At 43.6% G+C, this 263,358-nt stretch overlaps 6 protein-coding genes across 29 annotated transcripts; 2 read left to right on the plus strand and 4 right to left on the minus strand.

Annotated features, from left to right (window-relative positions):
• Positions 1-1,068: 1,068 nt before the first annotated feature.
• Positions 1,069-2,702, plus strand: LOC148814553 (uncharacterized). The gene has a single exon (XM_088906490.1). The coding sequence runs from the start codon at positions 1,776-1,778 to the stop codon at positions 2,700-2,702; it is 927 nt and encodes a 308-aa protein (XP_088762616.1). The 5' UTR covers positions 1,069-1,775.
• Positions 2,703-5,170: 2,468 nt separating this feature from the next.
• LOC148814554 (uncharacterized) lies at positions 5,171-19,379 on the minus strand. 4 transcript variants are annotated; one of them, XM_088906213.1, is made up of 9 exons: positions 18,955-19,379; positions 15,972-16,543; positions 14,068-14,273; positions 12,911-13,086; positions 12,194-12,293; positions 10,826-11,170; positions 10,332-10,488; positions 8,167-8,294; positions 5,171-7,159 (listed from the first exon to the last, which is right to left on the minus strand). In XM_088906213.1, the coding sequence occupies exons 2-9, from the start codon at positions 16,483-16,485 to the stop codon at positions 6,803-6,805; spliced, it is 1,983 nt and encodes a 660-aa protein (XP_088762339.1). In that variant the 5' UTR covers positions 16,486-16,543; positions 18,955-19,379; the 3' UTR covers positions 5,171-6,802. The 4 variants fall into 4 exon arrangements, with proteins under 4 accessions (XP_088762339.1, XP_088762338.1, XP_088762340.1 ...); XM_088906212.1 differs by lacking the exon at positions 18,955-19,379 and adding an exon at positions 17,455-17,713; XM_088906214.1 differs by lacking the exon at positions 18,955-19,379 and adding an exon at positions 17,528-17,695.
• A 189-nt stretch (positions 19,380-19,568) lies between these two features.
• tmem98 (transmembrane protein 98) lies at positions 19,569-30,765 on the plus strand. Of its 3 annotated transcripts, none has more exons than XM_088905989.1 (7): positions 19,569-19,673; positions 24,481-24,690; positions 26,801-26,932; positions 27,609-27,642; positions 27,946-28,061; positions 28,150-28,209; positions 28,644-30,765. In XM_088905989.1, the coding sequence occupies exons 2-7, from the start codon at positions 24,542-24,544 to the stop codon at positions 28,849-28,851; spliced, it is 699 nt and encodes a 232-aa protein (XP_088762115.1). In that variant the 5' UTR covers positions 19,569-19,673; positions 24,481-24,541; the 3' UTR covers positions 28,852-30,765. The 3 variants fall into 3 exon arrangements, with proteins under 3 accessions (XP_088762115.1, XP_088762116.1, XP_088762114.1); XM_088905990.1 differs by lacking the exon at positions 19,569-19,673 and adding an exon at positions 19,740-19,794; XM_088905988.1 differs by lacking the exon at positions 19,569-19,673 and adding an exon at positions 23,252-23,358 and having other exon boundaries at positions 28,644-30,763.
• On the minus strand, positions 30,555-107,844 carry svild (supervillin d). 18 transcript variants are annotated; one of them, XM_088905970.1, is made up of 35 exons: positions 107,619-107,844; positions 97,889-98,126; positions 86,915-87,558; positions 82,669-82,848; positions 78,898-79,080; positions 76,085-76,119; positions 73,396-73,457; positions 69,146-69,291; positions 65,682-65,925; positions 62,727-63,325; positions 61,861-61,993; positions 54,268-54,315; positions 53,537-53,605; positions 50,041-50,112; positions 48,375-48,522; positions 47,899-47,976; positions 46,948-47,034; positions 46,110-46,293; positions 45,540-45,712; positions 44,551-44,706; positions 44,124-44,260; positions 43,419-43,566; positions 42,787-42,929; positions 41,854-42,029; positions 40,886-41,024; positions 39,996-40,284; positions 39,726-39,898; positions 39,354-39,456; positions 38,356-38,563; positions 37,619-37,752; positions 36,684-36,839; positions 35,610-35,753; positions 34,603-34,715; positions 32,486-32,641; positions 30,555-32,075 (listed from the first exon to the last, which is right to left on the minus strand). In XM_088905970.1, the coding sequence occupies exons 3-35, from the start codon at positions 87,361-87,363 to the stop codon at positions 31,989-31,991; spliced, it is 5,352 nt and encodes a 1,783-aa protein (XP_088762096.1). In that variant the 5' UTR covers positions 87,364-87,558; positions 97,889-98,126; positions 107,619-107,844; the 3' UTR covers positions 30,555-31,988. The 18 variants fall into 18 exon arrangements, with proteins under 18 accessions (XP_088762096.1, XP_088762095.1, XP_088762102.1 ...); XM_088905969.1 differs by lacking the exon at positions 107,619-107,844 and adding an exon at positions 105,094-105,398 and having other exon boundaries at positions 97,954-98,126; XM_088905976.1 differs by lacking the exon at positions 107,619-107,844 and adding an exon at positions 105,094-105,398 and having other exon boundaries at positions 65,682-65,922.
• Positions 107,845-108,823: 979 nt separating this feature from the next.
• Positions 108,824-117,077, minus strand: cdk21 (cyclin-dependent kinase 21). Its single transcript, XM_088905991.1, has 7 exons — positions 116,788-117,077; positions 115,136-115,268; positions 113,179-113,346; positions 112,469-112,578; positions 111,294-111,344; positions 110,760-110,892; positions 108,824-110,053 (listed from the first exon to the last, which is right to left on the minus strand). Exons 1-7 carry the CDS (start codon positions 117,075-117,077, stop codon positions 109,940-109,942), a joined length of 999 nt encoding a protein of 332 aa, XP_088762117.1. The 3' UTR covers positions 108,824-109,939.
• Positions 117,078-118,561: 1,484 nt separating this feature from the next.
• Positions 118,562-136,840, minus strand: retsat.2 (retinol saturase, tandem duplicate 2). 2 transcript variants are annotated; one of them, XM_088906122.1, is made up of 11 exons: positions 136,625-136,840; positions 135,549-135,731; positions 134,734-134,975; positions 133,497-133,698; positions 126,198-126,395; positions 125,355-125,474; positions 124,003-124,141; positions 123,136-123,245; positions 122,190-122,356; positions 121,493-121,652; positions 118,562-120,511 (listed from the first exon to the last, which is right to left on the minus strand). In XM_088906122.1, the coding sequence occupies exons 1-11, from the start codon at positions 136,782-136,784 to the stop codon at positions 120,366-120,368; spliced, it is 1,827 nt and encodes a 608-aa protein (XP_088762248.1). In that variant the 5' UTR covers positions 136,785-136,840; the 3' UTR covers positions 118,562-120,365. The 2 variants fall into 2 exon arrangements, with proteins under 2 accessions (XP_088762248.1, XP_088762249.1); XM_088906123.1 differs by lacking the exon at positions 136,625-136,840 and adding an exon at positions 136,187-136,233.
• Positions 136,841-263,358: the final 126,518 nt, after the last annotated feature.

A 263,358-nucleotide genomic window follows, 5' to 3' on the forward strand; every position in this document is an offset into this window, starting at 1 on the left:
GTAACAGCAGGTGTAAGCGTCCTCCCGGCCCAGAACTGGAAAACCCTGCCATCCCCTAAACACCACAAACGAACACAACACACAGTACTAGTGCAGGGGACCCCAAAGGCTCTTAGGATGGGAGGCACACTGAACCCGTACCAAACAACTCTAAACCTTTAAAACACACATGAGAAATAACAGTTCACTTTTATCTGGGTGTCTTTTTGTCCTAAGGAGCAACGTAAGTGAAAACGCACAAACTTCAAATTACAGGGGGTTAGAAGTGTGATAAGACATGAAGGAGAACATGATATAACCGACTGACACTCAACACTGGAGTGTACCCGGAGATGGATGGTATATGAGACATCATCTCAGACACTGAGCCCCGATTTTAAAGTAATGAATAAAAATCACTTTCGGTCACGGACTGTAAACGTGTGACACGACACCGACTGACGAAACGCGGTTTTGGGGTGTATTTATATTTGTTGGCATTGCCTCCACGTGAATGGCCGTATCTGTTACCGCTGTTACCCAGGCAACTGATACTTCCGGGTCATGAACAATCGGCCGTGTCTATCCGGGTCGAGGTTTGCTTTTTTCCGCTAAAGGCATTTTATATTATTTAATCAGAAAATGTAATTTTCCCTGAAAAAAACGTAATAACCAAAACGTCGCGGAAGAGCACTAAGTAAGTTTTCAATTAGCTATGCTGTTATTGCAAAACTGAAATTATATTAACAGAATAAAATTAAATGTAGTTATACGAATTAAAAAAAGACATCCAAATTATGATTTTATTTGGTGTATTAAAACCATTGTGCTTTTATCGGCAGAACTAAGCTTGATCATAATAGACTACCAATCTAAATTTCTTTTCGCAAGCAACGTAGTCAAAACACAGACATCGCGATCCTGACTTGGGTTTGGGTCCGAAAATAAAGGGATTATTACCGTCAGCGCGGTTCGGTGAAACTCGAGTGCCGCTATCCACTTCCATTATTTGTGTACAATATTGAAAATTCTAGTTTTAAGACGCCGTGTAGCCATTAGCTGTATTGTCCTGACAAGTTGAGGCAGTTTACCCGTCCAGAATCGCATACATCTGTGAGCATGTTGTGCACATTCACTTTGCAGGAGAAGTAAATCGGCGCTAATGAAATAATCGATTAGAATCAAGTCCCCCTTGATTCTGGGCGTGACGATAAATACGTTTGATTTCTTAACTTTTTCAGTTTGAAATGGCCCATTTCCAGCCTGAGCATATCGCCGACTGAACAGACTGAAGGCAGGTGCGTGTCTTCCAGTTACTGCTCCTTAACCAGATCTGCTTGGTTCCCAGTTGTGGACACAATAAGGTGCTGAGCCCCACAGTTCTGAACTGATTTCTCATTCTCAGATTGGTGTACAAAACTGAGCCAGGAGTCACACTTTTTCAATCACTATCCCTCTTATTGAACCTGCCTTTTGGTCTAAGAGCAGCAAACAAATGTCTTGAAAACATCTCTTGGAATATGGTGTCTTCTCAGCAATCTCATGCGTCTTCAGATCTTTAACATTGAGTTACTACAGAAACTGTGCACAAAAACATTCTTCACAAAATAACAGCCTTTCAACTAAACAGATACTGTGCAGCATGCGGTAACGAAGGATCTCTCTGGTCAGGTGGAAAAAAAGAGCACCTGAAGAAGTACTGCACTCTTGAGGACAAATGGAATGAAATCCCCTTTCTGTCTTTGCAGAACAGAAGTAGTAACAAACTGAAGTAGGCTGAAATACCATCTTTTAAAATGAAGCAGGAGCCCATTGACTTTAAAGAGGAAATTACGGATGTGACCTTTGCTCACCTGGAAAAGAAATCCGAGACGGGCCTTTTCCAAACCAGTGAGGGTTTCTGCCAGAGCGCAGTTAAAAGCGAGAAGGAGTTTGCCGACAGACCGGCTGGGCCGGTGAAAGTGGAGAGAGATGAATTGGAAGGTGCTCAACTGGGGGCAGTGCTTTCTGAGCAGCGCCCCCATGTGGCTAAAGAGGAGAAAGACGAGTGGAAGCTGGCTGCTGTGGCAGACGGGCTCAAGGTGCTCCGGCCTGTAGCAGAGGAGAAGAAACTGGCAGCTTCCCCGACCAGCGGGGACCCCTTTGCGAAGACTCGGGGCGCAGACGCCCCGCCAGCCCCGGCCGGGGAGCAGCAGTGCTGCTGCAGCGAGTGCGGGCGGAGCTACAAGACCAAGAGGTACCTGAGGAGGCACCAGCTGATCCACAAGGGGCTGAAGCCGTTCACGTGCCCCGACTGCGGGGAGAGCTTCCGGCTGTACGTGCGGCTCAGCCAGCACCGCAAGCTGCACCTGGGGGAGAGGCCGCACCGCTGCGCGGCCTGCGGCAAGGGCTTCCGGCTGGCCAAGTACCTCCAGCAGCACGAGTCCATCCACACCGGCGAGCGGCCGCACCGCTGCCCCGACTGCGGCAAAGACTTCCGGCTGCCCTCGCACCTGCGCTCCCACCAGCTGATCCACACCCAGGACAGGCCCTTCCGCTGCTGGGACTGCGGCGCCAGCTTCCGCCTGCAGGGCGAGTTCCAGAGGCACCAGCAGGAGCACACGGGCGAGACGCCCTACCAGTGTGCCGAGTGCGGGGACAAGTTCCGGCAGCAGAGCTCACTGACACAACACCAGAAAATCCACAAGGCGGAGACGCAGAGTTACACCGTGATCAAGCTGTGACATCAGCGGGTTTCGGGCAGCTTACCAGAGCAAACAGTTCGCCGTGCTGGGCTTCCTGAGACGAGGGCTGTGGGTGTGCCTCTCCTTCAGCCTTGAGATGCCAACAAAGCACATTAAGAAATGAAGAACATGACAGTGCTGATTTAGGCTGAAGTCTGATACTGTGGTTCGTCACCTGTGTCCCGCTTGCCTGTCTTGATAAGGATGTGCAAGTCCGATGCTAAGTGGGCAGAACTGAGGTAAAAAGAATGATAACAGGAGACAGTACTGCGTGTGAATTTTGAGTGCTTTCTTTTCACCAACGAACTAGACATTTGTGTCCTGTTTTAACACATGTGTACTGTCTTTGCCGTTGTGTGATGTGATATGTTAACAGATGTCTGGCAGCAGGCAAAGGTGCTGTTAAAATTAACAAGGATGATGCTGGATCACGTATGACAAGTGCCTTTTCACATCCCCCCCAGTCTCGTGCCCGGAGGGTTTGGTTGGGAAAGATCACTCTATTTGTCTAGGCCCAAAGGGAATGTGGCTTGTGCCCATTGATGTAATTGTCAGGGATGAATGGGATACACTACACGGTATTACTCCTTCATCCTAGACCGAGAGACTGGCCTGCACAGCTGTAAGGAAATGAAACTCCTCAATGTGGCTTCACACCTGTTTACCAGTAAGCAATTTAATGAAGTGGTGGGGGAATGAAAAGGACTCCAGTGCTCTAGGAATAGCACTGTATTATTCTGTACATGGGACAGTATGGACAGCTCTTGCTGTGCTGCTGTCTTGAGATAAATATGATCATACTATAATTTCAGGTTCTGTAATTATTACATAATTCAGATAAGAATCTGAGACAGCAGTCACTGTTTTTATTTTGCACATGTTCTTGGTGTGGTCTCAGCTCCAATATGAATAGAGCTGACCATACCTTGAAGCAGAGAGGTTGTCGACTATCAATTGGTTCACACACTCCCGTCTTTACCAGCGGGCAGATTGAGTAACTTTAAAATTAAAAGGGAACTGCTACACTATTTTTGCAGTTTGGGGTTATAAAAATCAATTGGCGGTGATGAGTGCATTTCAAATTAAACATATACTCCTAAGTACATGGTACTTGGGGATGACTCCTGGGACACTAGGCTCTCACACAGCAGGTTACAGATCTTTGCTTAGTGACATTTTACTCACCTTTTATTCCTTCACACCTTCTATCACATGACAGTCCACCGGCTGTAGGGCCCACTGTGGCTCTGGGCTCCTGATGAGAGCAGGGGAGCAGTACTGTGCATCTACACAGCATGCAAGATGAAAATGGCAGAGGCAAATACGCCCAGGTCCGGTCCGCTTTGTGCACGGCCTGAGCATTATGATAATGTATAATAAGACTTGTTTGCAACGTCAGTTACATTTTTGTAATAATTAATAATAATAATTGCTTATACTTACATAGCACTTTTCTGGACACTCCACTCAGAGCGCTTTACAGGTAATGGGGATCCCCGCCACCACCACCAATGTGCAGCCCCACCTGGATGATGCAACGGCAGCCATAGTGCGCCAGTCCGCTCACCACACACCAGCTCTCAGTGGGGAGGAGAGCAGAGTGATGAAGCCAGTTCATTAGATGGGGATTATCAGGAGCCCATGATTGGTAAGGGCCAATGGGAAATTTGGCCAGAATGCTGGGGTTACATGATGTAATGTGATGACACGGTTATTTCTCAAACTCAACCTAGGATTACATCACTGTAGTCACAAGGCCTCGAGTCCTTGGGTCACATTTTTGTCTCTAGTACCTAACTCAGTGGTTCCCAACACTGGTCCTGAAACAAGTCTTCTGCTTTTTGCTCTGAGTGCCTAATCACAGGCTACTTGATTTCAGTTTTCTGTCGGGGGTCACATTTAATTTGCATTCAGCTCGTAAGAGGTCCAGTGGGTTTTGAAATGGGTAGCAGGAACAACTGCCCTCATTCTGATGTGCAGCCTGAAAAATTCCCAGGTGGGGCTTTGTACATGGAAAAAATGCTCAATGTGGGAGTTGTCTGATACTATCATTCCCACCTGTGTCTAGTCAGTTCTTGAGAGCTGTTAAATATATCCACAGGCAAGATGAGGGGAGGGTGTGTATAGTTCTGTGTGCTGATGTTGCTATAAATGGTACCCTTGACTATGGGTATTTGTAACACTCAGGACCGACAACATAAACAAGTTAAAAGTTTAAATGAGCAAGCAGATCAATTAAGTAATCAATTAACACTGTTTATGTAGAGCTCAGCTACAATAATAAGCAGTAGACCATGATCCTCCAGGAGCAGGGATGCTAACCACTATTAAAATCATGGTCAAGAAGACTCTCAAACTGGCCCTGTTGAAAACATATCCTCTAGTTCTAGTTAGATTTAAAGAGTAAACTAGAAAGATTTCATCCCTTGAGAACCAGGAAATTATTTAACACAAAAATGTCAAAAACATTTGGGAAAAAAACCAAGAATGACAAGTTTAATGTTGTCCATTTAAGCACAAAAGGAGACCTATGGAAAAGAAATGGGTTACATCCCAAAATTCATTCTATGCTGATCCTATGTTAGCATCTTCCACTGTAAAACATAGTATTCCTTACAAACACATTCCAGTTCAGGATGCTAAGTCTTTAGATTTACCATGGTTTCACCATAGTCTTACTGTACATCCATTTCGGTTTGGCTTTCCATTTTCAATCATGGTATATCGCACTTTTCTATGCTTTCCAGCATTATACTACATACCACACTGTTCATTTGGGTTTGACTAGGGTATGCCTGTGTATACATGCATTTCATCATCATCATCAACACCCACTGTTTCATGATAGCCTCCGCTAACACTCTTGAATAATGGCTCGTTGTCCATCTTCATGCAGCTTGCTTCTACAAAACCTACTGATTTCATCACATACATATATATTTGTAATACAAAGCATATACAATACTCAGTTTTACCCAACAATCTCTGAACAACCTTCGCAAAAATATTAAAACTAAAATGATTGTTTAAAACATTTAATAACTGAAGAAAGTGAAAGTCTGCCAATGTCTACATAGAACTTCAAGAAGCTTGTCGTTCCTATTATTAATGAATGACCACCAATTAATGAGCTGCATTGGTCCGTTCAAAACAGGCCCTATAGACAGGGCTGTAAAGACGCCTTTAGAAATGAAGAAAGTTTAACCTCAGTAAAACTAGTAATGTTGCTTAATTACCATGTGCAGCCAACTAACTGCACACAGCTCCTGCCTTCAATGATAAGAACATAAATTACAAACATAATGGTTACAAATGAGAGAAGGGCAATTCAGCCCAGCTATGCCATTTAGTAGCAAATGACCCAAGAAACTCATCCAGCTCTTGAAGGAAGCCAGGGTATAGGCTTCAACACCGTCTGGACAAAGAAGTCTCCTGTTCTCAGTTTTATGCCATTAGTTTCCACTTGTGTCCTATGTTGAGGTCCACTGTTTATCCTGGATACATCCATTGTGTAGCCTTTGAGCTTTATCGATACTTGTATCAGGTTTCCTTGCAGTCCTCTTTGTTTTAAACTAAAAAGGTTCAGGTCTCTCAGTCCTGCAGTGGAGGATATTCCTTACAGGTCCCAGAATGCCTCGTTTGCTTTTCTCTGGACCAATTTCAGAACAAATACCAAAACCGTGTGTGGTTCTCTAAACAAGGCTTTCCTACTGCCTTGTGCAGCCAGTGGGTGAACAGCTCATCAGTGTGGCCTCGCCTGGACACACCCACGTCAGCCAGAATGTGAAATTACTCGTTGGCAGCCAACAGATTTGAGATGTGATTCAACTGAAAATACTAAATGAATAATGAACACTAAGATGCATTTCGTGAAAAGAATTCTAACGCTGTGCAAAGTATTTAAAAAACATTTCTCAATTCACAGGCCAGCCTCTTTCTGCGACAGGGTGACTTTAAACTCCTGTCCTGTCCCGGAGCTTCCCGAGGGCGGAGGAACTAGCCGGGCCGCGCTCCAGCGGAGGGCCGAGTGCGCGCGCCGCGCCGCCCCACTCCTACAGTTTTGAAAGGGACCCCGGGAGCAGCTGGCTGGCCGCCGCGCGTCACGGCAGCATGTGCAGCTTGGACACCAGCTCCATCACCTTGGACCTCTTCCCGCCGGAGGAGTGGCCGGGCTTCTCGATGCCGTACACGTACTCCAGGAAGCTGCAGAGCGGCGCCAGTGGCGCGGGGTAGCCCAGGTTGAAGACGCGCAGCACCTTGAAGAGCTTGTCGATGGCGCTGCCCAGGCTGCGCTCCGGGAGGGGCAGCGCCACCCTCTCCGCCGGCGCCAGGACGAAGAAGCGCCTGCTGGGGCTGTCCAGCGGGCCCACGGTCAGGATGCGGGGCTTGGCCTGGCTGTGGGACCCGGCCCTCGGAGCGTCAGGCTGACAGAACAGCGTGGAAATATTGGTTCCAATCTAAGAAATAAAGAACGGCAATGTCACCCCGAGAGAATGTGACTGCTCACCTGAATTCTTACCTCTTCGGAGAGTGAGAGCAGCAGGTGTTCTTACCCAGAAGGGCACAGTGGTTAGCATGGCTGCCTCACTGCGCTGGGGCCCTGGGTACAATTCCTGACCTGGGGTGTTATCTATGGGGAGTTTGCATGTGATCCCTGTGTTCGCAGATTCCTCCAGATACTCCAATTTCCTCCCCAAAGTCCATGGATTTACTGGTAATTTATTAATTGGCTCCTGGGAAAATGGGCCCTGGTGGGGGGGGCGAGGGGGGGCGCGCAAGGGTGTCCAGGATGTACCCCGCCTTGTGCCCACTGCTTGTGGGACAAGCAACCCCGCGCTGAAAAAAGCGGTAAGAAAGTGGCCGGACGGAATGTTACTGCTCTCTTGGATCTAACCCCTTCGGGCAAGACTGTCCCCCACAGGCGTTTTGTCAATTCATGTTCTTACTGGCTTGGAGCTTGGAGTTTTCCCTGGATGGATTGCAAGTTCATCACAACCCCAGTAATTCTGGAACATGAATAAATCTGGACTGATTGCAACAGTTGGTGCTCTCCACAAAGATACAGAAGCAGTGTCTGCTTCCGAGACTTGAAGCCACAAACCTCTGTATCTATCAATACAATGTTTTAGCTCCCATGTGACTATAAAACATCACAGGCTTTCAAGGTTTGTCATGTTATATTCAAACAGTACAAGTTTTTTTCTTAGTAGTCACATTGTCACATGGATGACAGACATAACTCCTATTATGTACTTAGAACAATGCAACAAGTAAGACCAAAACATACATTTTAAGCCAGGCCACAGACTTTAGCACTGCTGGATGGACAGGAGTACTAAGCCATTATCAGGGCAGGTTCTTTCCCATTTTCCTTAACAGTGAAACATCACTTATCAAAGCATTCAACCTTCTGTTTCAAACTGGTGCCTTTCAATCTGCATCTTCCCATGAACTCGATACTTACTGGTGCCAAATCCACAAGGTAGTTGATGGGGGGCTTCGTATTGCTCTTGGTTGGTTGTGAAGCTCTGCTGTTGTTAGCTGGTGGCAACATGTGCATGAGCACCTTCAGCATAGTCAGCATATAGCAATCTGCAAGAACAATAGTTTACGATTTAGTCAGTGTCTTTATGCTATAAAAGTACTAGTACATTTGCAACAAAAAAACCCACAGGCTCCCGCAATAATACTTGGTAATGTGTTGTAGTACACTGAGGCAGTCTCAACTTTAAATGGAGCCTCACTCTGTCGTCTTGTGTGCACCTATTGCACTGACAATTTCTTGGCTGTATTCCTGAAACAGCAATCAGGAGGCACCCTCTACTAGAACTATAGGTGTTCCTAATGTAAACCAGAGCAGAAAAGGGTGTAACACAAGCTGGTCAACACAGGTGTTAGAACATTCATTGCGACTTCTAATAATGTGGGTTTATCTGCAGCAATTGACAGTCAGAACTCACTTAGTGGAGCTGAATACAATCTTCTGCGATCGGTCGAAGTCCAGAATGGACTCATCAGTCTCTGGTGACAGACTGCCGGTTTCCAATAGTTTGCAAAGAGCTGGATTCCAAAAACGATGTGCCCAATACCTCATAATGTCACATTCCCTTAACCACTGTGTCCATGATGCAATGCACTGACCAGATGTTTTCCTAGCATGTCACTGCAAGGATGACCTCAAGATATCTGCAGTATCTAGGCACTGCAGATGGAGTCATCGTGAAGTAAGTGCAGTCTGTCCTTGCAACACCAAGGTCCAACATTTTCAAAATGAGGTCAATTGCAAAATAATTCTTGTCCTGTTGTCTTACAATTCATTTATTAACCACACACCAATGTCTTACACACAGGATGGGTGAATCAGATGTGTATTTCTAAGGTGAATTCTGGGGTCTGCCTCACTGTTGTTAAGATAAACCTTCATAGCTATTGTATACTGTCAATGTGCCTTCTGACACAGAAAGCAACTGTGGTTCTCTACGGCTCATCTGTGGCTGGTTAGATTCAGGTATTGGGTATGAATAATTGGGTAAACTGCTTAAAATGCTTTTGTAGGTATTATTGTTGGTCTATTAGATCCTGTTACCCTTTCAGTTTGTTTGCTGAATAAAAAACTACCAGTTGGCTTGTCAGCATGTTAATCAACTCAATAGATCTTTAACTTTATAGGTTTCATGCCTGTTTTCCAGTTGTACTTCTGAAGGTAAGACATATTGTTCAGCTTCAGAAAACTATACTCCATACATCATTTTGAAGTTTTCTGCCCTTAACTGTGTCAACGATTTACTGCTTTATCTCTGCCCTTCACATCACTACCATCTACCAAGACAGCATGAGACACTCAAGCACATTCATCCCTGTTTGTCTCTTCAGCTGGCTTTAGTTCAAGGGCGCTAATGTTCTATTTAATTGAAACAACATTCATGAGCTCAATAATGCAAATGTACGAGCGAGATGGATGCTTCCCTGTACATTGGTCACACACCACACAGTGTCTGGAAACACAGTGTGATGATAAATGTAAAATACGCAGGACTATGGGTAGGCCTCGATGCAGTCTGCATATATACAATTACTCCAATGAATTCTACGACCTATTTTCCACACAAAAACACTTTGAAGAGACTGCATACACCTGTAATTATAATGTTGATTTCAAAGGAATTGACAACCGTACATCTACAATGAGCAGGAGGTTCCATGACCTCATTTAATGCCTTGGAGTATCGGGATAATTAGCTTAACTTGTACCTCATAAACACGGAGGCATAGCCCTACAGAAATACTTTCTAGATTGGGTGTTTTGTGTTACGGCATAGACCACCTCAGCAGACGTAAGACTTCTATAATTATTATTACTGCATTCTGGGGCTTAATTTCAGATGAGCCTATAAATATGAAAGTCTCTCTGCTGTAGCTCCTGGAAGCTGCTATACAGCATGAGCCCGGTTCAGTTCAGAGGCTACAAGCCTTTTTGCAAAAAGTCTATTAGAAAAGACATCTAATTATAAGCCTACAGAAGAGGAGGAGCTGGTACTCTTGCAACACCAACATGTCTTGCAAATATGCTTGCAAGAACCTCCGACAAGATATAAAGAGCTAGCACTGGCCTCTTCAGGACGACCTCACCTTCCTTCTCCGAGCGGGACTGCTCCAGCAGGGTGACAATCTCAGGCAGCATCTCCTTCTCCGCAATCTGGCGCACTTTGGGCAGCACGCATGTCTCCCACTTGGACAGAAAATTCTCTCCTTTGCCTGGGAACATCCTTTCGAACTCTGAATCGATCTGCACACCAACAGGCAGAAATCAGTCCTTACAACCCCCTCTACTCTTCTACGCACCACTTTGAATGAGAAATTCAGAAGTGAACACATTGTCCTGAGTTCCTTCAAACCCTTTCCCTGCAAAATTCTTAAATTTCTCAGGTACCATGTCCTACAAACATACTTTTTCATACTTTTCAGGATTTGTAGCAATACAAATGACCTAATGATCTTAATTTATCCATAAAGGAAAATTACTGTCCCTTTGATGACACGTTAGCATTAATTGTATTAATCTCTTAGGAGTAAAGCACAACAGCAGTTAGAAATTCGCTCTAACAGGCGAAGGCCTGGCTTACCGCTGAAGGCACATCCAGGAATCGTGGGTATTCTGCGATGACCACGTCCAAACTGGGCCTTTTGCTTGCCATCCATTTCCTCCTCGCACTGAACGTCCTCTCCATGCAGTTCTTGATGACGGTCAGGTTTTTAGCAAGAGGCCGTGTCTTCTTCATCAGGGTGATCCACTTCTTGGCGTCCTCACTGGTTTTCTCGTTAGATCCAGGTTTGGAGTCCACGATGCCCAGCTCAGCTCGCCTCCTCTTCAGCACATACTTCTTTTTGTCGGCCTCCAGCGTTCTCCTGAAGTTGCGCAGCCTGGTTTCAATGTACCCTGTCCGTGACACCGGGTCGTACAGGTGCTCCTGTGAAGATCAAACTTGTCAAGAGGCAGGCTGAGCTCCTGGGAGAAACATCCCCCAAGTTAAATACCCAGAATTCAAGCACTTCTTGCACAGGGGTGTGCATCCCCAGGCCTGGGGGGCCACAGCATTTCTGGGCTTCCTTCTACCTCTGTTCTTAATTGCCTGACTGAGCTACATGTTGAACTGCAAAGATTTATCCCATTCCAAAGCTCTTGAGTTACTGATTCAAACAGACCAGGAAAACAGGAGGAGTCTGAACCTTGCGGACTGGAGAAACTCACCTGGGTCTTATTCTGATGCATCAATTTTGGAACATGTTTATATGTCTCTCTCAGACTTTCCAGAAAAAAATAGATCTATTAGTCCTACAAGTGACATACATTTTTCAGCTTAATGTTATCACAAGACAAAAAGATTGCTGGAGTAGTTCATAGTGTACACAATACCAAACCCAGGACTAAAGGGATAGGAGACATGAAGATAGGGAAATAGACATGAGTAAATACTCCATTCCAAGGAACTGCATTGTGGATCTTGGTTTCAACAATATGTGCTCAAATGTTACAAATCAAATGAGTCACCAGCTGAGTAACCAGATACATTAAAACACAAGGCACAGAAATTGTACTCTGATTCATTTAAAATGGTGTCCTGAAATAGGACACTTGGTGCAAACTTTTCAAAAGAGCAATCAACTTAACTCCAACAATTTTAAGACAACGTACTTTTCATTCAAAGCAGCAACATTCTGCTACATCAAATGCACATGGTAAAGAAATGTAAATAGCAGGAATCAGTGTGCCCTGCAAATAAGAAACACGTAATATTTAGGACATAATGCTCCTTAAGTTACAAAATATTTTTTTAATGAAGATATGCAGCACCTTTTACTACAAAGTAACTGCCAAAACACGATAAAGCCAGGAAATTAGTCAAGCATGCTGAGTTTCAAGTAAGTGTCCTGCTTACCCTTACACACACGACTGCGCCATGTGGACTACCACCTCTGCAAATGCTACTTACAATTCCGTTAATTCCTGCAGAGGGAACGCACAGCCGCAGCGCTGGGAACAGCTCCACGATGTGCTCAGCCAGCATGGTCTTCTGTGCGGAGGTGGGATAGCTACGAACATTAAACACAACCGACATCAAAACATCGCAGGAGACAAGTGCATCCAGGGCTCAGAGACTGGCGGACAGACACACGCGTATCCAGGCGCTGTGGCTGGAACAGGGCTGGTAGAGAGCACGCGACTCAGACTTACAGCCTGTATTCCTTCCAGCAGGTGCCACACATACTATTAGCCTGTACCCTCCTGCTGATGACAAATGTTAATTGGAATAATGAACTGACCTAGTCAAGTGTTAAACAAAATGCCTTCTGCAAAACACTGGCAACTTCTTTATGATAAGGTTATGCCATTGTATTAACAAATTGGTGTTCATGACCTCAGGAGAAAGAGTACAATTGCTGCCCACCCCCCGATGCACTAGGGTGTACAGAGAGGGTCCCAAGCACTGCATCCTCGCGCCTGTGTTGCCAGCAGCCCCCCGCCCTGCCCCCCCTGGCACTGCCAACGCTGCAATCCAGGGGCCCTGACCATTTCACCCCCGCGACCAGCGCAGACCGTCTCCCCTCGAGCCAGGAGGGCTCAAGCCAAACAGAGGAAGGAGCACTTCCTCACGGCCGCGCCGCTGCCCTCCACCCGCAATCATGTCAAGTCCCAGAGCGACACGCACAAGCCAAACTCCTCCACGAGGTAGGCCACGGCGATCTTGATGAGCTTGCGGCGGGTCAGCTCGCAGAAGGAGGAGTCCTTCTCGTACTCGCGGATGACTTCCGGAGCCAGGCCCTCAAGCCGGCCCCGCAGCTGCTCCGAGAAGCTCTGCTCCACGTACTCGCTGTACTCCCCGGACTGCAAGAGACAAGGAGGAGGATCCCAGTCAGACCGCGGGACAGGGGTGCAGAGCGGAGCCACACTTCGGGTGTATGAATTGAAAGTTGTTCATTAATCATAGCTTTTGGCATCGCAAAATACTGAATGCAGTATTAAAGGCAACACACTATAAACTATTGTTTATATGTACATAAGCGAACAATACACACTTGTAATGCGCATATACACAACACATTACTGAATACAGTGTGGTAAAACAGTGCATTACAGCATTAAAACAGTTATACTCTTGCTCACACAGTACAACTAGCTGCATCTGGAAAGCAAAGCCGTTCTGTAAATTCGCAATGTCCGTGGCAACATATAGCTGGGTTACTGCACTTCAGCCTGAATCTACCAGCCAACCCAGCTGTATTAATGGGAACCAGCATTCCTGGCTGACTCCTTATACAACATCTCTTCCAGGGCCAGTGCTGTACTGGTGATCACTGGCCTACAGAACAGGGGTCTGTCTCTGGCTCTAGAAGCCCCATATGGCAATGAAGGACTTCAATACTAACATAAGTATTGAAGTACTAACATTCTCCAAACACTGTAAACCGGATACAGGACAGGAGCCAGTGCAGCTGTTGACATACTGGGAGATGACTAGCTAATGAAACATGGCTTTGATTTGCTTCGTCAAGGAGAACACGCTATAGAGAAACTAGGAACTCTTCAAAGAATGTTAAATGAAGATCAGAAAATAAAGGATATTTTACAAGTGCTCACACGCTGACTTGTTATAAGGACAGTGGAGCCTCTGAATGAAGGAGGCCACTGCTACTGCAGTACAAAATAAAATCTCACCTGTAATCAACACCTTTTGTCCTCAGCAATATGACTATTTTGTTGCCATCATGGCTCTAAGCCCCTGAGCAGCCCTGCAGTTAACCAGACCTGAACAATCCAACAACCGCTTTGGAGAGGCTGCCGAGCGGCCCCATGAGCTCTCCCTACCCCTTCCTTCTCCTGCTCGGACTCCAGCTCTGCTGCACTCTCTCCTGGAAGGGCCTCCATCCCAGGCATCTCGGTCTTGATCTGTGGGGGGCTGAAGGACAGGAACTCCTCATTGAAGTCGGAGGACTCGAACTCAGAAATCCCATCGTCCTTGGGAACGGATATTATCCGAAGGTCATGGCTCTGAAGTTCATCCTCAGTGTAATCTGCATCTCGGAAAAGATAAAAAACGGGTGATAATCTTATTATGATTTAAAAAACGTGAGGTCTTGCTTAATTTGCTACAGTTCTGTGAATAAGCAACAGCAGCAGCTCATACAAATAGTGCATATAAAAAAGTAGATTTTGATCTTTTTTGAGAAATTCTCAAACTGCAGATAAGTCAATATGCATTCAATGCCATGTGTACATGGGCTGAATGTTTGCAAGGTCTCTCGGGTTCTTAGGAGACCTTACTTCATGTTTCTGCTAGTACAAACCCAAAGTCTCTCTCTGCTTCAAACCACTATTACTTTAAATGGTAAAAGAGAAAATGCAGAAAAGGAAAAATGATGTACAGCATTCCTGAAATAGTCCGACTTTGCAAAGAGTCTGCATAATTGATTAGGATCATTGAACCACAAACTCATCGTCTGGGAACCCTCAGCCCTTGGACCCACAGAGAATTATTTTGGGTGCAGGCTTGTGTGCAGCCTGGGTCCCTGCGAGTGGTTTTGCGGGAGACCAATCCCGGTCCTCGCTTGCTCAGAAGTATCCAAGACCCCGGGCTGGTAAAGATCTGAAGCCCTGGAGAGGCGGGTTCCAGCAGCAATCGCAGAGGAGACTGTCCACGGGCACACAGCACAGACAGCCTGATGTGAAAGAGAGCAGGGCTGTTTGAATGAGAAGGATGTGTTTGAGGGAGTCTGTGCGACTCTGAAATGATCTGTGTGACTTTTGCACAAATGTGAGAAAGTAGCAGCCTCTGTGATTTCAGTGTCGGCTCACCGGTAAATATGTAGGCGGTAAAGAGTGGAATTGAGCAGGTTGTGACACTTGCCTCCACTACTTAAGAGCTGTGTGCAACTGTGTGGAAGTTGTGCCGGTTTGAAAATCTAAGCCCACTACCAAAAGTAAGCGTGTGTATTTCTGAAGTGGCTGAAATCCCCCAAACAAACAGCCGCCACGTCAAACTGGGGTGTCAAACGCAACACAGATCTGTGAAGTGCTGTGTCGTCAGCTGTTGCCAAGGGCACTAAAGCTATAATGGAATCACAGTGTGATGACATGGTTTCATCTGTATCCGTGCCATATTACAGACAAAGAAAAATGATGAAGTAGTTTAGCAATTTGCATTATTACGCAATAGCCAGTGGGACAGATCAGACTTCAGAGATGCAACAAGTGCAAATCACCAGCTGTGTAAACAAAAACGAGTCAGAAGCAGTGTAGATCTGGCTTTAAGATGGGAGCTAAGCCCCAGCCATAAGGCAATCACAATGCGACAGAAGATGGAACCAACTTCAGTCACCCTTAGTGTCTACAGCTACTTCACCCTTATCAGAGTGAAACAGCATAACACTGCACAGATATACTCATACTTTACCATCTGTCCACGACTAACTCAATAATTCGGTTATCAAAGACATTTACTTTTAAGCAACTGTTTAATGTTTAAATTTGAAGTAAAGTATTTTATAGAGTATGAATACAAAATGTGACCCAAATCCAGGCACTTTGCCGTTAACGCTTGTGAAATTACTCCTACTAGGGCCGAGACAGAGCTCTAGAGGAGCCACACGGTGCATTTTTATCTAACGATCGCTCCTGTAAAGTAGGGATCGCGTCAGAAACAAACTGCCGGAGCCGGCACGCCATGCTGGGCTCCGCGAGAGCAGGCCTCAGAATCGCGGGGCGAAACTCACAGGGCGTCGCGCCGTCCTCCTCTGCGAGGGACAGGGAGTCGTTGTGCTCGGGCGCGTACAGGTCCCACTCCACCTGGACGCCCACGTCCTGGCCCTCGTCGCAGACCACGCCCACGGGGTCCCCGGCGAACGCCGCGTGCTCGCCATCGCGCTCGGGGGGGAAGTGCACGGGGAAGGCCCCGAAGGCCAGGTCCTCCCCCCCCCCCTCCTGCTCCTCCTTGGGCGGCGCCGAGACGAGGCGGCGGCTGTGGAAGCGCCTCTTCCTGCGGCTGCCCCCCAGGAGGCTGGGCCTGACGGGCCGGACCGCCCCGTCCTCCGGCTCGTCCGGCAGCCGGCGCTTCAGGCTCTGGTTCTCCCGCTCCTTCTCGGCCACGGCGCACTGCAGGTCCGCCCACTTCCCGCCCAGCAGCCGGGCCGTCTCCAGCAGCACCGTCTCCACCGCCGTGCTCACCGCCTCCTCGATGGTGGAGCTCAGGTGCTCCTTCAGGAAGGACACAGACAGAGTGACGTCCATCTCATCCCCCTCCGGCTCCCGCCGCCCAGGTCGCTGCTGGCCGCCTCGCGCGCCGGTCCTGGACACAAGCAGAGGCAGGAAAAGGCCCGGGGCGTGAGGTCAGGAGCGGGACTGGACCCCCCAGCTCCGGCAGCGCCTGGCCTCCTGGGACACGTCTGGAGTGTGACGCAGTGCTCTCTGGGAATCGCTCCTAGAGCGGTTAGTGTGTGTGGAGGCACGCATCACCTCTTCACAGCTGTCTCTGCCCCAGGCCGACCCCACAGAGAGTGCTCTCGGCGGCTCTAGGTCGGGGTTCAGCGCCGCCGCTCGCCTGTTGGCAGAGCTTGCAGTGCGCACAGGGGGCCAGGCCCATGAGGGGACCCCACACGCTTCCGCGAGGAGCTGCCACCCCAGGGCGCTTGCCCTCTGCCCCTCAACACGAGCCTCCATGTAATGGAATGAGGGGCATGAAATAATCTTAACGCCAAAAAGAAAAATCACACACACTCGCGAAGAAGAGGCGACATTTTAACATACGCTTAACGCATCCGTTTTATTGACGCAAGTTCACCATCGGCAGGCTGCTTTCTGCCGCCCGCCTCTCCGTGACACGACTAATCTGAGCGATGGAGGGTCGGACTGTGGTGAAGGAGGAGAAGACCTTGAGAGCACAAGGCTTCCCAACTCCAGCACTGACTCACTCTGCCACCCCCAACTCGCGCAGCGTGTCGGACAGCTCACCCGCTGGGTAGCGTTTATTTTCGTGCGTGTTCGCCGCCGTTATTATTTACGTAAATAAAGGCGGACGCCCAGGAATGATAATTGCGGGGTTAAAAAAAAGCGTGTACGAATTCACACGGACACGAGACTGAGGACGGCACGAATACAAATAAACAGAAATAAAGATGGCACTTCTCAGCAACAAAAGGCAGTCCCAGTTCAAGCCTGGGAGCCCAGCGACAGCCCCGCTCGCTGCTCAGACACACATACCCCACGGCTGCAAGCCTCCACAACAAACAGCTCTCGCCTGTGCGCACAGCCCTCCGCTGGAGACTCTCGGTACCTGCTGCCGGGATCGAGGCCAAAACCTCCTTCTGCGGAGCACCGGGGATTACCGAGAGCACCAGCACGCCGAACCTGCCCAGCCCCGACGACGAAACCGGAGAACTTTCAACTGATGCGCCCCGTTTCTGATGTGTTTTGTCCAAGAAAAGAAACGTCACACCGAAGCGAAACGCGACCCGGAAGTCGATGCGAGGAGCATTGTGGGAAATGTGGCCGTGTCTTTTGTAGTCCGCCTTTCTGGTTACCCGGCGGCCCCTAAGTGCAAATTTAAAAAAATCTCCCGAATTAAATACGCCTGGGGAGACAGAAGGGGTTAAAACAGTTAAGCGCAGAGCTGCATGATCCAGAGACAGTTTGCGACAGATTTTTAAAATGGCCTCGCATTAACATCTAAACTAAATGCTCGAAACATTACATAATTGATTTTGCTGTTTAGTTCTCACAAGTGGTGTGACAACGCAACAGCTATCTGATTTTTATTTTCCATTTTGCTTTATCATTTGCAGTTTTGCATTTTTGTGAAGGTTTCAAAGTACAACATAATTCTTATTGCATCGGTAATAAATATCGTGTGTTCATAAATGGGAGAAATAGTGTGTAGGTCAATTGCGTTCACACAATGCTGAAAGACTATTATGTCGTGTCCCGTACTGTAAGAATCAACTCATCTGACTTAGCTAAATACGGGTCAGTTGGTTTGTCCTGTAATGGTATGTCATAATGTGACCATAAGCGAAAGTAAGCGAACCGCATGTGAGATATATATTTCACCCATCCATCAATTTTCAAACTGCAGAAAGCAACAGGTGCAATGTGGGGCACACCAGTCAGGATATACAGCTTATTTTAAAAAAGGATACATTTCTAATTCGAAAAATGAGCCCAGCATCTAAGGTCTCCTCCAACAGTTCAAAGACAAACTGGTAGGTTAATTGGCTTCTGGTGTGAGTGTGCGTCCTGTGATAAACTGGCGTCCGCGCCGTGGTGTAGCCGGCCTTGCGCCTGTTGCTTGCTGACCTGAGTTGGAAGAAGCACTTAGCAAATGAACCGATGGAAAAAGAAGGGAATTAAAACAATATGAAGCCTATGATTAAGACATGCTTTCCCATATCTTATCACTGAAGGTAACGGGTGGCGCTGAATTGCGTTTCAATGTTGGGGCCGATAAGGGCACGTGGCAGCGGAGGGGTAAGAACAAGCAGCTGGACCTCCACCTGTGACCATTCCACACCTCCCCCCACAGCCCGCCGCAACTAACGTGCATTACAGTATCTTAGACATCGGTTGGAATGCCGTCGAGACACAAAAGGCAAAGACAATATTGCAACAGGAACCACAGGCGCTCGGACCCCTGCGCTCTTCGGAGACTGGGAAGAGGAGTTTTACAGAGTAAGTAACCCAGTTCTTCTTGCTCACCGTACAAACCTTTATTACGCCCTTGGGCTCCAATCAGCTCAAGTCGCCAGGAAGTCCCGGGTGGATAGTGGCGAAGTGAAAGCTGGATGCAGACTATGAATATAAACAAGACGTGTTATAAGGATCATAAAAGGCTCCACGGCCGAAACGTTGTGTTTTTTCTCTCTTCTTTTTTTCAGCATGGAATAAACCTATTACTTGTTCCTACTTAGAAAAATGCGCATTTCCAAAATAAATGTTAAAAGTAACCTTATTATACAGGTCTGTAGTAGGACACAATCTGCTTATTTCTATTTCAGGAAAATAATGGGAAACTTTATCTTCCCAGTATTCTGCGTTATACCCTAAATAGCATTTCTACACAATAAGAAACCAGGTCGCAGTTGTCCTGTCAGCAAGCACCGATACTGTAGGTATGAGCTTCCGATCACGTCATCGGCCGGCTCGCGCAGAAAACAGAATTCTTCGGCGCTCGTCCCCGTCGCCGTGGAGCGAAGTCCTCGCTCAAGCTCGTGCACCAGGTAGCGCCGCGGCGCGCCCCCGGCCGTGAGCAGGCGCGTGGCCGTGCCTCACCTTGCGCTCCGCCACAGCTGGAGTTCACGCCGCAGGCAGTGCGCGCCCCCGTGGCTGCTCCGAGCTCTCGCCAGTGGGTTTTCCCGAAATCGGTGCTTGCGCCTCTGGGGACGGCACTTTGTGGTCAGGACAAAAGATACGACAAAAATGAGTCGGTAAGTGAAATATATCCCCATCCGTAAGAGCTGTAGACTTTGTACTGAGCATTCCTGCAACCTTATTAAGATTGTGCGATGTTTTGGGAACACCGCAATTAAAACGAGGAGAGGGCGCGAGGTAAGACTACTTAAAAACAAAAGGTTAGTAAAATTAGTTTTTCCTCGTGTAAAAAACTTTATTTTTCTTCGGCGAGCGATTCCCCAACCTCTACTGTACCCACATCTCTACAATACCGTTAGCATTAATCAGCTTTAGCGCTGGAAACTCCCGTGCTGTTACAAAATAAAACTCCTTCGCTACTACTGAAATTGTGGAAGGTGAAAATTAGCGGACAGGAGACGCGTTTTAAACAAAATTAAACAATAAAGTATGTTTTTGTTACTGTCGATTCTGTTGTTTGTTGCTGTTGGTTATTTGGATAGGACAGAAATTCAAACCCCCCTGAAACCTGAACAATGAAACTATTTACTAACGGCAGGAAAATTCCAGCAGATGTTTCATTATCCACCCGTGTCTCACGCCGCTCTTCGCTTCTGCAGTCTTCAGCGGGGGAGGGCGAGGGCTCCACAGGGTCCGCGCCTGTTCCTCTGCTAAAAACGGCGCCTTACTTTCTGCAAGAGTGCACAGAAAAGAAAATAGGTGCCTCAAGTCTTCCTCTGGTGTCGTCGTGAGGGCAGCCTGATCTGAAAGATTCCGTGCTTTAGATATGTCTGATATGTCTTTTTCCCCTTAATTGAGCCTGATATACCACTTATTTATTTTTCATTTCAGGGACGTAATTTGTTGTTTCAGGTCCAGAGTGACTTATAATTAGCCTGGAGTTTGTCAGAAGCATTAGAACAGTTTTTAGGTATTGCTGATTGATTGCTTCAGTGTTGATAAGGACACTAATTATCTTTCAAGTAAATCATTTTGGAATATTGTTTGCCAGGCAGTATGACTCTGCGACCTGCATGTTAAGCAGAGCCATTGGTGTCTTTAGGGAAGTTTTGACATTTTACAATCTGCAGTCTTCCAAAGCGCCCTGCGCGCAGTGTGTGCGTGGGTCTTCTGTCCTGAGAAAGGTGCAAGGCTGGCTGTGCCTGGGCAGCGATTGGGCATTTCTCCAAGCGCAGTCACGTGACCCAGGGTCCTGCGATCCTGCTGGAAGGTCATTCGCTTGTGAAATGGGATTTAGTGCTCATGGACTGGAATTGTTGTGTCGTTGTTTCGGAATACTGTCTGTGCCAGATTGAAAGCAGTGGATGGTCAATGTAAACATTGACTGGACTGATATTTATTAAAAGCCTTGCAGACGTCTCTCATCTTTATTGGTCCAATTCAGGGTTGCAGTGAGCCGGAGTTTGTCCTGCAAGCAACAGGCGCAAGGCAGGGCACACCCTGGACAGGACACCAGCCCATCGCAGGGCACACACAGACACACACTCACTCACACCAGGGCCAGTGTGCCCAGAAGCCAATTAACCTACCAGTATGTCTTTGGACTGTGGGAGGAAACTGGAGCCCTGAAAGGGACCAGTGTGAACATGGGGAAACATGCAGACACCACACAGACAGCACCCCTGGTCCGGAATTGAACCCAGGTCCCCAGCGCTGTGAGGCAGCAGTGCTGAGCAGTGTGCCAATGAACATATCGTTCTGTTTGTTTGCACCACACTGACTAATAACCCAATGGTCTCCACAAAACCCTGATGCATCACTAACAAGAACTTGGTTCCACTGGATTTGTTGCATCTGTGCTTTTATTTCTTGATTTTCACCAGGCTTCATGTATGAAAGACATCATCTCACTCTCTCGTGAGGTGTTTATGCAACAGTCATAGTGACTCGTGACTATCATGATCAGTCATGAGTGAATATTTAATCAATGAGAGATTAAATGTGCATAAATAGAGGACAGATTGCTGCTGGATTCCATGTTTCAGCAGGGGCTGTATGCAAGACTCTGAGGCAGGTGTGCAGACTGTTCCAGCTTGGGCACGTTCCCAGGCTGTGCAGAGGAACTGTCACGTTCATCCTGCTGTGTTCTATGTGATCGAGGGCAATTAGGTGGCGACCTTGCTTATGGATTAACTGCAAGTCCTGGCATTGATCTTTCACCTGAAATATTAAGAGGGAGGGGGGAGTAGGCTTGTTTATTCCTGTTGTAGGCTACTGTTTAGATTTGATACTGAACTAAGTTAGTCTTCAACAGGTGGTTCTGTAGCCCAGGGGCCTTGTAATGAACAGAACTGTGGCTCTTACATGAAGCCTTGATAACAGTGTTACAGCCCAGGCACTGTGTGCTAATCCTATTAAAGACTTACAGCATTCCTCTCTGTTTGTGCTGGGTTTCTACTCTCTGTGACTGTTTCCCTGGCTGTTTGGAGTTTAGCCATCTTCAGGTACATGAACTTACTGGCACCATAATATCTTCTCTCCAATAATAAATAATCTGGGTAGTATAGAAATCCAGTTGCTACTTAACAAGATGTTATATTTGGTCATGGAAATGTGGCCATGTGTGAAAATCTCACTGTTCATCACTACAAACGATTCAATGTTGTATTGTCAATAAACTCCAAAACAATATTTATATAACTTTTTAAAGGTTAATATGGTTTTACTGATTAAATGAGGCTTTAAAGAATAAGAAGCTTTCCATTAATTGATGGCTATTGGTTAGAAATAATGTGATAGTTCTTTTAAATTATATAATGCACTATTAAGACCTCTTTTAGACTATTATGTTCAGTTTGGGCCACTGCATTACAAAAATATAATGCTTTTCTTGAATCAATTCAGAGTAGAGTGAACTAGTACATTCATAGTCTTAAAAGGATGTCTTACTCTTACAGACTATAGGAACGTAACATTCTTAGTGCTGAACAAAGAAAACTATGAGAAGACCTGGTTCAAGCGATGAAAACTCTTAAAAACATTAGGAAAGATGTGGAAACTACAGGAACCAGAAGAGTGGTTGCAGCCTGGTACAAGCTGCCCAGATGTGTTTTATTTGTGTTGCCGACACCCTGGCTTCTACCATGAAACAGCTGGATGGGAATCTTGGATCAGTTAGCTCCAAGCAGCCAAACAAAGCTGGATTTGCTTCCTCAGAGCCGGATCACAAGATATTCATGTTAAATAAGCTTTTCAAGAAATCTTCGCAGCATGAAAAATAGTTACTAATTTATGAAGACCATTTTTCTATGTATAAATACATTTATCAGTCCTGTCAGTCTTACTTCCTCTGAGATACAGAAGCCTGACTATTATGTCTGTAGCCCCCCAGAAGTATCAGAACCCTGTATCTCATTTAATTTCGAGTGATGTTCATTTTTAAGATGCTGCTGGATATTATTATCCCAGTGACCAGTGGGCATGAAACCCAGAGGTGTGTCATACTTCAATGCTTTCCTTTCTGAAGTATGAGATTTAGTGGATGGATGTGGTTATCTTCTGTGCAACAGTAGGATTAAATCAGGATTAAAATCTAAGGAAAGGTGCACTGTGTGTCTGATACTTGTACACACCTTATTGAGTCTCACCTGTTGGTTAATGTGTGACTCATTTGGTCAGAGGTCAGGTGGGTGTTGCCCTTTTCGCTTCCCTTAGAGTTTGTGAAGATCAGCACCAAGGGGGAAGTCTGTGAGGTTTCCAGCAGATGTCTGGGAAGACGGTTGGAAATCATACTGGCGAAAGGTAGGAAGCTAGATGCAAATTTGGTCTTTGTCCTCAACTTTTGTTTTGTGTGTTCACATACAGAAGGCACCTGTCTGAGCTACAAAAGCGGACCGTCTTCTGGCCAGTGGCCGAGTACAGCATGCGTCACGATCTGCTGGACTGGAGGTCTCGCAGACGCTGTTGTTTACGAGGACATCACATTTCCTGTCTTCTTTAAGAAGCAACACTATAATCATTTCTGGTCAAAATCAAAACCATTATGATTTTATAGCACCTTGTTTTAGAACGACGAGTCTGAAAGGCAAAAGACATCTGTGATTTTATTTTTCTGTGAGGTAAAAGCGGTGTTTTGCGCTAATGGAGTGGATGTTTTCACACCCTAGAGAGAAGCCCAGGAAATCTTAGTGGTGAAATATATACGTCACGTATTGTGTCTCACATTTTAAAATTAGTGCAAAGACAGAAGTACTATGAGAGACTCTGAATGTGAAATGACTTGTGTACAGTTTGGAGACAGGAAGTGCTGTGAGGAACAGAAGAGTATCATATACCAAATATGTTTTTCAAAAGTACTGTGTAAAAGTGCGGAGTTTCTCATTAGACTGGTTAGTGTACTTTTAATGAAAAACTATATTTAAAGTAATGTATATTTATAATATAAAAATATAGCCTAAAGTGCTGGGTTGATTATTTTGGAATTATATGAATTGGAACGTGAGGTTTGTGAAAAATGTCTTAATTTGTTTGGTACAGGCTTTCTAACCATCGTTGTTTAAAATTAAATCTTTTCTCTGAGTGCCCTGCTGTATGTATTACTTGATCAACATCAGGGCTGTGTGTTTTGGAGGGGTGAGTCAACATTTGCCACAATGAACTGGTTTTAATTTTTCAGACTTTGGACTTGACTTACCAAAGCCATGTGCTTTAATACATTAAGCCTGGCATGTGGCTTATCAATGATGAAAACTAAAGCAGGTGTTAAAATTGCTCCAGAAGGAAACACGGGGGAGAAATACATGCTTAAAAAGTTTTTTCTTCCCATGGAATAAAAAACCCAAGCGTTGCATCTGAAAGTGTGCTGTGGTGAGGACCTGATGCAGATCAGCACTTTATAACTCGTGTGATGATTTCTGTTTTCAGATGAAAAGCCGCTCTTAGCAAGCTGGTCCAGTCGAACTGCCTTGTTGCTGTGAATCCCTGGATGAGAGAGCAGACAGCCATGGACACTGTCGTGATTGTGGCGATCGGCGTCCTGGGCACCATTTTCCTGGCCTCCTTTGTAGCACTGGTGGCTATTTGCAGACATCGGTACTGCCGCCCCACCAGCCTCCTGCACCAGTTTGAATCCAAGTGAGTAGTGACCCTCCCTCCTGACTCCTGTCAGTCATGGGCCTCACTGTCTCAGGACACTGACACTGGACAGAATCTTCTTCTCAACACCTCACACTGAGATACATTCAGGTGCCATTTAAGCATGAACCTTTGCTATATTCAGATTAATAAAACTTTAATTGTCATGCTAGAATAATACCCGTTTTTTTCCTTTTAAGAAAAGAATGCAAAAAGGTCAGAAAGTGACGTTTAACTCTCCAGATGCTAAAGTAATAGTTACTAAAAGACGTGCGATGTGTTTGACATTTTCTTGCACCAGTAGAAGCTGGCATTCCCTATTTTAGAAAGTAGGTTAGTACAATGAAAGCAGCGTCAAAGGTTTTAATGAAACTATCCCATTGTGGCTTATTTACCTTGCACAGAAAAGAAAGTAACCCCAGTCATCTGTTCAGTAACTGCCGATCAGTGTCGTGGGTTTATGTGTAGAGAGTCATTGAAAATCACGTTGGTCATTTTTAAAAATAAGTTAAACAGAAACTTTCAAATGCAGGTAACAGCTAAATTTTCTGCAGTGCATTTTTTCACCCCCCAATAATCTGTTTTGAAATGCACAGTGCCAGTATTCCGTTTAGGTGTTCAGATTAATTGATGTTTCTGTCCAGTGTGAGGGCAAATGGAAACTTTCTCAAAGGAGTTTATCAGACTAGATGGTGACCTCTGTGTTTTGTTTTCATTAGAGCCATAACCGTCTTCTAACAGGCAGTAAAATCAAAGATGCCAGCAGTTATACTATATTAAAATGAGCAGTGTTGGCATTCCAGGTCAGTGTATGTCACACAACACCAAACACGAGAGATACCAGGCACAAGCCCAGCAGTGTGTTTGTTCGAGCAGGACCTTGTTCACATGCTGAGGAGGAAAGCCAGAGGGAATCAGCTTGGGAGGACAACTGCTTTAATATTGTATTGTATTTGGTTTTCTGCAATTAATTTCTCCTGCTGCCTAAGGTTTGCCTATTTGCCTAATACAGATATTGTAAAAGACCATATGTTTTTTGCAACTAATATATAAAATTAAAACATCCTTGTATCAATGTATGATACCAATCATAACAGCTTAGATTTACTTGCAGCAGGTTCCTGGTTTTGTACGTGATTGGCTTTGATCTCTGAATGTTAAACCAAGACAATGCTGTGTCAGTTGCGTATTTGCAAATGTGAAAATCTGATTTGCCCATTGAAAGCTTAAGTTAACTGCTCAATTATCAGTTGTCACAGAAGTGTAGTCTAGGTTATAGGCCAGACTTCTCCACAACAGCAGTACAAGAGTTTTGTAGCAGGGCTAACATGACGAGAGTCTCCTCTGTGCTGCTTACATGAGAAACTCAACACAGCCATGATCATCTGCACTAGATACTATATTTCTTAGAAACCTCAGAAAACCTTGTTTTGTGGTAGTTTGAGACCTGGTGATTGTTAATAGAAGTTCTTGCATTTAGACCAGGAGTGTTGGTCACTATGCTGACCAAGCTGATCGGTATGCTATCCACATGCAACTCCTTATCATATTCATTACAAAGTATAAATGTTTTTTACATGGCCAGAGCAAACAGAGTAAGAAAAACTGTATTGTTGTGACCAGTCCTACAAAACTGGTTTTCTCCAAATGGACTTCTGGAGACTGGGGAGTGAAACACTGATACCGTGTTATAAGAGGACTGTGGTACTTAGCTCTGGGTGACCGGGACTCCACCTCGGAATCCTCTGGGGAGATCTCATCAGTCTCGTGCTTGAGTGCAATCTAAAAAAAAAGAGTGAGAATCAAGTAATGGGCATGTACATCGTTCTTGTCATTTAGCGTGACTTCGGAGTTTGTTAGCTTATTGATCCGAGGATCTCATCTTTGACAGAAAGTGGCCAAGCAGCTTATTCCATACTCCCACAACCCTTTGTGTAACTACGTGCCTCCCATTCTCCACTTTCAGTGCATTTCCCCTTACTTTCCCTTTTTGAATTTGTTTAATATTCAGATAACCCCTTCAGAGATCTGCTCAAGACCGTTAGTTCATGCTTTAGATCAGGTTACATGCAGTGTGACATCACCCTGTGTTTTTCCCGTCTTTCCTCAGACCTACAGTAGACCTCATCGGGGCCATGGAGACGCAGAGCGAGCCCTCCGAGCTGGAGCTGGACGATGTCATCATCACTAATCCCCACATCGAGGCCATCCTGGAGAACGAGGACTGGATCGAAGACGCGTCGTACGTCTGATTTGTGGATTTTGTTTCAGCTCCTCCCAAAAGATCACGCTAAGCTGCCCTATTTCTGTAGGCCGCACTCACTAGGACCCCTACCCTGCTTCCACACAACTGGGCCTTTCAGAGCCGCGGGGAAGCCAGGATGCCACCCAGTAATTGAATTAATAATTATGTTAAGGGTCTACAGCACTGGGCTGGACATCTGGAACCGTTTGGCTGAGGGACAAACAAACAGTGTCCACCACTTACATTGTGGGCGTTGTGACTAAACCAGTGCATCGATGAACAAGTCCATCCTGTATTTCACCAACAGGAGGTTCCTAGTCAAACGTGGACAGACTCGGTCCTCTTTTTCCCACCTGGCGATATGTGTAACAGTGGTTCGTGTTGATGTTGCCTTTATTTCAGCACATGATTTGTGTGTTCACAGCAGTGTTGTGTTGGTGCTAACCACAGGTTCAGGGGTGTTGTTTTCTCCTCTGGTAAATGGGATGGGTGGTATGTTTTTGTGCTTTAAATGTTTTAGGAAAACCCTTTATATACTTGCACAATATTGATCCTGGATCTAGCCCTCAAAACAAACATTTTTGAGAAGGATGTACCATGTGAGGAAAAAAAGAGATTTGCATTTGATGTTGACGAGGCTGACTTACTGCAAAATAATATTCTTTTATTTCAGAGGCCTGGTCTCTCACTGTATTGCTATCTTAAAGGTAAGCATTTGTTGAAATATAAAACAGTTTCTTTGAAGCAAAAGTATGTTTTGTCAGCTTGTTGTGCTGTATTAATAGCTGTTAAATTAAAGTTATATTTTAGATCACAAAAGTTCATAAATGACCCTTCATTAGATTCTTTCTTGTAATTATTTATAATCAATTACTACCATGATTAAATGAAAAAAAAAGAATTTGTTACAAACAAGATAAGTACTAGAAAAATTAATTAAAGGACATTTGTCAGACATTGATTTTCTGTTGGCCGTTTCATTGTGTTAGTTCTCGGACTCTCCCTTGCAGATCTGCCACACTCTGACCGAGAAGCTTGTTGCTATGACCATGGGTTCAGGGGCAAAGGTCAAGGCTCCGGCTAGCCTCAGTGACATCATCACTGTGGCCAAGAGGATCAGCCCGCGGTACGTGAGCATGTCTGTCAGCAGCTGTCGTGCCGCAGCGCAGCGCCCTGTGTGATGCTGAGCGTGTCTGTCTCCTCTCATTCTGCAGGGTGGACGATGTTGTACGGTCAATGTACCCTCCGCTGGATCCCAAACTTCTTGACGCCAGGTAAGTGATAGCAATAAATCATTATTTTAACAAAGCTATGAAAGTGAAAGCTTGGTCATCTCAGTTGTGAGGCAAATCTTGTTTACATGTCGTACACACATTCCAAAATACAGATTTTCTGATCTGTGCTTGTGCAAAACCAATATACCACGAATCTGGAGGCATTCTGATTTGCAGTGTTTAAAGGCATGGAATGCGAGTTCTTACAAAAACTGGTCAAAATATTAGGAACCCCACTTAAATGAAGAGATTTCCAGCCCCTTTCCCAAATCCTGGGATGACGGCAGGGCTGAAGGACAATAACTTCAGAGCCCTGTGCAGAACATGCTGCCCCCTTGCCAGACCGCAGCCAGCTAGTAGAGTTTCCTGCCAGCAGGACCGGGGAGGAACTGCCTCTGTGAAAACGCTCTGACTTGTGGCGTCCATTCCCGCAGAGCCGCCGCCCTGCTGCTGTCCGTCAGCCACCTGGTCTTGGTGACCAGGAGCGCCTGCCACATGTCCGGCAGCTTGGACTGGATCGAGCAATCGCTCAACACCGCCGAGGACCACATGACCGTGCTGCGGGAGGCCGCGCTGGCGTCCGAGCCCGACAGGAGCCTGCCCGGCGCCGAGGCCTTCCGGCAGGAGCAGTCCGCCATATAGACCCAGAGCCGGGAGCGCTCTGGCCCTTGTCCCCCCAGCTCGAGATATCCCGCTCCTTCACTCGGCAAGGACACACGCACCTTTTAGGGAATCGGCAGTTTCTGACACATCGGCGGGCCTCACACTGGTAACACGGAGGTAGCTCAGGTAGACTGTTACTCACAACGTCATCTGAAGAAATAAGGACGAGCCGGGCCTTCACATGACTGATCATTCACACATTTCTCACAGGGTTCCTGAAAGGATTGCAGGTCAGTGATGTAGCGAAACTCCTGTTTTGCTCATGGAGTGTTAAGGAATACAAGTTGCTCACACCGCTCCACAACTGTTTAATTACCACCTGCTACACTGATTTGCATTATTCGTCTACTTTCAGCAGTTTTAAAGAAATAAAATACAGGATTCAACTCCTTTGAGGTCAGAGGTTCAGGACTGCTGGGCTGTGAAAGGGCCCTTTTATGCATCAGCTGCTCAAGTCGAGTTACTAGATAGTTTTCCTGTTCCCTACTTCATGACCGGGCCTGGTAAGACACAAGCCTGACCACCCATGTGCTTTCTCACCTTCCAAGTCAGGGTCAGGGGGAGCCGGAGCCTGTCCCAGCAAGCAGAATTCGGTCAGAAGTCTGACCACGCTAAATGGTCTGATGCGTTATATTTAAACATATTTAATCAATGTGAAAACATATATTCATAGCGTCGGCTACCCTTTGAAAATTAAGGTCCTTAAAATATCACAGTTCCTTTCCTAAAGCCATTTAATAAGAGCAGCCAGACGTTGTAGGCTGAATTTCTTTAGTTTTTTTGCTGTATTTTATTCTGTTAATTGGTAAAGAATATATTTTGTCTGTGCTTGTGCTCATATGCTACAAAAAGTATTTAAAGTATTAGCGCTTTTCTTACTGAAGAATCCCTTTAGGGTCTACACCCTGATCAATGCACGGTGGAGACCCCTGCTGGCCACGGTGTGGCATAGCATGTGAGCTTGCATTAGACTCGAACCGTACATGCAGAACTCTGGCGGGTGGGTTAGGGAGGCCCTGCGAGGAGATGTTTTTGGCAAGCAAGGCTCATTCATTCACTCACCCTAGATGTTTGACTCTTCACATCAGTCGGGCAGGGGCTGCCTACAATCAATAGGAACAGAAAGCACAGTGTTAACATTTGCTGTCACAAGATGGATTAGACTTTAATCCATTCAGGACAGTTGAATAAACTGTTCAGTCCAGTAGGAAGGTCTGAAATCCGGGTCAGTGAGAGGTGCTGGGATTGTCAGCTGGCTATCGAATGAAAACATTTTTAATGACACTTATTCCACACTAATTATTACACATTAAATTCTGTGTTGAAGTGCATCTGTAGCACAGTATATATATATACCTGCTTGTATAGGAATGCTGAACCAATAAAAACCAAGACACTTGATCACAACTAATAGCATAAACTTCTAAAGAAAACTAACATTATGTAATCTCGCTGGTTCTGCAAAAAAAAAAAAATGCACTTAAAATAAGAGATTTTGTACAATGCACATTGCTGTTAAGAAATTACTTTTGTAGTTAGTATTTTTGTAGTAAAGGCCTGCCTGTGATCCAGTTCTGGAAGAGAAATATTGTGGACGTACTGAGTGAAGTACGTGCTTTTCTAAAGGAAGATGAGATGGCAATAATGAGAATGAGACATTGATGGAAACGGGAGGCTTCATGTGTAAAAAATAGTGTAATCATATTTATTGTTAAAATACCACACCTTTTCCCCACTTGCTAATCATACTCGAGAAATACTGTGTAAGCGTTCATTCTGTGCTGTTTTATGCTGTCAGCTCTTACCTGTTACTGAAACTATGAAACACTGACATGCGCTTTGTTTCCCTCTGTATAGATTTATACAGGCAAATAAAACATTTTCTAAAAAAGATGCTCCTCTTCCAGCCTGCTGTTTCCGTACAGAGAGAAATTCATTCAGAACACAGACCACACTGCTGACTGTATGCACAGAATACCATGAGCAATATTAACAATTCCTGGCATGAATATGGTATTTAAAAAAAAAAATTAACAATGTAATGGAAAAGAAAATCTAAATATGTAGGATTAACCCCAATTCGCACTGATCCTTGTCACTACAGTGTGCTACTGGCAGTTACAGGCAAGTCTCCAGGGCTCCAGGCTGTGCTTCACAGGCACAGGTTCATAACATCGGGAATGCAGCCTGGTCAGACTGCTGCTGCCACTGCTGAAGCTCTGAGCCCTGACTGCTCAGCTCAACATCCTCTGGAGCTTGCTGGTTGTTCCTCTGCAGCTTCAGTGGTACCGCTTCCTGGACAACATTCCTCCAGGCAGCTTCAGCAAAAGTTCTGGGTGGTTCTATACTCAGGCCACTTCTGCTCTTTGAACACTGCAGCTGGTGTGAGGATCAACTGCAACCTTCTAATATTCAGTCTCGAGGTTTCCAGGGAAGACCATAGAAGACGGTGTTTCCAAAGAACTCTAAAGTAAAAGCAGACAACCCAAACTTTTTCTCCTGGCAGGAATGAGCCGTGTTACACAAACATTCATATTGCAGTAACATGGATCTGGGCAAACACGAATTGTGGTCTTAAAAATGTGGTTCCCCCCCAGAGTGGACACAATGCACGTGACCAAATGAAGAACGATCACAGGGGAGACACGAGATGTGTGTGTGGTTTCTGACAGTGGTGTCCCTAATAAAACGTCATTAAAAACATTCACACTTTAAAGCTAAAAGCACCATTTTCTTTTCAACTGCTACATGGTCATTTATTTCTGGTGTTTTTCTCCTCGCGGCAGTGTCACGTAGCATGAAAATTACAAAAAAAAAATATATTTATACATATTTATATGTTGGGAGTCTGTTAAAAACGCTGCACCTCGTTTTGATCGAATATATTTTGAGACGGTTCGCCCTTCGTTCCGAGTTGTGTCGTCTCTTCCACCCTCGCTGGGCAGACTGCTGACTTCCTCAAGACACACTCCAGGTACAAACAGACATGGCAGGTTGTACACTACCAACTTACATTTCGGCACTTTACAGAAGAGTTATAAAGATACAAAAAGTGCAGCACATTTCATGAGACAGTTATTTTATGTACAGAATCCAGTCGCCCACTTTCCCCCAGTTTAGAACAGTCCTTTGCTCTTTTTCAGGTTTTTTTGTTTCCAGCTAGGAAGGGAGTTGAACTCATCCCTCTTCATCTCCAAAACCCTCTGAAACAGAGAAACACAAAAATAAACACACTTTTAAAGAGGTGTTACTGAATGCCAGCTCCCTTAGTGAAACACTCAAGCAATCGTTCAAGAACGAAATGTGTCCCGAAGGATGAAGCTCATCCCTGTAGGACAATTCAAGAGCTAATACCAGAGATGGAGACAGGAGTGAATTCAGAGTGGAACTAGCTGGACTTCGTTGTGCCAACAGTGCGACAATGCAAGGGAATGTTCTGGTGTAATGGGTCAGGAGGCCAGGCGGTGCTGTGGTTGGATGGGTCAGGAGGCCGGTCGGTGTTCTGGTGTAATGGGTCAGGAGGCCGGACAGTGTTCTGGTGTAATGGGTCATGAGGCCGGGCGGTGCTGTGGTTGGATGGGTCAGGAGGCCGGAGCAGAGCCATGTGCGGTACCTGGAAGTCCTCGTCTGACAGGTAGAGCTCCAGGCGGAGAGGGTCCACGCCCTCGGGCAGTGGCTTGCCCTGCAGCTCCTCCAGGGAGTACTGCGTCTTGCAGAGCCGGGCCAGCGCGTCCTGCACCAGGATCACCTTGTCCCACGAGGCCTCGGCCTGAGAACACCAGACAGGGTGAAAGAGCCAGTGCCACTCAGGGCTGTCCCAGCAGCTCCTCAGCTCCCCCTCTGTGCTGCTAGCAGCACCCTAGGGCCCTGACTGGACTTTCAAACATGCGGCCTGATCTACCGGTGACCAGCAGTGGAACAGATGCCGCACCGCGTCTCGTCTTCTTGTGTTCCGGCTTGAACACTCAGGGAAACTAATATATCGAATATCAGTACCTACAAAGTATATCTACTTTTTGATATATACCTAAAAAGTTCAATGATACTTGATATACTTGCAAGCTTGAGGTCATTGTAATTTATTTCCCCATCTCATCTGATCATGTTTTTGTAAAAAGCAACGAAATCACAAAAAATGACGTCAGACACCAACAACACACCAGGATAGACTGTCTACCAGTGATTCGACTACTTTGAAAGTCCAGTACTGGCAGTTCTTTTTTTAAGCTAGAAATATGTTCCTGAAAAATTCCACTTAGTAAAATGCATGTAAATATGGGTTCTAGGTTTGAACACTTAAAATAAAATCAAATCCACACATTTATTCTAGTAATATTCTGTTGAACAGCTGTATTGAATAGAGACTGATGTTCTGCTCGGTGGTGCTGTTACCAAACTCTTTCTATCCTTGTACCTGAGCACAGAAAATATCGATGGATCAGGCCAGTGTTACATAGATATAAAAAGCTTCAATGCGGCAATAAAGATAAAAAAACAGAGATTACAAGCTATTACAAACTGCAAAAGCAATTCTTGGTGCAGTCATTCTGAGTCCTACACTAGTAGGTAAACATGATATGTCTGAGGAATGTTTTTCCTAAGAATCTGCAACAAGAGTTACTGCTGATGACTGTCAGTAAAGCGTCTGACAGCCCCACTGAGCTGGGCGGTACTCGCGAGACGCTGCTCCTCTCTCCCTGTTATTCCAAGCCCCCTTTCCTTTTATGTGTGTGGGATGAAAGGAGCTCTAGGACTAGCCTGGCTCTTGCTCGTCTGGATTTCACTCCAGCGGGACTCTTACGACCTTAACCAAATAAAACCAGTTTGCTCTCATAGAACTTGGGAACTACTGTTCAATTCTTTAAAAGCTGGACAGAGTTATAAGTTAGTAGGTCACAACTTGTCTAACAGTGGTTCTATGTAGGCACCTTCATAATTTGTTTATACTGTTAGTCAAAAATCCATAAGTTAATATAGAAGATTTGTCACAATAGAATGTACGGCATGTGTGAGGTGCATTATGAATACTTAGTTACCCGTTGTGCCTTTGTCTTGGTTGTGGATAAATGGTTATGAGAAATTGTGATATTCTAGTGCTGTAGGAAGTGTGTATGAAGATGTTATTTTGGTTGAATAAGATCTGATTTTTTTTTTCAAATCAAACAAACCAATTATCTTTAAGATGCTCTGCTGGTGGTTGTCTGAATAACAACTATTAAAGTGTCATCACTACGTGAGATCCAGAAACATTGATCTGTCACCTGTTGGGAGATATTTAAACAGCTACAAGGGAACAACAGTTTATTACTCAGTCTGAGGAGAGACAGACTGAACAGACCCTGACTGCCTAAACAAACCTTCAAGCTGCTGCTTGTAAGAATGTTTATGTAGACGTCATTTTCAATTTCTACACACTCTGAGGCAGTAATAAAAAGAATGTTATGTTAAAAATATACAATGTGCTGGCTAGACCTCAGAGTACTGCGTGCAGTTCTGGCCACTGAGATCTGCTCTGGAATCAGTCGCTCAGAATTACTCCCTACACTGAGACAGACCCTTTTAGTCTCAACAGAGAAGATCAGGACCCGATAAACAAATCACAAGGGCACTGAGGACTTCTCCCAGCGCACTTCTCCACCATGAGCTGGACACAAGCCAGCGGACTCGAGTGGAAAGTAAGGAAAGCTCGTTTGAAACCGAGCACATCAGGAGGCCGGGGTGGAAGGATACCTGGGCCTTGATCGCAGGCAGGGCCTCCCACTTGGGGAAGATGTTGGTGAAGGTGAGGGGCTCAGCGCCGGCGTGGATCAGGTAGGCCCGAGGAGGGCGTCTGGCATTCTTTTCTGAGGAGAGACACAAACACCCCTCAGAGGAAAGACAGTCAAGGGCTTGTGGTGGCCTAATGCAACACTGAGCAGCTCCGCCTGCATTCCCAGCCCTCCTCCATACTGGAGCGTGTGAACATCTGTACAGCTGCCATCAGAGCAGCATCACCGCCTCACTGGACACCTGTCCGGTTTCCTCCCCGCTCCCGAGACAAGGGCACGTGTGCAGGACGCGTGTAAAACTGCACTCAGGTTACAAAAAAAATTACAAAAAGGAAATGAGGCAAAAACATCTAAGATCACAGTCAATGCTGTTCAGTGTTAGAACATTTGATGCTGTAGGTTGCATAAAAGCTAGGTTTGTGTGAAGCGCTGAACATCAATCAAAAGTTAGATATTTGCTGCTGTCCGTGTGATGCTGTAGACAAACATACTAGACAAACCTGGCTACAGGATCCCAGCTGCAGCTCAGTGGGTACTGTGTTAGTTCAAGCACCCCCTACTATTTGTAATAATCTTATTGTCAAAGCAGGAGTGAATGCATTTTTAATGACAATATCATTATCATTCACAATGCCAAATAACTATTGTGTCTTGTCCCGTACTCCGGAATCAACTCATCTGACCATTAAGTATGAATCAGTTTGATCTGAAAATGTAGCTGTGCTAGTATACAGAAAATCAAATGAGTTCCACAAGACATGGGGCAGACATCAAAAGCTGCTCTCCTGGAAAATGGTAGTTCTGCAGCTTCATTAAAGTGTGTTAAAACATTTACAAAAAGGCACTCAAAATCTGACTCATTTTCCCCCGAAATATGCGGCACAGCTAAAACGCCGACTCAGAGTACCCTGAAACCCACAGTTCAGCTAAAACACTGACTCAGCTTCTCCAGCTGCTGGGACACTGTACCTTTGCAGTACTGCAGGACAGTCTCCATAGCGCACTTCCTCTCGCTGTCCCAGCGGATCTGCGCGGAGCCGGTGCACTCCACGTCTGGGGGCTGCTGGCCCTGCCACAGGTACACCTCCATGCGGTTATCCAGCAGGAAGAGGGCTGGGATGGGACAGGAGACAGAGGAACAACACTTCAAATAAAAACATGACTCTATCCCAGTTAAGGAATGGAGTGCTAAAGAGACAACAGTATTTGTCATTTCATCACAGCACAGTCCTGGGCTCCCGCTCTTGTGAGAAATGTCAGGGAATCTTGAATGATCAGGGAATCTGATCCATCAGAGATCAAAGGCCCAAGTCCACATTCTGCAGTAGAGTGTTTAGAAGTGGGATGCAAATGTGCAAGGTATATGATAAGAAATATCCAAGGTTAAATTCCATGGTATTTGTTTAGCATAAATGTTCTTATGCATATCTGCTCTGTGGACCCTAATATTTCTGGTTTGCAATGATGCAATGAAAGTAGTAAAAATGTTCTATTCTCTTGTGATGCGCCTCTGTCAGTGGGCAAAAACTGCCAAGGATGGCTTTCTGTTTATGATGACACAGTCAAAATATTGTTAAAGTCACATCAGTATCTCCACTACAAAGATATAACAGCAGGGTGATATCCATGTACAGTATACATCCATACGTGTGTAACCACTTCTTCCAGTTCAGGGTTGCGGGGCAGCCAGAGCCTATCCTGGCAAGCAACAGGCACAGGGCAGGGTACCCCCCGGACAGGAAGCCAGTCCACTGCAGGGCACACACACTCACACCAGGGACAGTGTTCCCGGAAGCCAATCAACCTGCCAGCGTGTCTTTGGACTGCGGGAGGAAACCGCAGCACCTAGAGGCAGCCCGTGTGAACAAGGGCAAACATGCAGCAATGCAACCTGTGGCACAGTGCCCCCTCTGCAGTACACAGTGACACCTGTATCACAATCGCACCACTGCGCACACACTGCAGACCTGCCACACGCTTTACACTAATTCCCCTAACGATCACCCAGCGCTGCCGCCGAGAGAGGGGCAGGCAGGCGCTCACCGGGCTGTGGCACGGAGTAGAGGTTCTCCTGCAGGAAGGGCATCGCCATCACTGTGCCCGAGGTCCGGGCCGGGCCCAGCTGCTCCTCGGCCGTGAACATGCCGCTGCTCGCGCTCAGCCTGAACAGACGGGGCGTGAAGTTGTATTTGCCAGGGTCTGTAAGACACAAGAGCTTTCAGGACACAGACACGAGGGCCTCCTGCTTGGTCCTGCTCTTAACATCACTCCCGAGAGACCTGTCGGATATCTGAGATCCCACTGTCCCAAATAAGACTGCTGTAAAATCTCAAGTTTTGCCAGTTAATTACATGTTCTTTATGCTCAAGTATAAAATGATATAGTTCTAAAATATTCATATAAAAATAAAATCTTCTATGCTAGATTTCACTACAAACATATTCACATAACAGGTGTTCAGCAGAGCATCAGCTGAGATGGACTGGGACTCAGCACATAATCATTCACTTGACACGTGTGGAATAATGACTGGAGTATGTTAACTTGATTGTACAGCTCTGTATCGCTCACCAGTCAGCCTCAAGGTTTGTTACAGTACAATAAGAACTGAGTTTGTGAAAACAGCAGTTACCGATCTGCTCCTCACAAAAGCTGCCAGACCGAGTGCTCAGAGGATGGGACTGAACCCAGCTGAGCGTGATCTGAGCCAGACTGTCAGGGACCACACGAGCCGGGTCTGTCTGAACAGGTTATCGCAGCGGAGAGTCAGTCCTGCAGGGCAGACCCAGCGCTGGGCTGCTGTGTGTATTCAGCTCAATAATGGCTCGATCTGCACAAGACCATCTGCAGCTCTTCTGATGAAGGATTTCCCACAGCTGAGCTCCTGCACGCTGCCCAGGAGAGTGTTGGATTCCTCCTGCTTACACAGCCCTGCTCCCCTCGCAGGCTGAGCCAGGCGAGGTGTGGCCACGCGGTACCTTGCAACATGCAGTCGTAGGCCTTCCTGTCCTGCCGGCTCAGCGCATTCCAGAACTCCATGGGCTCGGAGCCCTCCTCCAGCTCCTGCACCTGCAGAGCGCTGTTGCTGTGGAGACCCATCTCAGCTGGGCACCTGACAGGCCAAAGCAAATGAAGGAAATGTCACGGGACTGTGCTGGTCTTCACCCACCCACTGCTATCACCTTCCCTGGCCAGAACATTTCCCTATCCCCTAGGCTTTTAGGGGGGGTCCTAATTGAGAGACGTATACAGGCACATGTGTAGGGTCCACATGTGGTGTCTGAACCTGTGGTTCCTCTCGCAATGAGCAGGGTGACTGTTGCAACAACACACCATCACTGGGGTAACACTAACCTGTCTCACATCAGTCTAACCCAGCTCACGTTCCCCATTAGCGGGTGAACAATCCAGCACCTGGGGAATTCTGCTCCACGATGAGAGGAAGAGACGTCATTGAATGATCAAAGCCCGAAATATTGTGAAGGGCGTTATAGCAAATAAAATGGCTGATTGTATGTAAAAGAGGGCTTGACTAGATCACATTGCACTGACGTTTATGGCAATCCAGTAAGCAAAGAAGCAAAGTAAGAAAATAAGCAAAGAGCTCTGACACATCTAAACAAGGCTTCTTAGCTGAGATGATGCTTCTTTGTTCTTTATGGCTCTGCTGAGAGCTTTCAGAGAGTTGCTGTGCTGAAGAAAGGCCGATACTCACAGCTGCGTGATGCGCTCCACAGCCTTCCTGCCCACCTCCCGGACAGTGGCGTGGGCCTTGCAGCCGTGCCACAGGTACAGCGCCCCCTGCTGGGCGTGCAGCAGGACCGTGGAGACTCGGGAACGCAGGCTGCTGCAGCAGCACTCCACTTCCAGAAGGCTGCCCTCTACTGGCACCTCTCCGCGCACACAGAAGAGCCGCCACCCACCTGCAGGGGACCAGGCGACAGTCTTCACTGCACACGAGCCCCCGGGCTGAGCAGGGGGCTGGAGCAGAGGGCTGCGGCTCTAGCCCCCTCTCCTCATGTCACTCTGAGCACAATCTACTGCCTCCTCGAGCACCTTCAAGTGGCACATTCATCCAGCGTCTTTGCGCTTTTAAACAACATAGCTCACCTCCCTGAGCTCTGTAAGGCATTTTTGATGAAGCATCTACCACAAAAGTAATTATCAAGAATTAAACTCTCAGCACTGGGGCCAGTTTCTGATGTGCTACAGCCAGATGTTTTTGTTATTATTTGCAATTGCCATTAGCTACTGTACATTTCAATATACACTTTCATTAAATTGCCCTGGGATATCAACTGGGACAATATCCATCCATCCATTCTCTAACTTTCACCCAATTCAGAGTCACAGGGGAGCCAGAGCCTATCCCAGCAAGCAAGGCAGAGTACACCCTGGACAGGACACCAGTCCATCACAGGACACAGACACATCAGGCCAATTTTTCCTGAAGCCAATTAAGCTACCAGTATGTCTTTGGACTGTGGGAGGTAACTGGAGCACCTGTAGGAAATCCACTTGAATGCGGGGAAAACATGCAAACTCCACACAGACAACAGCTCAGTAATCAAACCCAGGGCCCCCGTACTGCAAGGCAGCAATGCTCACCACTGCGCCACTATGCCGATGGAACAACACGATGGGAATAAAACAGGGCATGAAGGCAAAGCCAGCTGGTTCAGTGTCTGTGAAGAGACGGAAGCAGGACCAGACCTGTGTTTTTGGAGACATCGTCCCGGGAGCCCTTGTGCACGACCATGCCTCCCTGGAAGAGCTGCAGGAAGCAGGGAGGCTCCTTCCCCTGGGTCACCTGGACCTGGGGGCAGTCAAACACCGGACACGTTGCACACGGCCTGCAGAGCTGCACCACAGTGACCGAACGGGATGCTCCAGCTGCACGGAGCTCGCAGGCTTGAGAGTCTAGCGTGTCTATCCCGCCAGCTCGGCACGCTTTAAAACAACAGCTTGAGTGGCACCGAGGGAGTGGTAAATTGCAATGGGAGTTTGAGCTCAAGATGAGGAGGAAGTGGGTCAGGGGAGGGCGCGTGGGGGGGGCAGAGGAAGGAGCGAGACGACGACCCTCACCTGCGCCCCCCGCTGGCTGCCTCGCTCCACGGTCATCAGCGCCGACGCGCCCTTCCCGCTGGCGCTGGAGCAGCTGCCCTGCCAGAAGAAGCAGGCGCACCTCTCCCTGCCCGGCCCGCCGCTACCGCCGCCGCCGCCACTGCCCACCTGGTCCGGCTTCTGCCTCTTGCCCACTGTCGGGACACGGGCACAGGCGTCAGGACACCTCGCCACCTCACGGCAGCCCCGCGGCCAGCACTGCCCACAGCTCCCACGGGAAGCCTCACTCACCCACGTTCGTGATGCAGTACGTCCACTTGATGACGTAAGTGTCCTCCTCGTGAAACTGCCCCACGCTCTCCCGGGGCAGCTCGCACTCGCCGAACTCGCGGACGGACCAGGCCTCCACCGCCAGCGTGGCCAGCTCGGCCGGCCGGCGGTCCTCCACCTCGATCAGCCCGTAGCCCCGCTGCACGTCCACGCCCTCCAGCACGGTGCGGGCGGCCGGGCTGCTGCAGGCCAGCAGGGCCTTGGCGTCGCAGGGCTTCAGCTCCATCTCCACCGGGGACTGCGTGGGGCTCTGCGGGACAGGTGTGGCACAGGGGGTCTAGAGCACTGCAGCACCTCGGTCACACGGCTGGATCTGCCGTCTGCTCTGAGGCTGCTGAAGACCTTTTATTACTAAAAGGTTCACGAGTAGCTCACAGCTAGAGGTTCACAAGTCAGTTTCAGCTCACTCTCGACCAGGAACGTTGTCTTAAAAAGTCCTCATTTGTTTATTATGTAGGAGTTCAACCAACTGTCCATTCATTTTTGCTTCCTCAAATTCAGGGTATGGGTGCACACATACACTCACTCCAGGGTCAACGTTCCAAGCAGCCAGTTTACCTACCAGTATGTCTCTGGGAGGAAACTGGTGTGCAGACACAGGGAGAACGTACAGACTCCACACCCACATTATTGCTTGGTGTTCCAGGTCCAGAATTGAACCCAGGGCCCAGGCACGGTGAGGCAGCAATGCTAAGCCCTGTGCCACTGTCCCACCCATGTAGGAGCCCAGTTAAATCATTTTGAGCCAAATAGGTGTTGAGGGCCAGGAGAAAGCAGCACTGCTTCCCAGTGAAAGTCATGTCCTCTCAGAGGCAGCTGTCTGGGGCCGGTGTCCATCCAGCAGCTCTTACCTTGAGCTCAGGCACTGTGGGCTCCTCCCTGGTGCTGCGAGACTCTCCCCAGTCCAGGAACTTCTCTTTGAACAGTGCTGTCTCATTGTGCTCTGACAGCCGGCCGAAAAGAGCCCAGTCTGGGCGCCCTTCACCCTTCCTGAATGCACAGAAACAGAGTGATGCCAGCCTTCACCACCACAACACAGCCTCACGGGTCATACACATCTCAGCACCCGCACCAGACAGGCGGCACGCTGACTCCTACACTGTCCAGCACAGCCCAGCTGCAATCCCCCACCACCAGCCACCAGATGGAGCTCTGACACAAAACATGCAATTCATTTCACCATGATAAAAAAAACTAAAGAGAGCCGAGACGTAAACACACATTTGGCAATTCCAACCTGGGTGGGCAGATGATAAAAAAGAGAACATCAGATGGTTACAGATGAGAGGACAAGGCCATCAGACCCACCTAGCCCATTTGATAGCTAGTCTGCTCCCACAGCCCTCTGGGTAAAGAAGTTCCTCCTGTTCTCGGTTTTAAATGCCCTTCTACTTGCTTCCCACGAACTGTCCTCCAGTTTGTGTTTCACTGTCTGTCCATGGCGTTGACTTTACCAGTGATTTTGAGAATACCGAATACTTACATAAGTATATAAGTCCCCTGGTTATCTTCTGTGTTCAAGACAATGTTCTAAAGGTCTAATGTCATATTTTCTCTACACCAGTCAGAGAGCACACCCCTACAATGTCCTTCATATAAAAGACTACTATACTGCAGGTTTCAGTACAGTTATTAACACCGAGGTGCCAGGACAAGGGCAGAGTATAACACAGGGAAACTGCACGCAGAGGTTATGGCAAAGAATGGGGAATCTACAGCATTCCCGTGGGACTGATCTGCTCCTGCGTGAGGATGAGCGGCACAGAGGCGCCGGGCAGGCGAGTGTGTGCTCCCCCCCGCTGGGCCGCTGCCCACTCACTGCGGTGTGCGCGCGCCGGCCCCCGTGGCGTCCAGCGGGTTCACCCTGCAGCTGCTGTAGTCGTAGGGGCCGCTCCACAGCTGCTTGCCCAGCTGCACGGCGACCTTCCGGTCTCCCAGAGGCACCTCCTTCCCGTGCCACACGTACAGCTCACTGCCGAAGTCCAACACCAGCACCTGCAACACACAGCGCACTGGTCCTGCTGGGAACGCCAGCCAGCCTGCCCACTACAGCCCCCTCCTCCCTCCTCTCTAGACCCCCGCAGCGCCGTGCGCGGACTGTCCCGGTCAGGCACGCCGCCCTGCTGCAGCCTCAGTTTACAACAACACTGGGCCGAGAGACATCCCTTTCCTCACACTGAGACAGGCGAAAAGAGGCTTTTGTATGATGGGCCTCCACAAATGTTTATTTAGATTTCACATCTAAATAAATGTACTGAGTCCACAGTCCAGGACTTTGATTGAACCAGCAACTTACCATTAACTTAAAAAAATGCTTTTAAATTAAAAGCATTTTTTAAGTGAGAAAATACAGCAATTGAGACGATTGATAAAGCCGCTGAGGGCCTGGGTTTTACCTTTCCCAATCTGCGGACACTGACTCACACAAGGTCCCTGGGACCAGAAACCAGCCCCTCATGGGCATCTGTGACCTCCTGCAGTGACGGGACACTGGGCGTCACCTGGCTTGTTCCCCGAGGGGTCAGACAGGGCCCTTGATCTCAACTCCAGCTCTGCCAGCAGCTGCACCACCCAGCAGACTGCGAGCCTGGCCTGCACCTGGGTGGGAGACCTCCTGGGAAAGCTGAGGCTGCTGCTGGAAGAGGTGTTGGTGGGGCCAGTGGGGGGCGCTCAACCCTGCGGTCTGTGTGGGTCCCAATGCCCTAGCCCTAGTGACGGGGTGAATTGATTACTTTCCTATATATTCTCTGACCTCTTTGGAGCCCAGCATGGACACGCTGGGGATGGCTGCCCAGCTGTCGTGGGGGACCAGCCGGTCCTCCACCAGCCGGTACACGCAGTTGGACTCCACCACCGCACTCTCGTACACCTCGTCCTCTTCCGGTTCGCCCGCCCCTGCCAAGTGAATTTTATTTTTGAACAAGAATCTCTGAATGTCCTGTTAATCCTCTCTGGGTTAGGAACAAGAGAGTGACTGATAATGATGCCTTAAATGCAACAAAAATGTCAGCTTTTAAGAATTTTCTTTTTGCCAAAAATGTACATTTTCGGACAGAATGTGAACTCACTATGAAAGAGTCTCAGTTCTTTTTTCTCAGCTTTTTCCTATAAATGCTGGGTTCCCTTCTTAGGAAACACAGCCTGTGCAGAATCAAAGAATCAAAGAAGGAACTAAGTATTTGCTTATCACATTAGAGAGGCTCTAACTATGTAAGGGACACAATTACATAAGAAACTTGGAAGAGTAATGAACTACTGGAACTCTGCCTGGACACACGCTGGGCAGTTAAGTTGTGAAATCAGTCACAAGCGCTTATCAGCACAGCAGAGTCTCCACACAGGGGCCGGCGGGATGTGAACGAGCCGTCTCTCACGGGCCCTTACCTCGGTACTCCGCCTTCCCGCCCAGAAGGCTCCAGAACTCCTTGGCCCGGCCGCTCTCCGTGCCGACGCCCTCCTCCAGCAGAGTGACCTGGGCCGCCTTGCAGCCAAGGTCCCGCTTGGTCTGGATGAACGCCGCCAGCTCCGAGGCCTGCGAGACACAGCCACGGCTGTCAGCACCGTCTCCTCAGTGTGATCCGCACACTGTACAGCCACCACCACGTCTGCGGCTACTACAAGTCACATCAAAAACTCAAAATCTAGCTTCAATGGCACAGAACAGGAGTCCCCAGGGGGAACGCTTACTTAAGGAGCTGCTAGTCTTGAACACAGGGATACAAAATATTTGTTTTTAATTAGCTTTCATAGCGGATGCTTAAATACACACTGAATATACAGCAACGAATGTTGTTCGAGTAGGAAGCTGCGTCAGAATGCGTGGGCTGCAAAGGAACAAGTAAAGGTTTATTCCTGCTGAGAAGAGAAGAAAACACCCGAAGAAGGCTCCACAGCCGAAACGATGTGTTTCTCTTCTTCTCATTTCTGCATGGAATAAACCTTTACTTGATCCTTTGCAGTAATGAATGCCTGTTTTGTATGTTTCATGAACCTGTGTAAATAGGAGAATAATCAGACATGAATGAGGGTGCTCACAGCACCTCACGAGCGGATTTCTGACCACCTGTGTTTGGGCGCGGCGCCGGGTACCTTGGCTTTCTCGATGACGTTGGCGAACTCGCCGACCCACAGGAAGCAGCGGCTGGGCGTGATCAAGAGGAAGCAGTCCCCGCTGTTCAGAGAGCTTGTCACCGGCTCCACCAGCCTGACCTGCACGTGCCGACGACCTGGAGTGTTCAGAGCGTCAGTGGACAGTATCTGTACCCCCCAGTCAGGACAGCGTCTGTACCCCCCCAGGTCACGACAGCATCTGTACCCCCCCAGTCAGAATAGTTAGGAAGCTACTTGCTCATATTGAGCCCAAAAGTCCCAGAACAGGATCAAGAATGTGGTGTTTCTCCTGCAGCAAAAAACTGGGAGCACAGACGATGGATGGATTTATAAAGCCAGTCTGCAGCATGAAAGAGCAGAGAGCAAGGTAGAAGACCTGTATCCCTGTAGTGTCCAAGGCACTGACCTTTAACCTGGATCAGCATCAGCTTCTTGAACGGCTGGGCACTGTTGTTGGTCACTTGCTCGGTGGACTTGGCATCACGTAGCTGCACCCTCCTGAAGTTCTCCTTGCTGGCCAGCCCCGCCAGCGCCACATCGGCGTAGCTGGAATGCTTTGCCACTAGGGGAGGGAACAGCAGGGCAGAGGAAAACTGAGATCAGGGACCTTCCTTTGAAGCCTGCAGTAATGTCTGACATGATGCTAGAAAGACAATTTTTGTGCTATATGTCTTAGGGAAAAAGTTAGAAGGATTTTCCTGCCACACTACATTTACTGTGGTTTTATTATAAGGGAAAATTAAACTGCTTAAACCAAAAATGAGTGCTTACAATGCTTGTACAACCTTAGAATATCGTCATCCACAAAGGGACTCCTGTTGTATAGCTGATCACAGCAGCAGCATAAAGTGCACAAAAGACACTAGTACTTAGATATTATGGAGTGTTTCGTGTTCATCAATGGCAAAAAATATCAACTCAATACAATACGATTCCACACTGCAACACAATAAAATAAGAAAAAGTCCAAGGGGTTGAGTGACTTTTAATAGCATCTGTAACAATAAAAATAAAAATAATTCACCGAGCACATGTGCACCCAAAATGACCTACAGAGACCTACAGGGGAAAAACTGGGCCTCAAGAACAAAACCTCCTTTCCCTCAATCCCTGCACTGCCAAGCTCCCCTTAATTTAAACCCAGCAGCAAAGATCTTCTGTTTACATTCGAGATTTCCACATCAACTGCGCCTGACTAGCAAAAATCCCAGGAGCACTGCCACGGTATGGCTCAGTCGATTTATGTGACTTCACGCTGGATCCTGCCAGCGGCGGTATTTTGAATTCTAGTGGAGAAGGTAATAACTGCGGCCAGCTGGCTGTGGGGCTTAAAATTCCCACCGCAATCTGTTCCGCAATTCCTGACACCAGAGGTCTCCCATCAGCCTTACTCACTCTTCTCCACCTGTATCCTCTTGGACTCCAGCGCCGCCACGTTCAGGCGCTGCTCCGTGTACTCCTGCCTGATGTCGTCCCGGTCGGCCAGGGCCCGCAGTGGATTCCGGGAGGCCTGGGTTTTCCTCACGGGCCTGACTGCGCGCTTGTGCTCGGCTACGGCGGACGTCAGCCTGCGGAGACCAGGGACAAGGAACATGAGTGGGACATGGGGGCACATGGGCACTGTGGTTAGGGCTGCTGCCTCGCACTGCTGGGTGGGATCAGTTCTGAGCTTGGAGAGCTTTCTCTGTGGAGTTTGCAGGTTCTGCCTGTGTTCACATGGGTTTCCTCCAGGTGTTCTGGTCTGCTATCAGGTTAATGTAATGATAGTGTAATATGGGCAGAGCAAGATGTATGTACTTATATACTGTGTGTGTGTACTGTATATATACTATTGTTTGTTTTTAATGTGTACTTATTTTATGTTGAGTGTAATTTGTATTTTTTTTGCATTTTTTATGGTGATGCCAAACCCAAATTTCCACCGTTTTAGATGGACAAAAATATTATGTAAAGTAAAAAGCTTACTTGGGAGTATAAGACTCAAAGATGGCGCTGAAGTCCTCCTCTATCTCCACAGAGCTGCTGGGGCTCAGGGCCGAGGGAGACATGGTGCGGTAGAACTTGGAGAAGGTCTCCTCGTCATCTGGCCTCACCACCTCCTTCACCGTCTCCTGGGTTACCGTGATGGAGGTCTCCTGCTGCCTCATGCCTGGAAGAAGGACACCAGTGTGTCAGGGAGTGTGACAGGTGAGGGGAGTGTGACAGGGGAGGGAGTGTGACAGCCATAGTCTACCGAAATGGCCAACAGGTGGTCGTTGGGTGTCCAGTGGCCCAGCAGCCACTCCACGATGGCCCGAAATAGCTTCAGTCTTGAACCGACCTGTACTGGAGCTTGCACGTTGGCATGTTGATGTTACATTACAAATCCGTGAAACAAAGCACTCTGCTGCTCTCGCCTGAAGGGATGTAGTAACCTCGGGGTGGACTGCTAGGCTGTGTTGTCTTAATGTTGAACAGCAGAGGAAACGGAGACTTGTTTTAGAATGCTGGGGTGTCAGTTTCAGGGTGGGGAACACACTCCCATAATTTCTTCTCTAACCGGCTTGTTGGAAACGTCTGGGCAGGGGGCAGCTCTTGAGCCTGTCTGCAGGCCACCACAGACGCCCACAGTCCTTTATGAACACTGCTCTGATCTGAGACTCCCTGCGGCCTGCAGGACTCTCTGGTCTGCACTGCACCTCTCAATCTAGGCTTTTAACTCTCACTACACCTGGGTTCTGGTTTTTAGGCTTTAGTGGGTTTTCTGTAAACTCCCGCAGGTGAGTAACCCCTCCCTGTGCAGCAGCCCTGAGAACAGAATCACCTTTACTGTGCAGTTTGCCCAGGAATGACTCCAGCTTGTCCAGCCTCTTGTCCCCCTCGACCTCCACATCAGAGCGACTGGCGATCTCTGCAAAACAGACAGCGACAGCCCTGTCACTCAGATGCACGCGGAAAAAAAAACAACAAAACACATTGCGCATAAAGGAGCAAAGACCAAAATCCGTAGCATTAAATGGAAAACTCCCCACCTTTGTATTAACCGCTTGGTGCCACAGCTTAGCGGAAGTGTCAGAAAAGGTCTCGGGGCAAATTTGGTGTAAATGTCTATTGCCTTTGTGCAAATGTACAACGATAAGGTCTGATAGCTAATGTAAAGTAACAAGAAAAATAAATGGATAAACTGACGTATCAAGTTGTTTTAGGCAACAATACTGCAATGTTAATTAGCAAAAACAATTTAGGCAGTCTGGGGCACTGTGAACGTGACTGCTTCTGTCCCTCACATACGTATGATCGAGACCCGATTTTAAAATGGCATTCTGCTCAGCTAAACACTACGGTGCTGATGCTGCCAGTTCAAGTCGGGGTCACAAAGAGAAGCACACAACAGGCAGAGCCTGCTGTGACATCGCCGAGAGTCACCCCACAGCTGACACACAGCCCTGCCGGTGGGCGTGTCGGAGAAGCCCGTCCAGCGGTCTCCCTCTCTCCCGAGTCAGCTGTCGCGCCCATAGAGCCGAGTCACGTGCAACCGGCAACTCCACATGGGAGTGAACAAAAACAGAAACAACCAGTTCCAAATGATTAAAAAGTAGCGTTGAATAGAGCCATACAATTTGCAAAAACAACATGGGGTATGAGGGGGTGCGGTCGGAGACCCCTATCCTAGCGGCCCCCCCCTCCCAAGCAGCTCAGCCAGTAAAGGCTGTGCCGGAGTCAGAAACACGTCAAAAACACTTAAAGAAAAGGCAACATGCAGGAAAATTCCTACCCTCCAGAGGCTTTACTGGAGTTCCCCCTGCAGATCTCTTCTGTATGATGGGAGAGTCCTCTTTTCCAGTCACCACGCCTGTCGTACAATCAGGACAAGAGTCACCTTAGCCTCTACTAATTTTGACACTTGAAAAAAGGTTATTGGTGGCTAGTTACTGGCTAGGGTAACTGGCGCCTTCGAATTGTCTCCTCGTGAAGGATAGTGTGGACTGTGATGGACTGGCGTCCCGACCAGGGTGGAATCCCACCTAACAACCTGTGCTTCCGGGATCGGCTCCGAATTGCCCCAACACTTATTGGGAAGAAGCAGGGATTATCAAGGTGAAGGTGTGCAGAACACTAAGAGCTCTTCTGAAGGTCTCTTTAATTCACTGCCTACTTTACAGCTGGAAACCAGCTTTTCGGTCGGGCCCAAGTTGAAGTAAATAAGTAGGTCGCAAGAGTACAGCAGTTAATTTCTAAAGAAACACACACCTTTCTTGGCCATGCGCCCCGCCACCGTGAACTGCGTGGAGTCATTGGAGGCCCCCTTCCCCCTCGTCTTCCACTGCTGCTCCTTCTCCTGCAGGATCCGCATCCTCTCCGCCAGGCTCAGCTTGGTCTCCACCTCCGCGGAGGGTTTCTGTGGGAAAGCCGAGGGGAGCAGTCAGGGGTGGCTGGCGATCCTGAGTTTGCTGGATTGTTTTTAAGCTTTCAGCCTGTGTCAGCAAGTCAGTTTCATAACATCACAACACATCACTTTATTAGCCCTATACAATTTCTTGCATTAGGAATTCGTCTTTTCGCAGACCCCAGCCTGCTCTCCATGAGACACAGACACACAGACAGGGAGAGAAGCTTGGGGTCAGAGCGCAGGGTCAGCCATTGTACAGCACCCCTTGAGCAGTTTGGGTTAAGGGCCTTGCTCAGGGGCCCAACAGAGTAGGATTCCTCTGCTTGCTGCAGGATTTGAACCAGCAACCTTACAGTCACAGGAGCAGATCCACAGAGCCACCACTCTGCCCCAAGTTTCAAGTCATTTATGAAACTTGAGCAGTATTCTGAAATCCCCCCAAAATATTAGAAGTTAAATTAAAGGTTCAACTGACTTGGGGCTCTCGACTGCTCCAACCCAGTTCTTAATCAGAGGCTAATTAATTTCACCTTTCTATTACAGGTGTGTATTAACCCTGCACCAATTAGCAAGCTTCAGGACTGCCCTCATTCAGGCGTGCAAGCTAAAACCTGACCAAACAGAGAGAAAACTATCAGTTCATTAACTAAACACCCTTTCGAAACTTCTTCATCTGAAACTCAGAAACTCAAAAGCAGTTTCAGAATTAGCAAGCAGCAATGCTCTGTGTGCTCACGTTGTTGTAAACAAGGACAGATTTTAGTACCCAGCATTGTAACAGCACTGGGCTATTGGGCTTTCTCGAGATACTGTAGGAGAAAGGTGGAGTGTCACAACAGGGAGAGATTTCACGACAAGCCACAAAGATGAGACCCGGGAGTCTTTCAAAGAAACAACTGGATGAAATAAAATAAAAATGAAATACCAGGAAAAAAACTTGCCAATAGAATTATGAGAAAGACCTGGTTTAACCTAGTAACAAAAACAATTTATGATGCAAACACTTTTCAAAAATACACCAAAACCTAATTCAGAACAACACAACGTTCACAAGCAAAATAACACTAATGCAACACAAAATTATAAACAGCACAACATGGAGCGGGCTAGCAGATGCATGCAGAGACTTGAACAGTTTTTGGGATGGATTTTCAAAAATTTAGACGCTCATTAGGGTGAACAGGTAAGCAGGGCGTTAACTTTATAGGAATTAAGTGGAAAATGCTTTTGACCTGTTGCTGTGGATCATGGAACTGCCTGCTTTGCTATTTGTGGATTGTACAGCGCAAACATCTGCTCCACAGGAAAACAAATTCTTTTAAAAATAAGCTCTTTTTGTATCAACAGTTTCTCTGAAAAGAGAGTGAAGCTTAATTTTTTTCTATTACTTCCTCAAAAAGAAGAGCAATTTGCGTGCAAAATGTTTTTGGAAAACCCATCCTCTGTCCTGTCCTGCGTAGTCACAGAGGTCCGCTGAAGCCAGACTGCCCAGTGGCCAGAGCCCAGGCCTGAAGGCACAGTGGTCACCTTTTGTCTCCAGGGAGGCTGAGAGTAGCCCTGTGTCTGGGAGACCTCCTGGGCCTCATAGGAAAGAGTGGTCTTGCAGAACCCAGGCGAGACAGAGAGAAGGAGAAGGAACATCACAGTCAGGACAGCCGCCACTCGTTACTCTCCCCTGCAGGGCCAAAGGCCCACCAGAACATTTTCAAAGCTTTATATAGAAAAGAACAAAATCCTTTTCATTTCTCATTTCCCTGCCTACACAGCTCCCTAACGCAATGCAGACCTTTTAAAAAGGTGGAAAAAAAATAACAGGGAATGCAAATTCGTGCCCTTGATTTACTGCATTGCGGTTACAACTTTGTCACTTAATGCAGCAACAGCTTTTGTTTGCAGGATCAATCCATCCAATAAAAAATAAAGGAATAATGATGGAGTCTGAACTCCTTCCCTCCAGTCTGTCACACAGATCACAGGCTTTTCCTGCTTCTCCCTGAACCGGAACAGGTGACCCTGCAGACTCAGAGCAGGATCACCCTGGCCAAGGTGACTGGGCTGGAGAAAAGGCCAGAACGAGGCCCTGCGCTGGGGTAGGACCTGCAGGTCTTCATGCTCCTTCAGTGTCTTGGGGATCAGCTGGACACCAAGAGCCAGTCTGCAGGAACACATCAGAGGCATCTATTTCTCCACCTGCAGTGCCAGAGTGTTCGTGGATTTTTCTTGCAACTCAGCTCTTGATGAGCAAACCCAGCTGGTTACGGTCGTAGCTGTACCAGTTTAACGACTTCTCCCAGCTCTTCGGGTCCCCCTGCTGACACGCTGGGGCCCCAGGCCTGGGACTGGGAGCCCTGCTATTCGTGCAATGTGGCTGTTTCTACATGTGGAGCCCACTTGGGTCTGGTGCTTCTAGGTGTCAAAGAACCTCATAATTCAACAAGATGAAAGTGCCCACCGGGAGTCTAATTACTGTAACATTCCAAACTTTTACTGAGCAGCGGGATGAAAAAAGACCTGGAGGCTCCACAGGCAAAGCAACTGCTCACAGTCAGAGGATCCAGCAATGTTCGGGCAGCAATGGGAGTCTTCCTGAAACTACTCAACACTATTCTGAAACTATTATGAAAATTTCAACACATACAGCACGCTTAGTTTTTAACACCCAGCAGGATCAGACTGTGAAGGGACTCCAGTGTTTAAGGGATATCTGTTGCGAGGATAAGCCATTAAACATGAAACAAGCTATGGGACTGACCGCTGCAGGTTAAACAAGGGAGAGGACAGACAGTTTCAGGATTTAGAAAGTCTTAACCTAGAAAGACTATATTGCCATTCTGGATTACTACAACTACTAATAATAAGAGTCCCTCTTAAAGGATGCTTTGTACCAGATGCATCTTAAATTTCTACTGTACTGCACTGTTTTTGGTGTATTTCCAGGCTTTCTGAAACATTTTATTCCTTTTCCTGCTAATAATGATGCATTCCAATACCAACATTCTTATGTTGTTAAGCCTGTTTTTCCACAGTAAAAGTTTGCTTCACTTATTTCGGTATTTAGCAAGACACAATAAACATGCACATTTTGGTAAGTGATTTCACAGTAGCCCACAGCACTGTGAAGAAATCACACAGGCCTTTCACTGCCTCAGGTGATCTGCACAATCCTGTTCTTCACAGAGGGAGAAATAAAAACCCTTTCTTATCGCAAGCAAAAAATTTAATTTTCTGGCCTCGTGCTGGACCTCAGACAGCAGTGACTTATCCTGCATGGTGCCAGTTGGCATCCTAAGGCTGCTCAAAATAAACGGATTAGAGTTTCCAGTACAGTTCTGGAACTGATTCCGCAGTTTTACCACACCAAAGGAATGACAGCAAGTGCTAACCGATTAAGAAATCAATTATGTATTGCATCATGGTGGCGCAGTGGTTAGCACTGCTGCCTTGCAGTACCGGGGACCAGTCCTGGGGATGCTGTCTGTGTGGAGTTTGCATGTTCTCCTCCTGTTTGCATGGGTCCACAGTCCAAAGACACGCTGGTAGGTTAATTGGCTTCTGGGAAAACTGGCTCTGGTGTGAGAGTGTGTGTCTGTGTGTGCGCTGTGATGGACTGGTGTCCTGTCCAGGGTGTGTGTGTGTGTCTGCCCTGCGATGGATACCTGCAGACCCTCTCTTGTCAGCGGACAAGCGGACACTGGTCTCGGTGAAAGGGGAGGTCTGGGGCTGGTGGGCACATTGGGAGGCTCTGTCTCCGAGCTCTGAGCTCCGAGCTCCAGTTTCAGGCAGGCGCTGCTGCTCAGGGGCCTGAGAGCTGGGGGTGGAGGGCTAAGCTGCCTGTCCAGTGAACAGGCTGTAAACTCCACATACGCACAAGTGTTTTCGAGTAGTCGCAGGCCGCAGGCTCTGAGATACGAGCCCTCACAGGTCTGGGGAGAGCCGCCGCTGTGCAGCGGAGCCCCTGTGGTTTCTCTGCGAGCACGTGGGCGCAGGAATAGCTCACAGTCCCCGTCAAGCTGGCCCTCTCACCTCTCCTCACGCAGGAAACCGACTTCGTGACTAAACAACGTCAGAAGCACACGGCTCTCTCACATTACAATGAAAAAAATACTGCAATTGGCCCCTGGTACAAACAGTGTAAATATCAGGCTGCCTGACCTTTTGTTTCAGGATGAGTGAGACTAACGAGGTCAAACTCTATCAGACATGGGTGGTTGTGTCTCCTCCTCTTAGTGAAGGAGTGTTTTTCTGTTGTGGCATTATCTGAATCACTGAGTACTGTCACACATTCTTATTTTAAATATGGGATTTCTCTGTATTAACCCCAAAATGCCAACACTGCTAATGAAGGCACTTTGTAGCAGCTGGAAGTAAAAAAAAAATTAAGAGAACACAGGATTGGTCTTTCCATAAATATTTTTCAGAGCTTATAGGTCTAATTCTACTACACAGATTTAAAAAAACTGCACTGGAAACTCATGCTAAAATGAACACTAAAGCAATAACTGTGCAATGTCTGTTTTTCATGGTTGCTGTTTCTGCTAAGCTAGATCATGGCTATACTACCAGCCACTAAGAAGCATTTAAATGTTGAAATAATTAAATTATTAACATAATCATATTATAATTAGTCAATATTTTAGAAATTTGACACCATTGTGTTCTTTATTTGAGATGACTTTTCTTAAATATCCCACACTAAAGTGGCTAAAAATCACAGGGTGTCTCAGATGTTTTTTTCCCAAACACCTGGTGCTTTTAATACTGTAAATGAAACTCATTTACAGAAACGTCAAACTCCTGGGAACAGTTCCTAATCAGAGATGCTAACGAATATTGGCCCCTCTGTAACTAAAAAACAGCTATTTCCTCATTTACTCAATGGATCTTGTTCGAACTGTAATTAGTCTTCTTAGCAGGTGCGGTAACAAGTGAGCTGGGTTAGGAGTCTGTAGTCTAGGGCTGGAGTAGCTTGACAGCACAGCACACACAGAACTCCAGAGGAAATGCAGGCAGTATGCAGGCTCACCTGGTTGTAACAGACTACATACTGGGCTGGAGTGCTGACAGGGACAAAGATAGAGGAGTAGACAGGCTCCTGGGAACACACAGAACGGGTGAGCAGGAGAAACAGAGGAAGGTTCTGTCATTATTCCATTCACAACAGCTGCGTCAAGCTTTTATGATTCTAGGTTACTTCTTCTGCTACAAAACAAGCAGTCAAGATCATGTTTCTTCAGTCAGATCGTGAAGTACTTAGGCTGGGGCTGATTCTCTCAGCCTCTTCTGCGCTGTGCTGAGAGTGCCCCTGGACTGTACTTGTCAATAAAACAGCACTGAGGCCACCTGCTTCATTTATCGCAATGAAACTGTTCCATATCTACAAAAATTGTTAATTGGTGACCAGAAAAGCAGACCTACTGGACTGGTGCAGTGCAAGGCATCTCGGGCCAGATAAAGAAAAATAATTTTTAGAAGGCCGCAATGTTAACAAAGCTGCTTTTGTTAACGCCAGCCCTTCGGAAAAATACTTTTTTACAGCCTTGCTATGGAGTGATAGAGTTGACAGAGAACAAGAGCTGTAAAGCAAATAAAGGTAATGATCCCCAAATGAATAGAGCAGAATAATTACAGCCAATAAAACGTCTACAAGCTGTATTTCTTTGGTAGGTAGTTAAAGACAGGAAGCAGGAAATGAAGCTGAGTGTCTGAAGACAACAGGCCTGACGTTCTGTGCGGGACCAGGCCCGGCTCGCTTACCCAGCAGTGGGTGCAGGCAGCACCACCAGCAGGACACTCAAGCTCTACCTACAGGGAGAGGCGAGGGGAGAGAAGGGAAGAAGAGGAGTGAGCAGAGAGAGAGCGGAAAACAGCAGGAGACAGAATGAGCAGCTGTACAGGGACTCGGAGGTCGGTGAAAACCGGAAACCTGGGTTTTCCCCACTTTCTGGGTCTCGTGATGCCACGATCCCATGATCCAAAACAAACCACTAATTTAGGAAAAAGTCAAGACATCCATAAGAATCTGGGAGAGTGTGATGTATGACCACCCTATTGTCATCACTCGTATGTCACTTTATTGATACCTTTACCTTTCTTCACACATTATTTTGAGCACATGTACAAGCATATTTGATTGTAAGATTTAAATCATGCAGTGGGGGTTCCTTTTGTCTATGAAATGATGACATTTATAACATTTGCCAAAACCGGTTGACCTATTTAATTCTGTAAAATAATATAACATTTGCATATTCTTATTATTTTCTTTTCTATGCTTCTATTCTGTCTATGCAATATGTGCAAGAGCCTTTCACTTGCAAAACCTGAAACGGAATGGACAGCTATGCATGGGGGTGGGGGGTGTCCTGTGCCCAGACTATTTAGGTGATATTCCTTGTGACGTGTATAAATACACCATTTATCACAATCCTGGCAGGTCGCGATTAATAACTGTCTGATAGTGAGTTATATGTAAGTGCAGGGTTTCTCAGACTCAGCCAGCCAAAGATGAGGTCACTATTATTAAAACCCCACTGATGTACTGTAAACGGTGCATTTACACCTGCAGGCTGGGCCAGAGGTAATGAATACAGATGTCAAAGCTCCGGCCAGCTCTCTCCCACCAATCTGCATTCAGGCAAGGGGTGAATGTGGCTTAGGATTTGTTTTATTATTTCTATGAGAGTGCTTTCAAAAATGGTAAGAGGATTCAGATGTTTCATGTTGATATAAAAGTGCTGTCCTCTTCTATGAAGGAGGAGTCTCCTCTGTGCCTGACCTCCGTCCTCACTGGATCCCAGTGGAAGACCTCCCCGCGCTGAGCTGAACTGGATGGAATTAACCTGTATTGCCCCTGAGGGAATTTGTCTTGCACATCAACAGCTCATAACGTATAACATACCGTATGACACAGGCAAATCTGTATACAAAGTGTTGCAGGAGAGTGGAAAAGGCTACACCGCCATGTTGTAGAAGCTGATACCTGGTCCAGTTTCTCTCAAGAAAGTGCTGGATGAAATCCTCGGATGAATTAACTAACGAAACCCACATTGCATTCTCTTGTGTGTAATCTTTGATATACATGAATTACTTTCTGCAATTTGGCAATTACAGTGGCTTAACACCACTATTGCCCTGAAAAGGTCAGCATTCCTACCCGGCAAAGAGCTTTAACCTCAGACTACTTTAACCAAACACCCTGGCAGTTATTCTCTTAAAGCAGGGATTCCCAGCGGACCCCCACACCTGCTGGTGGGTTTCATTGCAGCTGAGCTCTTGACATGAACGAATCCTTAACAGAGGCCACAAGATGCTTGGTTAGAAGCTCAAAGAATCAAGATTTTAAGTCACCTAAGAAACACAAAAGTTAAAACGCTGCTTCCTACAGTACATGAAGGAGGTCAGATTTATTAATAGGCCTATTAAGAGTTCAATTATTTGTTTAATCATTTAGGTGATTCAACACCAGCAGGTGTGTGGGTCCCCTGGACCAGCACTGTTAAAGCATCATCGTTCACATAGCATAATGCAAGTGAAGGACGAGAAACCACTGCTACAAATCGCTCACTCGTGATTAATTCACATTCTCAACACTGAATATAACCTGTCTGTTGTTTCCTTAAATTCTAATTTCTAGACAGCTGTGTCTGTCTGTGCATTATGTCTTGATACGGTGAAACGTAAGAAATGCATACAAACGGACACTGACTTCCCATGAGCTAAATCATGAAGCAGTTAAAACAATAATAACTCAGCCAGAGTTACCATCTGGCTAAAGTCATATTCCCAGCTGGTCCCGGCTGTGCTTTCTGTAGTCAGTCACAGTTTGGGTATTTTTTATGAATATGAAACTTAAATCATGCATTTAATGCTATGGGAATGCATGTTTTCCATTAATTATATAATAATATTTTGGATGCAAGTGTCTATAAAATGGGTTTAAAAGCCTCTTGAATGGTTGGCACTATGCAGTGTTCTAGCTTATTCACTGGTGTCTTGGCTAATAGCAGATAGTTTACTTGAGTCACAGTCTTTAAACACTGTGAAATGATACTGGGCAGAGCTAAACTGTGTAAAATTCGAGAGTTAATGTCTCTCCTTATCCCTGAACTGGTCAATGCATTCACAGCAGTGTTTATCATTATAAATTCAAATATTCATTGAAATTGTTTCCAGTTAAATAAAAGGCAGATAAAAGTCAGCTTTTATCAGAAGCATTAAAGTATAACCTTATAGTGTTCTTCTGGTCCTCAAGCAGAAGTAACTACTATGCTGAAAAACAAAAACTTGCCATTATCTGAAATAATATTATGAACATTATTGCTAAGGGGGCTTTGAGTACAGGTTGCACTTGTGATTCTGGCTTGAACCCGTGATGGCTAGATCATCATCTCCAGCAAACTGTGACCGAGATTCCTCGGGGGAGGATGTTTTAGACAGCTGGGAGAATTGATGGTTACTAGTACCCACAGACCAGAGAATTACAAACGTAACACAAGTCATAAACAGGGGGACCAAACTGAACTAGGAAATAACAGAGAAATATCAGTTATGTATCAGTTAAAAAGCTAAAGTTAGGGAAAACATTTAGTCGGCACTTAAGTGCCAAAGTATTTACAAAATAATATAAGCCAACAAGGATTTAAAACAGGATCGTCTTGTTTAACAGGAATTCTGTGAACAAGTAGCAAAGACAGTGGAGAAGCCAAAAGCAAATGACACGATAGTGTATATTCAGATGTTCAGAAAGCTTTTCATTCAACCCCCAATTAAAGCTTAATCCTCAAACTGATGCTCAAAACAAAAATTGATATTTCCTGTTTTACACTTTCTCTTGGAATTTAGGGACAGATCGGCTCCTGCAGCAAATCAGGATATTTTGCCCAAGAATTATCCAAGAACAATGCCTCAACTGCTACTGGCTCCCTGCAGATTTCTGAATAAGATTCAAAATACTGTTGCTCACCATTAAAAAACTTCATGGCTCCTGACTTCATCAGTGAACTGTTAATCTCCTAAACACCTACAGATCGTTTTAAATCCTGAGGCTCAGATCTGCTTTCAGTTCCCATTAAAAGGCTCCAACACTGAGAGGCACTGGGAGTCAGTGTTCTGCTGCTCCAAGACCAATCAATCTCCCAGCTCATAAAATCGACTCATTTATATAAACAATACATCCTGAATTATACACTTGTTTTAAGTTGTTTAAGTTTATTTTATTGTTTTAATTTGTGCATGCCAGTCTCTTTTGTTTATTTTTAATACAATGCTTTAAGATGATGCATCATTAAAGGTGCTACAGTATATACTGTAAAATAAAGGTTATTATTATATGACACAAAAGTTATGACATTAAAGTTTTTGTGCCCACTATACTAGACATTTTAAAAAAATACTAATATACTAAAAGTATTGATTGCACCAACCCAGGGGACTTCAGAGCCAATGGTAAAGTAGAGTCATGGGGTTACAACTGGGAAATAAAAGGGAATTAATTTAGGATGAACAGCAGATGACACATCTTTACCAAAAGAGGTACAAGTGTCTGTAACAGACATTCCTGCATACTGGGTGAAGCCCCTTTCGAGAAGCTGCTAAAACTTTAGAAATGAGTAAGATGGGGCAAACAGCCTCATCTCATGTGCAGCCTTCCTCGAGGCCCTCGCTGCAAGCCAAGATTGGCAGTTCTGAGACGGGTGGGTAGGTGCCAAGAGCAAAGCTCATCACTGCCAATAATTTGAAATGCATAATAGTCATCGTCTTAAAAAAATAAAAAAAGACATAAAATCAACAACCACTTTCTTTGCAAACCCTGCAAGAAAAATGACTTTGGCGAGTTTAAAAGGAATAGAGAAAACGTCTCAATTTTCCTCTCTAGCGACTTAAGATCGCATCTGCGTTAACAGACATCATCGTTTATGTTCACCCGTCTTCAGGGGGAAAGCAGGGCAGGAAAACAGCTGCTGGGGCTCAGTTCCAGCTGACTGAGAGAGTGTTTCTCTCCTCTCGCCCCAGGCTCTGAAACCGAAGCCGCAGCTCTCCGACGTCTCCTTGTTTTCCCAAAGCAGGGCGAGTGCAGAGCCGCGAGGCCGGTCAGCAGCACCAGGCCGAGGGGGAGTTCGCAGGCGGGGCCAAGAAGGACAGTTTCACAAAGCGGGTAAAGGCTGACTAATAAATTACACCTATTAAAATAATGGCAATGAGTGAGCTTTTCCACAGGGGACACGTGAGGGTGGAAGGGCACTCTGCCTCTCTGCTGAATCTCCCGGAGCAAAACCCACCGCCACCCCCGTGCCCTGAGACCACGTGCTCTTGCTCTCCAGTCGCTTCGCCACACGGGACGAGGATAATGAAACGAGGCCAAGGGCAGAGCAACTGTACCCTACCCAACACTTCCTGGATCAGGGCTGTAAGGCACAGTGAAAGTCTTGTAAAGGAGAGCCAAATGCAGAGAAATTCTTCAGCTCAAAGTGCAATACTAAACTCTATTTTATCATACACCATTACAGTCACAGAGCAGTGGTTGTGCTGGGCTCCTGGGTTAAATTCCGGATTAGGGTGCTATCCATGCGGAGTCTGTATGTTCTCCCAGTGTTAGTGTGGGTTTCCTCCAGGGCCGGTGTCTTAATTGGCTTCTGTGAAATTGGCCCTGGTGGGACTGTGACTGTGTGTAGGTTTGTGTCTGTGTGTGCCTGTGAGAATAATCTGTAATCTTTCTATAATCTTACTACTAAACTGTAAATTGGCAACTGTGATAGCAGCATAGTGAAAGGCAATTAAATCTCTGTAAACTGCAGATGATATGTATGGTAAGGGTACGTTCGACCTATATAACCCTGTCTAGGGCAGCTCATAGCTGCTCACTACTCAGCTGCCTTCAAACTCCACATCAGTCCATCACTCCAAACCCAGGCCCCTTTGTTCCACACGCTGCCCCCTGACCGGCCCCAGCTTTTACACCCAGCAAGTAAAGCAGACAGAGATCCGCACTGACTGCGCAGGACCTGGAGGCTGCACGCTTGCTTGTTTGAGGGCACGTTGCCTTGCTCTACAAGAGTGCAAGGGGTCCTGCAAAAGGCGGAGCCTACAGTGAACTAGGTGTTAAAAACCACTGTTTTCATGTTAAGGCACAGCAGCTAATTAACGAATGAAAATGAACATCTGTGCAGCTGACTCTAGTCCACGTGCAAAGGAATAGTACCGGTTTCTGTGATAAGAAACAGGCTGCTTTAAGACCCGGAGAGCTCAGAGCTTGGTGACAGCTGGAACGGCATTTCTCAATCTTGCTCCTGGTCCCCTGTTAGAGTAACTTCCCCTCCAGCTGGTCCCTTTTTCACTCTGGCTTGTTGATCCCTTAAGGAAACTATTAGCTTTATTAGAATGTCTGTGGGAAAAAGTCTACCTTCAGTCCCCAGTTTCAGAAAGCTCTTTAAGGACTGTCCTGCCTAGATAGTTTGCAAACTGTTCAGCTCTTGGCTGCATTTAATAAGCTGCCGATTCCCTGCGGCTGTCTAGATGCCTCTGAGTCCAGTCGATGATGAGCAAGTGGAATCGCTGTACAGTGTATAAGACACTTCCAGAATCTACACACTGCATGAACCTTTACTCCACTGAACCCCCAGAGCACAAAAAGGGCTGTTCTGTAGGCCAGCTCAAAATCACCATCAAAAACATCTAGGACATAGTTAAAATGACAAACGACAAATGACAAGAAGAACCATTGAGTTCTTCTTGCTCTTTTAGTAGCAGCATACTGATGCGATTGATCCAGTGGTCCAATGATTCAGGTGTTGCTGAGTGATGCCAGAGTAAGTTGAGCAACATGACTGGGTAGCCTGTTTCAGACACCTGCCACCTTTTGTGTAAAGAACTGCCTGCTGTTTTTGGTCCTAAATGCTATGTTTTCCCTTGGACTGTATAGTCCCAGTTTCAAGGTTCAGGGTTAGTGTTACTGAAACAGACCTCAGGGTTGGCTTTGTCAATACTATTCAGGATCCAAAATTCTTGTCTCAAGTTCTTACTAAGCTGCCTCTCTTGAACAGTGAAAATATTTAATTCCTTTAACCTGTCCACGTAGGTTTTGGAGTTTCTCTCCTGTAAGACTGCTAAGATCCCGTAAACCAGGATTAGAGGAAAAAGCGAAGATCATGTGTGTGAGCACAGGAAGAGTGGAATAAATGTTGAAGTAATCTGAATTTATATAGTTAAAAAAGCTCTCTGGCTGCTGTCCGTGCATGAACATTGCTGAGCTCTGGTGACAGAGAATCATAAATGCCCAGAAATGTGGAGCTGTGAGGTTCGAATCTCCCCTTTTGGCAGAGCTGATCTGTGAACGCTGAAGCAGCATTTGCTCAAAAATACTTTCCAATCTCACTGCAGAAAAAAACTACCAAACAGCCCCTGAAAGCAGCAAGGTGGCTATCGGGCTTGAGTTCTGATCTGTTTTCTTCCAGCCAGCAAAGTCAAATGCATGTTTCTAATCACAATAAAACTGTACACGCTTTGTTCAAATGGGACATAATCTGTTGTCCAATACTAATTATAATAATGGTTAGAGCTGTTATTACTTGTGCTTGCAATAATAAAGATATATGCAGTTGGAATTGCATTTTTTATGTTTTATTTTTTAAGAAAATAAGTATTTGGAAGCTGAATAAAATTTCTTTTAAAAATAAACAATATTACATCTGGTTATGATTTAAGGCAAAAGTCTTTATCAGAACATCTGCAATCAGAAGCACAAAACTTTCTGCTAAAAAAATATTCATCAACATGAATAAGGTTACTGATAAAAATATGCATATGATGTATTGAATTTAAGAGCTTCAGAGTCTTCAGAAATCTTCAATCTTCTAGGATCTTTGAGTTTCAGCAACTCAAAAGCTTTAATAAAAAACAGTGAATGTTTTTAAATCAGTACACTATTCATACCTTATGTCACATGAAGGAAGAAACAGCAGGACAGGACTAACCTGATCTACATTCTAATAACGGAACCAAAGTAAAATGGCCAGAGGAAATACGGCAGTTTTTCCAGAGGCAAAAATGAAAAAGACAGACAAAAAAGGGCAGATTCCAGGACGATCTCTCTCTCGCACTCCACCCCTTCCTGTACAAATTCTCCCAATGAACAAAATTTGATGCCTATAAATCCTGTTTTAGCCAGTCGGTTTAGACACCTCTGTGTAGACAAAACTAATCAGCGAATACAAATCACCACTGATCTGCTGAAAATAACAAACAGCTCTGGACGCCCGTCCCTCGTGCCAGATCTCAGTTAATGCCACGGTGAGAATTGAAAGGTTTCAGTGCACAGAGGACAAGCTGAACAAACACGGTTGCACCTCCTACCTTCTTCCTCCAGGCGTTCTCGGCGTCCTGCAGCTGGCTGAAGCGGTCATTGAGGGACACGTGGACGACATCGCCAGGTTTCTTCCTGGTGTCCCTCTTGTGCTCCTGCTCCCCGCTCGTGAGCTGCGCCAGTCTGTGGAGACGGGGCCCGAGTCAGAGAGGCACCCTTTCCAGCACAATACAGATGAACCCTCACGCCCTTCTCCAGTCACACACCTGACCATAGCCTCAAGACACAGCGAACACCCACCCGCAGAAATGGGCTTGGTATGATTTGTAAACAGCACTGCCTCAGACAGGCTCACTCTGGAGGTTTCAATTCAAAGCAGAGGGAGGGAATTACAGCCTGTGATACAGGTCAGGTGAAGAAACAGCAAAACTCCAGCAGGCGATTTACTGAGATTTCAAATCCTGTTACACCTTGCTGAACCCTGAAGACAGGAGCAGATGTAACAGAAAATGGGGTCTCCTCAGCAATGAAGATGTGTAGTTTAACACCAGTCATTCCAAATTTGCAAAAAAACAATTTGGGTGTACAGCCTAGTGTCTCTTACTTTCTCCTGTGTGAGAGCCCAGTTCGCTGCCAGAATTCTCTTTGCCACTATGGATGTGATCATGTTTTTAGCGAACACATCTCACTGCGACGTGCAGCACAATTTTATTTTCTTCACCCTAAATATTATTAGATGTATCTAAATATTTATTTATACACACCTTGTGTTATACAAACATTTTTTGTTCAGTGTCAACAAAAAGTAGTGTAACGGTTTAGTCAAACAATGCTCATGTTAGCTTTGAAGGCAGGGACGGGGAACAGAGGTATTCCACCCTTAAAGAGCAGAAAGGCAAAGAGCCCAGTGCTTTACCTTTCCTTAAAAGAAGAGCTCAGGCTGGAATCCAAAGAGCTGTCCAGCTCCTCGCTTTCTTCTGACAGGACTGAGCCATCAGGCTTCCCGACGGAGCGCTGGTCCTCGGGGGACAGGTCCTTCTGGGCAGACTCCTTCGAGCCGGAGGAGCTCGACCTGTCCCTGTGTCTCCAGGGGGCGGACCCCGTGGGGCTGGTCTCCGAGGAAAGCGCCTCGCCGCTCTCCTGCGGGATGCTGGATGGCTCTTCTGCTTCCCTGTCTGGACCCCCAGCTGTGTGATCCGCAGACAGACTTGCACTGGCGTCCCCGCCCTCTCCGGGGGGGTCCGGGGGACCCTCACGCGCCCGGGTCTTCACCTCTGAGCTGGTCGCCTTGCCCGCGCAGCTGTCGCACTCCGAGCTCCCCGTGCGCCTCTTCAGGATGCCCCGGATTTCACGAGACTCGGGACCGCTGTGCTGAGGACTCACCCCGGAACCGGCACTCCTGGTCTCCTCTCCTTCTGGCCTCTCCGCCGGGACGATCTGCCCGACCTCGCCGGGCTCCAGACGGGCCGAGCGGCTGAGATGCAGAGGGGGCAGCTGAGCGGGACCCTTCTGCAGCTGCAAAGACAAAGGGAATCTGATCTCAGCAACCAGAAGCCTGTGATTCTAACACACCACGGTCAACACTACATACACTACACAGCACCACATTCATGTAGAGAGGCTGGTGGCCTATTAATAAGGCAGTAACGTGAATACTGGGCCTGTGGAATAATGACATTTGATAGAGTGCAACGTGAGCTCAGCATGTAGAGAAAAGGGCACAAATCTTCACTTCCCACAGTCTCTGAATACAGGAGTGTATCCTTCACATGCATCACACGTTTCATTACAGCATGGTGGATAGTTTTCATGACATACTTGTTTGAATCAACATCAACTCCTTTTACAAGCACCACCTATACAGTATATATAAAAATAAATGACACTCTCGCAGTACTAAAACAGCAGCCTTTCAATCTAAACATTTCTCTTCAAGTTGTTTATTTATCCCAGTATCTAGCTGAGGAATACGAGAGCCTTACAGTACTTCATTTGTCTTATACCTGTTAAAAGTGTATAACAGCACCAGATCATTTTAAAACACCCATAAATTAAGAACACTGAGAGAAAGGCAGTTTTAAAATCGTGTCCCTTTTATTCTAATGTTCACGAATACACAAGGAAAACTATCAAGTCGAGTCTCTATCCCAATGTGGTGCAGTTTCCAGATTAAAACCATTTAAAAATTAAACAATACAGCTATCTGATTGAACATGTCTCCACTCGGCAGGCAGAAAAACAACATAATTAACGAACAGCAGAGACAACTTGAACAAATCATGAGATTTTGTAAAGGAAGTAAATGTGTGGTTTGAGACAATACATAAGCTTTGGAAGGAAGCAGACTCACTGATTGGAAATGTCTGGGGCAGCTGTGTTAGAAGACAGTCATATTCTTTCTTAGCTTTTATGCTTTCATGCCCCCATAACACACTGGGCATGTTTCACTGCATTCCACACTGTGGCTCCTGAGACACACAGCAGCACAACACAACAAAAAATCAAAGGCACCTTGTTTACATTCCTTGTTGCAGGACGGTTCTGAGCACCATGATAAGCACGCTCCTCAGAACCTGACTGCAGTAATTACACGATTTATTAGGAAGCTGGGTGGTCTCTGGGAATCCCGACACAGGGAATGATCGGCTCCAAACGTCCTGGGGCTCGTGGGAGTGCCTTGGAATTCTACACCGGCTCCCAGGATTCTGTTCGGATCTGAGGATGCGTGGGGCTGGAGTTTCTCCTCTCCGGCGAGGACACACAAGGTCATGGCGTTTCACATTGAGAGGCATTCGGACGTAAAGAGGAGGAGCAGGAACACAAGACGCAACCCCGTGTGCTAATTCACTCCAGATGTTCCTCCAAGCACATCTGTAACAGACTTGCTCTCGGGCCAATTTGTCCCAAGGAGTGCCGAGACACAGGGTTTTGTTTATTCCCTTGAGAACCTCATTATAATTGTTATTTCTGCTATTATTTATTTATTCATTTAGCAGAAGTCTTTTCTCACCATTTCAGACCTTCACAGAGGCACAGCCCAGGGAGAGACTCAGAGAACACACTCCCCTGCGGTCTGCAACAGAACACCAGCGCAGGGACAAATCACCCTTGTCTGTGGTCTCTCAGCTGAAATCACTCACCAGGAAGATGAGGCTGATCCTGCCATTAAATGTGACATTTCGTAGCATGCAGATACCATAACACTGTGCAAATTTTATATTTATTTTCTAAAGCAATAAAAAATAAAGAGGTACAGGGAAATATGTTTTAAATACAGTGGCTCTAGTATATTTCTGCTGCTAAGTCATATCTTAGCAGAGAACTCAAGGGAAACACGATTGACACTACTCTTTTAGTAAATTCAAAGACATCATGGTACTGCCAGGCAGATCAGAGGACAGAAGACACTTCTTTACACAAAGTGTTGTGGGAGTATGGAACAACTTAGTCAACCATGTGAACTTCTGGATTCTTTCTGGACAGATGTTATGGCTGGAAAGCCGCGTTTGTAACAGAATGCAACCAACAAAAAAGCACCGACTCCGGCGTGTTTGTTTTTCTGCTGCTGAAGGAGCCTGGAGATCTATTTTAAAAAGAAACAGAGTGTCACAGGATCTCCTCATCTCTGCTGTTGATGAAAAACAAATTCCCCAAACCCACTGTAAACCTTCTGACAGAAACAGGAATAACATCTCTGCCTGAGGATGCTCTGCGGATTCTACTGCTATTTTTACGGCGTGCATTTGGAAGCAAAGCATGTGCACCAGTACAATCACTGAAGGCACCAGTCCTTAAGACACAGCGACAGCAGCAATGACCGTGGCCCAAGGAGAGACTCCTGAGAGATGAATGGGCAGTGAAACGAACTCACCATCTCCACTTCGTTGACGGTGATGGGCTGCGTGCGGTACCGGGCCTCTTTCTGCCTCCTCTTCCGGTCCCCAGCCTCGAGTGCAGGCTCCATCTGGGCCTCCGTCTGGGCCAGCTTGTTGAACAGGGCCAGCTTCTCGCCAAGGGTCAGCTGGGAGCTGGCATCCTCCCCCACCAGCCTCGCGTCTCCCAGTGCGGCCTGTGCAGCCTGGGCCTCGCCTGACGCCCCTGCCTTCGGCAAGCTGCTGGTTGCACAGATTAAAAAATGACTCAGGGTGGGTGCTGGAAGAGAGCAAGCTACTCTGCAACGGCACTCTTTCCATCTTTCCATATTCTACATATTTATTAATATTAATCCAGTGTTTAATCACCTATTACGAACATATTAAAACCAAACAAATCCTCTGCCCATGCAATGTCAGTCAGGGTGCTGCCAGGAATACCCTGCAGGACAGAGCAGAACTTCTTCTGACAGGATAACCAGATAGTGCTCGTTCTACAGAGGGGTTCTGTAGAACACAATTCTGGTCACAGTGCTGTCCAGTTCTTCACAGTGTTATAATCACTGTTCATTTGCAGAATATTCTTTTCGAAAGACTTGCTTGACATAGCAGTGAAGAACAAACTGATTCTAAGGACTCTGCTCTTCCAGTGTGTATTTATTGTACCACTGCTTGCCTTTAACACTGCAGTCTGCATTCTATTTTTAAAGCAGAGTTGTTTATTATTAGCAAAGGGAGCTGAAGTAGTTTTCCATCTAAGCTCCAATAAGATGATTTTCCTCTTAACATTTAAATGCTCAAGTCAAAAGGTCTGGAAAGTCAGCTGCAAGGTGGCCTACATTTGAAACTGGCACGGTGCCCTCACTAGCACCTGAAATGACGTACCCTGTCTTGGCATCATCATTATAAAAGCTCAGCCGATTTACAGCGTGAATTCCAGTGAACTAAAACAGCTGTTTCTTAGGACTCCAACAGATTTTTATTAGCTCAAATTAAGAAAAAGGTTCAAATAAGTTAAAAGCTAGGTAAAACAAGCAGAAAAAAACAGACTTAAATCCAATACCTGCCTCTACGTCCTACATATTCTGAACTTGGGGTTCTTGAGCATTTTTTGCTTTGCTTATTGTTTATTTACTTGTGCTGCTGATGGTTTACAGCTGAAAATGTGTTTATGACTCCAGAGACCAGAGTTTTGTTTTACTGTTTCTCAGGATTCCAGAAGCAGGGCAGTAAACACAGACCAGGAGGCCAGATCAGATCCAATTATTCTGTCTCTTCTATCTGAGACCTTGCATAAATCTCGCATTTCTTTTCCAGATCTCCCTGAATTGTGAACTATTTTTTTTGCTTTGTATCTTGGACTATCTATGTAGCAAAAATAGTCTTCCTTCTTGAATACTTCTAACTTCATAACAAAGTTATAGTAACCATAATGTTTAACATCATTTAGTTGCAAAGCCCAGCAAGCTAACAGGAATGTGATCAGATTCTGCACTGGTGCTTTGTCTTGCAGTGCAATATGGACTACCTACAGTAGTTCTTCAGAACATATTTTTTTTTGCATCCAGTACTCACTGCCAGACCTACGCGTTTGTTACTAGCTTCTAAACAGGCAAAGAGGAAAATCGTTTATGTTATGGCTCTTTTACTCACCAGTATTGCCTATCACTGATCAAAGCCTCTCAATACCACACTTTTTTGCCTTATCTTCAGAAACAGTTGAGATTGCTTTGATTTCAAACAAAGAGGTCTGGACATTTGCTATGAAATGTCCTGATAAGCTCTGATTAGGCCCCAGACATACTGACAGCCTGTATCACACAACAGGACAAGAGCAAGCAGATTCCTGCACCTCATACGCCAGCTACTCACAGCTGGACAATATTATCAGAAAAGAGTGCTCTGGGCTTTCTTCGGTATCTGGAAAAGAAAGATCTACACTTTACAAACCACAGTCTTTCCTAGAATTCCTCTTATAGTAGTAGCATACTAAAATCCTACCAAAGACTGAAGGACACAAGATTCACTTCAACCTTAGATTTTGTGAAGCATTACAGATAGTGTCAAGGAAGACATCAGGTCACATCTATAAGATTACTGCCCTTAACTAAATGATAGACAGTAACTTCACATTTTCATTAACCCAGTTTTATTTATGAATTACAATGTCTCCTACCTTATAAATTGGTATAGAAAAATAAAGGCACTCCCAAATGCACTGCAGATTTCCCAAAGAACACCAGAATCTGTGGCAGAGAGCTTGATGCACCCCAAGTCTGTGCAACACTAAGAGGTGACTTGGCACAGGGGCGTCTGTTACACTCATTATTAGAGGCCTTAAATCACCCCCAGATTTCTCAACGTACACTCAGCCAAGCCGAGGAATGATTAAGGCGCCACTTCTTTAAATCACACTGTGATCAAAAATGTTTATTACAACTTTTTTTCCGCTGCCAGTTCACACGCTGCAGAAGTGGTGCTCTGAGAAAACACTGCCTCTCAGGCTTTGCCCAGGATCACGGAACCTCAGTGTCGCTCTCCTTGTCAGCACAGAACAATCTCATTTCCATCTGTACTGTTGAAACCATGGGCAGCACGGCGGCGCAGTGGTTTGCATTGCTGTCTCACAGAACTGGGGCCCTGGGTTCGATTACTGGGGTGCTGTTAGTGCAGAGTTGCCTTGCTAACCTGAGCACACATTCACCTGACTAAACCCTACTGCAGACAGCAAATATAGGGCTGATCGCAACCAGAGTTATCAAACCCCTGGGCTGAGTCCAATGGTTAGCCAAACAGGCTTAGATGGGTCAAATGGCCTCCACTTCGGCCATTCTGTATCTGTCTTATGTACAAAAACGTTAATACCAATACCACCATACTGCACAATAGAAGAGAGAAACATTGTTTAAGCTGCAGTGCCTTCTTCGGGTGCATGTGTGTGAGAGAGAAAGGAGGTAAGGATAGAAATGACTCTTCTCTTTTGCTGTGAGGAATTAACCTTCACTTGCTCCTTTGCAGCCAACACCTGAAGCCCTGATGCTCTGATTGTTTGGGAAGCCCGCGCACGTCAGGATCAGGGCCCTGGCTGTAATGAGCTGACAGCAGGACTCAGAGAGGGGTTTCGGAACTGCTATTGCAGAAGGACATCTGAAACCAAAACTATCCTGAAACTAGAAATCTTCCCTATTCCTTTACAGGTACTGACTTCACACCACCTGAGTGTGGATTCTGCCTCTTTCCTGCTCCCGCCTCCTCTCCACTCCCAGCTTCTGCTCTCCCATGCTTATTCAGCTGCCCGTTTTCCTCTCCCCCACACCCGAGACGTCGTGTTTCTTTTCGTCTCGTTTCAGCGGGGAATAAACCTTTGCAGCCTGCGCATGCTGACGCAGCTCCCTGCTCGACCTACAGGAGAAGCTCCAACCCCCCAATCCCCTCTCAAGCGCTCGCCATCCCCACGGTCTACCTGTTGGCCACCACCATCTCCTCGGTGGTGACGGGCTGCGTCCGCGCGCGGTCGTTGAGGCGCCGGACCCGCCGCTCCTGGGTGGCGCTGCTGCCCCGCGGCTTCAGGAAGGATGAGGCCTCGGGGGAGGCAGTTTTCTCCAGCTCCTGACGGCAGAGAAAGGGCAAAGCGCACTTATTCTCACCATGAAACACAAACGATGATAGCTGCACTTGCCATGTGGATTAAAATAATAGGTTTCCAATTTGCCTTTACACATAACAGAGTCTCAGTTTCCAGCTTTCAAAAAACAGGGATCACAGCAGCAAAGAGTCCTGTGCTGAACCAACCTTAAATGGTGCCTTTATACTGTACCATCAGATTTAAAAAAACATCGGGTATACAGTATATTCTTCCACTGAGTAACTGGGGAAGAGTGATAGGCATTGACCCATGACAGGCTTTAAAGCTGTTGTGTTGAAGTATACTCAGAAATCCACAGCCAATCGATGCAAAGAACTCAGCACTGGAGCAATGGGATCTGACAAACCACCACGTTATACTGCAGGCTGACATTTGATCCAAACCGCTGTTAACCTGGGCAGAGTCCAACAGCAGTTTGAGAAATATACCACAAAATATAAAACCAACGTGCCCGAATAATAAGAATAGCATCTTCCTACGTTTTCTCTTGATAAGAGCACGTCGTAATTATTAAAAATGAAGTAAGCTATGCACATAAACATCCAAAGTCACTTTTGAATTCCTCTATTGGTTATATCACATCTAACATTCAATGCCAAAGTCGACAACATTTAACTGACTCCTTGGATACTTTCATAAAACTCTAGAAAAAGTACTTCTCTATACTGCTACCAGCAGCCTGTGGTTTGTTTACCAGGCTGAACGAGTTGCGTGATGCATGTCAGTGAGCTGCCTGGAGTTTGCTGGTACTTGCTGCTTGAGAAAGGACTGCAGTCTCCTGTTGACAGATTGTATTGCAGGAGCCAGGGGTGTTACATGAGGTAACCTTTGTGGGATACAAGTTGCCAGCAGATTGCCAGTGCAACAAAGACCTTTGAATTTAATAGTGCTGATTTAGACCTATTAATTTCAACCAATTAGGAGCCAGGGGCACACTCAGAGAAGACAAACACTCCCATGTTAGTTTGAACTGAAAATGATTCATAGATTTGTGAGTTATCAGCACAGCAGTGAAAACCTCATTAGTACTTCATGAGCTCACCCAGTTGTCACTATACATACTAAGCAGCACAGGTCCTAAGCCAAAGATCTGGGGAACAGCTCTGGCTCTCTGTGTGGGGCTCCTAACACTAAGGGCAGCAACCATGCCATTCGCTCATTGAGGAGGGGCTAAGCACGGGCTGATAAAACAGTTTTGGTCATTCAGACTGCCACCTCAGAGTTGCTGGGAGGAGTACAGAACACTTATCTGGGCCCTAAGGAAAAGAACAATCGCGCTGATCATTCTGCAGGATCGTTTTTAAAGTAATATATGTAAAGACTCATGTACATGTTTGTCAGAAGTGCCAGTATTGAAGTGATATTCATGAGATGGAACGAGCAGGGCAATTGCAGAGAAAGAGTTAAAACGCTGTGCATGGAGGGCATGATCTATTGAATGTCTATGACATAAAACAGCCTGTTTCAGGAGGATCGTCCAGCGAATGAGCCCCTCCCACGATGGAACAGCTCAACGTGACCGCAGTTCTCAACCGCTCACTGCCATCTTACCTGGGGGAGTATGATGCAGTGAGCTGGGTGGCCAAACTACATGAATCAAGCAGCTGCCTGGGAAAATGTTAGTTTTCTCTGGAATAGGCCCTGAGAAAACTGGGCAGCAGCAATCCCAGCTCCCAGGTACTCTGATCTGGAAATGCAATCAAATAGAAGGATGCTGAAACAAAAATGCTCCTTTACTATAACTAAACCCTCCAAATGAATTTGCCTTCTAAGGCTGGAAATAAAGGGCAGTAATCTCAAGGCAATTAACAGACCTATAACAACAACAAACTGAAAGGTCCAAAAAAGACATCATTCCGGAGGAAATACCCTGGAAAAGACTCCTAGCTAGATAACCGATTTTCATTAACATGAGGACCAAGGGAAATCTGAAACACTTTCTCCGATTATGTGCCGGACCTATACCATACCACATGCAAGCTAAAAGTGACTCACTGAACAACACTGCACCAAGGGAGAAATGATGAATCCATTTGAACCCTCTTTTTAAAGTTTAAATATTTATTAAACTAATCTTAAATATTAGCATTATCATGAGAAACCACAAAAATAACCTTTCTGAGAGCTCTGTCTCTGCTAGTCTAGATGTTTAGGTTAATTAATTCTGGGCTTGCAGGGGTGAAAGTGTCACACTCTGATATATGTGCTGCATATATATGAGATTAATGTGCAAATGAAAAATGGACATCTTAATCACTTCTCAGTGTTTGGGTTTGGCCTCTGCCCAGCTCATTTCCTCAGCCTTTTCATATAAAGCCCTCACTGTTTCCCAGCTGTGATCCATTTCCACAGAAGTGCTAGTTCTAAGGCTTAAAGTGCACCATCAAAATTACACACATCCACTGGATTACTTATATATACAAGGCTTTGGAAAAGTATACAGACCTTTCTCATTTTGTGAAATGACAAGATAATGCATGCACATTTGCTTGGTGATTGCTTATGACAGTAGTTTTTATGTCTTTCCACAGTTTCTTAACAGAATTGAAGTCAGGACGTTTGACTCGGTCACTCAAGGACATTCACCTTCTTATTCTTTAGCCACTCCAGTGCAGCTTTCACCCTGTACTTTGGACCACTGTCCTGAAGATTTTTGTTTCAGTTTTACATCTGAAGCAGTTTTCCTCTAAGACTTGCCCTTTGCTTCATCAATATACCTATCAGCCGCTGTCGGCGAGAAGCAGGCAGAGCTGACAAAATGCTTCCATCTCCAGGCTTGACAGTAGGGGTGATGTTGACTTTGTTTCAGATGTAATGCTTTGCATTTAGTTGTAACCAAAAAGTTTCAGTTTTATCTTGCCTGACATGAAAACATTTCCCACAGAGCTGCAGTATGATTTAGGTGCTTTCTTGCAAACTGAGGGATATGAGAAGCTTTTTTCTTTTCTATACAAGCACTCTCAGCCATTGGACTCTATAGCTTTTTCAAAGTTGCTGCTGGTCCCCCAGTGGCCTCCCAGTGGCCTCCCTCACCAGCTCCCTCCTTGCCCGGCTGCTTTGGTGGGACGGCCTCAGTGTCTGATCAACTTTAGCACCCTTGAAGAGATATTAAGGGCTTTCAAAAGGCTTTCATAGCCTTCAGCTGATCTGTGTGAAAACTGTGCAAAAGTCTTAATACTTCTGTTAAGCACATAATGCTTAATAATGATTTATTTAACTGACACTTATTGACACTGTCTCTGGCACAGTGGTGTGATTTTGGAAGGAGATCCACAGCAGTGTGCGAAAGAGGAGGGCAAGGCCAACCGTTTACTCCACCGTTTACTCCAGTGCAAGAAGACAGGGATTTCGCCCAGGTAACTGATGGCGCTTATGGACTTTACCATCTTCTGTTTTGTGCAAAAGCTCCTTAGCGTCACATCAATAAAGAAATTACACTCAATAAACAGACAGAGGCTCAGCAGTGGTGAATCTGGTAAAAAAAAGCTCAAAAAAGGCTCTGTCTGGTCTCTACAGTACAGCAATGGCAGGAGGGGGCAGAGATCACATTGTGAAAAATGAGACTGACGCCCCCCTGCAGGCCTGCTAACAGGATGCAGCAGTCTTACACACACCTGTCTAAGGCTGGGAAAAAGAAATCACCTGTCCTGAGGCCTGTGGCACTCATGCCTTCTAAATCACTATTAAAATATCATGCGCTGCATTCAAAACACATGCTGTGAGTTCTGAAACGAGTGATGTCATCTCACAATGAAGAGCACTGCAGGCGTTGACATGCGACTGGGAACAGTTACAATTCCGGTAGGAGCCGAAGCAGAAGATATCTGGAAACATGGTTTGTACAGTTTATCACATTAGAAAGAAAGCTGCAGCCCTAAAAAATTTGACATGTTTCTGTGCTTCTAGAGCGATGACCTTTGAAAAGGCTCTTAGGGGAATATCTAAAAACAAAGTGGAGCTTGGAGTGGCTCTGTAGCTGATCCAAGATCAAAGGCTCTCATTTCATTCCCATGTCCTGGCAGCACTTCAGCTCAGCGCTCGGTTCCTGCCCAGGCCAGAGCACTTACTTTAAACAGAGACATCTTGGCTGCAACACTCAACTTGGCTCTGTCATCTGTTTTCACATCCACTGTAAAAACACACAGAAAAAACACAATGCTAAGTGACAACACTTGTCCCAGCATGACAGATATACAACACAAGGTGCATTACAATGTTTGTGGAGTTAACTTGAGCAATATTCTTTCCCAAACTTTCACACACCCTGGTCATCCTTATGGGACTTATGCTTATGTTTTAAAAAATATTTTTCTCCAGAAAGAAAAGAGATTCTACAATTGACAAGTGCAATAATATAAGATGACAGCTGTAATCAACTAAATCCCACCCTTATCAACTCATTTCATGCTAAGTTTTGAAGGTCCCAGCCCTTATATCTTCTTTCCTGGGTGTGAACAAGCTGGAACTGGTCATTGTGAAATTAGAAATAATGAAGTGCTAAGACAGGTTAAAAATTTCTAGTCCTCAAAGTCAATAATGACAACATTTGTATCCCTGTTTAACACCTACCTAAAGAACCCTATTACGAGTCCAGAAGCAAGCAAAAGTACCCACTGTGTATATCAACGTTCTTGTTACTATACCAGGAACCGGAGTGTTTGAGTTTCACACGTTTTGTGCTTGGTGCTGTGATTTACATCTGTGTCCAGCTCTCACAGAGCACTCAAGTGGCTAATCATTGTGACAAGCTCATAAAGAAAGCTCTTCAAAATTAGCCTTGTTGAAGATGTTTATCTTCATTATCCCCGAACACACAGTTCTGGCAAAGCCAAGACATTTACCAAACTGAAGCTGCCAGAAATCAAGTGCTTAAATCTTGAGGACAGCAGGTCACACATTGTCTTTTTCATTTCAGCGTGGTAGAGGCTTGCTAAGGCTCGGGGTCTCACACTTGGACTCTCTGCCATCTCAGCATCACTGGGCTGCTTTCCTCTAGACTCAAAACCTTTTTCTTCAGCAGGGCCTTTCCTTAACTGGTTCTGTTCTTTACCCCTAACGTATTCAGTACTCCCATCTTCTGTCTCCTCTCATTGTGCATTCTCATTCCACATATTGTATTATGTGTATTTTATGTATTTTTTTATTTTATTGTTGTTTTCATTCTGTAAAATGCTTTGACAAGCCACCTTTAAAGGAGCTAAATTAAATAAAGATGTTTTATTAATATTATGAGCTGATGAGGACTCCCCCCATGCCAGCCAGACGGGAAGCGCAGCACATGACGATGAGCGCCTGGCGCCTCCCGGGGTCACTCTGCTGTATGGACAGATTTCCCAGGAATGGCGAAGAGGTCGGGTTCAGCAATGCGTCGGAGAGGCGTACTTGCAGTGCACAGGAGCATGAGCTCATCTGCTGCTCAGGGCAAGGCAGCCATCCTCTCCCCTGAGCTGCATGGCAGCCGCAGCACGTGACGGACCAGGCCTCATCTGTGCGGCGTGTTGTGGTAAGAGGGCTCTAAGGCATGTCTACCACAGGACACCATGAGTGTTCCCGTGGTCCAGTGCTGTGAAGCTCACCAGAGGGCTTTTTAAAACCGTGGGCGACCGGAGCAAAGCAAGAGTAAACCCACAGTAAAGCAATTGCAAAAGCCCAGCATAGGTAAGAAACTGTTGTGATAAATGTTCCAAGGTGAACTCGGGACTCCCACCCCACCACATCTGCCTGAGCTACAGAGAAAATAACCAGTGAAGCTCCACGCCCCAGACGGTCCACACAAGTCTTGACTAACTATATTTACTCAAGAACTGTGTGGAAATGTAACAGATTAGAGGAGAACCAAAACATTTGTTTTAATGTTGTTATTGCTGGGTTACTGTTAATACACCAGAGGTCTGGGGTGTGTAGTATCTGACAATTTTATGGTCTTTCCTGATTTCTGAAAAAGGCCAGTCACAAGAGACAAGACTAGGGGAATTCAGGTGCTGCACCTTCATATGTATTAATATGACAATATTAACCCCCTTCCAAAACACCTCGTGTCTCAGAGAGAGACAAGCTGCTTTTCCTTGAGGCCAGGTGGAACGACTCAGTAGATTAATGTCTCTAATTAGTTGGCTCTGCAAATTAAAAATGAGCTGCAAAGCGGCCAGCAGCACCTTTACTGCACAGTCCATTTATCTGTCCCATGAACAGGAATCCCCTACACACAAGCCACTGTTGGACCAGGTGCAGGAGCCCTGCTCGGCTGGACTAATGCCTGGCTTCTCTCTCCACACTTGTGAACAGCTCTGCACTGCGACAGGCGCTCGACCGAGGCCCCAGTCCCGAGTCAGGCTGTGCCATACCCCACTCCTCAGACAGGGCTGGCTCCAGGGGGCCCGTCAGCATACGGAATATAGGGGTCCCAATGGCACCCACATCCTTAGGAAACATTTAGAGGCACTGCATACCACCTGTTCACACTGCATACATCTAGCCTTACTTATGAACATTGTGAAAAGGATCCTTAAGGCCTGCTATGTAATGTCTCGATAGCTTCTCACATCCTGCTGTAGGTGTGCTTTCCAGTGAGACATCTGCACTCACCCACCAATACAGATCAAACACAGGCCTTGCTTTCAACAGCGGAGCCCGGCAGTGCATTCAGCAACTGGTCACCTCTTCCACCATCCACAATGCCACAGCTCGTCTTTCAGGAATAGATACTCAGGCCGAGGAAGTCAAGTTAGTTCCCTTTCACTTCGAAAATAAGCTCACCTTTGGTCTTTTCTTCTTCCTCGGCTTCTGCGGAGCTACAAGAAAACAAAGCAGAGATGAGTCACGTGAAAAAGGCAGCAGTGTCTTGGCCTTTCTTTACTGTGTGCAGCAGACTGTGGGATCTAGTGGCAATGGAAAGGGCCCAGATCGAACCCTAGGCTCTCTCCCAGACTCGCCACACTTCGCCCTGAGCAGGTAACGGAACCTCCAGGCTGTTTTATGGGATTCTGTAGAAACTGCTGATGTGCACCCGCAGTGTCCTGTATGCCATTCTGCATAAGAGCGCCTGTTAGCTGACTGATTATTAAAAGCAGCGACTGATCACCCAGTAAGGCAAAAACCTAAAGGTGCACTCGGAGTGCATTATATAGGTCGAAGAAAAGCAGCTGCTCAAAAGCAGCTTTATAAACAATCTTCTCTGCTAAGTTCAATCCTCCGTCTCTCTGGCACTGAAAGCTATTTTAACAGTTCATAAAAATCGACTCATCACACCAGCTGAAGACGTGGTGAATTAAGATAGTCCTGGATAATGGCAATAGTCCAGAACTGTCTCTCTTTAGAGCAGGATGTGACATTATAATTCAGAATTGTCCTACAGTATTTTTTACTTCAGGTAAACCACGAGCGAATATTAACTTGGGTCAATTATTTAGCAGATGAGCAGAAACTACAGCAGTGCTGCTTGAGAAGGCATGATATACTGTAATAGAGTTACTGGAAAAGTGATGTCAGTATTCATCCTGGAACAGTGACAGATACACTGATGGTCTTTCAAAGCATTCTTCACATTGGACTTACCACCAGTTTATTTTTGGAAAAGAATAAAACACCATATTACATAGACAATGCAAAAAACATCTCATCAGAAGTAATCAACATCCTGAAAGATGTTGTTATGAAATGCAGCAGAACTTTGTTTGATGTGATCTAAGCACGGAGGTGATTCAACATCACACAGTATTTCAACATACTATTCTAAGTACAAACTATTCTCTGAAACAGAATTTTACAGGGTTTGTTTAGCTCTATGGGTGTCTCTAACTCTCTCTCCCTAGGGATTCTGTCTGTGCTATCAAAGTTTGCATCACCAGGCCCTGCTGTAGTACAGCAGGAAACAATTATTTAATTACCCAGTCCTGGTTTGATGGGAGGAACGAAGTAATGACACAAACATTAGAAAGGTTATAAATGAGAGGCCATTTAGCCTGTAACTGTAACCTTATGTAACTGATCTGAGAATCTCACCCAGTCAATTTGAAAAGAAACCAACCTCATGGCTGAACAGCTTGTTCCATACTCCCACAAGTAGTTCCTCTTGTTCTTAGTCTTAAACACACTTCCACATAGTTTACACCTGCAGCCTCTGTACTTCATTCATTCAATTATTCTTTTTCTTACATTGGCTGGTGAACCAGCTCTCCTTTATTTCCAGGGGTTGCCGATAAGTTAATTCACTTTCTTGGGGCTGTTCTTCAGTTTTTTAGTTCATCCTCACAATCAGGACAATTCTAGCCCAGAGACAGTCAACCACGTTCCATGGCATTATAGCACTGGAGAGTTCCTACAGTATAAAATACTCAGTTGATCACTAATTGCTTAATTAACCCACGAAGACTTTTACAATGGTCCAAAAGTGCCTGGAGCGACTATCCCTGGTGTTCTAAAGGTGTTCTAAACCATTTCAGAAAACAATTCCCATGCTAGACAGCATGATTGTGCAGCTCACACACCATGCTCCACGAGTGCACAGTACAAAACCTGTCAAAAATTCATCACAGACGGCCATAAATAAGGTAAAGCTGAGACACACTCACACAAGGGCAGTGAAGCAAAATACTGTAGTTACAAAAGACATTCCGACAAGCTGCTAAAATACAAGTTTCCTGGTTTTAAGTGTGAATAGAAATTGCACTGAGTGAATTTGAAATGAAGAGTTATACGCAAAGAACTAAGACTGTACTGAATGAGCTACTCCAGATTTTTGCAGCCTTCATATTCCAGTGGCAGGTCCTGGTTTTCCCAAGCTCATAGACTTAATTAAATCCCATCTATGGACACAAGCCTGCAGCTGGTGAACCCTGAAACAGATCAAGGTGCCCTTATTACTGGGGCTCTTGTTGTTTGCCCTGTCATTGTGCTGTGGCTTCAGTGAACTCAGGGCACATACTGTACAGCATCTATCAGGATCTTGGAATATGAACAGATAGGAACAGGGATAATAGCTTCCAGATGTGTATACTAGCTCGGTTTGCACATACCCATTAGTCATACTGGGCCTCTGCAGTCCAGACTTGGGATGCATGGTAATGCAGACATGTGGGCAGAAAGAATAAAACAGTGCTCTATCCAGCCCATTCCTGTACACAGAGTGCACCCAAGGGAAAGATGCCTCAGTATGATTAAGTTCATACTGTACCAGGGACAACCAATCAGGCTTGCGCTACAGAGTGGTTTGATTTACTTCAGGTGAAAGAAGCTGCCAGACACAGAGGACATCAGTCCCCTTGTTTTGAGAACTTCTGCTTGGCCTCACGAGCACACTGAACCACTGCTTGCAGCTGGTGAAACCTGAAACGGTTTCATTCCACCCAGGGTTTCCAGCTGGGCCTGAGGTGTTGTATTGATCCATTAATCCGTCTCTGATTACGGGGCTGAAAACAGTGAAAGGTTAGCCAGAGGGTTTGCAATAGAAGTGAGAGGCAGCACTCAAGCTGCCCGAGCCATGCAAGAGAAAGCTTTAGTTTCAGCTCTCCAGTACTGCCCTGCAAGGCGGTCCAGCGGAGCACAAGCCAGGCTCTGCACGGGCAGCTCACCAGCGTGCGGCTGCACGCGAGGCCGGGCCGCCGCTCTCCAGCACCTCGGCGGCCGTGACGGGCTGCGTCCTGAAGCGCTCGCTGGCTCTCCTGCTCGTGCCGGCGGCCACGGAGCGCCGGGGCCCGCGCGGGCCGGCCACCGCCAAGTCCAGGGACGAGGTCACGGGGCCCGCGGCCATAGGTCTTGAAGCAGGGGAGAAGAGAGAGAGAAATGGAGAGACGAGCAGAGCAGACAAGAGAGGAAGCAGTCTGTGGCAGCTTGGAAAGGCCTAAGACACACCCCTTGGATTTGAGAAAGTCAGCAGGGAGATTCACAGGCTATTTCTCAGCCATTTGCAGATTGTAGTGTTCCTGCAGCTGCCCCCCCCAAGACCAGTGCAATGTCCCATCATACTCTCACGTGTGCTTGATAAGGACCCGCCTCCAGCATGTGCTTCAGCATCAATCCTGCCTGGAGCAGAAAGCGAAGCTGTCAGGTAGGATGAGTTTGTGTCTGCTTCTCTGTTTCCTGGGTCTCCTGGTTTTGAATGACTGTGCAGGCTTTTTAAGTTTATGAAAGTGCAGTAACGAACAGTAGGAACTGCGCTTCATTATTTCCTCTGTTACAGAAAGTTTCAAAACCCTTTTTATTACGTGTGTCCCCACAGTCCGCCAGCACTGGTGCCACGGCAGCGCCAGATTCATCACTTCTCGGCTTCCAGCTTGTAGCCCTTAATTGCATGGAAAAGTCAGATCCGCTTTTATTTCTCATTACATGGAGTTACGAATTCCTTAGAATCAAAAGTTTCCAAGATGCCAAAACCATTAGTGTAAAAAAAATCAAAGCTGACTCTATAAACCTATCCATCCATCCATTTTCTGAAAATGAACGAAGATGAATTTGGCTTCATCCAATTCAAGGGTGCAGGGGTGCTGGGGTCTATCCTGTAAAGCAATAGGAATAAGGTGGGATACAGCCTTTCCCCGAAGCCAATCAGCCTACTGTGAAAGGGAACTTGAGCACCTAGAGGAAACCCATGTGAAGATGGGGTTAACATGCAAACTCCATGCAGACAGCAACCCAGGAATTGAACCCAGGGCCCCAGTGCTGTGAGGCAGCAACGCTGAACACTGCACCACCGTGCTGCCCTATACACAAACCCCAGCTCGCTCAATTGTCTTTACAGCGTAGCTTTCAGAACTGAAGTGCTTAGGAATATTTTTATGCCTGTTACCATAGAATCCAGAGGACAGGTAAATGACCTCATTCCAATTTAAGACAAGGCAGCATATCTCGATTTACAGAAATTCTTGAAATGTCCTTCTAGCTAAAGTGAAAACGTGGCAATCGCCTCCGATTTCCCATGGCCCTCCGACTGCGCTCAAAAAAGCGCTAGGACAGTTGTTAAATATTTCCAGGGGGATTCTCGCAACCTCTTTTCCTTGCTCTTTCTGCAAACAACTGCAAACGTTTTGAGGCACTGGCTGGAGTTTAAACGCTTCCAGAGGTCTGACTATTCAAAGCTGTATTTCAAACACAAACAGGCGTAACGGACCAACAATCCTGATAGAGTGCAGAACCTGCAGTATCTTGATCTGGAATAAATGTCCTGTAGAAAAGTGGCAGGCTATAGTACAGATATACTTCTGTTATAAAAATTATGTATATGATTGCATCACATATACACATCATGCATAGAAATTGTGTGTAGAATTAGACATTGAATTCTATCATGTCTATTTAACATAAAACATAAGAAAGGTTACAAATGAGAGGGGATCATGCAGTCTGTCTAGCCCACTTTGTAGTTAGGAGCTGATTGATCAGAGGATCTCATCTAGATATTTCTCAAACGAATGGTTTCAGCTTCAACATGGCAGTGTCGTTTGTTCCAGACTCCCACAACCCTCTGTGAGAGAAAGTGCATCTGCTTCTTCCCCTGATGGCTGATGGGATAGCTTCGCAGGAGCAGCTTATGAGAGAGGAGCTTGTTTGCTAGGCAAATAACGACAAGCACAAAAAACCAACAAAAGGCTCATGCAAAACACACATGAACATGACGAATGAGGAAATGAGTAGACATTACAACGCATGCTTTTCAGGTCTGATGTCTAAAACCCAGACAGCACGAGCTGCATAATGAGAACAAGCTCCTCTCTCACTCAAACTGGGCTGACGAGGGGAAACCTGCTGGCAGCAATGTGCTTAAATTAGTAAGACATTAGGGCCCAGAATCAGGTCGACAGCGCACACAATCCGAAATCTGGGGCTGCATGTACCCAATCTGATCGCGAGAACCCCACTGCAGCTTGTGGTGAAGCCACCAACCCAACAGCTGGGGTTCAGACTAGTTAGTGACAGCTTGTTTTCAGAACAGGGCGTGAATCAGGACATTAACCTGCAAACTCTGTTCTGCAGGTCTGGAAGAAAGGCACTCGAGCTTTGGGTTTAGCCCTCTGAAAAAAGGAAATAATTTATTGAAGCTACTTGGTTATTAGATGATAAAGTTCCAGGTTGCTTAACTACTCAAATACGTTCCGAGTTCTAGTATTTTTCCATTATGACATTCAAAACATATCTGTTTCCTATTCAAAACTAAATTAGACAGATTTGAATAAACTTACATACAAGTGTTACACAGCAGGAGGCACTGGGGGCTGACTTATCAGTTCAGGTGGTACCTTCCAAAATTCAGCTCAGGTATTCTGAATACAGGTACAGTTCCAACTGTGGCATGGATCTCTAATCAGAGGACAGCTGCTCACAGGCAAAGGTCATTCGGGATGACATCAGGTGCACATTTTTTTGTGCTGCTTTGTGAATCATATGATTTAAAATAAGAGGTTGAAAAACTTTGGTAGCAAAGCAAGGGGAATGAAGAACATTACCAGTTACAATTCTGTGTTGTGCAGAAATGTACAGTATGTCTTATTTTATTTTTTTGGTGCATCTTGTGCAGCACACCAGTAATACAGATGAGATACACACAGATGCAAGAGGAAACAGCCTGATAGGGTGTGATTAAACTCTACAGAAACCACACAGTCTTCACAGGTCAAAACACAGAGCAGCACAGAGAATCAGTATATAACACAGCTCTGTAAAAAACTGCAGCTTATTAAGGTTTGTTTAACATGCTTAGAGGTTTATAGAAGAGGAAATAAAAGCTTTCAGCTGTTATTCATTTAAAAAAAAGAAAAAATCTAGCAGGATGGCTAATGCTACCAATTTCTTGGTGATTCTTTCTGATCACAAATAGAAAAATTAAAAAATACAGAAAATAATGCTGTATCAGTTTCAGTATTAAGAAAACTAACAATCCAAATTTTGTACCCCAAAAGAATTTCAGTCATTTAAAACTGTTGGAATGTTTTCTCTAACAACCATGTACTGTAGCAAACTGTTTACAACAACACATTATTTTGGGAAACTGGAAATAGACACGAATTCAGGCTGTTATCAAGGTCAAAATAACAGGGACTATGAGACTGTGATCTAGAAAGGGAGAGATGATCTTAGTGATCTAGAACAGAGGAACGGATCACAGTGATCTAGAGCAGGGGAACTGATCTTCTTTTTTAAAATTCCTCCTGAGCCCCCAGGTTACCAAGATCGTCATGCTTTCAGTGGCACTTTTACAGCTCAGAACAAAACTCTCACTTCATCCTGCTAAAGGAGCAGCTCTCCAGGGGGTCGCTGGAGCCCAGGGGAGGCGCAGACCTGGGACATGCAGTTAGTAAACAGCATGAGGCAGAGCTGAGCAACACTGAGCAAACCACCGCAGGACCTACGGCCTCTCCTCTGGCTTCCCGTTGGCAGTCTGCAGCAAGGTCTTCCTCAGCTGGCCCACCGACACGCGGGTGTGGATGTGGGCCGAGTCTGGCCCCTGTGGCCCCCACGGACTGCCCCCTTGGCTGCAGAGCCCAGCAGAGCCCCCGGACCAGGGCCTGGGGGGCACCAGATCTGTCGCCCTGGCATCAGGAAACAACCAGGACGGTTACCACCCAGACACAGCCGAGAAGAGCAGGGAACACAGGTGTTACACTCTCACAACATGCTGTTTGTTCCAAAATACACAAATGCCTTGTCTGTATGTAAAGAATCAGTGAAAACCACACAGCTTGCTGTGATTCAAATGGTTCTCCCTGTCTTGTCTGTGTTGTATTACTGGTGTAAACACCAAAGAACATGGCTGGTTTGTTTCGGTTTTGAAGAATAGGAAGGTTAGTCAACCAGACTTTGGTTGCTTTGGTTCAACACAGAGAACACTGCTGGCAGACTCTATTCATCGGATGGAAATTAACGAATGGGAAAAGGTCACTCAGTCTGCTGTGGCTTGCTTCTTCTCATTAAGGATGAGGGCATTACTCTCCATTTCTCAGAGTCAGCTAGCAGAGCTCTTCCCTTGGTTGCTTTAAAGAAGTAACTGGATCCTATCATGCAATCCCACCCTTACAATCTGATGTACTAAAGTCTTAAAATGCTGGAAAAAGAACGATAAAGTGTAGAGACGTATGGCACAGCAAGCTTGGTCAAGCTCAGGAACTGAGAATCAATCATGAAAAACCTGCAGAAATACCACAGAAAACTTCCCAAGCTTGTGCTCTATCCACACAGAACAAAAGGAAGATTTAGTCTTTCTGGATGGTTTAAATAATCTGCTGTTATTAGCTAACTGATTCAAAGATATCATCCACCCTTTCAGAGAAAGGATATTTCCTTCCACAACAAGGCGAAGTAGCTTGTTCTACACTCCAACAACCCTTTGAATAAATAAGTGCTTCCTGTTCTCAGTTTTACGTCTGTGTTGTTTCTACTGGTGTCCTCCAGCCTGTGATTTGCAGAAATCCACTCAGCTGACTAGGTCAGTGTCTTTCAGGAATCTGAATACTTATACTGTGTTCCCTCGCATTCCCTTTGTGTTCACAATTAAAATGGTTCAGTTCCTTTAACCTGTAAGTGTAGCTCATTCCTTTGAGACCCACAACTTTTAGTTCTCTACTGTCCTTGCTGTGTCTGCGCCAGGCTAGACCAAGTCAACAAGTGCTGTCTGACCAAAACCAAGAAGTGAAAGGTGGCTTTTCCACTCCCGACAATAACTACCACACAACAGTAAATGGAGCACTGAGTATTGTGTCAACGTTTAGGTCAGCTCCTGAAAACAAATGAATAAAACACTTTGTTGGCTGCGATTCCCATTTCTCACATCTTCTTAAACTTTGGTCACATATCTCACAAGGCAACATCGAGGATGGACTAGTGATTTATGGCACACAGTGAGCACACCGCATTGGAATATTCGACAAAGAAGTATCAATCTATTCTAAAACATCTTTTCTGTTTTTGTGCATATATTATTGTGAGCATTATTTTTCCACTGTGCTCTGAGATCTTCTAGTCTTAAAAAAGTCTGTTTGTATAAAAGTTATACAGCATATTATAGCACATATTCTTCCGTTTCTTCTGTTTTTTTCTTATAGTGGTGATGTACAGTGATTATTTTCTAATAATTATTTTCTGTACTAAGGGCAGAATTTTTAATAACTGTTTTTATATGTTGGGTATAATTACAGGTGATTCTGTTGCATTTAGTATTATTTAAACGTTTATTGCTTCTGGAGCTTTCATGTTACTTAAACAAGTAAAGTCCTAAAACCCAGCCACAAATTCAAGTTAATAAAAACACTTGACAATGACTGATTAGATTCACATGTTGCCTACTTTTGCAATTAAGACAAATCCGTACAGACAAGTGTTCTGTCCGACGCTGCTGAAACTACAGAGTTAAAAGTGGAAAATAACGCATGAAGTACATACATACCCCAGTGGGCACTCAAAAGCAGCATTCATGACTAGAAGGAATTGTTTTTCCCAAAAAAATATGCAGCCATTTGTATTGTGGAAAGCTTGCAGTGCAAGAAAGGCTGTTTAAGACAGACACTCCCTCTGTTTCCCTTCACCTTCTTACCAAACCACACAGGCAAGCCCTCAGGCACTCTACACAGGAGACCCCACCTTCCAGACGAGCTCATTCAAGGCATGCTTCCTACCTGGGGCTCCACCCCTGTCTCTGCACTGAGGGCCGGCCCACAGCCTGGGCAGAACAAGGGACTGACGGGCTCGAGAGACACACCTTCTCTCAGGCCCTGTGCAGCCACAGGGACTCTTTACTCTTCTGTGTCCCAGAAATAAAGGAAGCACCGGGAGCTCTTCTTTATTTCAGGGACACAATGCCCCTTAGATATGTACCGATGGACCCGAGAAATTACGTTTGGAAGACGAGGAGAGAAACTCCGTTATCCCAGCCGTCAGTAATGCATGAAGACTCCCTGTGTGTGAATGAGCTCCTCGCAAAAGCTTACTATCAATGTGGAGACAAAACATAAGAAATCTGCCCACAAGAAATCCCCCAAATAAACCAATGGCTGCCAGTTACAGGAGTGTGGGGCATAAATGATCATAAAGAAATAAATGGTTTAGATCAAACCAAAAAGTGCGCAGATGCTCTTGTTCCGAGTTTGTGTTTCGCCATGTTGACTGAGGAGCACAGCACAGTAAATAGACAGAGGCCACAGTACGACAGGAATTCAGCATGTGTAAGCAATCGTTTGTGCAATCAAATCCTTTGCAATCCTTCTGCCTTGGAACCTAATCCAGAAGCAGACTTTTTCAGTTCCTTGAGGGAGATCGAACAAGACGTTACAGGCTTTGTGCATTTCTGCTCAGTCCTGCTGAACATGAACGGGCTAATTTCCTAAAAGATTAGATTTAGGAGCAGGAAATTTCAGGATCCGTAAATGGAGTGTTGCTGTACTGTAAATACATATTGCTCTTTAGGTTTCTTTATCAAAATTAGGAAAGTCCAAAGCTTAGAGATATATCTGTTTTATAATCTGGTATCCTAAATGCTTAATCAACCCCTCTCACTGCTACTACCTCTGAGAGAGCGTAAGGGGAAGGATGGCCTGCACGTGCATGCTCCTGGCATGCCCACGCCGCCCACATGGCCACTCCGCCCACACGGCATCACTGTGTTGAGTGACGGACTGTGAGCTCAAGGGCATGGTCAGGGGCCACTGGTGATTGTGCCGTCGCAAACAGACTATGCTAGCCAACTGCTAATGTAATTACAAATGTTTCGAAATCAAAAGAAAGATGACCTTTGCATCTTCATGGATGAAGCTAGATCAAGGCTCGTCAGGGGTTGGATCTTTGAGACTCTGGTCCCTTCAGGTCTTCGCTGTAGCTGAGCTCAGTTAATTCATTGCTTTCTTAATTATAATCTTCATTAGCCTGAACTTTTTAATAGTTTTCATCTCCTACAAACATGAAAGAGTTTGAGGTCTTTTAGGTTCTTAGGACCTAAAGCTGTGAAATTTGATAGAAGCACTGCAATCATGTCTTCCAAACTGAATTTAATCAACGTCACAATTGGTTGTTTTTTTTTTTCTATTAAAGCAAAAACTATCTAATTGTATTTTTCCAGGCACAAAGTGTCATCCATCAGCGTAGTACAGCTAAATTAAGTGCTTCCTCATTCTGTTATCCATGACACTACAAGCAGTGACAGGTAACAAAGCTCTTTTCATAGAATGTGGATTGATTTACACACACCACAATGCACCTTCTCAGGATAAGTGACCGGGAGCTTCCTGCCTGCTCTTAATATCCAGCCATTTTCTAAGCACTCCACTTCAGCAGGATACAGGACGCCAGTCCAGCGCAGGGCACAGGCAGACAAACACTCACACACTCACACCAGGGCCAGTCTTCCCAGAAGCTAATTCATCTACCAGCATGATTTTGAACTGTGGGAGAAAACAGGGCACCCTCATGAACACGGGGAGAACATGCAGACTCCACACAGACAGCACCCCAGGTCTGGAATTCAGCCCAGGACCCTGGCGCCGTGAGGCAGCAGCGCTGACCACTGAGCCACGTGCTCTTAATAATCCCACACAGATCCCATGGCCTGCCGGTCTATTCCTGCTGCGCTGCACCGCTGTCAGCGCCGCGACGAGACGGAGACGCCCTCACCTGCTCCGGGACAACAAGCCGCCAGCGCCCACGGCGGTGCCATTCGCCACGGTCTGCGCGGTGGGCTCCTGCCGCGGGGCCGGCGTATCCAGGCTCAAGCTGGTGAGAGCCGCGCGCCCTTCACCCCGGCCGCGTCTAACACCAGCCGCGCTCTCCTGAGCGCCCGCGGCCCCGTTGGCGTCGCCGGCGAGGGGCTGCTCTTCTCGGTGAGGACTGCCTCTGGGCTCCGCGGAGTCCTGCTTCGGCACATCTCTGTCCTGCAGATCTCTGGCTGCTCCCATGGCTCTCTGGCCGGAGTCTGCGGATTCTCCCTGGCAGATCTCTCGGTCCCTCCTGATGCATTTGGAAGGCACCTCCTCCGCAGTGCCGTACTTCTGAGCCAGCTCTCTGCGTCTCTCGGCCTTGTACCTAGCGATGCGCTCGGATTTTGACTCCAGTGGCTCCATCATTCCTGAGTGGCTCTAGCAGTGCTCACAGGAGCGCTAGCAGAATCGCATTGAAGAAACTAAAACGTTTTGCAGAAGTTTCAAAACACAAGAGACCAGACCGTGGAAGAGTCTTCAGTTTCTCTTGCTCCAGGCGTTGCCAGACCCTACTCTCTCTCCCTTCGAGGGGCAGGTCATTCCATTTATCTTCTCCCTGCGCTGAAACGAGCAAAAAAATTTTGTGCACTTAATCTTCAGACAGACCGGCTCAAGACAAGCGACAAGCAACAGCAGAATAATTCAGAAAATGATTCAAGCCATTGAAAAAAAAACGTGGTTAAAGCATTGAACAAATTGGTTTTCCTCAAGGAACATTCTGAACGAGTTCAGTGCAGAGTATCTTATGAGGATTTATACATTAGCGAAGGTAAAGTGAGCTAATATCCACCCTGGGATTTGGGAGATCTTCAGTGTAGTCGGAGCAAGAGAGAAGCCGCAGTTGGCCCAAGCTCAGGTTGATGTAAAGGACACGATGTTATTCTAACCCCTCTTTCCCAGTGTGGAAAGACATCTCCAATGTACCTGTTACATCAAATATATTCAGTGAAATCAGTATGTAGGTGTCGTAGGTGTTGAGCACGAAAAATGATTACACTAAAACACTCTGATTACTGTAAACCTCTTCCTGTAACCTAAAAGACCCAGTATGAGGAAAAAAGACAGGACTCCTGAGCAGCTCAATAGGTAAAGGCGCCTGCCTTTAAGCAGGTTGAACTCTGATCACGGGTTCGAGCCACGGTCACATCGCTGATGCCCGACTCGCTGAGGGTACAGGGGCATCCTCACGATCCTGAGCTGGAAGAAGCAATTAAAAAACAGATGGATGGATAAGATTTGTCTAAATACCCTGATGATCATTTGATCTTCTCTAGATGTATTTGCAGAACTTTTCTGACTATGTGGGATTTCACACTTCCCAGTGGGTTTCACTGACACCACAGAGTGCGCTCCGTGTCCTCAGGGTGGGTCAGGTTCCTGTGCTCAGTTGTGGCCGTGTGCTTGATAGTGCGTCTCTGCTCTTCCACTACGAACCCGTGGAGAAATACGTCTCTTTCATCAGTGCAGCAGAGAAGAATCTGACTGGCTGGCGTTAGTACCGCTAAGTCACTTCATCCTGCTCCCGACTCCCTCCCTGGTCTTTACACCCATCCCTCCCCCCGACACATGCAGTGTTTCAGCCCCCAGGTGATATCTGTTCAGTCCCTGCTCTCTCAATCCCTCATTACGAGAAACCCTGAAGCCTTCAAGAACGACTATAATTGGGCTTAGAGGCAGCGGATACCACATCTGGCTCACGCTACCACCTGCTGAGACACAAATGAGCTACAGATTTTTCTTTCCAAAATATATGACAAGTCCTGCGCACTAAACACTGATGGAAATCTGCGAGTGTATTCACCTTGATCCACTCAACACAAAACCTACAACATCAGCAAAATGGCACAAGCAGGAATGTAGCACTGCGGCACTTAAACAAGGGAAACAACTTTGACAAGACCAAGCACGCAAACACGGGCTACTCTTGGGCAATATGGGTCAGATGCAGAAGGCTCTAAGAGAGATTGGTCTATAAAAACGATTACCATGCCAACTGAACCTAAGCCATTTTAAAAGACCACCTCATTTCTCAATCAGCTCCTTCCTAAAACATGAAAAAACACAGATCGCAGACATGAGTCATATCTCAAGAACATTTGGATATTACCAAATCGCAATCACATGCTGAACAGGTAGCATTTTGGTTTTCTGTCTACAGGTGGTACCCACGCACACTACTGTAGGTACCAACACCTGCTAATCTCTCAAATTTGGACATGAAGTGATCAAGCAGATAAGGACTGCTGTAACTCTGCATTGCATTGTGACAGTTTTACCATGATTTCAATATGCATTTGCTTTGCCATTATCTACCACTGTGTTGTGCCATGTTGTTACCATATATTTTACTGCACTTTGGACAAAGAGTAAGCTTTGATGAAAAAATCTTCATACATAAAGACAGTAATTAAACAGTTTCAGATGCAGTATTGATTCTTGATTTTAAAGTTGATTTTTTTTTAGCTGCAGAGGAGATTGAAGTTAACGTGCCAGAAGGGCCTTGAATTTCTGCCAAGTGAAAGCCACCATAACACCCTGACATTTAAATCAACACCCAATATTCCCTCATAAAACACAGGCATCCAAAGTGAAATTTCATAAACAAGCTTCTACTCTTTCTGTTCACATCTAGGGTGCTGCTTCTTTCTTCTCCTTTGTCAAGCCATTACCAGGCAGCTACTGGAGGCCTTTGTGAGTTTAATCCCACAATATGTGACATCAGCTATAGGACTGGTGACATTTGGCAGTCTCTGCTCTGAAACCTGAAACCTAAATCAAAGGTTAACTTGTGACCTGAACTGGACTGTAACCCAGGACCACCAACAGCCACATTGCTCACTTACTCCAGAGGACACTGCAGGATCTCTCTTTCACACCCGTATAAACATCATTCAGCTCTTGAGCTCGGTAATTAAGACAGCATGCTTGGCCTAGTTTCGGGCAGGAGAGGAGACTGGCAAGATTTTCAGCCGCAGAGCTGCCACACAGGGGAGAGACAGGAGCCCTGCTGCAAAGGAGTCCAGGAGGTGAAGAGAGAAATGCCTCCTCTAATGGAGTCGAATAAGAAATTTTGGGAGGTCAGCTTGAACAAGCAAGGGGAACACAGTCAGGATACTGTGATTAACAACGATGGCCAAGCAGGTAAGGCCTCATTCTAATGTCTCATCTGAAGAACAGCACCTCCTGCAGCAGTGTCTTCAGTCACCATCCTGGGGACTGGCTTGAGAATTCTGGTATGTATGGCACAGTGCCACCTACTGGTTCAACAACACCACTTGCAGCAGCAACCTGATTCCTTCAGAGGTCTTTCAACCCAGTACAGACCAGGCCCAGCCTTGCCTACCTGCCCAGATCGCTACCAAGTGATGATGCATCTCTGCACAAATACAAAAAACTCTTGTTCTAGAGTATTTCAGTACACAAATAACCAGATCTCACACCACAGCCCTAACTAGAAACATCTAAATCATCATGTTAACATGAAAAAAGTATTAAAACAATTTTAATTAATATTTCCTAATTTGTTGTGTTGTTTAAGAGTAAAGATCCAGCTGCTTGGAATGAGCTTTAACATCCTAATACAGCAGATTTGCCATCTGGGTCATAGTTGTCACCCACATCAACATCCAGTCTGCTGACATACGTTTCTGGAGGAGGCTTCGTGGTATTGCCACCTGTCAGAGCTGCTGCTCTGTTCTCTTCTGAGTGGCATCTAAAGGTTAGAGCAATGAAGGAGCAGTGGTGAGGCTTGTTATCAACAGTCAATGAAATTCACTGTATGGGCAGTGGAAATCCTTTACTTCCCCAAGATACGCAATTAACATGTTTGCAGGCAACACATGCTCCCATAATAGCTGTGTGAGCTGCTGATCACTGAAGTGGTGCAATGAAACTACTAGTCATTAATCTTGTAAGAGATTTCAACACATTAGTATTCTAATTGCAAGAAACTAGGGCTGGATATCGAACACAGCACCTGCTGCAATCCAGGACTGTCTACACAACAGTGCATTTCGGAAACAACTGCACTGCTGTTTCTTAAGGAAGAAGAACATTTAGAAGTTTCAGTATGAGAAAATACACTTGAAGGTTTCCAGAGAATTGACTTTCTCAGCTTCATTTGCGCTCAACAATGGATCTAAAGAGGTGTTTGTGGCTTCTGAATCTTCTGAACTGAGCTGCTAGAAAGAGCAGTAAGATCCAACAGTGAGGGTGCAAACGGACAACATATGAAACAGAGGCCCCACCTGCACTAGTTGAATTTTAACTTTAATTTAAAAAAATGAAAGCTCTTGATTTGCAGTTATTGGAGGCTGGCCTGAGTTTCTGTGGAACTAGACAGGAGTTTGCTTCTTCGATGGGCTCAGCTGAAAGCCATGCTCCATCAGGCTCAACTCTGGCGCAAACACAGGCTGCATTCATAGACGTTTCTGCTCAAAACGGTCAGCTCAGCAGTCCTGCTGTGCAGACAGCTCAAACACAAAGGGCCTCCGCCTCAAGTCAAATACCTCTTGTCAGACGCAGCTCAGCAAATCATCCTGAGCCCAGCAGTTTGGCAACACGGCTTTCCCAGGGCTACTCTCCTGTCTCAACACTTGTTGCCTTGAAAAGAGGTTACTGTTAACACAGCGCGATCCCAAAACATAAGAAAATCACAAATAAGATCTCTTCAATGACCAGGGGCAGGTTTATGAAATTACAATCTGATCTACCAGTCCACCTGTTCTCACGTATGGACAAAGCTCACCTGTTCCACAAGCCCCCTTTTCTCAAAACAAATGAAACACTACTTCAGTTACACAAGGTTCCCCTTTTCCCCTCAGGGTCACTGTGTGTGGCTGCCAGTTCTTTTCATTGGTGCTTATTTCTGTCCCCAGGCAGGACTAAAAATAATCAACTTTATTTATATAGCAGTTTTTGTACATTTCAAGGCCTGCAGGAACAATGCCGTGACCAATTCAAGCTTCTACACTAGCAGGCACAGCTCAGTCCAGGAGGGCCAGAATGTTCCTAGTTCTAATTACCTAACTGATATAATTAAATGCTTAATTGGAGGAACTGAAGCCTTTCCTTGTTCTTAAGAAGCTGGAAATTGAATACAGCCTGTAGGATTTACAGGTAACTTTCGGTCCTCAATGAGAAAAGACTGGTCACAGTGAAAAAGCAACCAATCAGATGGGTAAATGATTACAGTGAAGTCATTAAGGAATGAGAGTCCAGGGAGAACGAAAACGAGACGACAAGGCAGCCCTCCAGCAGCAGGGGTGAATATCGGTCACGCAAGAGATAAGGATGAGAATTACGAGGGGATTGGAGTTTACCAAGACTGCGATTCCTGACAACAGATTGCTAAAGAACATATTTTGAATGTGATCTCTACATTGGTAAGATGCCCAGCAGGAAATAAAAATACTTAAAACTTGTCCTGCGAGTGACTTTTCACACCCCAGCAATGAGAAGACTACAGATGTGGGGGGAACTATTACTAAGGCTCCAGTAATACTAATGTTTTCTAAAAAAGCTGATTTACTCCTGTCAAATAAAGTTAAGGTTAATAGAAATGTTTTTGACACATACACAGCTGTGGAGTATTACATAAAGCTGTTGGTAAAAGTCCAAAACACTGAAATGAAACAGGATAATGCTATAACAATGTTACAGCATTAGATTTGAGGTGTTTAAACTGGTGAATGGCTTAACAATCACTTACTAAAACCAAGGGAGGAGAGAGAGGCTAATTTCTGAGGGTCAAACTCAGGCAGATCTTGGTCAGAATTGCCCTGGCTCAAAATCTTTACTCACAAGTAAAAAACAAAATCTCTTCAGCAACAGGCAGATTGTCATCCGTGGTTTCCATTTTATTTTTTCACTAAGCTGATCAGGTCTTGTATAATATCCCACTTCACACTCTACTTCTGCAGACAAAACTGGCAAGCTTTAACATGTTCGTTTGGAAGGCTGTGCTTTGCAAATATACTGTATAAATTTATCCATGTGGCTCTCTGCAGCTCTTGAGTCAGCTCAGTCCAGTCTTGCTCCAGGAGGTGATCTGCTCTCCAGCAAGTCGCCCCAGTTGCTGAGGGTTTGTCACAGCCCAGTGTTCTTTCTGAAGAACGCTCCAGCTTTAGGGCTGGTTTTGTTTCCACGAATCCCTGTATTTTGAAGCACAGCCAGCAGGACTACACTGCCTTCCTGCGCTGCTGCGGAACTGTTAGAAAGTCTTAAGAAGGACTCAAAAGCTCCTGCCCACTTTTCAAGTGTTTTGTAAAGATTTGCTACTCTTTGAATCCAAAGTCTGTCTACAGGTATGTAAACACAAGGCATCTGGCCTGTGTACCCTTCAGACAGCCTCATCGTCAGTAGTGTTCAGGCACACACCTCTCACCCAGAGAAGTGATTAATAACAGGGGCCTAGTCTCTTCCAGCCAGGCCTGACCCAGTCTTGTCACCCTGTGTTTGCGATAAGGCCAACTTCACAGGGCAGCTTAGCGTGGGAGGGATGGCAACACTTAAGAGCATAAAGGCTACCAATGAGATGAAGCTTTTTAGTGCATCTGACCCACTTTGTTCCTAGCAGTTTATTGAAACAAGGATCTAAACTTACCAGGGAATCTGCTTCAACAGTCAGCACTTTGTGTGTCTACTGTAAATGTCTCCTGATTCCCCTAATTCTTAGTTTCCTTTTGCACCTCCTGTGCTGGAGCAGTGAGCCACACTGGCCATGAACAAAAACCCCTATAAACAAGGAACAACCAGTGATTCTATTTCTTTAGAAAATAAAGAAAATAAGATGCACCTAAAAGATTCCTCTCAAAACAAAAAAACAACAACAGGAAGAATACACAGAATACAGACAGGTGTTGCCTGTGTATTCACCAAGATTCAAATCAGCTCATCAGGGACTTCCATTCAGTCAGGGCTGGCCATGTGTTTTTAAGTACTGCATCAGAAAATACTCATGTTTGAAATCCAATAAAGCGCAAACAGTCAAACTGCAAAGTCAAAATGTGATATCCGTAGATAAATTTACCTAACCTAATCACAGACTCATGATTCAAACACAAGAGAAGATTCAACAAGACAGAGCCAGAATGAAATAAAACAGATATTCTAAGGCAATGGAGATAACTGAATACTGATCATAATACTTACAAAGGAAGAGTGGAAGAGGCCTTGTGCCTGTGAGAGGGGTCATGCGGGAACACAGAGAGAAGCCTTTAATAGTGTGAGATAAACCCATCAAAGCTCTGAGTGCTACCTGCTCAAGGCAGTGTGCAACACATCTATAAGAAGACAATGTCGCATCTGACCGCTAACCGTGCTGAACTGTGTTCTGTTAAACATAACTGCAATTTCTGATAAGGTATGTTAAATTGCAAATAATACACTATACATGCACACATGTATAACTACTGACAAGGAGATATATTAAATAAATACTACAGTATACTCTTGAAGAGATTTGCAAATGCTTTGTGAAGTAGAGCTAAGACAGAACTCTGAAACTGACACACATCAGTTCTGACTCCAACACTTAATCCTGGGAACCAGGATTTCTACACAAGGATCCATATAGCCTGCAGTCATGTCTCACACAACAAATGGAAGCAAACTTTCCTGCAAAGTGCATCACTGCTGCTGGCAAGAGATCGGGACAAGAGCCGATGTGAATTCCCATCCATGTCTTTCTCCAGCAGCTATCCAGGTGAAGAAGCCGAGAGAGACACAGGGAGACAGAATGGCGAAAGCGCTACAGATCACCGCTCATTTGGCGCAGATGCATTCCTCTACCTTCTCCGAAAAGAGAGCACCAGGCTGCCGTCCTGAAGGAGCACAGGGGTCAGAGCGTGCTTCGTACTTCCCCACGGCCATCAGCGTGGGCTCTGTGGTTTCTGGCAGTCATGTGACCGGACAGGGGAACAGAGCTCCGTGTGGCGCGTCCCCTCATAATCCGATAATCACATCTGACAGCTACATATGTTAAGCAGCAGATTAAGCAGAAACAATTCACTATAAATATGAACTAATGCACAGGCAACCAGTCCTGCTCGTTAAAGACAGAAACGTGTTTTTTGTTAGAGGGACATCTCCCCAGCTGATTCCTGCGAGGATCTGGATAATTACAAGCCCCACAAAAGTGTGCACATGTTGCATTGAAGCTGTGGCTGTTTGTGAAACATAGCAACTCCAGCACTAAAGCGCCTGCATCACTTAACAGTCTGATAATACAGAACAACTTACAGAGGCAAAATCAACAAAATAATTAAACAAAGGTAAAACAATCATTTTTCAAGTACATTTGACAATAGAAAATGTAACATTTTGGAGACAAAGATAATAGGGCTGCAGCACAATGCCAATCACACAGGACAGCAGACACCAGCACTGCAGTACTTGATACAGGTGTGATACTATGTGCCCAACAAGGCCTTACTGGAACTGAGGCAGAGGAAGAACTTCATTATGGGGCTAGGAGGGGACATGGGAAAACTGAACGACCCCACATTGGTTTGCCATAAGACTCTTTTATAAGAGCAAGCTGACTTAAAACGAGAGACTACTTGTCTCGATATACTCTGTTGTTCTCTTGATTTCCTGCTTTGAGCGATCTGTACAATGCTAACAAACTATTCCAGCCAAAGGCCGTGCCTGAAAACGCTTCTCGTGTCTGACCATGTGCATCTGATGCGTGTCTGTGCTGCTGGTGTTCACTCACCACGGTCCACGCCGGCAGTGCTCCGGTTTTTATGTTTCCAGTCTATTGTTATGTGTCTTTGCACGTTTCATAGAGCAAAAAACACATAAATTAGCTACATATTATAATGAAAAATCTACACTTCCTGATATTGCATCCCAATGGTCCATTACCCCCAAAACATTAGAGGATGCTTGCAAGGCTACTTAGTACCCAACTGGTATTCATGTCCCTGAGCGATCGAAGCCCGAAGCAGCCAGTGCAGGGACATACTGTACTGGTTGTGGAAAAAAGCGCTATGCTGTTGGAAGAGGTTCAGATTCGCTGTAAAATATTTAGTGATGAAATGAAATGTCAAGAAACCACATGATCAATGCCTGACTGGGATACCCCTGCAGAGCACCACCTCGTGCTCAGCCCTGGAGAGCAGCTATTACAAGAATTCTTGAGAGGAAAAAATCCAGAGAAAATGAGAAAAATCCAGAGCTATTGAAGCAAAAAGGACAGGAAAAAAAATGTATGAATTCACTACTGAAGCAACAACAAAGAAAAGGAGAGAAATAAAAAATAAAATGATTTCCTGTAAGACTGTTTTGATTCTCATTTGCTTATCAGCTGCTCTAGCTAATAAACTTGCAATGAATCGTAAAGCAAGTAAGCAAGAACACACAAAAGTGCTCTTACAGATCGCAGCGCTTCAGCCCTGCTTTGGGAATGGGTGTGGTCTGCTCAACAGCACATTATCAGTGGCTCTGGAACCACATGTAAATGATTTACAGTGGGAGTCTTAGAAAGTTGTGCCAAAACATTTCCCAAGAGCCCTGCTTCAAGGAAAAAAGGTTTTAGCTGTTTGTTCAATTGCTTTACTGCTTTACAGTGGAAAAGAAGCATGGATACAGGCTAAGTTAGAAGAACAATGCATACCTCCAAACTACACATTTCAAATTAAAATAAAACGGTTTAAAAAAAACTGAACAGTTACGACAGCCCAGAGTTTGACAGACCACATCTGGATGTGCTACCTGATGAAAACAGATATCAACTGCATATCAAATCAACTTGTAAGAACGGTTTATGGCTTTCAATAGAATAACTGAGCAAAGCTGAACAAAAACTTCTCTACCATATGATACATAACATGGATCAAGATAAACTACTCAGATTAAAAATACTGAACTGATGAAATGGCACTGCAGTAACACTGAATGCACAAACAGAAAAATAAAAAATTAAACAGGTCTGTAGCTGTGGCCATAAGGCATGCCACATCTTTTTCAAATGTCTTTTAAAAAAACAAAAGGCTACTTTTTCAAGCATGTGACACAGACCTAACTTGTGGTTCTCTGGCACGCACCTCATTTAAATAGATTTGGTGATGGAATTACCACAGGCGAGATTTGATTAGATTTTGAAGCTTAACATCATGTGTGACAGATGTCCTATACTGAAAACCCAGCACTGATCTGTATAGATTGATCTGGCTCTCTGACATCAATTTTGGATGAACTGTGTGAAGGACAAAAATGGGAGCAAACAGCATACCGGCTACTGGGAAAATCTGGAATGGGATCACAAAGAATGTGAAAGAGAATCATACAGAACAGGTGAGTTAAAAAAATGCATCATCAATAGTCTTTGGTTATTGATCCTTAATTGCATAACTGTGTTGTTAAAAAGGGCCATGTTCAACAGTAATTGAACCAGTAGAGGGAAAAAACGAACACAGTAAAAAGGCTGTCATGTTGTCCCTGCTACACTCATTCTCATTCCCACTGCGGCTGTGTACTGTATGTTGAAACAGAAACTGCTGACTCACTGAAATAACCCAACAAACCATGACACAATCAATAAGTTCACTCAGCTTCAGATACCGGGACCACATTTCAGCCAAAGGAAGCCATTGAGTAACATCTTTTACAAAGGTCAATTCAAGAGTTACAATAGTCGCAACAAAAGAAACATGCAACACCCTTGACATTTTTAATGTGGGCTGCTTAATGTTAGCCTTGAAAGCACAAAAAAATAATCTCCCACATACAAAGGACAATATAACCATTCTCCTTTGAGCTGCTCCCAGCTCTTTGCAAAATAAAATAATCACAATCATTTTTCTTCCCAAAACTATGAAGCAAACAAACAGAGAAATGTGCTTATTTACAAAGAAAGTGCAACTAACTGGAAATGACTACTACAAACCTTTTCCTTGTTTTCTGGTAAATTATCTGGGTGTAGAATTCCCAAAAGTTTGTTTGTAAACGAACCTTTCTCCCCTTCAAACCGGCTGTAAAGTGAGATGGGAGTGGGAGTGGGAGTGGGAGTGGGGCTGTACAGCACCAGGAAGAGGGAGGATCTCCAGTCTCTGCTGTCCTCCTCCTGCGTCAGTTACTCTCACGGGCTGGGAAAGTAACAGCTTCCCATGGCTGCAATGTTTATTCTGAAAAACACATCATTTTTCAATTTAATAAAGATGCTGCTTTGGGCAGAAAATTCACTTGAGAAATGGAGTGGAGATAATAAAACACAGAGCCCAGTGATGGCCTGTGCTCTAGTGCTGTGATTCAGGAAGTAAGGTTTCTGTGTGGCAGGACATCATGTCAGATTGACCCGAGGTGCAGTCTTGACTGCCTTCAGTTTCACTTTATCTCTTCAGCCGATCAAATCACATTTGTATCCAACTTCACTACTACGCTCCGAGCTTATGTTTCAAAGTGTAAAATTCAAATCCAGAGTGGTTAACATTTTACACAACACCAATACTATGTACAGTTCTGGTCACAACAGTACAAAAAAGAAAGGCTGCTCTCGAACCAGTCCAGAGAGCCAGACACATTGACGGGCTACAGAAACAGGACTTCTTGAGTCCTGAACAGAGAAGGACCTGATACAGGATTGTGTAATTCTTCACTACATCAACAATCTACCCTCCTTCATAATCAGCAGTGAAACAAGTGGAAATTTGAAACAAAAGAATTTAAAACACTTTTTTACACACTATGGTTGAGGGAGTGTGAGACTCTTTTTCTCAGTAATCCACACAATTCTGGTGAATCAAGCTGATTTCTTTATTGCAATAAAGAAAGGTTGACAGATGAAGTTAACAGGTTAACCTCGTCTCTCACTCACGTTCCTAAGAACAGGAACAGCCTTTTATTCTTGAAGATGCACAAATTTTTCATACAAAAAAAAAACACATTTATGACTGGTCAGTAGCAATTTCTTACCATATAAGGTGTAAACAAGGTCAGAACATTGGCAGTAAGGTCACCCCCGGGCAATCAACCAAGACCCTAATCAGCTGAGCCCCTGTTCCCTTTCATCACACATTGCTAAATCACACGTCAGACACATGAGCTACAGCTCCACTCAAGGGAGCCTGAAGAAACCTCGGCCAGCCAGGAGAGCACAAAACAGGGAAGCACTTCTTGAGGACCTAACTGCTAACTGCTAACAGTCACAGGTTCCTTCAGAAGAATGGCACAAGCAGCCCATTCATGTTGTCTCGACTTGTTTCTAACTGGCCATATGTTCAATAGAACTCAATAGAAACAAAAAAATGAAATATTTATGTTATTACTGGTTTCTTTAAGTACTTCTTTTGTAATTTTGTTTTGCAAGAAAAAAATACGAAACACTGCAGTGAGGCTTCTGAACTTTCTGAAGACTGCATGTCTGCAGCAGAGGGCTCAGTAAATCACATCCAAGATGTCTAGACTTCTCTGAGAAGGGGATTACTTAAACTGTGAATGATTCCTTTAGTGCTGAAACTCCAGGGGGCTTCGCAGGGCTGTCACTGCTGAAGCTGAAGCTACATGAGCAGGCAGAATGAGCCCTGCACAAACACTCGTTTCCTGTTTTTGGCTGAAGGTCTGGCTCATTGATCTGCCTGCACACTATCATCATGCACATCTCCAGCTGAGCCGGCTCTCTAGACTGCGACAGGACTGGACTGTCAGATCGCTGTGGAAAGCACACTTTGCAAATGTGGGACAATGCAGCTGGCAGCCTGTTATTTTAAACAAGCCAAAGTGCGGTCTGGTGTGTCAAACATGCACAGAACAGCTTAGCAAAACTCTGATTATACCACTTTTTGGGATTAATTTCTGAAAGCTGAACAGGAGCTAACATTTAGGGTTTCTGGGTTTTGATCGCCCAAGAACTTAAATCAACATAAGAATTATTTCTAAGATTTCTGTTTCTAAGTTATCAGCCAAATACGTTGCAGCCAATATTTACAAACCTGCATAGTATCTTCTGCACAACATCTTCTGCTGCCCACCACAGAGTTCCCTTCTCACCTGATCTTGGGTTTAATGGTTCGACTCACAGCTTTTCCCTGACTCTCACGTCATGACTTGCATCATACACGCTTCTCATTCGCTCCAGCGAAAGCCACTGTGTACACTTCCCGGCCAACAGTGCTCATACCCCTTGCACATCTGAACCAGCTTGCTCAAACAAACCTACAGCACCACCATCACTGAAGAAAGAGCCGACAGCAAACTACAGGGGCTGCTACCAGGAGTAACTTCATCCAATTACATTGCACACCCACCATACCCAGTCACACTCAACAGGAAGACAGCACTCTCAGAACCCAGGGCATTTCAAGTGTCTCTTAAATAAAGGTATCACTATAATTATGTTTTAATTCCTTATGGCATCCCTGTTGCTGCCTTTCCCCTTCTTCGTTGTGCACCTCAGACACTTTTGGAATTTGTTTTTAATTCTACCACAAATTGTACATCTGCCAGTTTTTTTCCCCTCACGGCCGCAATTCCTCATGAACACATCTAGCATGTTGAAAGCTCTGTTGCCTGTTGAGCAACCGTCCGGGACAGGTATTTCAGCTGAGCACGTCAGAACAGTCCTGCAGAGAGCACCCCTGCACCAGGACACGAGAACCCCAGGCAGGATCCTATAGGACTGCACCCCGGCTAGCCGAACTGGGCACCAGTCTATTGTCGGGCACCACTAAACGTAGCCAGTGTGTCTTCAGAAGCTGGGAGCAGCCTGGAGCACTCGTGAGAAAACGTGTAAATTCCACGAAGGAGGTGCTCCAAGCTGGAATTGAACCCAGCTCTGTGCATATAGACAGTGTTTGGAAGACATGGGGTATTAAAATACTACCCTCTATAACTACATTGTGTTAATTGAATAGCGTTAAGGGCTCTCTCAGGAAAATCACAGGCTTTACACGAAAATGCAAAAAATGACCTAGTCTACATTTCTGACAAGACAATTTTCAAGCAATGCAAATTACTTGTGTAATCCAAACCAAAAGAAGATAAAACAGAGGGTTAAAGCAGTTCTTAATAATCTACCGCTCCACAATGTCGACTACAACAAAATATTTTAATGAAAGCTGACACCTAAGCTAAAGCTGAACTTCTTTCATACTGTGCATGTTGAAACAAACACCTGAAACAATCTTGAGTTTGCACAAGATAAAGTAAATAGGGATTTCTCAATATTCACTGTGCAGATAAAAGAGAATGCATGTTAAGCTTAAAAACGTGCCATTATCATTTCTGAGGGGTAGACAGCTTTTCAGATTTAATCCAATGAACCCAAAACAGAAGTACAAAATCAATATGCACACATCTCCAAATTTGTTTCTTCTTCAGTAGACGCTTAGCTGCAGCCAGCCTCTGTGGAGAGACATTCATTTGCTAACTTTTCTAACCATTTTCCATTCTTCCATTTTCTAACTGCTTTATCCAATACAGGGCTGCAGAAGAGCCAGAGTCTATCCCAGCAAGCAACGGGCACAAGGCAGGGTACACCCTGGACGGGACGCCATCGCAAGGCAGACAGACAAACACACACACTCGCACCAGGGCCAATTTCCCCAGAAGCTGAATGAACTTCCAGTGTGTCTTTGGACTGTGGGAGGAAACAAGAGCTTCTGGAGGAAACCCATGTGAACGCGGAGAGAACCTACAAGCTCCACACACGGGTCCAGAATTGAACCCAGGTCCCCAGCACTGCGAGGCAGCAACGATAACCACTGCACCTCCGTGCCAGCTCCGTTTTCTCTCTTTTCAAAATCATGGGAAAGAAGATTAGGACGGTGGCATTTTAAATCTGTTACCCACATTCATGTTCCAGATCGGAGGTACAGACAGTGCAGTTTTGCCACAGACCATCTCTGAAACTCAGTCCGCTGGCATCCTGGTCCCTCACAACACATGGCCTCAGCATTACTGCTGCCTAGCAACTGCCAGCAAACACACGATAATTCAAACTCCATATGCACAAAGCTAATAGCAATCTACTATCTGCTTTGAGCAGGCATTCGTCATGAAAGGCTGTCACTACATTCTAATGATCTATTCAAGTTCATTTAAAAGATTCATGCAAAATCAACATTTGTACAGCTAATCACATATTTAGAGACTTTATAGAGGAAGCAGTTTATTTTAGTCCAAAACCATCCATCCATCTTCAAACCACTTGACTCAGTACAGGGTTGCGGGGGAGCCAGAGCCGAAACCAGCAAGCAACAGACTCAAGGCAGGATACGCCCCGGACAGGACAGCAGTCCATCACAGGGCACACAGACATAGACACACTCACAACAGGTCCGATCTGATCAGAAGCCAATTAATCTACCAGCATATTTTTGTGCTGTGAAACCAGAGCACCCAGAGTAAACCCACGCAAACATGGGGAGAACATACAAACTCCACACAGACAGCACTGCAGGAAAGGAACCCAGGGCCTCAGTCTTAGTGTCAGATTTTTTCATCCTGTTGCAGTGGCTTCTTTTCATTTCTTCGGGTTTCAATGGCTCAGGCACACAATCAGGGTACATGCAGCTGAGATGCAGCTACAGTACTTGTTTTTTAAGAGCATGGCGTTACACATCTTCCCCCAGGGGCAGATCCTGGAGCACGGCTGTGGTTCTGCGGCACAGATCAGTCTTGCTACATGATTGAAATTCCTCAGCTTGTACAAGTTTATCTTCTTGATCTAACCTGCACTCTTCTCTGCCCTACAACAAACAAGCCATGCTCTTCCTTTGCAGGTACGTTCCTGAGAAATCAGTCACCAGATACTTCAGATTTCATCCCCTGCTGCTAGATAACCTTCCCCACTTATTATTAGGTATGAGTATGGGGTTCATAATTCAGATGTGCACTTGTTTTGATCCTCTTAACTTGAAACTAATTAAAACAAACTTTTTCCTACTTAAAATATATAGAATATTATCACACTTGGAATGGTGGCCTCCAATAGGCCGAGCCCCGCCGCCTTCAACGTGGAACATGGGAGTTTCTATTGTGACGTGCAGATGGTTTCAAATGACTAATGATACCTTCAGTTGTCAGGAGGCAGTAAATCACCGACAAATTCTGAACTAACCTGACAATTATGTGGCTTCTGAAGTGGAAAACTAGTGAAAAGGTCACGTTCATCAAATCTGTAATGTTTATTAAGGTTTCAGGTGATGCAGCTGAAAGTTACAATGCCAGGGTCTCCGGGCAGGAGGGGGGAGTCCTGCCCACACTGCGGTCTGCACCTAAAGGAGTCTCGCAGACTCTGAGCTCACTGCAGAGGGCACAGCAGCCCAGGACCTTCCAGACAACTCACACCTCCTCGTGCCTGGCGGGGGTCTCCCATGTGTGTGACCAAATCCCAGCGGGGCGGGCGTGGGGCACACCCTGACAGGACCAGCGCTGGCTTCCCATCGGGGCAATCCCCTGCACCCCTTGAAACCCTGAGACCCCCCCCTCTGACCGCTCCACTGAACCCACTGTCGGCTCAGCTAGATCGGGCGTCCAGGCTCTGGAACTGGAGCTTGAGACCACCGAAGTAGGAAATGTCAAGCTCAGGCGTCAGCTTGTGTGATTAAACATGAAAAGAGAGAAGAACGCCTTCGGACAACTCAGTGAGCAGACGGAAAAAACACCTAGGTTCATTCCGGAAACCCAGGCAATTCTCCGGAGAAAGCGATTGTGAAGTATTCAGTGGTTGGGTTAAACACGATTCCTCTCTCCTGGACGCTGTGATTTGATCCATCTGCAAGGCTAAGTGCTGGCTGGCTTTTATTACTGCACCCTGAGACTTGGGGAATCCCTCCCATCTCTACACAGCACTTTTTTTCTTTCCCAGAGGCTCCACTGACTGATGATCGCCATCCCTGGGGCGCCTGTGGGAGCCGAGAGATAAACCGACTGCATGTTCCACTTTATCTGTGCTGATTATGTGGTACAGCGCATGGCTCTAACAGACCCCTACGGAAAACATTTTGGAAGTCAGCGATTTCATTTCCACCACTTAACTTCAGGACCAGGGCCAAATATGAAATCACAGCCTTTGCAAAGCCAGGCACTTCAGATTTGTGAAGTACCGCCGTCATTTTTTCCCTTAACTCGCGATGTCAGTCACGCCGAAGAGTCAGGTTACCCATCCTGGAATGGTCTAAATGAAATCTGTGAAATAAAAGCACATCTTGCTCGGAGGCCGTACTCGAATAAGACAGAAGTCCCGGTTTCTGCAGAGTTTTGTTTTCAGAGCTGAAACTCAAACCACCTGCGTTAGCCGCCCAGGAGACAGATACACCCCACCCTGGACTGCAGGATTCAGACCTGCTTCTGTGCACCGTGAGTCAAATGTCCTAGTACCTTAGTGGCATCACCTCATCACATGCGACACGATTCCTAGCTGCACATCGGAACTAACGATTACACTTTAAATCGCTTTTCAAAGGAGTGTTGCTATTGGCACAGTCACTGATCATATACGCCAGTATAGGTCGTTATGTGGTATTGTACACAACGTATAACGTCACCCCTGGATTTTCAAAGCGGAATCAACGCTTTAATAAACACACAAAAAAGTTCATCTTGCACCAAGACAAACAATACGTGGTTCCTCTTTATACAGTACAATAGGATTACTGAAATAAGCTGTGAAGGGGAACAGGTATTGTCTGCACCTAGATCACCTAACAACCTCAGAAGTGAACGCACTCTGTATTTTAGTACAGAGGAAGTCAAATCATTTTACTGTACGCCTTGGTTGGAGCTCGTCCTTCTGTCCAAGAGTACAGTTTGAAACTCTCGGTCGCACTTCAGTCTGTTCAAAAGGACCGTTTCTTAAAAGCGTTTCGCTTTCGCTGTTAACCAGAAACGTAGACCGAATATCGGTCAACTTCGTTCTGTGAAGACATCATTTTGTACAACAAAGCTTAAGTTTTCCTCCTAATTTGTCAAAATCTAATGTTTTCAAAACAAGATATATTAAACGTAGTTTACCTCTCAGGCTCGTGTGTGCGGGGAAGTCCTGGCGAACCAAACCAAAACAGTGCAGCTCGACTTATAAAGGCGCTTAGATTTAATGTGATAGGGATCTCCTCGTAATAAAATGAGACCAAAGTTAAAACTCAGATCACCTACCTACACCTCGGGGCGTTGAAGCACGACTGGACACTGGGCTAACGTGGGAGAAACTATTACTGCCGCTGTCGATACTTCTGACGACTCGCCGCGGCTCGCCTCGCCGAAACACAGCCGGTCAGCTGCAGACTGCCTTTCCAGTCTCGCCCAGGAGGTCGGATGCGCGCAGCTGCTGGTCAGGCTCACCGCGTGCTTCAGAAGTGCACTTATCCTCTTAGGAAGGGTTATAGGACTTAATTATCGCGACTTTTACACAGGCACAGAGCAACCCACCCAGCTGGCTCGGGAGAGGTCTGTTGCCGTGCGCCCGCCCCTCCTGAGCCCGCAGTCCAGTGCATGCCCAGACTCACTCCTGCTCAGACAGAGGAATTCGCGCACAGCACAGGCGCCTGCCAGCCACCAGCTCGTCCCGGACCTCGGGCCACGAAGCCCATTTCTGACAGACCTTCGTCGCCTGCACTTCGTACGGTCCTGGAGCCCTGGACGTTGTCAGGCGTCACACTCCGACAGATGTTGGGGAGGGGAAGGGAGGGGAGTGGGGGGGACTTAACCGTGGTTAAAAATGAACTACTTTCAGCTATGCACTATAAGGAAAACAGAAGAATACTGAAAATAGACGTGATGACATTGTTGATCACGTCTTAGGCTTGACTGTGCTGCCACGGATCATTTCAGCTCCCCTCGCTCGCAGCAGGGCGATCCAGACTTCAAATCAAACTAAACAGACGTGCTTGGTATGGTCCCCCAATACACAATCATCAAATGCCATCCACTGTCATTTTAAAAACTGACAATACTGTTATCGCAATGGTGTACGTACGACAGGCTAGGTATTGCTGTATTGCTACTGTCTTGCACAGGGACTCCACAGGGAGGCGTTGCCAGTGCTGGAGAAACTGGGGTCACCTGTGCTACTCCCTGAGCTGGCTACACCCCTAGTCTGCTCTTGCCCACCGTCAGTGTCATGTCTCTGCCTACACCCCCTCCCCATTCCTCCACTGCCCGGATTGCCAGGGCCTCTGCCCTCTCAACACTGCAAACAAGCAACGCACTAAAGCTCACCATTCTCAAACTAGCCGTGTCCTTTACAGATTGTGCTCATTTACTATAAACATGAATTGCTCACCAAGAGGGTGTCTACATGACTTCATTTGTATCCAGTCCATTTATGCTCGATACTGTTTCTGGTCATTTTGCTTGTAGCAAAATGCAGAACTTACTGTTTTATCGTATTAGTGTCATTGTTAATTTCATTCCGTTGTACTTGTAAGATACCAGATCTATAGCACTCATTCTAACTTTTGAGTGCATGGTAAGTCATGCTAGATAAGGGTATCTGCTAAGAAAAGTGTATAATAAGGAAAGCAGTGAGAGTTTGCACAGACTACGTAAAGTAGGCTACCGCTTTCTGTCAGAACAGATCACTGGTGGGGCACAGCTGTTTCCCCTTGAGTAACTTGTGTGCAATAATTCCAGTAGATGCCCTGCAGTGCAAATGAGTCTCCATTTCATAGTTAGAAATTAAAGATGTTTTCAATTCATTTTCCGGGGTTACATACATAATTAAATTGAAAAAAAGACATGCATGGTAGAAATAATATTAATTTTTATGTCTCTTTTTAGACAACCCTGACACCTCTCAAATATGGCAAAACCAACAGTTCTGCAGAAAAGCTGCACTATACTGTCACTTTTGATTCCAGCTGTCTGTAAATAACATTGGGATCTTTGAAGAAGCCTGATCAGCATGCAAACTTTATGCAACGGCCACAAGGCTGTTCAAAGGAGTTGTTTTGCCTACATCTGCATTGGTTTCTGTACAGAACCTTCCAGTATGTTTGTTAAGATGATTTCTCCTAGATGGAGAAAAAGATCATGCAGAAGTCAGACTTGCTTCCTGTCCTGATGGAGTAAAAGCAATTCGAATCTTTCTGAAAGCAGCACATGGCTGCCAGCTCATTGCTCTGGAAGGTAAGAAATGTTAAAGAACAAAAATACAGGAAGAACAATGGCCAGTCTGGCCAAACCAATTCTTTAAGTTTTTATATCCAGTTACTTATGAACAACTTCAAATTAGCCCTCAAAACAGCTGTTGTAATACAATTTATAAACGTATGTTAATTTGCAAATACTGTAAAAATGTATTGTTATTGTAGCACTATCAGAAACATAGGAAACCCAAATCTTTTTTGTTAACTAATTTAATATACTTGTAAATCAATTCAAAACAAACATCAGACAAAACAAAACATCCGTCCGATTCATTTGCAATGCATTGGATATTGATTAAACACAAGATACAGGCAACAGGAGACTGCATTGTCGTTTTTGAAGAGAAAGTTTCATGATGTAGGTTCAAGAGTTTCACGAGGTTTTAATGAGACAAAAAGGCTTCCAAGCTCTACATCATTGTAAAAAAACATAAAAAAAACAAAACACTGGCACCACCTTATAGTGCTGTTTTACATGCAGTGTTTGTCTGCTGTATCAAAGCCCAGGATCAAAGAGTTTGTGAAGGTACTTACTTGAGCTGCATCAGGATCTCATTTGGATCTATGCAAATTGGTCCTGCTTTCAGTGCCGGGCTCTGCCATCTGTGCGCTCATCAATACCGAGGCCAGGCCATGTAGGGAGACCCAGCCAGGCTAGTGACACCAGAGAGTCCCTGATAAAAATATCTCCTGCGCCTCAGCATTCCTCATCCCAGCCCCGTTCCAAATGCACGACACAGCGCACGAAGGCCACGCAGCTAAAAGCAGCCTCTCCGCCGCAGAACAGATGTCAATTAGCGCTGCAGAAAAAGAATAAGTATGGCTTTGCCTCCAAGCAGGGAAAAAAAAGCCCTGGTTGAAAATGGGTTTAATGATTTTTATATGGAATAGCAATCCTCGGTCTGTCTATAACAATTATGGGATATAAAATATCTCACACACACCCATGTGTTATATGTCCTTTCCCTTTGCAAACCTAATGCATTCACAGAATGCATTTGCAGAAGTAAAATGTTCCCAATTATGCATGCATTTATCAGTTTTTTTGTGTGTGTGCCTTCATGTTTTATTATAATTTAGATCTTAAACGTGCTTTCTGAAATCTAATTTCTCTAAATTGTGGTGCGGAAGTTGCTGCCAAGAGCCTCTCACAGTGTCAGCACACAACACAACAATGCAGCGTATCGTGGTACTGAAGTTTCTCTTAGGTGGGTATTTTCTAAATATTTTGACTTTGAAATTTTGACTTTTCCAATAGGGAGAGCCCCTTCTCAAGCAACCTCTCTCGGCAAAGACTGAAACGTCAACATAAAAGCATGGTTAAAAAAGAAACAATCACTCTGTATGTCGTTTCTGTAAGTTATGTTGTTGGACCAATAGGAGACACTCCTCCCTCACTGCCCCAGAGTGATGGCCAGGGACACTGCACTGCAGAAAACAATGGTCATAGTGGGTTTAAATTGCAGACCCTCTGAGAGCAGGTCAGAAACCAAAACCAAATTATCACCTAACAATAAGTTGTTCAAAGCATTTTTGTCAGGTAAAACATAAAGCAAACCTTCCACGACAAAGTGATGGCAACACAATTTTAAAAGCTTTGGTACTGCAGTACCACCTACTGTTCATATGTGGTCAATGCTCACTGGCATTAGTTGCATAATAAATCTGAATTCCTTCTGCAATTTTACAATTAGATATTAATTAGAGATATGAATTAAGCTGCTATTTATTTTATTAACTAACACCACTTACAATGTACAGCACAACAGGAACAGAAGAAAGAAAGGTTTCTACTTCGAATAAAATGACAATAGTTGAAAAGATAAACATCAGGTGTCCTGCAGTGCACAGTGAGTCCCCATAAACACAGAACCCTGTGTTTCCAGAGAACGTTTCTATTATTAAAATCTCATTAACAAATAAAACTTCACAAAGCATTTACAAAACAACAAAACAATTTAACAACCAAAAGATACAAACGTCAGCACTGGCAGAAATGGAACAGGCAGTGTGCTACAGTCTTACAATATCCTGCAACATACGTATGCAGTCTAGAAAAACAGTGGGTAATTACTCTCTCCAGCATTTCTCGAATTACACAGCATCTCATCTATTCTATAAACACTCCATTATCAAAACTCTCGGGAAAACATAAAACGAATAACACACTTTTCACTTGAATCTTCAAAGCTGAATAATCTCGAGCCACCCAAATTCAAACTACAAATTCAGCCCAGATCAATCAACGCACAAACTCACCTGCCAAGTGTTCATCCCAAATACATTTTTCCATTACGAGGTGGAATCTCCCATCATGGGGCACTTTGGAAATCTGGGATTGATATTAAGAATGTTTTTACAGGTCTTCACTAAAACTCTACCAAAATCTGGTTGAGAGGAGGTTCAAACAGTGAAGAGTGACACTAGCATCAGGTAAAACCGAGATGAACTGCTCTAATCCCATGGTATCACCATCCGATTTCTCACCTCTTTCTCAGGTCTATAAAAATAAAATACAAACAAAAACAAAAAATATAGGAACCCCTATTTCAGAGCTGGAATTAGGCTCACAGATTGTCATGCTGTCTGACAGCGTGTGCCAGGGTTCCACTTCTGCTGCTGAAGTTGTTTTTGAGACAGATGCATTGTTATGTCCAGAAAGTATTGCATATTTCAAACCTGATAGCTGCAAAAGATTTAATTAAAATGAACACATCTAATTACAGATGAACACATAAGGCCTGTTATTAAACCAAATCAATTCGACATGGAAAAAAAAAACTTCAAACTGCTTGCTTCCCAACCCCTTGGCGTCCTGTCAGCTCCTGCTGGTCTGGCTGTGCTCTCTGCGCTGCTTACTTTGCAGACACTCTCTCTTTCCAGCGAGGGGGAGCACGCGAGGAAAGAAAAGGGTGACGCAGGGCTTCTGCAGCCGAAATCCGTTTCGCCGGACTGAAGAGAAGGCATTTCTGCAGGTGACAGGACAAGCCATGAGCGGTATTCCACTCCTGCTTCCACTTTCCACCTGAAAATCTGCACTGGGATTTTGAGGAGAAGCAAAACACTCAGGCACATGATAAGCTTTTTTAGAAGTCATACGGTACTCCTAAAGACTCCTAAAGTCTTTTTTCTCAGGAGTCACTGTGCTTGCAGATCAGATGTCATGGTGTACAGATGGGGCTGTTACAGTGAAGGACTCCCTTCTGGCCCCCAGAAATGCGCAACAGACAGTCTTACAAGTCTACGGTTCATCTCAAACATACATTGGTAGATATTTGCTTTTCTAAAGGGCAGCATGGTGGCGCAGTGGTTAGCACTGCAGCCTGACAGTGCGGGGGCCCTCGGTTCAATTCTGGGTCTGGGGTACTATCAGTGTGGAGTTTGCATGTTCTCCACATGGGTTTCCTCCAGGTGTCCCAGATTCCTCCCACAGTCTAAAAACATACTCAAGGTTAATTGGCTTCTGGGCAAATTGGAGTGTGTGTTTGTGTGTGCCCTGTGATGGAGTGGCGTCCCATCCAGGGTGTATCCTGCGGTGCAGCTGCTGCTGGCTGGGACAGACTCTGGCTCCCCCGAGACCCTGAATTGGATGAGTCAGTTAGAAAATGGACGGGGGTGTTGAAAGTCTTCCTAAATTCTGACCCCACGCAGGCCCCCATTCTTACTCAAACTTACCAACAGCAGGTCGCTGCCTTGCTCGTCCATGTTCTGGATCACTGGGTCTACGATATCGGACATCTCCCAGAACGACGAGTACTGCAGAGGGGCCTGTGCGGGCCACTCCTCCTCCCGGGGCAGACCGATGACCCTGCGGAGACAACATTCTGGTTGAGCACTGAAGCCCGACAGGAACCAGCACCTCGCACTTTCATTTCTCAGCCTGGGGGCTCAAGCCGGCAGCTCTTAAGCAATGCAAGATGAGCTCCGGATGTAATCGGCTTCTTATGGTCTGGGCTAAACTAGTACACTGTGACTGGATTTCCACAGCTGGCCCAGTACTGTCAGGGCAGGGTGAGCTCAGCTCGCTGGGTAACAGAGACCTCAGCTACCTGCCAGCACCTCTCCTGTAGCAAAGCCTGAGAAATACAAGATGCTTCTCTTGTGGCTGTAGCTTAAAGTCAGGTTGATTTACAACTACCAATTGCTGACTGAAGACGTTATTGCAAGAAAAATAATTCTAGGTGGTTTAAAGGGAAACACAAACTTAACTCGAAGATCTTGTGGAGCTGCTGTATGTCGGAATATCCAAGAAATAATGGCCTGGAAAACAAAAGTGAAACAAAATAGAATTTAATCCTGCATACTCTTTACTTCAGCAGTTTATATTTTACGTTGTCTCATACCTACATTATGAGACCTCTACACACATACTGTGACACACAGCAGTGCTGTGCCAAACTCACAGATTACATTCTTCCTTGAAGTCCTTGTCTTCATGGTCCCATTAAAATTCAAACCAGGAAAAGCATTTAGAAACCATGGCTGGCAAAATGTTTGTGTGCCTATCACCCTTTGGCTGCTTTCCATCCAAAACGTTTTGAAATGTCAAACCTTGACATTAACAATTTCATCTCTGTCTAGTATCACTCTGAAATCCATAAAACAGACTGATCCATCCGAATGACTGAGACTAAAAGCTTTTTTCTAAAGATGGAAATTTTGGAAAATGTCCTCTGTCTATTCAAAAGGCCAGGTTGTTAAATACGTGCTCAAAGGGCCATCTCTGCATACGTGCCAAGACAGCAGAATTCTTGAGCTCAGCTTATGTGTAATTCTGAGTCAGTGAGTTCTTTTAAAAATCCATATATATGTTATGCATTCTGATGAAAAGGAGAGTATAACTCCTTATGACTCTATGGTTTAACATATTTAGACATATTCGATCTTCACCTAGTCTTTAACAAGTCCTCATTGATAAAACTAACCTCACTTTACAAATAACACACAAGAATTCTACTTTGCCCGTTATTTAAAAAAAAATCAGCCAGCATTCAATATCTTTGTGTGATCAAGTTAAATGCACCCTCAAGTTTTGTCATCTAAGTTAAGGGGTGTGTAGAATCAGGTTCACCAAAATATGTGCCAGTGATCAGCTGATCCACCTGTATATAAAAACAGACACTTTGTCCGTTTAGTCTTAAGCACAATGTTTGACTTGCAATGAGCTGACTGGCCCCAGTCATACTCATAACTCTACCAGGAGCTGCTTTAAGGGTGATAAGTGGGTGAAGAAAGGGATGCAAAACTATGAATACTGGGTATTCTGAAGACATGCAGGGACCCACTCCTGTCCACTGGAGGATTAGAATCAAACCCCACGGACCAAGGAAATCAGGAATTCCCAGCTGTTTCCGCTCCGGGTACACACAGGTGCTCAGGCATACCGGAGGAGATAGAGCTCCGCGAGAATGCAGCCAGTGCTCCACATGTCCACAGAGGGGAGGTAGCTGGAGTACAGCAGAACTTCTGGAGCTCTGTACCACAGGGTAGCAACCTGGATGACAAAAAGCGAAACACAACAACCTTAGAAAGTCTGGTAGCTTTTTTCTTTCAATTACCACCCTTTGAGAGTGGTATCCCAAAGTTTATTATCATGGCAAAGCACACCAGAACAAACTTATTTGAAGGCCTAAGGCCATAAGAAAGTCCCCATTTCAACATCAGCTCATCTGTAATTCCTCAAACCGTATCTCACTGGAACACTTGATAACCGCAGTCCGGCATGCACTCGGCCACACCACCAGATAAGCATTTTCCTCCAAACCAAAACGCCCTTTGTCTTTCAACACCAGAAAAAAAGCTTGAAAGTTAAAAAGTAGCCAGAGGCAACATGTTCAAAAAACATTCATGGAAGATTAAAGCAGAAAGACAGATCGGAAAGCAAGACGATTTCAGAGATGTTCTTCAAGTGTCAAACTGTATCCAGCATGAACCTTACCCCTCGACAGATCTGCACAGTACTGTTAGTTTCACCCCGGACTTCCCATATGTACAAAACTTTTCCAAAGCCTCCCACAGATTGTACGGAACTTCTGCCAGGACTCCACTGGGATTTACAACAGCGCCCTGTGGCGCGTCCTGATTGGAGACCCACCCCTGGTGTCAGGGCCATGTGGAAGCTGTAGAGCCGGGCCAGGCCAAAGTCGGCGATTTTCAGCTGCCCCCTGCTGGTGATCAGGATGTTCTCTGGCTTCAGGTCGCGATGGACCACAAAGTTGGTGTGCAGGAAGTCCAGGCCGCTCAGCAGCTGTCCCATCAGGTCCTGAAATCAGAGAGAAGTTTGCTGTGGCCCTTCCTCCAGAGATCAGTAACACAGGGCACCCATGAAAAACACAGCAGTGTTTATACTGACATTTCCCTCCACCAGGCACTGTGGGGAATCAATAAAAAAAGGAAAATATAGAGTTACAACACAGAATCTAAACCAAGTGCTGTTAAGATATGTAACACTGGTGGCACCTCATTTAAAATATTGTTTTCATCATCATGTTACAAAAAAGATATTTTGCTCTCTGTAATCTGCCCAGCACAAAATGTTTAAGGATACTTTTCTACACTAACAAGCTAAGATGTGAATCTTTTTTAGTCTTGAACAGAAAAGACTATAAAATAACTTGATTCAAGTGTCCAAAACCCTCAAAGGAATTAAAACTGTAACCAAGTGGACTTCTTCAGAATCAACACTGAGTGTTGTACCACAAGACAAACTGGATGAGAACACAAGACTCTTCTTCGTACACACGGCTTTGGGAGTGCAGAACTATCCAGCTCTGAGCATGGAAGTAGTCAGTAATGATTGCAGAACTAGCCAACTGTGAGTTTGGAAATAAAATAAAAAAACGTAGTTAAACTGGAATCTGGGCAGCATGGTCAGTTCCTGGGGTGCAATCCGTGTGGAGTTTGCATGTTCTCTTTAAGTATGTGGATTTCGTTCAGGTGCTCCGGTTTACTACCATAGTCCAAAGACATGCTGGCAGGTTGATTGGCTTCTGGGAACACTGGCCCTGGTGTGAGTGTGTGTGTGCCCTGCAGTGGACTGGCATGCTGTCCAGGGTGTACCCTGCCTTGTGCTCATTGCTTGCCAGGATAGGATCTGCCGCCCCTGAGACCCAGTATCAGATAAAGTGGCTGGAAAATGAATGCAAGTTAAAAGTGTAAACTTTTCTTCATTTTTTTCTGCTCATGTATTCCACCTTGTTTTTTTATTCTTGTATTATACAGTTCTTCGATTTACTCTGCAGGAAAGATGCCAACAAACCTTTATTCTGATTTAATGTCTGGCTTTAAAAAAACAGGACCCAGTCTGTTTTTAACCAGAAAATGGATATAAACATTTACATGTGCAGATGTCGATTCTATTTCTTTAAAAAACTGTTTACAAAGTAGACGGCGATAAAACACAACACTAGAAGAGACAGCCCCTTCCTAAGGAAATGCGCATGTGATGAATATACAAGAGCTCTATGTAACAGTACAGGGGTTCCAGAACTGACGATCACACATCATCATGTGCTGCTAATCACCAGTTGTGCTCATGGCAGCTGACTGGCGCCAGTCCATCCTGCCGGAGAAACTACTCTCTCCAAACCTCGATGCAGGATATGAAGAGCACAGAGTTGGCGTTAGTGTAGGAGCTGTGAGCCAGAAGCAGCCTCAGACACGCCCTGGTCGGACTGAAATTAGACGCACAAGAACCGCGTGTGACGGACTTTAAAGTTTAATGCCCGTTCGCATTCCGACAATATCTGTCATGGTACCGTAGCAGTTGTAGCAAAACATGTTGATGTCCGACGCCGTATTTAACCCTGCTTCTGCTTCGTTACTTTTATCATCAAAGATTTATCCAGTTAGGTCTGGTGATCCGATCACGCCGAATTTCTCACGGGCTAATCACTGAATAATAAAGAGGAATCTGCAGGTCAGGTCTGCATCTACCAGCTTCAGGTGCGCTCTGGCTGAAACGCACATTCTGGCTCGATGATCTGCGTTGCCCTGCCTGAGCTGGTTAAAGCAGCTGGAACAGGGATGGATGGTGTTCTGGGTATTCTCACCTTGATGGTGTCGACGAGCAGGCCAGAGGGCGGGGCCGCCTTCAGGTACACGGCCAGGTCTTGGTCAATGTACTCGAACACCAGCGTCAGGTCCAGCTCCTTCTCCAGCAGCTTCGCCGACACGCCGAACAGCCTGAGCGACAAGCGGCGTCTCACGGGTGAGCCAAGCCTCCGCAACGCATTCTTCCAGAACACGGGAGTCAAAGCCAATGAGCACGCAACACAATAAAGGAAACTCTTTGAGTAATAAAAACAAAATCCATGAAATACATTTTTATGTACAACAAATGGAGCCCACGATTTTGCTCTGGTTTCCCTTCAAATGGCTCTTCCGAGGTAAATTCCTCAACTTATCAGTTTTGATTTGGGAAAACAGCTGCCTGGATCTGTTGGGTCAAACCCACCCATCTTCCTCCCACTGCCTCCAGTGCAGAGTGGTAGGGGAGCCGGAGCCTGTCCTGGCAAGCAGGGGGCACAAGGCGGGTGGGGTACAACCTGGACGGGATGCCAGCCCATCACTGGGCAGACAGACACACACACAGCAGGGTCAATTTTCCTAGAAACCAGATCACCCGCACAAAAATGAGGAGAACATCCGAACTCCATGCAGACAGCACCCCAGGAACTGAACCCAGGGCCCCAGCATGGCCCTGGACCTGCCCATATCCAGGTACAAGGTGTCAAGAAAGCCCACACCTGAGCTACTGTACTGTACCTCTTCCGTCACCTGAAGAGGGTTCAACAGCTGAAATGTTGCGTCTCTTTTCCTTTTCTTTCAGCAGGGAATAAACTTTTACCTGTTCCTTTGCAGCCTGTGCATGCTGACGCCGCTCCCTACTGGAGCAAGTTTAATAAAGTACTCTTTGAAGACGTCTAACAGTGTTTATGATCATACAGTACATTAGCACAGCCTTTGACATTTCTTTTCCCCGAGAAATGCATTTTGCACACAGCGTTTCAATAATGCCCCCTAAGGCAATTACCGCTTACAGTCGTCATTCAGCAAAGTATTGAGTAAAGCGAACGAAAATGGGTGCTTCGTATTCAACATAGTTATCTATTCAGGGCAAACACATTTTACAATAAAAGTAAATAGTGTGATTGCGATATTCAGCTACAATCACTTGCATGTTGCAATATAATGTATTATTTACCAAAAACAAATAAAAGTCTGAATGTTGTATTAATAACTGCCACAATGATCTTAAAATAATAAAAACAAAGGGACATGCTTGCATTTGAGGCAAACCTTTTAGCTGTCATTGTATCCTCAGAAATAATGCAATGTGAGAGCTATAGTGATTGTTTTGATTTGTGTGGCGATGGACACTACTGTAAAGCTGCTGTAGTGCACTGCTGTCACACTGTCAAAGTGAACTGGCCCTGTGGTGACCGTGTGTCTGTGCCGATGAACTGATGCCCATCCAGGCTCTGGCTCCCCTGTGGCTGTGGACTGGATGACGTGGTTAGAAAACGGATGGATGGATGAACGTCTTTTCCCACTTTGTTACTTGCTTGTATGCATGGCAATTTCTAAATTACTACATCATTCACATGGATTTTCAAATGTAATAAAGTATAATTACACGGGCAAGGGGAGTCCAGACTGCATGTGCAACAGCTACAAGAAGCAGGGCTTCTGACAGCCATACCTGACTACGTTTGGGTGGCTGAAACACTCGATCTTCTTGAGCACCGCCACCTCCCTGATCATGAATGCGGGGATGCCGTCCCGTCCGTGGCCGGCCACGCTGAGCTTCTTGAGGGCGACCAGGCGCCGCTGGCCCTGGGTCTCCCGGGCCTTGTACACCTTCCCGTAGGCGCCCTCGCCCACCTCCGCCAGCCTCTCGTACTCCTGAGCCGCGCAGTCGCCCGCGTCCATCGCTCCTCCGTGCACACCGCAGCTGCCGGCCGCAACGCCAGACGGGGAAACGTTTCGCATGCACCCCGACGGGCGACGGGAGCCGGTAGCAAACGTTAGAGAAGAGAATGTGCAGAAAAACAGTGACCTAAAGATGGCCGTTATACCTGAATACTTCCAAAGAATAAATTTCTCCTGTCTGACGTAGGTCATGTGTCATGATTATAAAACGTTTGGGTTTTGTCAAGATCAATGCACAGTGTGAAATCTATAGTCAAATTTTGTTCAGCATTACTTGGAAACAAAGTAAAATAACCGTTGCTAAAACGTGATAATATTCCAAACGTGAAGTGAGAAAATTCTACATGTGACCCCCAAGTCACAATAGTTAACGAGAAATAACTTATAGTTTCATCAGCTCTACTTTTAAAAACTAAACCTTAACAATATTGGGGGGGGGGAAATACGGCAATGCCTTGATAATAAATTAGCCACCAAAACGTAAACCCTTCTCTTAATTTAAAGCCACTAAAATACCGCTACCCCTCACATTGTACACGACAAGCCGAAACTCAGAAATCGCCCAACTCACAAGCTCCTCCAGCACAGAGCCCGGCCAGCGGCTAGCAGCGAGACAGGTACCGTGGGAGCTCCGCTTTCGGGCACTTTATGGCGCTATTGTATCAATCCAGCTCCGGGACAGCTAATCAGATGTCTGGAAGTGTTGCACGAACATGGGTGCTGGCATCGTGGTGCAGGCATGACACGGGCGTGCTTTACCGAGGTCGCATAATACAGGAGTTAACCGCAAAGCAATCTTTAAGAAAGGCTTTGGAGCGATGCGGTGACACTTGCTAAACTTTCCCCCCCTGCCTGCACATTTCCAGCATTCCCACCAACTGCCCGTTTAGACAATTCACCGTTACTAGCAGGTTATTAACGCTGCTGTCGTCTTCATGGACTGCTTGCTCTCAGATTCAGGTTACTGCTGCAAATAGTATATTAACTTCCAAACCTGAATTTCAAGAGCACAGTGCATCAGTATGGGAAGTGGGGACAGTATGCGTTACCCTTCAGCCGAGAAGTTGTAACTGGAGGCCTGTAACGTTCCTGAGTTAGATTACTAGGTCATTAAAGGTCTATGGCCCGCTTATAAAGTTCGTTTATTAATCTCACTTTCCTAGCACAGTCCCAGCAAAGTCGGGTGGGTATTGAGGGTTTTGAAATGCACGTAATCGAATTACAGTGCTCAGATGGATGGAACTCAAAGTTCACACCTAAGGCTACAGAAAACGAGCACAGCCTCTCTGTCATGACCTGTCGCAAGTCCCTGGCAGAGGAACTGGACTGTCTGGGGAAAGCAGCATTTTCAGCGCTCTCAGCACCTGGAGCGACGTACTGTACCTCTGTGAACAGGCTTTGTCCCTCCTGCAGCTGGTTCACAAGTGAACACCTGGAGGCTTGCGTGCTGCTTCAACTGACAAGCTACGAGCCTGAGATGGAAGAGACAGGCAAGGGAAAGCAAGGGCAAGGATCAAGATGTTCATATTAACTCATTAATGTTATATATTAATATTCTTTTTTATTAATCAAAATGTAAGTAGAGCTACTATTGACATTAAAAAAAGGTATAGACGGCATGCAAACCCGTACAAATAAGTGCCTGGGCTGACTCTTGGCGCACGCCTTCCGAAAGGGCTCTAGCTCCTGGGTTAGACCATACTGGCATGGAGCAGCAGTGAGAAGCACAGTCTCACAGGGAGACCCCCGAGCGTGCGGACGATGGGCCCCAGCAGCAACCCCAGAGGGGCCAGGGCATTCTGGGCCTCGGAGTGACACTCATGGGGCTTTTCCTCGTGGCCAATAACTTTCTCACCTGAAGTTTCCCTACGAGACTTACAGCACAAACTATGACTCTCAATCCAAGATTATACTAACACATCGTCTTGCAGTGGGGCTGTAATAACCAGAAGCCTCAGAATGTCCAATCCCCTGCTGGACTGCTGCTGGAACCTGTGACAAAAGGGCTTACATTTCCTCTTGCACATTTTTTAAGTCTCTGAAGATTTTTCCAGTGAAGGTTCAAAGTCCTGCAGGATAACATACTGCAAAAAACATCCTTTAATTATACAGGAGAGGCTTTAGAAGCAGTTAATGTGTACAAACTGTAAAAAATCAAATTAATATTTGACTTAAATATAAAATTAAGGTATCTACTGTTCATACAATAGTGTTTGTTTTCATTATCATTTTTTCCCTGTTTGAGAACATCTCGATTATTTGATAGACTTTAACATGAACCGTCTCAAAATCAAAATGACTATAATTCAGAGCAAAATCTCTTGATAATCTATTTTAAGTAACTGCTTAGTCTGGTCCAGTGTACGGTCGCAGTGAGTCAGAGTTTAGTCAATCAGGCAGTGGATATGCTGCAGGATACACCCTCGATGGGGTGCATGTCTGCCTCTGGGTTTTCACACAGGAAGGGACAATTCAGAGGCACCAATGAACCCAGACAGCATGTTTTTGGACTACGGGAGCACATGGAGAACATGCAAACCCCCCACAGAAGGGTTCCTGGTCTAGAATCGCAATCAAGAACCCAAGAGCTGTGAGGCAGTGGCATTAAATGCCTTGCCACCATTCTGCTTGAAATCACTCATGTTCAATTAAGTAAAAAAATCACCTTTCTTTTTAAGATCAGAGAAGAAAAGTATTATAAAACACAGGGAGTAGCTGTTAAAAATTCTACAGCATAACAGAAAATCTTACTGGGTACACGTTTTAGTAGTACAACCAATTTAATCTAGTTAAAAAAATGCCTGCTATCGAGAAAAATATAACTCACTTATAAAAAGATAAAAGAGCTCTTCCCAGAATTCTCTGGTGTGAAGGTGCTAGGTGGCATGTCACATGACCTGATGACATAATATTATTGTATGAAAGATATCGGTTAGTGTCATTAGCTCCAGTGATCACCCCACCTTCAGGCAGAGTGTTACTTAATCTTTCTTGAGCGACCTCTTGAAATGGAGTAATCCTGATATAAAAGCCCAAGAGCACCTCCTACTGAAGAGATGTCTCCATCTGGTTCTGCCCTGCAGAACCCCACCATATTAAATATGAGCAGCCTAGATGCAGCAGCAATACTGATGCAGCACAACCACACACAGTATGTAATGTCCTGGGTCCCGTGTGTTCCGCAGGGCATGACTTGCACACCCCCGCAGACAGCTGATGTCTCGCTTTGGATGTGGAGTTTGGGACATGTGATTTGGGGACGCTCATTCTAATGTGGCAGGGCCCCACGCTCCGAGGTCGTGTCGGGGAGATCCAGGCGCAGGTCGGCGAGCTGGGCGAGCTCCTCTCCTAACTGTCCTTCTTGTGGTGGAGGGCTCTCAGGCTCCTGGCCATGCTCAGGACGTCCAGGTGCAGGTTGCGTCGGAGGATGGCAGAGCCGCAGGTGAGTGCTCCTGCCAGGGCGCCAGCAAACCCGCACACAAACACGTCCTGACCTGCAGAACAGCCCGCCAGAACATCAGTGGAATCCCCTGCACGAGACGCTTGCTCTCAGAGGCTCAACAGAGATCTGCCGAGGCCCTGCGCTTTAATCTGGCCCTAGTGCCGGGCCGCGGTAGGCTGAGTGGCTGACTGGACATCCTGGAAGCCCAACGCAGAGCTCCAGGACTCTGGCTCTGCAGTCACCTCACTCTGCGCTCTGAACTCGCCACCGCTGCGTCTAGGCCAGCAACACTGGTGTGTCGGTACCTGCTGCCACGTGAGAACATGAGATTGGCTGCTCTCATTTGTGATCTTTCGACCCATTTAGCCCATTTGGTAGTTTCTAACTCACTGATCTGAGGCAGAAAGCAGGCTGTTAACAACATGGCTGGGCAGCTCGTTCCAGACTCCCCAGAAATACTGTTACTGCGACTTAAGAAGCCTATAAACATTCTTAATTGCTCCATTAACAAAAGCAATAATAATAATAATAATATAATAAAAGTGCATCACTACATCATCAATTTGAATGTCCTCAAATGCATTTTTCTGTATTATAAAATGTTTATGGTGGGGTTATTATATACCCCATGGTGAAAAATACTGTTAAGCCATTATGAAACACTGTAAAATCCTGTAATAAATATTAACAAGCATCCTTACAATATTGTATTGCAGATTTTATATGTAAGGCTGTAATCACTCCACAATTTCCATTACCCTGAAGCATGTGTGGTAAGAGTGCCACAGACATTTATCTAACCTTTACATCCTTGTGAAAACTTACAGCTTAACAGGATGGCAGATGTAGGTAGTTACACAGGAGCTTATTCATGTACTTTTTGTCTTGTTGAGTGAATCCCCTCTCCTTAACCTCACTGTTTATTTGTGAACAAGATTCCCCCAGGTGTCTGCAAGAGGCTTTGCATTCTCACAGCTGTGACGCTGAGACGTGACAGTATGAACACAAGACATGCAACTATACACAGACTTACCGGTCAAGTAGAGGTTTTTAATGGGAGTCTGGGGGTGGATGGCGATGCTGGCCTCTGGGGTGAAGCGAGCCAGGCTGTGATCGCAGCCATAAATCTCTCCTCGTGGAGCAGCAATGTAGTGCTGGTTTGTTACAGGCGTTCCAGCATCTACATACTCAATCTACAAAGAGCACGCAGAGTTGGTTCACTTCACAATGCATGTACCAGAGTTACAAAAAAAGAATCAAGAACATTGCTATACTTTTGGAAACTAATGCATGGAACGGTGATGAAACTCGGGGATTACACTTGAGATCAAAATTCCTTTATCGGCCATATCACAGATTTTTATGTGAATGTCTGCTGTGCATGAAATGTGGACAACGTATAACCCGCTTTGAATGTGTTATGAATGAGGAGACCAGAAATCTACACAATCTATTAATTAACTCAGTGTTTTAATCAGTGTTGTGCAATATGCCCTACCAGCAGTGGAAGAACAGTATAACTTTTAAATTTCTGTACATACAGGGCTGTACTGTATGAGGCCTCCACAGATGTACAGTGTAGCAGGAGTGTGACACCACACAATGAAGCAGTAAGAATAATTGGAGAACTCTACATGTCCCTTCTTTAATGTTCAGAGATGAATGCAGCTGACAACAATGTGTCCTACTCTGGTATTTTTGTACAGCGGTCTGGCTATGAAGCTGATTACCTTGTCTTTGGTTTTTGGGAAGATCTCCACTACTGTGTCCAAGACGGAACTGATGAAGGCCTCTTTCAGCCTCTTATACTCTTGTGCCCTGTTTTTGACTCTCTCATCCTTCCATTCGGCGAACCATTCATAGCAGGCACTGGTGATCACAGTCAGAGTGGATTTCCCTGGGCAGAGAACACAGAGAGCTTGAGCAATGTTCACATGTACAGGTTAACAGCACACTCTTCTGTAAGAGAGGAACAGGAATCTCCTACTGAAAAAATAAACTTCAGGAGCGTCACAGTGCTGAATGTAAAGACCTTGTTTCCAGTTCTAGGTGTGGCCCTGAAACAGACAGAGTGATTTTACCTCCAGAAGCTCTGTCCGATGGATGAGATGTAAATATATAAGGAGCAGTAACCGTTTGTCTACAGTTGGTCAATACTGCTCTCTGTGAACCATGGGGATAAAGCGGTCTGCTACCTATTCCTAATGTTCATTTAGAACGTTCAGTCCCAGAGCATCCTTAAGTGTTTTTCATATAGAAGGGGACCAACATTATCATCACTCAACTCCCGTGTGAGAAGCCAGACTTCTGGAGTGGACTTTTGACTGCACATGGCTATTAACACGCCACCTCTTTCACAAATCTTTAATGGCACCTGCTACAGCACAGTATCCCCAATCCCCATACTGGGGCATTCATTAGTACTACTGATCCAGAGGGAAGACTGCCCCCTAGTGGTCCACCAACACCAGTTACAGCAGGATCCTGGATCTCATTAGTGTCATTATTGTTGGAGAGAACGCCATTCAAAATATGAAATATGTTTCCTTACAAATTTCGTCTAAATACTGGAGTTGAACTTATTCCATTTCCTAAATCCACACCACTGCTTCCAAACATCCCCTGCCTGGAGAGTAAGAACAGGAGCAATGGAACAGGTCCGAATCCCATCTCTACCTGGGTTTCTTTCTGCCCATGTGGGGTCTTTGGTCGAAGGGGAAGAGATAAAAAGAAGAGGCACACTTTTAGCAGCTTCTTCCTTCTCAGCTTTCATGTATTCCTCCATCCTAGAAAAGATAAGAGCAGACTCAGCTTACCAGGTGCTTGGGGTGAGTCCCCAGACAGCAGCTAACCACATGGTGTTTCCATATTCATACTCTTAATGCTGGCCTGGTCCATAAGCAACATGGAGGAGCAGGAAAACTGTAAACAGTGACTTGTGTAAACAGAACCAAGTAAAGAGCAAAGGAAAGGAAAAAGACTGAGCAGTCTTCCCTAAGATCCCAGAAGACAAAGGAAAAAACACAGTCTCAGCTGTTTGATACAGTTGTCACATTAAAAGACATTTGTATTGTTCTCTACCCTTGGCCTTGGATTAAAAATTAAGGACAAAGGTAATGATAGTACTAATGTTAGTGTTTAAAAGCATACTATAAAATGATGATGTGCAGATATGTTGCAGCAGCAACTCAGTCATGCAGCAGCTTTTTGGTAGGTATGGCAAAGAAAAGAGTTGCTGAGTGAATGTCAGTATGCTGGTCAGACAAAGAAGCCTTTAAGAGACATTTTTCCAGGACATCAGTGCTAAATATCTAAGAAATAGTACAGTATCTCCCACTGTAGCATTTCCATGTTGCTATAGTGAGGACAGAGTTTGGGATTTCTGGATCTAGGTAAAGGGCATCACCTCCAGGTCAACCAGTGCCACTGCTGGCAGCAACCCAATCTTCCTGCTGGCATCCGAGATCTGACCAGATCATACCTTGTAAGTACTACATGCAGCAGACTAAGCAATGAAACAAATGGATAGAGGGGTAAGCTCACAGTTCATCCAAGTTTGTTTCTGCAAAGATCCAATAGTTGTCGGCTTTCAGTCCAAGTTCTTCCTTTGTCCCATTCAGGCCCACGAAAATGCTCAAGTAACCTTCTCCGTGCTGAACCATGCCAAGCTGAGACTGAATAGCTGCAACAGAGTGCAAAGATCAACCTTCTTATTACAAAGGATATGCTGACTATAATAATGTGGGCATATTATATTGGAATACTTTCTGCCCACTGGACAGTCTTTCAGGTTACTATATAAGGAAGCATAAGTTTTATCATCAGAAAGTCCATTGACAATCACGTATCCTTTAAAAAATAAAAGTATGTGTGATACAGCATCTTGCATAAAAAGAATCCCAGACCTATCAGCAAATAATAGGCATCAAGAGTGTATCAGGGCACATTAACAGGCAAAGAACACAAAACAGCTGTTCACAAGCAGGTATGGTCATCCATACCAACACGGAATATTGGATGAGATATGAAACACAGAACTGCAGCAGCAGTTACCAGGGAGTTATTTACTGAAGGAGGACAAGCAGACTCTGGTGGTGTTCTGGGTTCTACGTTGCCCAGAATGGCCTGGTACTCATCCCTGAAGACAGCTACAGCATGCAAGCAGAAATGTCAGGCAAAGCTAAATGCCTGCTAAACCGCTGAGGTCACAACAAGGAAAAAGTTTCCAGGAATGTAAACCGCAGGACTAGAGCTGGAGCCTATCCTGGCAAGCGACAGGTGCAAGGTAGGGTACAGAGCACACACTCACACCAGGGCCAATTAACCTACGAGTGTGTCTTTGGACTTTGGCTAAATACAAGCATGTACAGGGATAGGATTTGAGCCCATCTGACAAGATGCAGAGAACATCCATCCGTCCCTTTCCAGTAACTAATTTATACAGAGTTGCAGTGTTCCAGAACTTTACCCAACAGGCAATTTAGAGACGCCAATTAACCGTAGCGTCACACCTTCAGACTGGGTGGAAAGTAGAGCACCTGGAAAAAACCCAGACTGACAGATGTGAACCCTGGATCTTGTAGCACTACCCACCATGCCACCCTGATTCCGAGAACAGCCAAGTCTACATTTCGGTTCACTTCTTAAATGTCTACTGAGCTCTATATGAGATCTTAAAATATCAACAGTAATCACTTCCTTTCCTTATTAGTATTAATATATTTGCCATTTGTTCACTCTTTCATTCTGTGAAGTAATTTCTTAATTTTAAAAAACGTCAAACACCTCCTTTAAAGTTGCTGTGTAATAAACAGAGTAGACTGAGCACATTTGCCCTGTGCTCAGATGAAGCTGTGGTGACGCATCACAGCCACATACATGCTGTGTCTCTGTACCTGGGAGGGCCTGGATCTCCTTGGGCAGCAGCTTCTCATAAGTGTTGAAGATCCCTGCATTGGAGATGACTATCGGCGCGTAGATGTTCACCTCCTCTTGGCCTTTCAGCACACTTACTCCTGAAAGCAAGAAGACGACGTCTACAGAAATCCACACCCCATGCTCAAAAAAATCCTCAGACCCACTGAAAAATATCTATTCTTCTGCCAAGTCACCATCGGATGACTAAACTAGGAAAAGGCAAACACTGGCACTTTTCTTATATCAAATTGCTGGACTGTTACAGTCAATCCCAGATTCACTTATAAAATTCTGCTGAAATTGTGATTGTGGTCCACAAACAAACCACGTGGGGTCTGATTGAAAGAGACCAAAAGAAGAAAGATGGAGCAATGAAAGCAAAAGTGAACAAGATACAGAATAAAGCCCATATTCATAAAATATGAAATGTGTGGTAACCATCGTACCATAAAACGATTGCAAATCTTCAGTTGGCATCTACCAAGATGTATGCGTCGTATACTTGTCATCCATACCTTCCTGCCATAGAGGCTCATAGGAAGCCGGAGCCTATCCCATAAGCACCGGACATCAGGCAGACTTCCACCAATCACAGGCCACACACAAGAGTGTGTACTCACACATGGACAATTTAGGGGCCAGTTAACACAGCAGCTGGGTAAAAACCCTAACAAACCTAAGGAGAGCATGCAGTCTCCACACAGAAGATGTCTCAGCCCACAACTGAAGCCAGGATCCAGCTATGAAGCAGCATCTCCGATCGAGACTTACCCAGAAAAACAAAAAGGCTGAGGTTCCCTTTAATGGAGGGTTTTCTTTACCGTAAGCTTCCTTGGCGTCATTCACCAAGATGCGTTGAACTGGCGCACGGACCAAGACGGCGCCCCCAGCTTTTTCAATGATGGGGATCATGTGGTATGCTATCTCACTGGCACCCCCTTTAGGATACCATGCCCCACCCAAATAGTGACTGAAAACCAGGCTGTGAATGGAAAAACTGGCTTCTTTCGGAATCTTTCCTGGGAAAAAAATAACAGAAGAAAAAGAAGATTCAGGACAGCAGAACTGGGGTTTTAACATTTTGCCTGTAGTTTTGTAACTCTTGAGTGTGAAATGAGAAAGAAACAGTGCAAACAGAAGAATGAATGAAGCCCTCATAGAAATTCTCAGAACTGTAAAAAGGAAACAAAACATGGGCACAAAGATATTCTGAGCTCCTGCAGGGAACTGGAGAAATTGGAATTGTTGATAAATGTTGGGACTAAATCCTGAAGGGAGGGGAAATGAAGAACAAGGTGTTGTTGGCAAGACAAGTGAATCCTCCCTCGTTTGCTTTCTCTTCCCTCAACCCTCCAGCGTCGGAAACAGCCATCTGCAGAAATCCAGTCTGCACCATCACTCGCAGCCCTGTCACCTCTCACCAATTGCACACAGCCATAGGCAGGAAGGCAGGTCCCATTTCAGGCCATAAAGGCCCATGGGGAATGGGGGGAAAGGGCCACCATTCGACACCGGAGGTGGAGGCGATGTGGTCAGCCTCACGCTCCGGCTGGCCTATTACCCCCGGAAGGATTAACCTCTGGTACTCATTCGGAAAGCAGGCTGAGTAGACCTGGGAGCCATCTGGAAGGAATTAGAGCTACATCGCTTGACCCTACCTGGGAATGAACCCAGGACATTCCAGTCAGGAGCTAGATGCCCTTGCTGTCTGAGCTACCACGGCTCCATCACACAGCCATACCCGGATGCTATCACTGCCTCTAGTCCCCATGCCCTGTTAGCCAGAATACTGAGGAGGGGAGCTGTTGCATTAGAAACTATAGCTACCCACAAGCATGAGGAAGCTCGAGACAGAGGGAGAGACGTCACCTGGCCTGCACTGCAACCCCTCACTTACGTCACTCAGCTACAGTAAAAGTAGACTGGGCAAACGTTCAGAGATCGAATTCTTCCGCGACGGGGGTACCTTTAAAGCGGAGACGACGGCACCGAAAATTTTTGGCGCGCCCTCTCTTTAAAGCCCTGGCCAAATACGAAGACAGTACGTACAGTTATAATTCAAACTGAATTAAAAACTACACATCCCAGTTACCATGGTGGTTCTTGTGATCATTGTGTTTAACCAATGAAACAGGGCGAAAAATCATTCACATGACTTTGGGGTTGAGTTTCGAAAGCTTAACCTATCAGCAACAAAGCGAAATTTACAGGATAGGCTACCTCAAACTGTCAGTTACACGACTGTGTATGTCGCTTAAGCCACTCCTATTTGGCATTTTAGTTATGTAGGCGGGAAGACGCCCCCCCCCCCTCCCTCTGGGTGCCTGACTTGACGCCATCTTTAACCGTTCTGGTGCTGAGCCGCAGCGAATCAGAGAGACCCTACGAAAGAAAAAAAAAATGAATCCAGAGAAAACTCGTGTGTGCCCTGGTGGTAAGGGGAAGCAATACATCAGTAGCTACTTCGAGGAATTAGGGATAGATGTAGAATTAAAATCTGAACGAATAAAAAAACTAGATGTTAAAATCTTGACGAACAGAGCGATGATGGAGATCTACAAATTTTCCGGAGCCAAAAAATCAAATAGGAAACAGACACTTTTTGATATCTTAAATCACAATTTCGACCTAGGTCTAAGAAATGAACAGGAAAAAGAATATTTTCAGCGAGTGATTAGTTTGTATGTACAGAGGATCATCAATAAGAAATCTCGCTTAAGAAAAAGTGAAAGGGAAGATTTTGACCGCCAGATCTTTGCTCTGCCCCTAGTAAGAAAGGAGAGCAGTGAAATTTCAGCTGCAGAAGATGCACAGCAAACAGCTAGCACTAGCTCTGCTTGTGATATAAGATCAGGAACGAGCGAATTAAGTGATGTAAAGTGCACTAATGAGGTAGTTAGTGAATTAGGAACACAGTTTAAAAATGTGCATAGAATAATGGAAGAATGCAGGAAACTAGATGATGAAAGAGCTAGGTTAGACAAGAAAAAAAAAGAGAGAGGACTTATGCTTTATAAGGCTGAAAGTGAAATTAAAGCTCTCTCAAATAAATTAAGCAAGGCAAATGAAAAGTTAGGACAGGGAAGTGTTAGGAATGTGAATAAAAGGCTTAGACGCAGGGATAGTAAAATTCGGACACTTGAGCAAAAAGTTGTGGAGTGTGAGCAGACAGTCATTTTGAATGAACTGGAGAAAAGTGAGTTAGAGAAGGAAAAGGCACAGCTAGAGAAGAGTATTGATGAATTGCAAGAACAGTTGGAAAAGCTTAGATATACAAAAAAAAAGGAATCGCAGAAGGTTGCGTATTATAAAAGGAAATGTGACTCTGAAGCAGATTTGGCACATAGGGTGAGGGACCTGAATGAGGAGGTACAGTTCTGGCAGGGAGAATACGAAGGCTTGAAAACAGAGATAGACAGGATAGTGAGTCACAATATTAGCATGTATGAAAAAGGCAAGTATAGTGATGCTGTAAGAGAGGCTTATATGGATTTAGTAGCAAACATGGGCGTTAGTGCACGAAAGGCTTCTCAGATAGTCAGACTAGTTTTGGATAAATTAGTAGGTATTCAGGTAGATAGATTACCAGGGGAAAGTTTTTGTAAATATCTTGTGTTAGAAGCGAGGCAAGTTTCTTTGCAACATCTGAAAGAAAAACTGTTGCAAGAAAGTAATTTAACCCTTGCCACAGATGGGACCACTAAATATGGTCATAAATATGGAACTGCAGGGATTTCTTTCCAGGATGGTAGCAGAATGCATTTAGGACTCAGAGAGCAGGCATCGGGTTCAGCTCAGTGTATATTTGACACAGTTAGGGAGATGGTGAAAGATGTTGTTAACAGTGGAAGCAGGGATTCGGATACAACACGTTCTGAGAAGGAAATTTTCTGCAAAATTACAAATCTAATTGGCGACAGGGCAAGTACAGAAAAAAAATTTAATGAAATTCTGGCTCAGTACAGAACTGATATCTTGCCTGAAATTGTAGATGGATTTGATGACCTCAGTGAGACAGACAAGGCTAGGATTGGAGTTATCAATGAGTTGTTCTGTGGATTACATTTAATTGATGGCTTGGCACATCAGGCAAATGTTACACTTTCTGTCTGGGAAAGAATGATTTTTGGTGGTGAAAAGGTGGGCAGTGTTAGTTTAGATTGGATGCATAGAACAGTAGGAGAGAGTGGTACAGTTAGATTGATTAGATCAGTGTGCAAAGCCATCCATGAAAGAGGGTGTGAGAAAAGTGGCAAATCTGTGCAGTTTAGATCTTTTTTGTTGAGTCAGGGCAAATCTGATCATGTCCCTCTGGTTCCCTTTAAAGGAAACCGAATTAATGCAATGTTCCACAATGCAGCTGGAGTTTATTTTTTGCATGCTGAATTGCTGGAATTCATGCATGATATACGTAATGAAAATAAACTAATAGAAGCAGTGTTTGAGGATTTGAGTGTAGGTCAGTTTATTGCAGGATGCAGAGCACTGGGAATTATTTGTAAATTAGTGACAGAGCCTTTGTGGAAAGCTCTGGGAAAAAAAGAGCATGTTTTAAAAATGAATGCAAGATACAGGGAGTTAGTGTGCAAACTGAAAGAATGGCAGGCTGATAGCAGTAAATTAGTCAGAGGTGAGGTACGCTTGTTTATCGACATAGAGGTACATTCTGGACCTGTTCTGCAGAAGCTAACAGAACAGAGGAGCCCTGAATTTGAGGACATGACTAGACAGGCTGTGGAACTGATCCTTGCTAGTTTTGTAAAGGTGTGTTGTAGGATGGTAGCAGATCATTTAGAATATGGCAGGTATGATGAGGTTTCAGAGGAGATGTTTGAAAAGCTTGATTCAGCACCCAAGACGAACGTTAGCTGTGAGAGGGATTTTGGAATCTTTGATAATTTACTTAAAGTTAAGGCCAGAGCAACAGCATTAGCTGTTGAGGGTATGATTATGTTCAAGGAGAACAGGTCTTGGCAGTGGCTTGAAAAACTAGATTCTGAAAAGAAGGCAGAAGTTTTATCTCAAGCTAGAGAATCAGTTAAAGAGCAGAGGGCTGTGTTTTGTGAGAGGATGGCTAGGATAAGAGATGCCAGGTTGCAGACACTTAGAGAGAAGAAGGAAAAAAAAATAGAAAAGGAAACAAGAGATATAAGGACAAAGGAAGTACTAGCGGTAGAGATAGGAAAGTATGGGGGACTTTGGAACAGTGAGGAAGAAATAGACGAGCAACTGAGGAATTTAGATGAGGACAAGAAGCTTCTTGCAGTTACAACACAGTTGAAGTTTAGGAGATTTGTGATAGGAATGAAAAATGAAAAAGGAGTTTTCAATTTTTCAAAGGACGGGAAAAAGCTTAGTCTAGAACAGCTGATTGCTAACTTAAAAAGTGTTGTCTGCAGGCCAGAGGAAATCCCAGGTACATCTAGAGAAGAAAAAGATTATTGTTTAGCACCATCAGAACGTATTGTTGAAGAAAAGGCAGAGTTTTTAAAGGAGGCTGTTAAGCAGCATTTTAAGGCTAGAGATCTAGGTAGAAAAAAGGTTGGTATGGAAAGATTAAGAATTCCTATGTTAATTAAACCAGAACACTTGTTAGGAAAGAGAGTTAGACATGCTTTTGATGAGAAAGGTAGGAAGGTGTGGTACAAGGGCACAGTTGCTGAAATGAGACTAGATGGCCAGGAGTATATTTTTAAAATAAAATATGATGGATTTAGAAAAATGTGGTGGTTTGATTTGTGGAAAGATTATATGGATAGTTATTTAGAATTGCTTCCTGTTAGTGCAGAGGACTTTGTAGGCAAGAAAGTAGAGCACATGTTTGTGAGTAGTGAAGATGGGAGTGAATGTTGGTGGCCAGGCAGGGTAGTAAATGTAAATAGAACAGGAGACTTGTTTGTTGTGGATTATGTAGAGGAGGGTGATGATGAAGTTAGTGGCATAATTGAGTATCCATTGTTAGATGATTACATGAATAATGAGGTGAGGATTGTTGCTTAGGTTTCTTAAGTTCCAGGCTATTGCTAATGTTACACTGTGTGTCAGATGCAGATAATTTTGAGGAATATGAATAGGAAACATCTTGTAGCCGATGCTGATGCGCCAGGGAGGCTGGTGAAAAGCTGATCCCTGGAGCCAGCATCTTAAGATATCTGTATTTGTAGATACCTAGGGAGTACATTAATTTGAAAACATGCATATTGTGGATGCTGATGCGCCAGGGAGGTCAAAAGGCTGATCCCTGGAGCCAGCAACGTGAAATTAATCCTCTATACTGTACATAACTGCTGATGTAACTTCCCCGTGCCTTCTGAGAGCTGGTTCCCAGCACTGTATATAGTTACTCGTTAGTTATAATTTTTAACATTTACATTGTTATTCATTGTTCATTGTTATTTATTGAATATGTTTGCTGTTCAGTTATAGTTTATATACTTTTAAGATTTATTTTATGATGTAGCTGTGATAATGCCTTTTTCCCCATCAGGTCCAAAGAAAGTGTATGTCCTCGGTGACTCTATGTTGCGGGGCCTGGAAAAACTGATGCCAGCAGAGCAGGTGTGGCTGCACCCTGGCACAACACTGCAGCGCAGTGCCCACCAGCACCTATACCACCTCCAGGCCCTGACAGAGGATATATTACTGATCGTTCACATAGGGACAAATAACATAGCTCAGGGTGACTCCCCCTATGACATCCTTAGAGCTATGAAAGAACTGATTGTGGCAGTAAGGAGAGCATCTCCTTGTAAGGTACATTTCGCCATTTGCTCAATTTTGCCACGGCTCTGTGATGACTCATTTACGGCTGGAGCGGTGAAAGAAGCTAACCGGGTTCTTTCACAGCTCCCTTCTCAGATGGACCATGTGCAGTTCCTCAGGAGCAACAGAGTGCTTCTGAAGAATAAGCAGCCCGTTGCTCAGGCCTTTGCTGCTGATGGGCTTCATCTCAGTGCCGATGGGAAAAGGAGCATTTTTCAGTATATTTTAAATTTTATTTCTCATTATTTTAGAACTTTAGTTTGATTTATTTTACTAGTGCCACATTTTATTTCATAATTTACTTTTTTGTTTACTTTCATTTGTTTGTATTTTTATTTTGTCAGATCAAATGCACATTTGACCAAAGTCTTGAAAATGATTACGTTTACAAGACATGGAAAAAAGTGCAACAATTCCAACACAGTTTTATTATTACTATATTTGTCAGTTATACCTTATATTATGATGATTATTATATTTATAATTTATACTAACACTGTTTTGTATAGATGAAACCTTTCCAAAATGTATAAATCATTAAAGATTATTAAAAACGTATTATTTTCCACGTGTAATATAATTAGGAAGTAAATAAGATGCTAACGGTTATAAAGTGATACGTCTAATTTGTTGATAAGCTGTTTGTTTAATGATAAGTAAAGGACTTAAAAGTAAAAAGAGATGCTTCATATTGCTTGATTGATTTTAAAAACTAAGTTATAAATGCAGACGCGATTGCTGCCATAAGCGCTCCAGGCAGTAGAACGTTCGTTCTGTACTGCTGAGCTCCGCGCCTCCTCCCTCTCTCGGTGCCGCGCCCCTCTCTGACGGAGCGCAGTGGGCGGTACGCTGTTTTCAGAGCCTCTGATTGGGAAAAAAAGACCTGCTGATCAGTTTCACACACCAGGAAGAGAAAAGAATGGGATTTTTTCTCTTCGAAACGTGTGTTGTCTTTATGAAATTCGTGTATTTTAAACGTTTAATTAAGAAGTAAAAACCTTACAGCGTACACAAAGATTCTGAGCTGATCACGAGGAAGAAAAATCACCCATTTTTCGCGCATAAAAAGTGGTTTTTAACTCTCGAAACCTGTTTTTATAGGTTTTAAAGTCGTGCAATGTCTAAGTTAAACAGGAACACATCATTATATCTCATTTTTTATTTCTTTTTAAAAAATTTTAAAAATCGTTTGCCCAGCTTAGTAAAAGCGATCTTCCGAAATCTAACGTCTACCATAATCTTACATGTGCAGAGGGAGGATTAGGATTGAATTTAAGCCAATGGAAAAATTGTCAACATAAACGTCAAGCGTTAAGCTGCCTTAACAGCAGTTTCCTGGCCTCTGCGATGCGTCTTACCGTAGGTCCCAAAGATGTAACTAAAGACAGCACGGAGGTCCTTGTTGTCCGTAAGCTCATTGACCACCTCGGTTACACTCCTGGCAGCCATCGTGAAGAACGGAGAGAGCCAATTCACTAGCCTGGAGTAGACGAGGAGCTTGGCCAGCAGGACAGGGATTATTTTCAAAAGAGCCAGAATCCAAATTCCTTTTCCACATTTCTGAAATACACAGAGAAAACTATGAAACAGCTCTCTGAATGTGGGACCAGCACAGTGGCTTCCCTCCGAGATGAATCAACTTTCAACATCAGGAACTTTCACATAGTCATTACAGGAAGTTGTGTGACAACCTTTGATAAGAATCTCATTGCGAGTACCTCCTGACTGGTAAAGGAGGATATCATCCTGGATTGCAAATATAAAACGTAAGACCAAATAAGTCTTATTTTAAAATGAAGACACTTTTACAGACCTCAGTTGTCACCATTCCTGGACTTCCTAACCTCAGTTGAGCTCGGCCAGTACAGTTGTGAAGCTGGGCATGCGAAATGACCCCACGTGAGAGAAGTGTGGCTACTGACAGGAGGAGCAGTGTCTCTCACCGACCTCACCAAAGCCTGCAGGTGCCCGAGAAAACCACAGGAATCACTGTTTCACAGAAAAGTCCAAAGGGTTCGCTAAAAAGGGAGAGCTCCTCTGAGTATACACTACTGCGACGCCTGTCATCATGTTTCCATCCTTCAGCAGGCTGAACTAGTGAGCCAAAAACACTGAATATTCATGTTTATTTTATCACACACTGATTTCCATTGTAACAGTGTTGCATATCTACTGTAACACAATGACGATGTGTCGTTTTGCCTCTCAGATGTTTTACACATTGCAGGGCCCCTGCAGTGGCAGTGGTTAGCAGAGCTGCTTCACAGTGCTGGGGTCCTGGGCTCACTTCCTGGGGTGCTATCTGCATGGAGCTTGTATGTTCTCCCTGTGAAGACATACTGGTAACTTTATTGTTTTTTTGAGAAAACTGGCCCTGCTGTGAGTGTGTGTGAGTTTGTGTGCCCTGTGATGGATTGGCGTCCCACCCAGGGCGTATCCTGCCTCGCGCCCACTGCTTGCCAGGACAGGCTCCCTTGTAATGCCTAACTGGATGAAGTAGAGAATGGATGGATTATACATTGCATTTTCTTTAGATAACTAACGCTCCTTGTTAAGTTGCTCTGGTGAATGGCTGCCTACTTGATGATTAAATACCTTTACAAGCTGGTAAAACTTATCTATGGCTTCCTTCTCCTCTGGGAAGAACTTCTTCAGCTCTTCTGGGAAGCGCTGCCACCCGCTGTAGATGGGGTAGATCCGTCTGCTCCCAGCAGGACCCAGAACCACCAGGTCGAAGGGGTTGTCCAGACTAGCCCACTGCAGCTGGCCATCGGTCAGCTGGTCCAGCATGACGCGGAGTGGCTTGTGCTCCGACAGGTCGCCAATGTAGTGGATTCCTGTTGCCAAGAGCACACGATCAGCAGCACTCCAGGCCTGGTACGGAAATGGGAATCTCCAACACAGCCCTCACTATCAAACACTCTGAGCAGCATCCTTCCACCACACACACATTTGACGATACGTTAATGAATGTAATCCTCTTCAAAAGATAAACACATCTGCTGTTATAAAGCCTCTTAGCACCACATTTTCCAATTTCAGCCTTTTTCTTTCTTCTTGAATAAATGTTGTTTAATTTTGTATGATTAATGTGCATGTATCATAAATGCAGTTTTAATACAGTGGCCTTTCCTAGAGGCTGTGACTTAGGTATGTGGGTGCCACCTGCAGCAGTGGTTACCAAACATGGTGCCCAGGATGCCCGTCTATCAGTACGCTCGATGGCAAGAGCCGAGGACAGCAAGGCTCTGCCTGATGAAAGGGGAGGAAACGAGTTGGGTTTTCTGCAGGCTCGCAGGCCCTGTCTCCTCCAGGACATGTGCCACTGTGCTCCACCGACTGCCCACTGCCAGGAAGCTGAAAGAAAACTCCCAGCGGCGCAGACAAAGCACCCCGCCCGCGGGCCTCACCGATGTCAAACTCGAAGCCCTTCTCAGTGAAGGTGTGGCAGCAGCCCCCGGCCCGGTCGTGCTGCTCCAGGACCAGGACCCGCTTGCCGGCCCTGGCCAACATCACCGCCACCCCCAGCCCGCCGGCGCCGCTGCCGACCACCAGCGCGTCGAGGCTCTCCGGTACGCGGCTGGGCAGGAACCCTGGAGAGAGCCAACAGACGCCCGCCGTTAGCCTCGGAAAGATCGCCGGCCACTGGCATCGGAAACACCCCCACAGCCACATCAACTACATCAGCCTGAACGCCTTAAGAACTCAGGGGAGTGAGTCTTGGGCTCTGCCTGCATAAAAATAGCCGACACCTGCCCACAGCCCCCAGGACACAAGCAAACAGCCCGGATACCTTTAGGGGCAACAGCCCTGAGGCATTCCTGCAAGTACAGTGATCTAGAAATGTCCCAGCCGGGGTTATAAACCTCTTCAGTTATTATTGTAAGGTGGTCCTGCTTTAGTCTATCCGTAAAATTGAGCTTTTAAGGTCCGCCTTGTGCAAATCTAGCAGGAGTTCTAAAACCACATTATTACAAGCATCCGGAAGAATCGCCACTGTGGTAGCTGCAGGACTTTTATTTTGATTGAAATTCGGTTATTTACATACACTTCCTGATCATTCGCGTCGCATAATGCCGCCACCTTCACCCTAAACTCCTGCAGGAAATGTTTTCGTACGATTGCAAAACTGAGCCTAAGGCACCAAGCGACCTTTAAACCCCCAGACTTGCGATCTAAAGAAAAGACACAGGAAGTAGGACAACTCGCGAGAAATACACATAAAATATCTTCTTTTTAAAAAAGAACAGTGTTCAAATCAAAACGATAGAAAATAAATAAAAAAACAATCAGTTTTCTGATTCAAAAGGCAAACGTGCGCGCATTAATCCCTTTTAAGTGTAAAGCCCAGTGGCTTTGAAACGCCGGACCTGCTTCTCGGTTCTGCAGAACTGTTGGGAACGTGACGGAGCCTCGGGTCGGAACCGCTGTGCGCCCGGTGCTCCGAGCCCAGCGGTGTGGGCGCACAGCCCTCGCCGCCGCTCACCTTGTTTCAGGACCTTGTTTTTCTCCTGCTTGCTCCGCACCAGAGCCCTCGGCGGCTCTCGCGTATCCCGGGCAAACGGGTTCGGTCCAGCTCTGCGGGTGACATACTTGTGCAGCAGCACAATGACAACTAAAGCCACAAATATCGCGGTGTACAACATCTTCGGCGCTGTCCCGGCGAGCACTAACCTCTCTCACACACACACCTTACTCCGATAAGCTCCTCCTGCTCCTCTCCATTGGTCGGCCCTGCTGCCTGTCCGGCGTGTTGTTGATGGAGGCCGCAGTGCTTTTCCTTATACGTTTAATCAGCTCTGATTTTGTCAAGCGTCTTTTGATCGCTTCTCAACGGTCTCTTATTGTCTTATTTTTTCAGGTACTACTAAAATATAGTAGTGTAAGGTAGGGCGTCCCCTCTGTTCAGAAATTATAATAATAATAATAATAATAATAATAATAATTCTTTACGCTTTCTGGACACTCCACTCAAAGCGCTTTACAGGTCATGGGGATCCCCTCCACCCTCACCAGTGTGCAGCCCCGCCTGGATGATGCGCCAGTGCGCTCAGCACACAGCAGCTCTCAGTGGGGAGGAGAGCAGAGCGATGAAGCCAATTTATAGTTAAGATTTAATAGGAGGCCATGATTGGTAAAGGACAAATGGGAAATTTGGCCAGGACATCGGGTTAACACAGATACTCTTTCCGATGGACAACCTGGGATTTATAATGACCACAGAGAGTCAGGAATTTGAAACTACGTCCCATCAGAAGGACGGCGCTCGTTTGCAGTGTAGTGTCCCAGTCGCTATACGGGGGCATTAAGACCCCACACAGATTGCAGGGTGAGCGCCCCCTGCTGGCCCCACTAACACCTCTTTCAGCAGCAGTTTAGTTTTTCCCAGGAGTCTCCATCCAGGTGCTGGCCAGGCTCACGCTGCTGAGCTTCTGGGGGTTGTCAGTTGTGAGTTGCAGGGTGATACATCTGCTGGCTAGGCAGTTCATTAAATGATTAAATAATTTTCGTGCTTGGTTGCACTTAGGGTTATGCTTAATGACTTTACCTACTAACTACTTCATCCTAAAAAACAGAAGAGGTGACACGGCTATTCTATATTTATAGGAGATGGTGCGTTGTTTTGGATCGTCAATGTGATTCTGCGCAGACTCTTCCCAACTATCCAAACTACTGACCTCCTGATTCGGAATATATTTGGGTTTGTATGTCTCTTTTAATTGATAACAGATTAAAACCACGGAAAAAGCACATATATGTTCAGTTAAACCTTAACTGGATCAGTTCCACACTTTCCCAATTGCAGATCGGTTTGTAACTCAAGAATAGCGATGAAGCAAGGTCTGGCTCAGCAGTTTTGCTAGAGATTTGTTTTTCCGCTCCCAGTTTGCACGTCTCGGCCTCCGTAGGGGTCTGTCTAAAGAGAGTCCAAGAAAGTTTCATCGGCCGGAAAAATCTGTCATGCTCATAAAGGCCGACATGCCTGTGAACGCACTTTTTAAAGGAGTAAAACTGCGCAATTCCCAAAACAACAGCAAAACTGTGATTAACAGGCAGTGAACACGAGGGGGAGCGCTTGAACTGCAGTTATTCAATAAACCGCCCGTCAGCGACTCTCACTCGATTGTATGTGGACACGTGGGTTTCCAAAGAATTAAGACTCATTAAACAAAGCCTTATTAAGCAAAGACAGTAGGCACTCTTATACCTGACCTGAGTGATTAGTTACAGGCTACAATTGTTAAACACAGTTATTTAACGTTATTTAAAGCTGTTTTACTAATAAATGACTAATTTAAAGTACACTGTGATGGGTAGCACAGTGGCACCGTGGTACTGTAGGTGCAGCTTCCTCACAGTCCTCCCAGATTTCTTCCCAAAGACATGTTCCCCTGTCTAACTGATCTCTGACTCCTGTGTGTGAGAGCCCTGTGATGGACAGGCCCTGCATATCAGCCGTCACTTTCTAAAGCAGGGGTGACTATTGCTGGTCCAGGAGAGCCGGTGCAGGCTTTCAGTCCTGCTCAGCTCTTAACGTGTTCAATCAGATCATTACTGGGAGCAACTGAACAGCTTCTCCCAGCTCTTCAGGTGCTGCTGCTTCAAAGAAACCTAGAAAAGATGACCAAGGAGACACAGACCCTCCCGGACCAGGATTGCCCTCCCCTGTGTGAACTTTGCCAGTTGTACAATTGATCTACGTAGTGTTTCTGTCTAGAAGACAGAAACAGCTGGAGGAGAGACAGAGTCACTGTTAGTCCGCAGCACAGAAGTGCAGTGCCTAGGGTGGCCATCTGGACCCACTGCCTTCAGGACAGGGAAATATTTTAGAGCTGTCTGTAAGCTGGGATGAATGGCTGGATACTGTTGCTTACTTGTCGTACACAGCAAACTGTGTCTTGCTGCCTCTGCCTTCAGTCACAAGAGGAAAATAGCTGATTGACTGGTGTGACTGATGTCATCTGGGAGTGTGAGTCCAGATTCTGGTGATCAGTTAACAGGAGGATCCTAATGCTTTCAGCTGTAAAGAAAGTGAAATATTAGGAATAAAAAAAAATGCCATAAATCTATTTTATTCCACGGCGTAGAACACTGTTGTAATTTTGCACAGCTTTGGCTTAATTAAAAAGCCAGTTCCTTTTACTTTAAAGGATCCTTTAGTATTCTTGTCTTGTGTGAGAGGGCCCTGAGGACGAGAGGACCAGATGGCCACCCTGGCTTTCTGTAGTCTTGAAAGGATTACCGTTTTATTGTACAGCTGGGCTGAATGCAGAGGGTCAGTCTGCCCTGCCCCTGCAGGGCCTTGATTCACGCACAGGTACAGTATTCCAGGCTTCTGTAGATCATCGTCTCTTTAAGCCGCTAGGAAAATGGTTAAATTGATCTAATTAATGTTTAATTGGAATTAATTGTGCTTTCATGGCCTCTGGTTGTAAATGGTTTATCCTCCAAACTGAGGCACCTGTTAGATTCCAGCCCCTGAGGAGCAGGACTCGCGGCCGTGCTGCGCTGCACAGTAGCTCGGTCTCGCCACAGCTGTGTGACGCTGTCGAGTCCTCAGACCCCCCAGCCTCTGCACAGCTCTTCTCGTCCTGCAGCGCCATGTCTGCTCGCGGTCCTGCTGGGATGCTCCGGCTGTTTGCCCTGCAGGTCTGTGGTCAGGGGAGGAGTTTCGCATCACTGAAAGTTCACGCAGAAGCTTCTAGAATAGTGCTCCCCTGCACAGCCCCACTACCTCCAGCAGAGCGTAAGCACAAGAAAAACTGTATTAAACCTACTGCTTCTGCTAAATTAAACTTCATTCATATAATTAATTAGATACTGTATGCTTAGTAATAAATACTAAGGTACTTGTAGTAAAGCTTGTTTTATTATGTGTTTGCTGAACTTATATTACAACAGCAAAAGCAACAACAAGGAATACAAGCACTTACAGACAGAGCTACACTGACAGCATTTTGTCTAAGGGTTTTAAAACTGCAATTATAAAGTAGCTGACACACCAGTCTTAATATTTAAAGTGGGTTTCCTTTATATGCTTTGTATTTGTGCAAATTAATGTTAAGAGTAGTTTTCTGCAGTAATAATAAGTTTTAGTGAGCTGTGCTGTGCTTCGTCGTGATTTACAGTACTCTCACTGGTTATTACTGAGCTTTGTGTTGTTCTGTTTACCTTGTAAATAACAGAGCAAAAGATTAAAGCACAGCCGAAAAATTCAAAAGCTAAAATGGATCTCTGTCAAACACCATATGGAAATTCAGAAGCATTGAGTGTTTAAAAAAAGGAACATGAGGTCGTCTCCAGAGATCCACATTCGGGTATATAAATTAAATGTAGCAAAGCAGGCAGTCTCTCTGTGCTCCACAGAAATCTGACAGGCGTAGCGGAATTTCTAATGGGAAGTTGTTGCTTTTTGTGCACAAGCGGGGAAGGGGAGGTAGGAGCAGGTGAATCAGCCTTAGACAAAAACAGGCCACGCTGCCTGAGGACACACAGACAGGACAGAGCCATGGCTCGCCGTGGGAGTGGTGGAGAGTGCGCGCTCGGTGTTTCCTGAGAGGGGAACAGGCCGAGGGAGGTGTGAGGCATGTGGGAAGGGTAGCACCTAGCCTCGCTCTCTCCAGAGGAGAAAGACCACAGGATGAGTCCCAGACTGTGAACACACACACCTTACAATTCGAAGGCTGTTAGTGTGATGCCTTTAAAGCAGTTCTCAGACTAGATACTTTATGCGTCTGTCTCTACCTGCTCTTCTTGTGTATTTATCTGTGTATGAATCCCAGGGCATCCTCTCGTTCACAGCCTTTCTAATGCTCTGCTTTACCTACAGCACTTTTGTTTGTTTACCTGCCTGCAGACACAGTTTTGTGGCCGGTTAGCAATCCTGGAGGAATCCTGAAAGGTACAAAATATACAAAAGGAAAACATAGTCTCTAAACAAGCAGGGAAAAGGGGGAGTCTCATGAGAAGAGAGTTCTCAAGGAGAGAGTTTTACTCGTGTCTTAATGCCAGTCTCCCAGATTTCCATGTCTTTGGAAGCTCGTGGTTCTCCTTACCAAGCTCATGTTCCTGGTCTCTCATTTTCCCTCTCCCCTAAAGAAGAAATGTTGCTTTTTTATTTCTAAGAAATTTAAGGGTGGATCCGAACTCTCCTCCTTCATATTAATATGCAGGAGTTCAGATCTACAGGAATCATTATCAGCATCTTCAGGATCAATTTGCACTTGAGTTTAATATAACAATGCACTCTTGTGGAGCTATCTCAAGTAGAGCGAAGATGATCACATTCTTTCCTAGAATTGTATCATTCTAAAAAATGTTAGATGAAAATGTCCATATCATTTCAAGAATATTCAAGGTTCTTTGTTTAAAATTCCTTTCTACGTTTTGAAAAAAATCTAACATCAAAGGCGACAGTTACTGTATCTTGGGACTTTTTCCTAATTAGTGAAGGCTCCTGGGGACTTCTATGTGCTGCTGTTAGGCAATAATATATTCAAATAGCCTGAAAGTCATGCTATTGAGCTATTATGATGCTAAGATGATGCAATTCACATAGATATTATAATAAAAACTTTTAAACTACCCTTCTTAGGCTCTGTCTGCATTATCTAGTATTATCTGGTATAATCTTAATTATAACAGTGAGCCAGACTGTAGCTCAGTGTTTGTGCAGTGACGCTGGTATATACATATACCATATGAGCAGATGTTTGTTTTAACTGTAAAACTTCTGCGTGTGTCAGAGAAAAGCTCTTCTGTTTTTTTTATCAGGCAGCTTATTTTTGCTTTAATGTGCAAAAAAACACTTCAAATAAAATCACGCCAAGAATTATTATTATTAATTATTTGTATTTAATATCACAGAAAGTCACCTTTTATTGTCGTGGATGTGCAGAAAGGGTGGCTCAGTAATGTGGCTGCTGGTGCTACTGTCTTGGCTCTGGGATCCTCTGTGATTCCTTTCCAGACGCGGCACATTCTGTGTGGAGTCTGCGTGTCCCTATCACGTTGGCATGGACTTCTGCTGGGAGCTCTGGTTACATCTTTCCCAGAGACATGCTTTCTATGTTATTTGGTGTCTCTAAATTGGCATTGTGTGTTTGCATGTCCTGCATTGAGCTCCACACTTTCAGGATAGGCTCTGAGATGTCATGACCTTCCCTAGGAGTCGCTGTCTGGTAAAGGACACCTGCTAATGAGTCAATCGGATCTAACAGGTACATTGAAGGATAAAATACTGCAACACATCATAGTAGCTGATGTTAAATGTGAATTTAACACTGCTAAATGACAAGCTTGGTTTCTGTTCACCCAAACTTAACTCTGTTAATAACTGTTGTTACAACAGTAGAAAATACTAGTGGAGGCTTTGAGAAAAATGTTGTGGATCATAACAGACACATATTCTAACTCCTTATTCAGTCTAATACCTTTGCATAGCAGTTTCATACACAACCTTCACTCACAGAGAATTCCATTGCAATTGTAAGACTTAGGTAAACTTTCAGATTTCAGATATCTACAGAACAGGAAGGGCTATTCCAGAGAGAGATATTCTCTACTGTAGAGTATTTTATCAGTTTTAACATGCAGCTCTTTAGGATACAGATAGCAAAATATAGCACCATGAAACTGGTAATTATCCTTATAGTTCACAGATCTGCAGATTCCATTTTGTGAATTGTGATCTCATAATAAAAACAGGAGGACTTTCAGGTGGATTGTATCCTCTTACATTAACTAAAGTTAAATTATACAGCACACATTTACATATGAACAGCAGCAACTGTTTTTCTAACAGTTTATGACTGTAAGGGAGCTGTAAAAGAAATAATTAATTTGAATATTTTCTGCTTTCAAAACTCAATTTTCATTTTTAATATCCATTTGCTGAAGAGTTCGCTAATGCCATTACCTTCATTTACTTCCCAATCTGGGGAATGTGATGATTACATTTACTCCACTCTGGATGAATTCATTCCTCTACATGCATTTAATACAATTGGTTCAAAAGTAACAATTTGATTCAAGCAATACCACATACTCTATTTAATGAGCTGATAAAAGCATCTCTCCAACTGTTTAAAAAATATTTTTAATATAACAAATTACCACCTGATTTCGATGCATTAATTTCCCCTTTAACTCATCTTTAAGGCTGCAGTGAGTTCTATGTGTGGGCCTAAGAGATTAATAAGAAAATCAGAGTGGCTCTGAAATTGAGAATCAGCATTCAGCATTGTAAGACCCTCGGGGGTAGAGTCAATTCTTTGTGAAATAATTCATGATGAATTTATTAAAAGAGGTCCACACTTGCTCTGTGCAACTAATTACAATGAGGAAATTCACATCATTTTGAGCAAAAAAGATGCTGCTGCTGGCTGTTGAAGCCCATACAAAATACAAAGTACTGTAGTTGTGTCTGCAGTATCGTCCAAGCATAGGGATCATAAGAGATTGCATTAGCATAAACAGTATTGTATATAGAGAGTCCAGAGAGGCTGAATCAGAGAACATTTCTCACACTTTGTAACCCTCAGATTCACTGTGGTCTTTGCAAAGCTGATATGGCAACCACATTTCTCTACACGCATCGGTGTCAATGTTGTCTAACAGTAGCGTGAGGACAACATAGCGAACATGTCTCGGGTTTGTTGTAGATTAATAGGACAAAAAAAGAAGTTATTTTCTTCTACGTTCGTTCATCTTCCGCATCATTTTCTTCTGGAATTCTTCTGCATTCAAAACACTGCATGCCTTTCAATACAAGTCGGTACAGAAAACACTGCCATTTCTCTGCAGCTATGTAATCAGAATCACTTTCTTTATTTGCCAAGTACGATACATGTACAGGGAATGTGGCCTGGTGCCTCGGTGCAAAACGTAGAAATGCATCAATAAAACATCTGCACTTCACACAGAGAACATGCACAGGTCCACAGTTCTACACTGTACACACTACATCCCGTATTCCTGCCTTCTGGTTAAGCAGGCTGTTGGCTATGGCCGGGCAGCTTTGGTTTGACCGGTAGCATCTCCCCAAGGCAAATGTCTTAAACAGATGGTATCCTGGATGGGAGGAGCCCTTGACAATCTTTTCTGCTCACTTCTTTAGACTGAGTTTATGCAGGTCTTCAGTAGATGGCAAATTGCAGCCAGTGACTCTTTCTGCACAGTGGACAATATGTTGCAAACGCCTCTAGAATGGACAGACATGTTGCCAAACCAAACGGTTCTAGAAGCTGAGAGAATGCTCTCAATAATGCCTCTAAAAAACTGAAAGGGAATGGGCTGGGAAACACTGAGATTTTTCTATTGATGCAGGAAATACAATCTCTGGTGGTGCGTTTCTTTGTGATGCCGATAACATTTGCATCTGTTTTGAGGGATGTGTAGATTTCCACCCAGATGCATACTAAAAGATCCCTAAAAAAAGTAACTTAGGCAAATTCTCATTGTAATTAAACATGTGGCCACTGACATGATGGACACTTCTTCATTGACCTCTAATGCTTGTGGTTTTGAATAGAGGGAAACTAAATGACAAAAACACAACAGATGCAAATAAGCAAAGGATTTTAGAGGATGTTAGAACTCCTTAGGGCTGTCAACACAGACTTATACAGTATACTGCATGTGAATAACAAAGGTAGACAATATGTGTTCAAGAAGAAAAGTAGGCATCTTTTAAAGAAACTTTGAAACCAGACCAAAATATAAGGTGGCTTTTTTTAAAGAAGGATTATGGATCAAAAACAAAACAAGGGTTCAGGGTGCTGTCTTGTTATCTGAGTATGGACAAATCAGCAATGTGAACTAAAACAGTAGGCACAGTTTGTTTTTACAGGCTGGGTGGTGACCATATGTCGAGAGAGAGCAGAACTGGTGAGTGCGTGACACACATAAACATGCCACTGTAATAAGCAGCTCAGGAGGGAGAAGCTGTAGCCATGACAACAGGACGAGGCCCACTAACAAACAGAAAGATACAGGAGACCTGCCGCTACTGAACGGGCACCTGATGGGGAGGCGGTCATGTTCTCTTTGGGTGTTGGGGCGCAGTTATCACATAAAAACACCTTCAAAATACTCTGGGGCCCAGCGCAACGACAACACAGTGGAAGGAGGATGCATTTCAGGACATTGCCAAGCCTGTCAGTGAGGCTCTGCGGGGTCCTCTTGAGGCGTGAAAGGATGAAATACCTTTGCTTGCCCCCTTTAGCACGGCTGCGTCTCTGATCCTTCTCAAAGATCATGAAGCAGGCAGAGTTTCACTCCTGTTCCGCCTTGAATAAACGTGTAGGGCTAAAAAATGATGATTACATGGTTGGTACTCTATCATTATCATGTGAAACAGGTGGTCAAAGGCCCAAAGCCTACCAGAATACTACCAGGCCTGGGCCAGGACGTCCTGCAGGATGTTACAACTGATAGGCTGCTTAACGACTTTGAAGTCATCCAGCGGGTTTATGGGAGGTGTAGTCCGCATAGGCAAAGTTGCAGCTCTGAGCTACACTAGCCAGTTTTCTGTACTGGCTCTCCACAATTTTTGTTGACCAGTGCACCCAGAAGCAGCTGCCTGCTATGGAGAAGCAATAGGAGAGGAAACATGAACATACCCCTGCAGCTGAAGCACTGAAGAACAATGGCACCTGGCGAGGTGTTCTTGGGTAATTCTTGTCAAACCAGCTATTGACATCACATACACTCAAAATGGTAATCTCTGAGCTCTGCCTACACTCCTAATGAGGGCTTTTACTGTTTGATTCAGTCGAGTTACTGTGCAGTTTGTGTCCAGGTCTTCTTTGTGAGTGTTGTGGCTTGAAATGAAAATTTGCTGCTGCTCAGCTTGTCATTGGAGAACCGCAAGTCTGCCAAAAAATATCATATAGCTTTGTGACAGTGCACTGGAGAAAAGTCCTATGAGTGTCAAGTTTACAATGTGAATAATTTACCACCTCATGTTACAACAAATTGAAAGTCTCAGGAGGCTTTTTTTTTGCCTTTATTTCTTCTGCTAGTAACTTAAAATAAGCTTTGATTTTTTTCTACTTCTAGGAAACAAAGACCATTTAATGTCTCTGTGGCATTAAAAGGAAAATGCATTCAGTGACAGGTTTCCCTGTGAGCTATTTCCATTGATTTAGGTGGATTGACCGTAAGATTTGAGAACCAAGCATATGAAGCTGTGTCCTTGTGACAGAAATAATTCATAAAGCTCTAGCAAGTAAACACTGTGTTCCAGGAAAGAAGGTGCCTGGTAATTCATTACTTAGCAACAGTGTAATATACCAAACAAGTGTGCTCTGACCTTCAGTCTGCCCTGATATCTTCCAACAGTGCCTGTCTCAGTGAGCATTTGTTAGTGAACGTCCTCAATAAACTTCTACAAAACGTGGTATATGTATACAGTACTTTGAAACTATATGTATATATGGGTCCTGTATGTGTATACATGGGTACAAATACAGTTCATGCATAATTGGAAAAGTCCTGAGGATAATATACAGTAGAGGAAATTCCATCAATACCAATGAAACAGTCCTATTTTTAAAGCACGATTTACACACTCTTACAGACTGATTATAACCTGAAGGACACATGCTGCTACTACTCTTCTGCGATACGTAGATTCAAAGGATCTCTGGGTATAAGTGATATTCTGGCATGTTAAATCCCGGACAAGGTAAAGAACTGGGATTTCAGATTTGGCTTCACCTTTACTGAAACGTTTAAAGAATGCAATGGACACTTTTAATTAGTGTAAATTAAAAGTTCACTCCCTCCAAAAAAGAAAAATAGTTTAACATATGCTGCTGTGCACAAATCATAGGCACAATCATAAAGTTATGATCTTCAATAATCGAGCCAAAGTCTACATTTTTTCCCCACGATCATATCACCTTTGTCTGGTATCAATACAGCTTAGTGTGGGTGTGAAGAAACCACGCTTGACATTGGCATCTGTATTTCACATTGATCAGAATCTTCAAAAACCCAATGACAAACTATAAACTATACTATACATGAGCAGCCAATGTAAAGTGTTGGAGTAGCTAGTCCATCACATTGACCCATCAGAGCTAACTGACACATTGTTGGGTACTACTTGTCATTCATATCCCCTGATTCTCACAGCTCATCCATAAAGCATTTTAACTGCTTTTTACGCTACAAAATGCAGATCTCTCAGGACTAACCATGAGCTTATAATAAAGGTCTGAAATGTCTTTAGAAGATCTTCATGGAATGGTGTTTCTGCATAAAGAAGGAAAAATATTGACTGAAAAGAGTAAAGACCAATGCAAAGCACATATTGTACCTACAGTACATACAGCATACATCAGGGAGGTGATATTCAATAACATCTGACCCCACACGAGTAACATGATTCCTCAGACTTCAGTAACAACAAATAGAAATGGTGCAGTCAGGCTCCTTCAAGCTGTGCTCTTGCCCTGGAAAAAAGCTGGCTCAGAAAAGGCTTCTGCTGAATTTTCTCAGCCCCCTGGTTAGCGCAGCACAAACTGCACATTAGTAGCCAGTAGTTACTGCAGCACAGTGGTAACAACAGGAAAGAGAGGAAGGAGAGAAGCAGAGAGATTGAGGGTTCGATCTAATTTCACCAGCATGCGGCAGTCAGTAACTGCAGATATACAGTACCACAGTGCAATACATCACTCAGGCTTTTGTACACTGCAGAAAGGGTAAGAGATACATGACAGCTATTTGATTCCCATTAGACACACGCACAAAGTGAGGTGGCCTTGTGTGTCACAACGATACAGGTGTTCTTTCAGCTCTGAAGCACAGCCTGCAGGGCTCATACACTGCAAGGATCGTACTTTGGGGGGCTCTTAGAGGGTTTTCTTTAAAGGAGTGGGGGTACATCACATGACAAGAAATTGCTCTCAGTATAAAACAAAAAACAACAACATTGTACTAGAACGTATAACTTCTATAAACAACGGCACTATTAATGATAAAGTATTGAAAGCAGAAAAACATGCTGACAGATCTGCATTTTTTATATGGGATTATTTCATGCTCAGTTTGCTTTTAAGGAACTAAATGTGTTCAGTCATGACTGATGGATAGGAAGAGGGGGGCACTGACAAAGTGAATCCAGCATTTACTTTATGCAGATGTAAAAGTTGTCATAAAACATGGGACTGTTACAGTGACCCAGCTCAGCAGATGGCCTTGCATAGCCCCAGGCCTTTTGGTGCAATGCAGGGATGAACAATTCTAGTCTTGGAGGCCTCATCTTTGTCTGCAAGACTTCAATCCTGCAAGACTTCAGCTCTGAACAGCCTAAAACATCTCATCACTGACTTCATGGGACTCATTTGACAAGTTCTTCCAGGTCTCGGGGTGCTGCAGACTGGAAGAGCATCTGAGAATCTGCAGGGGCAGCAGGTCCAGCATTGCCCATGGCAAGTACTTTTAAAGCCAAGAACAGGAGGAATTTCAGTACACAAAGAGTGGTGGTGGTTTAGGACAAACTGCTTAGCCATTTTGCTGAAGCAGATTCCCTGGGAATTTTCAAGAAACAGCCAGACCAGCTACCAGATGAGTTCAGTCGGGTTGAATGACCCCCTCCTTGTTAATCATTCTTATAAGCAATGTCTCACGATCTCAGCATGGTGAAGGAGTAACAGAAGGGGTATAATGTATCTAGAAATTATACATACCTAATAGGAAATATACTTTAAAACTGAAAGAATTATATTTTTAAAAATCATCTTAATTTGGAAACCAAATGAAAGAACAATGTGTTGAAAACGGGGTCATTTAAAATCAAAATGCCAACCCATCTGGAGCAAAAACCCCAAACCTGATAACAGCTGTCTGTCTACCAGCATCTTCTGGCGTTTCTCTATGATCCAATGCTGGGCTCTCATTTGCAGAAACAGTAGGTTAAAGTTTTGATTTAGTTCAGATCCTATTCTTTCTAGTCTTTCAAAAAGCAAACAGCAAAGACAATTCAGTCAGAACTGAAGCAAAAGAAGGGATTAAGTTTTTAAAAAATCTTTGACAGAGGCTTATTCTCATTTGCTCTGACATTTAGCCAGGGCACAACGCAAATGTGTGAGGATGGATGGATTGAGTGATGGATTGATTTGAAACTCATGCTGAGAGAAAAGTTTTGATTAAAAAGCTCTGTGTGCCAAATTCTGAAAAAAAGGCGCAGTGAGTGGGACTAATTAGTTAGCTCTAGCTTCTCCCTGTCGTTTCTAATTAGCCACACACCCCCAAATCGCTTTCCACTTATCAGAGAGTATAAAAGCGTACAAGTGTCTTATTTTGCTTTTTCTTTTAGCGTTTTGTAGTGGGAGAACACAACAAGCGTGATGAATTTGCTGTTCTAAAAACGTGGGATCTCAGCAACAGGATTGCGGAGCTCGAAAGCGACCTTTCGCCCTCGAATGCTTTTAGTTTTTAAAGCACTTTGGGAGCCATATGTAGCTGAGGCAGCCAATACAGTCTGGAATAGAGCTGTTGACGCCTCTGACTGGGAAACCAGTTTACCCACACAGCATCTGTAATGACACCTCCCCGTGCATCATGCGAAATAAGTAGGGGGGGGAGGTTACTTTTTGTCTCCCTTATCAGCTCGAGAGCCCGCTTCCTCACTGCAGTCACAGCTTAATAACATCCCACACAGCAGCGGCAGAGACAGGGGTTATGGAACGGCAATGGGCAAAAGTTCATTCAGCAGCCCTGAGTTTTCAGTCTAGGCCTGAACTGACACCATTTCAGTGAGAAACCTTCTGGACCTTGATTAAGCCTAATTGAAGCTCATCAGGCAGATTTCTGTTTTCCAGTTCGAGTGCTGTGAAGATCTCACTGCAATTTCTTTTTTTTCCTTGTCTCTGTCGTTACAGGGGAGCTTTGGAACGAGAGAGAAGGAAATCCAGGGTGTATATTGTTTCCAGAGCACTTTACAAATTACTTGTTGCGAATTACACGTGAGCTGAATACATTAACAAATGCTTAACATTTTAAGTGCTTTATTACTCTTTCTTATTATGCCGAGTATTCCTCATCCATCTTACACAAAGCTTTTAGTGTGAATTGCATTTGTTTCTGAAATCAGAGTATTTCTTGTAGCAAGATGATACCAGATAAAGACGACTGTAACATGCTTAATGACCTACATGAATGTTACGGTGTGAAAAATGTATTTTTTTTAACAGTTTTTGTTCTTAAATGTGCATAGCCTGGTTACTTAAAAAAACTGACTGGATGAGATCCTGGGATCACCAGTTCAGTTACTAACTACAAAATGGGCCAGATGGGCTGCAAGCCTTCCTCCTCTCCTTTGTGACCTGTCTTCTGATTGGCTGCTTGTGCAAGTGGTAGGGTCTTGGTATTTGTGAGGGTTTGGTGCAGAGAGCGAATAGCCAAATTCACATATAACCAAATCTGTACTGTCGCATGATGTACTGTAGTATAAAGACATTGTGTAAGTAACCGTCCCTTACATGATACTTAAAGCACTGATGCATTGGCTTTAAGTGAATTAAAATATATTTGATCAACAAACAACAGTAATCACTTAAAGGAATTACTTAAAGGAGTCTGCTACAATAGAAATGTGTGTCTGGCGGATATCTGCACTGTCTCTCTGCCTCCTCCATTAGCTCTCCCTGCTGTTACAAAAAGGGCAATAAAACCGGGAGCCGTTCCCAGTATATACTGTAACAGTTGAATCTTTTCTACTGAAATATTCTTTAGTGATTTGCTCTTTTTAGAAAGCCAGAGAAAGTTTGTGTGAATGAAACTTTTCAAGATTTAGTTTAAAACCAATTAAGACAAGTATGGAAATGCCGATCCCCTTGTTTGAAACAAACTAAAAAATCAGACAGATGTGATGGATTTGGGTTGTTCAGAGCTCCAGATATTACAGCTGTGCGATGACAAGTGTTATCTTGTTAGAAGACAGTGAATTTTCATATCCCATCTGCTCACTATGCGCTTGGGAATTTCCCTGCTGCTGCCATCTACTGGGAATTTCAGGAAACACTCGTACCTGAGCATGTAGAACCACAGCACTGACTTGCGTTAAGCTGGCTAGTTTCTGATATGTGATAATGCGCTAAATCAGCTCATTGCATCTTTGACATGAGTGTAGTAGAGTCTCAACATTTGCGAGAGTCTAAACACATACTGTTGTTCTAGCTGTAAATTACATTGATATACCCAGACTCTATGGATCTGCCCATATTTTAATATACCTTTTTAATTCCAGCCCAGTTGCTTCAAGATGTGTCGCAGGAGACCCTACCGAAAAAAAATCACTGTATGTTGAAATATTTATTAATTTCTTCCCCCATAAGCTGTTCTAGCCAACTAAGTACATTTTTATGGGTTCTTTCATAACTTGAGCACATAGGGAAAAATATAAATAATAAAAATACAAACTTCAAGTGCAATTAACGGACGAGGGATTTGGGGGAACTATGACTGATCTCTGCGACTCAGTCATACCTGTCTGCACAAGCCTTTCATGTTGTTGATTGGAGCCTTTTAATCATCTGCGAGGAAAATAAAGGCAGGAGCTCTTCTCTTCTCCTGTCATCTTTGATCTCTTTCAGAGGAAATGTTTCTGTCCAACACATTAAAGCACCTGCCATTCCATTTCAGACTTCTCTAATTTTTATTTTCTCCTAGGAGCTTTCTCCGAAGTAAGATCAAAGATGCCACCAAAACTCCCCCACTACAAACCAGTGTTCGGGGAAAGAGAAAGAGAAAGAGAAAGTAAACTGTGCTGGTTTGGGCCAGCAAAATGTCTCATTTTAATAACTCTGAAGCAAGAGAGATCTAACAACCGGCTGGACAGATTTTATTATTAAGAATGGGCTTATGATCCCCTACAATCCTGCAAAGTCAAAGAGCATTTGTTCAGCAGCTGACGAGTAGTGGAAAACGAGTGGAGGATAGCATCTGTGAAGAAATAACACGCCGATCAAAAAGACAAAGGCCTGGTCACACGCTCAGGTCACCAAATTCAAAGATTAAAAAGCCGCCTTTTTCTCCGGTGCACTTCTGTTTGAGTAAGTCACTGTGAAATCAGGGAATCAGTCAGCTGAATCGTGCTCTGACTATTTCTGAACCATTTTGTCTTGTAGCCAGTTTTGATGGCACACACAGAAAATGTAAAGGGTATACAGTACCATCCATCCACCCATCCATTTTCTAACCACTTCTTCCAGTTCAGGGTCATGGTGGAGCCACAGCCTGCGCCAGCAGGGCAGGGCATGCGCTGGGGTGTTCATTGCAGGGCAGAAACACACCAGGAACAATTTTCCCAGAAGCCAATCAACCCACCAGTGTGTCTTTGGACTGTGGAGGAGACCAATACTCTTGTCCAGAGGGAGGAGCGCCACCTATAGGTCCACCAAACACTTTCTAGCTCCTACCCAACTGACTCCAGTGCTTTCTGGCCTTTTGCTCCAGCTGAATCCTTAATGACTTCACTAAGCCCTTAATTGGTCCAATTACTTGCGTATTCCACCATTTTTCAATTGTTCTCATACTTAGGCAACTTAGCAATTAAAAAAAACCAGGAGTCATGAGGATCAGGCTTTGGGAAACTATGGTACCAAAGTGAAGCAACAGGGCCCCTTACTACAGACTCTTTAACACCAGGGAGGAAATCTGTGCTGTGCTGGTTCCCCCCAGTCTGTCGCCTGCCTGCTGCACCATACGATCCCTATCGGCAGGTTTGGTTCCCATTAGAAACAATTAAGATGTGCCTGTGTGCTGTGTGCTTTAACCCTCTCTCTGCTGGCGCAAGGCACGACTGCACTTCCTGTGTGGGATGTGTGACTGCTGAAGCTGCAGAAGCCTTTCTGTCTGCAGATCGCACATCTCTGTTAGCGCCTGCTGCTGGGAGGACTTCACAGAAATACATGCAGCCATCAAAAAGCACTGGACTGCATTTCAACATTCATGCCTGCAACTAAAGAAAAACATTATGTCCAACAACTGGGAAAAACAGGTTGCTGATTTTCAATCTTAGCTCATATTTTCAGTCTTCCATTAGCACCTGATTTCTGGCATTTGCTAGCAAAAAAAAGATGATTGCACAGCATTTTAATGAAGAGAGTGCTTGGAAAATTTGATTTTTCATTGCTTTTCTGAAAAACAAAGCGGGTCTTTCAGCAAATTGTCCTGTGCTCGTTACGTAGAATTATGTAAGGACAAAAATAATATTAAATTTCCAAAAGAGAACAAATCAGCAACCCACAGTCCCTGTACTTCTGCCTTGTGATCATTGGAAAATTGAGTTTTCAGTGAAACCACAAAGTTCCATCATATAATTGCAATAATACACATATGAAAACTCATTTTGTGTATCCGAAACAGGATCACAAGGTTTTACAGTTTTCGTTTTTTAATTTTGTTTGTAAAATGAAAGCCAATTTTGTCACAGAGCTTCTCACCAGTGGGGGAGATTGAGGACATGCAGTTGTGCTCCAGTGATATGCCCACCTGTCAGCGTCTCTTGGCACACTGAGATCCCCTCCGTGCCTGGCTGGAGAGTTGGCACCGACTGGCACATCTCTCACTGATGCCACTATCAGCCTGCAGGTTTCCAGAGCAGGACTCTGGCACGCAAATGCCCAGCCCCCCTCCACCAGTGCTCTCCCACTTGTACGCTGCTGCCTGGGGAACACCAGTCACAGTGGCCCAGTGACGTCCCGCTCCGATCAGAGACACCTGGACCCACGATTTCAAACTGCACTCAGACGGACACCTTTCCTGGTGAGGCCACCTGGGATCCCCCCACTAACCCCCAGTGTTAGGTTTTGCTTTAACCAGAAAATGGGAAAAGGAACCTGGGAATTGGGAACTTATGAACCTGCCCAAAATGTGGCAGGTAAGAAAGACGGGTGACTCTGGAATTAGAAAATCAAGGGCAGATACAGCTCATTTGGAGCAGGGCTCTCCAACTCAGAGCCAGGAGAGTAACTAATTCTGCACTCACATGACTAATTTACTGTGGCTTCTAAAAGCTGGAGGACTGGGCCCAGTCTGGGGGTCACCCGCCTAGACAGCAGCTTGCTGAGCAGTAACACCACTCATCGACTGAGCAGATCTAATGTATATCTGGGTAAAAACATCAGTGCTCCTGCACTCAATCAGCCCCCAGTCACGGCAGAGATGGGCGCTTGCTGTAAGTGTGGGCTGACACACTCGGCTGCAGAGCACTCTCCAGTTCCTTCCAGCACTGACTCCCTGCGCTCATTACAGTAAACCTCCCTGTCGCTCTGCTTCTCGATTGTACCAGTGTTTCTCATTTTTACCTTGAGGGGGTGGGGGAATGTGGGCGATCTCTAACAAAGCAATATCTCTGTACTTCAGTGCTATGGGCTCATTGCACTCTTTTATTGTGTTTTATTTCATTATTGTTCTTGGGCCAGCGGTACTGCAGCTGATGCTACGATATGCAGAGAAACTGTCTTTTATGTTCTGAGCTAGAATCTGCAGTGTGCAACACGGTCAGAGCTAGGCGGTCACATTTGTGGTCCTGAAACAGAGACCGCTCCCCCCATAAAGGAAGCAAGTAATAACCTATTACAACTATATATAAGAAGAAATCTTGATTTTTTATGACATTTATGACTGGATGTTGCAAGTTAAACAGAGATGCCCCCCTGTCATATCAAAATGAACACCCCTTAGAAAAATAAAAACATTTTTGCTTAAAGAGGAGCATTTTGAGTGTAAACACTACAAAAAAATAATTGTTTTTGTATTTAATGTTTAATCTACCTTCAAACTGTAGGTACTGGAGCATAGACATACCAAAGTATCTCTATAATCTACCGATGTGCCTGTGTGACAAATCTTCCCCTTCTTCGTGAAGTCTGCATCAGTCCCTGCACAGTGAACAAGGACCAAGTACAGGTACCTGTGTTTGTGTCTGCTCCATTTTGTGGTTAGTGTTTGGTCACAGAGAGATTATCTGCATGTGAAGGTCAACCACTGTTACGGCTGGTTTATGTGAACTCTGGAGGTTTCTTGTACTGTACTGCCCACGGCCCTAAAGGAAATTCACCAAGACTTGGACTTTGCAGGTGTAGCTACCACTATCAGTACCAAACTGTCAGAAATGAAATGCCTTAACATTACTTTGCATAAGAGCCCTTAAATTACATTTCTAGCACATTTCTTTAACTGGATTTGCTACTACTTTATCTAAAGCAAAAGAAATTATGCTAATGAATGACTAAAATACCCAAATTACTGGGCCTACTTAAACCTTTCTAACCTGTGCAGAAATCCAGTCACGTCTCATGGCAGGTGAACTGCTTTCCCTTCTGTACTCTCTAGCTTGTGTTAGGCTGAATCTAAATGTATCTTCATGTAGAAAATATTGAGGACTGTCTCACTCGGGGTAAGGAGACCATAGGCTTCTTTAGCTTTTATTAGACTCCAACCCTCCCCTCTCGTACATAATTACTCTAATTTAATGAATTGGGCAAAACAGCACTAGTTTTTAGTTTAGAGTGCAAGTTATGAAAGATTGTGAATATACAGCAGAGACCGTAAAAGCACGACAAATGACAGACAGCCCTTTACATTCATGTTTGTTTGCTATTATCTAGTGGCTAAAGGGTCCTAGTATCTCATCCACCTGTTTCATGACTCAGACTTCCTTGCTGGGCAACTTGTTCCTTCCTCCCACAACCCTTTCTAAGAAAATATACAGTATATGTCCAGTTGAATCAAGATTATTTCAGGTGACCGAGGGTTTAAGAGCACTGATGAAACTGAGGGCAATGCAGCCTTCCTGTAACTGATGTGCCTGTTTTGGACACATTTCCTGCTGTCCATCCTGAAGGCAAGTCCACACAGAGCACCCCCACAAGTCCACTGAAGAGGACTGCTCATGCCTGCTGATCGAAGAGGAAAGGAGCTGTGAGGATGGATCCTTCTTTCCCTGTCGTCTGCAGTGGTTTCTAGTCCATTTTAAAGTGTTGCTGACGTTCTCATTTGAACTCTCTTCTTTCTTGTTGAAGAGGATCTTATTTGATATCTATCTATTTATTTTCACTCGGCTCGTCCCGCCACTGTGAGCTGATGACGCCGTGAGCTGCCCTGGGTTTTTAAGATGCGTTATTACAGTTGTCGGCTCCTTCTTGGTCTGCAGGACCTCATACCCTGGCAGCACGTTAATCTCTCCTACTCTGGGCTCTCTTATTATGTTGCTTGAGCTAAAATGACACCGACAGCAATGCAAAAGGGCTTCATATTCTTAGTCTAATGGTTAATTAAAACAAGAGAAGTCTTTACAATTGACAGAAGAACTGGAAGAAAAAAATAGTTTCCTTTCTAATTAATGCATTCAGACGGAAAATTATTTCCATGTCTCTGGCTTCTTCTGCACTGGCAGATGATTGACATAAAAGTCTAAAAACTTTCTTACTGTTCCCATCAGAAATACAAACTATTACAGAATAATTCTCAGTAGAATGATACATTATACTTTTGATGTACTCTACAGGGTGAGTACAAGGGTCACAGATAACAGATTCTAAGATTTTAATAAGCAGGCTTTTAAAGATTTACATGTTTTTTCCGCATGTGAACAGTCTGTGTTTTGTTAATAACATCAGCAGCAGTCAGGTATTAGGGATCCATGTATCCAGCCATCTTCTAACTGCCTCATCCAACTCAGGAAAGCAGGGGAGCTGGAGAATATCCCATCAAGCAATGGGTGCAAAGCAGGATACACCCTGAAAGGGACGCCAGCGACCCACAGGACACAAACAGACTCACACACACTCACAGCAGGGACACTATGGAAGGAAACCAGAGCACCAGGAGGAAACCCACTGAACACGGGGAGAACATGCTCACCCAGAGCTCCAGCACCCCCAGGCAGCACCGTGCTGTACTAGGGATTTCATGGCAAAACACTGTACAAAAATACCTTACTTGAATTTTGTAAAGATATACCATCTCAGATGCAACACCCCTCCCCCTCAAACGCAACATTACGCATTTTGCTGTTTGCTCAGAAGGGCTTTTTTTTCCCGTAGGAAGCATCACTTCTTACATCTCATCTATGCCTGCCACTGAGCTTCCCCCTCTCTCTGAATTTAACATTCTGGCCAGAAGGTTCGTTCAGATGAATCTTTGATGTGACAGAGAGGCAGGTACTCTCCCACTTCACACACTTGCAGGCCTGGCCCGTGTGTGTACAAATTGAAATTCTCCTTCTGTGCCGAGACTGATACTGCATATTTATTTGCGGTGGCAGCGCTCTATTTGATGACTCCGGCGCACTCAGGAAAGAAGAAAAAGGTGTAAAAGCCAGGAAACGTGTTGAGCGATAATAATGTTTGTCTTGGGGTGCTACTGCTCTGGCGTGAGAAGGTGAAGAAGGGGAGATGACAGAACTGCATGGTTAACTTTTTGCAAAAAACTGTCATCACAAAGGTGGAGAATTAACGAGAGATTTAGCCCAGGATATTCCTGGTAAGGGCCACATGGCCAGCACATTTTGGGTTGTAAGAAGGAACAAGAGCACTCTGAGGAAACCCACTAGGCATAGAGAAGTAAACATGCAGACTCCACACAGAAGACTCCCCAGCCCAGAATCAAACCCAGGGCCCACGAGTTACATCCTCCTATACAGCCCTTCTGTTATTACAGAATCGATATGTTAATATTTATTGTACTCAGTCCCACTGAGCTCCTTTGGGCTTGCATTGAGCTCTTTTATTGCTGACGTGTCTTATTCAGCTCCGAATGCTGAAGTGAGACTGGCCTCCAGGCCTTTGTGTTTGATTGTTTAGTGTCTGATAAAACTAAAGGCTGTGTCTGGAACAGGCGGCGGGATACAAGCTCAGAGAAAGAACCGTTTTTTTGTGTTGAGTCAGCCCTCTCTGGTTCACAATCCGTGCCTTTGATTTATTATTCACCTGACGGCTTCAGCTCTAGCAGAAGACTTTTTTCTGAGAGCGCTCTTGTGCAGTTGTGTACGGGGGGACAGCTGCTTTGTTCGGAAGCAGTGACATGTAAAAAACAAAGTCATCCTTTAAACTATTGGCGCTTGCCTTCCGAATAAATAGACCTGACTCCTAGTCCTACCTGTAGACTTTATTGATGTCAGCACATTTATAAGACCAAAAGCCGATGCTTCATAATGAACATCAAAAATGCTTTAGAAAAATGGCCATAAGATGCTAACAGAGGAACGCTCTGACCTTTTGTTAGAGGGCTCCTGTTGTGCAGGTGAAGTGTTAGCTCCATCCCTAAACTGCAGCTGGAAATGCTAAGTTATGCTATGTTAAGCTCTAGGTGACTGTGCTTATGAGGAGACACATTTCAGACACATTATGGAAACATCATTCCATAATGTTAAACTGAGGTTAAACCCATAGACATGTGCTTTGTATTGCTTCATAGTATGAGCAGTAGACAGTGTAGAAAAACACAGTGAAATCATAGAGATACAGCACAGTCAATCGCATTACAATCATGTGAACAGTTAGCAACCTAGAAAAGTGAAAGCAATGCAAAGCCAGCTCGTCACATTACCATCAGGGATTTCACTCACTGGAAAGTAAAGCTTCCAAAATCCACCCAATGACTTCACAAACTCAGCCACAGGGGAAACGCCGCCGCCTGGGAACTGTTAGCTATGCAATGGGGACAGGAATAGCTCTGCTGAGGCCTCCCCAGGTGCCCCGGCGTCCACTGGACCAAGTGAAATATGGCTGAAGGTAAAACATGTACGCAGAAAAAGCCTCCAATGTCAAATCAAAGCCCTGCCCCATCCTAATCGCGCTTGTCACGAACATGACAACAGCAGCAAATAACTTCATTAACTGAAAAGATTTCCTGTGGAGATGCTTGGACTGCACTGGGGCCTCAGGGTATTACACAGCTCCTTGTGCTGAGACAAGTGGGTCCTCTTTAGGGAGCAACTGTGAAAGTCAAGCAGTCTAATTATAGAGGGATGACAGAGGCATGAGCTCCAATTAAGGGCTCATCAGTAGAGTCTGACAGCAGACTAGCCCTGCCCTAAGGAAACTGGAAAAGCATTTGTTACAGCGCATTAATTAATGCTTAATTATTATTAACTTTTCTGTAAACCTCTTCTTCCCTGGTGATGGCAGACTACACAGGGCTTTGAGGTATAGTTCCTGATGACTCTCACAAGCCTCTGCAGCTTCCACGAAATGGGCCTAGCTCCTTGGTGTTATCATTCAGGACTGGTAACTTGGAACCTGTTGCTTCAAGGGCTTTTTAGTGAGTAAGGTGTTGGGGAAGAAATTGTTACAGATGAGCAAAATTAATTTGGCATAAATAGGTGTAGTTTTATAGACTCTGCGAAATGGCAGCCGTGCACCTTAGATACTTAAAAACGAAAATACTGTTTCTGCTATTTTTATATAGATTATAGACAAAAGACAATATGAAACAAATTAACAGAAATCAGTGTAAAATTATCCAGCCTCTGAAATTACAGTCACTAGCCAGGATATCTGGAGCTCCCCGTTAAACAAACAGGTCCTCTATTAAGGTTCCTAGTTTTCTGGTTGGTGAGGGCAGGTAGTGGCTTTCATTCAGGTCTGACAACCAGAGCCTTGTTTTGTGAAAAGAAAACATAACAAACCGCATTTCAAATGCAGAGGCACACTAATGTAAGTGAGTATTACAGATGATCCATCATCTCTGCTGTTTTCTGTTCTTGCTAAAAAACAATCTTTAGAGGGAGAGATGCAATTCAGATACATGCATGACTCCTTACTGCCCTGAAAGAAAATTCACATAACTGTAAATACAAGGATATATTATTGGTCACTGCCTTAATAAATCAGACCCTGCTGATAGAAACCCAGCAGCTGTAACACCTTAAAAGCTGATCTTATCTCAATGTTGAGCAACATTGGGTCTGTAAATGCTGTGTTGGGAAAATGAGGTTGCTGTGGGAACAGTGTTTCAGTGTTTATGGACCAGTAGGTGGAACTGTTGCCACTGCACCAGAAATTCTAACAAGCTTCATGCCAATAGGGAGCGCTGTCCTGTAGGACGAGATACTGTAAGTTTCAGTTGCTAAAGTGTGCTTTGGGCATCTGAAGTGGGACACATATATCAGACCATACTCAAGGTTATAGTGTACTTGACACCTGAAGAAGGCTCCACGGCCGAAACGTTGTGTTTCCTTTCTTTTCTTTTCAGCATGGAATAAACCCGTTACCTGTTCCTTTGTACTTAATCAATGTTTGCTGTGAGATGTATAAAATAATTTTTGGGATGTGTTAACTTAGCTATACATCTCTGTGTTGGTCACCAAACAGCCTTAAGGTCTGTTAAAGTACAAAGAACTGATTTGGTACAAAACAGCGGTAATTGTCTTTCTCCTTAACAAGGCTGTTGAGAGAAAGAGGGATCAGCTTCAAACAAGAGGACACAAACCAGAAGCAGAAACACCTCAGACTGTCAGCAGAAAACTGTAGCAGCGTGTCTGTTCTGCAGGTCACACCCACATGGCACTCAACAAAGCCCGAACCTGCACAAGACTTCCCACAACAGTGTCCCTGCGGCACTTTGTCCCAGCGCAGGTGTGTGGACCACTACCAGAGAGGCCTGCCGGATCCTGCAGAACGGGACCCTCTGAGACAGGACAGAGAGTAGCTTTACGCTAGATAACGATGAATCGGCGAGAGCAAACAAAACAAGTAAAATGGTGTTTGTTTTCAGTTTTGCAATATATAGCATCATATATTTGCCTTATATATTTTACTGCTGTGCTAAGCACCATAGTTAATTAAGGAAAACACTGGTGTTCAGTGCACATTTTAATTATTTGAGGTTCATAGCAACTTTAAAAAAATTGTCCTGTCTCAAGGAGTCTGCTTAGTCTGGACCCGGTAGGCACCCAAACCATAACACCTGCTCAAAATGAGGATTTTGTACATTTTCCCAGCTCTCCTGAACTGAATTATTTATACCGAAATGCAAAACAGCTCATATTGCAATTCAAAGGTGCGATTTCATGTCCCTTTCCATGCAAACAGTAAGAAAGGTTGGTGAAATCCTCTCTTTCTGTTCCGCAATTCTGCGCCAGTTTTGATTAATTAATGCTTGCAATCTGTTTCTGTATTTTGTCTTTTCATTGCAGACAAGAAATGGGGAGCAAATATTTAAAAATTCTTGACTTATTCAGGGTGGGGAGAGGAATGGTATATACAGTATCTGGATAGCAGTCTGCTATACCCTGAGGTAGATGACAAGTTCCAAATTACTGGCCACAGCCGAGGACCTGGAAATCGGCTCTTGCTGTTACTGTTGTGTTCCAGACCCGTCTGCTGTCTCCACCCTGCATGTTTCTTCCGGCATGCGGGGTATCGATCCAGCACGCACTAGGAGTGATTTTGTCTTTAAACATTCATTAGCAGAAACCGAGGAGTCCACGCTGGCCTGTTGGGGACCTGCTGGGCGCATTAATCTACATTTTACAAACCGAGGAGTAGCGACTCGAAGCGAGAAAAATCCCCACGATACAGGAAAGGAGGAATGATCCATCACTCGCCGGCTCTCGCCCGTGACATAAGCAGGCTACTGCTCCAGCCCTTTTAACATAATTTACGTTTGGAATTGAGAGTGAGGTAAATTATTTAGAGCTTGAAAAGCTGATCTATCTTCAAATACAGCAACACCCTCCCTCCCCTCGCCCTCCAATGTTTCCTGAGCTCTTAGATAAATCTGAGGCAGGAACGATAAAGACACTGAAGAAAGAACCAACACAGAGCACACAAATGAAGGACTTTTTTTTTCCTTATCATTTTATGGAACCAGTTTCATTCTTACTCCCGGTCTGACACAAGCAGTGACTGAATGAGGTTCTGCAAGAGCTGCCGGACTGTGGCCTTCGAGGAGCAGGTGGAAGTCGACTGGTGAGAGGCATCATGTGATGTGCTTTGTGTGTCTACATTATACATCCATCGCCCTCTCTGCTGCTGCACAGCGCATCAGGCTGTGGGGGGTGGAGGTCTGCTGTTGAGGCTTCAATGCATTGGAATGCTGCACCCTGCTTGTTTGACACAGAAGGTCAGCGCACATTTGTCTTGTGGGAGAAAGCTCTTGCTGCAGCTGTTAGGGTCTGTGCCAATCAGAAGTGCTGCATGTTTCTGCGTAACTTTCAGGCAGGAGAAGAGCTGCAGACTTTCTGATCTGCTAGGTCTTGTCTTTGGGGCACCTCCACTTCTGCAGAGACACTGAGCCGTGCTGCAGGATGCTGTGTTGTGGGAGCTGTGTTTTTGGCAGCAGGATTTAAACCTGTCAGATATACGGAAAAAACAAAGAAGAAAATAATTAACTATGAACGTCTCTCATTTCACTGTGTTCTGTGAGTTAAAAACTGTGCCATGTTGTTTACAGCTCCTGGGAGCTTCTGACTTTTCGTGCACCAAGTATATTTTATACTTCTGCTTTTAAGTTCCAAGTAATGTGTTTCCAGAGTCTGGAACTGGCACATGCAGTTCTTATTTGATGAAGCCAAATAAAATTGTGCCCATGTGCATGCGCTGACTGAACAGGAGCTGGCAGTGGAAAGAGACTGACGAGACTAGATTGAGCGCAAAAGGTGTAGAATTTAAATCGAGGGAAAGAAGGAGACAGGCAGGAAGAGCAGAGAGAAAGGACATGCTCAGAGCTGGCAGCCTTAGCTGTAGTGGAGGAGGCTATTTAATTGAGTTTTACCAGTGGCTACATGTCCAGATGGTCTTAATGAAAGCAAGCCATCTTAATTACACATGCTTGTAACCACTCCAAGCAGAGTGTATCAGCCTGCAAAAGGGAACAAGAATATTTTAGCAGGATTTTAAATAATTTGATATAAAGCTAATAAGCTTTATATGTTTACAACTGCCCATAGAGTATCCTCTCCGTGTTTTGCATTGGTCTCTAAAACCACTTTTGGCAGCAAACTCACCAAGAATGTGTTTTTCAACCCTTGCCCCAGAGTTACATCATAAGTTCTGGTTTTCATTCCATCTGAGGTTTCGTGACTCTAGATGGACTGAACCTTTGATTTTACTGTTTTCAGTTCCACCCATCCATCCATTTCCTAAACTGCTTTATCCAGGACAGGATTGCAGGGGAGTCAGAGCCTATCCTGGCAAGCAACAGGAACAAAGCAGGACACACCCTGGAGGAGACTCCAGTCCACCACCAGGTACACAAAGACACAAACACACACAATTAAACCAGGGCTGATTTTCCCAGAGCCCTAGCAGATAAGTACAGGTTGTGCAGCAGACATTTCACCCTAGATATATTCCAACGTGGCAATCTAGATCATGGCAATTTGGCTATCTAAATAAAGTATTTTAAAACATGTCACCTTGTATGTGACAGAAATACAGTAGATTGGTTTTCAAATATTGTCAATTTGGGATATGGGATGTAGGATACTGACATTTACGTAATTATGAAGCCTGACAGTTCGTAATATGATATATACTTTCATTTCAGCCTGCATGTTTACAATGTAATTGGGCTAGTTTTGCGTCACTGGAGGTTTTGTTGCCTTGTTCTGAATTGCAGACAATGACAGCAATATGGCGCTGCGCACACATCCACATCGAAACGGCATCTCTTTTGTGTTGTAAATCAGAGGTTGTACACGTTACCATGAACATTGTACTATTATTGTGTTTTGAAAAGCACTCATCATTGCTGATTCTTTATAACCCCAAACTGTAAAAATAGTGTTGCAGTTCCCTTTTAACAGGTACCAGTGAACATGTCTGTATCACAAACTCTTCACTTATTTTATATGAGTAAAAACAGAAAAGAAATGTCTGAGCCAGGCGTTTCCAGTCTCTGCCCTTGAGAGCTACAGTCCTGGAGATGTGCTGTGTCTCACAGTCATTAACAGCATTAACAAGTTTGAAGAAAAGGGGAAAAGGCTGAAGCTGAGACTTAAGTTGGCTCTTGTCCTTAGGTCTGATGATTTAGAGATGTCTAGAAAATCTGCTTGTGTAACATAAAGAGCACCGACCCCAGTCTCATCACATTAATATTTTAATTGCAGAGTTCTGTTCAAAAGGATGAACCTGTTTTCCAGGAGATAAACAGAGGGGGAGTCAGGGACCAGAGTTTAAATTTGCCTGGTGTTTGCTATCCCAGGTACAAATCAAATCAACTTAAATATCCTTTTATAAACAAAAAGTGGTACAGAACATTATGACACACCTCCGGGTGTGTCTCACCCCATCCGTTGTGAATTTATACTACTCCCATCTGGGAGACACCTCTGGGCCCCCAGGTGTAAAAGAAATAGACTCAGGAAATCTTTTATCTTTGCTGCAATATCTCTCCCAAACAATCTTATCTCCTTAACAGTAATGGACCATCTTGTCTGTTGGTAATGTTTGTATTGGGCTGTTCTGTAAAACAACCTCCCTCCAGAGGATAATAAAGCTTGAACTGAACTGAGCTGTATGGAGGGGTTTGTGTGTGCTCTGTTTCATGCTTGTTGTTGTGACATGTTTTGAGAAAGCCACGCTCTGACTTTCGTACAGAAAATGTCCTACTGATCTCAATGAAGAGAAAAAAAGATTTTGGTGGACTTTACCACAGTAGGCTTTGTATTATTTTCTTTTATTTGCAGACTCTCACTCTAAGACCATCCCTCTGTCTCTCTCCATTTCTTACTCTGTCTCTCTTCATCTTTCTCTCTTTTCTTGGGTAATGAGGCCCAGAGCACTCATTCAAGTGTGTTGCCTGCTTATTACTTACCATTTTTCACATTCCTCTTACCCCTTGCCTCCCTAAACCGAATAACTCTTCAAAGACACATTCTGCTGTATATTGATCACAGACCCAGAGCTAACAAACAAAAGATCAGTGACAACTGCATTATCTGAGTCGACTCTGCAAATCCACAGCACAGTGAAATCCGCTGAAGGCCACTCGAGATTCAGCTTGCCTCTCCATTAATGTGCTGCCCTGGTTTTACAGTTTGAGGGATGACTGATACTCATAGAGGGGCAGTGGTTACTGTCTTCTCTGGCACACACCTGCCTCTTTTCCTGTACAACAGCATGTTGTGGTGATTCAAGTAATTGTTTCAGTTAAAACCTTACAAAGCTATTTGCTCCAGTGCAAAATTTAAAGACCAATAAGCGTCAGACTTTACAAAAAACATACAGTACAGTATACAACTGCAGACCTACACATTGGCCCACTATACCTGTATGTACCATAATAGTTTAGTTACTGTATGACATACAGTAGGTAATTTATTAAGTACAACACACAGCTTGTAGGTATTTGTTAATGGCTGAACTTAACTTTCTGAAAGTTTACTGAACTATCAGAAAAGTCTCTATTAATTTAAGATATACTGTAGAATTGACTAGGGTTCTAAAACGTAATGCCTGCAATTGTCAGTTTCTGAGCAAAAGTCTTAGACATATTGTAACTAAAAGCATGTGTCTAAAGTGCATACTCAATGCCTCCGTCGTGCTTTCTTCTATTACAACAACACAACAACATTGACTCACTGTTATGAACACCATTTAGTTTGAATGAGAGGAAACCAAGATTGTCACTTCATCTTGAATTCAAATTGATCAGAATCTTCAAAAACGTACTCCCAGCCCCTGCAGGCAAACTACTACATGAGCATCCAATATGACGTGCTGGAGCAGCTTATCCATCACCTGTATCTAATTGACTCATTTGTCATGTGGTCTTTGTCATCAGTTGTTTCTCTCTATAAATTCTTAAAGCTAAAAGGCCATATTCTGTACTACAAATTACAGATCAGCTGTCTTAAAACAAAATCGCTAAGACGTCAACAGGAGACTGCTGTAGGACCCTACATGTGTGTCTGCATGAAGGGGGAATGACACAGAAAATGAGTGGATGGTACTCTGTTCATTCAATTGGCCGTGAGGGAGCAAAGAAAGGCAAGCAACACTTGCAAGGCAGGATACACCCTGGGCAGGACGCCATTGCAGGGCACACGAAAATAGGCCCAACAGTGTAAAATACACAGCAGTGTGTGATGCCCCTCTGCCCTGTACCTGCCCTTGTATTGACTCTTGTGAGGTCTTGCTGTAAGTGGTGACAAATAAAGCTCTCTGGCGACTCTGAACACCTTCCCACCACATCCACCCTGAGGTGTTCAGACTGCTGTCATCTTCCAGCTGGGGTGTCATGGTGGAGCGGTGCTGGGGCTCTGGGTTCACTTCTGGACCTGGGCTGCTGTCTGTGTGGAATCTGTGTACTTTCTCCCTGTGTTCATGTGGGTTTCCTCCCACAGTCCAGACATACCAGTAGGTTAATTGGCTTCTGGGAAGACTGTTGTTTGCTGGAATAGGCTCTGGCTCCCCTGAAACCCGTTACTGGATGAGGCTGTTAGAAAATGGATGGATGGGTTTCCTGGTCAAAGGTTAAATTTTTTCTATTGTGATTTTTTGTGCCCTTTGGATTGTCCACTGAAATTCAAATTTAGATCAAATGTTTATTTTGATTTTAACAAAGAACATGTCTTTGTTATTTATTAAATACCCATACTTTCAGTAATCCTTACTATGTTATCTACAAAAAGTATAAGAACTTTTTTTCTTAGAAAGTCTCTTCCTTCTGCCCCCTTAGTGCTCCTGTGAAATTAGGACTAATTTCTATTTAATTTCTGACTAACTGAAGTAGACCGCAGTGCAGTTCCCTTAAGCTTGTGTAAGGAATTAACAGACTTCACATGAGATTGGATGTTTCTGGCATAATTAGCCCTGACCCATGCATTATTTATTTTTTTAAATTAGAGAATATATCTTTATGTTAACTTTTTGCTGCTTGCTGGTCTTCTGAGTGTGTTTTATTTCAGTGTAAGAGTTATAACCTCAGTGTCATCTGAAAGATCTCTCTACAACATTAAGTGCAGCTCCTGTGTTCTCATTATTTCTCAGAATTCTTGGAAAGGCTCTTATTTTAGAAGCCTGAGCTCAGTCATACTTGTGTGCCAGTGACGGCACATTACAAATTCAAAGGAGACACTTAAACCCCAGTTCATCCTTTCCAGTCCTAAAGACAGTGCCTCCCAGGGGTGGGTTTCCTAAACACGGACTCTAGTTATTAAGATCTCATTAGAAACAGGTCTGGAATCACCTGTTAACCCTCACTATTATTTTTATAGCAGCTGAAATCTGGGAACAGTACCTTGCCCAGGAAACGCAGGAGAGTTCGGAGCTCCTAACCATTACAGGACACTGCTGTTTAGATCCACCGAAAACCATTTGCTGACCATGACTAGCATCTGGCCAAAACCCCACCATGTGGTGCTGGCTAGGGGTCAGTCAATGTATTCTTGGTTGTTGCACAATATTGCCCCCTTGTGGCTTCATGTGAACTGTGCGCTTCAAGCGCCATTTTCTCTCCTGTTTCACAGCTCCAGGCTCTGAAAGTTGTGTTGGTAGCTTGCCGTGTTATACAAAAGCACATGACCTGCAGTGCCTGTTTTGCATAAAATCGTGCTACAGTTGTGCCTAACTGGGAACTGGGTTAAGAATTAGGAACGTGAGGTAGGATAAACAAAGAAAGCACCTGAAGATCCCAAGTATTGAAACACAAGGGCTGCACTAGACCTGCAAAAAGTAATTGCATTCAGACAACCCCATGCTCACATGCTCACGTTAACTCCCCATTCCCGTTTTCAGAACTCAGTCACAGTTCCTGGAATATTTTAATTACAGTTGGGCACAAGGCCTAAACTGACACAACTACAGCTCGTCAGTGACAGTAACAGAGCAGACAGGGTTTTGAGAGGCTGGAATAAAGGCTTCTTCTTCCATCAGAGCGGAAGGCAGACAGCACAGGAATGCAATCTTGTTTTGGAGCAGCACCAAAAACTCCTTAAAGAGCTCCAGCACCGCAACTCTCTTGACCATCAATGGCAAATCCAGCTGGTTTAATCTAATCTGCCCTTCCGTGGCTACTGTCTGAAAGGACAGAGATAAGAAGGGGAGGGATCCCTGTGGAATGCAGCTTGGCATCTTGTTTTTGAAAATGGTAACATGCACAGTGAGCTAATAAGCTCAGACAGTCCAAAGATATGCTGGAAGGTTAATTGGCTTTTGGAAAAATTGGCCCAGGTGTGCGTGTGTGTGTGTCCCATCCTGGGTGTGTCCTGCTTTGTGCCTGTTGCTGGCTAGGAAGGGCTAGAAAATGACTGGATAAATGGAACTGAAGCATTAAGCATTTAACCATCAAAATAAACATCATTTTACAAGAGACTCATGTAAAATGAAGAATTTGTGTTTCAGGTGATTTTGAGATGTTCACTGTCAAGAACAGCAAACATCCATAAGAGAGCTACACTTTACAAGTTCAGGAGAGAGACGGACCTGCCTCTTCCTGGTCTTAATCATTAGCTAATGGGAAAAATCTTTGAAATCTGCAGGAATGTGGGCTTTGAGTGATAGAGTTGCTCATCCCTGATTTAAAGTACTGGATATTTGGAACTACTTCTGAAAAACTGAAAACAAGGTAGCACAGTGTTAAGCATTCACAGAGTTTGTATGTTCTCCCTGTGTTTGTGGAAGATGTTGTAATAGCACACTGTTACATTTACTGTAGGAGTTTTGTACCTGTGTGCATGGAGTTCCTATAATTTTGCTGTGGTTTTCCAAGACATTACATGGTCTTTGCTACGATTTACTGTAGTGGCCACCAGTACAAGTTACTAACTTTTACCATAGTAAAACATAGTATTTCCAAAGACCACTGTACCTCATGTTGATGCCCTGGGAAATCTCCGTAAAACCAATGAAAATTGTCCAGGCAAAAGGAAAACAATCTGTGGCAAATCTCCCAAAGATAAGTTCCATACCAGGAGGTGAGATACTGTATTTCATTGCTGCAGCTTTATAACAGCACATGGGAGTGCAGGAACGTTTGTGCACTTTCTTCTTCAGCCCAGGCTGCCACAGTGATGTCAATAGACGAGAGGCAGATGTCATCTTGCATCACAGCAAACCTGTGATTCCTGAGTGTCTCCAGCCACCTACTGTATCTGCACCACCAGGTGTATAAGGTGCTCAATCTCCAGCTGCAGAACAGGCACTGTCTGCTAATGAAGTAATACTGAACTGTGTCAATGAACTCTGGGCAGTAGCCCTCATTCTTAACAGAGGACTTTACTGTTTGAGCTACCAAGAGGATGAGATGTGCCCCTTGAATTTGATCATGTATTATTAGCAAAGGCAGGAGCCGGGATTGAAGAACTCAGAATTTCCTAAGAAATCATCTTTCGTATTTTTTAGACCTGGTCTTTCACAGGCCCTCCAAGACCAAGACTGAATGCATGCTGTGGAATTCTCTGGGTGTGTTCTTCAAAAATTATATTTGCTATCCAAAGTATCGGCTCAGTGCACCTAATCGACTTAGCGTCACACCACGTCAAATGTTCAAACATCGATCAAGAGTCATCAGTTTGAGCAGCAAGAGAGATTTCCAGCAACCAACCTGGTCAGAACCATCCCCAGATCTAAAACAAGGAGCCGGGCAATGTGTACACCTAACTGGATTGGGGATCTCCAGAAGTAGTCAGGCTGAATGAGCTTAAGCTGGGCTGGCTGCCTTTTACATCACTGTGGTGCGCTGTAACAGGTCAGATGAGGCGAGGTGTTCCTTACACACTTCTGTAAATAAATCCAAAGCTGATTCCCCGGACCATGTCTGCGGTTTAGCTCTACATCATTATCTTATTCTCCTCTCTTCCCAACATGCTGCCTCGGGGATGATGAAAAAAGATTCAAACCGCGATGGAATAATTCATCTCCCTGTCTATCATCCGAGTGGCTCTTAACACAAGATCTAAGAAAAGCAGCTCACAGCTTCAGAGCAGGACTAATCTAACAGACAGAGAGATGGGGCAGCGACTGCAGTGCAGAATAAGCGCGGATCCAGGTGATCTCAGCTCGACCTCCTCCCCCCTCTGATCCTGTCATGTCCCTGTGCTTCACATCGAGAATTCAGGAGCTGAGGCAAAGTGAATGGACAGATGTTTCCTATCTCAACAATTAAAATCTGTACTCATAATTATAATGTTTTTTGGCAGCTCCAGAATCCAGTAGCTCTGATTAGGAAGCGTTCCTGTTTTGCTGCCTAAAATTGGAAAATAATTTTACCTCAGAACTACTGGAAAACCCTTTTCATCTTCTTTATATCACTATCATAGGCAATTATTAAAATAATAATTTCAATAAAAACTGCCATGTCTTCAGCTGCCTTTTGTGCCTGGATCACTTTTTCCCTGTAGACCAATGCCCTGGAGGGATACAATCCAACTGGAGTGACACGTTTTTGAAATGCACTGAAGTCACGCCACTATGATAAAGATTCAGAGACCTTCACCCTGCCTGTTTAAGCCTTGGGAAAATGACTAAACTGGTTCATTTAAGTGAAAATTTAGTTCAATGAACTAATTACAATCTTAGGATTAATTAGGGTGTCTAAAGTGCTTTCAGCTACTGAAAAAGTTGCACATTTCAATTACGTTATGGATTTGTACTGGTGATTCCAAACCTCCAACAGTGTCAGAGTTGAAAAACTGTTTAAAAAGTCCAATTAAGCCAAAGAACAATTTAAATCAAGGGGTCAATTAGGAAAGTAAGAGATCTTCTGGAACGAAAGACAAAGACAGCAACACCACAAACAGAATACCCTAATATATCCATCCATCCAGTTTCTAACCTCTTTATTCCCAAGCCTATCCCAGCAAGCAACAGGTACAAGGCAAGGTACACCCTGGACGGGACACTAAGCCATTTCAGGGCACACACACACAGAAACAAACACACACACCCAGGAACCAATTAACGGACCAGTATGTCTTTGGACTGTGGGAGGAATTCCACATGAACCTGGAGAGAACATACAACTCCACACAGACAGCACCCCGAGTATTGAACCAGGGCGCAGTGAGTTAGCAATGGAAACCACTGTGCCTTCATGCTGCCCATTTCTATATATAATATACAGTGTTCATAATAAGCCAGCAGTAGTATTACCCCTTTAAAATTATTCAATTCTGAAACGAGCCTTGAGCCTATAGGAATACTCTAATCTGTATACAATCTGCGAAGATGGCTGATATGGCCAGCCTGGAACAGATGGGCTAGGATGCACTTTGAACATGTTTCCCAGTGCTCTGTGTTGAACTGCTGTGACACAGTGTTGTCAGCTTTTCCAGCTCATGTTGCCATCACCTTTGTCTGTTCTTGCAGGTGTATTTAAAAAGAATTCTCCAGAGTAAATTGTTCCCCCTATTTTCTAATTATGAAGATTAATCATACATTTTTAAAACATGCAAATCTATTAAGAGAAAATAGAAATGTGAAAAATTCATCCATTTTCTAATTGCTTCTTCCAATTCAGGGTTGAGGGGGAGCCTGAGCCTATCCTGGCAAGAAAAAAAGGCTGTAGGCGGGATACGCCTTGGAGAGGACACCAGCTCATCACAGGACACACACAGACACAGACTTCACACCAGGGCCAGATTCCCCACAAGCCAGTTAACCTGCCCATATGTCTTTGGACTGTTGGAGGAAACCAGACACTTGCAGGACTAACTACAGCACCAACATGCCACCCAGATGGGAACAATTTTAATTAATTGTAAATGAATTAGAATTAGGGTACTTTAATCAGGTATTATTTGGAGATAAAACATCATCATATTTTATTTTACATCTAAATCACAGCAAATTGCATCAGCATCCAAGCCTGCACATGGATTAGGTATCAGCAATAACAGTTGAAGAAGAGACACTATGTCATATCTGTGTAAACAGACAACTTGTTCTCAGTTTTCTTGTTTCAGAGTTGTAATAAAATGTGACAAAGTCATTAATTTTCTGCAAAATCATAACATCAATGCGTTTTCAAGGCAGTGACTCAGTGCAGGGCTGTGATCACAATACTAATGTCTGGAATCACTGCAGCTTCACTGTGCATGTGAAATGTCAGTCTACCTTTGATGTACAACGCAAATATGTGCCAGCAACATTGGTAATGCATCTGCATTATTAACTGAAATTCACTGATGAAGAAAACACACAATCTGTTCTGCAGAAATATTCATGTTTTGCAAGCATATACAGGTCTTTTATACATTGCTGCATCACAATAGACACAAGTAGCCTCAGTAGAGGTATAATGACTATGACACCTGGCACAAAATAGAGGGGACACAAACCCATCTTCATCTGGCATTTTAACATCATGCTACTATAGGACCTCACACATGTGGTCAGGCAAAATGCTGGTATTTTGTAGCATAGACACACAATTACTACAGAAAACCAGAAAGTTTTACTATTTTCAGTGTCTGTTTCAGTGTGATTGTGTCCCAAAATGTCGGTGTGCGGAGCAACCACTGAATAATGTAGGTAAATGTTTTCAATCCATCTGTTTTCTGACTCAAAATCCCAAGTTATTATAAGGAAAAGAGCACCCACTATAATTTGTGAACATGACCACCATCCAAAAAATCAAAATGCTTGTTTCCTTGGTGCTTGGAAATACAGTATTCAACATGAGACTCAGACTCTGATGAATCGTAACCCAATTTCATATGATTTTGTCAGGTGAATGTACAGTGAAGGTGCTGTTCTAAGAAAATGCTTAAATAAACTATTAACCTAAGCTGCAGCATGTACTGCTGTGCTTCCAGTTTCTGGCTCACACTCTCTGAACAGATCATAAAAGTGCTCCTCTGTTGCTTATCTTTTGCCAGACTGACCCTGAAATCCATAAAAAAATCAATACTTTCTTTACTCACTAAATTTTTTATGCACTAAAAATCTTAACACCACCTTCCCTACTACTTTGTCGTTAGCGTGCAGCACAAATTACATTCAAAACCTTAGCCCATCTCCTGTACCTGTTTCCTGTGCTGAGATTAATACTAGACTTCCTGCACTCCATTACGCGTTTCACCTCGTCCACTGGCCCCTGTGAATGGTGTGACCCATTGTGGAGAAAACGCCCTGAATAAACATGACAACGCTGGGAGGAAGCACCTTATCCAAGCACGTCTTACAAAAACGCATGAGCGTGCTGTACTGTATCCACATCCAATAAGCTTTTGCATTTTCTGTAGTCCAAACAGCTGTGCTCGTCTATACTTCTTTTAATACCAGTGTGTGACTGCTCAACTGATTCCTGTAAAAACGCCGTTTTCTACAGACTTTTCAAGAAAATTACACAAAGTGTAAGCCGAAAAATTAAAAGTTAAGGAAAAAAAACAAAGCAACCTTTATGACGACAACCACTTTGATCAATGGGTTTTCACTGTGTCCCTCTGGTTTTCTCCAATGTGAGATCTTAATTCCTTAATTGATTACAAATGATCATCATTTTAAAGTCTTTCTCACATCTCTTATAAAACTTGGACTTTCTAAGACCATTAATTCAGATAAATAAGTAGTAGGCAAAGTCAGGATATGGGAGCACATTAAGACATGTAGATCATACTGTGCATTTTGAGCTGTGAAAGTCTTAAGTAAATATGGGACCAACACAAACAATCTGTGTCCTTTGTGTGCCCAGCAGTTAGAGCTCTGGACTCTTTGCATAAAGGTTACAAAGCAGAGAAGGTCATTCAGCCCAATTACCCCCTGTGGCAATTCCTAGCCAAGGATCACACCCAGCTGTTTGCTGAAAGACGCCAGGATACTGGCTTTCACAACATGGAGGGAAGCTCGTTCCACACTCCCACAGCCCTCTTTGGAAAGAAGAGCCTCCTGTTCTGGGTTTTCAATGCACTTCCACGTAGTTCTCCCTTTGTGCTCCCTGTTTCGCGTCTCACTGTTCATTGTGAAGAACAGAGCCTCACGCTGGAAACTTGCCCTGAAACCCACAGGCATCAACAATCTAGACAGTGACCCTGAGCAAAGGCTTTATTGTTAATTGAGATTGTCTTTCACCATTGAGAAGCTATTGTTCCCCGTAAAACCTACCGGCCTCTGTTTTTAGGACCTGGGATGAAGACCACTCATGCTGATTTATGAACACGTAAAGATTTGTTGACCACAGATTTAAATCTGCAATGTTTTCTTAAAGGACTAACAAAAACAATTTATACCCTTTAGCTGTGCGGTAGATAAGGTTTGGACTCTCCAGGATCAGAAGGTGAAGCCCCCTGATGTGGAGCCTGCTTTTGTGTGGTAAAGCAGGGCACGCTATTCGGACTTCCTCCACTTCACTGAGCGTCAGTGGGAGATTAACATAAAATGATGGACTGATATCTCACCCAGTGGGAGTCTGTGCTACACTCAGTTAGCTAAGAGCTAAAGAAGCCCTGTAAAAAACTTCATATTTCTACTTGTGATTTACTTTACAGTGGTGTGCTGACACATTAGAAAACCCCCCGTTGTTTCTGTGGCTTCGATTAGCTGTGATGGTAAAATCAATGCCATTCCAATTTGCAAGACGAAGGTGTCCAGGGCAGCTCTCCACATGTGGTCTGTTAAGCTTCCCTCCAGAGACGGGAATTAATTGGAAGTCCACAGTAAAGTCGTAAAAGACATAATTATAATTCCACACACATAATTATGTCTCTTAACAAAAATAAAACTCTTAGGATTTGTTAAGACAAGGCCTGATAAAAAATACAAGTTTGATCACATCTCCTCTATTTTGAGTATTGAAGCTTTTTTAGCTGTGTGTGCATGTTGGTGTACTGCATCTTTTACAAGTCACTTCAAGGCCCAGACCTCACAGAGAACACACACAGGACTCAAAACTGCTTATTAGCCACAGGCAGTAATGCTAGGAAACTTCCTGAAGTACTAGAAAATATTAAACAGAGGGTGAATACACTATCACAAAATGAAAAAAATGCCAGGCTTTTCTATATGCAATAAGAGGCAATATGCAATATCATCATAAAAGCACCTTTATACACACTGGTTTTTTGAAGTTTTAAAATTGGTAACCATTTTACTAAGCATTTTTTGGTCAAATCTCACTAAATGACATTGAGCTATTTTAAATATTGGTCCACTTTGAGGTTTCTGTGCAACCTAACATAACCTGTATCAACCCTGTGACTCAACAATTGAGGCAAAATGCAGGTCCGTTTTCAGACCAAGGCAGACGCAAGACGCTGAAACAGCGTCAGCAGCACGCGTTGATGTGCGTTAATAAGATTTGAGCAATTCCTCCTTTAACTGCACCACCACTTGGGCAGGTGGCTAATGACATGCCTCAGGCTTGAACCCGCGGTCATAGAGCTCAGCCCGCATGCAGGTGAGCTCCTTCACTGGTTGAATGACTCAGGAGGCCCTAGAAACAGATTTTATACATAAAAATATATACATCCTTTTAAAAATGTATACATCCTGCAAACAGCACAGATGCAACCCTCACAGACTTGAGTGACAGGATGTTTGACTTGATGCTGGTCAATTACCACACAGGTGTGTGGAGCTGGTGGAGACCCAGTCTGAAACACAGGGGCAAAGAGGCAACATAGGAGAGAGGAAGAAAAGACAAAAAAACAGCACCTGGCACCTGGCATTCTGCCTACTGACTCCGTCCACAGGTGCTGTAGCCCCCTGTGCTTTATGTCTGCTCTGTCCCTGCTCAGCCCAATTCATGCCCATAGTTCTGGCCAGAACAGGTGTATAAAAACCCTAATATTCAGCACAAAGCAAACAAGTTAATGCTAAATGTCTGGCAGAATGAGCTGCTGATCTACCTGAAAAGAATGCCCCCAAGATTTCATGCTAAGTGAAACTGACAAGACTAACATCAGGTTACACTGAGCACAAGTGTACAGTATGATGATTAGTCTGATGCTGGTCTGATGGCATTAATTCAGAATAAGGAACAGGTTCTGATCAGTCGATTGCAGAAGTGGGATCACAGTGGCACTAGTGCACAAGCCTAAGCAAGAGAAATCGCTGTAAATGGCAGGTTCAGACACAGATCTTTGGAAAATAATCAGAGTTGATAATGATGGACCACCAGGCCATTAGATGCGCTAATCACTCCAGAGCAGCAGTGGAAGCCGTCTTGATTGCTCAGAAGAAAAGGTCTGTGTGAGTGTTTTTATGTTCAATGAATTTGGCAGAGCAGTACTGATTTTTCAAAGTCTTGCAACAAAGGGCAAACTGCTTTTTCATACAAAGTGCATCTGGCATGAGCAGAAACTCGTAGAAGCAGACCTGGCACGATGAAGCAGATTGAGTTTGAAGGTGCTATCGGGCTCAATTTCTGAGTAAGCCATGCATAAGTAACTGAGTCAGGTAGATGTTTCATATTGATGCATGATTCTCTCTCTGCTGGATGTTGTGCACAGTTTGCCAGCCTCCACTATACTGAGGTCACTAGCTGGAAAACAGGACTGTGTCAACCTCCGCCCGGCATTCAGTAAAAGTGCAAAAGGAAAAATTACTTTTCCTGTATAGCACTGCCAAAATAATTAATAATATGTGAGGAAGATATCAGTAATAATTAAAAATGAAAGCTGATGACCAGGTCTCAACCTGTCAAGGCGCTTGATCGTAGACCAGGTGATCCAGATGATGGGGAAATGTCCTTACACAAGCTGTAGCATTTGGCCAGTTATCTACAGGACTGATGCTACAAAATAGGGAGGGGACACATGTTACATGAATTGATGATTCTATATTAATAATAAATAAAAATGATAATAAATTACCTATCCATCCATTTTTAACCACTTCATGTAATTTATGGTTGCAGAGGAGACAGGTGCAAGGTGGGACACACCCTGGATGGGATGCCTGGCCATCACAGGACAGACACACACACACACACACACACACACACACACACACACACACACACACACACACACACACCAGGGACAGCTTCCTAAAAGCCAATTAACCCACCAGTTCATTACTTATTTCTCCTGGCAGCTCACAGACAGGTATAAAGTTAGTCGGCTTTCATGCTGTTTTGCTCATCTTCCGCTAAAGACATCGCCAATATTTTTGTGTGCAATCCTCTCCAAGCCCCTTGGTACTGAAGACAGCAGATCTATAACAGAGCCTGTTTTGATAGGTGATTATACAGCAGAAATTAATAAGCACTTAGGAAATCCCAGTCTGAATTCTTTTTGTGTTAGGCCTAGAAGCTCTGTACCCTGATCAGTCTTGACACACAGACCTGCCTCACAGAATTCTGAAAGGCAAAATACAATTTTCTCCACTGTTCTCCTGCACGACGAGTTCTCATAGAATTACTGGCTGTTTCATGTTTCTCACCACGCTACACTGCTGACTTACACAAGGGGCCAGATTTAACTGCAATGCCTTGACTCGGCCTTTACCTGCTTTTTTTCTGTGTTTCCACATGCTCATACACACACTCTGCAGGGGACCTGCCAGACAGGCTGTGGATCCTGCACAGGTATTGTCTGTTTCCTTCAGCTGCATGGAAGATAGTCCTTCTGGACTGCGGGGGATAACCAATGAACGAAACCCAGTTTAATCATTAAAATATTGCTGCAATACTGACCACAAAGCCTGTTTGTCTGAATTATAAAACTGCATTCTGCTGTGTGTTACCACGGTCCATATTGTTACAATGACACGGGATACAATGTTACAATGACAGAAATCAGGCAGCAGACAGAAGAATGTGAATAACAGTCAGGAACAGCACAGGTACCAAAGGGGGAAGACCACCTCTATTCAAATTCAAATCAAAAACAAAACACACATTTCAGTCTCGTCCAGCTGAGGGCCTGATGTCCTGCAGGTTTAACAGATTTCAAGTACCTACTGATTAAAACACAGGTGAATTGAATTTGCACCCAAATAACGAGCTTAATTAAGAATTGAAGTGGAGTGAAAATCAAGGGACCCCAGCAGCCCTGGAGGACTGGAGAGTTGATCGTCTCTTCTGTCGATCTTGTACTTAAAATGTACAAGATCACAGCATTATCACCGTACCTGGATATCTGGGACATCACTTGTGAGATATCAGGGGGTTCCGGGTGTCTCAGGGGCATCTCTCTTCAGTTTGCACCTCACCACATCCCTGAGGTCAGGAAATATCTCTCTCTCTCTCTCACACACACACACACACACACACAGTGCCATACTGCTGGAGCAGCAACAGGAGGAGAGGCGTGTGTTAGACCACACAATGGCAACATCACAAGGTAAGCTTGAAAAGGGGAAAAGCTTGGCCTACATCTGTCTCATTTTGCCCAAAGCTATACGTTTTTAAAATCAAAAGTCCAGCTCTTCCGCAGCGCTGAAGTAGAAATACAAAGATAATAAGTTTTATGGTTACTGAAGCCCTCCTCTATTAAAATAAAAGATCTTAACGGGCAAATGTGCTTTTGGCCCTAAGCTCTGTCACATTGTTCTTTTCGGTGCCCGTGTCTGAAGTAAATATAGGATCGTAATAACAGTTTTCGATAAATGAATAAAAAAGCGCTACAAAAGCGCCCAGAGTTTGAAGCAAATCAAATGGTGCTCTCACTGTGAGATAAGGGAACTCTGGCAGCCAAGTTAATTTTCTTTATGATTCACTCTGAGGTAAAACAGTTAGGAAGACAGCAGATGACACTGAGAAAAGCAGTATGTGTGTTGGGGGAGGGCAGGGGCAAGATACATCTGCAGTTATAAATCAAATCTACCTCAGGCAGATGACATTCCTTTGGGAGAATACTTTTTTATGTAACTGCTTCTCACAGAAAAATGGTACAAGGGTCTCAAACATCTGGCATGTTCTCCTGCATTGCTGGTTGCAACCTGTGGTTCGGTCATCATGAGCTCAAGCCTGGACCTTGTCTTCACCTCGCTATCTAATGACCAGACCTGACTAGAATTCCAACAGTCCTATCCGAACGGGTCACAGATAGCCATGAAGCCACTGCATTTATGGGAAGTCACTTAGTCGAAACTTCTACCCTGTAGCAACCAGAAAAAACTAAAATGTACATCTTCAGCAGGAACCAGAGGACTAGGAGAAAGCTCATGTAAATTCAGAAAGAACCTGCAGACTCCACACAGACAGGCACCAAAGCCCAGATTAGAATTCATGGCCCTGGAGCTATGATGCTGCAGTGCTGACTGTCACGTCACCATGGTGCCCTTACCCTACGTGGTAAGCTTACAGGTGAATTGGCAATGCCATGCTGGACCTGAGTATTGCACAGCACCTGTAAGGCTGTGCTCCTGCCTCGAGCACTGTTCACCCCTCAAGCACCTCTGCTGACCCTCCTGTCCAAAGGTGCATATAACCTCCTGGAATTTTTCAGTGAATGAAGACAGCAAAAATTGACAACTTAACATTTATAGAAAATGCATGAAAAAGCCATGTTTGGCTATAGAACTGCAAGAACAATAATCTTATTATTTGAAAGAAATTCATTTAGAAATGAAATGAAAAAAGAAATCAAATAGGTTTTCATTCAGAGATATTTACTATAACCTCTCCTTTGTGATAACCATTTATAATTTATTCTACATGAATGCTCTTCAGTTATTTTAATCTGCTTTTATTTTGGTTCAGAAAACTATTATAGGACATAGGCCAAAAGTCAATTACTCATATTAAATTCTGTGGCCTAAAACATGCATTTACTTGAATTACTCATTGGCTCTGTCTCTCTAATTAGCAGGCTCACAATTACAACCCACTAAGATCATTAAAAAATCATCTATATAAAAGGCTTCCTCTCTGAGAAAGAGGAGCAGAGTCAGAGATCTGCAAAGTTAAGAATACATGAGTGAACAGAAATAGAAGACTTCAGAAAATGCAATTATGTGTAGCCGAAAAAGGGTCATGAAGTGATGGAAGGGAGGAGAGACAGGAACTAAACTATGACGCACTGCTGTATCTTAATGCAGCATCGCCTGAGCCTGTGCATACTGGATTCTTACAGGTTCTGTGACTGGAGTGAAGGACAACACATCTGAGACTGAAATCTCAGAGTTTCTGATTGAAAAAGCCAGTCATTGATGCTGAAATGTGATTGTGTGCTATTTTCCACGGAGGGCAAAAACAAAACATAAACTAGGGTTCTTGAATCCCCAGCTTCATGGCATTGATTCTGGACTTTTTTAGGTGCAGCTCAGCCAGCCTTGGGTCAGGCCGCATAACAGGAGCAAGACACCGAGGAAAACTGGTGAAGGGCCAGAGCCCTGCGCCCAACATCTGGACAAAACTTCTCATGGAGGAATGGAGAGAGGCGCTGGGGCCCTGGGCTCAGTTCTGCACCTGAGGGGCTGTCTGTGTGAAATTTGTGTGTTCTGCCCCTGTTTGTGTGGGCTTTCTCCTACAGTCCAAAGACATAATAGTAGGTTAATTACCTTCTGGGAAAACTGGCCCTGGTGTGAGTGTGTACGTGTCTGTGTCTGTGTGCCCTGTGATGGACTGGTATCCTGCCCGGGGTGTACCCTGCCTTGAGCCTGTTGCTTGCTGGCACAGCAACTAGCTCCCCCAAGTCCTGTATTGGATAAAGTGGCTAGAAAATGGATAGATGGAATAGGAGAAAGGCTCAAGGGTCCAACCTGCAAGGGCTTTAAAAAGCAGCTGTACTGCACTTCTGTGAGCTGCTGCTTTGACTGTTGAGCTTGGTATGGGATGCAAACAACGAGATGAGTCAGGCCGCACCACTAGAATCTATTTCACTTGAGTCACTTGAACTAGGAGCTACAAGACAGAATGTGGCATCATGACGTCTAACAGGTGTGACAGTGTGACTCCATATTCACTGCACCTCTATGAGATATTTTATAATTACCCTGAAAAATAATTCTTTCAATGTTTAAAATAAACATTGCACCTCTGCTATATACACTACTGTTGCTTAATCACCCCATAGAAAATGAATGACAAAAATATTCCTAAAGTGTAATTTTGTATTTCAAACTTCACATTTCTCAAGCTGTTTGGCTTTGAGAATGTAAAGGTTGGAAACAAGAGGAGGCCACTGGGCAAATGTACTGCAGCTCATGTGGCTTTTAGTAGCTAATTCACCTGTGGATCCTATGTAGCTGTTTCTTGAAAGAAGCCAGTGTATCAGTTTTGACAACACGACTGAGTAGATTGTTCCAGACCCCCACAACCCTTGGTGTATAGAGTTCATTTCTTTTCTAAAGAGGCATGCTCAATTGTTCCTGTACTGGCCTGAGGCTTAATGAATTTGGGTGTTTGTTAGCCATGTATCACAATTACAGCATGTCTGTGATGCAAACAGTCTCGTAATGTGACCATTATCCATACCACACTTCTGTTCCTGAGAGGGGTGTGAAATGGATTAGCCGTTTTATTATTTTTTGAAATAAAAACATGATGCCATCAAAGGCACAAGAGATTAATTCTGTCTGGCTGGGTGTGTTCTCTCCTCTGCTGCAACAGATCGGTAAATTAATTCGAGGATGTGGGCATGAAGACAGTAAACACGGCAGAACGAGACCTCTTTCCTCCATAATTCAAAGCAACAGCCACAAGAGAGGAACATCGCTCCAGGAAACAGGCACATGGTGATTAGCATTTTATAGTATTGAAAACAAATCTAACTCTGCGATCCTTATAGTAAGAAAAAGAAGCTTATCCATAGCTCCCCCTAGTCCTGTATTGGATAAAGTGGCTAGAAAATGGATAGATGGAATAGGAGAAAGGCTCAAGGGTCCAACCTGCAAGGGCTTTAAAAAGCAGCTGTACTGCACTTCTGTGAGCTGCTGCTTTGACTGTTGAGCTTGGTATGGGATGCAAACAACGAGATGAGTCAGGCCGCACCACTAGAATCTATTTCACTTGAGTCACTTGAACTAGGAGCTACAAGACAGAATGTGGCATCATGACGTCTAACAGGTGTGACAGTGTGACTCCATATTCACTGCACCTCTATGAGATATTTTATAATTATCCTGAAAAATAATTCTTTCAATGTTTAAAATAAACATTGCACCTCTGCTATATACACTACTGTTGCTTAATCACCCCATAGAATCAGGCACATGGTGATTAGCATTTTACAGTATTGAAAACAAATCTAACTCTGCGATCCTTATAGTAAGAAAAAGAAGCTTATCCATAGGTAGCTTTCTCAGACTGCAATGACAGAACATCCTTGTGTGATCTTGTTTTTGGGAGGAATTGACCTGAACTGTGAGGGGTAAGTGCTATAAATCTGTTTAAGCTACAAAGATACTTGTACTTGCTTCCACAGAGCGACAGCTTGTGTAACAACTGCATGAGTGTTCTGTCTCACAAAGCAAACAGAAGAATCTCCCGGGTATTTCACACTGCCTGTGCCAGAGCTACCCAGCTTTGTTTCACAGGGTACAGTTAGCACTGAACACATGGCTGATGAATGCGTTTGAGGCCAATCCTAAATTTTGCTTTCATTATTGAGTAATAATGACCCATGTGATCATTTGTCCGCTGCACTTTTGCACTCTGTTGTTTCTCTCATGTTCTCCCTGCTACAAAGAGAAAAAGAAGAAATATGGGATTTGTTTTCTTCCACCGTGTAAAAAATATTAGGTATTAGACCTTCTGTAGAAGAAGAGGAATTCTGTGAGTCCAGGCTATGCATTCACTTCCTGATTAGTTGTGTTTGCCAAAGGGAAACTCTACGGTGAAATAAAGCCACAGTCTACTGGCTTTTATGTTACATAATTCCCATTTTTTTTCTTGTGGCAAGCAGAGTAACAGTCAGTGTGTGGATGAATCAGCCTGAATTCCAAACAGCAGGTGCCTCGCGGATGAAAATCCACACTCCAGTGAGCTGTCATTCCAGTTTGCTGTGATTCCTCGTCGTTGGCTATGATTTCACACCACTGACAGTAGGAAAGGAGCCCTCACTGTTTTTCAATCACATTCGTTGGCGGGCTGAGGGAAAAGATGGGCACTTGCACTGAATCTTCCTTGAAGAAGTAAGGAATGCTCACTGAAAGAGGACGAGGCAGATTATGATGATGATGAAGATGGTATCTCCATTACCAGTGTTTGCTCGAGTGGCATTCGGTATTAGAATATAGTGGGGTCAGAGGGTGGCATGGTGCTCAGCATGGCTGCCTTGCAGTACTGAGGCCCTGCATTCAATCCCTCGGGTGCTATAGGCTCATGGAGATTGTATCCCCCAGTTTGTGTGGGTTTTCTCTGGGTGCTCTGGTTACCTCCCACAGTCCTAAGGCATGCTGGCTTCTGGGAAAACTGGCCCTGGTGTGTGCGTGTTTGTGTCTGTGTGTCCAGGGGGCGTCCTGTCCAGCGTGTACCCTGCTTTGAGCCCATTGTTTGCTGGGATGGACTTCGAATCCCTGAATTGTGTAAAGCAGTTAGAAAATGGATGGATGGAGGTATGGGGTTAACTTGGAAGCTCAACAGTGAACAGAACAGAAGTTAAAAGAGCCATCCTCTGATAAAATATTCATTGCTTAGGGACAGAGACCGATGCTGGTGTTGATAATCAATGAGCTTTTGGGCAGCCACTATGGAGCAGATTCTCTTAGTTGAGAAGATGCTGAATGATTCTTTCATTATTAGATACTAGTGGTGCAGGTGATCACTAATTAGTTGATTTGGTCATTTTCTGTCTAAGAAATACAAATTCCTGTACCTTCCCATACTGGGGCCGAATAAGAGGTCTGGACAGCAGAGCCTGACTCCCTCTTTAAATAATTGCACTGTCTGAAGGGAGCATGTCTCTTCCTGCCACTCAAGCGGCTGCTGGCCAGGGTGGCTTCGCTAAAATAGCTGAAACTGTGTCCTCACATGTCCCCCGTTCCCACGGCTCGCACCTTAATGCATCAACGCCAGGAGTGACAGATTGTTCCCTTTCTTTCCCCCTTAGCTGACTGAGCCTCAGAGCATTGACGTCCCCAAAAGCAATCATGCAAGATGCTCAGCCAACAGAGCTGCTATGGCACAGGTGCACAGACCCTAAAGCAAGATGGAGTGTGTGTGTGTACGTGCATGTGTGTGTGTGCGTGCGTGTTTCTGTGTGGTGTGGGAGCTCTAAACTTAAGGCTTGAAAAACTGTTACTGCATTGTAACAGCTACTGCACTTACTGGATCAAGATGAATTGAGTGAGGCGCATGCTTAATACTTCAAATTTAAAAGGACATTTTGAAAGAAGGGTTGCACGGTGGTACAGTGGTTAGCATTACTGTGGTACAGGGCTGAGGCCCTGGGCTCAATATAGGACCCGGGCTGCTGTCTGTGTGGAGTTTGTATGTTCTTGCTCTGTTTGGATGGGTTTCCCCCCACAGTCCATAGACATCCTGGTAAGTTCATGGGCTTGTGGGAAAATTGTGCCAGGAGTTAGTCCATGTGTGCCATGTGAGGAACTGGCATCCCATCCAGGGTGTACCCTGCCTTGTGCCTGTTGTTTGCTGGGATAGGCTCCGGCTCCCCTACCACACAGTATTGGGTAAAGTGGCTAGAAAATGGATGGATGTATTTTGAGAAAATGAATGAGCCTCTTTGTATTTTAAGCAGGGACAAGAAGAATAAATGAAAACATGCTGTATTGTTACTTCAGCTGTACAGTACATGTGTCTTATTGGAAGCATATACCAGGTTTGGTCTCTTTTTTAAAGAACACTAGTAGTCCAGATTAGCAAAACAGCAAACATCCACTTATTGAAATAATGGAAACATTGATTGGCCTCAGAAACAGTCTGAAATCTATCAATCAAAAAGTTATATAGCACCTTTCAAGGAATACTAAACGTAGCACTATCACAAAGTGCTGTAGAATAGAAACAGTTTAAATACCAGAGAGAGAATTCCAAAATGCCTTAACAAAAACCTAAAAGATAAGTAATAAAGAACGCAGTTGACAGAAAAAAAAACAGTCACAAAATAAAACATGTATATGTGAACATTTTTCTGCAAACAAAAGAGTGTTCCTATTTTCCCTACCTTTGTCTCCTACTGGATTTCCACCTGTACAGGTTGGCCAGTTGTTTGTAGAAAAAAGGAAAAGTAGCTTTTGGTTGGAGTAAGCTTTCACAATCTCCCTGTGAATTTCTGCAGCCAACCAAGTCTGAAACTCCGAGGGGTTCGGCTGGCGGGCAGCTGGGGGTAATTTTTGAAGAATATCCCCAGAGGAATTGTGACATCCGAACTCACACCTGAGAAGGATTCAGACTGCAAGTTGCCTGCAGCCAACTGTGAGTGTTGGAGCAAAGCAATGATTCTGATTGGAGGCGAACAATAATTCTCATTCACTTGCTTGCACAGCATAGCCAACCATCTGGAACCCATTTATAAATAATTATCATTAATAATTCAATTAATAATTTAAATAAATAGAGGTCAGTATTAATGCTGTCTCGTATTTGTTCATTTGAGATTATTAATGTTAGAGCTACTGTAGGAAAAGTATTAGCCAACAATGCCATTGTCAGAGATAGAGCTATTTCTGGAATAAAATATTCTCAAAGTCCCACTGATGAACACTATTAGATGAGCCCAAACTTATCACAAACAGTTGCTAAAAACTGCATTTTCTGCCAGGTGCTAATAATTTTGTGTCCCCCTTTCTGGAAGAATGAAAAAGACAATGAAAGCTGTTAATGAAGATCAAAGTTTTGATTCTCACTAAGCAAGTTCCAGCTTGCTGTGTCCATAGATTTATTTATCGCTTTGAATTTTTTTCCCTTTCCTTGGTTGTCTGCAAAGGGCTTCAGAAGCCAGACTCTGTTCTCTAGTATTTGATGTAAAACCTACAGTAGGAAACTTTAAAGGTTTTACCGAGTCCATTAAGCAAGTTAAATGCCATAAATACATGTGATAAAGAAACAGGTAAAGGTTTGTTCCAGCTGAAAGGAAAAGAAAAGAGACACAACGTTTCGGCTGTGGAGCTTAGCTACGTGTTCCTGTTCCTTTGCAGCCCACGCGTGCTGATACAGCTCCCTACTGGAACTACATGTTATAAATGTTACTCTGAAATTACTATGGAATATAAATGTTACTCTCTCTTGATAAGTACATATTGACTTATTGAGTTTTTGGTGCTCGTAGTCACCAGCAAGCAGTGGTCTAATATACTGCAGGGTGGACACAGACTTGCACACAGTCACACCAGGGGCCATTTTCCCAGAATGCCATTAAAGTACCAGCATGTCTTTGGTCTGGGGGGAACATACAGTACAAACACCTCACAGATGGCACCCCAGGCCCAGAACTGAACCCAGGTCCAAGCACTGAAAGGCAATGATGCTAACCACTGAGCCACCATGCTACTCTATTTCAGCACTAATTTATTAGTAATAATATTTTAAATAAATCAAACTTATTCTGATCTTCAGATGTGTTAAAATTTTCATTTTAATGTTTTGAAGCAACTGAGTTATTACTTTTTATGCACTGTGAACTGGACTTTATGTAATAATCTTGTCTGTCCACAGGGCTACATGCTTTTAGCATAAAAATCTTCTTTGCAAATCACAACCTCACTGAGAGCTAATTACTCTGCCGTTAGCAAGCTTTCTAGTTTAAGGTCTAAGTTACATAAATCCTTTGCACATAAAAGCATTTCTGAAAAGCACACAGAATTTTAAAAGATAAAGCTCAAGGGAAAAGCGTATCATTTGGAAAAAAACACGAATAAGCATCCGTATTTTCCAGAATTCTACTGGACCTAACGAGAACCGATCTGAACGTGTGTCTGCTGCCCCAGGAGGAATAATCTGAGCCAGTGTGTTAATAAAGACCTCAGCGGGGGCTGTCAGACGCTGGGAATGCAGTCTGATTTGTGAATGTCAGGATTCTGCCTGCAGCAATAAGCCCTCTGTGGTGTGGTCTCATCTACTCCGAGACGCCTGGAGGCCTGTGAATGTCGCTGACATGCTGCCACAGTCCCCATGTGGAGAAGCAACAAATCAAATCTGATGCACAACTGCGCTGCTCGACACCTGCTCTAGCTTTCTGTCTGGGTACGGCAGAACCCAGAATTCCTGCAGCTACTGCCTGTTTCACCTGCTGGTTGCACCAAAACACCCAACCATTCACTCTCTTCTCTTACACATCTTTTAGGCTGGAACAGTTCCTTGATTTCTTGTTTACTCTGTTCACAATCAGAAAAATTCCAATATATACTGTATGTTTGCATGCTGTCACATTGTAATTCACTGCAGTAATGGTGTTTGACCCGCTGTTCTTAAGAGCTTCTATTTATGATTTTTTGGAGTTTGCATGTTCCCTTGGGATCTTAGCATACACTTCGGGGAAGTACCTCTTACTTCCCCGAAACACACACATTATGTCTGACTGACTCTGCTAAACCACTGGGGTTTTTCCTCCATGCCTCACCCCTAAAATTGTGCTGAGTGGGTTCTCCCAATGCTCTGTGCCGAGCATGTACAGGGAATGAGACCTGACTGACATGATCATAATCATACAGTAAACCACACAATCCTGGCAGGTCCAGTGAGTCAGGTTGTGTCGATAGAGACTGCAGTGCAGTCATCTGAAGTGCTCGACATGGGAATGAGAGCATTCAACCAGAAACTCCTACAGTATATTTGAGACTTTTCAAATTGGCCCAGATCTGGACAGTTTGGCTGAAGACTTTGTTCAAGGTAACTTAATTTATAACCCTTAATTATAAAAATGTAATACTCTGTATATAATGCAACACCACAGATATCTCAGGCAATGAAGAGTGTGTCCATACTGTATGTTTAATGGTCTTACAAAATATTGAATTCATCTAGTGAGTTAAATAACGGATGAATGCAGGTCTGGGCAAACACAGTCTTGTATAGTGACTGTATAGCAAAGGGGGAAGTGTAGGAGTGCAGTCCAGGTGACTGTGTTTTGGGTTTTTGGGATCTATAGGTGTGATATCAATAATGAGGAAAAATGTCCTCCCTATTGAAGAACATTAAGCAGAAGTTCTGCTGAAATTCCCTGACTAACTTTTTAAGTAATTCAAAACACTGATTCCCCCCAGCATGTTTCATCACAGGAGCTGCAGAGATGAAAGGATTTAGATTTTCAAAGCGTTTTTAAAAAAATAAATAAAAGAGAGCACCTACAAATCTCAAGAAGAGCATCATGAGACAACATGAGGGAGATAAAAGTGAGCAGTGCAGACAATCTGACTGCAGCTGTTCCTTCTCCGTAAGCCTTGTGCACAGACATGTCTGTCTAAAGAGCTCGGGAACAAAACAGCTTCGCACCTCTGTCCAGCTGCAGAGCCACCTCTTCACAGAGCGGGATGTCCTCCTGGAGCAGCACAGGGGGAGCCTGTTCATCCTCGAGGAGACTGGTGATGGAGATCGTGGTCCATCCAATCTGTCACATTCCCGTCGCAATGGCCAAGGCTTATACTTCGGAGGAATGGGATGAGATGGGTTAGACCAGGGTGGGAATCCTGGTCCTGCAGGGTGCTGTGTCTGCTGGTTTGAAACTCAGCACTTGCCTTAATGGGACCAATTTTTACAACTTCTCTCAGCTCTCCGGCACCCAGACAACTCAGGCAATCCGGGTTATTAGCTTCATGTAGATGTTGGAACCAACGCAGACTTTTCCTGACTTAGGCCAAAGGAAAACTTTAATCGACTTGAATTGATTGGCAAACTGGCAAATCAGTTTTGTTTCATTCATGCCTTAATCAACAGGGCAAACGCCATGTTTTTGGATTATTCGTACCTGCAGTTGTTCGGATCTATATTAATCTATCATAACCTTATCAAGATAGGTCCTTGTGACCTCCAGCCTGTTATTAGCACACTGAACTTGTGTGGATTTAGGAAACTGTAACATTCACTCCCACTCACTCTAACCAGGGTTTAGCAATTCATTGTTCTACTTTCAGGTTTAAAAAAAACTTTCACTTAAGATCCACATAAAGTGGAATCTACAACTTCGTCCAGAAATGTGTTTACACCTCCTGATGTGAAGAAATGTCTCTTGCCCTCTATTTTAGTTTTCACTTTCCTACAATGCCTGCCCTTGGATTCTGCTCAAACCCTGGAGAAACATTGACACTGAAGGACACAAATAAGAAAAGCACCATTTTCAGCTAGGAGACAGGTACAGTAACCTTGGAAGCCTGAGCACCTTTTAATAAAGCTGTACTTTCGTTTTCACGATCATTGCTCAGTAGTTCAGATGTCCCAGGCAGCTGGTATGCTGGGCTTTGGGACTGAGATCAGCTACCATTGCAATCTCCCTAAGTGGTGCATTGGTCTGGTGTGGCCAGCTTTGAAAACCACAATATCTGTAGAAGATACCTACAGGGCTTCTTCCCTACAATAAGACATCTACAATTTCAGAGCACATGTATAAATCACTTGACAATATTGTATCAGCTAATTCCTCTGGGTGTACTGACTATCTACAAATAATCTCAAAAGTACTAGAACACTAAACGAGCAGGGACCTGCACATGCACCTGGTGACCATTATGGGGAAAACTGGACTAGTCTATTTCTTACCGGTGTGTCCCTGTGAAGACCTTTTTGTCTCACCTGAAGGGGGAGGATTGTAATTGTTACCATAAATTTAGCAACAAACAGTTAATTCACAAATTGTTTTGCTTAAGGGTTTTAACTGATAGTAAGCGCTCCTGTTTTTTACAAAACAACATTCAACAGCATCGCTCAATCAGAACTCTTCCAGCACCAATTACAAATGACAAAACAGAGAGTTATCCTGTATAGAGTCTAAAAACAATAATAATAATAAGATTCCTATTTGTAATCTTTTTTCATTGTTCAACAATTAAATATTTTTAGGAATAAAGGAAGTAAATGCTCTTCTAGTCTTTAGTCTTTATGGATCTGGTATCTCCTCCCAGAAAAAATATTCTAACCTCCTAAATTCCTCACATGCTTCTTAACCAAATCCAGGTGACTTTCTGGCTGTGCTCAGAGAGCTGGATGAATACAAACAGCAATCCACATTGTCCTTTGTCAGAATAATCAGGAGCATGACAGCACTGAGACATCATTATTTAGGCATTAATCTATTTTGATCTAAACCCTTCTTCTCCATGAGGAATAAGTGTCATCCTTTCACCCTAGGGATTTCAAAAATCATGTAATTTAAAATGACAGAGAGCAGACACTGTAAATTATGACAATCCTTTTTTCCTGCAGTGCTTTGTTAAAAAAAAAACAATCATTCCTTTAAAGCGGTAGGATGCTCACAACCAAACCTGTTACACAGATGTATCCTGCGATCTATGAAGGAGTATTTTGAAATAAACACTAGGACATTGCAGCTTCCTATGCTAATCACTGTTGCTGTCAGATTTGGTGTGGTGCTGCTCAGTTTGAGCAGTATTTTTTTCTGTAGCCTCCCTATTGATCAAGAGAACAGTGTGTTCGTAGAGAAAATACAAGACTTGCACAATGAGCCAACTGGGCTACAGTGACAGATGAGCCTCATTAAGTGAGTTTCAGGCAAGAAACAATTTGACTGGTGTAACCAGGCGATACAATTAAAAATATTACTCTATCAAGGTAACCTTGGCATATGCAGGATTAACATATTTATGGTGTATGCGCAGATTCATAGCACATATCCTGTAGGATACATGCTGGTGGCGAGAGGCTCTGACTCCCCTGCGACGCTGGAGTGGATGAAGCAGTTAGAAAGGATGGACAGCTGCAGATGCAGCTCTGCTAGTTTCACAGTAGCACTCCTCACTTGTTCAGATTTTCAACTAGTTGAAAAAAATATGCATGCTGCAATAAATTAAGGCTTCATAACTTTACTGTTAGATTTCAGATCACCGTCCGATATGCATACAGTATCAACCAAGATTGCTAAGGGGTAGCGTTTGTCCATTTTAATTTTTGGAAATGCTCTTGGAGTTTTGACTAAATCTTTAGTTCTGTTAAACTACTGTCAATGAAAATTCAAGCAATCTGTATGTCCTATTCTTTCTCTTTGACTTTCCCAGTGTTCTGCCCACCCAGACAAAGATTCTGTTTCTTTAAGTGCTGAAAAAGTATTCCAACGGGCAACATTCATCCAACAAACAAGCAGTCTGTTGCATGTACCTCTACCATAGACCTTAGGGATTTTTGTTAAATAAGACCTGTGGAGAGAGATTACTATTTTGGTTAAATGTAGGTTAACAAGTGGAAGTTAAATGCAAAAAAAGGCTGTTAGTGGCTCTGTTTTAAACCACCGTGGAGACAGCATACCTTTCACCAAGCTAATCAATGCTGGCCTGTGGCATTGCATTCCTGAAGCACTAGCTGCACAGATAAGTAAATTGCAATTGATTTCCTTGCATTTCAGTCTTACTGTTGGTCAAATAATAGTGAACCTAAACAACTGGAGAATTGCACAAGGCACTTCAAACTGCAGCCTTCCTTACCAGTACTGTCATTACAGAGCCATGAGTGGACTCCCATGGTTTGGAAGCAGAGATCGGAGTCAACGCAAGGAGCAACGCTCAGGCACTCCGCAGCAAGATGAGGAAACTGGCCTCCATTTAACTGAGATGCATATATGGTGTAGACTATCAAAGAACTGAACATGAGGATTGTAGGGGTGATCCATATTGATCTGCAATAAGAAGATCTAAGTTTTGGGGTATCACAGATACTCAGCAGTCTAAATAATAAAGATTTGTCAATAAATGTTATTTAAAATATTTGTGCCAGCAGCTATATCACTCTGCAGCTCACAACTGACAGCCCACTGAAGCGCAGCAGGTGTGAGGATGGCCAGTACCTGGATGGGAGACTCCTGGAAAAAACAGAAAAAGGCTGCTGCTGGAAGAGGTGTTAGTGGGACCAGCAGGGGGCGCTCACCCTGCGGATTGTGTGGGTCCTAATGCCCCAATATAGTGATGGGGACACTATACTGTAAAAAGGTGCTGTCTTATGGATGAGACATGAAACTGAGGTCTCTCTGGGGTCATTAAAAATCCCAGGGCGAAAAGAGCAGGGTTGTTATGCCGGTGTCCTGGCTAGATTTCACCCTGGTCTTTACCAGTCATGGTCTCCTAATAACCCCCGTCTCTGAACTGGCTTCATCGCTCTGCTCTCCTCCCCACAGAGAGCTGGTGTGTGTGAGAGGACTGGCGCACCATCCAGGTGGGGCTGCACACTGGTGGATGTGGAGGAGATTCCCTATGACCTGTAAAGTTCTTTGAGTTATTATAATTATTATTCAATAAAATATGAAAAAAATAACTATTAAAACATCTGGAAATTTAACAGCATTTTATCCTGGAATCGGAAAAGCAGGCCTCGTCTTCTTTTACAGTTGCATGGCCATGACACTTGACTGTGAACATCATGCAGCCTCCACAGGGAATGAGACCAGGACTCTGCTAAAATCTTATCTTAGTATTATACAAAAAATTATTCCATGCCAAAAAGAGAAGAAAGGAAACACAACGTTTCAGCTGTGGAGCCTTCTTCAGGAGTGAGGGAAGCCTCTGAGTGTTACCCTGGGTGGTGTCAGAGTAAAGGAAAGAGTGTTCAGTTTCACGTGAAATCCTTTAGGAGTGATATTATAACGATGACATCTGTAAAGGAATAGGAGGTGATTAGAAAGCCTGGTTTTGGAACAGATCACTGTGAGGAGCCGGGGGCCCAGGGAGGAGGAGAAGGGACGATGAAGAGATCTGGAAAAAGATTTAGAGGAAGACATAGTGGGTCGCAGCAGAAGTAGGACCCACAGCCGAAACGTTGTGTTTCCTTTCTACTCTTTTTAGCATGGAATATACCTTTTACTTGTTCCTTTGCAGCCTACGCATGCTGACGCAGCTACCTACTTGAATTATATAAAAAAGAATAGTTAAAACGTTATTTTAGTCATAAACAAGACATCTAACATGGTTGCTCCTTACACTGGTAAGCCAGCATTTTAAACCTCATATATAGGTCACTTTCGTGACACGTTAAATCGGCTGTGATCCACCAAGACCGAATTACGAAGTAAAACATTAAAACTGACCAGGGAAACATGATGTCAACTGCAAAAAATCAACTGAAGAAATATCTACAAATGTGCTCCTCAAAGCAGCAACAGACCTTGCTTCTCCACCGTATTGTTCAGTGTCATTTGTAAGACTGGTGACTCACTTTTCACGTCTGGAGCTTGAATTAATTACAGCAACCAGGAATAATCCAATAATGCCCATGGAATGAAAATTCAATGATCTTATGGGTGAGAAGAATGCAAACTGCACCACTGAAATAATGCCTTCTCATGTTGTGTTTCTTTATCCCTAATGTAGGCCAGTAGAACAATTTAAGCAATTTAAATATCTTAACACCACTGGGTCTGTTAGTGCAACAGAGCAGAAACTAGCTTGCATTGAGGATTTCTCCACAGACTCAATAATTTCCATCATATAAGAAGGATTACATTTATTTCTGAGGAATTGTCACTAATACAGGAATAGCAAAGTTTGCAAAATATTTTGGCCTGGAACAATACGAGTCATGAGTTAAAAGAGGGAAGAAACTCTTTTCTGATTGTTTTAGAAACACCTGACTTGGAATCACTAGTCGTGTGGTTGTCTCAGTGTACAGCCTCCGCACACGGGAGAGAAAGAGGAAGTGCAGGCAGGCTCCTCTGACCCGCCCACCTCAGAGACCCTCACCCATTAGAGGAGAGGTGTGCCCCTCACTGTTGGCCCTACATGCTTGCAAGCGCCTGGGATGCCACAGGGGGCGCTGTGCCAAAGCAGCACATGAAATTCAAGAAGATTTCAATAAATTTCAAAGAGCAGATGATTTTTAATGTAGAGAAGTTCAGGGTTTTGCATCCAGATAATAAAAACAAACTATAACTACAAAATGGTAAACACTGAGTTAGAGACCACTTATAAAAGAGCCGACAGATGCTTTCCAGGCCTTAAGGGAATGTCCTGCACTGACAGGCGGAAGGAACTGAACCTTTTTAATCTTGAATAGAAAAGATTACAAGGAATTCAAAATCCTCAAAGGCACTGACAAAGAATCCTGTGGAACAGTGAAGCATGAGCCAGAGAACACAAGTGGAAACTAAACAAAACTGCATTTAAAACACAAGAACAGGAGGCAATTCTTTATGCAAAGGGCGTGGGAGTGTGGAACAAGCAATCAAGCCGTGCTGTGGAAGCTGATACTATGGCTTCTTTCAACAAACAGCTGAATAAGATACATGGGTCAATTAGATAACTCCTAGGTTGGCCTAATGACCTCCTTTTGAGATCTATAAAGGCTATTGTTGTTGCTGTCTTGGAAAAAGGACGATTCTCATTATTCCATGAAAAACCTTTAAGGCATTGAGCACAAGCTTGGCTACTGTATAACTGGCTTGGTACATGCCATGCAATATGAAATGGCTGTAGAAGGTTGCTGGCTTGTGTTATTTGTGCAGTTATTTTGGGCTTGTCTAGAACAGGGCTTAATCATGGACAAATAATAAGACTTGTTTGTCAGCGCAGTCTCTAAGGTTGCACAAGATATTATTAAGCTCTTAAATAACATGTTGACCATAGGTAATTTACACCTTCACTTCTGCAGATTCTCTGTTTGGAAACAGTATGCATGGCTCTGTGTGGGTGTAATAGCGAGGAGCGTCATTCTTAATAGGAGGAAATTAGCAATCTGTTTGTCGCTTGGTGGGCAGATTATTATTATTCCTCCTGGCAGGAATGCAAAAGGCAAGAGAGATTCTGTAAGGAGCAAAATTATCAAGGTTTACTGAAGGGGTTCAGACCACCTCTTGTTTCAGCCGTGTAAAACAAATTTTGCCAGAAAGCAAAGCCACTCCTATAATCCAATCTTGTAGACTGGGCTTCATGTGAAAGGCTTGGCTGCGATTTAACCTGAACAGATTTTTTTTATGAAAATCAAGTAACAAGCATATTTGATCCCAAGTTCCTGAAACAGACTTCCCTGTTTCTTAATTCATGATTTTGTTTTTTAATTGACCCTATTTTCTAAAACCAACTGTTCATTTAAATAATGATAATGATGTCTGAACAGACTAATAATTAGGCAGGACACACCCTGTAGGGGACATCAGTCCATTGCAGGGCAGATAGACACAAACACATTCAAACCAATTTTTTCCAGAAGCTAAATAACCTACCAGCATCTCATTGGCCTGTGGGAGGAAACTGGAGTATCTGGAGGAAACCCACGTAAACACAGGGAGAACATACAAACTCCACAGGCCTGGAATTGAACCCAGGGCTCCAGCGCCGTGAGGCACAAAGAGAGAAACAGGGGCCATGAAGTGCAGGCCTGCAGCTGGACACCTCACAGGCACAGCACCCTGCAAGGTATTAACAAAATGGCCCTAATGAATGACTCTGTGACTGGCAATGAATCAAGGATTTAAGACTGCAAGAGGACATTAAGAGGGAGTTCATCTAGGATTGATAACGGGAAGTACTGTGCTCAAGGGATGGAGTGTTCAGGAACAAGCTGTCCAGCTGTTCCAGCGGGGAATCGAATACAATCCGCAGATCAATGAATTACAAGTTAACTACAAGCAGGGGTCCTCTGGCTTCCTCCTGTCGGCAGCTTCTGTTTTGCTCTTCTAATCACCTCCAGGAAACTCCTTTTCAGAATGTGTGCACAGCTGAGGTTAGGTGTTATTAGGCTGATTTTTAATTAAGATGAAAATGAGCCCCTGAGGGGAATGTAATGGTAATTTTCCATTATAAATAAGTAATGTTTCATTATAAGAGGCTCCCAACAAGGTAGAACAGTACTGGTCACTACAGTACAGTACAGTACACTCACATAGACCTCCCTGCAAGAGCCTTCCACGTCCCTCAGAGAATTAAGGCCGGCTTGGTGCTCATGGGTGACAGATGCTCAGATGAGCAGACAAGCTGGCAAGAGGCCGATCCTTTGGGAAGCCCAGGTTGTGCCCTACAGCCCAGACACTGCTTGTTTGTCATTAGCTGATTTTCAGTAGGATTGAGAGAACCATGAAGCTGTTTGTGAGAGAACCAGAACTATAGCTATTCCAGTTTTCCCCAAAAAACTCACCCATCTTTCATTTATTTTATTGTAAGTCACTGGCTTACATGTTAATATTTTGCATGGTCCTGGGATGACAGGAGAGAGTGAAGATCTGTTTAAGTAATACTGCTCAGCGGCCTCAGCTTGACTCTTGTAGCCTCAATCAGACAGGCAGCATGTTAACTGAACTCAGCCCAGTCTGTTGCCAATTCCCACTTCGGAATTACAGTGAAGTGAGTCGGCAGAGAGCTTCGCTTTGAATTGACCTCATGACAGGTCACTGATCCACAGAGGGAAGTGCTGTAATCGTTCTGCTCCTGGTGTGTAGTGAAGTGCCAAAAACAGCAGCACTTCTGATGGTAGACTGGGAATAAAAGAAAAAAAAGCTATTATGTCTGTAGAACTGGAAGACAGATGGGCTTCACAGTAAATCAAGATATTCAATTTTGGAAACACCGAAGAATTGTTCTCTAAAAGCATACTATTCTTTTTAATTGGAAATATAAAAGGACACAGTTTAGACTCTGTTTAAGTCTTTAAAAAAGGTTACAAACAAGAAGAGACCATGACTTCTAGCTTGTTTGGTTGCTATTAGGATAGTTTTGTGCCTCAATGATAATCTTGAACAAGTCTGCTTTTTTAAAGCTCCGAATATGTCTGGTAGCTCTTCTCTGGACTAATTCCAGAGGGGCAATATTTATTTTGTAATGTGGTGACCCAAACTGAAAAAGAAATATTCTAAAATGAACTCTTTCCAATGCACTGTACAATTGTAACATAATATTCAGTATTTCAATTCTATGCTTTTAACTATACTGTAGGTCCTATGTTAAGCCCCTGTGTGTGTCCATGCTTTTGTTTCTTCCACTTCCTGTATTCAGGTACCTCCTCCTCCCCCCATTGGTCCATCACTACCCCATCATTGCAGTTGTGACACCATCATCAATCAACTCCCGACCAATCAGCAACTAGATCTACAGTTTAAATACCGAAGAAGTTCTGTCTTCGGTCAGCTTTTCAGCTCGTGTCTGTTGGTTGTTAGCTTCGGCTTCGTTTGTTTGTTGGTTTTGATTACCTGTGTTTTGTTATTACCTTGCCCGCACTTGTTATTTTCCTTTTACCTTGCTTGTGTATTTTCTTCGGTATTACCCCTTTTCCCATAATCGTGCAATTGGTTCACTCGTGTGGTGTTATTGTTAACTGTGAACTTGTCGTACACCAGGTCGTAGGGTCACATTGTGTGCTCGTAGGTTTTTCTGTCTAGACACGCTAGGTCAGGGGCGTGTGCCACTCGTGTGTTTCGGTTCTGGTCAGTTCAGTGTAGGGACATTAGGGCGCATGAAGACCGAAGACCCTTTTGTTTTTGTTTGTTTGGGTTAGTTAGGATAGACCTCACTATATTAGCCAGATCCGTTTGGGTTTGCTATTTTCTTTCCTTTGGCACCGCTCAAGTTCCTTTTCCCTGTTTGTTATTGTGTTCTGTATACGTACCAGTCACTTATTCACTTTTTTCAAATCACTTTTGCACCAAACTGTTGTTGTCATGCTTCTTAAGTCTCTCACCAGAAACCCACCTGCATCCAAACCCATCCTAAGTGTTACACCCCTTTACCCCTAGACACCTGGGGTCGTATCCTGACATTCAGTTTGCCTCTGCATTTCTTTCTTACCTCCAACTAATAATGACCTCATTCACAGGACTAAGACAGCTGAGAAAAACAAAATAATTAGACTTGTTCTAGAAATACTTCTGTGTTAAAAAGGGACATGACTTGTAAAAAAATTAAATAAAATTACTAATAACCTAGTTTTCTTGAAATCTCTGATCGTAACCCTTTTGTAACATGCAACAAAAATGCATTTTATTTCATTGACAGGGACAGCTGCTACAGATTTAAAATGCTCAATATGGTACAACCTTAAGTGAGGTTTCAACACAATTACCACTATGTTCTGTGTTCAAATGTTCAGCCCAGAGGAAACAGTTTTACATAAGGTTGACATGCAGTTGTTTTTGAGTGATCCAAGTTTTGATTAAATCAACGATCATTCTCAGCACTTCTGCACATCAATCTTGCCAGAGCATTTCTTTTAAATACCCACCTCCTGTCCAAACAGCCACATTAACAACAGACAGGAACATTAGACCTGCTTTCACACATTATCTATCCTCTGGGAGAAACCTACACAAACCAAATATCAGAATTTCCTCTTCACATGCATTCAAAATAGCACTTAGCAGAAAGGAAAAAGTAATAAACCAAAAAATAACCTTTTTGAGAACCAAAACCATAAAGCTCTTTTCCTGCCAAGCTTTCCTGCACTTTTTAACAAAAGGGAATAATCTCATTTCTAATGTTACAAAATAAAATAAGCATCTATACTGGCTGTATAACCCTGAGCGTTTTGATAGGCATCCGTGATATTTTATAACATCAGTGCATTATTTTCTTATACGGAGAAAAGGAACAAGCCTTCATGTACAGTAATACAGTCTGAAGAACAGGTCATTCATACCCTCTCACAGTGGAGAAATATGGAATGTGATTTCTTGGCTGGGTGAGAGATGGAGAACAAAGTCAAAAGTAAAAAATAGGTTCTAAACAACCATTACATTAAAGCAACTGAGGCCATTAGAATGTCCTCTAAGGCTGCCTATTGCTGTACCGAATACATCTCATGTTATGACTCAAGGTGACACAGATGTTCTCTGTCACAGCAACTATGTAGCAACATTAAAAATTTCTAGCAGAGGGATGATTAAGATTTTACTGACTCAACCAATAGTGTTTACGTTATTCAAGGTACTGGAACTTTAAGAAAAGTGAGGACACATAGCCCATATTGCACCTGGGGTTGCTAACATAATTTTCATCTGAATATTCTGTTTTTGGGTAATATTTTTAATATCCTTGACTGCATCTCTATTGTGAAGATGAACAACTTTAATGTCAACAAACTGCCATGCATAGAATTTTTAATTACAGCAGTTTCAATTTTATTTGCACAACATTTGACAAAGCCTAAGAAAACCTGATGTCTTAAATCTGGCAAAACAGAGACAGATTTTTCAGTCCTCCTTATACTAATTCATATTCAAGATGTATGTGGTTTTAGGATATCACTTGATGCACCACGTGTTAAAACCTGTAATACTATACTATGCAATCTATTTTTCTGTTGGTCCTTGGTTTTTACACTTTTCGTAGAAAGAGAGAAATCGAGTCAGTATGGTTGAATGTTAAAAAATATCAGCTTGAGGCCCCAGGAAAGTTGCTATTGTAGAGGACTGACCAGAGACCTTGAGTGTGGGCATGTGGGGATTGATATTTAATTATTCTTTTGCTTTTTGAATACATTTGTATCAACTGTCACATGGAGCTAAAATAGTTTGGATGATGCATCTCTGCTTCATCAGTGCAGTTCATGAACCTTGAAATTAACTGCAGGTTTATTTTCACAACTGGAATTAACAAGAGAGGAGTTCCAGACAGAGAAGATGTTAGAGCAGTAACTCTAAACACACTAGAGCTGAGCAGTGCATGACAGCGGAAGGAAATTGCTGCATGTTGAAATTGGCACAGATTGCCTTAATGAATACAGTCCGAAGAACAGTGGAACAGAGCAAGGGATGTTATTGAACACCACTCTCGTTCAAGGCTGGAGCCAGGTGCAGTAAAGCACAGACAGGACAGTATTGCAATAGGAAACCTTTTTGCAAACAAGGCCACTGTATCATCCATTAATTAGCCCGCTTGCCAAAGGTCTTTTAAAATCTAGGCCTTCCTCCGCCTCCCTTTCGATTTCTATTATTTCAAGAAAGAGAGACAAAAACAGTGAGTCACCAGGGCTAACAGATTGAATCATCAAACCACTTGTGTGCATTTTTCCCCCAAAGGTCGCAGGGGAAAAAACAAACTGCTATGCACTGATCCTGAGTGTGGATTGATATTTAATGTGGCAATTCAGCCTCAAATGCCTAAAAGCATGCACTCACGATTTCAATAGATGAAAAAGAAAATGGAGCTCTTAGTCCTGGCGATAGGTAGCAAAAAATATTTATCCAATTTAAACACAAAAAGCAAAAGCTAAATTATAATAAAATAAAGTGCCTTTAAACTTTTAAATTGAGTTAGGAGTTGCAATAATAATAACTGGATCCCAAAGTGCCTCACATATAGCTTCATCTGCAACTGAAGTGCAGAGCCGCCCTACTGTATAGTAAATAAGGTGGGCTCAATTCAGTAATTACAGTATTTAAACATCTGAATTAAGGAGGAGTTTAGTGGAGGTACAATTGTAAAAGCCTAGAGTGAAATGCTGCAAGGATAGCTGGGTTAACACATCTACTTTAACAAGCGTCACATCCATCCATTTTCTGACCTCTTCTTCCGATTCAGAGCTGCAGGGAAGCTGGAGTCCATCCCGGTAAGCAGCAGGCACAGGGCAGGGTACACCCTGGAAAGGACCAATTAACCTACCAGTACTGTGTGAGGAAACTGGAGCACCCGGAGGAAACCCTTGCAAACATGGGGAGAACATACAAACTCCACACAGACAGCCCCCCAGGTCTGGAATTGAACCCAGGTCCCCAGCGCTGGGAGGCAGCAAAGCCCTTTTACAGGCACTTACATGGAATGTTTAACTAGGGAGTCAGGACCTCCTTTCAGAGCACATTGCTTCTGGTCCTCCCACTGCGGCACTGATCGAGAAATTCGGGTCCCGAGGGAAGAACAGCACTTACTGGTCCACTTAGTGCAGCAACCTGGTTTTCCTTAGAATTCTCCTATCCCAGTGTGGACTAAGGCCACCCTTGCTTGGCTTCTGATAGCTGACGAAATCATGCTATAGAGGGGTCATACTGTTTGGAATCTATAAAACTCCAAGTCTAATAATCTGAATTTAGGCATGGTATCACAAAGATAGCAAGGACTTTCATTCCTTAATTAGGACAGATTCTAACTAAACAACAACAAATTACATAAACACTTTTGATTTTTTTATTGATTACATGCACTTGTTATTTATACAAGAGATGAATAATATGCAGAATGAACGATGAAACCACTGACAGACCTGACGATGCGTTTGCAATAAAGGGGCACTGCTCAATTAAAACAGACAGTGAAAACAAACTTGTCACTAAAGTAGTCACAGGCACTTGTAGAAATTAATAGATTGTTCTCACTCTCATTTCTGCTTGTTTCGTACTAATTCAATGGCAGTGTTCAGTAACAGGGCTGTCTCTGTTTGGAGCCGGTTTGAAAAAGCAATTCCGTCTGGAATGATCTTAATAGATCAGTACATACTAGTCGTAAGGATGTATAGAGAGGAAAAAATGATGGAATTCTGACAGTAGTGAACGGAATAAGAATGAATCCGGCTGTATTTTTATTCTTCCCACGGGTCGTGCACTGAATAGGAAATGAACTGCCGGTTGAGAACTGGCTGATTCTGTGGAATAGAATGTTTCTGCCTTGGCAGGGTAGTTACAAACAGAACAATACTAATTTTCTCCACTTTCACTATTTCCCTATTTAAAGCAGCAGTCCATATCCTTTGGAAAAGATTGATCATCTTTCTTAAATTAAGTGACAGTCAATCCTGATGCTGCCTTCAAGAAGACTAGTCAAGTCTTCAAGTGCTCCAAGATAGCAAAATAGTTTTCAAGGCCTCTTTATATCAACAACTAAAGATCTAAGCAAGCTTACATGACAATCAAGCTTTAACTGAATCAATTTAATTATTTTCCTTAAACTGTTAAGAATTGAAAAAAAAACCTCACAGGATTATGAACTTTAACAGTGCCAATCAGTATATATTTTTAGGTGAGAGCTGTTTCAATCCTTATTCTGCTGCAGAACACAATTTCTAAATGTAACAATTGACTTATATCCGTAATACCATCACAGCAACATGGTGGAGCACTTGCAGCGCTGGGCACTGGGTGCTGTCTGTGTGGAGCTTGTATGTTACCACAACATTCAAATGTCAGTTATCTCTTGACGTTAAACTCAGCAATACTCATTCCTGGTCCTGGAGGGAATTAACCCCACATGTTTTATAAACGTTAAATAAATAAAGACCTGGAAAGTTGTAATAGACACTGATTAAGTGAACAAGTGATTCCAATCAAGTCATTAAGAGCCCAGGGAGGAATGAAAACTGGGAGAGGGCTGCCCTCCTGCAGCAGGGGTGGATAACAGTGACTAAAGAGGCACTACTATTACTACTATTACTAAACACCATTCTGTTGTGGTTTTCAGTGTAGAAATAATTGTACAGCAGTGGAAGAGCAAGATCTGTTCAAGCACTGAACAAACCTGGTTGGAATCTGAAACCTTTGTTTACTTTGCGTTTTGTAAATTAGTTTCATGTTAATAAGGGAAACAGCTTATCTTCAATGTAACAAACTCTTATTTGATATATATAGTCATGATTATACTGTATTTTGAATATTGTTTTTCTGTTTTAAATTAGTCAGACTCCATTGCTATTCACTGTGATCTTTTGAAATGACAATTTTGAACATCATCATTATTAATGTTCCTAAAGTAATTGATTTGCCACATACCGCGACTCTCATGTTGTTCAACTTTGTTTTGTGGTGACTCAGCCTTTAGTGTGCTTCAGAAGGCTGGTTGAGAGGCCCATTTAATGTAACTGCAGCATTAGAGCTCACTTAATTTAGATACCCCTGTGCTTAATTCCCCCGCTAACAACCAGCACCGCCCAAACAGCTCCACAACAGCTTATCTCGTTCCTTCAAAACCAAAAACTTTTTTTATGAACAAGTCCATTAAATGAGATCCCCCCCCCCCCCCCCCACCAGACAAGCAAGAGGATCATTTTAATTTGCTCTCTGGTAAATGCTATCTTGCTTTCATGGCTGGTCTGTGCATTACTGAACCATTACTGTTCATTATCGAACCAGCAAGTCGTGTGTGTTGTGGTTACAGTCTCTGGGCCAGGTATCACTGAGTCTTTAGAAACAAGAAAGGACAGATCGGTTTTACAGAGGTGGTGGAGCAAAGCCATTCTGACATCTAAATAAAGTCAGTGTGGCATAAATCCTTTCTCTCTATAGTGAAGAAGTGATGAGCAAAAAGCAGGTCATCATCAGACAGTGTGTACAAAGCGGGCTGGCATGTTCTTTTCCACCAGCTGGCCCTGAGAGCCTTCTCTTTCTCTTATCACCAGCGAGTTTACTTTACATATATCTACCTATGTGTTAAGATACATCCATTGCATATTCTCCTCACATCTACTACATATTTCACATAACCATCCCTGAGATGCTGAAGTTAGATTTCTTCAAAAAGAAAGCAGGATCAGGTTAACCTGAAATGAGTGCTGCTTGATTATGACATAGCACAAGTGTACTAAGCTGTTATGAATCCCCTCTGAATTACATTATAGTTGTGTTTTTCCAAATCCCCGTTTCTGGCATGCCTGTTGTTGTGCCCAGGAAACGTTTTGTTCTAAACTAGATACAGATCCATCTGTCCGTTTTCTAACCCCTTCATCAAACACAGGGTCCTGGCACAGCTGGCAAGCAACATGCACAAGGCAGGGCAGACCCCGGATGGGACGTCAGTCCATCACAGGACACACACAGACACACACACACACACACACACACACACACACACACACACACACACACACACACCCAGGGCCAATTTCTACAGAAGCCAATTAACCTATCAGTAGGTCTTTGGGCTCTGGAAGGAAACTGGAGTGCCTGGAGGAAACCCATGAAAACACAGACAGCACCCCAGGAATTAAACCCAGGGCCCCAGCGCTGTGAGCCAGCAATGCTGAACACTGCGGCACCATGCTGCTGCTCTGAACTGGAGGTTATTGCACCTTTATCACCTCTCTGTATACGAGACAAACCAAGTGCCATTTGCTACTGACCTTACAATTGTAAATGTCTGAATCTTTCCAGGGATTATACATATCTGGGAAAGAGAAAAACTTAGTACTGCAGAGTACAGTAGCATGTTGATATCTGAGCTCCCCAAAGATACTGCGTTATATGATTTTTGGAGAGAAAAGGATAATTAATGAAACAACTCCATAAGGAGCAGATAAAATATTCTTTGGTTTGCCTCACTGCATCACCGACTCTCTTCTGGCTAGTGGAGCTTCCTGCAATAATTGCATTTATGTATATTTTTTCAAGCCAAAGGATTCCAAGGAACACAAAGCAAGAGACAGATTTCAGCTCCAGCACTTTTGTGGCAGTAATGTTAACAACTACACCACTGTGTTTGGATTTATACATTTAATAAACTGATCAAACATCCAGTTAAATAAAAAGTGCCAGTAGCAAATACAATCAAATTCAATAACATCAAACAAGATGTTTACATCTGTAACCATTTAAGTCAATTAGAACTCAAATGAAGAAAGACTGCAATTCAGAGGAGGCTGTTCATCCCGACTTATGTGTTTGTTAGAAGATAATGATTTTAGGATCTCATTCCGCTGTTTATGCTCTAGACACCCACAACCCTGTGTAAATCAATTACTGGGTCTCTTTGACAAGGGGCTGCATACCAAGGTTAATGTATGAGTGCCCAATGCCCTCATACAAAGTCCTTCAAAAGAGTGATCCTGTTCTAGTGTATATTCTCTCAAACACTGTATTTTCTCTCATAATACAGTATACTGTATATAATACACTTCAAGATGAGCATCTGCATCAGACCCTGCATAATGTACAAGACCAGCTACAAGCTACCAGATATTCATCATTGTTTTTGTTTTACTTTGAGCCACATGTAGGTCTTGTCTGAATGAATGCCGCTCATTTTCAGATTGTGGAACTCTACAGGTTCAGAATAAAGACAGTTGACATTCTTAGACAAGATGTTAATGAAAGACATATCTCCATTAAAAATGGCTACTACAGGTGTAAAGTTCTGTAAAAACTTGTCAAACCTCCTTTTGTTTAAAATAACTTTGATAATGTTCTAAATCACAATATGTGACCTTCATACTAAGTTTGTGGTGTTATATTTGTTTAATCATTCCAGGGAAGCACGTAAAAGCCACTGGTTTAGTAAAAGCCAGAAAAAAAAAGCTTTCTCCAACAGATAGAAAGCTAGTTATTGATCTGTACAGAAAGCCTTCACATGAAGAACACTTTTTTTAACAAATGGAAACACAAAAAATTTACTTTATTGCTAACAGCCAGAAAAAACATCTGTTTTCACATAGAAAGGGCTCCTTTTATTGCCAAATCCTCTACTTTATTTCCCAATAATTAAGATATTCATCCTGTTGTTGTGGACAGACAGCAGTAATACAGTAACTATGAATATTTTTGCCTTCATGTGTGTCTTATTTTGCAAACATGTATTTAAGCATATTTAGATGCCAACATTGCAGCCTGTGTCCCCTGAGCAAAACTGAGAAGGCTACTGGCATGAATTACAACAAGAATTAGTGCTGTAAAGATGGAGCTCCTTGCATTGCTAATTGGTACGATCAAAGCGAGGCATCATGAGCTGGGGAGAAAGAATTATTGTAGTAAGATTCCAGTAGAATGGATTGAGGTCTGAAAAGCTGATGAAATTAAAATCAAGCTCTTGTCATTACCTACTAGTAGAGACAGGGCATCGTTTTGCTAAGGATGAAATTACTCCTCACTCAACAGCGCAAAGCAAGCTTTGTAACAACCCCCACTCCTGCAGTTCACTGCATCAGATGCAGAGTATTATGGGGCATCAAGCTGTTCTGCTCCTTTTATTTGTTTTCACAAGCCAGCTCAGTCTTTTAAAACAAAGCAAAAACCACATTGCCTCTTGTAACCAGTACATCATCAGCTTCAGGAAAAAAAGAGCAAATTTAATCAAACTAGCTTCTCTGCAAACAGCTCTCACCTGATTTTAATCCAAATTATGTCAAACGTTTTCTTTAAAGAAGAGCTTATCTAGAGAAACAACCCAGAAATAAAGCACTGCAGTGCACAGTGCACATAAGAACATAAGAAAGGTAACCACTGAGAGAAGGTAATTCAGCTCGTCTTGCTGGGTTTCATCAGCTTGATGGAAATTTTATTGTAGATCCCCGTCTTTCTGCACAGTAAATCTTCACTAGGATCTATACAACAACGTTTACAGCAAAACTAACAAACTAACATTAGGATCCTACTTAATCCACAGCATGGGCTGATAATCAAATCATTTCATGAAAATCCCTGAGAATCAGCCTCCACAATAATATCTTGGGAATTCCAATTCTGCAATCAAAAAGTCTGTTTACATAGACCAAGTCTCCCTACCTCATCCTGTTCCACTGTGGTTTTGAATCATGAGTGTATTGTATGAAAACATCATTGTTCACTGTATTTCTGATTCATAACAGTACGGTACTACAATACTATAGTCTGGTCTTGCAGAGCAAGATACATCTAACCATAGTGAATAACAGTAACCTACAGTGATCATTCTTGGACTTTTTAGATACTTTTCTTGTATAAAAACTAAGTTAAATCTCAGAATCTAGAGTCTGGGTTCTCGCTACTCTTAGCTCTACCACCATTGAAATGCCCCAGAAGGGTCATGAAGGCAGTTGACAGAGGAACTAAAATAGAGCTGCATATTAGCAACAACCATCTGCTAACTCAGTGGTGATTAAAATACATGCTGAGTTGTGAGAGCAGTCTCCGAATCTTATGGAATTCCCTTTTTTTAGCATTTTGACGCATCTTTGAGTCCGAAGTTCACAAACTGTATCCGATGTTTTGAAATTCCCCACATCAAGCCCACTTATTTCTCCCCGTTGCTGGGTAACCACTGCTGAGAAATCGTGGGCATTGTGCCGCCCTGGTTCATTTTCTGTAACCTCTGGCTTGACGGTAACAGCCGTTAATATCAAAAGAGAAATAAAGAAAAGATACTGATGAAGGACAAGAGAAGGTACCACTGCACAGTGATGAGGGAAGAGGGGGAGCAGTGGTCAAGGGCAGATTTTTCAAGGAGGGGCTTATGCAGGCATGTTTACAAAGAGATTTGCCCCACGGTAGAGAAAGAGAGAGGGAATATAGGGTAGGAGATCAGGGGCAACAGTCTAGAAGAATTAAGTGAGCAGGGGAGAATGAATGCAAGTTGTACATTTATAGCCCTGGAGCACAGAGGAGATGTTCCAGTCATCACTGAGAGAGAAGGGGGAGAACCACTGGGAGAATCGGGAAAAGGTGAGGAATAAGTAGCCTGAGGTCTTCTCGGCCATCTGGAGAGACTGCCTTAGGAACAGGGAGGAGACGAGGACTTAAATCAACAAAACTTTCCCTACTCAACAATTGTATGCAGCCTGCATGGTGCTGCGATTCAGAGCTGTTCTGGAAAAAATACAAATACAGTAAAAAAAATATATGGGGATTAGTTATCAGAAATAACCCTCCTGACCGATCTCTTTAATTTTCTGCTGTGGTGCTTCCAGACTCTTGTCCTCCAAAACAATCAGAGTGTATTTAATAGAAGCACATCCAGGCTACTGAGGTGACATCTTCAGCTATGACCACATCCTCTCCTCACTGACTGACTTTGTGCCACCCTATTCACTAGCCTGAAGTGGCTGGAGCAGACTGGAGCTCATCAGACTCAAAGACTTGTTAAGGGCTCATATCAATGCCAGCCTCCCCAAATGACACAGCTAGTAAAGATGCCAAGAATTTTTATTCAGCTTATCAGCTTTGCCAGTCTTCTCTATGAGAGCCTGCGCTCATTGATATTACCAGTCTTCAATGGCAAGAAATTCCCTGGTGCCTTTAATAACCTGAAAGGCTTTGCAACCTGAAACAAAATGAATTTCCAGATACCCCTATGGGACTGTATTTCACACATGGAAGTGATTTTGTTTATCTGCTCGCTTCATGTCAGAATGGACTGTAGGATCTCATTGATTTATGGCTACTATTCATCTTGTTGTATGTGAAAACAATGTAATGCCTTTCCATCTCGGCTTCTGAGCAGATGCTCCCTTGAGGTGGATGGCACGATTCTCACTTTCACTTCAGCAAACGATAAAAAAAGTTTCACAATGTATAAAGCAGTTTCAGTATTGTATGTGAAACACTGTCAGCTGCCAAATCGAGGGCATTCAGATGCAAATAAGGAAAACTCGACCAGAGCATGAGTAAGTTAGGATATCAGGGTTAATGCACTTATTCACATGCACCAGCATGGGATCTTTAATGGCCAACTAATCAGGATCTTGGCTTTTATAAATTGCGGTCCAGGGGAAGGGGTTAGCGTTAGGGTTAGGGTAGACTAGATGGATAAGAGAGGCCAGGCAGTCTAAATTCCTCTGCACTAAAAACAACACTGCCCAACACATGGCACAAGGCCCAGTGCCATGGAGCACAGCTCTCATGGGATATGGGCCAGTCGACTCTCCCAGAATCCATGGATTCTCAGCATTTGTTTGGGAACCCCCCCCATGATAAATTTGCTCTGTACCGTTACATCATGCCAGATTGCTGACATGCATTTTCTTCGGCATGGTGCAGTACATTTTATGTTTGACTTTTGCTGCCTGTGGTCTCCCTTGCTGATACCAGTGAATACTGTGACACATTGCCTAGTTACATGAACAAGAGCACACCGTTGCTCCTCAGTAATGATGTCCAGGCCGCCCTGTCTGCAGAGACCCACCTCCACGCTGTGTGACAGCTCAATGCAATAATTGGATCTTCCTTTCATGGCTGATGTCTCTGCCTCCACACACCAGTGGCTGGAGGGAGAGCGAAATGTTAATTGTGTCAGAAACCAGGAATGCGAGAATCAGTGGAAAAACAAAGCTGACAACTCCAGCCGAATGGCTGTCACAGCCCTGAAACCGGCGCGGGCGGCTGCTGGGGCTGTCCCTTCTCATCACCCTCCAAGGCCTGAGAACCATCCGGGTTTTGCAAAGTGGGCAGATTTCAATCAAGGATGTAAGCTTGGAGGTCAGCATTGCAGCGTCACAGCACTGGGGTCCTGGGTTTAATTCTGGACTTGGGGCGCTATCTGTGTGGACTCTGTGTTCTCCCTTCTTCTCACTGGTTTCCTCCAGCGGTCCAAAGACACGACAGTAGATTAACTGGCTTCTTAGCCAGCATATTTAGGGTTTATTTCTCCTTACATTGTAAATAAAATAATTTTTTTTCGCCTTACAACTGTGTGTGCCGGTTTCCCTGAGACTCACCTATTTAAACAAAGACCATGTGGCCCATCTCTTTATTTTTTTGGCTCTTAGTCTTCCGATCATAACGTCTCCTCTAGTTAATTCTTGAAGGGCCCCAGAGCACCTGTGCCAACAACATGGTAGGATAGTTTTTTCTAGAATCCTGTCACCTTCTTCATGTTCAGTACTGTATGTTCGAGGCCTAAAGAGAACATCTTGCTACAGTGTCTGTATACACTGCCCGAAGCCAAAGAAAAAAGCCCAAACTACCTCCACCTAATACACCAGCACACACCATGAAAATAGGTCAAACTGTATTCCTAGGCACAAGCAGTGAACATTTTTCATAAACTGATTTTGTTTAGGACAAGAAGAGGAAGGAAGAACCAGAGCAAATCAAGGAAAAGATTTCTGGGAACCCTGATCCAAACAGCCAGTGTCTCTCCAAGTACCTAAACAAAAGAAACAAAAACAAATGCAGACGAAGTGAGGAGACAAAATACACAAAATATCAATTCAATTTCTATTCAAATGAAAGTTTATTACTATCCCCAAGGGAAAAAAGGAGGTTCTTAATTGAACTTCTGCAGCAATTCTAAATAATAATCATTCCCGATATCATTACTTGAAGCTATAGACTGTATATCATATGCAAATCCCTCTTTTTCACACGTCTCCTCACCATCACTCCTTTATCCCATCTCCACCACACAAGTTAGTGGAAACATCATGCTTTAATCAAGAGACTTCAGAGGACCTCAGAAAGAGTGGTTGATGCTCATTAGACTGCAGAGAATTATGAAATGATTACTAAACATTTGGGATTGCATATATTCACTGTCGGACAGTCCAGACAACAAAGACTCTCCTGAGGACTGGTCATCCAGCCAGGATCTCCTCTAGACAAAGAAAATCATCAAGGAAGAAAACACTGCTGCCTGTCTCAAGTTCACCACAGAATACCTGGACGATCCAAAAGACTACAAAAGATGTTCTCTGGACAGATGATTTAAAAAAGTTAAATCTTCTGGCCACAGCGAGAAACATTTTGTGTACTAAAAACCAAATGCTGCCTTCAAGCAGAAGAACCTCATCCTGGCCTTCAAGCAAGGTGCTGGGAGCGTCATAGTCAGGGGCTGCTTTGCTGCTCAGCTTGACATCAATGATGGAACCATGAAATCAGAACTGTATGTGCAAATCCTGGAGAAGATTGTCAATTCAGTTCAATCCAAATATATGTTATGTCTTTGTGTTATGTTTAATTAGGTTGTCTTCATCTTTAATTAATTCTTTCATTAAGGTCCAATTAAATTCTAGGTCCAAACTCTATGAGAATACAGACCAACATAGGGAGCGCAGGCTTTCTGCATACCGTAACACCGTCACCAATATTCTAGGAGCATACTAGAAACTAGAAAAAGGATTTTACATTATTCAAAAATTGAAACTACAAAGGGGATAAACAATTTGCTAGATCTATTTCCCTTACACCTTGGGGATTAATACAGCTCCCAGTGGAGGAGATGTGCCACAGACCCCATAATGCAGTTAGCCTTCTTTATAAGCCTTTGAGTGTATTGACTGTACTGAGGATGATCTGGTTAACTCAAGGTCTCTGCCCAGTCTCCACTATTTGAATTTCATTTATTGCTTTTACATTATTTGCAGCTGATATATATCTTTATCTGGACATATGACTTCAAAAGTAATATCTTTGATTAGAGTGATACAATTTTCTGTCCTAGGAAAGCCTGATATTTACAGTGCATTGTGAATCAATAGAAATTAGTTTCTATAGTACACATTATAACACTCCTCAGATTGCTTTGCCTTAAGGTGACCATGTTAGAAGTAACTCTTCCAGATGATGGACAGTCTGTTTTCAAGATTTTTAATTTATCAAACATAAAGGAGCTTCTGAATAGTTTTATTTGATGTGTTTTATTGATGGTTTTGTCTCATCAGCTGCAATCCTAATGAAATTATGTCAGCACCGCAGTAGAGTAACAAATGTCTGACAGATCCATTGATCATTCAAGGAAGAATGTTGCCTTTTTATTTTGCTTTTACTGCAATGAGGTTTTAATTAATTTGGGTGCCTGATGAGTGACAAGGCCAATTTTATTGAAAAACTGGATATTACAAGAGCACTAAGCCTGTCAGTAACAGTTCAACAGTTGCAACAAATTAACCATCTCATTATTTATTCCCTGTCCTGATAGATGTTAAATTCTGTGCTGGTCTAAATCGTACTGCCCGTGTGATTCACCAGCAGTGGTTGCTGTTAATTAAACAAGGCATGCCACACTATCCTCACTCTCCACTGCTGCTCAGTCCTGCCCTGACTCTCCCATTCCCCCAGCTTGTACTTCTGCAGCAGGACCAGCTACTCAAAAACATCACCCTGCATCATCATCCAGTGCCTCCTCAAAGCCCACCTCTTAAACCTGCTGAGCATCCAACACTGCGGACAATAGAAGCGCAGATCACAAACAGCCTCTGCTAAGCTCTTCTATATGCTCACTCTTCAGACCTTATTCAATTGTAATCCTGCATGTTATTTGCATTTACATTTGCAATATATTATATTACCTATATATATTATATTACCTGTCTAAACCGCCACACTCAGGCAATTACTCTACTTCCAACTGTTCAAATCAAATAGTAAATGAATCCCTTGGAACCTAAACAAAAAAGCTCCAAGGTTTTGATATCCTGCTTATTTCAGCACCATTCCTCCTCATCTAGGTGTGAACTGAGCTGTATTTCATAGCAAATGTTCTTTTTTATTGCAGTGGAGCCAAGAAGAAATATGGAACAAAAAAGATGGAACATTTTACAGCATTTTATTGACAAATGTTCTGGTATTTTTTCATTTTCGTGTGCAGCCCACAGCAATGAGCTGTGCTCCTCTGTCCAGGGAGAGGAGGAAGGGAAGGACAGAGCCACTCCTCCAGCCAGCCCTGAGAAGAAGCTCTGTGTCTCAACACTGTAGGCTTCAGCACAGCTCGCGGGACAGCTGGTGCTCATGTCACTACAAGCCTGCAGGCAGCTGAGAAGCCTCAAGACTCGTGATTCCAGTCCTACCACTGGTGGAGATGCTGGGGATCTCCGGAGGTGGCAATCCCAGCTCTCTGTAGAGAAGAGTCTCAGATTGTCCAAAATTAACTGGCGCTCACTCCTGAGCCACTTAACTCAAGTCGTCATTCATTTCCCTACATCTCACAAATACAAGGATAATGCACTCAAGAAAAGGCAGCCCACCAAAGGACACAGGTACAAACAAGTATACACTCACACCAGGACCACTGTTTCTAGAAGCCAATTAACCTACCAGTATGTATTTGGACTGTGGGAGGAAACCTGAGCACCTGGAGGAAACCCACGTGACCATGGGGGGAAACATGCAAACTCCACACAGTCAGCACCCCAGGAACTGGGTCCCAGCGTTGTGAGCTACCCAATATTATAAAATACAATTCAAAAATAACAATCCGCACCCAAAACAAACTCCCCTGACTCATTCCCCTTTATACCTTGTGTTTTGAACACTCTCTATAACACAATAAACATGTTTGTATCTATCTTAGTTAGCTTTAAACTTTTCCTTTCTACTATAATCGACATCATCGTATTGCAATTAAGTTTGTCTTTACTCATGCCCAATTCAGGATAATCATTTTTAAAAGTTTATAACCATTCAATGAGCTACAGTACATGTCAAATACTTGATTGCTTTCTAGTTCAGTTTCAATTAAGTGATTCAAATGAAGATTTGGCTGGAAAATAAGTTCATTTAAAGTAGGTGCAAATCAGGTCTTCACCATTTTCTATATAACTTCTTCCAACTGTAAAAGGATTAAGTTTCTCACAGATTTGCAACTTTTTTCAAAGCGCTTGAATTTCAATTAACTGCTCTGGCAGAACAATAAAGAACCGTGCACGCCTAAATTACTTTTAGATGTGAAACAATTGTTTTAGGACTGGGTAAATTAATCATTTCAGGATGTTCTTAAACCAAAAAAAAATCAAAGCTACTGTATAACCAGCTGCATAATCAACAACTATAATGTCTTGAGATTTGTCTAATGGCGATGGTTAATGTTAGCAAACTCTCTTTTAGGCAACTTTCTTTAGAATTAGCTTTTTTACTGACACTCTCATAGAAATATAACAACAACAACTTTGTTTTTTAAAATCTAAAAGCTCACTCAACCGGAGAGCCAATGTCAGGTGTTTGGTTTATAGCAAATGTAAAAAAATCATATTGTACTCATCCTTGTTTTCATTTACCATGTTAAGTGCTGTGTATTTGTATTTCAATATTTCACTTAATTTATGCATTTAATAAAATGGAGTGCAGCAGGGGAAGAGTTATGTAATTTTCCGATCCAGACATGGCTTGAGAGACTCGAGAGTATTGTTATTCATGAATCTGGGGTCAGGACCATTTCCCAGTATTGGACCTTTGGCACAAGGCAAACATATTTAATTCTCTGGAGCGGATAATAATCATGCTTGAGATTTGATTAACTCTGACAGGAGTAATTTTATTTTAGGCAGCGTGCTGGCTGTCTAGAGGCCTAGATATTGATTTGGAAGATGTGAAGTATACAACATTTATTATCAAATCATTTTCTGTCAATCTTGTATTTTATGGAGTTTGTGCCTTAAACTAATTTTTCAAAGTATTTTTCTTCATTCATTGTTACACTAAAACAAACATGAATAATTTTTGCATTCTATACGGCTTTGTTCACAGTGAGTCATCTCAAGGTGCTGTACAACTGTAAAATATAAAAGTGGGTTTGAGACTGGTATTGAAAAGGCAGTGTAGATGTCAACATTAAGATCTCCTAAAATTGAAATCCTTATGAAATCAGGCACCAGGGATGACAGATAATTCCTCCACCCTTCAGAAAACAAAGAATTTTGCTTTGGTGGCCTATATAGAAGCACACATGCCAGAAACAAGCTTCACAGTGCAACAGTGCAATCTTAATTTACCGTGGAGATTTTCTATTAAGGATTTTGCAAAAGCACCTTTGAAAACCTCCTTTTATTTCCAAAGAGATATGCGTTTTTGAATCCCATTAGTTTCTCTCTCTTTTATTGATTCATAATTTAATAAAGAACACCAAGACATCTAACATTTATTAAAGAAGGAGGCCACACAGTGTAGCATATTATATATGTCCTAGCAAATGTAATAGTGTGAAGGCCAATGAGGTCCCTGTCCTAAGGGCCAGGCAATTACTGAGGAACAGCAGTTATTACGGTGAGATTCTATTTCTCTCTTCCTTAGGGGGCGAATCGGGTGGTGACTGATGGACCGCACTTGAAAAACAATTTAAAGAAAAAAAACCCACAATGAAATCTGACACTGTAGCTAAAAACAAGAACGTCAATACCGCCCTGGGTTCTTTCCTCATGGATAATAACATGGCAGGTTGATTTACAGTTAACCAGCCCAGGCCACAACATTTGCAGGAGAAATGAGCTTAAGAAAAACGCTGCGTGTTTGGTGCTGTTTGTCCCCCAAGCTCATTCTAAGGGTGACAGGGTCTCCTCCTGCTGCACCCCAAAGCTCTTGAATTTATCCCCAAGGGTCTCAGAGAGTCACCCACCCCGAGTGCTTTGAAATCCAGACTCAAAACCTTCTTCTTCAGAAAGGCTTTTTATTTAATTGGTGTCTTCATCTGCCCCTTGCATCTTCTAAAGCATTCTAAACTCTTTTTAATCTTCCTAATTTTTTTACTGTAAAGAGCTTTGAGAAGCTACTTTTAAAGGTTCTATATAAAATAAGGTTTATTGCTGTTATAATCTTAACAACATTTTTTGTCACACACCTGTAGCAGTATGTTTGTGATTTACCAGGGATAAAAAATTACATAAAATGTCTTTCACTGAGGCATGGCAGGCATGGCAGGCATGGCAGGAGAATCCTGAAAGCAATACCTGTGTCACGCAATTTGACCAATGCATTAAAGAGAAACATCTCTCTGAAAAGGATGGAACTATTACTTGGCATCAGAGAGTATTGCAGCTTCGGTAATAAAACCATTTTCCAGCTCACTCAGTGTAGCTCTCAAACTATACAGGCTGGTATTTGTAGCCCTTGTTCATAGAAAGGTCAGGCTTGTCTGTAATATCCCTCTGAGCCCATTAATTCATTTACTCCCCAGGCTCCGGTCCTTAAAAACACTTGAGACATTACCTGTCAGTGACCGGGCTGTTTCCCTTAGGCACTCTGTTGCCAATAGGACCACAAGAGGCCCATGTGCATTAAGTAAGGATTGGTGTGACAGTAATTGATCTCTAGAGAAATAGACAAGATAATCACTGTACACAAGTTTACCTTGGTAAACTTCCCTAAAGTTTTTGGAATTTTACCATGTTTCTACCATAGCCCTCCTGTGTTTTACTATGGCATTAACAGGCCTGTAATGAGCTACACTACACATAACGTGGGAAAACGGATACACCATAATAAATGTTTCCAAGAAATGGTTGCTATTGTACATGACAGTCCATTGTATTACAGGAGTGTGAAACTGCAGTTAAACTATGATAAAGAGTGAAGCATAGTCTATTATAATACATACTGTCATAAGGGCTGTTGAGGTAATATTCTGGATGAAACATCATGTTATTCTGTGGCACTTTAGTAACATGAGAACAAAGTGTAGAAAAGCAGAAGAAAATTGGTGTTAAATTAGAACGTACTGTACAGGATAATAGAAACCACAAAGCACATAAAACATGTTAGGAGCGTGAGCAACAAGACTAGAAAAATCATCTCATTCTCGACCTTTCCAAGTGGCATTTTCAGGGCTCCTTAGAGGACATTTTGTTATCTGGCAGATGAACTTGTTAAAATCTATTTTTGAGCTCTGCTGTATCTCTTCCGTTAGAAGAATCCTTTAGAAGAAGGGTGCAGATGTTTTCATATAATAGTCTTCAGTCCTGATAAAGTTGACACCCCTTGAGTCCTTCCCTTAGAACATAAACTGTTATCCTGAAAGTTGACTCCTGCTCTGCGATTCTCCTGCCCTTGCAGTAGTATCTCTTCATCCCTTTGAGTTCTGACAGATCTACATTAGGGGATAATTACACTACAAGGGTCATTAACGTGGGCAACAATTCAGCGCAAGTTGAATTATAAAAGGAAATAAAGCTTTGGTTAGTACTCACATTTTTAGAAACCTCTATCTCTCAATCACACGTTATCACATCATTTTCAAGAACTTCTTATCCAGTTCAGAGTACTGGTGGTCTGGAGCCTATCCTGGCAAACAAAGGATGTGAGCTGGGAAACTAGAAATCACACCCTGGACTATAGAAGTGGAGATATTTTATGCTGCCAAAAGCAGTATATCTGGGGATGTATGATCAACCTCTTCATCAGCTTCTGCTGTTCTCCAACAATAAAAAAAAAACCTGTCCTGTATATTCGTGCACAATGTACACCACACAGAGTACAGACAGGGATGTTACAATTTCGCACCCTGCCTCTTTAGTCATGTGAATCAAACAACTGCAGGCAAATCCTGAACATGGACTCACTGGACAGGATCTGGTAGCTCAGCCTGTGTAGTAAGGAGGGCCTGCTGCAGATAAATGCAGAGAGCCAGACGTCTATACTGCTGGGAGGAGCTGCTGAGCACAAACTGGAGCACCAGTCTGAGTGTGAGGATGGTTACACCTCAGTCCCATAACACTTCCATGTGGAATTTAAGGATGCAGATTCTGCTTTTACAAGAGTGAAAGGCTCTTTCCAGGAGGCCCCTCACTCCTCTGCGCACTCCTGCCTTTATCTGTGTTGTGCAGCTCCACACCCCGCCTGCTGCTGTTTGCTCTTAGTGCCCGAAACAAAGTGGCCACTTGAGGAGCCTCTCTCAGCCGACACCAGCCCTGAACACCCTGACAGGAAGACAGAAGTGGACACTTGCGCTGCTATTCTGACAAGCGTCTGCTTAAAATATCCCACCGCCACACACAGTTCCCTCAAAATACTGTGTCTGTTGAGCCATTCAGTGTTCATTGAAGAAAACAACAGAATGCAGCATACAACTCAAGATGTCCCTTTCAATAATAGAGGATATTTTGGTAGACCACTGGGGTAGAAAACACTTTCCCTTGAATCTCCAAGAGCAACAAATGAAACTGTTTTTAAAACACTGCAGTCAATGTAGAAATTTTGAGTCATTGTTTGTACAGTATTTCTATAATTTCTATCATATCTCTCCACTTCTATAGGCTGTGATTTCTGACAAAGGAGGACTCCAACAATAGGAGGCTAAGCAGTGTTTCTTGTTTCAAATGAAAATGAACAGGACATGTTTTAAACAGTCATGTTTTAACCTTTAACTTCACAGAAAGAAATAATAAGACTTTTTTTTTACGAACACCAGAGAATAAGAAGCAGTGTTAATATCTCACCTCTCATCATTAGAATGAGGTTTGGAGAGATTTTCTGGCAAAATATGGTAAAATGTTCCTCATATTGTATAACATGAATGACACTGTAAATCTAAGGGAACAATTCCAAGGATGTGTTGAAGGAGGAATCGTTTTCTCACCAGCAGGGTGTCTGCTCTATTCAGCATATTATATGGCTTGAAATATAACTTCATCGTTTTTTTTAACCGTGAAGAATTTGCTATGCGTGATAACCATGCAAATCGCTCTATAGTTTTGGGGAAAGCAGGAATTAAATCTGTGGAAGCTTCTCGAAGAGTGCTAGATGAAATCTGATGTTTGAAAGATGGAAATCTGTCCTGCATTTCCATGGACGTGAGACCTTCAGATGACCTCACGTGCTCAGCAAACGAGCATGTTCCTAAACGACGAAAACTCAAAGAGCACATTAAGGCAATGGCAGATGACATCTCTACTGTGTAACTGGAATAAAAAATATGGCCACGACCATCTGTACTTGCACTTCCATTAAGTACAGTATCTATCGATAACTGATAGCTCATTGTAATGAAACTGCCTTGAAACTCAGAATAACCCCATGTTTGAGGCATCCTACACAGTACAAGCTTAGTATGGTATATTAGGAAACCACCAGAAAGATTTTTCCATCAGACTGTGGGAGATATCTATCTGTATCCGATCTCAGTAAATTGTACTCTCTGTCACACAGACCACTGAGTATTTTACTGTGCTTATTATTCCACCTTACTTTCTCTGATGAATGATGACCTTACCTACATCTGAATATTGTAAACAGTTTTGTTGATGTATTCAGCATGCCTTGAATATAAATACAATGTACTAGAAAACCAGAAGAAATTGTCTTTGGGTCTTGAACATGATGAATATCCTTCCCCACTCATAATTCATGAGTCCATTAAGCAAATTATATCCTATAAATATCTCAGAAAACAAATTGATGCTAATCTACCTTGGAAGGCACATGTTCACTCTCTGTAATAAAGTATGACAAGGAATTTACTTACTTGCAGCCTACAGGTTTTTAGTGTCAGTACTCAGATGCTGTCCATGTTGTTCAGTTCTGTGGTACAGACTGTCATGCAGTGTGGAATAGCCTTCTGGTATAACAGTCTTTCTGTGCAACACAAAGCTAAGATGGAGGTGTTAGCAGGCTGTGGGGCAGCTATTTGTGGAGAGTTTTCAAACAACTTTACTGAGATTATCTGTTAGTACCGCCTCTGATCCCTCATTGTTCCATAGGATGAATATCAGCTCATGCCTTCAAACAGACATTTAAGAGTCCCTCAATGTACACTTAAGAAAACAAGGGATTCTGTTATCCCATATTCAGTCCAGGAGTTCAAAATGAGGGAGCAGTGGTTTATGGGTAAGTGTAATCGGTGGGTTATGTGCATAAGTGAGGGGTGATGTATATGGATTAGTGTGCCTGTGGGGAGGGGTGCTGGTACAGTGTGGATTCCTGGAAGAGTGGTGTGAAATCGATATGCATGGGTGGATGTCTGTAATGTCATGTTAGATTTAGAATATAATGTTTACTTGTAGCGGCAATGGTGGTGCAGTGGTGAGCATTGCTGCCATGAAGCTCTGGGCTGCTGTCTGGGTGGAGTCTGTATGTTCTCCCCGTGTTCACAAGGGTTTCCTCTGGTGCCCTAGTCTCCTCCCGCAGTCCAAAGACAGATACTTGGACGTTAACTGGCTTATGGGAAAAAGGGTGGCGTTGAAAAGTGTGTATTGAAAGTCCTTCTTCTGCTGTTTAAGAAAGTCCATTAGATGAAGCTGAATAGGGCATTTCTGAGTTTATTTTATATTGTAAGCCTTATATAGTACAGATAAACTAACCTTTTTTCATTGAGTACTTATCTAATTACTTCAACTGAACACGACTCAAGACCCTGAGGACCCTGAGGAACAGATGCTCTTACGTGAATGAGGGTGAAAGAGGCAGAAGAAGCCAAATTTGATCAACCTCTGCCTGTGGCCGTGACACTGGGGTTTGCTGTATTAAGGGAAATAATCCTGGAGTAACATGGGGATCAGATGAGAGAACTGAACCAATTTCACACCTCTTGAGTTCTTCCTCGCCATGTAAGACTTACTACATCATTACTGGTTCTCTGTTCAGGTTTAGGAAAAGCTGACTCAGTGGTTCTGAGCCCTTTTTGTAGGAAAAAAACACCTTTAATGCACATTTCTAACATCTTGCACCAAGCCAAGCAGACCTTGGCCACGTGGCTCCCTGTCAACAAAGACAGGGAACCTCCCCTCGTACCAATATCTGCTGTTACTGATGGTAAAGCTGCCATCTGCCCCGAAGAGTGTTCACTGACAGATGCCAAGTCTGCTATTACTCCCAACATTTCCAACCATGAATGTGAAGGCGTGTGCTGAAAGCCTGTTCTAAACCTTAAGAGGCCGCAGTTAATTAAAAATGCTAATCTTTAGTCTTTTGCACAGTGTTACTGACCTCTTCTGCCTTGTTGGCTCTGTCCAATGCTGGGGAAAGGAGTTCAGCACCCCCACTAGGCTAAGGATTGCCACTGCAACCTGCACACTGGAGGGTTTCTTAGATGCCTTAGATGCCTCAGACTGCAGGGCCAGTATCCAAAACGTAATGTTAATAGCAAAGATTTCCAGGCATACAGAAAACAGCCCAACACAGCTTTGTGTTAAGGGAGATGAAGATGTACTTAAGTATGTGTGGAAGCTTAGGGGGCGATGCTCTGCCTCTCTGGAAGAGTCAGCAGGCACCTACAGTAGAACAAGCCCTGTGCGAGCAGTAGAGGGGCATTCGAGCAAAGAATACTGGGAAATAGACACCAATGCCCTATATATCCTATCCCCGGCAGTGGGTGATTGGCAGGAGTTAGGGGTATCCTGAACTTTCAGTAAGAGCTCCATTTATTTTTTTTCTAGTACAGAAACACATATAGGAAATAAGACAAACAGTGTCTTTGTTGTAAGAGTGTTTCCTGACCCCTGCACAGAGATGAGTTTCTTGCTCAGACAGAGCCAAGCTGTATCTGTTCAGAGGAGGAACAGTATTAGCAGAGTCTTACTGGAAAAGCTGCACAGCTAATCTGTGTCTGCCAGTGCTCCGATAATGGGCAGAAACAAAGCTGTAATTTAGGCCTTTCTTCTCCACAGAGACCTCGAGCTCCTGAGTAGCCCTGCAGGGAGGGATTCTCGGAACTGCCGTACAAAAGCAAAGTGTGTGGAGCAAGAACTGAGAATTTTTTTACTCTTAACAACAGGTTGTCTCTCAAGTCCTGGACAAGCCGTGAGAAATCCCATTCACACCACATCTATCTGAGGTTTTGTTTTGTTTCCAGATCACTTTCTGAAATCCTTGCTTGACCTTTAGCAAAAAAGCAACTGAGTAAAACAGCCTTATAAATCTTTTCAACACATAAGTAAAAACAGAGACTGAAGACTGCTATTTAATATTCCGAGGAGTAAAGGATTTAGAGTTTTAGCTTACAAAAACTATGGAAGTCATGCTGGAAATATTTTGGATTGGTTTCCTATGGAAATTAAAAAATAGACCAAAGACCAAAGGAATTCAATACTAGAACAGTTTCTTACAGGAATAATGCAATATTCTACAATTCATCAAGACTAGCTAGAATTACATAATATACAATGGTCCATATGCTAGTACTTTCAACTGTCACAGATATTGTCTTATATATATTAATATTCCTGTAGGACGTGTATCTACATTGTATGTAATTTTCAAGTGGAAAGACGTAATGTACTTTTTCATGGCTCAAACCCCTGGACTGTTTGGCTCTGAAATACTGCCTGACTTGGGCTGTCTACTCATGTCACTAACCAGCTCATTTTAATTGTCAGACAATCAGACAGCATTTTTTGAACAAGGTGCATGAATAATAACACATTAGCATGTGCAATAGGTATACTAATTTATACTTCTTGAGTTACGAATGCTGCTGCCTTTTTTAAGGAAGTCTGAAGTCCCCTTATTCCACACATCACAGGTTGCGCTCTGTTCTGTCTAACAGCCTGCTGTGACTAACCAGGGGGAGGGCAGCCCTGACTCAGGCAGGCTGTCTTTGACGCGCCGAGCGGCAGGGTGTGCCCTGCTGTGCCTGCACGCCTGCTGCGGTAGCTGACAGGGCTCACTAACTCTTGCGATCCTTGGACCGCGGCTCTTGCCCGCTGGGGGCAGAGAAGAGCGCACTGGCACGGGGGGTGCAGTGGTGAACCGCCAGGCAGAACCCAGCAGCCCGTTTGTCCGCACGCTGGCAAGCAGGATATTCCCATTTATACAGATGGATTTAACAATAAGTACAGCCAAAGCACAAGGATACCGCTTTCTGGTGCTAGAAGTTAAAATATCGTGTTACACAGTGTCTCAAAAGGAGGAACAAGACTTAGAAACTACACAAAGTTCAATATTGCTGGTTCACTTAGTCTCACATTGCACTGTTTAATACTCAACAGTGAATTCATAAAATCGTTTTCAGGATTTCCTGCTTGCTTGTAAGGATTTTTGGTTAAACAGTCCAGTTACCGTATCATTCAATTTCACATTTACATGCAGTTCATGATTATCTTAGACTTGTTTGGGGGTGAGGGGAGGTTAGGGTTAGGCACAATGAGATTAGTTATGCTCAGTGCTCTGCTGCATGCTGTTTGGTCATTCCTGAGCTTTTGGTTTTATCAGTGAAAATCCAGAAAAGTTAAAAATCAGCCCTGGATCAAAAACCCCAATCTCTGAACAGAGATTACTGCCAGGTTTAAGGAAATCACAACCTGGAAAATTAAAATGTGGAATATGAAAGTGCACATAGAAATAAACGTGAATAAGGTAGGAAAGTAGGAAAATACAAATTTTCAGTTATTACTTTGTGATTCTGGTCATTGCTGTGTGACGACTAAAAAGCCAACATTCCACTGAAATGCCCTAGAAGTGATAATTGTTAATTGCTCTTCTCATGTCAGAGGAAAGCTAGAGAGGAGAACAGAAAAGAAAAGAATCCCACAGAAAATGAAAAATGAGACAGTTTGTCTATCAAACTGTCGTTCTGTAAATGTTTCAGGACAGGACAATTAAATGACAGTGATACAGTACACGCAGAGCATCACAGACATATAATGGATGCATATTTTAAAAAAAGTTAATTTTGGATATTGGTTATCTCCTCGTTAATTGATTATTCAGAAATGACTATGATAATCATGAGCAACTCACATAAGAATTTAATCACCTCCCAAGTGAAAGTGGATTGGACACAGGTACTGAGGTAACTGTTAAAAGCTAAACCTGGCAAAAATCAGCAGAGCTACTTTTATATTTTTCAAACATTCCTTGCTTATCAAGAACACAATACCTTTCTGCTATTGGTATGATAGAGGCTCTAACTTAATCAGAGCACTGTCTGGTTCACTGCTGGCAATTACTAACCTGGCAAAACATTACAGCCAAAAAGTCCATCAATTACAAGCCACAATCAGAGAGCCCACGATTTGCAACACCTCCAGGATGAACGAATCATTCAAAGTGTCTAGTTTGATTGATGTGATTGATGGCAACATGATTGCAGGTCTCAAGAAACCTCACCTGCTGCCTTTCCTGTTGGCTCATCCTACCATGACAACAGTCCAGCAGGACAAGTCTTTGAGAGGATGGGTATGGCGAATTTTAAATGGTACAAAACATAGAAGGCTATAGTCTAAAGCAGGGGTCTCCACCCCTGGTACTGAACAGATACAGTCCAGCAGGTTTCATAGGCAGTCTTTGAAACAATTTCAAAAAGCCTGGAAGAATTATTTATGATCAACTAAACTAGAGAGGTGTTCAAGTAAGCGATTTAGAGATCATTTGGAACAAATCAGAATATCTTTCATTCCTCAAGGACTAGTGCTCTTTTCATTGAAACATTAAATGCTTAAACAAGTGTTCCTAATCTTTAAATAAGAGGTGATTTAGGGTGACCTAATTCAGAGACCCCTGGACAAGAACATTCATTTAATAGCATGAAATACTGAGTACCAACCTCTTAATGTAAGAAAATGTGTAGCATCCGTAGCTGAATGGCATGGAAATTAAATCTATTAATTCATCATGCAATATTCATTATTTTAAAATACTAGAGACTTAAATTCTTGAACTAGAATGGCTCAGAATTGGCTGTGCGTCTGTAATTAAGATCATTTCACTCTCGGAATTCTATCAAATGACAATCAAAGGAAAATCAGTTTATGCGTGGATTAACAAGATCTGTTGTGTAACCTCATTGCCTCCAAATGTTTGATGGACTCAGTAAGCATAAAACTGTAAATGCTGTAAAAATATTGCACATAACCCCATGCTTTTAATAATAGCTCATCAATAGCTTCAGTGAAAAAAAAGCTTGTGTATTTTTCCCCACATTCTATCAATGTACCCTTCGGAGTATAGCAGATACACTTGTCTTAATTGTTATTTTATACATATTTTTAAGAGTTCCGAAGTTATTGGTTTTGCAAGTTGACCTATCTGGTTAATATCCCAGTTCGTTCTCCGACCTTGTAAGTCGGAGTACAGTACGTCTGGATAGCTGTGATTCGTGCGTGCTCACGTCTCAGTTGGGTCTGTGAAGAAATTCTGTGAACTATAATTGCTCTTGCAGGAAGACTGGGAAAATGCATACAAACTGAGGAATGTCCCCCCCCACCCTGCACTCCCTCCGTTGGAGCCGTCTCCTGCTGCAGCTCAGAGCTCTAACGCTGATACAGCGATTACGTGCATATTTTATGGAGTTAGGAAGTTGGGACGTCTTTTGTTTTTTTAAAGACTGTCCTACAAATGCATCTCAAGCAGAATCAACAAGCTTTTTCCATGCATCGCATTTAAACCGAAATGACGACACAAACCTTCAATGCGAAGCGACCTTCCTCTTGTTTTCTTAAGAATGTGTAACGTGAAAGTATCAGCAGTGCGCCGACACAGAGCTCAGCGGAAATCTCGAAAGTGACAAGAGCGCCTCCTACCGGCCAGGGTAAGGGTGCGCAGCAGATCCTGGCGCTTGAAAAGGCCTGCCTTCCTGTTTGTTTGCGCACTTCAGATGAGAGAATAATGTACAATATCAAACACAAACACACTTACCTCTGGGCAGATAAAAGACAACGGCCTTTTCATCTCAGATACACGGGCTGTTAGGCATTTCCAATTAACCAGCGGACGTCACAGAAGTAATTTTATATTACAAATGTAAGCGATAGAAACATTAAGGGACATTGTTTTTCCCCTCCAAATCTAATATATGCATCTAATTAGAAAAAAAACACTATGTTAATGGTTATGGACTGGAAACATTTAGCAGAAAACAGGAGAAGGAAACTAATCCGTGCTGAACGCGCCCAAGGGGATCTTTCGTTTTCCCTGGGATATTATTCCCATATGTTCTGTATGTCAACACACATTTCGTTTTTGCATGACTTCAGACTTGTTTGGTTTGTACTGGGTCTTCTAGGGTTCACTGAGCAATGAATTCAAAGAATGGCAGAATATGTATCTGAATGAGGAAAATCGCATTTTAGCGTCCTGGAGGCATCGGTGATCCTCATTACGTTCATTGTTATGTTACAGAAAACTAAAGTAATATTTTCAATGTCAACCTAATTTTTGTTTAGGTCAGAAAGCCAATATATTTTTGGCCTGTCATATTGCAATTTCTTCAATTCGGCACTCAAAAGCTTGGATAATTTCCACAATATTTTAATAGTTTGTTAAAAGATTTTAATTGGCTATTATGAAATACCTTAATACTTCTTATCTGCTGAATATACATGTACTGTACCAACTCTAGATGCTTTGATCTGTGCTAAAATGCATCTCTCCCCCAGCGGATGTGTCCCCAGAAGAAGGCATACAAGAACCACTATCCACTGTGCCCGATTCTAACCACTTCTTCCAACTCAGGGTTCTGATTTTCCAATTCCAATTTCCAAACAAGTGTGTCTTTGGACTGTGGGAGGAAGCTGGAGCCCTCAGTGGAAACCCACATGAACACAGGGAGAACATGCAAACCCCACACAGACAGCACCCCAGGTCTGGACTGAACCCAGGGTCCCAGAACTGAAGGGCAGCAATACTCACCACTGCAACACTGTGCCGACCCACTGGAATCACTATGTACACAATAACTGAGTCATAATAATCCTGTGTATAGATGGCTCAATGTGCTCTGGAATACTGTATTTTCCACATCAGTACCATGGTTTTGCGGAGCCCAGGCGCCGCTGGCCGGCCCTCTCCTGGAGCTCATCTCGGACGGCCTCTGCCAGACCGCTATTCAGCTTCTCTCCCACCGTTCGCTCTCCTTTCTACCTCCTGCCTCTGGAGGCACTTCCTGGTGGAGCCCATCCAGGTCCTGTTTCGCAGCTCTGTGCTTTGCCTGGGCCGCCCCTGGGGGCTCTGTCCTGAGCTGTGCTGTCCAGAGGCTGCAGGATGCTGAGAGCTGACCTACGGGTCTCATCTTCGGGCCCCGCCTGGGCAGCTAGGTCCCTCGGCTCCTGGAGCCCTCCAGAAGGACCACCCTGATGAGGAGTATCCTGCCCGGCTAACATCAGTGACGCACAAACCAGAAGTTAATAAACTCCCTGTAAGATTAGTCTGATCTACAAGTGTGCTCACTGTGCCTTGTACAGAACAGCCTTTTTGTCACGATCGCTACTCCCCCTCTTAAGGGCGCTCCAGCCCTTCCTTGTTCTGCCCCATTACCTGCACCTGTTTTAGCTCTCGCCCCACCTTAAAAGCCAGATGCAGGCGTCACCCCGACGCTTCTCATTGAATCCCGTTTCGTGAGAGCCCGGGGTCCTGCCGCGTCTGGCTCTGTTTTTTGTTTTAGTTTCCTGTTCCTGATTCCCTGCCCCGCTGGTCCCGACCCGGTTCTGGTTTTTAATTACTTTGGATGGATCCCCTGGTCTTGGACTCTGCCTCCTGTATTGGATTTCCCTTTTGGATTTTTGCTTGGATTGTGCGCCCCGGACTCACTTCCCCTGGACACCTGCACTTCTTGGACACGCCCCCTGTCTCCCTCCCTACTCCTGCATGTTTTTATTCCTACTGTGTCTTCACCAACCGGATCGCGTCGTCTGCATAGGGCCCGGAAAGAACTGTTCCTGACACTTCTCTAGGTATCTGTTTTTAGAGCAGAGTAGTTATTGTACTAACTGGTTTGATTTGGTTTAAAACTAACAAATTCTCAAAACATCTTGTTCAGCTGATGCTGTGAGGGTGAGCCAGGGCCAAATGAGAGGGTTGTGTCAGGAAGAAGATAAAGCAAATATGGCAAAAAAAAATAATCGAACATCCCTACCTTGGAACAAAAAAAGTCTTCTCAGGTCCTGCACAAACAGAAGGCACACAGCGTTACCTGAAATGCCAAAATGCTAATGCCAACATTTACCAGCCATTGTGATGCACCACTGTTCAAACAAACAGCGGGGAATAATCTCAAAGAGCCACTGCTCAGTTTTATTCAACAATAAACCAACAAAAAACATATTTTTCTGTTCAAATGGAGGTTTAAAAGACTAACACTAGCCTCAGTTAATCATAAATGGTTGTTTGAAGATAAAGTACCCTGATATATGGATGATTTCCTTTTAAAATAAGAATTTTGGTTATTGCATTTCCCATAATGCAACCAGATCTGTACCAGATAATGTTTGCACATCCTCTACAAAACAAGGAGTGAGTGGCCGGATCTCGAGTCTATCAACTGTAGCATAAACAGCCTCAGCTAGAGTAAACGAGCTACTTCCAGATTACAAGCTCCTGTTCGGGACATTACAGGAGCAGGACACTCCTATTAGATCAATGCCATCATACTTATAATATCATCAGGCAGGCGATGCAGCAATGCGCAGGAATGGGTGTGGAAATGAAGGGATTTGATCCTGAAGCCTCTGCAGAGTACTTCTGTTGCACCTTTGACCAAGGCACCTTGCGGAAACTTCTCCAGTAAAAAATGTCCAGCTCTATAAATGGGTATAAATGCAAGTTGCTTTTGACAGTCAGATTAGTAATGTGGACTTTCCTTGATACCTGCCAGAGACCCATATCTGGTCTTCAAGGTGAATTTGTTGACGTGCAGCTCTGGGGCACAGGGGACATGAACTAAACTCCAGCTCCCACTGAGTCCTCTTTCCAGGGCACAGCAAATGAGCAGAGCTGTTTAAACGTCTTGACATTCTTAATCCAGAATAAATGGGTATAACGAAAAAAAAACGTAAGGAACTCAGATTAGCACTAGTATAAACAGTCTTGCTCATTTCAGTAAAAAGTACCCTGAGAAAGCTTAATTCTTTTCAGGTAGTACTCCAGCTTCTCAAATTGTTTTGTGTTCCTTCTGTTGTGTTTTCTCTTTCCTCCCAGTGTTGGTGTCTTCAGAGAGGAGGGCCTGATGCTGGAGTGTCACAGCCACTCCATTCATACAGTATAATGAGTTTGAAAGCTGGCAGCACAGAATCCAATCTATCTACTTCTTCCCTGATTGCTGCAGGAACAAGTGAAAATGCATATTCAGGAAAGCCTCAGGCTTCCCCTTCGATTAAAGAGCCCATTTTCTCTCCCTTTAACTGCACAACGCATCTTCAGCCCTGCTTGTGTCAAACACAGACCCAGTAATGCATGGCCTTCAGCTGCTTCTGCTCTCTTTTCACGGGTCAGCAGTTCCTGAAGGAGCCCTGCTGACCCCCATCATCCAAAAGGCAGCCTTGCCCAAGACGTAATGCATTGAGTTATAGCTGCTAAGATAAGTCCTTTTCAAGAAACGCCTTTGCCATTCAAATCATTCATGGATCTTTTCTGTAGTTGAGGCAGATGAAAAACACCAGTGATACATGAGATGTCTAGTCTGATGCACCTCTGCCAGACTAGACTGCTGCTCATACCCATATCTTACAGTTTGTGTGTGTGTGATTTAAGTGAAGAGTCATTTGTGAACACTGGACATTCGGAGTTCCTGTGAAGAGATAGATAATGGAAAAGCCAAAGGTTTAGGGAAAAGCAAAGAACGTAGACTAGACAGCCGTAGCAGTCAGACTGGAGCACTGCTGGTGTCGTGCCCATGTAAAAGAACAGTGCCAATTCTGCAAGCAATCTAGACCAGCAAGTCTGACTTCTATTCCAGGCAAGGTTATGGAAAGTATTAGAAAAAAGTGCATGAATTATATGCATTTACTGAACTTTGAACGTACTTGATATATACATATCAATACAAGTATTCCTCCGAACAATCTGTCACACTTGAAGTGCATAAAAAATGAAAGGAATGTATTAGGTTTAATTCAGATCTTTGAAAGAGCTCATTTCCAGCTCAGTGAACACATTGTACAAATGTAAATTACTTCAGAAAGTCTCTGCGTGTTCTGTCCGTGCTTGAACTCACAGTGTCAAAGATGCATGCTGTTCGTTTAAATGGTCCTTCCTTCCCAGACGAGTTGCCTTGAACAGCAAGAAGCCACTCAATGAGGATGTCACTCTAGAACAGCTTAATTATTCAAGACTGGTAATTTGCTTTAGCTGACAGACTCCGATGGAGACGGCAACATTTACTGAAAGTTAAACTTCCTCCTCGCCAGCAACAGATGAAGCCGTTGAAGCCGCTATTTCAGAATTTCTGGTGTCAAGGAGCACCCAGACAAGATAATGTGCCCTTCAGCATTCCTCCCGTCAGCCTCAGAGTCAAAATGCATTTCTCTTCTGTACACACAGAGCTCAAACAACACCAAGCACAAAAAGGGGAAGGCACAAACACAGCAGTACTGTCTGTCTTGAAGACATGCCGCATGGAGGAGTCTAATTATCTATGCTGTGGGCTTGGGGAAAGTCAACAAATCACACTGCATTCTGAGATCAGCTGGTGCAATGGTTCAGTAATTCGCCCAGTTAGACTACACTAGGGAAGAGAGTTTTAGGGGACCAATGCTTTAAGTAATGCAGAGATCAATTTCTAAAATGCGTGGGCAGATACATGTGCCTCCATAAATTTAAGCCCTGATTAACAGCTGTGAAATGTCAGAAATTGAAACTTTGTAAAGACGGGTGACCTATCTAAAGCACAGATTTCATCGACTTCAGAAAACATGCATCTGCTGCATCATTTGATTTTTTAAAGTACAAAACCTGCGTTTTATAGATGAGGGCGATAAATCTTTTTTTTTTTCAAAATGACCTCAAATTCACCTGCTGTGCACAAGTTCGTAGCGTAACTGTAAAAATGGAATTACGAAAAATTTTAATTTGTAATGTGGACATGCCTACTTTTCCTAAGCTTTCAACAATCAGTGTGAACCTGTTTATCACATTTACCATTAAAATCAAGATGAAGAAAAAAAACTTCCAGGATACTGTGAAGAACTGGTGTCTCTAGACAGCTGGAACTGCTATTTGATATTCCCTGAACGTGGCTGTAAATGTCACCTCCCTGTCAAACCGGGAAATAATGGATTTCATGCAGAGGCCTCTCAGCTGACACTGTCCACAGAGCCTGTGTGATAGTCTTTTCATTACAGGGAAACTCACAGAGGCTTTTCAAACACATCCATGTATGGAGGCGTGAGGAAACACGAACACCTTGGCTTCAATATAAAGATCTTTAAGAGTGGAAGTACAGTAACAAAAGTTAAGAAATGGCATTAAGACTTTTCCAAAAGTCATTAAGGATAAAATCTTTTAGGTATAATAAATATTGCCACTATTGACTATTATACCTATTGACTGGAAAATTGCTAAAACAAATGTAGCATGTGTCCTTAATAAATATGCTTATCTAGAGGGTCTCAACATATTAGATGGTTCATTCATTACTGAATCCTCCAGCATTCTTCCTGTCAACCTCAGAATAAAAGTGTCAGTGTATTTTCCTTAAACACACAGAGCTCAAACAACACCGTTTCTATGTCCCGTTCCAGACCTGGGGCGCTATGGTGCTATGTGTGTGGAGTCTGCATGTTCTCCTTGTGTTTGCATGGGTTTCCTCGGGGTGCTCCGGTTTCCTCTAACAGTCTGAAGACTAGAAAATGGATGGATGAAAGGAGAATAAAGTACCGGAGGATGTCATGGATTTGGAATAGGCTGGTGGAATAGGCTTCATTTGATAGAGGTTTATGAACAAACAAGTAATGGACATATAATGTACAAAATGATATATTTAGAATACCGTTCCTCAACTGCTAATGAATTTTAATCCCAAGCAGAGAAGATTACAAGACATGATTCAAGCTGCTTTTTCCAAGGCTGTGACAATCAACCCAGGGGATGTGAGGATGGGTGAGTCCAACGTTACAAGAGAAGACTATATGGAAGCACGTTTAAAACTGAGAACAAGGGGCACTTTTGCCCAAATGATTGTGGGAGTTTGGAATACTGATATTGTTTCCACATGATAGAATCCAGCACCATGGCTTCTTTCAGCGTGAAAATGTTTGTACAAAATCCTCTGATCCGTTTGCTGCTGGAGATTAAATGACAAATGACAGAAGCTGCATACAAGAGAATGCTCTTAAAACTGCTATTTGTCATCCTACTCAATCCTAGCATCTCTACCCCCCTGCATGCTCCAGAATCCTTTTTTCATGCATTTGTCTTCTCCCGGGGCGTAAGGAGATGAGTTATGAGGACCGATTCAAGGACCCTGATCTGTTCAGTCTCACTAAAAGACATCTGAGAGGAGAGCTGATGGAGGCCTTCAAACTCTTGAGCAGTATTCGCAGTCTCAGTCACTTAGAAGCCTGCATGTACCCAGGGAAGAAAATACACAAATACACAGAGGTGCAGAACTGAGCTAGAGAGGTTGTGGTGCTTATTAAATGCTGCAATGTTGTAAATCAAGTTCCTGCACCATCTGCAGATTATTCAATCTGTTTACAAGTGTTGCAGGTACTACATTATTTGCTGTTAGACTGACCTTGGCCCCTTCAGAAATTGAAGAACAGTCCCTGGGAGTGTCAAAAGCACGGTCAGACGCTTTCAGCAATCATCCGCTTTTGTTCCACTGCATCTGGAAGTTCGCCAGGCTCCAGGTTCGGCCTTTCAAGATGCAATTGATTTCTAAGTGAGAACACATTTTTTTTCAGCCTGCTCCTCCACTGGTTCACAGGGTTCTTCAAGGACACCAGAGCACACTGGTTTTTAAACAAGAGTTTTGAAAACACTCAGAGGGAGGGTTGGAATTATCCTAACGGCATCTCATTCCACAATTGAAGTTTTTCTTTTTGCAAAGCTCGCTGAAAAAAAAAATCAACGACAGCCAAATTTTCAAGGTACATTAGATACCGCATTTCAAGCCTGTGTTTTTATTTGAACTTCGGGGTGCTGTCTTAAGAGTATGAGAATCTGAGAAACTGAGTGTGTCCCGTTTCTGATTAAGCTAGTTGTATTTTAAAGTTCTTAAGTAAATGCATTCTGTATTACCATAGAAAAATCTGCCGTCCTTCCAAAATTCAAGGGTGTTAATCTTGCAGTCCTGCTGTGCTTTTGTAGTTGTTCTTCAATGGAACTGAAATTAGAAGCAATGTTGTCCTGCAGAGGTTTTGCTCATCATATTCTTACTGCAGTGTGGGATGTTGGCTCTTTTCAAAGGGTTTTTGCTCCATTGTTAATTTTTCCACATACTTGCTCTCCACAAGTCTCAGTTACCAGCTTGGAAAAGCGGTTTGTGCCATAACCCTCAAACGTGCATTTTTCTGAGGGGTTTCCCCTGCAGGTCACACAGCACCCACGGCAGACTGGACACCAGGTAGAGGGGAGATGCGACTTTTCCTGCCCAGTCACAGGGTTGCGGTTATTAACCCCCGCCGCCTCAGTTGAGCAACACGCTTTCGTCATTTCTTAACAGGTTTAACCATTTCCAGTTAAAACAATATTTCAAAATGTTTAGTCTTTAGTTCTTCAAGTGGAAATTTGAAATCTTTACTTCCTAGCAGCCTTGAAACCTGCCCTAGTATCAGCCTGATTCACCAGTAGTTCTGTGCCTTCTGAGCACCACAGATGTACTGTACAGCTCTGCACAAATTAGAACAGCTTGCTGCTCTTAAAGTCTGTGGAGCTGAAAGGCATTCACCAAGGGGGTTATTAATACTGCAATAAAGGCACTGCTGGATTTTAATAGTCAGTTTTACAGCATTTAGGAGGAATCCCATTAGGTTTCATCAAGCATGTACAGTATTTAGGAGCCTCTTATGAATACTCTTGATATAAAGAACATCACTTTGAGTGGGCAATACCAAATGCCAGAAAGCAGTGTGTGGTCTGTGGTCTGTGTTCATGTCTGAGGGAATACCCAGCATAGGTGCCCCTTCTGATCATTCTAACTCAACCAGTCACTCAAGCCATTCTGCTTGAAGAAAGGAGGCAACAATCGTGTCCTGGGCTTAAGATCACAACTTCGCCTTACTCTTGGCTCAGCTAGATATTACAAGTCAGCTTGCAGTTGTACACCTGGTATTTTTTTACTTCTCACATGGGTTTACAGCATATATTCATTCATGACATCCACACAAAAGAAAAATTGCTTTAGATTACTAATACGAGTGACCCACTTCTTTGCCATAAGACCTTGAGCTTTGAAAGTACTCCACCACAGGACCAGTCACTTCTGATCGTTTTTTAGACCAACATATTAAAGCCCCAGTACTGCCAGCTCCAGTATGAAGGGAGTGTTGCAGTTGTACCTGGAGCCCCAGCATGCTTGTTCTCTTTGGTCTGTGGGATGTGAACCCATCTCAGAACTATGGCAGGGGTGCTTGGTGCCTGTCCCCCTCCCATTGTCAGTCTGCTAGGAATTCTAAGGAAAAAAAATAAACGCCTATGAATATTTTCAACTATGAAATCTTCTGAGATTCCTTTGAGACTAATTTCACAGGGGAAAACTCCTTTCTGAAGGAGTTTACTGTTAAACACGGTGAAAAGTGTAATAATTCTGAAAATCCTGCATGATTTGTTAGACTCCATCTAATCGTTCGCTCTTAAATTTAATTTTAAGGGACATTTTAGATGTTGTGAATTGTCAGCAATGTACAACTTGGCTTCCTCAGCCTTATTTTGTCTTGTCATGCAAAGTGGACAGTTTCTTAACTCCAGTCATGGTCCAGATGGTGGGTTCAGCAAGTGCCCTGTAGTTCTGGGCTGTGTGTTAATTTACACACAGCTGATTTTTTTAACTGATTTTTTGCTGATTTCTTTGTAGATTTGAAGATGCATCACTGCAGAGTCCCCTCCCTCTGTTGAGAGAAGCCGGGTCCCCTTGAGCCTTGCTGATCCTAACAGAAAGAGACATGTGTCAAGTCTTGTCACTGCCTAGGCACTGCCTTCCTGATCAAAGCTGATTGATTGGCACTCTGACTAATGCACCAGCTCCTCAAAATGCCAGAGGTGCCTGCTTTCAGTAAGAGAGCAGTTTCATTCAATTGATCCTACAAAGATCTAACTGTATATGCATTAGGATGTAACTCCTTATAGTTAAAAAAGTGAGCTTACATTTTAGATAGAAACAGGTTGTAGTAGATGGAAAAGCTTCACTTCTATCAACAAAACTCAGAAGGTGCCATTACAGAGCAATCTAGCTATACCCACACTATACCCAACCACAGTGCTGTTCTCCAAGCTAGAGAAGCCATGGTTATAGTCAGGTCCTGCATTTTAAGTATTAATAAATGCAGCCACAGTCTCCATGTGATCACTTTAGTTCTAGTTTGTATGGACTGCATTGCAATTACATAATGAAGGAAGCATCTCTGGCTGGTTTCTACTTTCCCAGCGTATAGTGAAGGAGACATGGTCTGAATGGCTGTCAGTGTTTTATGCCAAGCTGCCGAGAAATTCAGTTGAAGCCCACATCCAGAAATCAACATCAAAGCGCCGTGTGGATATCGGCTACGCATGCAGTTCAATCCCTGAGGTATTCCCAGGACACTCAACGCGAACAGATCATTCAGATGCCGATATTCACCTGAAGGGATTCTCTGCAGACCACTGCCAAATGATGCCTTTGAACATGTGAGAACTCTCCTGCTCTACAGTCCCCTTCCCCATCACTGCCCAGAAGGCACAACATACTCCAAGGTAACCCCCAGACCCCCACGGCTCCATGATCTCACTGAGCTGTACTAAACATCTTTCCATTTATATTCACAGTCAGTAGCTACCCTAGTAAATGATTGTGTTTATCCATTGTTAGCCCTGCCCCCCACACACACAATACATACTAATTAACTAAGCGTGAGCAGTAGTGGATGTAGATTAAAGTATCCAATATAGGAATGACATCTGACCTTCTTAACAGTGTTATTTCATGCATTTTATGCTGTCTCATAGAGCCCTTGTCTTCAATCATTACTGATGCTCTTAACTGCCAGTCAAGAATCAGTCCAGTGCCATATGACGTCAAGAATGAATCAATTTTAACTTATCATAGGGGCCTCCTTCAGCAGTTGTTCATTTCTTCCTTTAGTATTTCCCATCCATTATCAACAAGCAGCTTATATCTGGTTAAGGTCACAGAAACACAGAGCCTATCTCCTGTACCTAGGTTGCAAGGTGAAACACCCTGGATAGAATAGTATTCATGATTGTTTCATATCTACCGCCTTAATGCTCTTTTCGTTTGAAAAGAGCAGCTGCATGCACTTTACAAGGCAGGTCGAAAAGCAAGCATTAGCTATTGGATTCAGCTTCTGTACCTCCTCCATCACAATAGCCCAATTTGTACATACAACTAACTACTCAATGGCCTACACCTACTATTAAGTAAGACGCATTCTACAAACAGTATTAAAATGTCTGTGTGCAATGAAATTATATCCTATTAATGGATATACATGACTCAATGTGAACTACATGCTGTAAATGCTTTGAAAAACATCCCATAAATGAATTAGTCCAGTCAACTAATGAGTTCAGCAGAGGCAGACGGAGAACTTCCCTTGTTGTGCTACTGACCCATCCACTAATTCTGAAGCTTTGGCTTCTTGGTGCTTGACAATTACACAATTGGTCACCATTAACCCTTGCAGGTTTTTAAGCATGAATCGATCCAAGCTCTGTGCATTACGCTGCTGCTCCAGCCAGTCCAGGCCTCTGTGATAGTTCCCCTGCTCTCCCCCTTTGCCTCATCCACAATTTCCTCATCGACTAAAAGCCAAAAGGCAGTACCTACTTCATCTCCCTGGGCGGTACTCTGCTGAATTTTGTCCCGTGTGAAGCCGTCAATCTTCAATCAATTGAGCCCTCAACCTTAAATGCAGTTTCAGCAGATTTACGTTCCAGTACATTTGGTAGAGAATCATTGTATGTTTCATCAGCCCCCAGATTCACTTCCTTCCAAGAATTCTGTAGTGTGTAGTGCTCTCTGCCCTGCCCTTCAAGTAGATACTGTCCGTCATTGTCGACTACCATGTTTCCCACAACACATCACTATTAAGTAAAAAAAAACCAGCATGTTTTTGATAGTACTTACATTTTGAGGCTTCAGCTAGACCATAGGCTGAAATAATGCACTAATGTTTCTCAGCAAAAACAAGCTACATATTTCTTCCTTTGCCAGAGGCATTATCTACCAGCAGAAGTGACTTCTGTGATAGGCCTGGCTCTTGTAGCTTTCTAACAGCCAGAGATTTCTGCAAACAGCACGTGACAGGACAACAGAGGAGAGCGCAGACAGATGGATGTAATAGTTGCACACAAGCTAAGCTTGGGGGATGCGGTCCGTTCCTCTCTCGCTGTGTTGTGGCTGCGGCACTAATCAACAGCTGATGTGAGCAATGTGAGAGCATCACTGAGGGGCTCCCAGTCCCAGCAGAGCAGAACGAGACTATCATTAGGCTCCGAGTACAGTAAGTGGAGAGCTGCCAGGGGATTAATCTATGTCATGTATGTAATGCTGTGACAGACACACTGCTTGGATTATACAGGCAGCCTAGAAGTGCCAGAATCTCTGTAGACCTGATCTCCAAAGTCACAAGTGGGCATACAGTCCTTCTTTTTTTTGGGTTCTGAGACCTGTAACAGGATATAGGAGGCACAGTGTTGCTGAACCTCATTGTGCTGGACCTCTGGGTCCAATTCCTGGGGTGCTATCTGTCTGGAGTCGGTATGTTCTCCCCTGATCCTCGTGGCTTTCCTCCGGGTGCTCCTATAGATCAAGGACATGCTGGTAGGTTGATGGGCTTCTGTAAAGTGGCCCTGGTGTGTGTGTTTCTCGTGCCCATTGCCTGTGGGATAGGGTCTGGCTCCCCCATAACCCTGAATTAGATCAAGCTCTTCAGAAATAGATGGATGGAACAGGAGACTTCTCACTTCTCACTTCCTTGAGAAATCAGAGCCTCCTATTGAGTTTCATCATCGTGCACTTTCCTTGATTTTGAGTTGAAAAGGACCACATGTCTTTCAGGAAACTAGGAAATGGGCCAATGAGGTGTGTCCAGTTGGTGGTTGAGGACTGACAAGTGAGAGTGAGAGATAGATTTATCTGCAGGGATACATATTTATCTAAAAAAAGGCTCATGCTTACAGCCCAGTATGACCAGAAACTAGATGTCACAGCCCAGAGAGATCTGCAACACAAGCCATTGGTATGCTGGAACTTAATACTGTTTCCTTGAAATAAATAAACAAATGGTATTGGGCCTTGTAAACATGGAGTTTTACTATCTTAATTAGGAATGTTGTCATAGGAAGCACAGAACGGCGTATTACTAGAACAGAGTGTTACAGTGTGATTTGAGAGGACCAAAGTCAAGGTGCAGCATCATTGGTGAGTGAAAATGAAGAGAAGCAGTGTCATAACACAGCACATTGCCTGCCATTTTACACCCAACCTGATGGAGAGCATGTTCACCAACTGACAAAGAGTATTTCCTGGTGTCTCTTACTGAATCTTGTGCCCATACTGTTACATGTAAAAAATTACAGCTTTATTTATTGGAGGCTACTTATGAGGCCTAAGAATAGTGTGATGATGTAATCAGACTGTTCTTGTGTCACTCTCATCATTCAGGCTTAATAGGAAAAGTCTGAATAATGAAAGAGAAGCCCCTCTGGAAAGCACCAGTTATTTTGGAGATAGAATTACTTTGCTGAGTGCCTGAGCTTTGCAATTTCAATTCAATTCACTTAGGAAGAGGTGTCAGAATAGAATAGAATTCTCTGGGTGGCAGGCTGGGTGTGGTGTGTGTTTAATTCCTCATCTTCATCATGTAAAATGGAAACTCAATTAAATCAATGGGCCCAACAGTGTCCTTGCAAAAAAAACCAACATTTTTTTCTTCGTTTGTAATCATGTCTTGACAATCCAATTATTACTAATAAATATTTTGCAAAACAACAAAGGCAATCATTTTAATTTTTAATAAGAAAAATGATGTGCAATTACCTTGTAGGTTCTGAAACAGGGTTTAATTAATGTAAGAGCAACATTTATTTCTAGCACAGCTAAATGGAAGCAAATGGCGGTTCATGCACGTGATTTTCATAAAGGGCAGATGTCACACATTTCAATTAGTGAACACGAGTGAGTAACAAAGCTTTGTGCTAATGAATTCACAGAATAATGTCTGCAAAAATAATGAAAGCTTGTATTATTCAGGACCCAACCACCACCTTAAAAATGGTTCATTGTGAGTCACATTATTGCAATTTACTTTTTAACAGTAGGGTGGAACAGTGGCATAGTGGTGAATCAACAGGTGAATCAACACTATCTCCTGACAGAGGTCACACATTGGCTTACCAGTAAATAAGTCAAGATCCCATAGATACCATTAAGAGCTAAAGTCACAGTGCCTCGTTTGGAAAGACATGTTGGAACATGTTCTGGGAGAAGATGTGTTCTTGGAATCAGCCTTCTGTCTTGTGTGTGGGAGCCCCTGTATCTTTAAGGGGTAGATCTCCCAGTTCAGCATTTTGGACAGTTTTAGGAGTTGAATGGCTAATGTCTGGAATGCTCTTAGTATCTCATGACTGATTGTCATGATAAACATCTATTTTGAAGGCATAAAGAGAGGACATTCAGAGATGGTTGACTGTGATTTGATGGATTAATGTTGTCAGCTGCCAAAATGAAACAGAACTATTGACAAGGCACATTATGCAGTTGAAGTTTTAAAGCCAGTAAATGATGAAGAGCCCAGTGCCTGGCCACACCAGCTGCACCGGTGAAGTGACTGATGGCTTTATCTGACTTCATGTTCTCTCATGGCTCTCCTTCACAGTCTCAGCAGAGACTGGAATTGGAATTGTTCTTCTCTCCGACTCCGACTTTAATCCCTGTACTGTACTGCCCTCAACACGGAAAACACAATATTTCAAAAATATTACAAAAATATATGCAGCTGTACATGACTATGACTTTAACCCCTTTGATTTCTTGTTCATTTTGGAGTCGACTTTTGTTGGAATGGTAGGAAACATCTGTATTTTCATGTTGAATTTATTTACACACTAGAAATGGTGGTATCATGGTAACTAAAATTCCTGATTCATAGTTCAAAGGTCCTATTCTCTAAAGACATCACTTCCATGAGAGTGATGATTATATACAGTATAAAACCTGCTTGGAAACATAAGCGTGCAGAGCACTACAGGAAAATGCACTTTTGTGAGTTCCTGTTTCTTCTCTGGAAATGACAAATTAAAACTCATTTTACCTCCACTGTGCCTTCTTGCATCTCTACCATGCACACACACAATGGTTGGCTTCAGCCTCCAAGCTTCAGAAGTAACAAGGGGATCTCTTGATTCTGTTTTGTGATGTCAGTGTTCACGCAATACGCATTGACATGGATCTCTCTCCAAAGCAAGTGGCAGAACAAGCTGCCACACGTTTTGCCGACTGCAGAGATCCTGTTTACTTGGCGACACTCAAATTCTTCCCAGACTTCCAGCCGGTGGATGCTAAAATAAATCCCTCATTGCCCAATTAGAATATATCGAGGCCAGAATATGAAACCGTCAGAGAGTTAAGCAAACATGTATTAACTCAATTTCACCACTTCCATTCAGTTCACTAGCACACCTGAAGTCTGAAAGCTCTACACTAACAAGAGAGCAAATGTCTGACCGCAACAGCAGCTGGCAGTCTTGGACAGTGTGTCCTTGGCTCAGTCCCTCACAGGAAACTCGTTTGCGTTGTCCAAATCAGCCAAATGAAGGGGGCTTGAAAAAGGTGTTGCTATGGTACATTTGAAGTGGGTGCTAAGCACAATCTATTTTTACTCCCTTCTAAATGAAGACAAAGAAAGCCCTGTCACATACACATAATCCAGGCAATCATCCTTGATTAGCTCTGCTTTATATAGATTCCATTGTGCCAAGAGTTTGGATGGCTATATTGCGATTAGTTTTTCTCACCAGAAGCGTCCATACCTCTGAAATGTTTCCACAGATGCAAAGCGAGGACAATGAGTGGCAGTTCTGATCATAACCTGATGCTGCTATACAAAAGAAGCTGGGAGTGACATCAGACAAGACAGCAGGCAAGGGAAGACCTGAAGTATTAAGAGTACAGTAAATGCACTGGATTTAAGACGTCTAAAACTCATAAAGGAGTGAACAGCAAGCAGAAAAGCTGCAGGAGCATCATTTAAACCTTTGCAGTAAGACACGGTTTAAGTACATCACAAGCTTGTCTATCTCCCAGGCCTTGAGCTAACCCCAGATATAATAGCATTCTTCACAGATGGCATGCAAGTCAGCTGTATATTTGTCTCCCAGCAACGCTAGTACCTGTTTTTACAGTTGGGCCAGCTGGTGCCATGAGGATGAAAGACGTTGCCCAAGGAGAGTCAGCACTGGGCACTTGAACCCATTTTAGTTTTTAAGACAAAACTAATTGTCAGGGCAGTTTTTGCTTTAAATTACATTCATGTAAAATCATCTTACAGGAACAGTTCATGCAGTATAATTTTTTTTTCTCAGTGTGTCTCTACATGGAAGAACTTAGGGTTTCCAGAGAAACCTGAGCGTGCATGGCTACTAAAACTGTTCATTAATCACTTGGCCTTCCTGTATTAGATGGGTGAAACACTTTCAGGATGCTGCTGAGTATGAGTATGTTCAGCTGTGTCTTTAAACTTTGGCAAGATTAGTTCCTAAAACATGATGAAAGTGAAGTAAAAATGTGCTGACTAGATGCACTGCAGTCAACTATTACAGGGCTGACAGGCGTGCCCAGTTACAGCCCTTCTGGTAGTAGAAGTACCATTTGTAAAAACAAGAGGTTTGTGCTGCCCCGTTTTCCTTCCCTTGCTCATGAGAATTAAAGTCTCAAGTGGCTCTTACAACCTAGAGTTGGCTAGTGTGATAGTGCAGTCTATCAGCTTTTATGTCTGATGACAACTACAACTTCTTGGAGTCAGAGCTTTCTTTACTTAGACCGCGTTGCTATAAGCATGCTTGCTCCTTAAAGTGTAACTCATTCATGCGTCTGTTCCCCACTGTATAAATTAATCTGAATGAAAGTGCAAAACTCACCTGAGAAGATAAACTACAGTCCATGTTAAGTTATCCTGATCTTGATTGACCCAGCTGGGCTGACAGGAGCCGCATAAGGTAACTTACTGAAGCGTATGACATCAGCGTCTGATAGATTCCATCTTATGACACTTCGGAAGAAACACGTCGAGATATCTGATCAGCACAGTAGGGTGCTTAAACCTATATAACAGCAAGACTCCTTTCTTCCAGGATAAAGTGACTTTTAATCCATGGAAAACGACAGGGCTTTAAATTTAGCCCCTAGTACAACAAGTGCAAAAATAAATTAAACAGTTACAAAATGTACATACAATTGTTTTTTCTATGTTCTTAGGACTTTTCAATGCAGAACTAGTAAAAAAGTGGTCAGGAGTGTCTGCTGTGCATGCAAATACAAGGCCAATATTCATCACAGCAAAGGTGTGGTTGTAATGTTACATATTTATTACTGTCATATTCAGGGCAAATAGAAACTGTCCTGTCTCAAGCTTCCTCAGGGACTATGCGGTCCCACAGTTAATCAAACTTGAGGATGACTTTTTTTAGCTCTTTCACATGCTGCTGCCTCATGTGGAGATAGATTTATACAAAAGTTGAGAGTAATTCTGAGTGTGTCAGCCCATAAGGGTGCACATTCCTACTACAGCTTGAACTCCATGATTAGGGTCTTACCTCATTCACGGTTACTTTTACAGATTTCACAGTCAGAACATTTTAAACTGACTGAATTTCACAGATTATGACACTTCAATTTCAGGTTTTGCAGTGTTGTAAAAATATTAACATATACAGTACCTTGCAGAAGTATCCAGACCCTTCCTATGGTCATAATTGGTGAACAATTTGGTAAAATGATGTATACAGATTTTTTGTAACTTAATATTTTCATCAAAACTTTAATACTCAAACTGAAAACACTTTATGGTAAGATAAGTAACAGTAAATGTCAGTAACAATTAAAGAGAAAAAAATAAATATGCTGATGGCAAAAGTATCCAAACCTGTGAACTACTCATGAAGCACTTTAGGCAGGATGTAATGCTTTACATTTTTTGGGGGTAAATCTCTGCTGACTTTGCTAACCACCTTGGTTCAGTTTGTGCTCATTCTTCTCAGCAGACGTGCTGAAGCTCTCATAAGGAACTGTGTTCTTGACAAGTGTCCTAGTACCAGCTGATGAGAGGCAGGACTATAACATAGTGCTGCCAGCACCATGCGTGACAGTAGGGATGGTGTTGACTGAGTGATGCGGTGTGCTGGGTTCATATCAGATGTTGCACCTTGCATTTAGACCAAAAGATTCCATTTTGGTCTTGTCTGACCACAAAACCTTTTGCCACATGTTTGCAGTATCACTTACAGTAGGTCTGTGTTGCAAACCCCATGTGGTCTTTTTTTGGTTCTGTACAAGCCCCTTTGTGGAATGATTGGGAAATTGAAATGTTCATGAAAATGTCCCATCTCAGCCACTGAACTCCATGTATCTCTCAAAGTCACCTGGTATAAGCAGTTCCTGGGTACCTTCCACCTCCTAATGATTGACCTCACCATGCTCAAAGGGATATTTTAAATGTTTTTATATTCTTCACCTGATCTGCTCTTTTATTTAATTATATCCCTGTTGTAAATGCTGTAAAGACTTTTCACCGTTGAATATTTGCTTGAAATGCACACAGAGAGATACAACTAAGTGTATGGTTCATTAAGGAAATGTTATGCACCTAAATTAATTTAGGTTTGACACAAGAAAAGAGTTTGAATACTTGTGCAATTATGCATTTTACCATTTTCTATTTGCTTCTTTCTTTTTGTTGCTTGCTTTGAATGTGTGAAGCAGGTTGTGTATAACAAACATTAATTGCTACTTCAAATTGTCATGACTGTGAGCCTTAAAGAGAATATGAGAACTGTGCAAAGGTCTGAACTTTGAGTACTTTGCAAGGCACTGTATATTGATCATCAAATTATACACCTGTAACAAATTGACAGCAATGATCAGCAAAATGAGAAAATCTTTAATGCAACAGGGAGAGGCTCCAGTATTTTATTGAACAGATGTGACAGAGGTAAATTCTTTGTGCTGATTAACATTTATCATCAACAGAGTTATTCAAGAGGGGGCCACTGTGAAAGTCACAGGCCAGTTAATGTGTGTGTCCACTCCACGTCTGCAACCCAAGCTTCACACCCGACACAGGTGTTGACTTGTGGGATTACTTTCAATTTCTTCCCTAGACAAGCATGTGCCTGTTCAGTGGGCTCCGATCCCTTCATGCTGCACCTTGTCCCAGCTCAGCCCATAGATGCTGGATGGGAACAAGATGGCAAGTGGCCAAATTGCTGCACAGGCAGCAGGAGGGTGTGCATAGTCCTGCAGCTATGAAGTGAGGTTCCAGGACCTGATCACTGTGCATTTAGGATGAAATTAATCATTACAAGCAGTGCAGCAAGTAGATACTCCTGCAGCCTCCCTCAGGAAACATGTGGGAAACCCATGCAGAACAGTGGAGAACAAACAGACTTCAATGTTAATCACTGCCCCACCCTGCCCCCCTTAACTTATTATTTTTAATTAAAAGAATTATTTGCATTATAAATGCTCTTTACTTTGGGGAAGGGAGTAGGACTGACAAGTAGTGTGTCTAAGGTACAGAATAATAGAAGCTGAAAAATGCAGCAGATAGGCCATTAGCTGCTAGCTTCAAAGTGTTGGTATCGATTAAGCGTCTTCCAGGCTGCGAGATAATTTCTGCCGTCATGTCAAAGCCACACAATGCGCATTGTTTCCTGTAGTTATCTATAGGACCCCCTGCTAGGCTCCTGTTCTTCAGGAACAGGAGATTCAAAGCTGCATCTTAGCATATTTATTATGCTGTCAGTCAATATCCATGACAACTGTAGCCAAGATGAACATTTCAGAGCTAACTAGGACATTGCAGAACGCAAACTTTTTGTTTCAGTCTTCTGCTGCCAAAAGAAAAGGATATTATTAAAGGAGACACTTCACTGTACCCAAGTCTTTCAACTATGCAAAATTTAAAAGACCTGGTCCCGATTTGTTCAGCCTTCTTCGGTCTTGGTTCTTTGTATTGCCAGCCTGTCTCGTCCCAGGCTCCATGACCTGGCTAGCTTTTCCCATGTGCAGTGGACTGCTCGGGATCACCATGTCAAGACTGCACTCCTCAAGTGATTCGCCTCCTTGTTGCAAAAGGACAAGGCTGTACGACCCTAAACTATTGGAGACCTTTCTTCCTATTAAGCACTTTTTCTCTTTGGGTCATTCTAATTACATTAAGTTTAAAGTGGATTTTTAATTATTTTCATATTCTTGTTGTGAAGTTCTTCCAGGTTAACTTAAGAAAGGTCTCGGGTTCAAACTCCAGGTGTGTTATTGCTATTGTACTCTTCAGTCAGTCCTCCAGTAGACACGCTGCTGTTCCACTGGATATTTCCCAAAAGAGAATTTATTCTCACTTATGCAGCAGAATACATAATAAATGTACTGTATAGTCCAGACTACAAGTATTACCCTCTTACTAAAGAGTTGCATTATAATAGACAAGAACTAGAAAGAAAAGAATAGTTAATTTACTTACAACACATTTAGTGACATCATAAATTCGGATTCATTTCTTCAGGAAAGCCATACAGAGAGTGAAAAAACGCAAGGGGAAAGGATAGAAATAATGAATAAGTAATGAAGAAAGACATTTTAATATCTACCATATGACCAATACAAAATATTTGTGTGTGTTGGAATCTGCTGTATTAAAACAGTTTCATTTCTTTATTTAATATTCCATACCTGATGCGAGAGAAACTGCTTCTGCACAGCAATCAATAACATACTGCCTGAAGGCAAGTAAGAATTCCTATGGCTCTTTCCTGCACACTAACCAACCCATATGACACCAAAAAAATCTTTGTTTTCCTGTAAACAATTGTTTAATTTAACAACACAAAATCTTACCCGTGCACTGTTAACATCTCATTTTTTAATAAACATTTTTTAAATCTTTTTTTTTCATTAAAGCTTACGCAACAATACAGTGCAAGTTTCATTTAATCTTTTAAAAATTCAAACTGAACAATAGTTGTGCATTTAGGAAACAGATGTTCAAACAAAAGCAAAACAAAATTCTCCCTTTGTGGAGGCTGGAGTGTTTGGAACCTATTTAAACAAATACTGTGTGGCCGAGATTAAAGCCATTTTGTGTACACACTGTTCAGAGGGGCAGGTCTGTGGAGAACATTTTACATATCAAAGCAGGGCAATAGGCCACAGTGCACTGCAGGCTTGCTGCAGCAAGACTGTTGGGAAATGAGTTTTGCAGGAAGAGACAAAAGAACAAAACATCAAGTTACATATCTATTGTCATTGATATGGAGCTCTTGGAAAGGAGGGAGGTATTAAAACGGGCATTAGCAGAGCCCACGATCCCTGCATTAAATTACACTATCCATCTCTTCTGTGAGCTGAAGGAGTGGTCTGAGCTGACTCTGCATTGGTCTTTTACATCATTACTTTCCCCGATACCTGTCAGCATCAAACTGATGAACATGCAGGATATCGCTTTATGAAAGAAGACACTGTGTATAAAGCTTGGGCTCACATGAAGTGAAATCCTCTAGATAATATGCAAACAGTCACAGAGAGATGGGAAATTTATTGAGGTTCACAACAAATTTGTGAAAGGTTCAGGACAGCAAATTGTCAAAGAGCATCACCTCAAATTTTTCAGGTAGAATATTAAATGCTGCCTAATTAATATGCAATCTTAAGATAATAATCCTAAAGATTTTGTTCTGGTCAATAATTGTATGTGAATTGTAACACATTCACTATTATATATTGTATATAAACAGGCATATTAGAGATATATAAAAGCATAAATATTTAAATTAAAATTAACAGGAAAGCTTCAATGCAAACACATTAGCTGGAACACAGAACTAGGATTCTTTTGTTTTTCCCCTATGTAAAAAACAGCCTTAGCTAAGCAACCTTTTCAGACAATATTATGCTATCTGATATTTCTTCTATTGACAAACAAAAAAATATGAAACGAGTTGCAGCCTATTTTAAGATCAGTACCTGACAAGTATTTCTCAAATTAATCTCTGCTGGACATACAATATCCTTGAGTTCCTTTTCTCCATTCTAAAACGGAGTCTGAATGTTATATAAGGGATCGACTGAAGCAACCAGACAGTAAAGGTTCTACAACATCTGTGCTGTAGAATACCCAACCATTTCAATTTCAACTTGATTTTCTTGCATTTACTTTTCACACCCAGCTCAGATACTATTGTTTGTTCAGCTAGGCTTCAACCATTATTCTTCAGCATGAAGTGATTTCAAAAGCATTTCACAAAGCTGGTGGTAGGGGTGTGTGCTGGAAAGGAATTTGCACAGTGATCTGAAGCCCATTCACAGCTGGAAACTGTGAAACACTTAAAAACCTCCTTCACCTCATTTCTTTCCATCCAGCCACAAACAATCTCACCAGGAGATTGTTTTTGTTGCACTGAAAGTTTAGTTTGTTAAGCATAGGGTCAGCCAATTATACAGCACCCCTGGAGCAGTTGGGGTTAAGGGTCTTGCTCAGGGGCCCAACAGAGTAGGATTCCTCTGCCGGCGGTCAGTGATAAGAACTGGCAACCTTCCAGCCATAGAGCCACCACACCGCACTGCCCCCTACCACCCTATAGTGGTATGAGTCCCAGATTATATGTAACTGCAGAACTACATTTCAAATCAAGAACAGCTGGCTTGTCTACTCAGCCATGTTGTAGGAGGAGACACCCTGGCTTCTTTTAAGAAACAGCTGGATGAGATCCTTGAATCAATTAGCTACCAAATGGATTCTCTTTTGTAAATGTTCTAATGAAACTTGTAACCCCAGGAGCCACTGCTGGAAATGTACAAGAGGCAGTCAGTTGTGGTTCAGTTCCTAGTGTCTTGTGGTCTCTGAACTATCAATTAAACAATTGACTTGAAAAGGTTGTGAGGTATATATATGATTCTAAGGTCCTTAACACTTGATGACTCAAAACATTTCTTTCGTTACTGGAAAACACCTCAGAGGAGGTTTGAAGTCTTGAAATTATATAGATATAAATATCTAAATTAGTCCAGTTATGTAACTGAGCTCACGTCAAACAAACTTTTTTTTATTTTCCTTCAGTGATGTTTGTGCCATATGAAGAATCCTATATTTAGTTGTGTAAGGTGTTATTCATTATATATTCATGTTTTGTCAACCTTTAATTATGCATCTTGTTGTGGAGGTTAAACATGTTCAACACCTTTGATGGATTTCATGATGTACTGCATGAATTGAAAAGGGCTGACACTGAGAATGCTCTCTAGGTTTCGAGAATTGGGGTGCAGCTCTGCCAGATCTTGCTTCTATCTTCTAAATTCTTTGTTGACCTTAGAAACCAACAAACAAAAGACAAAAACAAAAATGATAATCTTAATAGGAGAACTTCAGTTAAAATTCAATTAGACATGGTCGAACCAGGAGATGACTGACAATGAAAGGAGAACCCAGTTCCTAAGTGGAAACTATGTGGTAGGAAATACATTCCTGACTGAAACAGAAAAAGATCCTCTTTACAAGGAGAGTTGTGGGTGTATGGAATGCATTCCTCAAGCATGCTGCAGATGCAGATTTCCTTGGAAAAGTAAATACTAGGAATCAAATAAGCTAGTTTCTTCACCCTGTTCAACCTTTCTTGTCTACAGAGTACCACTGCTTATTTGCTTTGGACATTTCAGTAATTATAGCTTCTAATGCTCACATCTGTCTTTAGTTCGAGTGAATGAACAAGTTCAGCTGTCTTGCAGGTCTTATAAACATGCCCTCGTCCATTCTCCAAATTGCACACACAGCTGATTTCAAAAGCCAGCTAGTGTGGGTTTTCATATAACAGTGTATTCTGAAGCAGCAATTACAGAGCAAAGACAGGTCATTCATTTCCCAGGATATATTACCCATTCAGCAGTGCTGACTAATTTGGTATTCAGAAAAGGCAAAGGCTATATTTCTCATTCTGAATTTCCTGCAAAGAGAACCCTATTAAGCTGACAAAAGTAACAAATTTTTTTCTCCTTTTAATTGAGTCCTAGCCCTTTCTGGGATCGACACCTTAATTCTTCATATGTGCTTTATGGGCACATTCAGTCACTCCCCTGGCTTACAGGCGTTTACAGAGATTTCATTCCTTTTTTAATTGTCACAATACTAGCTTTTGTGTTTTTATATAAAAGTTTTTTTTTAAATTGGAATGGCCAAGTGCTTAGTATTTCTGCCTCGCAGCACTGGGGCCCTGGGTGCAGTCTGCATGGAGCTTGCATGCTCCCCCTGTGTTCTAATGGTTTCTTCTGGGTACTCCCATTTCCACAGTCCAAAAACATACTGGTAGGTTAACTGGCTCTGGTGTGAGTGTGCGAGTGTGTCCCACTGCTTGCTGGGATTGGCTCTTGTTCCCTGCGTCCCTCAGGTGGATGAAGTGATTAGAAGAGGGAAGTTTTTAAATATAGCACCACCGGCCTACAGCAGATACTGTGGGTTCACCCTCCCACCTGTTACAGAGCAGCACAGTGCCCTAATCAGCAGCAGGGCAGCTGTCCTCGGAGGGACTGGAACCCCAGCTGTCCCATTGTCTTTACACATCCAGCTGTTTTCTCCAGAAATAGCCAAAGAGAGACAGGAAATGAAATTGACCGATTATATTTTTTGCAGCACAGCTCCTAAAACATTCTTTTATCACCAACATGAACAGTGAGCTAATGCACTTCTTACTCTCCTGTTTTCTGAGTCTGTGGTATCATTGTGCATCATCCCCTATCTGCAGCAGGAAGTCTACATGGGAAATGCAATATTTTATTTCAATGCCACCCACATGCTGTATTCATGTTATTTTACAGAAGACCATAATTAAATGTTTGTGCAGTACTGTTCAGGGAGATATAGTTTATGAAACCAATAATAGATGCGAAGCAGCAAAAAATAAATAAAATGTAACGCAGTAAAACATTATTCTTGTTTTTGTGTGTTTGGACATTAGCCTGCTCTCTTAAATTGATTATTTTTTACATCAGGAAAGGCTCATTAATAAAATTGAAGCCAGGTTGAACATTTTACATACAAAGCTCATGAACTGCTAGGAATGTGCAATTCCATTAATTAGAATTTATTCTGAGAGGTATTGATCCTGGCCAGCGGTCCTTAGATGACAAAACATACTTCCCAGACAATTACTGATGAAAGCCAGCACTCGCCAGCAACGGCTCGCCTCCGTCACCCCAGCCCATTTCAGTAAATAATCAGGGTGCTTTCATTGCTCAGACACAGTTATGTTTAACTGTAGCCTCACTGGTTCAGTGACAGGTGTTTAATAAAGACTCTGTTTTGTCTATAAGCTCTTCTTCATGCACATGAAACGCCCACTAAAATTTGTTTGCTTTTCTTTTCTGGTTCTCATGGAAAATAACAAGATAGAAAAAATACATATGTATGTGATGTGTGCTTTCGCTGTTTCACAGAACCTAATCAGAATCTGATTTGTGTTTTACATCCATTCATCCGTTTTCCAACCACTTTATCCCATACAGAGTCAGAGACGAGCTGAAACCTATCCCGCCAAGCGGCTAGCACAAGGTAGGGTACAGCCTGAGCAGGACGCCAGTCCATCACAGGGCTGATAGACACAGACACCGACATGTACACACTCACACCAAAATATACTTTGTTTATTCTATTTTTTTTTCCTTGCAGCTCGTTTTTTTTCCTAGTAAAATTGGTATTACAGAACTGCATTGTGTAGCTGTAAGGCATATGATTACCAACACTAACAATTAAATGTTATTAAAGATTTCTTACAATCTTTTTGTTTTCTTGACCAGACAATAACCACAGCAGTTCAGATCTTTCTGTAAAGCACTAGAAATACAGTTGAAAGGGGCTTCTGTCATAGGCAGCATGTCCTGAGCTTGTAACACAGATCAGGACATTGAAAAGAGAATCCCTGTTGATCATGAGACATGTCCCACGATGACATCTCTCACATCGAGGGAAACCATGTTGACTCATATCACTCTGTGGGACAGTGGTGCTCTGGGCCTACCTTGTCTATTTGAATATGGGTACGCCGAGTACTGTAACAAACTGATAATTAGGGTCATTATGGATTTGCTGGATCTGATTTGCCTTCAAGTTTGTAAAGCACCCAAGGCCAGTGAGTGGCTGGAGTTGCTAACGGGTGTGAATTCACAGAGGAAACCTCTGTAAAGCTGTTTTGGGTTGACTGAAACTGCTAGCACAGAGCCCTTGCAGAAAAAACATTGGCAAAGAATTTCATTGCCCCATTCTCCTGAGGCCAGACAAATGTGGAGATATATATATATAAAAACATCTTCACAAAGGTGTATGGAAAACACACACACAGGACATAATGAAAGCCTCAGCTCTTCAACTTAAAAGGACCCACGATGGGGTCTAATGTGTATGAAACCATGGCGACCGGGAGAGGCACAGATGAAGTGCTCGCACTAAACGCAAGAGGGGTGCCTGCACAATGCCGCTGACTTGCACTGGAGTGCCCATCGACTCGGAGGCACAGTAGTGCAATTGCAATTCTATTAATTTAATGCCAACAGAAACAGATTCAGAAGTTTATAACCTGTTCTCCATCAGTTTCAGATTTATGATTTTTGGAAAGGGAAGAGATACGAGCCATAAGCAAATTCAGAGTTTAAGTCTTTAACTTTAGGAAGCTCACATATTCTATTAGTATAGAACCAGTATTTTTGTGGCCCAACATTTTAGCTTGTTATCTCCCATTATGTGAAAATATGTACATCAAGACACTCAAAACCAAGTAGTCACTATTGAATGGTAAATGTTTCATGGTTTTGCATAATAAATATGAAAGTATCTTTCGTCACGTATTTTCCCAAAGCTTAAGCAAAAATATCACCCTGAGACGTTTAGTTTTTTCTAGGATGATTCAAATCTTGTGTCGTACTCTTGTTTAGTACTGCATGCGTCTTTGTTCTTAATGCAATGTGATGCTTTCAAAGGAAATTAAGGAATATCGGGAAGCAATTATACCACCTTCATCCCCATCCAGTAATTATTCAATTAGTATTCTATTGATCAGGCATCTCATCAAGTCAGTAGTAGTTCAGGTGGGTAGCTGTGTCAGCATGCGTAGGCTGCAAAGGAACAAATAATAGGTTTATTCCATGCTGAAAAAAAAAGAGAAAGAACACATTTTGGCCGTGGAGCCTTCTTCAAGGGAGTAGGAATTTATTCTTGGTGTGCATGGATGAAAACTTCTCTGCTTGCACTTAGCCTTCAAAACAGAAAAACGTTAAAATCGCCGCAGAGGTTCAAACACTTGAACCTGCTGGAACATTTGTGTTACAGTGCTTTATAAATGCCAACTCATGTTGGATCTCATGTCACTCACTTTGTCACATAGCCCACGACAGAACAGCCTCATCTCTAGAGCTCCTCAGCAGCAGCATCGATTGCTTCGACATTGACAGAGATGTTTTCAAAGAATCAATTAATATCTAGCAGGGGCGGCTGAACTTTCACATGCAGAGGCCTGACACTCCACCCACAGTGCCTGGGTAAATGCCCTGATCTATAACTAGGTCTGCAGGATATAAATACAAGTATTTTGCCTACTAAAAATGCAAAAAAAAACTTTCAGATACTCCACACTCTGTTATAACGGTAAAAGAGTGAGACATTTCTATGCACCCTCTCTGCTGAATGCTTTCCCACAGTTTTCCAGAATCTTTTAATTAGTTTTAAAAGGCCTTCAGAACCTGCAGGTAGTGTTTACGGTGTTTTATTTTTATAATTGGCTACTACAATGCTGCGGTCACTTGAGATTTTCTTGGGCTGGTGATGACAGTAATATATATACATATGGGCAAAAGCTGTTGTCAATTTGTTTAACGTGTTTGGGGGGAGGCTGGGGTTTTGGCTGACAAAGAGAAGGTATACCAACTTTCAAAACACAAAAAAAAATAAATTGCACTGACTTCCAAGGTTGAAACAAAACTAACATCTGTACTGTTGCTTACATTTTCTTTGATGTAGTCCGTGTGGATGTAGTGCACCTGGTACACTAGTGATGTTTGTTTCTCTGGAGAAGTAAGGGAAGAATATGTATAATTGCTGAAGTGAAACATTGTCTCATTAGAGCTGTGGGTATTTTCAAGCAACAGGGGAATTCAGCATTAGCTACATTAAAGCCCTCAGTGCATCGGCTGTAGGGCACACACAGGGACAGCCAAGATACTCCAATTACACTAACCAGCATGTGAATGCAAAGTGGGAAGGAATCAGAGCTCCAGAAGACCCACATGTACACTGAAGAACGTGCAGCTCCATACAGAAGCTGTCCTCTTCTAGAATTGAGCCCACAATTGCAGCGCTCTCCTACTGTAGCTCTAACTGCTAAGCCACCATGGCAACCCATACATAGAACATACAAGTGCCATTTAAAAACATAACCCGAAGAAATATGAAAGTCTTGCATCCGTGCTGAAAGGTGTCTTAGGAGACATGCATTCCCTAAGATGTCTTTCCTTTGTTATACCAAATCGGTGCTGTTTTCATGCCTATAGCACAAGTGATGGACCAGGGGAGCCATATGAGGTTATTCAGATGTAACATTTATCTCCAGTAGTAGCATAATAGAGTTTTGAAATCAATGTCACATGAAGTGTAGTTCTGGCTCAAGCTTTTGGGTATAAGTGTGATTTGATTACTCCAGCATGAAGATTCTGTTGGCTTAGTCTGGAAGAAAATAAAAAATTTGAGTCTATAACAGATATATGGGAGAAGAAAATTTCTCTAAGAGGAGAAATTGTGCCTCTGACACTGTACTTCAAATCCAGTCTTTGAACCCCTTGAGATTTCCTGTCTTATTTTGGGCTAAAGTATCAACATTAGCAGTGCTTTGTTGTAACCCATACTCAAAACTATCATTGATTTTTTTTCCCCCCCTCTAGATACAAATCGATAGGTTGAGCTGTACTTAAAGCATTGCCTTCCAACTCATTAGAAGGCCCCGAGGTTAATAGCATTTACCACTGGTTAGTGAGGGTTACCACTCAGACGTTTAACAGGTTTATGAACTTGCTAAACCCTACTGGCAGTGTTAAAAATGACTCAAAGCTTGTTTGTTCCTTCGAGTAACTCAAATAGTACTTAAAAGCAGTTTATTCAGCTGAAAAGACCGTCAAGATCCATCACCTCTAATTCCTGCTGCCTGACCTGTGAAAAGCTGTCCCCAGTTGAAGTTCTCCTTCTCCACTGACCAATCAGGCAGCTCCTTTGAACCTCAGTCCCCACACACTGCCAAAGGCACATTTACATACCCAATATCACCTTGTTTGAATAGGATTTCTCATCAATAACTTCAGTTTTTCTTGACCCTTTAAAGTACGAGACTGGAAGCTGAAGTTTTGCAGAAAAACATGTTGGATTTATGCAAGATCTTATGTCAGTCATTGCTAAAGCTCCACAACAGTTGCCTCCAGCAGGTGCTCCATCATAAGCTTGCTCCATACTCCTACAACTCTTTGCATAAAGACATGCCTTTGTCATCAATATTAAAGGCACCATTACATACTGTAGTTTCCACCAGGTGCAGCTCTGGGTGTTGCAGTCTTCACTTGTCTGTCTGTGGGTTATCTCTGTACATTGCATTTAAGTGTCACCTGAAATATTTGCATGTACTCCCTGCATTCGCTAGATTTGAATACAGCAATGAAGACGTAACTAATGGCTACTGTGTAAGGCTTTGCATTAGCTTGATCTTCCCAATTTAAAAGTTAAGGAGTCTCAGCTGTCATTTGCTCTTTGAAGTTAAATCTCCACATTAAGTGATTAACCTCTCAGACAGGAGAGGGGAATAGGTGCTGCAGCCAGCACTGTTACCTTTTCTACATTTGTTGATCCGAGTTTTAAAAGCAGGGTGTCTGCAATAATACATTTTGCTCGAATGAAAGACTTGAACTTAAGTGAGAAATGCATATCACATTTTAATATACAAAATACATAAAAAATTCCATAAATTATGCATTTTTAATGAAAAAGTCCTTCCATGCGACAGCAAAATGGGAGTAGATGAACAAAATGCTCCGGGGGTCAAATAAAGGGATCTGCTTCCAAGAACTTCCAGCTCAACTGCTGAATGTGATGTTGCACTTCAAGGAAACAATGGAACTTAAAAATGAAGCATCAGAATTCCTGAAACGAAGGAGAAGCGAAGCACATCTGGATGTCTGAATAGTGAGAGGAAACCCCACATCTCGATACCATGACAACACAGTTTACTGCCTCAGTGCTGTTGAGTTTAAAGTGAATGCTCTGAAACATGACTGAAACAAGGAAAACAATACTCCTCTGAGCCGAGATAATAAAGTGAGCTTGAAGGTGTGGCACAGAGCCATGTGTCTCCAGGTTAAACTCTCCTTCCAATCAAATAGTGTACTCCTTGTGTGCGAAACAAACCTCCAATAACAATCCCCCTTTGAGTGCCACACACTGACACTGTGCTATAAAGCCCATTCTTGCAATCTGTTCTTCACTGCTGTTTCCATTTAAAACACGCCAGTGTTAATACAGGCAACAGCATAATCACATCAGGCATATACTGTAGATATTCTTAGAGGGACCATAACTAACTCGCATGCACAGGGATTAGAAATGCTATTTCTTTTTAATTCTGTTCAGTTGGAAGGGTGGTCAAATTGCCCAGCAGATGGGATAAAGCATATGTCTAACTGTATAATATGCAAGTACTTACTTCAAGCTCAATACAGAAAAACAAATTCCCCCAAGAATCAAAGAAATAATCCTGGTCCTCCTTTCTCAAACTCATTATTCTTATTTAATAATGCAAACTTGCCCAAGAAAAAATATTCTTACTTTTATAATATATTATAATTTTTTATGAGCAGTCTACAAATTGAGAATTGTATGGACTGTGACCTATTTTTCTGCATTTCTCATTGCTTTGAATGATTTTGATGCTACCTGAATCTGAGCAGTCTTTTAACAGTACTATTGCTGCGGTTGGGATAGACTGGAAAATACTGAACAAAAAAGTTTCCATCCAGCCATTTTCTAAACCCATTTAACCCAGTTCAGGTTCAGAGGGGATTGGGAGCACATCCCAGCAAGCAGCAGGCACATGGCAGGGTACACCCTGGACAGGACACCAGTCTATATGGAACTATTGACTGGAGTAAATGGAGCGCCCTCTACGGGAGGGGTGCCAACAGTAACACTAGACTATCAGAAAACACAAGACAACCCAAGCTTTTCATAAGCGTGTTTCATAACTAGATACATCTGCATAAAGCAAATGAATCATAGGAATTAATCTCATGGTTCAGTTTAGAGAAGCACCAAAATCCATCAATTTATTGATTCTCCAGCAAAATGCAATTGCAAAAGGGAACGTATCTCCAGAACAGATAAAAACCGATGTCCCCTACCCTGAGGTGAGTTTCCAGAGTAAAATACCACACGCTCATATAAAACAAACACGTGTTGTACAATATAGACAAATATTGATCTAGAAGCCCCAACACCTGAAGACTTTAAAAATGCCTTTGAATTGGCCAGCAATGGGTTATTTTAAATTTGTAAGAGTGACCTGCCCTCCAGGACAAAGAATGGAGACCCCTTGAAAAAGTGTCTTGTTTTACAGTGCTGCAGTTAGCCCTAGCCCTCGGTGTAGTTGTGTGGATTAAAAATTAACTTCAGTCTCTAGGCGGTGGGGCCTGCTCTTGTGGATCAATTTCACTGATTGGTTCCACAATACGCAGGTGGCTGCTTGGGTGTTGGCATTGCAGATTGAAACATGCATGTGTCACCCCATCAGGGTGGGAGTTTTAGTATCTGACAGACATCAGGATCAGGTGAATTGCCGAGGGTTGACAGTTGGTAACAATGCTGCTGACAGACAGACGGGCGCTATTTTTGTTACCATTACTTACTGACAGTGACATTCAGGAAAGAGGTAGGCTACTTGTTTTTGTAGTTTAAAAATAGCACGGAATACGACGTGATTAATAAAAAAACACATTTATGCCAACAATAAACTGGAAGTTGTAGATCAAAAATGCAGTGATCAATCGCTATCAATTATCAATGGCAATTCGATAATGTTATGAAGATGTCCAGGTGTCTCCTAGGCAGGCAGTCTGCTGTCGAGTGTGCGCACCTTTCAAGCACAGTTAACAATGCAGGGGAAGGAGCCGCCTGAGTATCATTACTGCTCTGATCAGCGCCAGACCGCCGCAGACGAGGGGGGATCAGTCATCATTGTCACTTCTAAATTACTAGTCAGTTCCTATCACACGCTGGAGGAAATGATGCGTAGCACAGAGCCAGACACGGGCTGTGTGCACGACTTGAGAGGGGAGGAAAACAGGTCTCCCCACACGAGCCAAAGAGCACGTGTTACAGGCACATCTTTTCAGTGTACGTTTAGAAATGTGAATGCCTCTTCTTGCGGGGGTGGCGCCAGGATGAGGTGATTTAACCAGGGGTGGAGGATACAGTGTTTTGTACAGAGCCGGCGCATTGGGTGCTGTGGCGGGGTGTAGGTGCGAGACACAGCGCTCTCTTTCGGAAACGTTACCTCCGACAGTGCGTTTCACTACAGTTTGTTCTTATAAGTGCGTGTTTTACGAAAGCCTTTTAATAGTAGTTTTTATGTTTAAATAATTAGGTTTAAATTATTTAGGTTTAAATAATTTTACAACCCTGTAGTGTTTTGTCGAAACATGTTGCGGTTTACTGTACATTTTATTAGACAGTTTATTAGTGCTCTTCGAAATGCCATTACCCCCTAAGCTAAGTCTCATTTGGCTTCCCTTATATATCTTTTCTTAAAACATATGTTTGCGATACTGGTTTTGAAATCTGTGCAGGGTGAACTATTTTAATGCTTTATTAACAAGCAATACGACCATGGACAACATACTGTGCTCAAGAACAAATGAATTATGGAACACGAAATTACAGCGATTATCAAAACGGATATTAACAAAAATATCCCAAGTCACTCCACACATTTTATATGCATACCAGTAAAATAACTAATTCCGACAGAGTGGCGTAGTTGAGAGAAGAGCAACACTAATATCACTCCCCGCCTTATCTGCAGGAAAGGAATGGGGAGGGGTGTAATTTGCACGCGGGCTCCCAAATTACCTGCCGGTAGTCAAGGCAACGTATTATTCAGAACTGGAAAATCTGATATTTATAATTTGAGGGGAAACCTTGAGAAGCCACCGCGCTTTGAAGTTTTCATTAAGTACTTATGACTATTATAATAGTGCCCCCCCCAACACACACACACACACACACACGAGACGTATGCCTTAATTAGATAGCTGTATTATGTTCTTTAAAAGTTTCGCCAGCAATCGTGCCTTTAAAAGCTCAAACTGCAAGTAGTTGTCTCTGAGCTAGCCATAGGTAACCACATATAGGTTCTCCTGTGATTTGTGAGTATTTTACGTTTAATAGATAAGAAGCCTTACCTGGATGAATTTCGCTTTATCCGGTTAATAGATATCGAAGGGTCTGCTGGTCTGAGAGACGTATGGCTGTCAGTGTTGATCTCTACATCTCCCACATCGAACTATTCGGGCAAGTTTCGTATTTATTCCGAAACGATTAATCATTAATATCTCACAGTAGTCAGTACAGGTCCTGCTTGTGCCAAACCAAATGAAAAGCAACAGTCTGGGTAATCTCTGCAGGTTAGGTTTATATTTTTAGTCCTATTAAGCTTTTAATAACCGTCACGTTTTACTAAACAAGGCCCAGGTAAATTTGATTAATGGTTAATAAAATGAAAATGATTACAGTGTCAAATTTACTATGGAAATTTAAGCATTAATAATAATTATTATTTTTATAATTGCTTACACTTATATAGCGCTTTTCTGGACACTCCACTCAAAGCGCTTTACAGGTAATGGGGACTCCCCTCCACCACCACCATTAAAACCTTTTTATTTAATGGTACAAGTAACACTTGGAAATTTCAGTCCTGGTCCTTTGAACTGTTAATGTCTGGTATTATTCCAGCTGAGACCTGAATTACTAAATTAAAACCCTTAATTATGCTAGTAATTGTCTGATTAGAATTTTGTTTTCATCTCCTTGAAGTCTCTCTATTTCAAGTATCTCATTCATTTTATGGATAACTTGAAGTATCCAGAGCCTTGAGGCTAAAAAGGGTCTAATTAGGAGCTCCTGAGCTGAGGTAATGGTTCGATTAAATCGCTATGATCCCAGGTGGACCTGAAGCTGAAAGCACTGGGGTCAGAAGACCTTCATGTCCTATTGGACCAGAGTCCAGGTCCATCTTGAAGAGTCTGTGTGTGAGCAGGTGTGCTGATCTCTTTAGAATATTAACACAGGAAGAGCTGGAAGACTTTAAATGGGTTCTGTCAAGTCAATGATGAGCTGATTTAGGTTGTTAAAAGCTGTGGTAGAATAAACACCCACACACTACAACTGACCACCCCTGTCCTGTTATCACATGGTTTAGGAATCTGTCATCTGCATCATTTCCTGTCAGCCAGGCCTAACAAGAAGTAATGTCTTTGTTGTTTCGAGAAGCACAGGACCCTGTCATTTTAAAATGATATAAAATGCATGAGGTCACGCATGAGAACATCAAGCACACAGCGGAGCTGACACAAACACGACAGGACCTGGAAGGGAAGCCTCATGTAGGCACTAATGCATAAGAATGATAATTATGCTATGGGCACATAGGCAGGGTTATTAAATTGGACAATTCCATTGCGTTAGTGTGCATCTGTTTTGACAGGCTGGTCCTGTGGAGCGTGCTAGCATGAGGTTTGCAAAGGCTGGTGCAATTACAATCTGCTCAGATTGAACAGATAATTTATCTCAGGGTTAACTATTAATTTAAGTTCAAAAGGATTTTCTTCAAAATCATAGTTTATCTTCTTTTTTCCACTGTTTAAGTTTTTTTCTTTTTAGCCCTATGTGTGTGTTTGTGTCTGTGTGTGCCCTGTGATGAACTGGTGTCCTGTCCGGGTTGTATCCTGCCTTCAGCCTGTTTGCTTTCAAGGATAGACTCTGGCTCCTCCAAGACCCTGTGTTGGATGATGTGGTTATAATATAGATTGATGGAAATGTTTCATAATCTTTTATTTTATCAGGTGGGTTAAAAAAGAAATTCTCAGTTACACTAACTTCCTGGAACCTCTACTGGATGAAAATGAAAGAAGTAACTTACTCAAGATATAACAACAGTTTCTCATTTGGGATTTGAACCCAAGACCCTCCTGGCCTGTATGTTTCTAAGCAGAACCACATGTGGCTCTGCTACCATGTTGTTTAATCTGTGAAAGGAAAAGAAGGTGTTTCTGCTCCAATTGTTCGCTCATTAATTCTGTCTGAATTGGTCACACAAATCAGCTGGAGAAAGCAAACATCCAACCCTCCTTTCAGCACTGCAGGACAGCACAACCTGAGTGTGTTTGGAGTGAATGCATGCCCATAAGCATTTGCTAGGAATGTTTTTAACACAGTTTTTAAGACATTTTTCAATTTATTCCCGGCTAATACTACTTTGGCTATGCCAATAGAGAATTCTGGGATCAATTCTCAGTTCTGTTCTATATTTTATGATGTTCCTTTGTCACACTTTACAAAGGCTGCAAAAGCAGATGGTGTATTTATCTACAAAAAGGTGTTTTTTTCCCCTGATTTCCATATGTAATATCCTGTGCAGTTATTGTACATCATCAACACGTCTTGTTCTGTTATATGTTCTAGTCACATCAACAATGTTAATTCAACAAGGTGTCGTTGCCCAAGCAGTGGAAGAAGAAGGCTTCAGCAATTCTCTCTTCTTAGAATGGAAGTCAAGTCAAAGTGCCTGTGGTTTTATAACAGCATGTCAAGGCCTGAAGCACAATGAGGCAGGCTGGAAAGTCCTTCAGTGCCCCCCATTGAGCTTCTGCTAATGAGTTTTTGATCTCCAGCTGTACCTCTCTGATACTTTATGAGCCCACCTAGAAGAGAGAAATTGTCCTGAAAAGACTGATCTCCTCAAGCCCTGAAGGTGGCAGTGTAGAGTAGTTCTTGTACTTGGGTTCTTCTTTCTGATTCAGAAGGTTGTAGGTTCTAATCCTGAATCAAAGATATTGTAACGCAACGGGGGCTCAGGCGGGCGCCCTTGCCGCATCAGGTCGGCCCCACACCGTCCGGGGCTCGAACCCGGGACTTCCGCGTCTCTCTGCAGCGACCCAGCCCCGTGAGCTAAAGAGAGATCTCTTTCCAGCCCAGTAGCTGTAGTCCTGCTATCATAGGGAAGGGCGGTGACGTCACCTGCTCTGGTACGCCGGCTCTTACACAGTACCTGACGGCCGTAAGCGTTACACTCTCCCCCGCTTAAATCGCCGTCCCCGGCGAAGGGCTATCCCACCCCACTTCTGACACCAATGTAACGCAACGGGGGCTCAGGCGGGCGCCCTTGCCGCATCAGGTCGGCCCCACACCGTCCGGGGCTCGAACCCGGGACTTCCGCGTCTCTCTGCAGCGACCCAGCCCCGTGAGCTAAAGAGAGATCTCTTTCCAGCCCAGTAGCTGTAGTCCTGCTATCATAGGGAAGGGCGGTGACGTCACCTGCTCTGGTACGCCGGCTCTTACACAGTACCTGACGGCCGTAAGCGTTACAATATTGTTGCTGTACTCTTGAGAAATGTTCATTCAAATATGCTTTAGCAAAGCCATCTATTGAAATATGTCCAATACAAAAGAAGTGGTGACCTCTGTAATCAGGCTGGATGTGTCTATCTTATAACTGAAGCACTTCTTGACAGCTGTTTATAGAAAGGCCCTGAAACGGAAGTTTCTCTCTCACTCACTCTTAATTGCTAGTATAGTTGAATGAAATAGACATCCCTCTGTTGTGCCCAGGGAATGTTTAACAAAGACTGTCCCGTGAACTACATGCAGAATTTAAATGATCAAAATGCAGAGAAACTTGAGGAGTATCTCCAATATTTTCAGACTCTGCCTTAATTAGGAAACCAAAACTTTAAATTAGTATGAAATCCATAAGTAGCCCTTAAGGAATTGTTGAAACCCCTTATTTAAAAACTGAATTTCATCACTGTTCTTTTTCTCCTGCCTCCTTGACTTTTCTGTATTCTAGTTAAAGGATCCTTGGTAGATGTCTTTTAAATATATTTAAATTGCATGAAGTATGGCACATTGGAATGGCAGTTCTAGTATCCTGGGTTTGAATCAAGAGTTTGGTGGACAACACTGCAATGTGGAAAACACGGGGGTTCATACTTTATACTTTATATTCCATCCTTCCATTTTCTAACTGATTTATCGAACACAGGGACACAAGGGAATGATACTGCCTGGATGGGATGCCAGTCCGTAGGGCACACACACAGCAGGGCCAATATGTCTTTGGATTGTGGGAGGGAACTAGAGCACCTGGAGGAAGCCAATGCAAACACAATGGCAACATGCAAACTCCACACAGACAGCACCCCATGTCTGGAGTTGAACCCAGGACCCCAGCATTGCAGGCCATAATGCTACCACTGCGGCACCAGACTTTATATTATGCATCATTATCATACACTACACCAGATCAGGTTCCTTCTTTTCAGAAGGTATCATATTCTATTAAGCCATTCAATCACAAAATCCAATATTTAAAACATTCTAACTAATGAAGAAATAATTTGAAGAAGTTCAACTAGGAAGCTGCGTCAGGGTGCTCAGGCTGCAAAGGAACAGGTAAAGGTTTATTCCAAGCTGGAAGGAAAATAAACAGGTGACATACCTGAAGAAGACTCCACAGCTGAAACGTTGTGTGTCTTTTCTTTTTCTTTCAGCATGAAAGAAATAATTTGCCTTCTGCAAATATGCAAACGCTCTCTCAGACCTTACTCATTACTCATGGAATGTGGGGGCGAGAGTTGGGGAAGATTCACATTCTACCATCATGTACGTCACCTCATCCACCTGTAACCTGTGTCACCATGGCAACCTCTGCTGTTTGTTAAAGGAACCGCTTTTACAAACTTTCTTTTGTGTGGAAAGTGTTAATCTCTCAAAATGCACCTTTCAGTAGGAAGATTAACACTGCATAAATGTGCATGAAAGTAGTTACCAGAACAGTCTGAAGTGTTTTTTGTTAAAGTTTCTGTGACTAATTCAATTCTATTTCCACATTTGTCTGCCTTGGGGTTGATTGAATTTTACTCTGGTTCTATAATTAAGATGTGTGTCAGTTTTCTCTTCAAAGAAAAAAAAGACAAGGATAAATTTAAAATTGCATAAAACATAAGATACATTTATAAACCTATGAACAAAATTTGCATTTTATTTTTTAGAATTTTTTAATTTGTTTCAGCACAATATTGTGTATTTTAATACACTTGATAGAGGATTTTGTGAAAAACAAGATTAAAAAAACACAGAATTTTACTGAAATTTTCTGCCAGGATGAAGAAATGTATCTGGGGAATCAGGAGTCAGGATGAATGCACCACTGCTGTTTACTCATTTAGAGCAAAAGAGAAGAAAGCTGTAACAGAAAGACTTCGTTACAGATTAAATGAACCTGAAGGGTTGGCAGTTGATTTTAAACTTTCTTTGTAGGTTCTGAAAATCTGCTGCATTCTCCTGTGCATTAATGATTGGTGACGGCTGATACCCAGGTTATGCTGTTGTATTGAGTTGTGTGTTAATAAATGATGAAAGAGGAGATAGCTGAGTATTCCATTTCCTTTTGTAAACAATGGACTGTAATTAAAAATCGCTCTATGGATAGACTTGGCTAGAACGATTGGCTCTGGGGGTTCCTTGTTTATTTCTCAACCTCACTCCTCCCTGTAAATGGTTACCCCTGCTGACCTTTTCATGACTGGGATAGGAGACCTCTGAGCAAGGCTGGGCTGGTCAGTACTGGGATAGGAGACCTCTGAGCAAGGCTGTGCTGGTCAGTACAGGGACAGGAGACCTCTGAGCAAGGCTGGGCTGGTCAGTACTGGGATAGGAGACCTCTGAGGAAAA

Source organism: Atractosteus spatula, chromosome 26, assembly GCF_055471065.1.
Source record: "Atractosteus spatula isolate fAtrSpa1 chromosome 26, fAtrSpa1.hap1, whole genome shotgun sequence".
Classification (NCBI taxonomy): Eukaryota; Metazoa; Chordata; class Actinopteri; order Semionotiformes; family Lepisosteidae; genus Atractosteus; species Atractosteus spatula.

What these genes read in the sequence shown, in the direction of transcription:
- LOC148814553 (XM_088906490.1), top strand. Translation starts at nt 1,776, where the DNA reads ATGAAGCAGGAGCCCATTGACTTTAAAGAGGAAATTACGGATGTGACC.
- LOC148814554 (XM_088906213.1), bottom strand. Translation starts at nt 16,485, where the DNA reads ATGGACGTCACTCTGTCTGTGTCCTTCCTGAAGGAGCACCTGAGCTCC. An exon ending in CCGAGCAGGAGAAGGAAGGG is followed by an intron (nt 13,087 to 14,067) that starts GTAGGGAGAGCT and finishes TGTCTCTTGCAG; the next exon opens with TCCGGGGAGTACAGCGAGTA. An exon ending in ACCTTGTGGATTTGGCACCA is followed by an intron (nt 7,160 to 8,166) that starts GTAAGTATCGAG and finishes TTTATTTCTTAG; the next exon opens with ATTGGAACCAATATTTCCAC.
- tmem98 (XM_088905989.1), top strand. Translation starts at nt 24,542, where the DNA reads ATGAGAGAGCAGACAGCCATGGACACTGTCGTGATTGTGGCGATCGGC. An exon ending in CTGCACCAGTTTGAATCCAA is followed by an intron (nt 24,691 to 26,800) that starts GTGAGTAGTGAC and finishes GTCTTTCCTCAG; the next exon opens with ACCTACAGTAGACCTCATCG. An exon ending in ACTGTATTGCTATCTTAAAG is followed by an intron (nt 27,643 to 27,945) that starts GTAAGCATTTGT and finishes TCTCCCTTGCAG; the next exon opens with ATCTGCCACACTCTGACCGA.
- svild (XM_088905975.1), bottom strand. Translation starts at nt 87,363, where the DNA reads ATGATGGAGCCACTGGAGTCAAAATCCGAGCGCATCGCTAGGTACAAG. An exon ending in GAGGATACAGGTGGAGAAGA is followed by an intron (nt 44,707 to 45,539) that starts GTGAGTAAGGCT and finishes TCCCTCCCCTAG; the next exon opens with TGGCAAAGCATTCCAGCTAC. An exon ending in GTGGAGCGCATCACGCAGCT is followed by an intron (nt 37,753 to 38,355) that starts GTGAGTATCGGC and finishes TTGGCCTGTCAG; the next exon opens with GTGCCCAGCTGAGATGGGTC.
- cdk21 (XM_088905991.1), bottom strand. Translation starts at nt 117,077, where the DNA reads ATGCGAAACGTTTCCCCGTCTGGCGTTGCGGCCGGCAGCTGCGGTGTG. An exon ending in GCGGAGCTCTATCTCCTCCG is followed by an intron (nt 111,345 to 112,468) that starts GTATGCCTGAGC and finishes TTTGTTTTCCAG; the next exon opens with GCCATTATTTCTTGGATATT. An exon ending in CAGCTCCACAAGATCTTCGA is followed by an intron (nt 110,893 to 111,293) that starts GTTAAGTTTGTG and finishes TTGTCTCCGCAG; the next exon opens with GGTCATCGGTCTGCCCCGGG.
- retsat.2 (XM_088906122.1), bottom strand. Translation starts at nt 136,784, where the DNA reads ATGTTGTACACCGCGATATTTGTGGCTTTAGTTGTCATTGTGCTGCTG. An exon ending in TTACATCTTTGGGACCTACG is followed by an intron (nt 126,396 to 133,496) that starts GTAAGACGCATC and finishes TTTTTTTCCCAG; the next exon opens with GAAAGATTCCGAAAGAAGCC. An exon ending in GAAACAAACTTGGATGAACT is followed by an intron (nt 123,246 to 124,002) that starts GTGAGCTTACCC and finishes TATCTTTTCTAG; the next exon opens with GATGGAGGAATACATGAAAG.